The sequence below is a fragment of the Heterodontus francisci genome, chromosome 45 (assembly GCF_036365525.1).
Source record: "Heterodontus francisci isolate sHetFra1 chromosome 45, sHetFra1.hap1, whole genome shotgun sequence".
Taxonomy (NCBI): Eukaryota; Metazoa; Chordata; class Chondrichthyes; order Heterodontiformes; family Heterodontidae; genus Heterodontus; species Heterodontus francisci.
The window spans coordinates 8,418,979-8,680,398 of record NC_090415.1 but is presented as its reverse complement, the minus strand read 5'-3'; the positions used below and the strand labels follow the sequence as shown (position 1 = coordinate 8,680,398).

At 42.8% G+C, this 261,420-nt stretch overlaps 4 protein-coding genes and 1 long non-coding RNA gene across 14 annotated transcripts; 2 read left to right on the top strand and 3 right to left on the bottom strand.

The window, feature by feature from the left end:
• Positions 1 to 12,673: 12,673 nt before the first annotated feature.
• LOC137356120 (immunoglobulin superfamily member 1-like) lies at positions 12,674 to 37,713 on the bottom strand. Of its 2 annotated transcripts, none has more exons than XM_068021919.1 (9): positions 37,594 to 37,713; positions 30,920 to 30,955; positions 30,092 to 30,382; positions 24,841 to 25,146; positions 19,140 to 19,241; positions 15,639 to 15,666; positions 15,418 to 15,467; positions 14,366 to 14,403; positions 12,674 to 13,843 (listed from the first exon to the last, which is right to left on the bottom strand). In XM_068021919.1, the coding sequence occupies exons 1-9, from the start codon at positions 37,634 to 37,636 to the stop codon at positions 13,676 to 13,678; spliced, it is 1,062 nt and encodes a 353-aa protein (XP_067878020.1). In that variant the 5' UTR covers positions 37,637 to 37,713; the 3' UTR covers positions 12,674 to 13,675. The 2 variants fall into 2 exon arrangements, with proteins under 2 accessions (XP_067878020.1, XP_067878019.1); XM_068021918.1 differs by lacking the exon at positions 37,594 to 37,713 and adding an exon at positions 32,487 to 32,716.
• Positions 37,714 to 69,608: 31,895 nt separating this feature from the next.
• On the top strand, positions 69,609 to 95,891 carry LOC137356371 (flavin-containing monooxygenase 5-like). 3 transcript variants are annotated; one of them, XM_068022260.1, is made up of 10 exons: positions 69,628 to 69,689; positions 72,860 to 72,948; positions 73,168 to 73,305; positions 74,352 to 74,540; positions 77,056 to 77,221; positions 79,930 to 80,072; positions 81,271 to 81,470; positions 82,121 to 82,473; positions 83,944 to 84,016; positions 94,888 to 95,891. In XM_068022260.1, the coding sequence occupies exons 3-10, from the start codon at positions 73,168 to 73,170 to the stop codon at positions 95,231 to 95,233; spliced, it is 1,608 nt and encodes a 535-aa protein (XP_067878361.1). In that variant the 5' UTR covers positions 69,628 to 69,689; positions 72,860 to 72,948; the 3' UTR covers positions 95,234 to 95,891. The 3 variants fall into 3 exon arrangements, with proteins under 3 accessions (XP_067878359.1, XP_067878362.1, XP_067878361.1); XM_068022258.1 differs by lacking the exon at positions 72,860 to 72,948 and having other exon boundaries at positions 69,609 to 69,689; XM_068022261.1 differs by lacking the exons at positions 72,860 to 72,948; positions 83,944 to 84,016; positions 94,888 to 95,891 and having other exon boundaries at positions 69,609 to 69,689; positions 81,271 to 81,537; positions 82,121 to 82,237.
• A 6,699-nt stretch (positions 95,892 to 102,590) lies between these two features.
• LOC137356341 (carcinoembryonic antigen-related cell adhesion molecule 6-like) lies at positions 102,591 to 167,772 on the bottom strand. 7 transcript variants are annotated; one of them, XM_068022223.1, is made up of 11 exons: positions 167,662 to 167,772; positions 159,769 to 159,798; positions 156,627 to 156,926; positions 151,740 to 152,024; positions 146,802 to 147,092; positions 143,259 to 143,300; positions 142,812 to 142,907; positions 141,992 to 142,029; positions 137,611 to 137,664; positions 131,919 to 131,976; positions 130,491 to 131,345 (listed from the first exon to the last, which is right to left on the bottom strand). In XM_068022223.1, exons 1-10 carry the CDS (start codon positions 167,693 to 167,695, stop codon positions 131,923 to 131,925), a joined length of 1,224 nt encoding a protein of 407 aa, XP_067878324.1. In that variant the 5' UTR covers positions 167,696 to 167,772; the 3' UTR covers positions 130,491 to 131,345; positions 131,919 to 131,922. The 7 variants fall into 7 exon arrangements, 6 of the variants coding, with proteins under 6 accessions (XP_067878327.1, XP_067878324.1, XP_067878323.1 ...); XM_068022222.1 differs by having other exon boundaries at positions 146,802 to 147,095; positions 167,662 to 167,771; XM_068022224.1 differs by lacking the exon at positions 137,611 to 137,664 and having other exon boundaries at positions 146,802 to 147,095; positions 167,662 to 167,770.
• Positions 167,773 to 188,173: 20,401 nt separating this feature from the next.
• On the top strand, positions 188,174 to 197,249 carry LOC137356344 (uncharacterized). The gene is made up of 3 exons (XR_010971033.1): positions 188,174 to 188,862; positions 195,876 to 195,939; positions 197,073 to 197,249. It is a non-coding gene; the product is annotated as an uncharacterized lncRNA (long non-coding RNA).
• A 485-nt stretch (positions 197,250 to 197,734) lies between these two features.
• Positions 197,735 to 220,446, bottom strand: LOC137356280 (carcinoembryonic antigen-related cell adhesion molecule 5-like). Its single transcript, XM_068022151.1, has 13 exons — positions 219,652 to 220,446; positions 218,791 to 218,896; positions 215,651 to 215,696; positions 215,303 to 215,338; positions 213,971 to 214,261; positions 210,338 to 210,634; positions 209,175 to 209,474; positions 205,522 to 205,827; positions 204,546 to 204,842; positions 201,751 to 202,056; positions 200,594 to 200,896; positions 200,051 to 200,149; positions 197,735 to 197,892 (listed from the first exon to the last, which is right to left on the bottom strand). Exons 3-13 carry the CDS (start codon positions 215,679 to 215,681, stop codon positions 197,735 to 197,737), a joined length of 2,424 nt encoding a protein of 807 aa, XP_067878252.1. The 5' UTR covers positions 215,682 to 215,696; positions 218,791 to 218,896; positions 219,652 to 220,446.
• Positions 220,447 to 261,420: the final 40,974 nt, after the last annotated feature.

Below are 261,420 nucleotides of genomic sequence, written 5' to 3'. Positions count from 1 at the left end.
GGTGTGAAACAGGGCTGTGTTCTCGCACCCACACTTTTTGGGATTTTCTTCTCCCTGCTGCTTTCACATGCGTTCAAATCCTCTGAAGAAGGAATTTTCCTCCACACAAGATCAGGGGGCAGGTTGTTCAACTTTGCCCGTCTAAGAGCGAAGTCCAAAGTACGGAAAGTCCTCATCAGAGAACTCCTCTTTGCTGACGATGCTGCTTTAACATCTCACACTGAAGAATGCCTGCAGAGTCTCATCGACAGGTTTGCGTCTGCCTGCAATGAATTTGGCCTAACCATCAGCCTCAAGAAAACGAACATCATGGGGCAGGATGTCAGAAATGCTCCATCCATCAATATTGGCGACCACGCTCTGGAAGTGGTTCAAGAGTTCACCTACCTAGGCTCAACTATCACCAGTAACCTGTCTCTAGATGCAGAAATCAACAAGCGCATGGGTAAGGCTTCCACTGCTATGTCCAGACTGGCCAAGAGAGTGTGGGAAAATGGCGCACTGACAGGGCACACAAAAGTCCGAGTGTATCAGGCCTGTGTCCTCAGTACCTTGCTCTATGGCAGCGAGGCTTGGACAACGTATGCCAGCCAAGAGCGACGTCTCAATTCATTCCATCTTCGCTGCCTTCGGAGAATACTTGGCATCAGGTGGCAGGACTATATCTCCAACACAGAAGTCCTTGAAGCGGCCAACACCCCCAGCTTATACACACTACTGAGTCAGCGGTGCTTGAGATGGCTTGGCCATGTGAGCCGCATGGAAGATGGCAGGATCCCCAAAGACACATTGTACAGCGAGCTCGCCACTGGTATCAGACCCACTGGCCGTCCATGTCTCCGCTATAAAGACGTCTGCAAACGCAACATGAAATCCTGTGACATTGATCACAAGTCGTGGGAGTCAGTTGCCAGCATTCGCCAGAGCTGGCGGGCAGCCATAAAAACAGGGCTAAATTGTGGCGAGTCGAAGAGACTTAGTAGTTGGCAGGAAAAAAGACAGAGGCGCAAGGGGAGAGCCAACTGTGCAACAGCCCCGACAAACAAATTTCTCTGCAGCACCTGTGGAAGAGCCTGTCACTCCAGAATTGGCCTTTATAGCCACTCCAGGCGCTGCTTCACAAACCACTGACCACCTCCAGGCGCATATCCATTGTCTCTCGAGATAAGGAGGCCCAAAGAATTTTTTTTCTGATCTGGAATGCATTGCCTGAAAGGGTGGGGAAGTAGGTTCAACAATGACTTTCAAAAAGATTTTTGGATAAATATTGGAAGAGAATAAACGTTACAGGGTTATGACTAAAGGGCAGGGGAGTGGGATTAATTAGTTAGCTCCACCAAAAAGCCAGTAAAGCAAGATGGACCAGTAACCTCCTACTGTGCTGTATCATTCTAATACTCTTAAAGTGGACGCAGAAAGGTTCGTTGAATGGGTGGAAACGTGGCAGATGCAATTCAACGCAGAAAAAAAATGTGACGTGACACATCTTGGTAGGCAAAATACGGAGGGACAACACAGGTGAAATGCTACAGTTTTAAACAGTGCGCCAGAACATAGGCGTGCTTTTACAACAGTTGATGTTCGGTGCATGGCACCATTACTGAGACGAACTTTCAATTCCATATTTTTATTAATAAATTGAATGAAATCGCCAGCTGCCCTGGTGGGGTTTGACCATGTGTCCCCAAGGCATTAACCTGTGCTTCCGCATTAATAGCTCAGTAGCATTGCAACTATGTCACCATCTCCTCCAATCCTTACAAGCCAAAGGGTTTAAGGGTTTGGGAGCCAATGCCGATCGCTGAATTAAAGATACAGATTAGCCATGATCTCACGAAATGCGGAAAAAGACCCCAGAAGCTGATTAGCCTATCATTGTTCCTATGAACCTAAATGTTCATTAATAGAATAATAGAATTATTTGTTGTCCATATGCAATATTTACGTGATTAAAATATAGTTGGCACATCGCTTCAGGAATAGGTAAATGTTAAAAAAAACTGGAATATGATTAAAATAATTAACACCTGCTGTCCATATGTTATCCACAAGCCAACGCTGTTCTGGTACCCACCAATGGACGTGGTTAAAAGCTGGGGGAACATTACATTCATTGAAACTCGCTGATTCCAGCTACTATACATTCATTCTTGAAAGAGTAGAACAGGGTTGATTCCCTTGAGAAGTCCCAGTGTACGTTCACCTTGAAATTTTCCATCACCAATGAATCATCCATTAACAGTAATAGCTTTAGCTGTAAATGTGCAACACGTATTGACGGGATGTGGATCTCTTCAGCACCAAGTGATTGTGATAGGTAAGAAGCATCACTGCATTCGTTTAACAATGTAATTTTATGTAAATATTAATGGGAATTTGAGCTTTTGATAGGTATCTTATGACAACACTGCAATTTCAACTGCTAAAAGTATAAGGTTATAGAAGTCATGATATGAAACCTATGTTTTGAGCATTGGCGCAAAAGTAAGATATTTGGAACTGTTGAGCTTTGTGTTATCTTGACGGACCAGAATACAGAACAATGTGCCTGGATGTTGATTTCTTACGTAACACGTGCGATTCTGAATGGGCTGTCCCCAATAGGCCTCTCCCAATCTTCCCTTCTATTGACTTCAAGGGAATGGAATTCAAGTGCGACATGTAATTGGCACCAGTCTGAAACTTTGGCTCAAATTTAAAATTCTTCCATTCGTGTGAGCAGAATTTCCTTACAGTAGCTCTAAAATTACCATCCATTACTTTCAGCCTTTGTCCCCTTGTTTTGCTCTCGCAAAACTTTAAAAGATTCACTTTATACTTTCTCTTAGCGACCTTAAAAGAAGACTGGCTCGTCAGAACCGTCTCCTGCTAATCGCTAAAGACAATTATTTACCAGCTAAGTTTTATGATTTTGTTTTACTGATAACGTTTGTTAACAGTGTGGGTGTGGGGGGGTCAGAGCGGGGGGTACATGAATATCTTCCCTGATTACTGTATTAACCAGGAACTACGGCACTTTCATGGATAGAAAAGCAAACATTTCTCCGTCCGTCACTGTTGACAATTTTCCCCTCAAGATACTTCGATCTAAACAAATAATGCGCTCTGTTAGAATGTCCTTTAATGTATTCTACCACTCATTAATTGGTTTCAGTTATATGTTATTGTGAGTCTTAACTAGTCACAATCTCTATCAATAACTTGGATGAAGGTCCCGAGTATGTGGTAGCTAAATTGGCGGATGCCACCAAGATAAGAAGGAATGCAAGTTGTACGAAGGATATAGATAGGTTAACTGGGCGGGAATAAATGGCAGATGAAGTATAATGTGGGAAAATCTGAACCTGGTAGGAAGAATAGAAAAGCAGTATATTATTTAAATAGCGAGAGGTGCAGAGGGATCTGGCTGTCCTGGTACAGCTCTTTAACACAGGAGTCTGTGCTCCACGGGCTGTTCCCAGGGACGCACATCGAGATAACCATCAACTGCTGCTGGAGGACTATCAATTCGGTGAGAGATGCCCTTTGTCTGCCCGAAACATGCCGGTCTTCCAGCGCAAAGAGTTGTCCACCACCGAATGTTGCAGACTGGCACATTCCAAGGTCCAGGACTACATGCTGAGGGACGCACTGAAGCTCGGGGCAGCCACGGCAAAGGCTCAATGGGGTAAGACCACTGTGTAAGGTCCCCCCACCAAGCTGAACTGAGGGGCTGGATCCATGGAAAACCCCTCGAACTGTATCGGGAAAATATTTGTTTGCTGTAAAATGTACATAGCATGTAAAATAAAATGGAAGGGTTGTGAGGCAACTCACTCCTGTATTGAAGAAAACTGATCTCTTTTGCACCCTTTGTATTGTTTGACTTGGTGCTTTTTGGAACTGTTTTGTAATGTATTTCTTACAGATTTTTATGAATAAAGTATATTTTGGAAATTAAAAAAAAGTTCTGGTACATGAACTGCAGAAAGTTAGTGTGCAGGTACAACAAGTGATTAAGAAGGCAAATGGATGTTGGCGTTTATTGCAAGGGGGATCGAGTATAAAAGTAGGGAAGTTTATTGCAGCTGTGCAGAGCGTTGGTGAGATCATATCCGGAGTACTGTGTACAATTTGGTCTCCCGATTTGAAAAACAATTATATAATTGCATAAGAAGCAGTTCAACATCGGTCAGCAAGTACGGGAAAGGGGGAATTGAACTTGGAGTGAGTCAAGACACTGGCAGCAGAGTTTTGGACCGGCTCATGTTTACAGAGAATAGAATCCTGGAGTCCATCCCGGCCTCCTCCTGAGGTCCCCAGCATCACAAATGTCAGCCTTCTGCCAATCTGATTCATTTTCCAGGTGATAGCAAGAAACGGCGAAGGCGCTAGATACTGCAAAGTCTATGGGCCCTGACAACATTCTGGCAATAGTGCTGAAGACCTGTGCTCCAGAACTTGCTGTGCCCCTAGCCATGCTGTTCCAGTACAGCTACAACACTGGCATCTACCCAACAATGTGAAAATTGCCCACATATGTCCTGTCCACAAAAAGCAGGACAAATCCAAAAAGTGGCCAATTACTGCCCCAGCAGTCGACTCTCAATCATCAGTAAAGTGAGGGAAGGTGTCATTGACAATGCTATGAAGTGGCACTTGCTCAGCAATGATGAGGGCAGGCTCTGGCGTAGTGGTATTGTCACTAAACTAGCAACTCTGTGATGGAGAGTAATTATCTAGCGGCATGGGTTCAAATCCTTCTACAGCAGAAAGTGGAACTTACATTCGATTAATAAATCTGGAGTTAAAAGATAGTCTAATGATGGCCATGAAATCATTGTCATAAATAAAACATCTAGTTCACTAATCCCCGTTGGGGAAGGAAATCTGCCATCCTTATCAAGTCTAGTCTATAAATGACTTCAGACCCGCAACAACGTAGTTTACTCTTGCATGCCCTCTGAAATGGCCCAGCAAGCCATTCAGTTGTATCGAACAGCTACGAAGTGAGTGAAACTGGACAGACCATCTGGCATTGATCTATACACCGGAAACAACAATGACAAATCCAGCTCTGTCCTGCAAAGTCATCATTACTAACATCTGGGGACTTGTGCCAAAGTTGGTGGAGCTGCCCACAGACTAGTCAAGCGGCAGTCCGTTATAGTTATACTCACGATATCTTACCTTACAGAAAATGTCCCAGACACTGCCCTCACCATCCCTGTGTATGTCTTGTCCCACGGGCAGGACAAACCCAGCAGAGGTAGTGGCATTCAGGCGGGAGGAGGTTGCCCTGGGAGTCCTCAACATCGACTCTGGACCCCATGTAGTCTCATGGCATCAGGTCAAACATGGGTAAGGAAATCTGCTGCTTACCATCTACAGCCCTGCCTCAGCTGATGAATCAGTACTCCTCCATGTAGAACACAACTTGGAGGAAGCACTGAGGGTGGCAAGGACACAGAATGTACACTGGGTAGGGGATTTAAATGTCCATCACCAAGAGTGGCTCTGTAGCATCACGACTGGCCCTGTCCTAAAGGATGTAGCTGCTAAATTGGATATACGGCAATTGGTGAGGGAAAAACATACTTGACGTTGTCCTCACCAATCTGCCTGCCACAGATGCATCTGTCCATGACAGGATTGGTAGGAGTGACCACCGCACAGTTCTTTGTCGAGACGAAGTCCCGCCTGCACATTGAGGATACCCTCCATCATGTTGGGTGGCACTATCACCGTGCTAAATGGGATAGATTTCGAACACAGCTAGCAATACAAAAGTGGGCATCCATGAGGTGTTGTGGGCCATGAGCAGAATTGTACTCAACTACAATTTATAACGTCACGGCCTGTCATATCCCCCACTCTACCATTACCATCAAGCCAAAAGACCAAACATGGTTCAATGACTAATGTAGGGGGTCAATGCGAGGAGCAGCACCAGGTATACTTCAAAATGAGGTGTCAACGTGGTGAAGCTACAACACAGGACTACTTGCCTGCCAAACTGCAGAAGCAGCATGCGATAAACAGAGCTAAGCGATCCCATAACCAACGCATTAGATTTAAGCTCTGCAGTCCTGCCACATCCAGCCATGAGTGGTGGTGGACAATTAAACAGCTAACTAGAGGAGGTGGCTCCACAAATATCCCCATCCTCAATGATGGGGGAGCCCAGCACATCAGTGCTAAAAATAAGGCTGAAACATTTGCAACAATTTTCAGCCAGAAGTTCTGAGTTGATGATCCATCTAGGCCTCCTCCTGAAGTCCCCAGCATCACAGATGCCAGACTTCAGCCAATTTGATTCACTCCGCGTATTATCAAGAAATGACTGAAGGCACTGGATACTGCAAAGGCTATGGGCCCTGACAATATTCCGGCAATGGTACTGAAGACCTGTGCTCCAGAACTTGCCGAGCCCTTGGCAAGCTGTTCCAGTACAGTTACAACACTGGCATCTACCCTGCAATGTGGAAAATTTCCCAGGTATATCCTGTGCACAAAAAGCAGGACAAGTCCAACCCGGCCAATTACCGCTCCATCAGTCTACTCTTAATCATCAGTAAAGTGATTGGAGGTGTCATCAATAGTGCCATCAAGCAGCACTTGCTTCTCAATAATCTGCTCAGTGACAATGAGTTATGGTTCCGCCAGGGCCACGCAGCTCCTGAGCACACTGCAGCCTTGGTTCAAACATGGACAAAAAAGCTGAACTCAATACGTGAGGTGAGAGTGACTGCCCTTGACATCAAGGCAGCATTTGACCGAGTATGGCATCAATGAGCCCTAGAAAAACTGGAATCAGGGGGAAAACTCTCCGCTGCTTGCAGTCATACCTAGCACAAAGGAAGATGGTTGTGGTTGTTGGAGGTCAGTCATCTCAGCTCCAGGACATCACTGCAGGAATTCCTCAGGGAAGTGTCCTAGGCCCAACCATCTTTAGTTGCTTCATCAATAACTTTCCTTCAATCATAAGGTTAGAATTGGGAATGTTCATTGATGATTGCACAATGTTCAGCATCACTCGCGACTCCTCAAATACTGAAGTAGTCCATGTAGAAATGCAGCAAGACCAAGTCAATATCCAGGCTTGGGCTGATAAGTGGCAAGTAACATTCGTGTCATGCAAGTGCCAGGCAATGACCATCCCCAACAAGAGAGAATCTAATCATCTACCGTTGACATTCAATGGCATTACAATCGCTGAATACCCCATTGTCAACAGCCTGGGGGGCTACCATTGACCAGAAACTGAACTGGAGTAGCCATATAAATACCATGGCTACAACAGCAGGGAAGATGCTGGGAATCCTGCGGCACGTAACTTACCTCCTGACTCCCCAAAGCCTGTCCACGATCTGAAAGGCACAAGTCAGGAGTGTGATGGCGTACATTTCATTTGCCTGGATGGGTGCAGCTCCAACAAGACTCAAGAAGCCCGGCACTGTCCAAGACAAAGAAGTCTGCTTGATATTGGCATCCCATCCAACACCTTCAACATTCACTCCCTCCACTACTGACGCCCAGTGGCAGCAGTGTGTACCATCTACAAGGTGCACTGCAGCAACGTATCAAGACACCTGATACAGCCCCCACCAAACCCACGACCTTTACCATCTCGAAGGAAGAGGGCAGCAGATGCATGGGAACGCCATCTCCTGCAAGTTCCCGTCCAAGCCACACACCATTCTGACTTGGAACTATATCGGCCGTTCCTTCACTGTCACAGGATCAAAATCGTGGAACTCTCTTCCTCACAGCACTGTGGGTGCACCTACGCCCCAAGGAGTGCAAAGGTTCAAGAAGACAGCTAACCAGCAGCTTTTCAAGGGCAATTATTGATGAACAATAAATGCTGTCCTCACCAGTGACACCCACAACCCATGAAGGGATAAAAAAAAATTGGAAAGTAATGTTTGGATTGTAAGCTTGCGGGCATGGCATTTCTGCCTTGGCTTCTCTGACGTGTTATTCTATTGAGAAACAGGTTGGCCCGTAATACTACAGGACATTAACGCATCAGTGCACAGTGCACACCTGGGTAATCTTTTCACAGACTTTTCAGCGGAGTCTCATAATCGATTATAAATGTGGGGAGGAGACAGTAGCACAGACGCAATGTCACTGGGCTAGGAGACGTGGCAGGTGCTGAAATTTGAATTTCATGATTAAATCTGCAATTAAAAGCTAGTTTAATGGTGACCATGAAACCATTGTCTGTTGTTGTAAAAACCCATCTTGTTCATTACTGTCCCTTTGGGAAGGAAATCTGACACCGCTATATGGTCTGACCTGCATCTGACTCCAGACCCGCAGAAAATGTGATTGATTCTTAAAATGGCCTAGCAAACCATTCAGATCAAGGGCAATTAGGGATGTGCTGTAAATGCTGTCCAGCAATGCCCACATCCCACAAACGAATAAAAAAAAAGATCGCCAGTAAAGTAACGGAAAAAGGAATGCCAGACCAATACGTTAGGTGTGAGAACTGAACATGCAGAACAGTGGTTTCCAAGCCAATATGCTTAAACTTGAAAGGCAAAGAGGGTAATGGCTTAGCTGTTTTCTTCTTCTCACAGATCATGTTATGAAGCATATATTATCTCATTCTTTCAATGGTCCCCGCAGTATAACTAGTGAGGCTTATTTTCAAATTATTGAATCCCAGTGGTGTATCAGTATTGGCACTGTTTTGAATGAAAAAAATTGCAGCTCTTTGAAATTCCTCCCAAATAATAATACTCAGCCATTCAGTAGATTACACTTTGCACGGGGGGTACAGTTGAACAATGAATGTCAGTTCCCAGAGTAACGTAACATTGTGAGATGGGAGAGAAAATAATCTTCTCCAGTCGTTTATATACAGAGCAGTCATTGCAGAGACAAACTGAAAAAGAGTGACTGAAGTAAAACTTTTCGAACAGGAATGGGCTGATCCGGCCTGATTTTAATTTACGCCTGGGGATTTCAATTTTTGTGTTTCACTTTTCTGTTTCTAGCAGGTCTTTGCTTTGCAAACTAACGTGAGGATACAGATGGTATCCATTTTAATAACAACACATTATATATATGTTTTTGAAGATGACATGCATGCATATGATGAAATTGTTATTAATAGTAATGCGGTTGCTAAATTTGCTTGCGAAACTACTTACGTTTCCGAAATATCTTTGTTTCATTATCCTTCTGCTGCAGATGTTTATCTGCACTTGGTTCAGGTTGAAGCGATAACAATGTTTTACCGCTTCTGTGAATATATGATGTTTAAGGTTGCATGTATTTCTATATATTTTTTAATTTATTGACAGCACATTTCCTGCTGTTAGGGAACCGCAATTAATGGGTCTCTGTTTTAGAAGATGCAAATTAAGATTTGGATAGCCAAAATATATATTTGTTCTCACATGGAGTATTAGGACACCGGGGTTAGGTCATATCAATTGCAGTTATTGAGCCGAACTTGCACAATTTCGGCTCATACTGCAACATCTTAAGACGAGCAAGTCTTGTGTAAGTTGTACAGCAAATGCTAGGGTATAAACAATGCTCAATGCTGCTTATTGTTCCGGCTTTAGGAATGTTGCAAAGTCTAAGGGTCTTCGCTAGTGGAACGAGGGAGACGTAAAGCGAATCAGCCGCCAGTTTTAGGCCCAACCCGATATTCTTATGCATTGACGTCACTCCTCTAGTTCAGTTAGTATGTAATTATTATTAACCATATCCAATAAGAGTTTTGCTATTTCCCCCAGACTGCATCGATGTATTTTTTCCCCTGCCTCTTTCGTGCTCATTTGCTGCTACTAGGGGGCGTCGATAACGTAGTGGTGATGCCAGTGGATTGGTAATCCAGCGGCTCAGGCTAATTCCGTAGGGACACGGGTACGAATCCCACCATGGCAACTGGTGGAATTGAAATGTAATTAATCAATTCAATTAATAAAGAATTGTAATTGAAAGCTGGTCTTGGTAAAGGTGCGACGAAACTATCATTGCTTGTCATTAAAAAAAAAACATTTGGTTCACTATTGCCGTTTAGGGAAGGAAATCTGCCGTCCTTACCTGATATGGCCGACATGTGATTCGAAACCCAGAGAAACGTGGTTGACTCTTAACTGCCATCTGAATAATAATAGAATTAGGGAGGACTTGGCTAAAGTAGACTGGAAACAAAGATTTTATGGTGGGACAATTGACGAGCAGTGGAGGACTTTCAAAGCAATTTTTCAAAGTGCTCAGCAAAAGTATATTCCAGTGAAAAGGAAGGACTGGAAGAAAAGGGGTAATCTGCCATGGCTGTCTAAGGAAATAAGGGAGGCTATCCAATTGAAAGAGAAGGCATACAAAGAGGCCAAAAACAGCATGAAACTAGAAGATTGGGAAAACTTTAAAGGTCAACAGAAAGCCACAAAAAGAGCTATAAAGAAAAGTAAGATAGAACATGAGAAAAAACTAGCACAGAATATAAAGACAGATGGCAAAAGTTTCTATAAATATATAAAACGAAAAAGAGTGGCTAAAGTAAACGTTGGTCCTGTAGAGGATGAGAAGGGGAATTTAGTTATGGGATATGATGAAATGGCCGAGGCATTGAACAGGTATTTTGTATCGGTCTTCACAGTGGAGGATATTAATAACATGCCAGTAATTGACAAAGAGACGAACGTAGGTGAGGACCTGGGAACAATCATTATTACGGAAGAGGTAGTGTTGGGCAAGCTACTGGAGCTAAGGATTGATAAGTCTCCTGGCCCTGATGGAATGCATCCCAGGGTACTAAAAGAGATGGCGGGAGAAAAAGCAGGTGCACTGGCGGTAATTTTCCAAAGTTCGCTGGACTCTGGGGTAGTCCCAGCAGATTGGAAAACAGCAGATGTGACGCCACTGTTTAAAATGGGAGGTAGACAAAAGATGGGGAATTATAGACCGGTTAGATTAACCTCTGTAGTGGGGAAGATGCTTGAGTCTATTATCAAGGAAGAAATAGCAGGGCATCTCGATAGAAATTGTCCCGTTGGGCAGACGCAGCATGGGTTCATGAAGGGCAGGTCATGCTTGACAAATCTTTTGGAATTCTATGATGACATTACGAGCAAGGTGGACAATGGGGACCCAGTGGATGTGGTGTACCTAGATTTCCAAAAGGCCTTCGACAAGGTGCTGCACAAGAGGCTGCTGCATAAGATAAGGATGCATGGCGTTAGGGGTAAAGTATTAGCATGGATAGAGGATTGGTTGACTAACAGGAAGTAGAGAGTGGGGATAAATGAGTGCTATTCTGGTTGGCAATCAGTCACTAGTGGTGTGCCTCAGGGATCGGTGTTGGGACCGCAATTATTTACAATTTATATATATGATTTGGAGTTGGTGACCACGTGTAGGGTGTCAACGTTTGCAGATGACACTAAGATGAGTGGCAGAGCAAAGTGTGCAGATGACTGTGAATCTTTGCAGAGGAACATAGATACATTGAGTGAGTGGGCAAAGGTCTGGCAGATGGAATACAATGTTAATAAATGTGAAGTCATTCATCTCGGTAGGAGTAACAGTAAAAAGGATTATTACTTGAATGGTAAAAAGTTGCAGCATGCTGCTATGCAGAGGGACCTAGGTGTCATTGTACATGAATCGCAGAAGGTTGGTCTGCAGGTACAGCAAGTAATTAGGAAGGCAAATGGAATTTTGTCCTTCATTGCTAAAGGGATTGAGTTTAAAAGCAGAGAGGTTATGTTGCAGCTGTATAAGGTACTGGTGAGGCCACACCTGGAGTACTGTGTGCAGTTTTGGTCTCCTTACTTGAGAAAGGATGTACTGGCACTGGAGAGGGTGCAGAGGAGGTTCACTAGGTTGATTCCGGAGTTGAGGAGGTTGGCTTATGAGGAGAGACTGAGTAGATTGGGATTATATTCATTGGAATTCAGAAGAATGAGGGGGGATCTTATAGAAACATTTAAAATTATGAAGGGAATAGATAAGATACAAGTAGAGAGGGTGTTTCCACTGGCAGGAGAAGCTAGGACAAGAGGGCATAGCCTCAAGATTAGAGGGAGCAGATTTAGGACTGAATTGAGAAGGAACTTCTTCACCCAGAGGGTTGTTAATCTATGGAATTCCTTGCCCAGTGAAGTAGTTGACGCTTCTTCAGTAAACGTTTTTAAAGCTAATCTTTTTGAACAATAATGGAATTAAGGGATACAGTGGGAGCGCGGGTAAGTGGATCTGAGTCCACGAAAAGATCAGCCATGATCTTATTGAATGGCGGAGCAGGCTCGAGGGGCCAGACGGCCTACTCCTAGTTCTTATGATCTTATGAAATGGCCCAGCAAGCCACTCAGTTCATGTGCATTGAGGGATGGGTAGCAATGCCGGCGATGCCCACACCCATTGAAAAAAAAAGGAAAAATTATCTTGGCATATGACATTGCATTGTAAACGTATTAATTGGGGGATAAAAAGCCACTTGACTGTGAATGCTTTAAATAACCAAATGCAAAACATAGTGCTGTACTACTCAATAAAGAAAGATTTGCGTTTATATAGCGCCTTACACAACCTCAGGGCGTCCCAACGCGTTTTGCAGCCAATGAAGCACTTTTGCAGTGTAGTTACTGTTAGCATGTGGGAAACATGGAAGTCGAATTGTGCAAACAGCAATGTGACAAAAGTCAAATAATTTATTTTTGGTGAAGTCATATTACAGGTAACTATTCGGCAGAACCTTTGGAAAAAACCCCGGCTCTCTTTCATTGTGATGCATAGGTTCTTTTACCTCCATCTTAAAGAGCAGATGGGGTCTCGGTTACACGTCTCACCCGAAAGACAGCAGTACGGAGCTGAAGTGACTGCTTAGAGCTTTTGTGTTCAAATCTCATGGACATGGCACATGGCAGAGGTGATATGTCGTGTTGTCATTGCATTTTCTAGTCCTTCCTCTGCTCTGGCCGTACTTAACACCGAGACAGTACAAACAAGTATCTATCCCATTTTTCTATTGGTTGATTTGAAGATGCTACTGGCGTTTTTTTTATAGTAAGAATCAATAACTTAAAATTGCAAATGGCTTATTATTCCAGAAAGTATACTGTGCTGATATCCAATTACATAAGTTCTCGTTCCCTACAATATTGGTGCAAATATATTAAATAGGCACTTTCAAGCTTAAATAGTGCTTATTATTCTTGCTTCATGCACCTCTACATTCAAATTCTGCCTTAACTTTTTATTTTTTTTAATCAAATGTTTCTGATAACAAATGCCGCATATGACAAGAGACTCCCACAGCATGTTATGAATAAAGCACATTACCATAAAATGTATTGTCACATGGAACTGCTAAAATGTGATAAGCATGCAATGTTTTGTACTCTCGAAAAAAAACGATAAGTCATGCAGTTAAACAATAGCTTCTTTGGCTGTAGATTTTTGTCTTTACCACCACGCCCTTAAGCATATTGCAGGTAATGGGCAGAATTTAAAATCGGGCGAGAGAAATCGCAGGCTGTAACAAAAGCAGCACAATTTCAGTTCTGAAACTTTGAATTGAACTGGCTAGATTGGTGAGGTTTACATGAAATCTTCCACAAGTCGCCCAGGTGATGACTAATGTGCAGGCACCAGATAGAGCAAATCACGAGCTCCCTTTCAACATTTGGCTGAAGTAGGCAACTTTCTCCATGGGCTTTGCATATCAACCACACGCTGCTGAGCAATATTCCTGCTTTTTCAGTTCGGCATAAATGCTGGTGTCCCCCGTAGTGACAGGGGCAGCTTCTTCTTCCTGATTCAAAGCTTTCATATTCAGAGTAGCATAAATCAGCTCCTGGCCATCTTTCTCTGGCACTTCAGAATATACATCCTGCAAGAATTAACGAGAAGAAAAGACAAAAGTAGATTATTATATATGTACAGTTTGTCTCGCTGCCTCTCTCTATAAATGTCTTTGTCTCTCTTCCTCTGCTTCGCTCTCTTTCTCCCCATCCCACCCTCTCCCAAGCTTTCCATCTTTTTTTCTGCCAATTCCTCTCTCTACCGCTCTGTGTCTCTCTCTCCCACTTACTCTCTCTATGCTTTTGTGTCTGTCTATCTCGGTGTCTTCTCGTCTGTCTGTCTGTATTTCTCCTCTCTCCACCTCACTCTAGCTCTTTCTCTCTCTCTCTCCTGTCTGTCTGCCTCTTCCCCTTTCTCTCTGTCTGCCTCCTTCCTTCTTTCTGTCACTCTATCTAACTCAGTCTTTCCCTGTCTCTCACTCTCACTCTTTCTCTTTCAGTCCCTCGCTATATTTGAGATTCTCGAATCTTTCTATCAGAGATCTGTATTTGCATAGCAACAAGCTTACTTGTTTTTCAGGAAAAAAAACCTTTGGGAAAATTATGCTTACCTTTGTGTCAGATTGGTGAGAAGGATTTGCGGTGTCATCTGGAAAAAAAATGACCATTAATTCTACATCAATTTATGTCTGTTTTTGGAGCGAGAGTTAATGGGCGAGGCTATCAACTGGCTGATCGGGCGTACAGTTGCTGTTGCATATTGATCGCCAGTTATAAAATACATCTATTTACCAATTCCAATGAAAACACTTAACGAACGGCCAGTGTTGCATTTAGGCCCTTGTAGCAAGCTTAAATTCTTCTCCAATGTATTAAACGGCAATAAAGACTACCATTTTTCTATAATCATGCGTTACTGCACTCTTCAAATCATGTTGGTTAAATTTTCGTCTTTAGCTAATGGATGCTAATTATCTCCGAGCCGGGTGGCAGAAAGCAAAATAAAGCTTTAAACGCCTCTTAATTTTGTATTATTCTTTCATGGGATGTGGGCATCGCTGGCAAGGCCAGGATTTGTTATCCATCTCTCCTTGCCCCTGAACTAAGTGGCTTGCCATGCCATTCCAGAGGAGAGTTAAGAGTCAAACTTTTTTTTTGGTGTGAGTCATATGTAGGCCAGGCCAAGAAAGGACGGCAGATTTCCTTCCCTCAAGGACATTTTCGGGAACCGACTGAGTTTCTTTCTAACGATAGTTTTATGGCACCATTACTGACGCTGGCTTTCAATTCCAGATTTTTATTGAACAATTGAATTTAAATGCCACCAGCTGCCATGGTGGGATTCGAACCACTGGCCTCAGAGCATTAGTTTGGACTTCTGGATTACTAACCCAGCGACGTTGCCACTGTGCCACAATCTCCCCTGTTATGGGCCCCCAGCTAATGTCCAACTTCAAGTACAATCGTACCCTTTTTCGAAAGTTTTTTAAAAAAATCTATATTAGTTCTACCAGTGAAATAATAATTAAAAGTTTAACAGGTAAGAACATTAGAAATGGTCGCTAAAGCCATCAAGAAAATTACCGCCAGAGAAATCGCAAACAAAAATGCTTTTTTAAATCTTATCATTAAAGCCAGTCACGAGCATCAATATTGCACTCACGCATGTTATCAATATCTTCGTAAATTGTGACTCCACCTGCAGCAGCTTCCCTAATGTAAAATAAACAGAATGCAACATTGCTCTAAATGCAAATCCAAATTCATATTTATTATATGTGCACGTAACTAAGAGAGGATGAATTGTAGTTAACATGAATGATTAGTGCATAATTGCATAAAGTTAGGACTATCAAACTATAATGTGTCTCGTAATATTCTCACCTATCATTCTTTTGCTTTCTGATTCGTCCTGTAGGAGAAAGCGGGAAAATATCAAACATGGTGCAAAGTTTCCCAGTAAAGTGTTTCAAACTGTCAATCTTTCCAATGTTCAAGCTTTATTTCAGATCGAGTCAAAGGTTTCATATAAACTCTCCCTTGGGGTCTCAGCAAAGATTGTTATTAAATGCAGTTGAAGATACTTTAGAAGGAAGATGTACCAACTTGATTTTACAAGTGTGTGCTGTGGTGACTTCTATAAAATAGAAAACTGGCTAATAGACCCAAATGGTCGACGGCAACGTTTATAAACTAAACGAGGTTCCTCCCATCACACTGTTGCCTCCTTCCTGCCTACGTATCTATTTCAATCTCCCGATTCAGCCCTGGTTCAGTGATTCCCAGTCAAGATTATGGGCTCAAAGTCGTACTCCGCTCAGGGAGTACTGCACTGCTGGAGGTGCTGAGTGTCAGATGACACGGTGCACTGAAACCCTTATGCTCTACCAGGTGGATGCACAATATCCCCCTGCACTATTTCGGGAAGAGATGGGAGATTTCACGGGAGTCTTAGTCAATATTAATCTCTCAATCGACAATATGGAAACAGAATGTTTGGTCATTATCACCTTGCTATTTGTGAGCACTTTTATGTTCAGGAAAAGTACTTAAATGGCTGTAAAGTGCTTTGTGACTTTTGCTATCGTTAAAGACACTGTAATAAATGTAATTCTTCCAGACGTCTTTCTCCCTCATGTATGCATCCGGTCCAGCCTGCATGCAACAATGCTATCTACATCAAGTAGGATGTTCCATATTCTCTGGAATACTCCTTCTGCAAATATATTCCTCCTCTGACCTTTATTTGCTTGGGACACACAGCCGGAGTTGGGCAAGAGAAGGGAGGTGATCGATGCTCTAAGAGGTACAGGGAGAAGGAGAAGGGGTTTTCCTCGGTGCATCCAACTCCGTATTAGCAGTCTGTGTGTGGATGTAAATAGGATTGGGGAAGTTAGAGAAGGGAAAAAGGTCACAAATTGATGAAGGGACTTGACGATTTGAAGGGCAGATTTTGAAACCAATGCAACAGCTAAGAGGAGTCAACAAAGATCTTCTGCAGAAAAGTAGGTAGCTGTAACACCTGTCCTTGACGTTCGCTATGAAGCTGGCCTTCTGTGCAAGTTGGTAAAGTGCAGAAACTACTTGTGATAAAAAAAAATGTGGAGGTCATCATGAGGATCTGTTACGCAAGTGTAAAGATGCATTTTCGGGAAGGGGCAATTGTGACGTTTGAAACTTAGATGAGGATCATAAAGAACACCGAAATTACAAGTTGTAAATTGCAAATTAAAAGTGTGGTTGAGCCTACTCGAGGTAGGGAATTGATTCCTCCATACCTTGTGTTGGTCTGCTCTGAATTTCGTGCAAGCAGAAATACTTGAGTTTAACTTTAACTTTAGGTGAAAATGCAAATTGAGATATTGATCTGTCCCCCACAATATATCTCGTCCAGTTTTTGTCCTTACAGTCTTTAAATGGAAAGAAGAGTTGATCTTGGTTAATAAGAGGTCATTAATTCGATATTGCTCATTCCACAATGGCAGCCAAAGTTAACATACCCTCCCTTTGACCGTATCTCAGTAGGTGGATTCAGCGATGTGGAATGGTAATGGGCCATCTCGCATTTGAGACATGCAGCAGAGGCTCACTGCAATCCACGTGGTGGGCTCCAGAGTGTTGGCATAAGAATTCTGTTTCTCTCCTTAGTAATGATCGCCTTTTGGTCGCCTCATACGAACATACGTACAAACGTACGAATTAGGAGTAGCAGTAGGCCATTCCACCCATCAAGCCTTCTCCACCATTTGATAAGATGATGGCTGATCTGATTGTGGCCTCAACTCTACTTTCCTGTCTACCCCCATACCCGTTGACTCCCTTGTCAGTCAAGAATCGATCTAACTCAGCCCTAAAAATATTCAATGACCCTGCCTCCACTCTTCTCCATCCTCGAGAGAAAACAAAAATCTGCTCATCTCCATCTTAAATGGGAGACCTTTTTAAACGGTGCTCTCTGGTTTTAGTCTCTCTCGGCATCCACCCTGTCAAGTCCCCTCAAGATCTTATATCTTTCAATAACATCACTTCTCATTCTTCTAAAATCTAATGGATGCAGGGCCAATCTGTTCAATCATTCCTCATAATACAATCCCTTCATCCGAGGAATCAGTCGAGGGAACCTTCTCTGAACTGCTTCCAATACAACGACATCGTTTCTTATACTAGCAATTCAAAACTGTGCACAATACTCCAGATGTGGTCTCAGCAACGCCCTGTACAACTGTAGCAAAACCTCCTTACTTTTATATTCCACTCCCCTGGCAGTAAACTGCAACATTCCGTTTGCCTTCCTAATCACCTGCATATAAAGCTTGTGTGATTCATGTACAAGGGCATCCCACATCCCTCTGTACCACAGAGTTTTGTAATCTCTCCCCATTTAAATAATATACTGCTTTTCTATTCTTTCTGCTAAAATGGACAAGTTCATATTTCCCACATTATACTCCATCTGTCAAATAGTTTCCACTCACTTAACCTATCTATAGACTCTTTATATCCTCCTCACAACGTAGTCCACCAATATTAGATTCCATTAATGCCAATTGAATTGAATAGCGGGCAGGGTGTATAGCAGCTGCGCATTGCGACAATTCTCGTTTAGTGCTTCTGTCAAGACGATTTTTTATTGCTTGGAATGGACCACCCATTACACTCCATGCTTTATATCCGCTTCCATTGGCTTCAATGGGACAGCATATCAAAGCGGTTGGGACAACATGCTACCAATGTGAGATTGTCTATTTAGCGTTAATGCCCAAGACAAATTGATATCCCGAGATTTTTTTTAATTTTTATTTATTAGAGATACAGCACTGAAACAGGCCCTTCGGCCCACCGAGTCTGTGCCGAACATCAACCACCCATTTAGACTAATCCTACACTAATCCCATATTCCGACCAAACATCCCCACCTGTCCCTATATTTCCCTACCACCTACCTATACTAGTGACAATTCATTCTGGCCAATTTACCTATCAACCTGCAAGTCTTTTGGCTTGTGGGAGGAAACCGGAGCACCCGGAGAAAACCCACGCAGACACAGGGCGAACTTGCAAACTCCACACAGGCAGTACCCAGAATCGAACCCGGGTCCCTGCAGCTGTGAGGCTGTGGTGCTAACCACTGCGCCACTGTGCCACCCCACAATTGATTGTATATTGCAAACTATTAACATTATTAAACAGTACTATTCTGCTGATTTATGATTAGACAGTGAAGCCTTTTAGTTCAGACAGGCGGAATTCTTCAGCATTTCTTGAACCAGAACCTTTCCCAACCTTAACGCTAGATTGTGGTTGCCAGCTAGTTACAAGGTCGCAAACGATTTTCGACGATATTAGTTCGTATCGAAATTCATATAGCTTTTCACAATTGCTTACCTCTCCTAATGATCAAGAACAAAATGAGCGCCGCAATGATTAAAACGATGATCAAAGCCATACATCTCAGGCCGACTTTCAGCAAGGAGCTCTTCGGTGCATCTATGCATTGGTAAAAAAACGAAACATGAATCAGATGCAATAGAGAATACAGAAAGTTTTTACAACAAAGAAGGGAAAAAAAAAAAGAAATGCCAGCATTTTTCAGCAGAGAATACGATAAAAACGAAGGCATGAGATGCCATTTTGCTTAGACTGGCTGCTAAAGGAGGTTAATTTGGTTATCAGTAAGCCGCAAAGCAAGAGGTGCACATTATACAGCGCTCCCAAAGTAAAGTTCTATAGACTTTGTCGTGCAAAATTGATTTGTTGATTTATAAAATTCTTCAATTCACTGACTGGAGATCTGAATTTATATTTTTTAAAAGAAATTTAAAAATTAACGGATAAAAGATGACTTTACTTGCAGCTTATGACAGCCACTTAATTTGCAACACTGTATCCATTGCAAGGCCTGTGAGGAGGGAGATAAAATGTCTGACCATCCCAGCACGAATCAAGGCTCGTGAGGTTTAAGGGAACTGCTTGTCCTTTTTCTTTTGGCAAGAAGAAATACTGCTAACTACTATGCTTGAATCATTGAGTGACGGTCTTGTGACAAGCCCCTCCTCATCGGTGATTTTTAAGCTGGTGTTTCTCTGCAGCAGCAAGGAGAAGCATCTGGACTCTGACATGTGCAGACTCAAGTGGGGCTCTCTCTCTCTCTCTCTCCCTTTCAGCTTGCAAGCTACAAACAATGCATGCTGACTAAATAACTTTGTCGACTGCGTCTACAATTAGAAATCCCGTGGCAGGAAATCATCTGCATCGCTGTCTCCAAGAGACCCACCAAATCTGTCATCTATCTCGTCAAACTAAAAGCCTCATGATGACTGAATTCAGCGAGAAGCCAGACAAATCACCAAACTCCAAAGACTGTATACTTTTTTTCCTATGGACTCTAACTCAAATAATCTACCCTTCCCCACTTTATATCTGTATGTTTGCAAACATCTAGTGTGCATGCATGAGTGAAAGTTGGCACATAGTTTATTATTTTTAATTAGTTCTGTTTAAGTACAATAAAGTTAGCCTCTTTTGTTGTTAAACTCAAGAAAACCTGTCCGATTGGTTCTTGTTATGATCTTAGCAGGTAACTAATCAAACATCTACTAAATTGGGCAGTACATCCGCTTTAAACAAGAATTTTGTGACCAAACAAAGAGAGGGAAAAGAGAGAGGCCCTTCGACCCCTCTTCACTTGACCTTAACAACTTCAATGGCAGTGAATAACTGCTCTGTACCATAATGATCAGCAAATGCAATTCCACATGGGTTTCTCCATGCCAACGTCCAATGTCACCCCTTATCCTTCCCTGGTCGCAGAACTTGCTGTTTGGGATGGATAACATAGAACATAGAACAAAGCAGCACAGTACAGGTCCTTTGGCCCACGATGTTGTGCCGACCCTTTAACCTACTCTAAGATCAAACTACCTGCATGCCCTTCATTCTACTATCATCCATGTACCTATCCAAGAGTCGCTTAAAAGTCCCTACTATATTTGCTTCTACTACCACCGCTGGCAGTGCATTCCACGCACCCACCACTCTCTGTGTAAAGTATCTACCTCTGACATCTCCCCTAAACCTTCCTCCAATCACCTTAAAATTATGCCCCCTGGTGATAGCCCTTTCCGCTCTGGGAAAAAGTTTCTGGCTATCCACTCTATCTATGCCTCTCATCATCTTGTACACCTCTATCAAGTCACCTCTCATCCTTCTTCGCTCCAATGAGAAAAGCCCTAGCTCCTTCAATCTTTCTTAGTAAGACATGCCCTCCAGTCCAGGCAGCATCCTGGTCAATCTCCTCTGCACCCTCTCTAAAGCTTTCATATCCTTCCTATAATGAGGCGACCAGAACGGAACACAATATTCCAAGTGTGGTCAAACCAGGGCCTTATAGAGCTGCAGCATAACCTCGCGGCTCTTAAACTCAATCCCCCTGTTAATGAAAGCCAACACCCCATACACCTTCTTAACAACCCTATCAACTTGAGTGGCAACTTTGAGGGATCTATGGACGTGGACCCCAAGATCCCTCTGTTCCTCCACACTGCCAAGAATCCTGTCTTTAAGCCTGTATTCTGCATTCAAATTCGACCTTCCAAAATGAATCACTTCACACTTTTCCAGGTTGAACTCCATCTGCAACTTCTCAGCCCAGCTCTGCATCCTGTCAATGTCCCGTTGCAACCTACAACAGCCTTCCACACTATCCACAACTCCAGCAACCTTTGTGTCCGCGGCAAACTTACTAACCCAGCCTTCCACTTCCTCATCCAAGTCATTTATAAAAATCACAAAGAACAGAGGTCCCAGAACAGATCCCTGCAGAACACCACTGGTCACCGAGCTCCAGGTTGAATACCTTCCATCTACTACCACCCTCTGTCTTCAATGGGCCAGCCAATTCTGTATCCAGACAGCCAAATTTCCCTGTATCCCATGCCTCCTTACTTTCTGAATGAGCCTACCATGGGGAACCTTATCAAACGCCTTGCTAAAATCCATATACACCACATCCACTGCTCTAACTTCATCAATGTGTTTTGTCACACCCTCAAAGAATTCAATAAGGCTTGTGAGGCATGACCTGCCCCTCACAAAGCCATACTGACTATCTCTAATCAAACTATGCTTTTCCAAATAATCATAAATCCTGTCTCTCAGAATCCTCTCCAATAATTTGCCCACCACCGAAGTAAGACTGACTGGTCTGTAATTCCCAGGATTATCCCTATTCCCTTTCTTGAACAAGGGAATAACATTTGCCATCCTCCAATCATAACTGGCTCAGGCTTTGCCTGTCCCAATAGAAAATAACGAATTTTTATTTCCATGTAGTACACTGGAAGGAACACGAGGCAGATTCAGCGGATGCATGAACAGTTTTCTCAGCTAGATTTCCCTCTGTGCTCCACACAGGTAATTTCAACATCAAGGTGGCAAAACAAAAATCTCCCTCAGAATTTATGCTCTCCCTGTACATCTTCTTCACCTGTAAATAGTCCACAGACAATGTCAAGGAGGAATCACTTCATACGGCTCAAGCCACATATTGCAAATCATCAACCTGCGAGCTTCTGGCAGACGTAGATGAAATAGGAGATTATTGTTTAAATTTAACTGAATTGCACTGAATGTCAGGCCGGCGTATAATCAGCGGTCATTGCAAAATCTCCCGCTGTGTGCTACCAGGCAAAACGACTATCTACTCACAGGAATAAAAATGCACGTAAATGCAGGCACCAATGGGAGTCCAGTCACAGTAGGATATCCTCTGTGAACTGCTTTGATCACTGAATGTGATATCAACAGTGTAATATGGGGCAGGGCTGAGAATCGCTGGAAGAAAGAAGAGTGGATTGCACTCTAAATTGGGATCTCTGGCGGTGGGGCAAACCGGGAGGGTGGGATGAGGGGAGGTAGCGGATTGTCCGGCCGTTATAGACAGTGCCTGGTATTCCATTCCGTTGCAATCAGTGGCAAGAACGAGCAGACAATGGCGGGATGCTTTTGGATAGGAGTTCGGATCATGGTTAGTTGCACTGACAACTACCTGGCATGACACAGTTATTTCTTTATTAAGGAAATGTCGTTTTTGGGCATTGCCCAGAAGTGAAAATGAAGTACCATTACACAGATCTGCACACAGGAGCGCATGCGTGCCAGTAGGCGAGGCCCAGAAGCCTTTCCTCAGATCAAACACACAGAACTTACTGCATAACAATATTGGAATGCAGACTAAAATTTCAAAATTTGACGATGATACTAAACTTCGAGCTGTGGCTGACAGTGAGGATGACACAAATCGACTGCAACATGATTTAAATAGGCTAGCAGAATGGGAAGACAAGTGGCAGATGGAATCTAATACAGGGACGTGTGAGGTGATGCATTTTGGCAGAAACGATAGAGAAGGCAAGATAGAGTAAATGACACAGTTCTGAAGAGTGTACACGGGCAGAGCAATCTGGGTGCTCCAATGCATGGGGTTTGATGGCAGCAGGACATACTGAGAGAGTAGTTAGCAAAGAATATGGGATCTTGGGCTTCATAAATAGAGACAGCAAGCAGAAAAGTGGGGAATTTATGTTGAACCTAGGGAAAGTTCTGCTAAGGTCGCAATTAAAGTAGGTCGTCCAATTTTGGTCACCAAATTTGAAAGGAAGTGATGGTACTTGAGAGGGTGCAGAGGGGATTGAGCAGAATGGTTCCAGGCATGACGAATTTTAGCGACAAGGTTAGGTTGGAGAAATTGGGGTTGCTGTCCTTGGAGCAAACGAGATTGAGGGGAAATTTGATATAGGTGTACAAGATTATGACAAGTTTAGATAAGGCAGACAAAGAAAAGCTGTTGCCATGAGTGGATGTAAGGACAAACTTTTTGTTGGCAAAACAAGTGGCATTGACCTGGAATTCACTGCCTATGAGGGAAATGGGAACAATGAAGGATTTCAAGCGAAATTTGATTAGTGCATGAGGAAAATAAAGATACAGGGCTACGGAGATACAGCGGGGGAATGGGACTGGTTGGATTGCTCTACAGAGAGCTGGCATGGACTCGATGGGCCAAATGGCCTCCTTCTGTGCGGTAATGGTCCCAATTGCTCTATGAAAACAAGTTTTTTGGCACAATTTATCAATAACAGAGTTGACCGTACAAGCGAGACAATATTAATAATCATATTTGCACAGACTGTTCACAGTTTGCTGTAACAACTTTCCATATCCTCCTATCTCTCCATGGGAAGAGATTTTGCTAGCTCGCTTACATTTAGTATTTCATTTATTGCCCCTTGTTATGGACCACTATCTACTGAGAATAATTTGCTTCCATCTGCCTTCTCTCCTGCTTTCAAAATTTTCAAAATGTGTATTATATGCCCCACAATTTTCATCCTTTCAATAGAACCACCCTCAATATTCCAAGGATGTTTTCAGATTTGTATTTCACCATGCCAGGAAGGATGCTATTGAAATGGCCTTCCATCATCTCTGAAGTATCAACGTAATTCAATTTTTGATCATTGTATTTTCAAAGAGAAGTTAAAGCTGCTGAGATGGAAACGTTTAGGGTCTGCCTTCAATGTCCATCAAAACAAATGGGAAATGGAGGAGTGCCTATGTATATGCACAGATATGTGCACATATTATTAGTCTTAGGCATAGCTTGCTCTGTGAAGACAAATGGAAGTGTTTCAGCTCACCCGATTGGGCAGCATTTCAAGTATGCAGCTGGTCATTCTCTGGGATGTCTGCTGTCTTCAAATGGTGATGGACAAATGCAGGTTATGCAAAGAGGGAGGTAAATGAAATCGGGAGTCACCTAGCTTTTCCACGCATAGAAGATTAAAATAGCCTTTACAGGGCTTAATTCGTTCCTAATATTTGGGGATAACAGGCTGGGTCATGCAATGCGAATGGAAACAAGAAATCAAATCAAAATCCGATCGCAGTTAACTATTACAGAGAGTTTTTGTAAATATCGAATCATTTTAATGGAATTGGTCCCCTGTATTAACCATATATGACCAAATGAGTCTGAAGGTGAGATACAAGATCATATAACCTTGTTTTGATATTTGTTGGTCCTTACCCTTCTCAGTAATCATTACATCATTACTGAATGGTGAAGCCATCCGACGTCCTGTAACTTCGGTTTGATATCGACAACTATAATTTCCTCCAGAACCTTTTCCCATGGCATTAATGATGAAGGTCACTGTTCCCTCATCGCCACTCACATTACGAAACTGTACAGGATTTTCTTTGCGATTTTTGTACAAGTAAAATGTACCGCCTGTAGAGCGAATGTCACCTTTGCAAGAAATCTCAACATTTTCTCCGTTTGACACTGCACGAGAGTCCAGGTCCTCGTTGATAGTCGGTTCCAAGAGCTCATCTGTAACAAAAGAAAAGTAGGAATAAATTGTGAGGCAAAACCCGACTGAATAACTTATGAGGAAACTTTAACAAAGATAAATGCTTCTCTTGACATCAAGGCAGCATTTGACCGAGTATGGCATCAAGGAGCCCGAGTCAATGGGAATCAGGGGGGAAAACTCTCCGCTGGTTGGAGTCATACCTAGCACAAAGGAAGATGGTTGTGGTTATTGGAGGTCAAACAGCTCAACTCCAGGACATCGCTGCAGGAGTTCCTCAGGGTAATGACCTAGGCCCGACCATCTTCAGCTGTTTCATCAATGACCTTCCTTCAATCATAAGGTCAGAAGTGGGATGATTGCAAGTAGTCCGTGTAGAAATGCAGCAAACCTGGACAATATCCAGGCTTGTGTTGATAAGTGGCAAGTCACATTCATGCCACACAAGTGCCAGGCAATGACCATCTCTGCAACAAGAGAGAATGTAACCATCTCCCTTTGACATTCAATGGCATTACTATCGCTGAATCCCCAACTATTCAACATTCTAGGGGTTACCATTGACCAGAAACTGAACTGGAGTAGCCATATGAATACCGTGGCTACAAGAGCAGGTCAGATGACAGGAATCCTGCGGCGAGTAACTCACCTCCTGACTCTCCAAAGCCTGTCCACCATCTACAAGGCACAAGTCAGCAGTGTGATGGAATACTCTCCACTTGCCTGGATGGGTGCAGCTCCAACAACACTCAAGAAGCTCGATACCATCCAGGAGAAAGCAGCCCGCTTGACTTGCACCCCATCAACAAATATTCACTCCCTCCACCACCGACACACAGTGACAGCAATGTGTACCATCTGCAAGATGAACAGCAGCAACTCACCAAGGCTCCTTAGACAGCACCTTCCAACCCCGCAACCTCTACCAACTAGAAAGACAGGGGCAGCAAATGCATGGGAACACCCCCACTTGCAAGTTCTCCACCAAGCCACACACCATCCTGACTTGGAACTATATCGCCGTTCCGTCACTGTTGATGGGTCAAAATCCTAGAAATCCCTTCCAAACAGCACATTGGGTGTACCTACCCCACATGGAATGCAGCGGTTCAAGAAGGCAGCTCACCACCACCTTCTCAAGGGCAATTAGGGATGGGCAATAAATGCTGGCCTAGCCAGCGACTCCCAAATCCCATGAACAAATTTAAAAAAATACAAATCTATCGTCTGATTTCCGCATAAACATGAGATTTCGTTATTGCTTAGAAAAGGAAGTCAAAAAGAAAGCAGAGCAAATCAGGATGCGATTATTTGCTTATGCATTCAATCTGTTCTCACCTACTTTCAATAATGAACATTGGGTATCCACTTACTGCAACATCTCCATCCAGTCTGCACAATCATCAGCTTCATTTGGTTCCAAATTTTAACGCCCTTACTATTTTCAGGCTAATCTTTCTCTATCTGCTTCCCGTAACTTAGTGATACTTCAGGATCTCATTTGTCTTACCTGACACGCGCAGTACAACCCCTTTCTCTATCCAGAACATTGATTTTAGCATTCCCACAACCGATGGGATGTCAACATTTCGAAAGCTACACCGCTTAGTTGCAATCCACAAATTTAACTTGCATTGCTTGTTGTTTTTCCCTTTTTGGCATACAAAGTTCAACTTCAAACAGGTTGCAAGAGACAACAATGATCAACGGTGTTTGTGTCTGTACACCAGTCTCTCAAAACACGAATATGTCAATACGGTCTGGTTGCAGGTGAAGAGAACACGTACATAAAACAGATATATGTCCAATTTCAAGAACACGCTGTAAATGTCTCACCCAAAATCTCTAAGATATTCCCACTTTTCCAGCAACCATGATACCCATCTATTACTCTTTTCTATATTTCCTAAGAACAAAAGCCCCCAGAGAACCGGAAAGTAGACCACTTCTGTAAACGTTTTGACAATGGGTAATTGCTCTTAATTTAAAATACACATAGGGGCCAGAGCTATTAATTTACCAGAACGGTAATGGGGCCGTGGGAAGGGCAGCCTGTAACAGCAGAAACAGACTGAAGGCATTCCCATCTGCCACTGCATTCTGTTCCTTACTCGAAACCCTGGATTTTAGACAAGCCCTGATCTTACCCAACGTGCACCAGAGACTTTCACAGATACATTGAAATAAATTCTGTTAAAGAGAGGTGCCAAAGGGAAATAAAGAAACATCATCCCGGATGCCCCTTCGTAGAACAACCTAGTGGATTAATACACCTAGATACATGGAATTCATCTCTAATGATGCATGGTATGAAATATTTCCGGTGATATTTAACCTTCGCAATGTCTCGATGCCAGCAACGTTTTGCAACCAACATATGTAACTTTTTACAAACAGTTTAAAGAGTTTATGTTACAAAACCTTCTGCACCTCCAGACGAGATCAACGAGTCCTCTGCACAACCATCCTCGCGACTCCGTAAATTTGAGTGGTTGCATTTTAGTGCTGTTGGATTACTGCCAGTTGGAATAGGGTGGACGTTGAGCCCTGGACTGAGAGCGATTTAAAGCTGAATTGATAGGTTAAATTCAGGTAATTAAGGGAGTGGTATATGGTCGAGGGGCAGGAAGGGAAAGATAGATCGGTGTTTTTTTTCCTCAGTGAGGGACCAAATGACCAAAGAATCCAGCACAAAATTAATTAATTCATCAATGAATGGTCAGATTTGAAGTGAAGCCTCAAAGGGGGTTGGCTGTAGCATATATGCTACATTCGCTTTGTCGAGGTTCAACAGGGATTGACTACTATCTAATCATGCAAATCCCCAAATTTCTGTCAGATAAACAGTTCACAGAATAGAAGGTGAATACTCCTGCTGAACTTGTTAATGCCATTATAAACGTCATAAATGGGTCGAGATAACTCTAGCTTTGCCAATGGTAGAGACGCATATGTCCATAAAAGTATTGACGGCGGAATCAGCTTGGAGATTGGTGGAACAATACACAGGAAATATCACCCCTTGCCTCTGCATCTGATACAAATTAAATAAAACATGGGCAGCACATTGATGTGCCATTACAACCCGGGAGAAGCTAATAAAACAGCATTCGGGTTTGCTTGGAATACAGAAACCCAAATTCCCACTATGTCTGTAACAAGATGGCACCAGAGATAAACTAAACATAGTTATATTGAAGAGTGATGCTGTTGTCTTACGACAGCTAGTCAGTTTGAGCACTGCCCCGTACCTGTCCTGTCACCCACTCGTCTTTCTGCTTTAGGCTGTGGCAGGTTACCAAATTATATCAGGAAGTTCTGATGCCAGTGTTCCTGTATGATGTTACTAACTTCACAATATATGGTGATATGCTTTCAGACACTCACAAATTGTTGAGTTGAGATGGAATCTAACCCCCCTTTCCCATTACCACCATCGTTTACCTAAACTTACAAAAGTATAGAATGCACCGAGATCTCAGTAAAAGCACATGTACCAGCTGCCTCGGTAAACAGATAACAGATTGGTAACAGATTGACTGCGAGGAAGGAAATCATGCTGGGAGCACAGAGATAACGGTAAGATGCACCCGTTGCTAAGAATTATTTCACAATGTTAATTATTTCCTAAAGCAATAGATTGATCCCGGTCATTATCACGCACTTGTTTCGTAGATAAGCCCTTCCAAAATTAAAGAGGAAAACAAAAATTAGGGTCATCAGACGATTACCCCACGATTGGAGAATAGATGACCCCACGAATAATTAACACCTAAATAAACAGAACCAGCGGAATCCTTAGAGAAATGCGGAAATGTCACATCTGCTCCCATTATCGTGATAGTAATCGATTGTAAACTCAAAGATGATACATGGTAAATCCAGAAAAAGAGTTAGCTGACCCTGAATGACCGCTGAAATCCTGTGTGTAAAGGGTGCAATTTTAGAATTGCTTTAAGACGATGCAGTCTGCAAACCATTCTAACACCCGTTTCGCCTCTCTTTGCCTTTTTTTGTTGTTGTTGTTTGCTTGTGGGACGTGGGCGTCGCTGGCTCGGGTAGCATTTGTTCATTCCTAATTGTTTTTGAGCTGAATGGCTTGCTAGGCCATTTCAGACATTTCAGAGGGCATTTCAGAGTCAACTACATTGCCGTGAGTCTCGAGTCACAGGTAGGCCAGACTATGTAAGGCCGGTAGATTTTCTTCGCTAAAGGCATTATATCGTGTCTTTATCCTAAGACACCACATACCAGAGTAAGAGATAAGCTTTTCACCTATTATACTATCAACGAAACTTCTAGCACAGAGACAAAGATTGCATCATTTATAAACTTGGTTAAGACATGAAAATGCAGGATCTGGACATTTATGATGTGTGCAGATGTAGCTCGAGTTATCTGGATAGTGTGAGAATGGGACGTATTTCTTCAATTGCTCAGAAAGTATCTCCAGGCAAGCGGAAGTCTACAGCCACGCAAGGAGCCAAGATAACCGAAAAGGACAACTCCACGGCATTATTGCATATCAACCTGTGATGTGATACAGCACTGTAGAACAGTTAGATAGAATCTAATACTGGCACTAGTGAATGTAATTAAGGAAAATAAGTGACGTTATTGTCGCCGAACCATCCTTTGTTACGATATTTGCCATGACGTAATCCAATAACAATATTGAAGGATTAAAGCAAAATATTGCAAATCCTGGAAATCTGAAATAAAACCAAAACTGTACTGGAAATATTCGGCAGGTCTGGCAGCATCTGTGGAGAGAGAAGCAAAGTTAACATTTCAGGTCAGTGACCTTTCATCAGAGCAATATTGAAGGAGTTTGCTTAGCAAACCAACACCCAAATACCAATGTAAATGCAGCCCAAATGCTCTTGTGGTCCGCTGGACCTTTTGGTTGCCAAGAAATCACAAATTGATGTAATCACGTAGGACGAATCGGTTTTGATAACATACCTCCAATACCTATCTGAACAGGATCGCTCAGTACTGAATACTTCCATTTTCCATTCGACACGTGTAGACATCTGCATGTGTAACTTCCTGCATTGTATTTTTCTCCCGTGAAATCAAAAGACGTCTCACATTTTCCACTCTGAGGTTGCAGATCCCTGATAATTCTCTGATCCCTATAATAGCTGTTTATTGTGAGGGGACACTGACAACGGCAATTCAACGTTATTCTTTCTCTCGTTAAAAATATTCCATAGGATGTTATCAGAGACAAGACTGGCTTTGGTAAATCACCTGAGGAATATAGAGCCAAAACAGTTAATACACGGAATACGTTTCATCAATCTACATGGACATCGTTATAAGAAGCCGAGTTCAACGTGCACTTTACCAGACGGAAATGGGAAAATTGTCAGCAGATAGCATGCGCTCTCCTTTTAAATGTTTAAATAGTTCCAGATCATTGGAATTCATGCGCCATTTTGGAATTGCTTTTATGTGTGAACCAGTCGTATGAAGTTTCAAACAGCACAGCATGAAGCTTCAAATACAAAATATTTGATACACGGTAGTGATGAAAAGTGTTGGTAAATACAATTTTATAAAATCAGAACATGCCACTCAAAAAAAAAATCACGGAAAATTGATTGCCAAGTATGAAAAAAACTAAGAACCATTTGTAGAAAGCTGCAAACAATTTCTACAGTAATGCATTAATGCACCCTGTGTTAAGCCGTTTTCCCAATTACACAAGTAATTAAGAAGGGTCATATTGGATCACCACGTTTTATATTAATGAATTGGATATTCACTTCAATGTCGGATACTCACAAATTACGTCTTGTCCGACCAGCACACGGAGATGAACTAAAAGAGAAAAAAATGGTAAAAATGAAAAAATAAAATCTGCATAAAGGTATCTCAGTGAACTCTTTCCAAATACACCTATTCTTGGAGCACATACATAGAGATGGATGCATACTTCGATGTAGACACACTGAGGTGTTATTTCTGGGCAAGGACGTGAAGGTAGGAGCTAAATTGGTAAAGTCCGAATGAAAAGGACCTGTTTAAAATTCCAGATTTAAGAACAAAGAACAAACAACAGTACAGCACAGGAACAGGCCATTCGGCCCTCCAAGCCTACGCTGATCTTGATGCCTGTCTAAACTAAAACCTTCTGCACTTCCAGGGTCCGTATCCCTCTATTCCCATCCTATTCATGTATTTGTCAAGATGCCTCTTAAATGTCGCTATCGTACCTGCTTCCACCACCTCCCCCGGCAGCAAGTTCCAGGCACTCACCACCCTCTGTGCAAAAAACTTGCCACGCACATCCCCTCTAAACTTTGCCCCTCGCACATTAAACTTAAATCCCCTAGTAACTAACTCTTTCACCCTGGGAAAAAAGTTTCTGACTATCCACTCTGTCCATGCCACTCATAACTTTGTAAACCTCTATCATGTCGCCCCTCCACCTCCGTCGTTCCAGTGAAAATAATCCGAGTTTATCCAACCACTCCTCATAGCTAATACCCTCCAGACCAGGCAGCATCCTGCTAAACCTCTGCGGTACCCTCTCCAAAGCCTCCACATCCTTCTGGTAGTGTGGCGACCAGAATTGTATGCAATATTCCAAGTGTGGCCTAACTAAGGTTCTGTACAGCTGCAGCATGACTTGCCATTTTTATACTCTATGTCCCGACCGATAAAGGCAAGCATGCTGTATGCCTTCTTGACTACCTTATTCACCTGCATTGCCACTTTCAGTGATCTGCGGACCTGTACGCCCAGATCTCTTTGCCTGTCAATACTCCTAAGGGTTCTAAAATAAAAGCAAAATACTGCAGATGCTGGAAATCTGAAATAAAAACAAGAAATGCTGGCAATACTCAGCAGGTCTGGCAGCATCTGTGGAGAGAGAAGCACAGTTAACATTTCCGAAACGTTATCTCTGCTTCTCTCTCTGCAGATGCTGCCAGACATTCTGAGTATTTCCAGCATTTCTTGTCTTTACTCCGAAGGGTTCTGTCATTTACTGTATCCTTCCCACATGTATTAGACCTTCCAAAATGCATTACCTCACATTTGTCCGGATTAAACTCCATCTGCCATTTCTCCGCCCAAGTCTCCAACCGATCTATATCCTGCGGTATCCTCTGACAATCCTCATCACTATCCGTATCTCCACCAACTTTTGTGTCGTCCACAAACTTACTAATCAGACCAGCTACACTTTCCTCCAAATCATTTATATATACTACAAACAGCAAAGAACCCAGCACTGATCCCTGCGGAACACCACTAGTCACATCCCTCCATTCAGAAAAGCACCCATCCACTGCTACCCTCTGTCATCTATGACCGAGCCAGTTCTGTATCCATCTTGCCAGCTCACCTCTGATCCCGTGTGACTTCACCTTTTGTACCAGTCTGCCATGAGGGACCTTGTCAAATCCTTTACTGAAGTCCATGTAGACAACATCCACTGCCCTTCCTTCATCAATCATCTTCATCACTTCCTCAAAAAGCATGCCTTCTTCGAGCTAATTGATGATTTTCATGATTTCAATGTGCCAACTGGCATAAACCAGAGACCTGTATTGCTCAAGTGCTGGTTCGATGAAATTGTCGTGGAAGATAAGAGCATAAGAAGCAGCACTGTCAGACATCATGTGGCCCATCACTGCCTCAACTCTACTTTTTGCCTGTTGGCTATAACACTTGATTCCCCCTTAATTCAAAAATCTGTCTATCTCAATCTTGGAATATATTCAATAACTCAGCATTTACAACTGTATGGTGTAGGGAATTCCTGAAATTCACGACTCACTGAGATAAGCCATTGCTCCTCATCTCTGACTTGAATGGGCGACCATTATTTTGAAATTATGCCCCTTATTCTTGATATCCACACGAGTGGAAACCATCTCTCGTACACCCAGAATCATATATGTTTCAATAAGTTCACCTTTCATTCTTCTAAACTCCAATGACTATAGTCCCAGACTCCTCAACCTTTCCTGATAAGAAAACACCTTCATCCCAGGAATCAACATGGTGAACCTTCTCTGAACTACCTCAAAATCAAGTCTGTCCCTCCATAAATAAGGAGAGTGAAACTGTACGCAAAACTCTCGGTGCGGTCTCAGCAACGCCCTGTATAGTTCTAACAAGAACTCACTACTTTTATGCTGCATTTCCCCTTTCAATACAGGCCTACATTCCATTTGCCTTCTTAATTACTTGCTGTACCCGCATGCTAACACTTTGTGTTTCATGCACGAGGACACCCAGAACCTTTCCTGCAGAGTCCTGTAGCATCTTTACATTTAAATAATATTAGTCGTTGAAAATAGAGATATCTTGTCAAAGTTTTTTGTCTTGCACTCATCTTGCGGATTGTCCTGATGAGTGCAAGATGCAAAGCTTCAACAACATGGCTCTAGTTTCAGCAATTCTCAAATTTAAATAACATTTTGCTTTTCTATTCTTCCTATCACATTTTCTCACATTATACGCCACCTGCCACTTTTTATTTTTGTCCACTCACTTTACCTATTTATATGACTTTATGGAATCTTTGTGTCCACGTGACAACTTTCTTTCCCACCTATCTGTCTATCAAATGCAAATTTGGTTACAAAACGCTCCTTGTCTTCATCCAAGTGAGTAAAATGGATCGTAGATAGGCGAGACTCCAGCCTTGACCTCAGTAGTTAGTTTGCCAACCTTAAAATGACTCATTCATCCCGACTGTTTCCTGTTAGTTAGCTGATCCTCTATCATAATAGTGTATTATCCCCAAAAGCATTGACCCTTAACTTGTGGAGTAACCTTTTGTGTGATGCCTTGCAGAATTCCATTTGGAAATCCAAATACACTACATCTAAATGTTCCCCTTTATCCATCCTCGTCGTTACATCCTCAACAAACTCTGATAAATTTGCCAGACACGATTTCCTCTTCATAGAACATGTTGACTCTAATAGATTTTATTATGATTATCTAAATGTCCTGTTATTACTTCCTTAATAATGGATTCCTACATTTTCTCAATGTCAGATGCTAATCGAACTGACATAAAACTTTCTGCTTTCTTTCCCTCTCCTTTCTTGAATAGAGGCGTCATATTTGAGGGTTTCCAATCCACTGGGACCTTTTCAGAATCTTGGGCATTTTGGAAGATTACAACCAATGCATCCACTGTTTATTGAGCCACTTCTATTAAGATCCTAGGATATGATCATCAGGTCCAGGGATTTGTCAGTCTTTAGGATCATAAATGTGCCTAGTACCATTTTCCAGCAATGATTATTGTTCTAAATTACTTCCTTGTTTGCTCCTGGATTTTCTACTGTTATTTGGCTGCATATAGCATCTTCTGCCGTGAAGACAGATACGAACTATTTTTCGAAGTGTCTGCCATTTCTTTGTTTTCCATTATTAAAACCAATTCCTGTCCTCTACGGGACCAATGCTTAGTTAAGCGACTTTCTTCCTTTTTATATGCTTTTCGAAGCTCTTACCGTCTGTTTTTAATATTTCTTGCTGGATTACACACATAATCTATTTTCTGCCTCTTTTCTGTCACCCTGCTGATTTCTGAAATCTGCCAGATCTTCTGACCTACCACTATTTTTTGCAACAATGTATGCGTTTTCTTTCAATTTGATACCATCTTTAACTTCCTGAGTTAACCTCGGATGGTTCCTCCTTCTCATGGAGTCTTTCCTTGTCAACGGAATATAGCCTTGCTGGGAATTATAAAATTTCTCCTTAATGTCTGCCAATGCTTATTTACTGCCTTACGTTTTAATCTATTTTCCCAGTCCAGTTTAGCCAACTCTGTCTCCATCCCTTTTTAATTGCCTTTATTAATGTTTAAGACACCACTTTCTGACCCATGTTTCTCACCATCAAACTGAACGTGAAATTCTATCATGCAAGGATCACTCTTCCCTGCAGCCTCCTATACTATGAGCTCATTGACTAATCCTCTTTCATTACACATTACCAAATCAAAAAATAGCCTGTTCTCTTGTTGGTCCGAGAAAGTATTGTTCGATGAAGCTTTCCCAAAACACTCTATGATCACGTCCTCAAGGTGACCTTTGCCAATTTAATTTGTCAAATCTATATAAAAACTAAAGTCACCAACGATTTCTGCAGTCCCTTTCTTACAAGCCCCCATTATTTCTTGATTCAGACTCTAACCTACACTGTAGCTTAACCGTTGGTGACTCCTTTTATTTCTTATCTCCACCCAAACTGATTCTATACCTTGATTTTATGAGCCAAAATCATTTTCCACGACGACACTGATTTCATCCTTTATGAACAGAGCTGGGCCACCTCCTTTACCTTTCTGACTATCCTTCCCAAATTCCAAGAACCCCGAAACATTCAGTTCCCAGGCTTGGTCACCAGACAGCTACGTCTTTGTAATGGCTATCAGATAATAACCATTTATTTCTATTTGTGTCATGAACTCATCTGTCTTATTACGAATAATGCGTACATTGAGCTGCATAGCCTTCGATTGTGCCTTTTTAGCCATTCACCCTACTGTGACCCTATTTATTGGTGCACTATTATGTTTCTACACTCGGTCCCTTCCTGTCTCACTCTGGTTATCATTACCAAAATCGTTACCCTGCACTATTGCCTTGTACCTTTCTCTTCAACATTCTAAATTTTACCTCACCTGAACCCTCCACACTACTATTTAGTTGAAGACCCTCACCACATCCTTAGCAATTAAATTCGCCAGAGTACTAGTCCCAGCATTATTCAAGTGAAACGTGTCCCATTGGAACAGCTCCCTCTCTCCCCATTACAGTGAATTGAAATCCACTGCTTCCACACCAAACTTTGAATCCTGCATTCAGCTCTCTAACCTGACTGACCATGTACCAATTTGCCCTTGGGTTATGCCGTAAAACAATATTATTCGCTTTATAGCCCTGTTTTGTTTTAATTCAACCCCCTAGTTGTTCATACTCTATCACCAAACCTCTTTCCTATGTCATCGATACCTACGAGGACCACGGTAACTAGATCTTTTCCTTTCTTAATCTAAGTTCCTCTCAGGAGGGCCGAGAGAAGGAGGAGCAGAAACTGAGTGAAGCTGGAGCGGGATATAAACAGATCTGCTGGCAGTGGATGGCCCGCTTTCAATATCGCCTTTGAACAGAGAGGAAACATAATATCAAAGTCACAGGTGGCGTCTTATGCCAAACCCTGGCGAAACTGGACTATCAGCATAAGACGCCATCTTGGTCATCTCTTTGTCTCTCTGTTACTCCAGTTATTCGGGTAAAATCATCCCCAGACATCAATAAATAGAGAGAAGGAAGCTAACAGATAATAAGTACGGTAGATAAAAGCCAAATACGACAAATTCCGAAATAGAACAAGAAAAAGCAAGGAGTCTCATCAGTTTAGACAGAATCTGTAGACAGAGAAACAGAACGAAAGTTTGGCTGGTGACGTCTATCACAACTAGAAGGGATAAGGAATGAACAGATATTGATATAATACAGGGGAATAGGAAATCAGTCATTAGTCCTTCCCTTCACTCTCAGAACCTATTTCTAACCTACCTTTCTTCTGTCATATTCCTGGGCTGGTGCACCTGACTCCGTATCCGGAGTTTTTCCTTACTTCCCATCCCCATTACTCTTCTGCTGTAAACATTTATAGCACTCTGCACCCATCTTTTTTGCATAATCTTGCCTTATCTTTGCTCCCATTTCCTTTACACCATCAACTATTCGGCTTTTCACCATTGAGATACTCCACCTTATCACAGGTGCTTTTTCGCAGTCAACTTTATCCTGGTTTTATATTTTCTTAAAAGATGTTCATCTCTAATATCTTTCAGATCAGAAGAAAGTTCCTCAGCTTGAAACATTGACTTTGTTTTTGTCTCTTTACATTCTCCCTCACCTGCTGTGTTGTCAGGACTGATATCATGCGATATCAAGAAACGAGTGAAGGCACTGGATACAGCAACGAATATGGGCCCTGACAACATTCCAGCAATAGTACTGAAGACTTGTGCTCCAGAACTAGCTGCGCCCCTAGCCAAGCTGTTCGAGTACAGCTACAACACTGCCATCTACCCAGCAATGTGGAAAATTGCCCCGTAGGTCCTGTACAAAAAAAGCAGGACAAATCCAACCCAGCCAATTAGCGCGCTGTTAGTTTACTCTTGTTCATCAGCAATTAGATGGAAAGGATTGTCGACAGTGGTATCAATATTTGCTCAGTAATAACCTGCTCACTGACGCTCAGTTTGAGTTCTGCCAGGGCCACTCAGCTCGTGACCTTATTAGAAAGTTTGTTCAAATATTGACAAAGGAGCTGAGATCCAGAGGTGAGGGGAGAGTGACTGCCCTTGGCAGAAAGGCATCATTTGACTGCGTATGGAATCAAGGAGCCCAAGTAAAACTGGAGTGAACGGGAATCGGGGGGAAACTCTACGCTGGTTAGATTCATACCGAGCACAAAAGAAGATAGTTGTCGTTGTTGGAGGTCGATCATCTCAGTCTCAGGACATCACTGCAGAGTTGCTCAGTGTAGTGTCCGAGGGACAACCATCTTCAGCTGCTTCATCAATGACCTTCCTCCATCAAAGGATCCGATGTGGGGACGTTTTCTGATTATTTCACAATGTTCAGCACCATTCTCAACTTCTGAAGCAGTCCATAGCCAAATGCAGCAAGACCTGGACAACATCCAGGCTTGGGCTGATATGTGGCAAGTAACATTCGCGCTACACAAGTGCCAGGCAACTACCATCTCCAACAAGAGAGAATCTAACCATCTCCCCTTAATATTCAATGGCATTACGATCGCTAAATCCCCCACAATCACCATCCAAGGGGTCACCATTGACCAGAATATGAACTGGACGAGCCACATCAATACTATTGGTACAAGAGCAGGTCAGAGGCTAGAAATTCTTTGTCGAATAAATCACCTCTTATCTTCCCAATGCCTGTACACCTCTATAAGGCACAAGTCAGGAGTATGAAGGCATACTCTCCACTTGCAGCTCCAACAACACTCAAGAAGCTCGACACCATCCAGGACAAAGTAGCACTTGATTGGAACACCATGCACAACATTCACTATTCACTTTCTTCACCACCAGCGCACAGGGTCAGAAGTGTGTTCCATCTACACGATGGACTGCAGCAACTCGCCAAGACTCCAACGACAGCACCTTCCAAACCAGCGAGCTCTACCAACTAGAAGGACAAGGGCAGCAGATGCGTTGAACATCACGGCCTGCAAGTTCATCTGCAAGTCACACATCGCCCTGACTTAGACCTATATCTCTGTTTCTTCACTGTTGCTGGGTCAAAATCCTGAAACTCCCTTCCTAACAGCACAGTGGGTGTATCTATTGCACAACGATTCAAGAATGCTATTCACTACCACCTTCTCAAGGGCAATTAGGGATGGGTAATAAATGCTGGCCTAGCCAGAAACTCCCACATCCCATGAACGAATAAAAGCAAATCATTCTTTTTAGGCCAGTTAGCTAGACAAATATGCCTTGTAACTCTATTTTCAACAGTACTCAAACGCAGTGCATCCGTGCTTCCATTAATCCTCCTTTAACATTGTATGATAATAATTCTCAACGCATGAGGTGTGTTTCCTATATCATGGTACTAAAACACAGCATTCTGTTCATGCCCTATGCATTGTTTATTTTAACAAACTATAGGTCGAATATGCTCGACTGCATTCAGTTCTGCCCAAATAAATTGTGTGCTACGCCCTGTGCCTGCAGTTCATCAATTTAAGCAGCGTCCTAAATTCTTTGTTGAATGTTTTAATTAAAATAAAAATGGCTATTTACGAGACCCCAGACCCGTACTCACCAATGACAATAAGAACTGAGAGAGTAAACATTTTTCGATGATATTCACGCATAATGTTTGAATGCTCCAAAGTCAACAGCTCGGTTACTTTCTTAGTTGCCTGCCTTATTGTTTTGGAGGTAACGGATATGACATTCTTGTTGCTGTAACAACTAAATTGCAGCACAGATCTCACTTCTGTTGAACTCACGAATGAAAGCGCTGTCTTAATAGGAATCAAGTTGCTACAAAAGGACAAAAAACATTCCTTAACTGCCAGCACATAAGCGAACACATTCTTCCTTAACACGAATTTCACACATTACACCAGTGTGTGTAAGTGTGCATGCTTAAATTCTGTCAATTTTGATTGATAAAGTACTGAACACCCTAATTGAACAATGGTAGGCTATTATGGAAATGTCGAGAGACCATAACGGCTCATTATGGATTGTGTTAGTAGCACACTAACGTTATCTAAATCTATCTGTACATATAGTGGGGGGCTCTTAACTACAGGGTACAGGATTACTGTAGTTATCATAATCCACAGTTTTAAATAAGGCCTGTACCCTTGATGTATTTATTCAGAAGTGATCATTGAAATTGTGCTAACTTACATGCCTTGCTCTCAAACTTGCTGATCGCTACAGATTTTTTTTTTTGCTGCTGAAAGCCTGATGTTTCACTTCCTTTCCAAGAAGTCGCTGATTAATGTTGGCATGTTATGGCTCCACTGGTGCTGTCAGCTTTTCCGTAAATTGCCGAGGTGTGAGACCAGACGTGAAGTGTCAGCAAACCATTAGATTGACTGTGGCTACTTCTAGTGCCAACAGCCATTACGCTGTTCTATTAGTAAAACGGTAGGATAGATTACATTTGCTGGGTCCATATGGATGAAATGAATTGAGAATTAAAGCAGTGAAAATATAAAATTTCTCGGTACGGCATCAAATAAAAATGAGAATGGACAGTCAACAACTAAGTTAATATGTTCTTTGTCTGAATCAATGGAAAATTAACGCACTTATTGAATTCAGAGACTTGAATCGAAAAAAAAAGCTCTGATGACTTAATTTTCATCGAATCAAAGTGCACAGTATTAGGCCATTCGGCCATTGTGCCAGTTCCGGCTTCTTAAAAGAAATACCTGACTGATTGTACTTCCCTCTTTTTGCCCCATAGTCCGGCAGATGTTTCCTTTCAGTTAGACATCCGGTTTCTTTTGAAAGTAATTGTGAAAGTTGTTTCCATTACTTTTTCAGGCAATAATTTCCAGGTTGTAACAACAAGCTGATTAGAAAAAAACTCCCCTTCATTTCCACTTTTTCTTTTGCCAATTACTGAAAATGCATCTGCTCTGCTTACCGACCATAAGCCAGTGGAAGCAGTGTTCACTTATTTCCAGCAGCAAAACAGTCATAGCCATGACCCCATCTGTTATAAGCCCTTGTTGTTCTCTGCTTGGAGAAACCTCCCCTGCTTCTCTAGTACGTCTGCATAACTGGGGTGACCCATCCCTGTTTTCATTCTATTCAGGCTGCCCTGCTGTTCTTCCTGAGCTGTGGTGCTCAGGATGAGACGCAATGCTAGTGCCGATGCCCAATCAATGGTGGGTAATGATTCAATATTAAATGAATGCTTTTGCGTGCTCCTCCATACACTTAATTAGGGATCCCTTGATGCTGTGCACTTTATTTAAAAGGCTGATCAACTTCAAAGATTTCTGCACATGAACCTTCCGGTCTCTCTGTTCTGGCCCATCCTCTAAAATTGCACCATTTAATTATCTTGACTCACTTCATTGTTTTTCTTCACACGAATATACGAATTAGGAGCAGGAGTAGGACAATAGGCCCCTCTAGCCTGCTCCGTCATTCAATAAGATCATGGCTGGTCTGATTGTAACCTCGACTTCACATTTCCGCCTACCCTTGATAACCTTTCACCCACCCCCCCCTTGCTTATCAAGAATCTATCTATCTCTGCCTTAAAAATACCTAAGGACTCTGCCTGCACTGCCTTTTGAGGAAGAGAGTTCCAAAGACTCAAGACCCTCTGAGAAAAGAAAATCTCATCTCTATCTTAAATGAGCGACCCCTTATTTTGAAATAAACCTCTAGTTTAGAGATACAGCACTGAAACAGGCCCTTTGGTCCACCGAGTCTGTGCCGACCATCAACCACCCATTTATACTAATCCTACCCTAATTCCATGTTCCTACCACATCCCCACCTGTCCCTATATTTCCCTACCACCTACCTATACTAGGGGCAATTTATAATGGCCAATTAACCTATCACCCTGCAAGTCTTTGGCATGTGGGAGGAAACCGGAGCACCCGGAGGAAACCCATGCAGACACAGGGAGAACTTGCAAACTCCACACAGGCAGTACCCAGTATTGAACCTGGGTCGCTGGAGCTGTGAGGCTGCGGTGCTAACCACTGCACCACTGTGCCGCCCTAATTCTAGATTTTCTCACAAGAGGAAACATACATTCCACTTCCACCCTGTCAAGACCCCTCAGTATCTTTTCTGTTTCAATCAAGTTCCCAACATGCATCACTTCACTGCACGATAATTCAGCAGCCATGTATGAGCCCGTTTGAAATTCTGCCCATTGAGCCTAAGGCACAAGACATCAACATCTTTGAAGAAGTGCTGTCCCCTCAATACGTGATCCAGAATTATCTCAACTCCATACTTCCAGAGTTTGGAAATGAACCGCTCAGTCCCATTCCCCTTTTGTCCCTTAGCAAACTGTGCACCCATGCCTCTGAATAGCAGAATTGATTTTTAAAAAAAAAAATATTACTTGAAAGTCCAGGAACAAAACGAACGATCTGAAAATGATATCAGCATCTGTTTGGCTCCATAACATGTGATATTGTGGGCATGGAAATATTGCCAGAGGCCGATTTTGCAGCGTTCACTGTCATCTATCACAGCAATTGCAATGTCTGTCTAGCTTCTCTATATAATGTACAAAATACAATAGTAACATGTTTGTCCACCACGGACTTAACAGCATTGAACAAAAGCCAACAAGGCTCGTTACCCAACATAACAGTGACTCACTGTTTCAACATTTTTCTACTCACAGATCACAAGTAGCAAAAAAGTGAGATTCTACACAGAGGAGAAAACAAAGTTAAGTTTGTAAGTTTGACATTGTTTAGCCACATAGTTCAAACAGCGGGAGAGTGCTCGTTCCTTCCTACTTTCATGCCGTTGCAGTGGGTGTTGGTGCAAAAGAAAAAAAAATAGTTTTACAGGATGTTTAAATGTTTTGTTCATCTTGCAGTCATAGGATAGACTGCGAGCTGGAAGAGATTTTGATCAGTATCATTAAAATATATTGTACCTCTTGCATCATAGCATCTTAACGCATGCAATTCACGCTGCGGGTGGGCTTTTGTCTTTAGTTTCCATGTATCACTCACAAGCGTACAGTGAAGGTGGTAAAGGTGAGCAGTCAGCTGGCCAGCTAGGGGAATTTAAAATTGGAGGAACAGAATTTTAACGCCCTGTGCTCCTGGAACTGAAGGAAAAATTACCTCCTCTCCAGTCCCGTCTGCGTTCTCAAAGAGATAAAATCTCCTATGTGAACAAGGTTTAAGAATACTGGGCCCCAACGGAATGCAATACTGCCTACAAATCAAGTGAGCTCGAAGCACAGTAACAAGATATTGCCTCAAACTGTTCCACTTTATCTTTTCTTCATCTCTTTTCTGTCCCTATCTGCATTTGAATATCACGTGTGCTTGCTAGCATGGGCACATTGTATATCCGTAGGTGTTAAATGTATTACAGTTTAAGCTTAAGTTTTACGAAATTTCATTTTTCTTCTTGAAACATAAGAAAAACCTGGTGAACTTATTTATTTGCCTTCTAGTTGGAAAACGGTGAACAAGGATTCACAAAAAGGGGCGCTCAAAACAGAGTGTGTTTAAAATTAAACCCTGTTACAGTCAGACCAGGTCAAGACTGAGAAAGACCCCTGGACACAGTTCTCACCTCGTCGTAACAGAAAATTGGGTGCCAGCGTCCAGAATGTTAGCCACAGACGAACGAGTGAAATTGGAAGTGGAAAACCAAATTGTTCCCATTCAAAAAGAGCAAAATATCAATCCGGGTTGTCTTGTGGTTGTGTGTGATTGAATACTAACAGATGTAGACTAATAGTTTGATTATATATAACCGTAATATAACCATAATAATGGATTAATTTTTTTTATTGTGGGGGAAATGTAGTCAATAGTTTTATTGGTACTCATGTTCCCATTCACAGTTCTGTTACTATTAATCTGTTATTATTTTACCGGAACTCCATACCCTAGTGTCATTTACGGTGCAGAAGGCGGCCATTCGGCCCATCGAGTCCATGCCGGCTCTCCACGCAGCTATCCAGTCAGTTGCACTCGCCCGCTCGATTTCCAGAGCCCTGTAAGTCTATTTTTCTTCAACGAGCCATTTAATTTCCTTTCAAAGTCATTGATTGTCTCTGCTTCCACCACCCTTGTGGACAGCGAGTACCAGCTCATTACCACACACCGTGTAAAACAGTTCTTCCTCACATTCCTCCTGCATCTGGTGTCCAAAGCCTTTAACCTGTGTCCACTCGCCCTTGTACCATTGGTTAATGCGAACAGTTTTTCCTTCCCCAACTTATTTAAGCCTGTCATAATCTTGAACACTTCCATCAAATCTTCCCTCAATCTCCTTTGTTCCAAGGGGAACAACCACAGCTTTTCCAACCTAACGTTGTAACTAAAATCGTCCATCACTGGAACCATTCTGGTAAATCTCCTCTGAATCCACTCAAGGACAATTCTATCCTTCCTGCACTGTGGTGACCAGAAGTGGATGCAATACTCCAGGTGTGGACTAACCAGAGCTTTGTAAAGTTTCAGCTTATTTTCCCCACTTTTGTACTCAATGCCTCTATTAATGAATCTCAAGATCCCATATGCTTTACTCACCCACTATGTATCTGAAGTTGGCCGAAGTGCAAGGTAATTCTCCTCCATGTCCTGGCTAATATTTCCCGTTCAGTCAAAATAATGAAGCAAATTATTTTGTCATTATCACATTACTGTTTATGAGAATTTGTCGTGGACAATTTGGCTGCCATTTTTCCTACAATACGAGAGGAAACAACAGTAAAACTTCAAAATGCTGCAGTGACTGTAAAATACTATGAGGAAACATATGGTTGTGAAAGGCATTATTTAATTTCTTTTGTCATGATCAATTGTGTTTCATGTAGCCCGTTCTTGTCAGTGCCATTCTGATTAATAAGGCTATATTGTCACTTGAGCTTTGATATTCAGCCCTATAAGCCTTGCTCAACCCATAGGAGTTTTCCACTGAAACTCCCTTACTTATATTTCGAAAGGCTTTATGCTGTTTGTTAGATGTCTGTGTTTAATTTCCCAGTTTAAAAACAGGTTCTAACACAAAAACAAAATACTGTGGATGCTAGAAATCTGAAACAAAACAGAAAATGCTGGAAATGCTCAGCCAGCCAGGAAAGCATCTGTGGAGAGAAATATAGAGTGAACGTTTCAGGTCTGTGTGACTGTTCTAATGAAACATTAACTCTATTATTCTAGCCACAGATGCTGCTTGACCTGCTGTTTGTTTGTGGTACTCGGTATCATTTGGAAAATGGAAGGCACCAGATATTCTCACTTATGCTCTTTTTCAACTGATTACTTTCCAGAAAGGCATCTTTGGAACCAAAGCCTTTTATTGGCTTCTCAATCGCATCACTGACCACCTACAGACATCATTGATGTGGCTTGGAGATGGCACCAGAATATTGTCATGGACCTGTAGGTTTTTTTCTGGGAATATGCAGTGTATCTTTAAGGCTTGCAAAGGATCAGTACTGCTTTAAGAACCAGCAGGCCTGCGGAGTTACCGAGAAGGTGCATTTTCATTGCCTTGGGTACAGCCATTCGGAGACTATGATTCAAAGGATGCATTCTCGTTACCATTGATACAGTCACTTGGATTGAGCATCATGTGGTACATTTGTTACAATTCAATTGTGAACTGGCTTTTAGTTGAAGGCAGTCTGTTCGAACAGAGAACACAAACAGACAGCTGGTGTTAGCACCTGGAAAAAAGAGCTCTCAGCCATTTAAACTGAAGTAAGATAATTTTAGTCTGTTTAATTATTATTATCTCTCAAAATTTTACAAAAATGTCAAGCCAAAACGGAGATCTCTGATAATTTGATTTGAAGGAAGGGAAGTTAGACTGTCACAATCTTTTATCCCTTAAAACTCGAAAGTCAGATTGATTCTATTGAAAGTGTTTGCAAGTTGTTAATTTTTGAAATTCATCGCTGAAGAAGGAAAGTGCTACTTTCTGCTGGAGTTAGACTACGGACTGTTCTACTGTGGAAAAATCTTTTTATCCCCATCGGACAGCTGTGAGGACTTCAGCAACATTGGACTGTAAATTTGTTTTCTGTTTTTAAATGTTGTTTACATCTTCATCGTGTTTAAGAATTTGTTTTTTTTTCTTTTCCAATTAAATAGTTAATTTGTTGATTTGAAGACACCTGGTTGGTTAGCCTCATTCTGGGGTTAATGGATGGTACCATTTGGCTGGGTCTTTCTTTAATTTAGAAAGTTTAAAATTATATGTTTGGGGATATGTGGAGGAACGGGATTGAATTAACAGTGTGCTTCTCCCACCACAATCAGAATCGTATATTCTGATTGGGGGCTTTGACTGGAGCAGTCAGTCATAACATATTTATTGGGTTTCTCATCCGGGATTTCAATCATACTAATTGGGGCTCGCTCGAGATTTGAATCACATATTAATTGGATCTGTCAGGATTTGAATCATATCGTAATTGGGAGATCGCTCATAGTTGAATCACATCTTAATTCGGTGGCTCGTGTCTGGGATCAGAATCAGACCAATCTTGGTTCTCACATTTGGAATCATATTAATTACTCGTTTCTGAGATAACATATTCAAACTGGCATCTTGCGTTTGGCATCATATTAATTGCTGTCGAGTCTGGGATCATATTAGTTGGAAATTCAATTGTTGGGATCTAAATCTAACACCAATTACAAATAACATCTGGATTTGTAAAAGATGATGATGATGATACAGATGAAGGACAATATGAGGAACAAGAAAGAGAATATGAGAGACAAGAAGGTAGTAGGTCCGAGAGTGTTGCAGTGGAATTGGCTAGGATTCAGTTAGAAATGAAAAAAAAACACTGGAGCTTCAGCAGGAAAAAGAATTAAGAAAACTTGAACTTCAAAGAGAAAGTGAAAGAGAAAAGAAGGAATTTAAGTGAAAAGAGATAGAACAAAGACAAAAAGGTCAGGAAGATTTTGAATCTAGATCATGACCCAGCAAGAAGTTGTTTAGATTAATACAGGCTCTTCCTAGGTTCGAGGAAAGGGACATAGAGGCATTTCTCATATCTTTTTTTTAAAAAATAGCGAAACAGATGAAATGGCAGAAATAATTGCTTATTCAGGATAGGCTGGTAGGCAGAGATCATGAAGCTTATGCCATGCTTTCTGAAGAGACTTCTGCAGACTATGAGATGGCAAAAACGGCTATTCTCACTGTGTATGAGTTAGTCCCTGAAGTTTACCGTCAGAAGTTTAGGAACTTACGTAAATTGGCTGGGCAGACATATTTAGAATTTGAGAGGATGAAGCAAATGAATTTTGACCGTTAGATACGGGCATTAATGATAGAAACTACATATGAGGACCTTTGAGAATTGATTCCCTTAGAAGAGTTCAAAAACTCCATTCCTTCAGTAGTGAGAACTCATATAGATAACCTGAAAGTTTTGAAAGCGACGCAAGCAGCATAGATTGTTGATGTTTTTGAGCTTGAGAATAAGCCAACCTATGTTTTCCATCACCCCCATAAACCTAAGAAGAATAGAAAGTGGGAGAGTGAAAGAAAGGGACAAGAAGAAACAGCTGGGAATGTCCCAGGATCACCTCCTCAGGTCAGAAAGGAAGGTGCTGAGGGCAGAAGTGAGGTTCACAAGTCAAAGTGTTATCACTGCAACAAAACAGGTCATCTTCGTTCAGAGTGCTGGAAATTGCGAGATAAATCCACAGGACTTGTTGGGGTACGCAAAGTTAGTGCAGAGGAAAAGACTCTGACTGAGAGTATAGCAGACCAGGCTCTAGCTTTAATGGCAGCTGTGAATGTGAAACTAGATACTAAAATTCAAAGGGGTGTACAGGTTAAGAATAAAATACCTGAGAGTTATAAGGAATTTCTGTCAAAGGGGAGAGTAACTGCATATCTTGGAAGTGAGGCATGAAAACCTATCATTATACTCAGGGACACAGGAGAAACTCAAACACTCTTGCTGGGGAACAATATGAGGTTTTCCCCAGAGAGTGCCTTGAACACCAAAGTTTTAGTTAATGGAAGTAGCGGGGAGTTGTATGCACATACCTTTGTATAAAGGACGACTAGAGAATGAGTTAAAATCTGGGATACTAACTGTAGGTGTTGTCTACAGTTTACCAGTAAAGGGAATTGATCTACTCCTAGGAAACTATCAAAACTGTCAGTTTCACCTGTAGTCACAGAGGAACAAAGTGAAATTAAGGAAATGGAGCAATTGCAAGATTAAGTTCTGGGAATATTTCTAGTGTGTGTAGTTACCCGAGCAATGGCTAAACAGGACCATTGCCAGAAGTAAAAGGTGCACCGCAAATAGATAGCCAGGCATCTGAAAATCTTACTTGGTGATTTAGCCAATACAAATGAGATGTTTAACAGATCTCCTATCATTGAAGCACAGCAAGCTGATCCAAAGATATACCGAATGGCACAGATGGCTCTGTGAGAAGCTGAGGCGAAAGGAGCTCCGGAAGGCTATTATATGGCAAACGGGGCTTTGAGGAGGAGGTGGACACCCCCTCATAGGTCTGCCAATGAAGACTGGACAGTTTTTGAATAGATAGTGATACCACCTAAATCTTCTTTGGCCTCCTTTTCTTGGAAGACAATGGGTAAGCACCTGGAGGTGGTCAGTGGTTTGTGGAGCAGAGCCTGGAGTGGCGATAAAGGCCAATTCTAGAGTGACAGACTCTTCCACAGGTGCTGCAGAAAAAATTGGCTGTCGGGGCTGTTACCCAGTTGGCTCTTCCCTTGCGCTTCTGTCTATTTTCCTGTCAACTGCTAAGTCTCTTCGACTCGCCACACTTTAGCCCCGCCTTTATGGATGCCCGCCAGCTCTGGCGATTGCTGGCAACTGACTCCCATGACTTGTGATTAATGTTACAGGACTTCATGTCGCATTTGCCGATGTCTTTAAAGCAGAGACATGGACGGCTGGTAGGTCAGATACCAGTGGCGAGCTCGCTGTACAATGTGTCCTTGGGGATCCTGCCATCTTCCATATGGCACACATGGCCAAGCCATCACAAGTGCCGCTGACTCAGTAGTGTGTATAAGCTGGGGGTGTTGGCCGCCTCAAGGACTTTTGTGTTGGAGATGCGGCCCTGCCACCTGATGCCAAGTATTCTCCGGAGGCAGCAAAGATGGAATGAATTGAGACGTCGCTCTTGGCTGACATACATTGTCCAGGCCTCGCTGCCATAGAGCAAGGTACTGAGGACACTGAGGAGACTGACCACCTAAATATCGACCAAATCACACATAAGCAAGCATTATTACTGTCCAGGTCATGGACCATGGATGCGAGACAAATTTGTAGGACATGCCACACCTGTCAAATCGTGGGAATACCACAATCTACCATCAAACCAGGGATTCAGTTATAAGTGTTGTTACCACCATAGGGAGAACCGTTGAAAGCATGGTTCAGTGGCCCATATAGAGTGATCAAAAGAGCCGGTCAGGTAGATTTCTTGATTAACACCCCTGATTGCTGGATGAAGAATCGGTTGTGTCTCATTAACATGCTCAAACAACATTACCGCAGGGAGGAGGATACATCAGTACAGGTATGTGAGGCAATTGGGACTGTTGAGAATGAAAAGGATACTGAGAAAAAGGCGGAAGTAAACCTAGGAAATTCTCAGATTGAATCTCAAACCGTTAGATTGGCAAATGAAGAATGGCTACTAAAATTACACGATATGCTTTTACACTTAGATGCAAAACAGCGTGAAGACCTAAATTGGCTTTTCACAACGTTTCAAAATGTTTGTAAGGATAAGCCAGGATGTACAACCTGAGCCACACATGATGTTGATATAGGGGGAACCGTTCCTTTAAACAGACAAACAGACCCAAGTGAAAGCAAAGATCCAGTACATGCTGGAAAACAATTTGATTGAACCTAGTCAAAGCAGTTGGAGTTCACCTCTAGTACTAGTATTAGTACCTAAACCTGATGGGTCTATCCTATTTTGTATAGATTATAGAAAAGTTAATGCTGTAACCAAGGCAGACTCCTACCCAATTCTGCATTTAGAAGCCTGCATCGACAAACGAGGCAATGCTAAGTTTTGAACCAAGATTGACTTGTTAAAGGGTTACTGGCAAGTTTCTTTGACTCGGAGAGCCAAATTGATATCAGCTTTTGTAATACCTAATGGTCTTTATCAGTGTTCAGTGATGCCATTCGGGATAAAAAAAAATGCGCCAGCAACTTTTCCAAGATTAGTGAATCAGGTGATAGCTAGTGTTCCTAACTGTGTTGTGCATCTCTATGATGTACTAATATAGAGTAACGCTTGGCAAGAACACTTAAACCAAGGAAAACTTTCGTTTAACACGTTACGAGCTGCAGATTTAGTGGTAAATTTGGAAAAAAAAGTGAATTTGGAAAGGCAAGATTAACTTACCTCGGCAAGGTCAGGTATTACCAAAAATTGGCAAAGGTGCAAGCCTTAATGGAGTTCCCTATCCCTTAAAATAAACAGGAAATAATGAGATTATTAGGGATGTGTGGGTTTTATGGGAAATCTGTATGAAACTTTTAGATCTGTGGCTGCTCCATTAACCAACTTTCTACAAAAAAGAAGAGGAACGAAGTGGTATGGTCAGATGAATGTCAAGCAGCTTTTGAAAAGCTAAAGGCAATCCTTAGGAATGAATTAGGGTTGGCTGCTCCAAATTTCGCTAAACCCTTTTATTAGCGATCGATGCTAGCGACCTGGGTGTTGGTGCAGTCCTACTGCAAGATGACGAATCGGGCATGGAGAAGCAAGTCGTGTATTTTTCTAGAAAAATGAATTGTCATCAGAAAAAAAAATTCCACTGTGGAAAAATAAACATTGAAACTTTTATTGGCTCTCAAACATTTTGAGGTATATGTCTGCCAGGACTATCATGAGATATTAGCATACACTGACCCATAAACATTCGTGGACAGGTTTCAGAACCGAAATTCTGGAAACTTTAGATGGAGTCTGGTGTTACAGCCTTATCAGCTGAAGCTCGTACACGTTTTGTGGAAAAATAAGGTTATCACCAACACTTTGTCGTGGATTTAACTATGTGGAACGCTGTAAATTATTGATAAATTATATCTGCAAATGCACGAAAAAATGTGTTAGCATTCTTTCAATTTGTATTTTTTTTACCCATTGTAATGATACGCATTTCAGGAATGGCGTTTCATTCTGCCAGGGGCAGAGGTGTTATGCTCCTGTAATTTGTTTTCCATGAAATATGTGGTGTGCATGTCTTTAAGACAGCACAGGATTTTTAAAAAATTTGTTAAAAAACAGGCCTCAGAGGTTACCGAGAAGGGGCATTTTGGTTGCCCTTGGACACAAACATACAGAGAGGGAACTAACCAATTTCAAAGGGTGCATCCTGGTTGTATCGGATACAGCCACTCGGACTGAGCATTGAGAGATACATTTGTTGCAATTTAATTTTGAACTGGCTTATAGTAGAAAAAAACAGCCTGGTCTAACAGAGGACACAGACAGACTGCTGTGTGCTCGCACCTGAAAGGAGAACTCTAGACCATTTAAACTGAAGGAAAAGAAAGTACCCTTTTTATTTAATATTCTCTCTCAAAATGCTAATACGTCGAGCCCAAACAGAGATCTCTGATCATATAAACTGAAGGACGGGAAGTTAGACTTATACAATCAAAAATTCTAAAGCCAAATTGATTTATTAAAAAGTGTTTGCAAGTTGTTAATTGTGGAAACTCATCACTTGAGCAGGAAAACAACAATTTCGACTTCTGGATGAGACTATGGACTGTTCCACTGTTGAAGAACCTTTTGTTCCCCATCGGATGGCTGTGAGACCTTCAAATAACCTTGGTCTGTTCCACATCCGGCAGGAGCGTAAACTTGCAAGGACTCAAATGTTTTCTATTTTACTTGTTCTTTGTATCTTAGTAGTGTTTAAGAATTTAGTTTTTTTTCTAATTAAACAGTTTAATTAGTAGAATTAAAGACACTTGGTTTGGTTAGCCTCAGTCGGGGGTTAATAGATGGTACACTTTGGCTGGGTCTTTCTTTGATTTGGAAAGTTTAAAAATGATATGTTAGGCGATCTGTGGAGGGACGGGATTGAATTAACAGAGCGTTTCTCCTACCATAATCATAACTGTACACTTTGATTGGGGGTTTTGACTAGAGCGGTCGGTTGTAACAATGCTAATGTATTATCTTTAACAGAATCACAGAATAATACAGCGCAAAAGAGGCCCTTCGGCCCATTGAGTCTGCACCGATGCATTAAAGACACCTGACCTGTTTACCGAATTTTCCCACGGCCATTAACAATAGCGATAACAACCAAAGCACTTTCGACTCCGAGCCATAAAAAGAGCGAGCAAGACAGATGACAGAAAGCTCGGTCAAAGAGACAATTTTAAGAAACATCTTAAAAGAGGCGGGCGAGGTGAAGAGGTGTGAGGTTTACGAATGGAATTCTAGAACTTAGAGATAAGACAACTGAACGTATTGGCGCCAAACTCGGATATGCAGCAGTCCAGAATTGGAGGAGTGCACAGATTCTGAAGGTTGGTAAGGTTGGAGGATGTTACAGAGATAAGGACGGTCGAAGTCATGGAGCAATTTGATAACAGGATGAAGATTACACAATGAAATCATTGTAATGAGCACAGGAGTGATGGAAAAGAGAGGCTTGGAGCCAGTGAAGAGCTTCGGATGAGCACAACTTTATGTCAGGTGAAAGATGGAATACTGGGCAGGTGAGCATTGGAATTGCCAGGTCCAGAGGCAGGAAGGACATGCAAGAGGGTGTTAGCAGCAACTGAGCTTCAGTGGAATCGTAGACGGGCTATGTCATGCAGTTGTAAATAGGCAGTCTTGGTGATGGAGCATTTTTGCTATCGGAAGCTGGGTCGAAAAGAGCACCGAGGTTGTGAACAGTCTGTCTCAGCTTCAGACATGGAAACGATGGCAGAGAAGGAGGTTTGTGGCGGCGACAAAAGGCAACAACTTCAGCATTCCAAATATTTAGTTGGAGGACATTTCTGCTCCTCCATACTGAATACTAGTCAAGCACAATGACAAAGCTGGAACAGTGGGCTACCACTGGAAGTGGTGGTGAGTTAGAGCTGAGTGTCAGTGTACATGTTGAAACTGGGACTAGAGTTGTGTCTCGTGCAGGGGCGCAAACTGGCGGTATGGTGTGCCTTGTAAGTCTTGGTGGGTTATTTACGGTTCGGCGAAGCTTCCCAGAGTCAGTTGGTCAGATGATACTAAAAGTCTCCAAGTGAAATTAATGAACAGTCTGTGGTGGGTAGGCATTCAATTCAATTCGTCTGCAGCATGCGTCACACATATCTCCCAGAAAGAGGTTGCAGCAACAGGTCCACTCGGATATCTATCCAGCAGTCCAATAGCAGAAACTTTCCTGTGGTTTCAGGATCTTTCAAACACACAGAAAAGGCAACTTTTCAGGCAAAGAGTTTCCAGAGACTGGAGACAACAGAAACCTTTCCACTCTTAACAATGCAAGGCTACCTATCAGCAACGAATTTCTCCAAAGAAGTGATTCTCCACAGTTTGTTACAACTCCTCTTCCTGGTTATTTTCTCTCTTCAGGCACAAACAGCAATAAGGATTTGTAGCTTCCATACCTTAGATTTGCAATTTCTTCAAAGTTCCTTTAAATTCATGAAGAAGTTCTAATTTTGCTTAATATGGGGATTGTTCCTGAAGAGAAAGAGCTCTCTGGACTTTATTTTCAGCCAGTTTATAGCAACAATTGGTCTTTCACTTTCTTTCGGGAAGAAAATCTATTTTCTCTGGTTTCCAACAGTTTCCAGCTCAAGCTGGTTTCTTCTTGCAAAAAGAAACTAAAAAAACACCCCTGCAGCCAGTCACGTGACAGTCATTTCTCTCTGTTGAGTGACTTGGAAAAGCAGATTGCCTTGCAATTTCCCCACCCAGTTCAACATTCACTATTCTCAGAGAAATCATTTTTCTCAGTCTTAAAGGCACACAGACAACTTTTGTTACATGGGAAATAAGAATGGTTCTTGCAGAGACTCTTCGCACTCTTTCAATCTTCCGTGATATAGGTTCAGCGCCAAAGATTAAATGTTTGCAAACGTTATGTCCTTTTCTTCAAAAATTGAGAGGGATAAAACAGGCAAGTACAAACCAGTCAAACTGATGTCAGGGGTTGGGAAAATTACAGACGATACCACTGGGAAAATTAATTGGCCCTTGGAAGTATGGGCTAATAAATTAAAGCCAGTAAATAGTTGTTAACAGCAAATCGTGTTTGACTGATTTGTTTGCATTCTTTCATGAAGAATCAGAGGGAATAATGCATTTGATGTGTATGAGGGCTTTCAAAGGCTTTTGATTACATACAGATCATATATTTACTGTAAAATATAAAGCCAATGGGTTTGCAGTATGGATGCAAAATTAGGTGAGGGACAGAAAGCAGTGTTTTTGTTAGACAGGAGGGAAGGAAAAGTGGTGCCCCCCAGTATCGGTATTTGGAACACTGACTATATAGTTTTAAAGTTTGCAGGTTACATTAAACTCGAAAATGTCGGAAAGACTGAGAAGGATGTCTCTGAGAACAGATGTCTCGCGACAACATAGCACAGGGGCTGCATTACATCAAATAGTAGGGCCCAGTTGGAAACTATAAACTTCAAGGTGTTGTAATATGACAATTGATGGGATAATCTTATTAACTTTTAAATAAGTGAGATTATGTCATTTTGCAATGCTATTTCTTTTTTAACTTTCCTATAGCCATAAATTCCTCACTCGCGTTCGCCAGATCCACTGCATTGCCGTCGCTGAATCACCCACTATCAGCCTCCTGGGGGTTACTAGTGACACAGAAACTGAACTGGGTCCGCCACATAAATGCTGTGGCTACAATAGCAGGTTAGATGCCGAGAAGTCTGTGGTGAGTAACTCACCTCATGACTCCCCAGTGCCTGTCTGCCATCTATAAGGCACAAGGCAGGAGTCTGATTACTGCCCACTTGCCTAGATTGGTGCAACCCCAATAACAGGAAGCTCGGCACCATTCAGGACAAAGTGGTCCACTTGATTTGTACCCCACCTTCACCCGTCATACTCCGTGGATACATAAGCCTTCGATGTTCTCGATTTCAAGGCAGCAATGCAGGCTGCTTAAATTTAATAATATTAAGGAAATGGTCCACTCTTTGTAGGTTGGTTTCTGCCTTAGTTTGATATGCTTTTCAACAATAGCATTTTATCATTGTATTTCTTCCCATGGACTACCATGTGCCAACCTTAACTTAGGTTCATCTACCACACATAAATACTTGGTGCTATTGTGCTGCATAACTGATTTTATTGCAATACAACAATTTAAAAGGATGGCTTGCGTTGATATAGCGCCTTTCGCAACTTCAGGATTTCCTTAAGTGCCTGATAATGAATTAAACACAGGAAGTGCTGGAAATACTCAGCAGGTCAGGCAGCATCTGTGGAGACAGCAGCAGAATTAACGTTTCAGGTCAGTGAGCTTTCACCTGAAGGTAGAAATGCATTTTGTTTTTATTACAACCAATTTAGTCCTTTTGAACTGTAGTCACCGTTTGTAATATGCGATACATTGCAGCCATTTACTCACAGCAAGCTCTCATAAAAGACATGCCACAAAGGACTAAATGACATGTTTCACTGACAGTGGATAAGGGAACGATCTTGGCCAGGACACCCAGGAGTGCTTTAATAAAAAAAATATAAACAAAATACTGTCGAAGCTGGAAATCTGAAATTTAAGCAGCAAATGCTGGAAATGCTCAGCAGGCCAGACAGCATCTGTGTGGGGAGAAGAAAAGAGGCAATGCCGGGAATATGCCACCACCTCCCACTATGTTTCCAATGAGTTGGTAAAATACCGGCCAATGTTTAGGGTCAAGGAAAGATCATGACGTCAGGCCCTGTTGTTATCCGTAAAAGTGCTGTAGTATTTTTTTGTCCAACTGAGAGAAAAAATGGTCTCTCCGCTTAACGTGACGTTTGAAAATGGCATGGAAAATGAAATATTTTATTATTTGAGTCGGATATTGTAAATCATCATTATTAGTTGTACTCCATACAGACCTCCCCAAAATCCTCAAATGCAGAAAATCTCATTCACTTATCAGATTAATGTGCAGAGCGTCACTAGGTGCCGACGGAATCCACAATTCAATCGTCATACTTCTTTAATGTTGGTATTTATATTTCTTAACAAATACATGATAGATGATTGGTTTCTCAAAATTTCCTGGACTGTGGGTCGTGGGTGTGTCAATGGTTGCCACAGCGCAAATTGTGCAGGTGCAGTTAAGGTTAGGCACAAGAAAAAAATGGCTCAGAGGCGGGAAACAAAGGGCAATTGTTGACTGGTGTACTTGCAACTGGAGGGTTGTTTCCAGTGGCGTTCCGCAGAGCTCAGCACTGGGTGCCTTGCATTTTGTGGTATCTATTAACGTTTTGTATGTAAATGTATGGAGCACGACCAAGAAGTTTGCAGACGACACAAAGATTGGCCGTGCAGTAGATAGCGAGGAGGATTGCTGTAGACTGCAGGACGATGTCGATGGTCTGGTGAGGTGGGCCGAAATGTGGCAAATGGAATGCTTTTGGGGAGGTCAAACAAGGCAAAGGAATACACGATTAATGGAAAAATACTGAGAAGTGTCGAGGAAGTGTCCAGAGATCCCTGAAGGTAACAGGACAGGTTGACAAGTGGTTATGAAGGCATATGGAATCGTTTTCTTTACTAGGCGAGGTACAGAATACAAGAGCAAGGAGTTTATGCTGGAACTGAATAACTCATTGTTTCGGTCACAACTTGAGTATTGTATGCAGTTCTGGGCACCTGATTCCAGAAAGGATGTAATTGCACTGGAGAGGGTGCAGAAGAGATTTACGAGGATGTTGCCAGGACTGGAAAAATGCAGCTACGCGGAAAGATTGGATAGGCTAGGGTTGTTCTCCTTGGAACAGAGAAGGATGAGGAGAGATCTGATTGAAATGTACAAAATTTTGGGAGATCTCGGTAAAGTGGAGGTGAAGGATCTATTCACCTGAGCAGAGAGGTCAGTAACGAGGGGATAGATAGCTAAAGTGATTGGTAGAAATCTTAGAGGGGAACTTAGGAAAATTTGTTTCACCCAGAGGGTGGCAGGGGTCGTTTATTCACTTTCTGAAAGGGTAGTTGAAGCAAAAACCCTCAACTCATTCAAAAGGAGACTGGATATGCACCTCACGTTCCACAACCTGCAAGACTACGGACTAAAGTAGGATTCGAATAAATGGTTCATTTTTCGGTCAGCAGAGACACGATAGGTCAAGTGGCTTCTTCCTGTTCCGTAAACGTCCTATGATTCTATGATAAGACAACTTGCAGATAGTCCAACTAGGGATGGGGCCGTACTGGACCTGGTATTGGGGAATGAGCCCGGACAGGTGGTCGAAGTTTCAGTAGGGGAGCATTTTGGGAACAGTGACCATAATTCCATAAGTTTTAAGGTATTTGTGGATAAGGATAAGAGTAGTCCTCGGGTGAAGGTGCTAAATTGGGGGAAGGCTAATTATAAAAATATTAGGCAGGAACTGAAGAATTTAGATTGGGGGCGGCTGTTTGAGGGTAAATCAACATCTGACATGTGGGAGTCTTTCAAACGTCAGTTGATTAGAATCCAGGACCAGCATGTTCCTGTGAGGAAGAAGGATACGTTTGGCAAGTTTCGGGAACCTTGGATAACGCGGGATTTTGTGAGCCTAGTCAAAAAGAAAAAGGAAGCATTCATAAGGGCTGGAAGGGTAGGAACAGACGAATCCCTTGAGGAATATAAAGACAGCAGAAAATAACTTAAGCAAGGAGTCAGGAGGGCTAAAAGGGGTCATGAAAAGTCATTGGCTTCTTATATATTTTATACATATATAAGGAGCAAGAGGGTAACTAGGGAAAGGGTTGGCCCGCTCAAGGACAGAGAAGGGAATCTATGTGTGGAGCCAGAGGAAATGGGTGAGGTACTAAATGAGTACTTTGCATCTGTATTCACCAAAGAGAAGGACTTGGTGGATGATGAGCCGAAGGAAGGGAGTGCAGATAGTCTCAGTCATCTCATTATCAAAAAGGAGGAGGTGTTGGGTGTCTTGCCAGCATTAAGGTAGATGAGTCCCCAGGGCCTGATGGGACATACCCCAGAATACTGAGGGAGGCAAGGGAAGAAATTGCTGGGGCCTTGACAGAAATCTTTGCATACTCATTGGCTACAGATGAGGTCCCAGAGGACTGGAGAAAAGCCAATGTTGTTCCTTTGTTTAAGAAGGGTAGCGAGGATAATCAAGGAAATTATAGGCCGGTGAGCCTTACATCAATGGTAGGGAAATTATTAGAGAGGATTTTTCAGGACAGGATTTACTCCCATTTGGAAACAAACAAACTTATTAGCGAGAGGCAGCATGGTTTTGTGAAGGGGAGGTCGTGTCTCACTAATTTGATTTATTTCTTTGAGGAAGTGACAAAGATGATTGATGAAGCAAGGGCAGTGGAGGTTATCTATATGGAGTTCAGTAATGCCTTTGACAAGGTCCCTCATGGCAGACTGGTACAAAAGGTGAAGTCACATGGGATCAGATGTCAGCTGGAAAGATGGATACAGAACTGGCTCAGTCATAGAAGACAGAGGGTAGGAGTGGAAGGGTGCTTTTCTGAATGGAGGGCTGTGACTAGTGGTGTTCCGCAGGGATCAGTGCTGGGACCTTTGCTGTTTGTAGTATATATAAATGATTTGGAGGAAAATGTAGCTGGTCTGATTAGTAAGTTTGTGGACGACACAAAGGTAGGTGGATTTGTGGATAGTGATGAGGATTGTCAGAGGATACAGCAGGATATAGATCGGCTGGAGACCTGGGTGGAGAAATAACAGATGGAGTTTAATCCGGACAAATTGGAAGATCTAATGCAGGTGGGAAGTATACAGTAAATGGCAGAACCCTTCGGAGTATTGACAGGCAGAGAGATCTGGGCGTACAGGTCCACAGGTCACCAAAAGTGGCAACGCAGGTGGATAAGATAGTCAAGAAGGCATACAGCATAATATAAAAGCAAAATACTGCGGATGCTGGAAATCTGAAATTAAAACAAGAAATGCTGGAACCACTCAGCAAGTCTGGCAGCATCTGCAAAAAGAGAAGCAGTGTTTACGTTTCTGGTCAGTGACCCTTCAGAACATTCAGGCATACGGCATGCTTGCCTTCATTGGTCGGGGCACAGAGTATAAAAATTGGCAAGTCATGTTGTAGCTGTACAGAACTGCAATTAGGCCACACTTAGAATATTGTGTGCAATTCTGGTCGCCACACTACCAGAAGGACGTGGAGGCTTTGGAGAGGGTACAGAGGAGGTTTACCAGGATGTTGCCTGGTCTGGAGGGCATTAGCTATGAGGAAAGGTTGGATAAACTCGGATTGTTTTCACTGGAACGACGGAGGTGGAGGGGCGACATGATAGAGGTTTACAAAGTTATGAGCGGCATGGACAGAGTGGATAGTCAGAAGCTTTTTCCCAGGGTGGAAGAGTCAGTTACTAGGGGACAGAGGTTTAAAGTGAGAGGGGCAATGTTTAGAGGGGATGTGCGAGGCAAGTTCCTTAGACAGAGGGTGGTGAGTGCCTGGAACGTGTTGCCAGGGAAGGTGGTGGAAGCATGTACGATACTGACGTTTAAGAGGCATCATGACAAATGCATGAATAGGATGGGAATAGAGGGATACGGTCCCCGGAAATGCAGGAGGTTTTAGTTTAGGCAGGCATCAAGATCGGCGTAGGCTTGGAGAGCCGAATGGCCTGTTCCTGTGCTGTACTGTTCTTTGCTCTTTGCGCTTTGCTCTTTGCATGCATAGGACAGAATCACAGAATCACAGTATAATACAGTGCAGACGAGGCCCTTCGTCCCGTCGAGTCAGCACTGATGCATTAGATCACCTGACCTGTCTACCTAATCCCATTTGCCAGCACTTGGCCCATTGCCTTGAATGCTATGACGTGCCAAGTGCTCATCCTGGTACGTTTTAAAGGATGTAAGGTAACCTGTCTTTACCACCCTCCCAGGCAGTGCATTTCAGACGGTCACCACCCTCTGGGTAAAAAGGTTTAGTCCTCCCGCCCCTCACCTTAAACTTGTGTCTCCTCGTAACTGACCCTTCAACTATGGGGAACAGCTTCCCCCTATCCACCCTGTCCATGCCCCTCATAATCTTGTTCACCTCGATCAGGCCACCCCTCAGTCTTCTGTGCTCCAGCGAAAACAACCCAAGCCTATCCAACCTCTCTTCATAGCTTAAATGTTCCATTCCAGGCAACATCTTGGAAAATCGCCTCTGCATCCCCTCCAATGCAATCACATCCTTCCTATAATGTGGCGACCAGAAATTGCACATAGTACTCCAGCTGTGGCTGTATATCACCCCCTACTGTACCTCCACTCTGCAAACCCATCCCCAGCCAAATTAGTTTAAAGCCCACTCCCCACTCCCCAACACCCCATTCCCCACCCCCACACTAACAACAGAAGCAAATCTCCCAGCAATGATGTCGGTCCCGTTCCGGTTCAGGTGCAACTTGTACATGTCCCACTTTCGCCAGAAACAGGGCCAATGATCAAGGAAACTAAAGCGCTCCCTCCTGCACCATGTCTTCAGCCACGCATTCATCTGCTCTATTCTCCTATTCCTATACTCACTAAGACTTTGCACCGCAAAGGTCCTGATTTTTTATCTGCTGCCTAGCTCCCTAAATTCTTGTTGCAGGACCTCATCCTTCTTTCAATCTGGCGACCCATACCACCTAGAAAACCTAGGGCAGCAGCTGCACGTGAACATCATCATCTGCAAATTCCCCACCAAGTCAGACATCATCATGTCTTGGAAATATATTGGCCCGTCCTTTATAGTCAAGTGTGCAGTAAGTGCAATAGTTCAAAAAGGCGGCTTTCCAATCGCTTCGAAAGGGAAATTCGGAATGTGAAATAAATTCAAACCATGCTCAAATCCAATGAACGTACAATAATAGAATAAAAACATGTTTTAAGCGTGACCTTGAATGGACTGCCTGAACAGGAGGTGGAAACAAATGCATTAACCTTCAAGGACGATTTAGATTAATATCTAAAGGGAGACATTTATAGAGCTGTGGGGAGTGGGAAAGTGGGAGCAGGTGAGTAGGGCTAACTGGATAACTCTTGGAGAGAACCAGCGCAAGGAATGCCAGTTCCAAATGGTCTCCTTATGTGTCAGTTTATGAATGTGTGATGTAAGGTATTTGGCAAAAGAAACTAAGATGACATTTTATCTACACAGCGAGTTCTTTTGCTCTGGAATGGATTCAACAGCAACTTTAGAAAGTGCAGGGGAATGCAAATAATTAGCATTGATTCGATTAGCTACTTTTTCTTCATACATGGGATGGGGCATCGCTGGTGAGGCCGACATTTATTGCCCATCCCGAATAAAGGTGTGCAAAGGAAACCCGACCCGGAAGTCCGACCCAACCGGAACTCAACACATGTCGTCGGTACCCGTTGGGGTCGGGTAGCAGGCTTTCACACATGTACGGATGTAAAGACCTGTTACCCGACCCGATCCCGACGATACCCGTGGGTTCGGTCCGGATCAGGTCGGGCTTCGCTCCAGCATTCGGACTGGGGTCGGATTTCCTTTGCACACATTTAATGGTGAATTGTCCTTGAACTGAATGGTTTGCTCGGCTATTTCAGTGTGCATTTAAGAGTCAACTACATTTCAGTGGGTTTGGAGTTTGGGGGACTGCATTCTTTCTTCCCGAAAGGTCATTAGTAAACCAGATATGTACTTTAGCAAACGATGACGGTTACAGGGTCGCCGTTGGACCAGCTTTTTAATACCAATGTTTTCTAATTACTTGAAATCAAATTTTAACCATCTTTTGCAGTGCAAATTTGAACCTATGCCTTAAATGCATTCGTTTGGGTTCCTGAATGCTTAGTCAGATTATATTAACACTCGGCTGCCAGCTCCGCATGGGAATGGTTTCCTCCTGTGCTGTAATGATCAGCTTTTAATTGTCTATCGAATGTTCTTTTGAACTATTGAAAAACACATCCTCATCTCCACTCTGGCACCTTTGACAATTATCTTAAATGTTTATTCATTGGATACGGACGCTATGCAGCCCCCACAAAATTTTCAGCTGCATGATTATCTTGCCCCCAAAAACTTTAAGCAACATAAATGCTATTCACTAACAGGATATCTCTCGTCAGCAGGGTATTTCTTCTGGCTGTAGGCCAACCTCAGGAAGCAATAACCGGTCAATGCGTTCTTTGCTGTTCTGGGTAGGTAACCTGTTGCTACTCAACTCTGAAGGTCACTTGAATGATTTACCAATGCTTTCGACAGTAAAAGGAGGAAAGACACACCTTGGAGGTGGTAAACTGGGAGAGATCACAAGGGGATAGGCAGCATTTTCAGCCTAAAGTGGATTATGATCTAAGCAGTATTTATGCAATAACTGCCTTCGGCACAATGGCACTGCGCACACTGAGGTAGATGTTGTCTTCGTTCGGTTGTGTAAAACAGTTAGCAGAAACTCAACAGCCCGCTTCAGAAAGACGAACATTAAAAAACACGTACAGAGCATACTGAAGAAGGATTTGTATTTAGGAAGCGTCTTCCACTACCTCAGAGTTCCTCAAAGCACTCTATAGTCAAGACTTTGTACACAACAGTCACTGTGGCAATTCAAGAAACGCGACAACGAAGTTTCACACAGCAAGGCCTCAAAAGTAGCAATGTGACAGCGACCAGATGATCTGTCATAGTGGTGCTGCTTGAGGAATCAACCTCGGACTGGGCCTACTCCTTTTGCAATCATAGCCGTGGTATGTTATACAGCCACCTGAGAGGGCGGGCAGTGTCTCAGTTCAATATCTCATCTGGAAGACTGCACCTCCGACAGTGCAGCACTCCCTCACTACTGCACGAGGGTGTTAGCTTGGATGTTTGAAATTATGCCCTGCCCTGGGCCTTTCACACTCATCCTTCTGACACCGAGGACTGCATGCTATTATTTGGATAACACTGATAATGACTTGACATCGCAACGGTTTTTTATTCGACTTCTCACGATCACACAAAGTTAAAATCCACCACATTGCGTTGCCACTTTGCAATGTGTTGTACCCACATTCGGTGGGGACGGGTAAATAGAAATTTGGTGGAGCAAAAGATTGATAATTTATTTAAAATTGTTGAATTCGAGTGAAATATTGTGATGGCAAAAGATGCAATAATATACGCAGTTGTAACGTGGGAATACAAAATTAGGGGTTATCAATAAGAAATATTTACTAAAGCCTCCAGTAAGGAATTCAGGAAAAGCTTCTCAACCCAGAAAGTGATAGGGATGTGGACTTGATACCAAATAGAGTAGAGAGGGCGAATAGGAAATGTACATTCTTCTACAGCAGTATATAACTGGGCCATGGAGAGAAGGCGAGGGAGGGGCACCAGGTCAATTGCTGTTTTGCAGAGCCAGCACAGGCACGTCTGACCATTGGCCTCCTTCTGTGCTTTAGCAATTCTCTGATTCTGTGACGCTGTGATATGTTTTCCTGTGGTTTGTAGTTCAAAAGTAGCCAGAGAGAGCTGGTTACATATTTACAAAGACACTGGCTCAAACGAAGTTGACCTGTAGTCATTGTCAATTGGCAGTCGAGCATGAGTTCTTTTTTTCTATTCGTACATGGGATGTGGGCCTCGCTGCCTTGGCCATAATTTATTGCTCATCCCTATTTGCCCTTGAGGTGGTGGTAGTGAGCTCCTTCATGAAACGTTGCAGTCCATGTAGGGTAGCTACACCAACAGTCATGTTGTGGAGTTCCAAGATTTTGGCCCAGTGACAGTGAAGGAATGGCGATATTCTTCCAAGTCAGGATGCTGCGTGGCTTGGAGGGGAGCTTGCAGGTGGCGGTGTTCCCATGCATGCCCTTGTCCTTCTAGGTGGTAGACGTTGCGGGTTCGGAAGGTGCTGTCGAAGGAACCTTGCTGCATTGCTGCAGTGCATCTTGTAGATATTGCACATTGCTGCCACTGTAAGGCTGTGGTGGAGGGAGTGAATGTTTGTAGATGTGGTGCCAATCCAGTGGTCTGCTTTGCCCTGGATGGTGACGGGCTGCATGAGATGTGTTGCAGCTGCACCAATCCGGGAAAGTGGAGAGCATTCTATCATACTCCTGATCTGCACCTTGTAGATGGTGGTCAGGCTTTGGGGGGCCAGGAGTTGGCTTGCGATTTAAATTTTTAATGAATTGCGGTTTAATTCGTATGCTTTGACCAGGCAATCAGTTAAACTGAGACTGCCATGATGGCCCAATCCAAGTTAAAGTAAGGTAATTGTTGTGCCTTCGACTGGATGCGTACCTGGACGAATCCACGGAAAACCCTAACCCTAGAGTCCCAGAAGGCACCGACAATAATATATCAACAATCAGCTATTTTCTCCTTTACAGAAAACATCCCAAGGAACTTCACAGAGCACTGAAGAAACAGACAGGGGAGAGAAAGATAGAAAATCCGATTTCATATAAGCTTGGTCTACCTTTGAGATTTATGCAGGGTTTGAATGGAGATTAATATAGTGAGGCCTTTGGATCGAGGGAGCGATTTCTAGAAACTGGAGCCTACACTATTGAAAGTGTCATCTTTCTCTTTAATGTCTTTCTCCAGCGCAGCCTGCTGCATATTTTCCCGCCATTGGCGACCTCTCGACCAATGTAGAATCACGGAGTGTTACAGTACAGAAAGAAACAAAAAAATAGGAGCAGGAGTATGCCGCTCGGCCCTGCTCCACCACCCAAAAAAGAACATGGATGATCGTTTAATTCAATAACTTTTTCCAATTTCTCCCCATTTCCCTTGAATCCCTTTGACATTAAGAATTAAATATATCTATATATAGATAGATATATTTAATATATATAAATATATATATATATCCTTCTTGAATATATTTAATGACTTGGCCTCCAGTGCCTTCTGTGATAGAGATTTCCACAGGTTCACCACCATCTGAGTGAACAAATTTCTCTTCTTCTCGGTTCTAAATGGCATACCCTGTATCTTGAGAGTGTGACCCTTGGTTCTGGACTCCCCAGCATCCGGAACATCCTCCCTGCATCTAGCCTGTCCAGTCCTGTTAGAACTTTATAGGTTTCTGAGACCCGCTCTCATTCTTCTAAACTCGAGTGAATATAGGCCGAGTCGTCCTCATACATCAATCCTGGCATCCCAGGAATCAGCCCAGTAAATCTTCTTTACACTCCCTCTATGGCAAGAACATCCTTCCTCAGATAAGGAGACCAAAACAGCACACAATACTCCAGATGTGGTCTCACCAAGGCGCTGTGTAACTGCAGTAAGACATCTTTGCTCCTGTTCTCAAATCCTCTTGCAATATACCGCATGACTTCCGAACAGCTTGGTGCACATGAATGCTTGCTTTCAGTGACTGGTTTACAAGGATGCCCTGGTCTCGTTGTACCTCCCCCTTTCCGAATCTATCATCATTCAGATAACAAACTGCCTTTCTAGTTTTACAACCAAAGTGGATAACCTCACATCTATCCACGTTAAACTCCATCTCCCATGCATTTGCACACTCACCCAACTTGTCCAAATCACACTGAATCATTTGATTAGTGTTATGCTGCTCCCAAAAACGTTATACAACCAAAATGTTACTCATTAACATGCTATCTCTCGTCAGCGAGGTTTTGCTTCTGGCTTTGGGCCAATGTCCGGTCAATGTGTTATTTGCTGTTCTTGGTAGGTAACGTGTTCTTACGCAACTCTGAAGGTCACTTGAATGACTTACCAATGCTTTCTACAGTAAAAGGAGGAAGGACACACCTTGGAGTATTTTTATTTTTTTTATTCTTTCATGGGATGTGGGCTTCGCTGGCCAGGCCAGCATTTATTGCCCATCCCTAATTGCCTTGAGAAGGTGTGGTGAGCTGCCTTCTTGAACCGCTGCACTCCATGTGGGGTAGGTGCACCCACAGTGCTGTTAGGAAGTGAGTTCCAGGATGTTTACCCATGGACTGTGAAGGAACGGCGATATAGTTCCAAGTCAGGATGGTGTGTGACTTGGAGGGGAACTTGTAGGTGGTGCTGTTCCCATGTATGGGCTGCCCTTGTCCTTCTAGTTGGTCGAGGTCGCGGGTTTGGAAGGTGCTGTCTAAGGAGCCTTGGTGCATTGCTGCAGAGCTTCTTGTAGATGGTACACAGTGCTGCCACTGTGCGTCGGTGGTGGAGGGAGTGAATGTTTGAAGATGGGGTGCCAATCAAGCGGGCTGCTTTGTCCTGGATGGTGTCGAGCTTCTTGAGTGTTGCTGGAGCTGCACCCATCCAGGCAAGTGGAGAGTATTCCATCACACTCCTGAACTGTGCCTTGCAGATGGTGGACAGGCTTTGGGGAGTCAGGAGATGAGGTACTCGTCTCAGGGTTCCGAGTCTCTAACCTGCTCTTGTAGCCACAGTATTTATATGGCTACTCCAGTTCAGTTTCTGGTCAATGGGAGCCCCTAGGATGTTCATAGTGGGGGTTTCAGCGATGGGAATGCCGTTGAATGTCAAGGGGAGATGGTTAGACTCTCTTTTGTTGGAGATGGTCATTGCCTGGCACTTGTGTGGCGTGAATGTTACTTGCCACTTATCAGTCCAATCCTGGATATTGTCCAGGTCTTGCTGCATTTCTACACAGACTGCTTCAGTATCTGAGGAGTCATGAATGGTGCTGAACATTGTGCAATCATCAGCAAACATCCGCACTTCTGATCTTATGATTGAAGGAAGATCATTGATGAAGCAGCTGAAGATGGTTGGGCCCAGGACACTACCATGAGGAACTCCTGCAGTGATGTCCTGGAGCTCAGATGATTGACCTCCAACAACCACAACCATCTTCCTTTGTGCTAGGTATTACTCCAGCCAGCGGAGGGTTTTCCCCCTGGTTCCCATGGACCTCAGTTTTGCTAGGGCTCCATGATGCCATACTCGGTCGAATGCTGCCTTGATGTCAAGCGCAGTCAGTCTCATCTCACCTCTTGCGTTCAGCTCTTTTGTCCATGTTTGAACCAAGGCTGTAATGAGTTCAGGAGCTGAGTAGCCATGGCGGAACCCAAACTGAGCGTCACTGAGCAGGTTGTTGCTAAGCATGTGCCACTTGATGGCACTGTTGATGACACCTTCCATCACTTTACTGATGATTGAGAGGAGGCTAATGGGGCGGTATTTGGCCGGGTTGGATTTGTCCTGCTTTTTGTGTACGGGACATACCTGGGCAATTTTCCACATTGCAGGGTAGATGCCAGTGTTGTAGCTGTACTGTAACAGCTTGGCTAGGGGCGTGGCAAGTTCTGGAGCACAGGTCTTCAGTACTATTGCCGGAATATTGTCAGGGCCCATAGTCTTTGCAGTATCCAATGCCTTCAGTCGTTTCTTAATATCACGTGGAGTGAATCGAATTGGCTGACGTCTGGCATCTGTGATGCTGGGGACTTCAGGAGGAGGCTGAGATGGATCATCAACCCGGCACTTCTGGCTGAAGATTGTTGCAAATGCTTCAGCCTTATCTTTCGCACTGATGTGCTGGGCTCCCCCATCATTGAGGATGGGGATATTTGTGGAGCCACCTCCTCCACTTAGTTGTTTAATTGTCCACCACCATTCACGGCTGGATGTGGCAGGACTGCAGAGCTTGGATCTGAGCCGTTGGTTATGGGATCGTTTTGCTCTGTCTATCGCAGGTTGCAAACTGGGAGAGATCACAAGGAGATAGGCGGCATTTTTAACCCAAATAGTTCAGTGGATTATGATCTAAGCAGCATTTATGCAATAACTGCGTTCAGCACGATGGCATTGCACACATTGAAGTAGGTGTTGTCTTTGTTCGGCTGTGTAAAACAGTTCACAGAAATTCAACAGCCAGTTTCAGAAAGAATAACATTAAGAAACATGTACAGAGCATACTGAAGAAGGATTTTCATTTATGAAGTGTATTTCACGACAAGGGGCGACACAGTGGCGCAGTGGTTACCACCACGGCCTCACAGCTCCAGCGACCCGGGTTCAATTCTGGCTACTGCCTGTGTGGAGTTTGCAAGTTCTCCCTGTGTCTGCATGGGTTTTCTCCGGGTGCTCCGGTTTCCTCCCACAAGCCAAAAGACTTGCAGGTTGTTTTGTAAATTGGCCATTATAAATTGCCCCCGAGTATAAGTATGTGGTAGTGAAATATAGAGACAGGTGGGGATGTGGTAGGAATATGGGATTAGTGTAGGATTAGTATATATGGGTGGTTGATGGTCGGCACAGACTCGGTGGGCCGAACGGCCTGTTTCAGTGCTGTATCTCTAAAGCTAAAACAACTAAAACCCTAGAGTCCCTCCAAGCACTCTGCAGTCAAGACCTTGTAAACAACAGTCACTGTTGCAATGCAAGAAATGTGACAAAGAAATTGCACACAGCAAGGTCCCAAAAGTAGCAATGCACCTTGTAGATGATGGTCAGGCTTTGGGGGATCAGGAGTCGGCATGCGATTTAAATTTTTAACGAATTGCGGTTTAATCCTTAGGCTTTGACCAGGCAATCAGTTAAACTGAGACTGCCATGATGACCCAATCCAAGTTAAAGTAAGGTACTTGTTGTGCCTTCGACTGGATGCGACTATTTGTGTTCCTGGACGAATCCACTGAAAACCCAAACCCTAGAGTCCCAGAAGGCACCGACAATAATATATCAACAATTAGCTATTTGCTCCTTTATAGAAAACATCCCAAGGCACTTCACAAAGCACTGAAGAAACAGACAGGGGAGCCAAAGATAGAAAATCAGATTTCACATAAGCTTAGTCTGCCTTTGATATTTATGCTGGGTTTGAATGGAGATTAATATAGTGAGGCCATTGGATATAGGGAGCGATTTCCAGAACCTGGTGTCTACACTATTGAAAGTGTCATCTTTCTCTTGGATGTATTTCTGCAGCGCTGCCTGCTGCATAATTTCCCGCCATTGGCGATCTCTGGACTAATGTAGAATCACGGAGCGTTACAGCACAGATAGAAACATAGAAAATAGCAGCAGGAGTAGGCCACTCGGCCCTGCCACGCCACCCAAAAAAAACATGGATGATCGTCTATTTCAGTGCTCTGTTCCCATTTTCTCCCTATTTTCCTTGATCCCTTTGCCATTAAGGAATATATCTATCTGCTTCTTGAATATATTTAATGACGTGGCCTCCACTGCCTTCTGTGCTAGAGAATTCCACAGGTTCACCACCCATCTGAGTGAAGAAAGATCACCTCATCTCGTTTCTAAATGGCATACCCAGTATCTTGAGACTGTGACCCTTGATTCTGGACTCCCCAGGCATCCAGATCATTCTCCCTGCATCTAGCCTGTCTAGACCTGTTAGAATTTTAGATGGTTCTATGAGATCCCCTCTCATTCTTCTAAACTCTAGTGAATATCAGCCTAGTCGTCCCAATCTGTCCTCATACGTCAATCTTGGCATCACAGGAATCAGCCTCATAAATCTTCTTAGCACTCCCTCTGTAGCAATAGCATCCTTCCTCAGATAAGGAGAACAAAACAGAGCACAATACTCCAGATGTGGTCTCACCAAGGCCCTATATAACTGCAGTAAGACCTCCTTGCTCCTTTACTCGAATCCTCTTGCAATGAAGGCCAACATGCCATTTGCCTTCCTAAAAGCTTTCTGCACATGAATGCTTGCTTTCAGCGACTGGTTTACAAGGATACCCAGGTCTCGTTGCACCTCCCCCTTTCCCAATCTATCACTATTCAGATTCCTTACTGTCTTTACAACCAAAGTGTATAACCTCACATGCATTTGCCCACTCACCCAACTTGTCCAAATCACGTTGGATCCTCTGATTCGTGTTATCCTGCCCCACCCCCCAATCCCGTTCAAAACAAACTTTCTGCAATCAAATTGTTATTCATTAACACGATATCGCTTGTCAACAAGGTTTTTCCTCCATCTGTGGGCCAATCTGAGGAGGCAATGACAGGTCAATGAGTTCTTTGTTGGAACGTATGTGGCTGAACTCTGAAGGCCATTTGAATAATTTCACAATGCTTTCGACAGTAAAAGGAAGAAGAACACACGTTGGAGGTAGAACACTGGGAGAGATCACAAGGAGGTAGCCAGCATTTCTAACCCAAAGAGGTAAGTGAATTATGATTGAAGCAGTAGTTATGCAATAACAGCCTTCGGCACAATGGCACTGCGCATATTGAGATAGATATGGTTTTTGTTCAGTTGTGTAAGACTGATTGCAGAAATTCAACAGCCCGCTTCAGAAAGAATAACACTAATAAACATGTACAGAGCATACTGAAGAAGGATTTGCATTTATGAAGTGTCCTTCACTACCTCAGAGTGCCTCAAAGCACTCTGTAGTCAAGACCTTGTAAACAACATTCACTGTTGCAATGCAAGAAATGCGACAACAAAATTGCACACAGCAAGGTCCCAAAAGGAGCAATGTGATATCGACCAGATGAACTGTCATAGTGGTGCTGCTTGAGGAATAAACCTTTTATCCACGTTATACTGCATCTGCCCTGCATTTGCCTACTCACACAACTTGTCCAATTCACATTGGGCAAACCAAATTAGCAATAATAACGTAGAAGAGGAATTCCTGGAGTGCATATATGATGGATGTTTGGACCAATGCGTTGAGGAACCAACTAGAGAACAGGCCATCCTCGAGTGGGCATTGTGCACTGAGAAAGGATTAGTTTGCAAACTTGTTGTGTGGGGTCCCTTGGGGACGAGCCACCAGAACATGATAGAATTCGCCATTAAGATGGAGAGTGAGTGAGTTGATTCTGAGACTAAGGTCCTGAGACTAAATAAAGGAGACTATGAAGGTATGAGGTGCGTGTTGGTTGTGATAGATTGGGCAACGTTACTTCAAGGGTTGACAGTGTATAGCCAATGGCTAGCATTTAAAGAGTGCATGTATGAATTACAACAATTGTTCATTCCTGTCTGCCGCACAAAATAAAATTGGAAGAGTGACTCAACAGTGGCTTACAAAACTATTTAGGGTTAGTATTAGATCCAAGAAGGAGAACATAAAATGGCCAGACTAAGCAGCAAACCTGAAGATTGGTAGCAGTTTAGAATTTAGCAAAGGAGGACCAAGGGAATGATTAAGAAGGGGAAAATAGAGTATGAGAGTAAGCTTGCAGGGAACATAAAAACTGAATGTAAAAGCTTCTATAGACATGTGAAGCGAAAAAGATTAGTGAAGGTAACTGTGGGTCCCTTACAGTCTGAAACGGGGGAATTTATAATAGGGAACAAAGAAATTGCAGACCAATTAAATGCATACTTTGGTTCTGTCTTCACAAAGGAGGACACAAATTACCTCCCAGAAATGCTGAGGAACATAGGGTCTAATGAGAAGGAGGAACTGTGTGAAATCATTATTAACAGGAAAATGGTGTTAGGGAAATTGATGGGATTGAAGGTTTATAAAGCCCCAGGGTCTGATAATCTGCATCCCAGAGTACTTAAGGAAGTGGCCCTAGAAATAATAGATGCATTGCTGGACATTTTCCAAAATTCTATAGACTCTGGAACAGTTCCAATGGATTGGAGGGTAGCTAATGTAACCGCACTATTTAAAAAAGGAGGTAGAGAGAAAAATAGGAAATTGTAGACCGCTTAGCCTGACATTAGTAGTGGGGAAAATGCTGGAGTCCATTATCAAAGATGGAATAGCAGAGCACTTGGAAAACAATGACTGGATCGGACAAAGTCAACATGGATTTACGAAAGGGAAATCATGCTTGACAAATCTATTGCAATTTTTTGAGGATGTAACTAGCAGAATAGATGAGGGAGAACCAGTGGATGTGGTGTATTTGGACTTCAGAAAGCTTTTGATAAGGTCCCACCTAAGAGATAGGCATGCAAAATTAAAGATCATGGAAATGGGGGTAAGGTACTGACATGGATAGAGAACTGGTTGGCAGACAGAAAAAAAAAGAGTAGGTAAAAAATTGGCACTTTTCCGAGTGGCAGGCAGTGACAAGTGGGGTACCGCAGTGATCAGCGCTAGGACCCCAGATATTCACAATATATATTAATGATATAGATGAGGGAATTAAATGTAATATATCCAAATTTGCAGACGACACAAAGCTGGGTGTGTGTTTGAGCTGTGAGGAGAATGCAGAGAAGCTCCAGTGTGATTTGGACAGGTGAGTGAGTGGGCAAATAAATGGCAGATACAATGCAATGTGGATAAAGTGAGGCTATCCACTTTGGTGGCAAAACAGAAGGCAGATTATTATCTGAACTGCGCCTTGGTGTCCTTGTGCAGCAGTCGCTGAAATTAAGCATGCAGGTGCAGCAGGCAGTTAAGAAGGCAAATCGTATGTTGGCCTTCATAGCGAGAGGGTTCGAGTACAGGAGCAAGGATGTCTTGCTGCAATTATACAAGGCTTTGGTGAGACCACATCTGGAGTATTGTGTGCCGTTTTGGTCTCCATATTGGAGGAAGGATGTTCTTGCTATGGAGTGAGTGCAGCGAAGGTTCACCGGAATGATTTCTGGGTTGGCAGGACTGACGTATGAAGAGAGATTGGATCGATTAAGCTTGTATTCGCTAGAATTTAGAAGAATGAGAGGGTATCTCATAGAAACCTACAAAATTTTAACAGGAATGTACAGACTAGATGGAGGAAGGATGTTCCCGATGGCGGGGGAGTTCAGGACCAAGGGTCACAGACTAAGAATAAGGGCTAAGCCATTTAGGACTAAGATGAGGAGGGATTTCTTTACCCAGAGAGTGGTGAACCTGTGGAATTCTCTACCACGGAAAGCAGTTGAGGCCAAATCATTAATTATATTCTGGGTACTGCCTGTGTGGAGTTTGCAAGTTCTCCCTGTGTCTGCGTGGGTATTCTCCGGGTGCTCCGGTTTCCTCCCACAAGCCAAAAAGACTTGCAGGTTGGTAGGTAAATTGGCCATTATAAATTGTCACTAGTATAGGTAGGTGGTAGGGAAATATGGGGACCGGTGGGGATGTTTGGTAGGAATATGGGATTAGTGTAGGATTGGTATAGGTGGGTGGTTGATGGTCGGCACAGACTCGGTGGGCCGAAGGGCCTGTTTCAGTGCTGTATATCTAATCTAATCTAATATTCAAGAAAGAGCTAAATATAGTTCTTAGAGCTAAAGGGATCAAGGGCTACGGGGAGCATGCTGGAACGGGATACTGAGTTTGGATGATCAGCCATGACCGTATTGAATGGCGGTGCAGGTTCGAAGGGCTGAATGGCCTACTCCTGCTCCTATTTTTCTATGTTTTTATGTAGGCCCCTTCGGTCGTTCACGACTAAGCTGATTCTTTGCAGAGCAATTCAATAACTCAGCCTGGACGTGGACATCTGATGGATTGCAAAAGGTAGTTTGAATTTCTTAAAGTTAAATGACTGTCAATGAAAACAGGAACATGTTGTGACATCCATCCACACGTCATGCCACTTCCCAATGATTCCTGCAGATGAATGTAATCGGCAAATGCCCGCATTTAGTAATAATTACCTTAGATATTACAGCGTGGATTCCACAATGTACTCCTCATTTCTGAAGTGATGTTGAATTGACTTTGTTTGCCTGTTAGATGAAAACGAGAAAACGAGTAGCCATCATTGGCGCTGGTGCCAGCGGCCTAACTTGTATAAAGTGTTGTTTGGATGAAGACTTGGTGCCTGTATGCTTTGAGAGGACAGATGACATTGGAGGGCTGTGGAACTTTCAGGTAAGTTACGATTCTTTTTAAAAGAAAGTATCGGTATCAATTCAGTAAGATGTAGCAATATTACATAATTAGAAACAGGAGTGGGTCATTCAGAACATCGAGTTTTCTCCACCAATTAGATCGTGCCTGATTTGTGATTCAACTCACTTTAGCCGCGTTTCTTAAACATCCATTAATATTCATGCTTTGTAAATTAATCAAACTCGGTATTAAAAGATCCAGTTGAACTCCAGCGAAACCAGCCTTTTCAGATACCGGACTAGTAATTCAGTGGCCCAGGCTAATGCCATCGGGGCACGGGTTCAAATCCCGCCACAGCACCTGGTGGAATTTTAATTCAATCAATTCATAAACATTGAAAGTTAGCCTCAGTAATGGTTCAAAAATCTCCATTACGAAAGGAAATCTGTCCTTCGCACCTGGTCTGGCCTATATGTGACTCCAGACCCACAGCAATGTGGTTGACTCTTAACTGCCCTCTGAAATGGCCTAGCAAACCATTCAGTCGTCATGGGCAATTAGGGATGGGCAACAAATGCTGGCCTTGCCAGGGACGCCCATAGGCTATAAAATAAGAAGAAAGCTCAACATTTTCACCAACCTTCTTTGTGAAAATGTGCTTATAAAAATACGTAAATCGTCTATCTCTATAGGTAAGTCCACTTGTTCTTGTTTTCTCCACCAGATGTTATAGTTATGTCGAATCTACCCAAATAAATTACTTCAAACAGGCTAAAACTTTCGATCCCCTCCTCTCTTAATACTCAAGGGAAATCAAGCCAATCCTATGGTGCAGTTACTCACAATTGAAATCTTTATTGCACAGCGTCATTCTGGTGAATCTGCGTTCACTACCTTCCTGAGATGCATTTCCCAAAAGAAGTATAGTAAATGCACCAGAGTTACTGGTGCTTTGAATGTCAGATCTGGCATATTGCAGACAGTTGATGCGTTACCATCACCCCCACACCCCGCCCCACCCCGCCCCCAAACAATCCAGCAGTACTGTCAAATATGGATTTTTACCTTTGGATTTTCTTCATTAGGAACAAGCTACGGATCGCAAGGCCAGCATCTATAAATCATTGATCATCAATACTTCCAAGGAAATGACGTCTTACAGCGATTTTCCTGTTCCCGATGATTACCCAAATTACATGCATCATTCCAGGATTCTGGAGTACTTCCGGCTTTATGCCAACCGCTTTGATCTGATGAAATACATACGGCTGAAGGTTAGTTCTAACTATTGGTAATGAAAGATCTTGTTGGCACTCCTTGATAGTCTTGTCCTACTGATCTATAAACATGATGGACATGTGGCAGCCCTGCTTCAGTAGATAACACGCTTACCTCTGCATCCAGAAATGGTGGTTTCAAATGCCACTGCATGAAACGTGAGCACATTGGCCATATTGCAAGGGCCTGGTGCAGTACTGAGGTAGTGCTGCAGAGTCGCAGGTGTCCTCTTTCGAAAGCGACATTAAGCCTGCATGCCCTGTCAGATGTATGCAGAAAATCCCTACTTTCACTCTCTGCGAAGAGCAGACGAGTTCTCCATCATCCTGGGCCTACATTTTCCCAAACCAACATCATTAAACTAGGCAATCTGGTCATCATGTTGTCAGTCATGGGCGCTTACTCTGCATAAATTCACTGGTGTGTTTCCTACACTACAATGGTGACGAACGTTCAAAGGTACTCAATTGGCCGTGGAATATTTTGAAATGACCTGAGGTCATGACCAGTGCTATATACATGCAAGTCTTTTTTTTCTTCTCTGTGATGAGTGAGATAATTAAGGCATGTTCTGAAGAAGGGTCACTGATCCGAAACGTTAACTCTGCTTCTCTTTCCACAGATGCTGCCAGACCTGCTGAGTGGTTCCAGCATTTCTTGTTTTTATTTCAGATTTCCAGCATCCGCAGTATTTTGCTTTTATTTGAGATAATTAAGGTTGTCGGGTCCTTCTTATGAACAGACCTCTGGCGTTGAAACAACTAAGATTTAAGTTCAGGGAGATTTCTGTAAGAATGAATATGACTGCGAATAAGTCTTGAGGAGACTTTAATTAAATTAATTAAATTTGAAACAATCCGTTTGAATAGGAGTAGGCCTTTGGTCCTAGATCTGCTCGGTCATTCAATTAGCTTGTGGCTACACTAATTCTTGACTGCATTTCCACACTATGCTTCCATGTCCCTTAACCCTCTTGTCAAATAAAATTCTCCCCATTGTGAACTTAACAAATTAATTTAGACTCAGCAGTTATTTGGCTCGAGTTTTCCAGAATTCGGCTGCCCTTTGTTTGAGTATGTGCACACACCGAAACGGTGTAGGACTAATTTGAATGTTATAAATCCTTTTCATGAACTCCATTAACCTTTGGAAATCGTTTCCTTCTCTCCCATATCATACCTTGACATCATTTTAAACACCTCAATTAACTCACCACTAAATCGTCTATACTCACGGGAGTACGGGTCTAGTCTATGCAGCCTGCAGGCATAATGCATCCAATTTAACACTGGGCTCATTTTGTATTGACAGAATTGTTATGAGCAGAAAATTGGCAATCATTTCTTTGCAGTTGGACGTGTTTTTGTTAAAGCCACGTTGAAACATTGTACGCAGAGCACACTTTTGGTTAATAAATGCTTAGGATTCAGTTTATTGGCCATCACCAAGGCTAATATTCATATAATCTATTGGACTGTTGCAAATTCCCATCGACCTGTTGCTAGGACATCCGGTGTGAAGAGAGGTGTGCACGTTGCTTTCTTCGACGTTGATCATTTTGTTTCCTTTCGTGGGATTTCTCTGTAATTTCTAAAAACACTTAATAATGTAAGCATGAGCTGCAAAGCAGAATACTACCTTTGAGTTATTATGGCAGTTAGAATTACATCATCGGCTTTCCCCTATTGGTATTGAAAAGTAGATGGGAAAATCTAGCAATTAAACCCATATTATAACAAAAAAAAATACAATATAATGTAATTGCTAATTCCATATCCCGCAGGCGGAGTAGTCTGCAATATATATTACAGGCAAAGAATATTGATTAACAATATTATCGGTGTGGTTGTTCATATATCCCAGATAGGCAAAAGCAATTCATTTTCACATCAAGTCACGGCAGTACAATTGCAGTGTGGAGTAGAGCGCAGAAGCAAACATTATTGTTTCGAAACAATCAGACTTAGAATACTGATAACATTATAAATATATTATATAATACTATAAAAAAGTATTTTTTTAACAAGGGATGAAAGCCGTCGTATTTACCTTTTGTTCCTTTTTTTAAATCCTAGAGGATGCTATCGAGGACATTTTTGAAATATCGCCCACTATTATTCAATCCAGTGTAAACATCCGCTCTTTCCACATTGTTTGCAGTGTGCACTCTCTCAAATATGCGCTGCAGTAAATCACCAAGTTTTCTTTGCCAGCACCTCTCACACACGCTGTATCTACTGCTTAAATGTACAAGGGTAGTAGGTGCATTGAAACTTCTTTACCTCCAAGTTCCCTTCCATGTCATACAGCCTCCTGATGTGGATATGCATCACCGTTCCTTCATATTCTCTTGGTCAAACCCTTGCACTCGCTACCTAACAGCATGGTAGCAAGTGAGTTCACCACCATGACCATCTCAGGGGAAACTGGGGATAGATCATATATGCGGGCCCACCTGGCAGTGACCGCATCGCGAGAATGAATAGTAAAATCGTCTTCCTGTTTCCACAGACCGACGTGTGTGCCATAACGAAGCGACAAGATTTCTCCTCCACTGGACAGTGGGACGTGGCAACCAAAGACAGCGACAGCAATTTGGAGACATATATTTTCGATGCCATTATGGTCTGCACTGGCCACCACAGCAGCCCACATCTGCCTTTGGACTCATTCCCTGGTGAGAATTTCAAATTATGTTTTCTTCAATTGTATCAAACAAGCTGTACAAAACTCTGGTGAGGCCGCACCTAGAGTATTGCGTGCAGTTCTGGTCACCGCATTATAGGAAGGATGTGGAAGCTTTGGAAAGGGTGCAGAGGAGATTTACTAGGATGTTGCCTGGTAGGGAGGGAAGGTCTTACGAGGTAAGGCTGAGGGACTTGAGGTTGTTTTCGTTGGAGAGAAGGAGGAGGAGAGGTGACTTAATAGAAACATATAAGATAATCAGAGGGTTAGATAGGGTGGATAGTGAGAGTCTTTTTCCTCGGATGGTGATGGCAAACACGAGGGGACATAGCTTTACGTTGAGGGGTGATAGATATAGGACAGATGTTAGAGGCAGTTTCTTTACTCAGAGAGTAGTAGGGGCGTGGAACACCCTGCCTGCAACAGTAGTAGACTCGCCAAGTTTAAGGGCATTTAAGTGGTCATTGGATAGACATATGGATGAAAATGGAATAGTGTAGGTCAGATGGTTTCACAGGACGGCGCAACATCGAGGGCCAAAGGACCTGTACTGCGCTGTAATGTTCTAATCTAATCTAAAGGTTTCAAGCCTGTAGCTGAATCCCGACTTGGGGATGCATTCTAAATGCATGGGCCACCTGTCATAATCCCCGCTTTGCATTCAGTTCCACTGACATTCTTTTTTAAAAGTTATTTCAGAGTTGTTTGTATTGCTGGTATTTGTTGCCCATCCAGAATTACCCTTGATAACTGAGCGGCTTGTCAGGCCATTTCAGAGGGCAGTTCAGATTTAACCACCTTGCTGCTTTCAGGTGAAGCAGCGATTTACTTGTACTTCTTTCAATGTAGTATACTGTATTCGCTGCTCACAGCGTGGTCTCCTCTACATTGGGGAGACCAAGCGCAGACTGGGTGACCGCTTTGCGGAACATCTCCGCTCAGTCCGCAAGCAGGACCCTGAGCTTCCGGTTGCTTGCCATTTCAACACTCCCCCCTGCTCTCATGCTCACATCTCTATCCTGGGATTGCTGCAGTGTTCCAGTGAACATCAACGCAAGCTCGAGGAACAGCATCTCATCTACCGATTAGGCACACTGCAGCCTGCCGGACTGAACATTGAGTTCAATAATTTCAGAGCATGACAGCCCCCCACTTTACTTTCATTTTTAGTTATTTTTTCTTCCTTTTTTTTTACATTCCTTTTTACATTTGTTACAATCTTTTTTTGGCATTTATTTCATTTCATCTTAGTTTGTTCAGTTTGCTTACCCACTGTTTTTTTCAGGTTGTTTTTCTTCAGGTTTGCACTTGCTGCTGTTCAATATTCAGTATATTCACACCTAATCTGTACTAATGCTTTGTCTTTCAACACACCATTAACATATTGTTTGCCTTTTCTCCGTGACCTTTTGGTCAGCTATGTGGCCTGGTCCAATCTGCACCTTCTCCTTTGTTATCTCTTGCCCAACCCCCACCTCACTTGTTTATAATCTGTGACTTTTCTAATATTTGTCAGTTCCGAAGAAGGGTCACTGACCCGAAACGTTAACTCTGGTTAGCCATATAAATACTATGGCTACAAAAGCAGGTCAGAGTCTGAAAATTCTGCGGTGAGTAATTCGCCTCCAGACTCACAAAGCCTGTATCATTTACAAAGCACATGTCAAGAGTGTGATGGAATACTCTCCAATTGCCTGAATGGGTGAAGCTCCAACAGCACTCAAAAAAGCTCGACACCATCCAGGACAAAACAGCCCATCCACCACCTTCAGCATTCACTCCCTCCAGCACTGGTGCATAATTGCAGCAATGTTCACCATTTACAAGATGCACTGCAGCAACTCACCACGGCTCCTTCGACAGCACCTTCCAACCACGCGACCTCTACCATCAAAAAGTACAAGGGCATGGGATGCACAGGAGCACCACTACCTGCAAGTTCCCCTCCAAGCCATGCACCATTCTGACTTGGAACTATATCGGCCGTCCCTTCTCTGATGCTGGGTCAAATTCCTGGAACTCTCTGCCAAACAGCACTGTGAGTGGACCTAGCCCACATCGACTGAAGCTGTTCAAGAAGGCGGCTCAACACCACCTTTTCAAGTGCAATTAGGGATGAGCAATAAATGCTGGCCTAGTCAGCAATACCCACATCTCATGTATAAAACAAATCTAGGCACCTTGGGGCCAATACATCCTTACCCACTGAAATATCTGTCATCACATGGTGGAAAATATTCTTACAGAAAACTTAGCATGAATTAGAAATCCTATGACAGGACTGTTCATAGTTGTTGTACACATTCTTTGAGCATATATTTAATTTCTATTATGTCATAGCTCATTATCAACTCATATTGCATTGCATCATCATCCCTTTCGTGGTTTAATCACTCCTGCCCTCCCTACCCTCTCTTTCCTTTCAAAAACTCGCTTTCCCTGGCCCTGGAGTTATAATATGTTAATCGCTGATATCTCACAGTTTTAATGAAAGATTATTGACCTGAACCTTAAACTCTGTCCCTTTGTCCACAGTTGAATCATGGCCACTTGACTTTATTCTTGCATTTTCCGGTTTCTTTCCGATCTCCTGCATCCACAGTGCTTTTATTTTGTTCTATTTCTGAGTAGGTGAACAGAGCTTTGAACGCAGCTCTCGAACATCATGCGTATTTTGTCTATTTGTGTGTATATATCCAGGCATAGAGAAGTTCAAAGGTCAATACATGCACAGTAAAGAATACAAAGACGTGCAAACATTTGAAGGGAAGAGAGTGGTAATAATCGGAATTGGAAACTCTGGTGGTGATCTGGCCGTTGAAATCAGTCATTGTGCTAAGCAGGTAATACCAAAATGTTGAGTGTTCTTTGCGTTCTGACAAAGACAAGGGCCAAGGAATTTCGAATTGGGCGAGGGTGCTGAACAGCCGTTATCATATGGGACACCTGTTATAAGTCCCTCTTGCTATTCAGTTCTACGGAAATCAGCTGAATATCAAGCACATAGTTTACCGAGTCGTCATTATAATATTCATTTTGTACTACCGTTTAAGTTTTATTTACATACGAATTAGGAGCAGAAGAAGGCCATTCGGCCCGTCGAGCCTGCTCTGCCATTCAATAGGATCGTGGCTGATCTGTTTGTGCATCGAATTCCACACTCCCATATACCTCCCCGCCTTAACCTTTGATTCCCTTGCCTAACAAGAATCTATCTACCTCCACCTTTAAAATATTCTAATGACCCCGCCTCTACCCTTTCTGAGGCAGAATTGAAAAGTCACACAGCCCTCTGAGAAAAAGAAAATCTCTTCATCTCTGTCCTAAAAGGATGACCCCTAATTTTAAAACAGTCCCCCTCTATTTCTGGACTCACCCTCAAGAGGAAACATCCTTTCCACATCCACCTTGTCAATACCATTCAGGATCTTATATAAAAGCAAAATACTGCAGATGCTGGAAATCTGAAATAAAAACAAGAAATGCTGGAAATACTCAGCGGGTCTGGCAGCATCTGTGGATAGAGAAGCAGAGTTAACGTTTCAGGTCAGTGACCATTCTTCATAACCGGATATTCTATACTTCAAGCAAGCCTCCCCTCATGCTTCTGAACCCCAGTGAAAACACGCCCTGTCTGTCCAACCTTTCCTTACAAGACAACCCACTCGTTCCTGGTATCAATCTGATAGACCTCCTCTGAACGGCCGCCAACGCATTTACATCCTTCCTTAAATAAGGAGACCAAAACTGTGCACTGAATTCGAGATGTGGTCTCAGCAATTCTCTGTGCAACTGAAGCATAACATCCGTACTTTCATTTCCAATTCCTCTTGTAATAAAGGATAACATTCCATATGCCTTCAATATTACTTGCTGTAACAGCATACTAACTTTTTGTGGCTCATGTACTGGAACAACTAGATCCCTCTGCACCTCGGAATTCAGCAAGCATTCTCCCTTTAAGTAATAAATAATTAATTTACATAATTTGGATTAACCTTCTCGATTGATCTCCCCTTACATTACTGAAATCTCTTCCAGGTGTTTCTCAGCACAAGGAGAGGTTCCTGGGTATTTAATCGTGTCGGACAAGACGGCTACCCGACTGACATGTTACTGAGCTGTCGATATGAACATCTAATAAGAAATGTGTTACCTTTTTCCTTCACCAACTGGTCTGTTGAAAGATCCTTGAACAGCCGATTTAATCACACAAATTACGGACTTCAGCCGAAGCACAGGTGTGCAGCATCCCAAAGACATGTAACTGAATTCGATTTCGGTGATGTATTGTGCTATTCAAGACAGGTAACTGAAGACTGTTGGATAGAACTGCAATTGATATTTGGGGCCTCCCAAACATTGGTGGTAGTTGAGGCTTCTGTCCCCTTCACCATAGAAGGTTAATGGAGTGATCCGATTGGCTGCTTCAGAGGTTAAATGAGTGTAAAGGGCGCATGGGGAGAAGCAATTTCATTTGTGGGGAAATCAAGAACAGGGCTTCAAAACTTTTAAATTGGAGCAGTATCTTTGAGGTGTAATTTCCCACAAAAAGTAATGAAAATCTAACATTTTCTCCCTAACAAAGTCTGGAAATTGGGGTCTATTAAACATTGCATACATTTCATAATCAAGATCGATAGGATTTTGTTAAGGAAGAATATTGAGGGTAACAGAACCAACTGGGGTAAATGGAGTTAAAATATAGATCAGTCATTATCTAATTGGATGGTGCTCACAGCCTTGAGTGGCTGTATGGTTCCTCCTCTTTCTATGCTCCGTCCAAGTAGCTATTTCCCTAGCACTTGTCATAAAGCTGTGCACTCACTTCTGAAATGATTTGCATCAGTTCACTGCACTGATTAATATTCCGCTTTAATCATCATTGCAGGTTTTTCAGTCAACACGCCATAGTCAATGACGAATTGCCAAACAGAATTATTTCAGGAAGCATTCTGGTGAAATCAAATGTGAAGCAATTTACCGAGACCTCTGCCATTTTTGAAGACGGCAGCGTGGAGGACATCGATATGGTTGTTTTTGCGACTGGCTACACCTTCTCTTATCCATTCCTGGACGAATCTATCGTAGCAGTTAACAAAAACCACGTTTCTCTCTACAAGTATGTTTTCCCGCCTCACATGGAACAGCCTACTCTAGCCATTATTGGCCGCATCCAACCATTGGGAGCGGTTATGCCCATATCGGAACTCCAGGCTCGTTGGACAACACGAGTGTTTAAAGGTATGAGAACAATAAACATGAATCTCAAATGGGGAGAAATGTTTGAAAGCAGGACTTGGATATATAGAGCGCCTTTCAGACCTCAGGACTTCCCAAAGTGCTTGATCGCCCATGAAGTGCTTTTGAAGTGTAGTCACTATTGTAGTGCAGGAAGCACAGTAACCAATTGGCATACAACAACAGCAATGCAATGATGAGTATTGTTTAATGATTTGGAATGAGGGATAGATATTGGTCTGGACACAACTCCCCTGCTCTTAGAATCATAGACACTTCCACAGGCATAGAAGCAGGCCATTCGGCCAATCGAGTCCATGCCGGCGCTCTACGGAACTATCCAATCAATCCCACTCCCAAGCTCAATTCCCGTAGTCCTGTAGGTCTTCTTTGATAAAGTGCAATGGGATCTTTTACGTGCAACTTAGAGAACAGATGGAGCCTCACTTTATTGCGTCATCTGAGAGAAGGCACCTCCAACAGTCTCTCAATGCTGCACTAGATTTTTCCACTCAAGGCTCTGGAGTGGGAACCCACAGACTTCTGGCAGGGAGGCAACAGTGCCATTGCTGACCCGAGAATTACACATTACCAGAGCGGTGCATCTTAATGCAATTGCTTTCTTGAGTGGACATCAGTGACGTTTTGAACGCTTACTCTATTTCAACTGGGAGGGAAAATCAACTTGAGCGAGAATGCAAAGCAAACAGTATGGCACCAGTTAGCAGTTATAACCTCATCCAATATGTAGAGTGCTTGACATTATGAAATTGAATAACCAGCCAAGTGTACAACTGGAGGCTCATGCTTTATCGTCCGTTTGCATCTCCATCCAAGTCAAATTTAAATGTTTCATCTCCAAAAAAAACAAGTGTGTCGAATCACTAACTTCCTGTTTTATGTCGTTCTTTATCTTTAACATGTATAGGTTCCTTACCATAAGCAGGTCACACCTAAATGTAACGTTCAGCTTGCTTTCCCACCTAGACAGGACTCACAGCAGCTGCAGAAAATTTATGAAGACTGCTTCTGAAATTCTCGTTCTCATCCTGTATAAGTATTACGGTGAATGCATGTAGTCGGGGTGAAATTTGACGTGGGCGGGGACGCCAAGCAGAAAGGAAAGTTTTGGTCGCCCATAATAGGTGTCACCCCATATAGAGTTCTATTCAAACATGAAGGGTCCGAGAAGGGTCACTGACCCGAAATGTTAACTCTGCTTCTCTTTTCACAGATGCTGCCAGACCTGCTGAGTGGTTCCAGCATTTCTTGTATTTATTCCATTCAAACATGGTTGGCCACAGATGTGATACTATCCGTTTTACATCCCTGCTCGAGTCGAATTTCATATATATATATATATATATTACTGTGTTAAAGAGTGCAATAACTTTAGACTTCACGGTTTTAGTATGGCAAGCCTAGGTTGTTGTCCAGACTTAATTGCGTTGATTTGAGCATTTAACGTTTCAGGTTTAGAAAAACTGCCTTCTGTCACTGACATGTTGTCAGAAATAAAGGATAAAAGAGAAAGAATGGCGAGCAGGTAAGAGCGAAACATATAATCGTAGAATCAATTAATAGTGCAAGACAGAAAAAGGCCGTTCGGTATAGCGAGACTAAGCCAGACCTTTTGAAGCGAAAAACAGTCATTTCCACAATCCCGTGCATCCCCATACCCCTGCAATTATTTTTCATACATGTATTTACCCAATTACCTTTTGGAAGCATTAACTGATTTTCTTCCAGCACCCCATCAGGCAATGCAATCCAAATCCTAACCACACTTTGTGTTGTTTTTTCTTCTGGCCTCTGCTTTTGCCAGTCACCTGAGGTCGGTGCCAACCAGCTACCAATATTCAGTCATTATAAACGGTTTCACTCTATTTACATTATCCAAAATCTTCATAATTACAAACGCCTACATTCAGAAGGCATTTGACACGTCAAATATTACTAAATAAAATTAAAGCCATGGTGTAGGGGGTAACATAGTAGCATGGATAGAGAATTGGTTAGCTATCAGGAAACAAAGAGTAGGCGTTAATCGGTTTCAACGTTGGCAAGCTGTAACTAATGGAGTATAACAGGGATCCGTGCTGGGGCCTCAACTATTTACAATATATATCAATGATCTGGGTGGGAGGACAGAATGCATAGTTGCTAAATTTGCAGATGACACAAAGATAAGCAGGAGAGTAAGTTGGGAAGAGGACTTAAGGAGTCTGCAAAGGGGTGTAGATATGCTAAGTGAGCGGGAAAAGATTTGGCAGATGGATTATAATGTGGAAGAATGTGAACTTGCCCACTTTGGCTGGAAAAATAGAGAAAACAAAACATATTATGTAAATGGAGACAGATTTCAGAACTCTGAGATGCAGAGGGATCTGGGTGTCCTCGTGCACGAAACACAAACAGGTAGTATGCAGGTACAGCAAGTCATTAAGAAGGCAAGTGCAATGTTGTCATTTATTGCAGGGGGAGTGGATTGGAAAAGTAGAGGTGTTTTACTACCGTTGTATAGGGTATTGGTGAGACCACATCTAGAGTATTGTGTACAGTTTTGGTCTCCTTACCTAAGAAAGGATACAATTGCATTGGAAGCAGTACAGAGAAGGTTCAAAATAAGGGCACTCCATTTAAAACAGAAATTAGGAGAATACTTTTTTCTCAGAGGTCGTGAGTCTGTGGAACTCTTTTCCCCGGAGAGCTGTAGTGACAGTGTCATTGAATGTTTTTAAGGCAGAGGTAGACAGATTCTTGACAATCAAGAGAGTCAAAGGTTATCGGGAGCAGGCAGGAAAGTGCAGTTGAGTCCACAAACAGATCAGCCATGATCTTATAAAATAGTGGAGCAGGCTCATGGGGCCGGGTGTCCCACTCTTCCTCCTAGTTCTTATGGTGGGATGCAAATCTCATCTGAGCCTTCTCTGTTCTCTGTTCTATCCAACTAACTATAAGACCTGATCCCTGGATCCATTCGCATCAATTGGTGCTATCCCAATTCAAAGACTTTGCGTAGTTCTGAAGTGTGATGCCCAGTATTGGACACAATACTTTTGCTGGGGCCGAAAGAGCGTTTTAAATTGGTTTAGCATAACTTCTTTGCTTTTGGAGTCTATGCCTAAGTTAGCCTGTCACCTGCCAAAATGTGTACACAAACATCAGGTCTTTCTGTTCTGACACTGCCTTTCAAATTGCATCATTCTTCATATCAAAATGCATCACCGCACAATTTTCTGCGTTGAATTTCACCTGCTATCTGTCAATCAGTCCACCAACTGTCTATGTCCTCTTCAAGTCTATTACAATCTTATTCTCTGTTTATACACTCCTAAGTTTCGCGACATTTGCACATTTCAAAATTATGCTCTGTACCCCATGTCTTAGTGATTAATGTCTATCTATAAAGGTAGTAGTCCGAATACTGATTCCTGGGGAGCTCTGCTGTATGCCTGCCGCCCGCCCAGTAAATCAACATTCCATCTTTTATCCCTTAGCCTATTTTATATCCAAGCTGATACTTCCCCTTTTATCCCATGGGTTTTAATTGTCCAAACAAGCCGAGAGTGTCGTAATTTATCAAAACCCTTTTGAATTTCAACAGCACTGATCTCCTGCACCTTCACCATTAGGTCATCAACAATGTCTTCCATGTTTATTCATTTAGCACTGAAACAGGCCCTTCGGCCCACCGAGTCCGTGCCGACCATCAACCACCTATTCAGACCAATTTGTGCTGACCATCAACCACCCGTTTATATTAATCCCATATTCCTACCACATCCCCACCTTTCTTCAATTCTTCGACCTCTACTGGGTATCTTCCTGCCTATAATGGCCAATTTACCTACCAAACTGCAAGTCTTTGGCTGTGGGAGAAAACCAGCGCACCCAGCGAAATCCCACACGGTCAGAGGGAGAACTTGCAAACTCCACACAGACAATACCCAGAATTGAACGCGGGTCACGGGAGCTGTGAGGTTGCGGTGCCACCCACTGTGCCACTTTTCATTCTTTATAAATCTGTGCTCAAACTCCAGCTGTTAATTGTTTCCAAGGTTATTGTTTCTAAAATTTTCCCGACGACTGATGATAAACTGACTGGTCTGTGATTGCCAGGGATATTCTTCCCCCTTTTTTGAATAAAGGCGGGATATTTGCAATACTCCAGACCTTTGGAATCATTCCTGCATCAAAAAACACTGGAAGATTTTGACCAGCACCCCCACTCCCGCAATTTCTCACCTTACTTCCCTCAACAACCAATAATGCAACCCATCTCGACCGTGTGACCTCGACACTTTAATTACTGACAGATCTTACAGTACCTCATATTTATCTTTCTCTTTAATCTCCCTGCAGTATCACAGCAACTTCCTTGTTTACCATAGCTTTGGCCAAATCCTGTTCCTTGGTAAACAACAATACCAATTACACATTTGGTACCTCAGCCACGCCTTCTGTCTCCACCAATCGATCTCTATTTGATCCCTAATAGTTCCTACCGCTGTCCCCTCAAACCTTCTTCAGTGAAGTAACCGCATTTCCTGTATATATATTTTTTCTTTCATGGGATGTGACTATTTGTGCCCATCGATAATTGCCCTTAATTGCGTGGCTTGCTCGGCCATTTCAGAGGGCGGTTAATAGCCAATCACATTGCTGTGGTTTGGAGTCACATGTGGGCCAGACCAGAAACATTAACCAATAATCACAGTACAGAGCTGTACAATTAACCACACCGCCACTCACCTTAATGCTAAATATAATATTTAGTTCTTGAGTTTATCCCTCTGTTTCACGAGTGTCTGCCTTTGTGGTTCTCACAACAGGCTGTGCATTCTCTTCACTCCAAATGGAAAAGGGCACCATTAAAAAATGCTCCTGGGCTCTCATTTTGCTCAGCTGACGGTAATTGCACTGCTCCTTGCTCCAAAAGGACATATCTATCTTCTCTCTTCTGAGCTGTTTGAACTCAGTTGCAGAAGTTCAGACACTTGTGGAAGGAATCAAGATTTCCACTGTTCCCGCTCAGATCAACATGCAGGGCGGCCACATGGGAAACTAAATGATTGTGACCCCTTTCCAAAGCAAAAAAGCAACATAATAGTGCTATGGCGAAATTAGATCAACTATACCCAGCAGGATGGGCAAGTGCCCTCCATCTGTACTGTAAGATCAAAGGAAAAGAAATGCCTTTTGGGTAATAGTACAAAATGGTCAATTGTGTATTGGCTGCCTGTTATATATATTGTTTTCATTCATGGGATGTGGGCATCACTGGCCAGGCCAGCATTTATTACCCATAACTAATTTTCCTTGAGAAGGTGGTGATGAGCTGCCTTCTTGAACCGCAGTGCTGTTAGGAAGGGAGTTGCAGGATTTTGACCCAGCGACAGTGAAGGAACGGTGATATGGTTCGAGGTCAGGATGGTGTGGGACTTGGAGTGGAACTTGCAGGTGGTGAGAGAACATATAACATGGAACATACAACAGTACAGCACAGTCCAAACCTTCAGCCCACGATGTTGTGCCGAACCTTTAACCTACTCTAGGATCAAACGACCTACATACCCTTCATACTACTATCATCCATGTACCTATCCAAGAGTCGATTAAATATCCCTAATGTATCTGCTTCTACTACTACCGCTGGCAGGGCATTCCACGCACCCACCACTCTCTGTGTAAAGAACCTACCTCTGACATCTCCCCGAAATCTTCCTCCAATTACCTTAGAATTATGCCCCCTGGTGATAGCCCGTTCCACCCTGGGAAAAAGTCTCTGCTATCCACTGTATCTATGCCTCTCATCATCTTGTACCCCTCCATCAAGTCACCTCTCATCCTTCTTCGCTCCAATGACAAAAGCCCTAGCTCCCTCAACCTTTCTTCGTAAAACATGCCCTCCAGTCCAGGCAGCATACTCGTAAATCTCCTCTGCACCCTCTCTAAAGCTTCCACATCCTTCCTATAATGAGTCGACCAGAACTGAACACAATATTCCAAGTGTGGTCTAACCAGGGCTTTATAGAGCTGCAGCATAACCTCGCGGCTCTTAAACTCAATCCCCCTGTTAATGAAAACCAAAACACAATACACTTTCTTAACAACCCTATCAACTTGGGTGGCAACTTTAAGTGATCTATGGACATGGACCCCAAGATCCCTCTGTTCCTCCACACTACTAAGAATCCTGTCTTTAAGCCTGTATTCCGCATTCAAATTCGACCTTCCAAAATGAATCACTTCACACTTTTCCAGGTTGAACTCCATCGGCCACTTCTCAGCCCAGCTCTGCATCCTGTCAATGTCCTGTTGCAACCTACAACAGCCTTCCACACTATCCACAACTCCAGCAACCTTCGTGTCATCGGCAAACTTGCTAACCCAGCCTTCCACTACCTCATCCAAGTCATTTATAAAAATCACAAAGAGCAGAGGTCCCAGAACAGATCCCTGCAGAACACCACTGGTCACCGAGCTCCAGGCTGAATACTTTCCATCTACTACCACCCTCTGTCTTCTATGGGCCAGACAATTCTGTATCCAGACAGCCAACTTTCCCTGTATCCCATGCCTCCTTACTTTCTGAATGAGCATACCATGGGGAACCTTATCAAACGCTTTGCTAAAATCCATATACACCACATCCACTGCTCTTCCTTCATCAACGTGTTTTGTCACATCTTCAAAGAATTCAATAAGGTTTGTGAGGCATGACCTGCCCCTCACCAAGCCATGCTAACTGTCTCTAATCAAACTATGCTTTTCCAAATAATCATGAATCCTGTCTCTCAGAATCCTCTCCAATAATTTGCCCACTACCGACATAAGACTGACTGGTCCATAATTCCCAGGGTTATCCCTATTCCCTTTCTTGAACAAGGGAATAACATTTTCCACCCTCCAATCATCTGGTACTACTCCAGTGGACAGTGAGGACGCAAAGATCATCGTGAAAGGCGCGGCAATCTCTTCCCTCACTTCCCATAATATCCTTGGGTATATCCCGTCTGGCCCCGGGGACTTATCTGTCCTCATGTCTTTCAAAATTTCCAGCACATCCTCTCTCTTAACATCAACCTGTTTGAGCATATCAGCCTGTTTCACGCTGTCCTCACAAACGACCAGGTCCCTCTCACTAGTGAATACTGAAGTAAAGTATACATTTTGGACCTCCCCTACCTCCTCCGACTCCAGGCACAAGTTCCCTCCACTCTCCCTGATCGGCCCTACCCTCACTCTGGCCATCCTCTTGTTCCTCACATAAGTGTAGAACGCCTTGGGATTTTCCTTAATCCTACCCGCCAAGACTTTTTCATGTCCCCTTCTCGCTCTCCTAAGTCCATTCTTCAGTTCCTTCCTGGCTACCTTGGAACCCTCTAGAGCCCTGTCTGATCCTTGCTTCCTCAACCTTAAGAAAGCTTCCTTCTTCCTCTTGACTAGCTGTTCCACATTTCTTGTCATCCAACGTTCCTTCACCCTACCATCCCTTCCTTGCCTGATCGGGACAACCTATCCAGCAGTCGCAGCAAGTGCTCCCTAAACAACCACCACATTTCTGTCGTGCATTTCCCGGAGAACATCTGTTCCCAATTTATGCTCCCCAGTTCCTCGCCTAATAGCATTGTAATTTCCCCTCCCCCAATTAAATATTTTCCCATCCCGTCTGCTCCTGTCCCTCTCCATGACTATAGTAAAGGTCAGGGAGTTGTGATCACTATCACCGAAATGCTCTCCCACCGAGAGATCTGCCACCTGGCCTGGTTCGTTGCCATGCACCAAATCCAACATAGCCTCCCCTCTGGTCAGCCTATCTACATATTGAGTCAGGAAACCTTCCTGGACACACCTGACAAATACTGCTCCATCCAAACTGTTTGCACTAAGGTGGTTCCAATCAATATTAGGGAAGTTGAAGTCACCCATGACAACAACCTTGTTACTTCTGCACCTTTCCAAAATCTGCCTCCCAATCTGTTCCTCCGTGTCTCTGTTGCTATTGGGGGGTCTATAGAAAACTCCGAATAAAGTGACTGCTCCTTTCCTGTTTCTGACTTCCACCCATAATGACTCAGTAGCCAAACCCTCCTCGATGACCTCCCTTTCTGCAGCTGTGATACTATCCCTGATTAGCAATGCCACTCCCCCACCTCTTTTACCTCCCTCCCTATTCCTTTTGAAACATCTAAACCCCGGAACATCCAACATCCATTCCTGCCCCTGTGATATCCAAGTCTCCGTAATGGCCACAAGATAGTAGCTCCAAGTACTGATCCATGCTCTAAGTTCATCACCCTTATTCCTGACACTTCTTGCGTTAAAATAGACACACTTCAACCCGTCATACTGGCTGCAACTTTGCCCAGTCAACTGTCTAACCTTCCTCACAGACTCTCTGCACTCTGTATCTGCCTGTTCAACAGCTACCCCATCCACTGATCCATAACTCCGGTTCCCATCCCCCGGCCAAACTAGTTTAAACCCTCCCGAAGAGCTCTAGCAAACCTCCCGCCCAGGATATTGGTGCCCCTCCAGTTCAGATGCAACCCGTCCTTCTTGTACAGGTCCCACCTTCCCCAGAAGGTATCCCAATGATCCACATATCTGAAGCCCTCCCTCCCACACCAGCTCTGTAGCCACGTGTTCAGCTGCACACGCTCTTTGTTTCTAGCCTCACTAGCCCGTGGCACCGGTATCAATACTGAGATTACTGTCCTGCTCGTCCTGCCTTTTAGCTTGCAACATAACTCCCTATATTCGCTTTCCAGGTCCTCATCCCTTTTCCTAGCTATGTCATTGGTACCGATGTGCACCACGACTTCTGGCTGCTCCCCCTCCCCCTTAAGAATCCCGTAGACTCGATCCGAGACATCCCTGACCCTGGCACCCGGGAGGCAATATACCATCCGGGAGTCTCGTTCGCGACCACAGAATCTCCTGTCTGTTCCTCTAACCATTGAATCTCCTCTCACGATCGCTCTCCTATTCTCCCCCCTCCCTTCTGAGCCACAGAGCCAGGCTCAGTGCCAGAGACCTGGCCACTGTGGCTTTCCCCCGGTAGGTCGTCCCCCCGAACTGTATCCAAAACGGTATACTTCTTATTGAGGGGAACGGTCACAGGGGATCCCTGCACTGTGCACCTATTCCCTTTCCCTCCCTTGACGGTCACCCAGCTACCTTTTTCCTGTAACTTAGGTGTCACCACTTCACTATAACTGCTCTCTATCACCCCCTCAGCCGCCTGAATGATCCGAAGTTCATCCAGCTCCAGCTCCAGTTCCCAAACGCGTTCTGTGAGGAGCTGGAGTTGGGTGCACTTCTCACAGGTGAAGTCAGCAGGGACACAAGTGGTGACCCTTACCTCCCACATCCTGCAAGAGGAGCATGCAACTGCCCTAGCTTCCATCCCCTCTGCTCTAAATTGACAGAGAGATTAAGTAAAAATAAAGGAAAACTTTACCTTACCAAACCCTCCACACAAGAGTCCTTTTTTTGGTTAGAGGAGGAGGATGTGTGGGAGACACTACAGGTGTAGTTTTTCGGGTTTTTCGGGCCACTGCCTGAATATATAAGTTCACTTACCTAGCAGTCCCCGTGTCTGCGTCCACCGAATCGCTATGTAAGTACTTTATCGTGAAACTTATCTTCCTAGCTGCCTCCTGGCACGCACTCTCACTGCTACCACTGTTCAAAAAGAAGCTGCCGAATCGCCAGTAAGTACTTTATACTGAAACTGATGTTCCCATGTATTTGCTGTCCTTGTCCCTCCAGTTGGTCGAGGTCGTGGGTTTGGAAGGTACTGTCTCAGGAGCCTTGGTGCATTGCTGCAGTGCATCTTGTAGATGGTACACACTGCTGCCAATGTGCGTCGGTGGTGGAGAGAGTGAATGCTTGTGGATGGGGTGCCAATTAAGCGGGCTGCTTTGTCCTGGATGGTGTCGAGCTTCTTGAGTGTTGGAGCTGCACCCATCCAGGCAAGTGGACAGTATTCCATCATACTCCTGGCTTGTGCCTTGCAGATGATTTTGGGGAGTCAGGAGGTGAGTTACGCGCCGCAGAATTCCCAGCCTCTGACCTGCTCTTGTCGCCACGGTATTTATATGGCTACTCCAGTTCAGTTTCTGGTCAATGGTAGCCCCGAGGATGTTGACAGTGGGGGATTCAGCGATGGTGATGCCGTTGAATGTCAAAGGGAGATGCTTAGATTCTCGCTTGTTATGAGAATGATGGTCATTGCCTAGTACTTGTGTGGCGTGAATATTACTTGCCACTTATCAGCCCAAGCCTGGATATTGTCCAGGTCTTGCTGCATTTCTACACGGACTGCTTCAGTATCTGAGGAGTCACGAATGGTGCTGAACATTGTGCAATCATCAGCGAACATCCCCACTTCTGACCTTATGATTGAAGGAAGATCATTGATAAAGCAGCTGAAGATGGTTGGGACCAGGACACTACCCTGAGGAACTCCTGCAGTGATGTCCTGGAGCTCAGATGATTGACCTCCAACAACCACAACCATCTTCCTTTGCACTAGGTATGACTCCAGCCAGCGGAGGGTTTTCCCCCTGATTGTCATTGAACTCAGTTTTGCTGGGGCTCCTTGATGCTATATTCGGTCAAATTCTGCCTTGATATCAAGGGCAGTCACTCTCACCTCACCTCTTGAGCTCAGCTCTTTTGTCCATGTTTGAACCAAGGCTGTAATGAGGTCAGGAGCTGAGTGGCCCTGGCGGAACCCAAACTGAGCGTCACTGATCAGGTTGTTGCTAAGCAAGTGCCGCTTGATGGCACTGTTCATGACACCTTCCATCACTTTACTGATGATTGAGAGTAGGCTGATGGGGCGGTAATTGGCCGGGTTGGACATGTCCTGCTTCTTGTCGACAGGACATACCTGGGCAATTTTCCACATTGCAGGGTAGATGCCAGTGTTGTAGCTGTACTGGAACAGCTTGGCTAGGGGCGTGGCAAGGTCTGGAGCACAGATCTTCAGTACAATTGCTGGAATATTGTCAGGACCCATAGCTTTTGCAGTATCCAGTGCCTTCAGTCATTTCCTGATATCACACGGAGTGAATCGAATTGGCTGAAGTCTGGCATTTGTGATGCTGGGGACTTGAGGAGGAGGCTGAGATGGATCATCAACTCGGCACTTCTGGCTGAATATTGTTGCAAATGCTTCAGCCTTATCTTTTGCACTGATGTGCTGGTCTCCTCCATCTTTGAGGATGGGGATATTTGTGGAGCCACCTCCTCCAGTTAGTAGTTTAATTATCCACCACCGTTCACGGCTGGATGTGCCAGGACTGCAGAGCTTAGATCTGATCAGTTGGTTTTGGAATTGCTTAGCTCTGTCTATAGCACGCTGCTTATGCAGTGTGGCATGCAAGTAGTCCTGGGTTGTAGCTTCACCAGGTTGACACCATTTTGTTTTTCCATTGTGTTGGTTCCCCCAGCACCTGCTGCAGACCCAGTCTTGCAGCTATGTCCTTTAGGACTCGGCCAGTTTGGTCAGTAGTAGCGCTACAGAGCCACTCTTGGTGATAGACATTGAAGTCCGACCAACCAGAGTACACTTCGTGCCCTTGCCTCCCTCTGCGCTTCCTGCAAGTGGTGTTCAACACGGAGAAGTACTGAGTCATCAGCTGAGATGGGGCGGGAGGTGGTAATCAGTAGGAGGTTACCTTGCCCATGTTTGACCTGATGCAATGAAATTTCATGGGGTCCGGAGTCGATGTTGAGGACTCCCAGGGCAACTCCCTCCCTAATGTATACCACTGTGCCACCAGCTCTGGTGGGTCTGTCCTGCTGGTGGGACAGGACATACCCGGGGATGGTGATGGCAGTGTCTGGGACATTGCCTGTAAGCTATGAATCCGTGAGTGTGACTATGTCAGGCTGTTGCTTGACTAGTCTGTGTGACAGCTCCCCAACTTTGGCACAACCCCCCAGATGTTAGTCAGGAGGACTTTGATGGGTCGACAGGGGTTGCTTTGCCGTTGTCATTTACGGTTCCGAGGTGATGCCGGGTGCTCTGTCCGGTTTCATTCCTTTTTATTGACTCTGTAGCAGTTAGGTACAACTGAGTGGCTTGCTAGGCCATTTCAGAGGGCATGTAAGAGTTAACCACTTTGTTGTGCGTCTGGAGTCACATGAAGGCCAGACCAGGGAAGGACAGCAGATGCGTTTCATGTCATGAAACAGGCAGTCAGTTCGACACTGCCCATTTTGCGCTGCAGCTGGAGGCGAATTTCTACGCCCATGGCGTATGGATCACAATCAAACTGCCCATTCAGACGAACGCATTATCAATCGTCATTGGGATGTACGGCTCCCCAACAATTTTGATGTCAGGATGTTCATTCAGGTAGGCAATTAAGTTGTGCGTTTGTTTTGCCATGCAAGGTACGTCAGTTCCCAGAGATATACCATACAAGTTGATTACGTTCCCTACATGGACGAATTGGCTGAACAGATCGGAGTCAAACCCGATGTCAAGCGCCTCTTCCTCAGCGATCCACGACTGGCGTACAAGGTCTTCTTCGGCCCATGCACCCCATACCAATTTCGCCTGAGCGGGCCCGGGATGTGGGGGGGAGCCAAGGAGGCCATCCTGACCCAATGGGACCGCGTAATTAAGCCGACCAAAACACGCACCTCAACTGGCAGGCTGGACGGCTCCTCTCTTCCACTGCTTCTCAAGCTCATAGCGCTGCTCCTCGTGGTCTATGTTGTATGCTTGTTTCTCTGAATGTTGGGAAGGTGCAAAGGCATCGTGTACAAAAGACGCATGTCATGCCTTGCCTCAGTCGAATAATCGGTAGCCATTCAGACACTATCCATATCATAACGTTGTAATTATTGGCATAGAAATTCGTCAGATACATTTTGCATGATATGGTGGCGGAAAATGAGCGGTATTGCACTGGTATTGCCTGATATTCTGCTCCATTTAAGTCGTTGCAACTGAAGTTTGGACGGGGAGTATAGAAACGACGACTACTGCAATGCCACCTGTCATTTTCTTGCGAGCATGGAGTTGACTTTATAGCTCACACTTCATTGCTTTTTTCGGGATAGATTGCCCTTTTGCTATTTAATTGAGTCGATGTTTAATGCTTGACTGATTTCGATGCCCATTGCCCACCTGAAGTGCTGATGTTATGCAGATATGATTAGTTAAATGATCTAACCCCTTGATTCTCTGGAGTGATCCACACATTGGCAAATGCATCTCTTTAAAATATAAATCTTGTTGCTTAGACCTGCAGTTTGCTTTAAATAAGCTGTAAATTTGCATTTGAGGTTAACAGTCTTTATTTGTCTTTTCAATAACACTGTACAATGAAGAATAATTGCCTTTCAGTTGTAGATGTAAACAATGACGCTCTTCATTTCACATATACTTATGTGCAATTTAATCTATTAAAATCAATCGTAATGATCTGCTTGTACTATCATTGTAGAATGCCATATCTCATGGTATTTATTTTACACTTTCACCTTTTAACGACAGAAAATGCGCAGTCAAAGATGCTAGGGGTAACAATTCATCTTAGTGGTTAGCGAAACATGGTCGGTTTCATATAGGGTGTCTATTTAGCATTTATTTTGTTCGTTCCTGTGATGTGGGCGTCGCTGGCTAAGACAGCATGTATTACCCATTCCTAATTGGCCTTGAGAAGGCTGTGGTGAGCTGCCTTCTTGAACCACTGCAATCCATAAGAACATAAGAGCTAGGAGCAGGATTAGGCAATTCAGCCCCTCGAGCCTGCTCCGCCATTCAATTCAATGATGGCTGATCTCATCTCGGCCTCAACTCCACTTTCCTGCCCATTCTCTATAATCCTTCAACCCATTTCTAATTTAAAAATCTATCTATCTCCTCCTTAAGATTACCCGATGTCCCAGCATCCACCGCACTCTGGGACAGTGAATTCCACAGATTTACGACCCTTTGAAAGAAGTAATTTCTCCTTGTCTCTGTTTTAAATCTGCTACCCCTTATCCTCTCGTTCTAGATTGCCCCTCAAGAGGAAACCTCCTCTCTATGTCTACTTTGTCAATCCCCTTAATCATCTTATATACCTCAATTAGATCTCCTCTCATTCTTCTGAACTCTAGAGAGTAAAGGCCTAAACTGCTCAATCTCCCTTCATTAGACAAGCCTCCCATCGCTGGAATCAATCTAGTGAACCTCCTCTGAACTGCCTCCAATGCAACAACATCCTTTCTCAAGTAAGGGGACCAAAACTGTACACAACACTCCAGGTGCGGTCTCACTAATGCCTTGTCCATTTGAAGCTACACTTCCCTACTTTTATACTCCATTCCTTTAACAATAAATGCCAAAATTCCATTTGCCTTCCTTGTCAACTGTTGTACCTGCAAACTAGTTTCTGTAATTCATGCACGAGGACACCCAGATCCCTCTGCACCGAAGCACTCTGAAGTTTCTACCCATTTAGATAATAATTTGCCTTTCTATTCTTCCGACCAAAATGGATAACCTCACATTTATCCACGTTAAAATCCTTCTGCCAAACTTTGGTCCATTTATCTAATCTATCCATATCCATTTGTAGATTTCTTATTTCTTTTTTGCAACTTACTGTCCTACCTATTTTTGTGTCATCTGCAAATTTGGCTATAGTACCTTCGATCCCCCGCATTTATATAGATTGCAAATAGTTGGGGCCCGAGGACTGAATCCTGTGGCACCCCACTAGTTGCATCTTGCAAACCAGAAAAAGACCCATTTATCCCGACTCTCTCTTTTCCATTGGTTAGCCAATCCTCTATCCAAGCTAATAAATTTCCCCTAACACCATGTGAACTTACCTTGTGTCTTAACCTTTTCTGCAGCACCTTATCAAATGCCTTCTGGAAAACCAGATAAACTACATCTACAGGATCCCCAACATCCACTTTTATTGTTACAGCTTCGGATAACTCTAGAAAATTAGTCAAACACCATTTACCCTTCATAAAACCATACTGACTCTGTTGGATTGCGTTTACACTTTCTAAATGTCCTGTTATTACTTCCTTAATAATGGATTCTAACAATTTCCCAACTACAGATGTTCAACTAACTGATTTATAGTTTCCTTCTTTCTGCCTCCCTTTTTTTTCCCAATCCACTGGAACCTTTCCCATATGCAGACAATTTTGGAATATTATAACCAATGAATCCACTATCTCCATTGTCAATTCCTTTAAGACCCTAGAATGTAGGCCATCAGGCCCTGGGCACTTGTCTGCCTTCAACCCCATTAGTTTGCTGGTGTAGGTACCCCTACAGTGCTGTTAGGAAGGAAGTTGCAGGATTTTGACCCAGCGACAGTGAAAGATCGGCAATATAGTTCCAAGTCAGGATGGTGCGTGGCTTGGAGGGGAATTTGCAGGTGGTAGAGTTCCCCTGCATCTGCTGCCCTTGTCCTTCGAGGTGGTAGAGGTCGTCGGTTTGGGAGGTGTTGTCGAAGGCGCCATGGTGCGTTGTTGCAGTGCATCTTGTAGATGTTACGCAGTGCTTCCACTGTGAGTCAGTGGTGGAGGGAGTGAATGTTTGTGGATGTGGTGCCAGTTAGGCAGGCTGCTCTGGCCTGGATGGTGGAACTCAAGATAGGGCTCAGCATTTAACAGACGCCCTATAAATGACTGCTCATGTTGAGATACTGTCCAAAATTAACTTTGACTTTGCCTTTGAAAATGAGATTGGGAGATAAGAATATACAATGAAATGAAGATGAACTCATCACATTCTACAGGCCGAGTAAGAGGAAAGTGATTGGAAAACATTTGCTGAAGAATAAAAGCAAAATACTGCGGATGCTGGAAATCTGAAATAAAAACAAGAAATGCTAGAAATACTCAGCAGGTCTGGCAGCATCTGTGGAAAGAGAAGCAGAGTTAACGTTTCGGGTCAGTGACCCGTCTTCGGAACTGGACCCTTCATAAATCAACGTTAACTCTGCTTCTCTTTCCACAGATGCTACCAGTCCTGCTGAGTATTTCCAGCATTTCTTGTTTTTATTTGCTGAAGAATACTCAGTGTGCTATGAATTACACTGACAGCCAACTTAAGATTATAAGTAGGACTCGTAGTGTGGCGCATTTGCACCTACCAGAAGCTGCATACATTAATACACAGAGCCCTGTACTTTGCAGATGGAAAGAACATGTGCACACATGGCATCTGTTTCAGCTAAATAACCAAGTGACAGCCATTCGCAGGTTCATTCCTTAGGGCAATTCCTTAACCAATCAGAGTCAAGCTGCCTGGTGTAAATTTTAAACAAAGCCAGTGTATTTCTCCATGGAAAAGAAGTTTGAAATAATGCTTGCAGACTTTTATTTTTTTTTTAAACTGAGTAACAGTTTGGGTGACTAATATTCATTCTCATTGAAGGCTAATTAATATCAGACAGGGCATATCCTGGGAGGTTGATGTGATAACGCCCATTTTGCTTTTCATCCTCAGATGAAAGTCTACAATTTTATCTTCTGTGATGATGCACACGTTAGACTATGGAAACATTAGCCACAACAACGCAGAATGTGTCCCATGAGTTATCTTCTAGTGTGTACAGATATCCGAGCTTGCAGAACACTGCTGCTAAGTTGGGATTTGTATTACGGTCCGCAGGAGCTGACATTCTAGGCCAGAACCTATAAAGGGTATGCTGATCATGTTTTATTTTTTTCATGAACGTCGCTGGCAAGGACAGCATTTTTTGTCCATTCCTCTTTGCGCTTGAGACGGTGGTGGTGAGCTGTGTTCTTGAACCAGAGCTATCCATCTGGTGGGAATACACCCACAGTGCTGTGAGGGAGGGAGTTCCAGGATTTTGACCGGGTGACAGAAAAGGAATAGCGATAGATATCCAAGTCAGCATGGTGTGTGACTTGGATATGAACGTGAAGGTGACGCTGTTCCCCTGTGTCGGCTGCCCTTGGCCTTCTAAGTGGAAGAGGTCTCAGGTTTCCCATACATCTGCTCTCTTTGGTCAGGGTTTGTAAGGTGCTGTCGAAGGAGGCTGCCACAGTGCATCTTGTAGATTATACACACTACTGCTACTGTGCATCGGTGGTGGAGGGAGTGAATGTTTAATGTGCTGAATGGAGCGCTGATCTTGCAGACCTTTTTTCCTTGATGGTCTCTTGCTTCCTGAGTGGTATTGTAGCAACACTCATCCAGGCAACTGAAAAGTATTCCATGGCACTCCTGACTTGTGCCTTGCAGATGGTGGACAGGCTTTGGGGAGTCAGGAGGTGGATTACTCGCAGAATTCACAATATATATTGATGATTTAGATGAGGGAACTAAATGTAATATCTCCAAATTTGCAGATGACACAAAACTGAGTGGGCGGGTGATTGTGAGGAGGGTGCAGAGAGGCTTCAGGGTGATTTGGACAAGCTGAATGAGTGGGCAAATGCATGGCAGATGCCGTATAATGTGGATAAATGTGAGGTTATCCACTTTGGCAGTAAAAACAGGAAGGCAGATTATTATTTGAACGGCTATAAACTGAGAGAGGGGAATATGCAGCGAGACCTGGGTGTTCTCGTACACCAGTCGCTGAAGGTAAGCATGCAGGTGCAACAGTCGGTCAAAAAGGCAAATGGTATGTTGGTCTTCATAGCGAGAGGATTCGAGTACAGGAGCAGGGATGTCTTGCTGCAATTATACAGGGCCTTGGTGAGCCACACCTGGAATATTGTGTGTAGTTTTGGTCTCCTTATCTGATGAAGGATGTTCTTGTTATTAGAGGGAGTGCAGCGAAGGTTTACCAGACTGATTCCTGGGATGGTGGAACGGACATATGAGGAGAGATTGAGTCGGTTAGGATTATATTCGCTGGAGTTCAGAAGAGTGACGGGTGATCTCATAGAAACCTATAAAATTCTAACAGTACTTGACAGGGTAGATGCAGGAAGGATGTTCCCGATAGTGGGGGAGTCCAGAGCCAGGGGTCATACTCTAAGGATACGGGGTAAGCCTTTCAGGACTGAGATGAGAAGAAATTACTTCACCCAGAGGGTGGTGAGCCTGTGGAATTCACTACCACAGAAAACACTTGGGGCTAAAACATTTTATGTTTTCAAGAAGGAGTTAGATATCGCTCTTGGGGCGAAAGGAGTCAAAGGATATGGGGGGAAAGTGGGAGCAGGTTACTGAGTTGGATGATCGGCCATGATCATGATGAATGGCAGAGCAGTCCCGAAGGGCCGAATGGCCTACTTCTGCTCCTATTTTCTATGTTTCCATGTTAGTTCCCAGCATCTCACCTGCTCTTGTAGCCACAGTATTTTTGTGGCTGGACCAGTTCATTTCTGGTAATTGGTAACCCCCAGGATGTTGATAGTGGGGGATTCAGCAATGGTAACGTTGTTGAAAGCCAAGGGGAGATGGTTACACTCTCTCTTTGTAATCTTTACTGTGGGGCACTTGTGTGTCACGAATGTTACTTTCCAATTATGAGCCCAAGCCTGGATGTTGTCCGGGTCTTGCTGCATATGAACACAAACTGCTTCAATACCTGATGAGTTGCGAATGTTACTGAACAAACATCTCCACTTCTGACCTTGTGAGGAAGGAAAGGTCATTGATGAAGCAGCAGAAGATGGTTGGGCCTAGGGTACTAGCCTGAGGAACTCCTGCAGTGATTTCCTGTAGCTGAAGTTATGTCCTCCAACAAACATATGCCTTTTTCCTCGGTATGACTCCACGAGTGGATTGTTTCCACTTGATTCCCATTGACTCCAGTTTTGCTAGGGCTCCTTGATGCCACACTCGGTCAAATGCTGCCTTGATCTTGAGGTCAATCGATCTCACCTCACCTCTTCAGTTCAACTCTTTTGTCCACATTTGAACCAAGGCTGATATGAGGTCAGGAACTGAGTAGCCCTGGCAGAACACAAACTGGGCGTCACTTAGCAGGTTATTGCTGCAGTGCTGCTTGATAGCACTACTGACGATACCTTCCATCACTTTGTTGATGATTGAGAGTAGACTGATGGGGCAGTAATTGGCCGGATTGGATTTGTCCGGCTTTTTGCGTATAGGACATACCTGGGTAAGTTTCAACATTGTCGCGTAGATGCCAGTGTCGTAACTGTACTGACACAGCTTGGTTCAGGGCACGGCAGGTTCTGGAGCATATGTCTTCAGTGCTATTGCCGGAATTTTGTCAGAGCTCATAGCCTTTGCTATATCCAGTGCCTTCAGTCATTTAGATTAGATTAGATTAGAGATACAGCACTGAAACAGGCCCTTCGACCAACCGAGTCTGTGCCGAACATCAACCACCCATTTATACTAATCCTACACTAATCCCATATTCCTACCAAACATCCTCACCTGTCCCTATATTTCCCTACCACCTACCTACACTAGTGACAATTTATAATGGCCAATTTACCTATCGACCTGCAAGTCTTTTTGGCTTGTGGGAGGAAACCGGAGCACCCGGAGAAAACCCACGCAGACACAGGGAGAACTTGCAAACTCCACACAGGCAGTACCTGGAATCGAACCCGGGTCCCTGGAGCTGTGAGGCTGCGGTGCTAACCACTGCGCCACTGTGCCGCCCTTTCACGTTGATATCACGTGCAGTGAACCGGATTGGCTATGGATTAGCAACCATGATGACGGGTCCTCACAGGTGGCTGAGATGGATCATCCACTCAGCACATCTGGCTGAAGACGGTCGCAAATGCTTCAGCCCTTTCATTTGCACTCATGTCCTGGGCTCCCCCAACATTGAGGATGGGGATATTTGCTGAGCCACCTCCTCCTGATAGTTGCTTAATTGTCCATCACCGTTCACGACTGTATGTGGCAGCACTGTAGAGCTATGATCTGATCCGTTTGCTGTGGGATCGCTTATCTCTGTTTATTTCGCGCTGTTCCCACTGTTTGGCACGTAAGTAGTCCTGAGTTGTTGCCTCACCGCGTTGTCAACTCATTTTTAGGTATGCCTGGTGCTGCACCTGGCATGCGTTATTGAATTCCCCATTGAACCAGCGTTGATATCCTCATCCTTATGGATAGAAGCAGGAAGATTAGTTGAAGTTTGACAGTGCAACAACCCTGATGACTCAGCAACAGATTTTATTTCAGAAGAGGAGCTCAATTCCATACAGCAGAGGCTCCGAGAATTTGTTTATTGCGGACACCGTTCCAGCTGAACCAACTGCCCGAGTACCCCTGCCAGTATGAAGTTTAATAGGTTAACTTTTATCATGCCCAAGCATTGTACTAAATTCTCAAGTTATATGGTACATATACAAACTAAACACTAGCTTAATATTACTACTCACTATTAATGTGATGCAAGTTTGGTCGGACATAGGCCTTAATGGCTGGAATGAAAGGAGTCGTAAATTGTTTTCTGCACAAGGACGCTGACAGTACATTGGGTTCGTTCCAGTGAATGTTGAAAATCCCCTTGTGGTGGTAATGCCTTTGACCATCAAGGGGAGAAGGTTATATTCTCCCTTAATTGAGATAGTCATTGCCTGGCACTTCTGTGGGGTGAATTTTATTTGCCACTTATCAGCACAATTCTGGATGTTGTCAAAGTCTTACTTCATATGGACACGGATTGCTTCAGTATCTGAGGACTTGCAAATGGTGCTGAACATCATGCAATCATCAGCGAAGTTCCCCACTTCTGAGCTTATGATGGCGGAAAGGTCATTGATGAAGCAGCTGATGATGTTTGGGCCTAGGACACTACCCTAAGGAACTCCTGCAGTGCTGTCCTGTGCTAGGTATGACTGCAACCAGCGGCTAGTTTTCTCCTGATTCTATTTGAATTCAGTTTTGCTAGGGCTCCTTGATTGCATACTCAGTCAAATACTGCCTTGATGTCAAGAGCAGTCACTCTCACGTCAGCTTTGGAATTCAGCTCTTTTGTCCATGCTTGGACGTCTCTGAACGGACAGGGGGCATTCTGAAGGGGGAGGGCGAACAGCCAGACGTTGTGGTACACATCGGTACCAATGACATAGGCAGAAAGAGTGACGTGGTCCTGCATGGGGAGTTTAGGGAGTTAGGTAGTAAGTTAAAAGACAGGACCTCTCGGGTTGTAATCTCGGGATTACTTCCTGTGCCACGTGCCAGTGAGGCTAGAAATAGGAAGATAGTGCAGCTAAACACGTGGATGAACAGCTGGTGTAGAAGGGAGCGTTTCAGATATCTGGACCATTGGGATCTCTTCAGAGACAGATGGGACCTCTACAAGAAGGACGGGTTGCATTTAAACTGGAGGGGCAAAAATAGCCTGGCTGCGAGGTTTGCTAGCGTCACTCGGGAGGGTTTAAACTAGTGTGGCAGGGGGGTGGGAATCAGGGCAGTAGGACAGCAAGTGGAATAAATGAGGGGGAACTAGCAAATAAGGCCAGTAAGACTAAGAGGAAGAGCAGGCAGGGAGATGTTGCGGAGCACAGCTGGACTGGTGGTCTGAAGTGCATTTGTTTCAATGCGAGAAGCATAACAGGTAAGGCAGATGAACTTAGAGCTTGGATTAGTACTTGGAACTATGATGTTGTTGCTATTACAGAGACTTGGTTGACGGAAGGACAGGATTGGCAGCTAAATGTTCCAGAATTTAGAAGCTTCAGGCGGGGTAAAGAGGGATGTAAAAGGGGTGGGTGAGTTGCATTACTTGTTCAAAGAGAATATCACAGCTGTACTGCGGGAGGACACCTCGGAGGGGTGGCCTATTACCTGCCTGTCCCATACCCAATAGAACTGGAAACCAGTTCTGATGAAGGGTCACTGACCTTAAACGTTAACTATGCTGCTCTCTCCACAGATGCTGCCAGACCAGCTGAGTGTTTCCAGCATTTATTGTTTTTATTTCAGAACTGGAAACTGGGTGCTTCGGCAATAGGGATCCCAACCAGCTTTATGTCCACAGCCATGTCAATTATTCAAATGAAGCTTGATAATATTTTTCCCTTAACAGAGTGGTTATGTGTTGCAGTATTTCTCTACATCTGTCTTCATAAGTATTGGAATCCCAGCGAACCCTGTCTGTATTTTTATCATAAATCCATTTTAGTCGACAGACATTGAGAATATGAATAGACTAAAGCAACAACATAGACAATAACATCAGATATCAAAGTGCACTGCAGACTGAATTTGCATATGAAAACTCTAGGCTCCTTGTAAAGCAATATGTGGTTTGCTGTGAAAGGTTCAGTTGCAAGGACATTCAAGTGAGGAAGAAAGGGACTCAAGTAGGCCATTCAACTCATCAAGCCAGTTCTGCCATTCAGTCAGACGATGGTTGATCTGCAAATCAGCAAAGTTCATCGGCCTTAGTTTCAAAGCCCATACGATTCCTATATAGAGAAAATCAACCAATCACACTCTTGATTGTTTCTATTGTCCGCAAGTTTCTACAAAGCTTTAAGCGACCGAGTTCCAGATTGCCTACTTCAATATTTTCCAGCATGTTCAATGATATCACTCCCAAATAGCCGAGCGCGAATTTTAAGATGATTTCTTAGATAGCCAAACAGAGGAAATAGTTATCTTTGTCTACACAATAGAATATCTTCATGCATCCACAATTTTCTAAATTCAATGGAATATAAGTAAAGATTATGCAAATTGTGTTCATGATTTACCCCTTTAGTCCTGGTATTATTCCGATGAATCAGTGCTGTACCTCCTCCAAGGCCAATGTTTGATTCCTTTCTAATCTTCCAGAGAGACAGTACCCAGAAAGAACGCAGTACCCCAAGTCAAGTCTGACCAAGGATTCGTACAATTGAAGAGTTTTTTTTTAGAATTAAAATTAGAACATTACAGTGCAGTACAGGCCCTTCACCCCTCACTGTTGCGCAGACCTGTGAAACCATCTGACCTACACTATTCCATTTTCATTCATATGTCTATCCAATGACCACTTAAATGCCCTTAAAGTTGGCGAGTCTACCACTGTTGCAGGCAGGGCGTTCCACGCCCTGACTACTTTCTGAGTAAAGAAACTACCTCTAACATCTGTCCCATATCTATGACCCCTCAACTTAAAGCTATGTCCCCTCGTGTTTGCCATCACCATCCGAGGAAAAAGACTCTCACTATCCACCCTATCTAACCCTCTGATTATCTTATATGTCTCTATTAAGTCACCTCTCCTCCTCCTTCTCTCCAACGAAAACAACCTCAAGTCCCTTAGCCTTTCCTCGTAAGACCTTCCCTCCATACCAGGCAACATCCTAGTAAATCTCCTCTGCACCCTTTCCAAAGCTTCCACATCCTTCCTATAATGTGGTGACCAGAACTGCACGCAATACTCCAGGTGCGGCCTCACCAGAGTTTTGTACAGCTGCAGCATGACCTCGTGGCTCCGAAACTCGATCCCCCTACTAATAAAAGCTAACACACCATATGCCTTCTTAACAGCCCTTTTAACCTGGGTAGCAACCTTCAGGGATTTATGTACCTGGACACCAAGATCTCTCAGTTCATCTACACAACCAAGAATCTTCCCATTAGCCCAGTACTCTGCATTCCTGTTACTCCTTCCAAAGTGAATCACCTCACACTTTTCCGCATAAAACTCCATTTGCCATCTCTCAGCCCAGCTCTGCAGCCTATCTATGTCCCTCTGTACCCGACAACATCCTTCGGCACTATCCACAACTCCACCGACCTTAGTGTCATCCGCAAATTTACTAACCCACCCTTCTACACACTCTTCCAGGCCATTTATAAAAATGAAAAACAGCAGTGGCCCCAAAACAGATCCTTGTGGTACACCACTAGTAACTAAACTCCAGGATGAACATTTTCCATCAACCACCACCCTCTGTCTTCTTTCAGCTAGCCAATTTCTGATCCAAAGCACTAAATCACCTTCAACCCCATACTTGCATATTTTCTGCAATAGCCTACCGTGGGGAACCTTATCAAACGCCTTACTGAAATCCATATACACCACATCCACTGCTTTACCCTCATCCACCCGTTTGATCACCTTCTCGAAAAACTCAATAAGGTTTGTGAGGCACGACCTACCCTTCACAAAACCGTGCTGACTATCGCTAATGAACTTATTCTTTTCAAGATGATTATCAATCCTGTCTCTTATAACCTTTTCCAACATTTTACCCACAACCGAAGTAAGGATCACACGTCTATAGTTACCAGGGCTGTCTCTACTCCCCTTCTTGAACAAGGGGACAACATTTGCTATCCTCCAGTCTTCTGGCACTATTCCTGTCGACAATGACGACATAAAGATCAAGGACAAAGGCTCTGCAATCTCCTCCCTGGCTTCCCAGAGAATCCTAGGATAAATCCCATCTGGCCCAGGGGACTTATCTATTTTCACACTTTCCAAAATTGCTAACACCTCCTCCTTGTGAACCTCAATCCCATCTAGCCTAGTAGTCTGAATCTCAGTATTCTCCTCGACAACATTTTCTTTCTCAACTGTAAATACTGATGAAAAATATTCATTTAACGCTTCCCCTATCTCCTCTGATTCCACACACAACTTCCCACTACTATCCTTGATTGGCCCTAATCTACCTCTAGTCATTCTTTTATTCCTGATATACCTATAGAAAGCCTTAGGGTTTTCCTTGATCCTATCCGCCAATGACTTCTCGTGTCCTCTCCTTGCTCTTCTTAGCTCTCCTTTTAGATCCTTCCTGGCTAGCTTATAACTCTGAAGCGCCCTAACTGAGCCTTCACGTCTCATCCTAACATAAGCCTTCTTCTTCCTCTTGACAAGCGCTTCAACTTCTTTAGTAAACCACGGCTCCCTCGCTCGACAACTTCCTCCCTGCCTCACAGGTACATACTTATCAAGGACATGCAGTAGCTGCTCCTTGAATAAGCTCCACATTTTGATTGTGCCCATCCCCTGCAGTTTCCTTCCCCATCCTACGCATCCTAAATCTTGCCTAATCGCATCATAATTTCCTTTCCCCCAGCTATAATTCTTGCTCTGCGGTATGTACCTGTCCCTGCCCATCGCTAAGGTAAACCTAACCGTATTGTGATCACTATTACCAAAGTGCTCACCTACATCTAAATCTAACACCTGGCCGGGTTCATTACCCAGTACCAAATCCAATGTGGCATCGCCCCTGGTTGGCCTGTCTACATACTGTGTCAGAAAACCCTCCTGCTCACAGTGGACAAAAACTGACCCATCTAAAGTACTCGAACTATAGTATTTCCAGTCAATATTTGGAAAGTTATAGTCCCCCATAACAACTACCCTGTTACTCTCGCTCCTGTCGAGAATCATCTTCGCTATCCTTTCCTCTACATCTCTGGAACTAATCGGAGGTCTATAGAAAACTCCCAACAGGGTGACTTCTCCTCTCCTGTTTCTAACCTCGGCCCATACTACCACAGTAGACGAGTCCTCAAAGGTCCTTTCTGCCGCTGTAATACTCTCCTTGATTAACAATGCCACCCCCCTCCCCCCCCCCCCACCTCTTTTACCATCTTCTCTGTTCTTACTGAAACATCTAAATCCCGGAACCTGCAACATCCATTCCTGCCACTGCTTTACCCATGTCTCCGAAATGGCCACAACATCGAGATCCCAGGTCCCAACCCATGCTGCAAGCTCACCCACCTTATTCCAGCCTTGCTCCTGGCGTTGAAGTAGACACACTTTAAACCAAGTTCTTGCTTGCCAGTGCCCTCTTGCGTCCTTGTAACCTTATCCCTGACCTCACTACTCTCACCATCCTGTACCCTGGAACTACAATTTAGGTTCCCATTCTGCATCGTTGGATTCCAATAACCTTGCGATAAAGGCCAACATCCCATTAGCCCTCTTTGTCTTTGTACCTGTGCATTAGCTTTTATTGTATTTCCTGAATACCCATATCTCCTCGCTCCTCCACAGTTTCTACAGCACCACCAGTAAAAAAAAGGGACAGATTTTCTTTTCTCAAATCCGAAATCTATGGCCTCGTCCATCCTTAGTATGACCGACATTTTGTCCCCTTTGAAATTGCACAAAACGGGCCTGTTTATTACTACACTTGTGTCTGTCCAAATAGTCCATTCTTTCGTTCATGCTCCACTCGAATCCCTTTTCATATTTCCTGATCTAAAACTGTCATCATCACCCCCTATTCCTTTTTTTCCCTCAATCCAAAGTGAATGACCCTCAAACTTCCTCACGTTGAAACATAAGATTGATTTGAATTAAATTAATTTTCAAAATATGTTTTGTCTCTCTTAAAATCTGATTCACTTAGGGGAAGAGATGCAGTATTATAACTATGTCTATTAATGCAAATTATAACTCCGATTTCATTTCACATTGTCCCACAAAACTGGAGATGTCCCTAAATTTGAACTTTACAACAGTTATAAGGGGGGAACTGTTGTTATTGACTTGGAAGGTCCCGCCTCAAGATTGGAACAATGCATTTTATCTGTTAGAGGAGAGCAACTTATTTCCAGTGACAGCACCCATAATCTCACTGAGATAATAAGTTTGGGGAAGTGCATTACCGATGCATCCAGAAGATCGTAGTCTCATCCGACAGATTGATTCTGAGCAAAGTGATCCTGTGATCTTGATTACAGTAATGGATGAATTTTAATGTTGGTTGTCTTCAAGGATGGTTTGTTCCAAACATAATACGATGTTTGTTTGCTTATCATACTTCGTTTCCAACATCGATTAAAAGCGATTTTTTAAAGGCATATCATGCAAAAAAACGGATATTGCTATTTTTCAACAAGCATGAGATGCTCTTTATTACTTCATATTTATCATTCCATTTCTCAAAATAATAATTAATTAAATATGAATGCTTTGTCCTTCTTCCCTTTTGCAGCCACATCTACCACTGCCATTGACCCAGTGTCTGCATCTTCCATGCTACATTTTTTCACTCATAATTATTTACTTTTCCGAGATAGAGTCATAGAGTTTTGCAGCACATGACACAGGCCTTTCGGCCACCGTGTCTGCATTGACCATCAAGCCTATATTCTAGTCCCATTTTGCACCACTTGGCCCATAGCCTTGTATGCTATGGCGTTTCAAGTGCTCATCTAAATACTTCTTCAATGTTATGAGAGTTACTGCCTCAACCACCTCTTCAGGCAGTGTGTTTGAGATTCCAACCACCCTCTGAGTGAACACATTTTTCCTCAAATCCCCTCTAAACCTTCTGCCCCTTACCTTAAATCTATGGCCGCTGGTTATTGACACCTCCACTAAGGGAAAAGATATATTCATATCTACCCTATCTATGCCCCTCATAATTTTGTATACCTCAATAAGGTCCCCCTCAGCCTTCACTTCTCCAAGGAAAACAACCTGAGCATATCCAGTCTCTCTTCATAGCTGAAATTCTCCAGCCCAGGGAACATCCTGGTGATTCTCCTCTGCACCCTCTCAGTGCAATCAGATCATTCCTATTGTGTGGCGATCAGAACTGTACACTGTACTCCAGCTGTGGCCTAGCTAGCGTTTTATACAGTTCTATAATAACCTCCCTGCTCTTATATTCTATGTCTCGGATAATAAAAGCGAGTATCCCATATGTCTTCCTAACTACATTGTCTACCTGTGCTGCTGCCTTCAGTGATCTATAGACAAGTACACCAAGGTCCCTCTACCGCTCTGTACTTCTGATGGTTCTACCATACATTGTATATTCCCTTGCCTTGTTTGTCCTCCCAAAATGCATCACCTCACATTTCTTGGTGAGAAGTTAGATTGCCAATCTTCACATTTACCCGAACGAAAATGTTTTGCCTATTTGATCTCTGATTTGGTGTTAAGATACACCACATCTTCATATCGATTTTATGAATGACTATCTATTTAATAATGTTTTATTTAATCAAATTACAAAATGTTTCTTGAAGGTAACAATTCTATCAAGAAACAAAATAGGCACTTTTGATTGGAAGACAAAATCGTGTCAAACTATGTAGAGTAGAGACACATTTCCAGGATGTTTGGAAATTATTTATGGCCTGTAAATATCCTTTGAACTCTAAACATATCGAACTGAAGCTAATGAAACAAATCGAATCACAAGAGGACTGGAATGAAAAAAGTGACAACCTGAATGATCTTTTCAAACAAATGTCCCCATCTACAACTGCAGTATCGGCCTGCTGCCCGACCCGAAACCGACAGGACCCGACGACATGTGTCGGGGTTGGTTCGGGTCGCTCCTCCCGGTCCGGCTTTCGGGCTTGGGTCCGATCGGGCCGGGTCCGTGTCTGACACACACACACACACACAGCAAGGCGTTTTAATAATAAAAAAACGACCAAAGCTGGGAGTCCGAGAGGTCAAAGAGGGAAACTCTGAGTCTGCGCAGTGAGCGAGTGAGCGTCTCTATGACGTCATCACACGAATGTTGCAGCTGCCTGCAGATTCGGAGTTGCAAAGGGAACATTCCGCTGGTCGGGCTTGGGTTGGGCTCGGGTCCGATATGGTTCTGTCAGATTCTGGCTGAGTTTTTGTTCGTGACCTGAGCAGGCCTTTAATCTGAACCCCTAAGTCCTGTACGGATGTTAGTAAGACCCTGCAGCAGAAGGCTGGCCAACTGTAAGGGACCTCAGCTGAGAGCAAAAGGGGGCAGGCAAGCTCAAGGCTGGCAATATTTTGCAAAGAGAAGGGGAAAACGCCGCCCAGAGGGCATGTTAAAGGAATTGTGGGATGAATCCCGTACTGAAACCCCTACTGTCTGGTCAACCAACCCTGTGAAATGTGAAAAGGCAGACTCCACAGTCTCCTATGTAAAAGCAGACTCTAGAAGCACCCCAGCAGAGTTGCTAGCAGCATTTACAGGAACCTGCAGATACAAAGAATGACCTCTTTGGGGCAGATAAACCGTGAGGGTGATGCCTCACCTAGTCAAGTGTCACAGGAGAATGCAGTTAAGTCTGTAGAAATACCTGCAGATAGAAATTTCTGAGAGAACCAAGGGGAGAGTAACAAAGACTCCTCCCCAACAGTCAGGAAAAGGGAACCACCATCCCCTGAAGCCAAAAGTCTCAGAGCTCAGGATTGACCCGCTCTCCCGCACTAACCCCATCCCCCGCTACCCCACCGCCACCCCCTGACCACTAACTATCCTGAGAAAAAAAGAGAAAATTAAAGCAGCACTGGCACCAAGAAAAGACCATTTTAAGAGGCTTTAAGATTGGTGAATGAATGGAAATGAATGACAGAAATGCATGGTTTTTCTTTCTGTATCTTATATTTCTCTCAAACTCTGTGAGAAAATGCGTCATTTTTCTTCAAATCACATTTCATTTTCCTGGAGTGTGGAGGTGCCAGGCAAACCTCTCCTTCCCTCCCCCACCTGCCAAGACTGAGGCGTACATTATTTCGCCACATGAACATTAAAACTTAAAATTGCAAGCTCCCGATTGGAAGGACATTTGCATGGTAAAAGACAGCATTGAAAGAAAGGTACCCGTCCCTGGCCCAATACACAGAAGAGACCTCGTCAAACTAGTCGGTGACATGACCACCTGCTGACCAACATGCGGAGTTTTAAATTGGAGAAACAGAATTTGAACTCAGAACGCCCTGTGCTCCTGCAGCTGAAGCAAGAATTACCTCCTCTCCATTCCTGTCTGCCGGCTCATCTCTCAGGGAACTGAATCTTGTGAAAACACGTGTACCTCAAAGAGAGAAAAGTCTCCTACGTGAATGTTGGACCCCAACGAAAAGCAAGACTACCTACAATCAAGTGAGCTCGAAGCACAGTAACAAGATATTGCCTCAAACTGCTCCACTTTATATTTTCTTCATCTCTTTTCTGTCCGTACCTGCATGTGTATATCGCGTGTGCATGCTAGCATGGGTACATCATATATCCATAGGTGTTAACCATATTAGAGTTTAAGATTAATGTTTAAGAATTTTATTTTTCTTGAAACATAAGACAAACCAGGTGCGCTCATCTCTTTGCCTTATAATTGGAAAGAGGTGAACAAGGATTCACAAAAGGGGAGCTCAAAACACAATGTGTTTAAAATTAAACCCCGTTACAATCAGACCAGGTGCAGAATGAGAAGTAACCTAGACACATTTCTCATGTGGTCGTAACAAAGGTCAATGATGCACTATTCACAGCATTTTTCGATTATTGATGAACCCCCGAATGCTGTTATTGACTGTAACGGTCACCTTCTACTTTTTCTGTGCTTTCTGACCCTCCACAACCGATTCTGACCTTCTCTTTCCACCGCCATATAGATTTTATGCTGGTTCTTCTATTTCCTTTTCATATCTCCAAGCTACTGCCATTCGATAAATGATTCCATGGTCTTGGAATCACATAACTTTTGCTTGAAACACAACACCATGGAATGGCAATTCTATAAGTAGACCAGGAAATACAAAACTGAAGAAACTGATAGTAGGCATTAATTAATGAGCAGAGGTAAATACTAAACTGATGTTACATTGTAGATCAGCTCATATGGTGGCAATACTACTGATAGATGTTCTCTGCACACACAAAAATATTTACAATGTCAGTGGAACGGAACAGGGAAGGGTTAAATCTCCAAACAGCGGGAGCACAAAAGAATGTCAAGATCTTAGTGTTATAAACTACCTCCCGGCAGTTGGCCCGTTACCACTTCCATTTTTGCAGTTTCGAATATTATAACGGTTTTGTTTTACTTCCTGCTGTTATGCTTCAGTTATACCGGGCATTGGTGAGACCACATCTCGAATACTGTGTGCAGTTTTGGTCTCCTTATTTAAGGAAGGATGTAAATGCGTTGGAGGCGGTTCACAGGAGGTTTACTGGATTGATACATGGAATAAGCGGGTTGTCTTACGAGGAAAGGTTGAACAGACTGGACGTGTTTTCACTGGAGTTTAGAAGACTGAGGGGAGGCTTGATTGAAGTATATAAGGTCCTGAATGGTCTTGACAAGGTGGATGTGGAAAGGATGTTTCCTCTTGCGGATGATTTCAGAACTAGGAGGCACTGTTTTAAAATTAGGGGCCACCCTTTTTGGGGCAGAGATGAGAAGCATGTTTTTTTTTCTCTCAGAGGTTGTGCAGCTTTGGAAGAAAGTGGTGGAGGCCGGGTCATTGAATATTTTCAAGGTGGAGGTAGATAGATTCTTGTTTGTCATGGAATCAAACGTTATTGGGGTAGATGGGAATGTGGAATTCGAAACACAAACAGATAAGCCATGATCTTATTGAATGGCAGAGCAGGCTTGAGTAGCCGAATAGCCCATTTCTGCTCCTAATTTGTATGTGTATGTCCAAATCTGTTCCAGTCACTTTTGCATCCGACCTACAGTTGGGATGGGAACAATTAGTGCTCTGGTCATGGTACTTTAAATAACTGGAATTTCTTCGTCAGAATCAGCAAAACTAATTATCAAAACTGCTGGATTGTGGTAAAAACGTCTTTCAGGAATTTGTTTTCCACTCTCAATCAAGTCGAGACTCACAAATTAAACTCAGAATCCCATCCCAAACATGAGAAGAGTCCATCAGAAATGAGGTAGGTATCCGAACTTAGGAATACGAGTGATCTCTACCCAGTTGACCTTAAAAATATTCTCCACATCCCTCTCGCTCCCATATATATCCAGATGTGCAAATTGGGATAGCTAGCCCGGAGGCAACCTGCAGTAGTTGTAGGCAACGTATCATCACTATCACTCATCATTCTTGGCTCTTGCTCCATTATGCCTATCTAATGCCAGCGTCAACGGTCAGAATGATCAACCAAGGATATATACTGTCAACAGGATGCATACTTTGCAGTATCCATCAAGGGCTCCAGATGTAATCAATCGTATGGCTTTACCTCAAACAAAACCAATGAGTCAGCCAATCAATTGCCGTTTCTGCAGCCCTAGTTATCGTTTGGTGCTGCTGCATGTTGTACGCCACGAATCAGAACACTGAGTGAAGGAAGGATAGAGAATATGTGGTGGCTCTTGAATGATATAGCAACCATGATTGGCTTGTGCCTTATGGTGAGATAATCGGCACGAGGAGCTGAAATGGTTGGCTTGTTGGTCAACAGCTATTCCATTGTAGACATGCCTGTCTTCCATAACATTGTTAGCAGTTGCGGCTTCATAATGAAGCATTCTTGATTACATAATCTGGCGCTACTGCCACACAAAGTGGAGCAGAATAGGAATGAATGCAGCAGCACAATGTTATATATCGTGGGCTTGCAGCAGCCACAGGGCAGTATGATGCCATCACGTGCCACCTGAATGTTAGCATCTTCCTTACTCTGCCAGCCACTTCAAGGTTAAATCGTTAGGTTGTGCAGATGTGCGTTCGAGGACATCAGATTACTACAGCTGCAGCACAAAGCTACTTGTACGCTAATAATAAAAGCAGCAAGTTATAGATAGCTATAGGCCGGAGACATTATTTATGTAAAGGTCGTTGGGAAAGGTCTGATGTCAAACTGACACTTGACTGTCCTTTGATCCAGCTCTTGCACCCTTGGCACCGGACTCCCCAAGTTAGTGAACCTACCTATGTAGGTTTCTACTGGTTTGGGTCTTGTTTTGCTTCGGTACGTGTTGTGATTGCGTTTTCTGCCACGTGTAATTAATTTTCCCCCTTTCAGCGGTTCTGGCGCAGCGGTTTGCTTTGCTGAGCCATTTAAGTCGGAAGTTCGGAGCCAATATGGTGGTACATGTTGATAGAGTGATTTGTAAAGCGTATGGGTTCCTGGGCTTCATAAATTGAGGCATGGAGTTCAAATGCTGGGAGGTTATGCTGAATCTTTATAAAGTGCTGGTTAGGTTCCTACTGCAGTATTGCAACTAATAATGATCACCGTTCTTCAAGACAAATACGAGGGTCCTTGAGATAGTGTGAAGGAGATTTATCAGAATGGTTTCAGGGATGGAGGATATTCGTTACAACGTTAAGTTGGAAAGGCTGCGTTTGTACTCGTTAGAACAAAGGAGATTAAGGGGACATTGAATAGAAGTGTCCATTATTATGACAGGCTTCGATAAGTTAGACAATGAAAAGCTGTTCCCATTAAATAATGGTACAAGGACGAGGGGAGACAGATTCAAAGTTTTGGGCAAAAGATGCCGGGGGAATGTGAGGAAGAACTATTTCACGCAGCGGGTGGTAATGACCTGGAACCCTGCTGCCCACCAGGGTGGGAAACGCGGCGACGATCAATGACTTCAAGAGGGAGTTGGATGGACACTTGAGAGAGATAGACTACGGGAATTGAGCGGGAGACTGGGACTGACTGGATAGCCCTGTGGAGAGCCGGAATGGACTCGAGAGGCTGAATTATCTCTTTCAGTGCCGAAAATGACTCTATGTGAGACTGGAGTTACATATAGACCAGACTGCAGACGGACGGGCATGTTGCCTTCTTTAATGGGCGTTAGGTGCTCTGAATGCGTTTCCAAGTGGATACCCGTATGTCACGATGACGAAACATGCTTTCAAGTAATTAAGTAACTAAGGACTCAGTTATAGAATCAGAGAATGGTTGCAACAGAGCAGGACACCAGTCGACCAGTTATGTCAGGTCTGTGAAGGAGCGACACAGTTAGTCCTACTCACCTATCCTTTCACCAGAGGTCTGTACTTTTTTTCCTTTCAGGAGCTCATCCAATTCCTTGTGAAAGCTACGAGTTAATTTGCCACCAAAACATTCTCAGACAATGAAGCCCAGATCCTAACCAATGGCTGCAAAAAACGATTTTCCTCATAAAATCATAGAAAGGTTGCAGCGTATTTAGTTTTCGTTCACCTGTAGCACAACCCACACTTGTGAATTCAGATTTGAAAATTCGAGTGGTGTCTCACCTTCCTTATTCTTCATATTGACATCAGTCCCACATGAAAGCAAAAACACTACACACTCATATACATCTTTAAATTAAAGAAGGCATACGATTCTTTTTTTTAAAATAACGCACATCAGGCTATATTTTGCTGGGAGTTTGTTGCTGATGGAAAATAAATGGGCTCCATTTTATAAAAAGAAAATGATGTTTGCATGTGAATCAGAAGGCCTTGTGACTCGTGATCATTCAGTCTGATGAAAAATGGAATACCTTTCCACTTGCTGCGTTTCAGGTTTGACGCTAAATTGCGGTCAGTTACAGGAAAACAACCCTAGCCTTTCCAGTCTCTCTTCATAGCTGAAATGCTCCAGCCCAGGCAACATCCTGGTGAATCTCCTCTGCACCCTCTCCAGTGCAATCACATCCTTCCTATAGTGTCCAGAACTGTACACAGTACTCCAGCTGTGGCCTAACTAGCGTTTTATATAGCTCCATCATAACTTCCCTGCTCTTATATTCTATGCCTCGGCTAATAAAGGCAAGTATCCCATATGTCTCCCTAAGCACCTTTTCTACCTGTGCTGCTGCCTTCAATGATCTATGGACAAGTACACCAAGGTCCATCTGACCCTCTGTACTTCCGAGGGTCCTACCATCCATACTTTCTTCCATTGCCTTGTTAGTCCTCCCAAAATGTATCACCTCACAAATCTCAGGATTAAATTCCATTTGCCACAGCTCTGCCCACCTTACCAGCCCATCGATATTGTCCTGTAGGATGATTAGGCGCAAGCAATCTCATTTGGGAATCTTCGGAAGACACCCTTGAAACAGCCAATCAATCGAAAAACATATCAACCCTCATTTTGCCTGTTGTCAAGAATTATAGACCTCGTTTTATCCAATGCTTTTGTTTTTATTCTGTAGAAAACAAATAACCATATATTGATACTGGAGTGACGCAGTAGCTTAGAGGATGAATTAAGCATGTTTTATTCTTAGCTTGTGGGAGTCCTGCAACAGTGCTGTAAGGTATATCTGAGTGAGGAGCACTGCTGTGTTTTCTTAGCACGTTGCTGTCTAACTTTTCACCTGGATGAAAGATGAAGGGAAAGGACACAGACAAATAGAATTCCAACGTTTTTTTAGCAGGACTACTGTCTAGCCTTGTGTGTAAAAAGTCCAATAAGCGAGGTTTCTGGAACTGATCTTATAATTGAGAATGCAGCAGAGCAGATTGGAGAAGTAAAAGGGGAACGTCGAGGCAAAAAAGCACAATAACATAGAGAATAAGAGGAGGTGTATGCTAGACAATCCCTCGAACCTGCTTCGACATTTAGCAAGATCATGTCTGATCTTGGATCATAACTGCACTTTCCCACCCTATCCCCATATTCCTTGATTCCAATAGAGTTCAGCAATCTATTGATCTCAGCCTTGAATATACTCAAAGAGCAAGCATCCACACCCATCTTGGGTAGAGAACTACAAAGGTTCACAGTACATGCAGAGAAGAAATGTTCCTCAGCTGAATGGACGACCTCTTATCACAAGACTGATCCCTAGTTCTAGACTCTCCAGCCAGGGTTAAACAACTTCTCAGCATGTACACCGCCTCGAGCTCTCAAATTCTAATACGCTTCATTGAGATCACATCACGTCCTTTAATATGCCAGCAAGCCCATTCTATCTAAGTTTTCCAAGAGTAGGTAAGAATATTATATTAGATGTAATTTATCTAATTTTTCCAAAATATTTTCCATATTGTGCCAAATAATAGACTAGCAAGCAGCGGGAGATGGTGGCGTTGTGATAATGTCAATGGGCTAATAATGCAGAAGCCCAGGCTAACTCTCTGGGGAAGCAGGTTCGAATCCCACTACTGCAGATGGCTAAAAGTGAATTCAATTAATTAAAGAATCTGCGATTAAAAACCTAGCCTAATGGCGAGCATATCATCGATTGTTATAAAACCCATCTGGCTCACTAATACCCAATATATATCCTCAAACGCACAGCTATGATTGACTCTTAAATACTCTCTGAAATGGCAGAGCAAACCACGCAGTTCGAGGGCAAATAGCGATGGGCAGGAAATGCTGACCCAGCCAGCGACACCTGCATACCATGAATGAATTAACAAATACAGTCAGTGCTAAAGCGCCATTCAACTGGTAGAGAAATAGGTAGCTAGCTGCGGGACAGAAGGTAGAGGGTAAAGGTGAAAGATAGCTTTTCACAAGGATCAGTGCTGGGACCACGAGTGTTCCAAGTTTAGACTAACGATTTCGACTTTAGAATCATAAACACAATTTCTCACTTTTGGGAAGACACCAAGTTGGTGACATTTTCAAATTGAGGTCGACAACAATAAATTAAAAGACATTAGTAAACTTCCAGCATGGGCACAGAATGGGAAAATGAATTTCAATAGAAGTAGGTGTGAGGTATTACATTTTGATAACAAAAATATAGAGGACACATTTAGCTTGGAAAACATGGCTCTAAATAGGCTAGATGATCAAAGGGAACCCGGAATACAAATGCAATAATGACTAGAAATGAGGAGACAATAAACATTTATCTGTTCTTCGATTTCTGCAGTGTTCCAGTGAACATCAAGGCAAGCTCGAGGAACAGTATCTCATTTACTGATTAGGCACACTACAGCCTGCCGGACTGAACATTGAGTTCAATACTTTCAGAGCATGATGGGCCCCCCTATTTATTTTTATTTTTTAGTTATTTTCTCTTTTTTTATTTGCTTATTATATTTCAGTTTGTTTCATTTGTTTCTACTGTGCATATCCACTGTTTTTTCATTTTTATGCTTGGGGCCAGGCTGTTCATTTTTCTGTCAATTAATACCCTCTCTGCACTAACGCTTTATCTTTCAACACACTATTAACCTACCGTTTGCCTTTGCTCCATGACCTTCTGGTCAGTTACTCTCTGTGACCTTGTCCTATCAACACCTTCCCTTTGTTATTTCTTTCCACACTTCCACTTTACTTGCTTAAAACCTAACACATTTTTAACATTTGTCAGTTCTGATGAAGGGTCACTGGCCTGAAACTTCAACTCTGCTTTTCTCTCCACAGATGCTGCCAGACCTGCTGAGTATTTCCAGAATTTCTTGTTTTTATTTCAGATTTTCTGAATCTGCAGTATTTTGCACTTATATAAGAAAACCACGCACTCTGGATTATTTTTAGAGGGCGAAAGTCGAAAATTATAGAAGTTATGCTAACTTTTTATGCAACCTTCATTGGATCACACTTGGATTACAGTGTATAATTTTGTTTGACATGTTAGAAAAAGCATACTGAGGCGGGCAAAAAAGATTCGTAAGTATGATACCAGAAATTCAAGATTATGTTTGTCAAGAAAGGGTGAACAGCGTGGGACCCTTTTCTCTTGTAATGAATAAAACTGAAGGGTGACCTCGTAGAGTTCTATAAAACTATGATTGATTTTGATAGAGTTGACTCAGAGAGAATGTATCAATTTGTGGGGAAGAGGAAGTACCAGAGAAGATAACTACTTTGAAACCAAATACAGTATTCAGAAGTACCTTCCTTACCCAGAGAATCGTGATAATGTGGATCTCGCCACCACAAGCAGGTTGAGGGGAATACTAAGCATGCATTTAGAGTCATGGAGCCATCGAGTTACTGCATCATTAAAGTGGCACAGAAGAAGGCAATTCGGCCCATCGAGCCCAAGCCAGCACTCTGTAGAGCAATCCACTCAGTCCAATTTTCCTGTTCAATGCGCATAGGCCTGCAAGTTTATTTCCCTTATGTGCCCATACAATCTCACTGAAATCATTTGTCATCTTTTTTTTTGGACTGGGGGAAGGTTTACAGTGGAGTTCCTCAAGGGTCAGCGTTAGGAACCATGCTTCCGATATATATTAATGACCTGGGCCTTGGTGTACAGGGCAGAAATCAAAAATTGCGGCTGATACTAAACTTGGAAACAATTTGAATTGTGAGGAGGATTGTGTATAACGTCAAGAGGATATGGACAGGTCGGTGGATAAGTAGCAGATGAAATTTAATGCTTAGAAGTGTGAAGTGATTAATTTTGGTAGCAAGAGACAATATAAAACAAAGGGTGCAATTTTAAATGGAGTTCAGGAGCAGAGGGGCCTGGGTGCATACGTGTATATATTATTGAAGGTGGCAAGCTGAGGGCGCGGTGGATAGAGCATACAACATCCTAGCTTTCATAAATATGCGCCTAGATTACAAAAGCAAGGACGTTATGTTAAACTTGTATAGAACATAGGATCCCGTCCTCAACTGGAGTATTGTGTCCAGTTCGCGGCGCCACGCTTTGGGAAAGACGTGAAGGCATGAGGGAGAGAGTACAGAAAAGATTCAGGAGAATGGTTCCAAGGATGAGGAACCTCAGTTCCGAGAATCGATTGTGGAAGTTGAGACTGTTTTCCTTGGTGGAAATATTTGGTAGAGGTGTTCAAAATCATAAGGGTTCTGGACAGGATACATGGGGAAATACTGTTCCCATTGGTGAAAGGATGGAGAACAAGGGGGCACCGATTTAAGGCAATCGGTAAAGGAAGAAATGGCGACATGAGAGAAAAAAAAACAACGACTTGTCAGGATCTGGAAAGCGTTACCTAGGATGTGGGGAAGGTAGGTACAATCGAGGCATTCAAAAGAGAGTTCGATTTCTATCTAAAAAGGGACCAGGCAAGAAGGCAGGGGAGTGGCACTAGGTAAATTGTTTTTATTTGGAGATGCAACGTTGACATGACCGGCCGAATGGCCTCCTTCTGCGCTACAGGGTTCTGTTATTCTGTGATTCTGTCTCTGCTTCCACCAAACTTATAAACAGAGACTACCATTGACTGCGTAAGACGTTCTTCCTCACATCTCCGCTGCATGTCTTGATCAATATTTGAAATATATGTTCTGTTGTTATTGTACCATCGGCTAACGGAAGAAGCTTTTATTTTATTAATCAGTCATAACCTTTACTCCTCTTTCAAAACTCCCTTCAGTCCAATTTGTTCCAAAGAGAACAACGCCAATCTAGCTTTGTACCTAAAATGCCTTATCCCTGGAACTATACTGGTAAATCTCCTCCACATCCTCTCAAGGACCCTCATACTATTTCTAATGTCTACTGATCAGAACGGGATGCAATACAAAGTTTATAAAACTTCAGCATAACATCCCTGCCTCCGCATTCTATACTTCTACTTATGATACTCAAGATCCCATATGCTTTGCTAACTACTCCATCGCTATGTTCTGCCACCTTAAAAGAACCATGTGCATAACGCTCCAGGTGTCTCTATCCCTGCACACACTGCCATTATGTCTACATTGCCTCTTCCAAACCCTTTCACCAAAATGCAACACTTCGCGCTTCTCTGTATTAAATTCCATCTGCCACTTGTCTATCCATTCTGCTAGCCTTTGTATCCTGTTCGAACCGATTGGCATCATCCTCACTGTCTGCCGTACATCCAATTTTGATATCATTGGCGACTTTGAAACTCCATATTACAAAGAAGCAGTGGTCCTGGCACTGTACCTTGGGATCCCCCCTTCTACTATCCTCCATACTAACATACAAACGTAGGAATTGGGAGCAGGAGTAGGCCACTCAGCCCCTCGAGCCTGCTGCATCTTTCAATAAGATCATGGCTTATCTGATTGTAACCTCGACTCCACATTCCTGCCTACTCCCAATAACCTTTCGCCTCCTTGCTTATCAAGACACTATCTACCTCTGCCTTAAAAAACATTTAAAGACTCTTCTTCCACTGCCTATTGCAGAAGAGAGTTCCAAAGACTCAATATCCTCTGAGAGAAAAACAAATAATAGTTCCTCATCTATGTCTTAAACGGAAGACCCATTATTTTTAAGTTGTGAACCCTTGTTCTAAATTCTCCCACAAGGGGAAACATCCTTTCCACATCCACCCTGTCAAGACCCCTCAGGATCTTATATGTTTCAATCAAGTCGCTCCTTACTCTTCTAAACTCCAGCGGATACAAGCCTAGCCTGTCCAATCTTTCCATATAAGACAACCTGCCCATTCCAGGTATTCATCTAATAAACCTTCTCTGAATTGCTTCCAACGCAGTTACATCCTTCCTTAAATAAGGAGACCAATACATACAGTATTCACAGTGCTCCCAATGTGGTCTCACCAGTGCCCTGTATAACTGAAGCATAACTTCCCTACTTTTGTATTCAACATCCCTTGCAATAAACGATAACATGCTATGAGCTTTTGAACGTTCCTGGAGCGAGGTTGCACAGGAGCCGCTGTACATTCATCTACTGCTTAAGTCACTGCTTGCGTGGTGCTTTTTGCTGCCCACTTCCTGTGGCTTGACGGCATCATCGGATTTTTAGGCCACACTGCATCTCAAGTCTGTTTCTCAATACCCGAAATTTTCCTTTACGAATTGGACTGGTAATTATCTGTGGGCATGTTTGGCGCTCCTGCTGGAATCACTCCCACCCCAACCCATCTTTTCATCACGCCCCTACAAAAAAAAAAGCATGAGGCACATGCGCACTGACACGGGTGGAAATCACTTCCTGTAACAGGCATTTTCTGAAGAGCAAGGTGAACACACGGGAATTGTCGCCTATTGTAAGTAAAATAAATTTACAAACCATATATATAGCTTCATGTTCATGCTCATGGTGAGTAAAATTATAATTTGTGTCATCCTGCACATTTGAAATGAAACACGCAGACATCAGCGGTTTTCCAATTTGCAGGGGGAGTTGATCAGGGATTTATTATACAAGAAACGCCCACTTGTGATGGCAAATATATTTAATAGGTGTTTGACTTTCTGAATTGGGCAAATATGCGTCGCTATAGGCTTAACCTTTGCCTAAACTACCAACAATTGTTCTTTTTTTAAAAAAAACACAATATGCAATCATCTGTGCTATCTCGTTAAATGTTTCGTTGCTAGTTATTATGCATAGTTGACTGATAATGAAAAGTGTCATTGTTCGAGAGTTGAACTCATCCCAGCCGCTGCTGGACTATTTTCAGCAATCGGTGTGCGTACCGGAAAGACCAAGTGTTTAATGTGTAGAACAGAATCGTATTTTAAGACAGAAATCCGTAGCTAACTCGATACCAATGACATCAAGGGATATGGGGATAATGCGGGAAAATGGCGATGATCAGCCATGATCGAATTGAATGGCGGAGCAGGCTAGACGGGCTGAATGGCCTACTCCTGCTCCGATATTCCTATTCCAAGGTGATACCTTTTGAAAACAATACGACTGTTGCATCAGTGGCAAAATACTGATTAAACAAATAATTAAGTCACGAAATGAATAATCAGAATTCAAGTACTTCAATTATTTGCACAAGGAAAAAAAATGAAGGAAAACCTCATATCTATATGTCGTCGTTCATGGCATTAGGTTCGTCAAAAGCTCTTTAGAAGCAAAAACGCACTGTTTGAAGTGTAGTTCATGTTGTCAGGTATTAAGTGCTGCAGCCTATTTCCGTAGACCAAGCTGCCACAAACTGAAATCGGATAATAACCAATCTGTTTCTTAGTGATGTCAGTTGAGGGATGAATGAAGGCCCCAGACAGGCGGTGTCTCAATTTCAGGCATAATCCAAAATACGGCCCTTCAAACAGTGCTCAATTGTCTTGAAATCTTAGGCAGCTTCAGTCTTTTAGAAACCATCCTTTTGCCATAGTTAGGGCTAAGTTGCTTCTTGAAATGTGTCACAGTCCAATTAAATCGAAAGCAATCTTCCATGGAAGCATAATTTCGATTCCAGACACAGTTTCACTTAACTCTAACTAGCTGAGAGAACTCGACTTCCACAATCACTCAGGTTGACCATTACTGCGGAGAGGAGGCTGTCAGTTGGGGCCCAGTGAAAGGAAACAGGTTCTGACCGAGAACGAACGGTCTTACTGCTGCAGACACGAGATAAGAAATAGGAAACATAAAGCAGGAATCCTTAGACAAAATGAGGAAATTAAGTTTAAGAGAGATTGTCAATCAAGCAAAAAAGCCATCGGCAAGAAGCAAATGAGGTATCTATAATAATGAGTGGAGATACATCAGAGATGGCAGTACGAGATACATGAAGATATGATTTAATGCACATAAAATCGAGGGGTATAACAATGGAATTATATTATCAGCATAGATTTGCTTTGATATAGCCATTCTTGTCGTTGCAAAGGGTCAACCGGTGTTGTACAGAGGTAAAGAAAAAAAAAGGAGCACAGAGATACAAGGGAGTATTTAGGGAGAGGCAGAGAGGGCAAATGCGTTGTCAAATATGTGTTTCAAAGAAGGACTTAAAGGCCATGGATCTGCAGAGGGTTACCTGCAGGGAACTCCAGATCCTAAGCCTTTGGCAGGGCTTTAAGCAATCGAGGACCCATCCTCGGCAATTCCTCGCCCTCTGCCTCTCCCATCTCCCTCCCCTCTTTTAGGTCCGGCCTTAAAAAGCGCTTATTTGACACTGTTTTTGTCCATCTCTCCCAATATCTCCCGACGGATTGACTACCCATAATTTTTTTTGAAAGCGTTCTCTTTCCATGGCAATAAAGATCTATTGAAACAATTGTAAATATAATGATTTGAGGGCAATGTCGCTTTTCAAGTCATCCCGACAAGTTGAAAACCTGTCCCAGCTTGCAGCTAACTTAGCTCAGTAGAGGAACACACCGACAGCTAAATATGAAAAAAGGAAAGTACGATCCCACAACTACTGATATGAATTGCTTCCTGTCAAAATGTAGCTGTTTACATAAGAATGCATGATAAATGAACTGCTTGGTTGAAGAAGAGGCAGGCCATGCAATGGAATCCTTCGTTATTTGGGTATAATTAGTATCAAAGGAGCTTACAGCGCAGAAAGAGGCAATTCTATTCTGCCTGTGCCTCATCTTTAAAGGAGTTACGGAATTAATTCCAATACCCCTGAGCCTTTCAAGTATATCAGTTCCCTTTGGAAAGTTATCATTATTCTGATTCCAACTCCATTTTCAGGTACTGCTCTCCATATCATAAAAACATGCAGTCATTAAAAAAAAGTCATCTCTGCCTCATCTTTTCCCAACCATCTTCAATCTGTGCCCGGGATCTCGTCGCACTTGCCTGTACAATCAGTTTCCCCTATCTACTCTATCAAACATCTGTATCATGTTGAACAGCTAAATGCATCTACCCTTAACATTTTCTGCTCTCAGGAGGATAATCCCAGTTTCTCTAATATTTCCACAGAACTGGAAAACTCTCGTTCCTCATACCTTGCTTGAAAATCTCCTCTGCACTCTTGACCAGCCCACCACACTGCCCCCTGCCTGCCTACCCCGTATCTGCAAACCATCCTCCCCACTCCAACCTCTCTTTCCTTTCCACACCCACAAACGTGATGCCGTCTCCTAAAATGCGTGCATAGGTTTCCCGGAACGCATATGAACGTACGAATTAGGAACAGAAGTAAGCCATTCGGCGCCACGAGCCTGCTCCTCTACTCAATAAGATCATGGCTGATCTGTTTGTGTCTCGAATTCCATATTGCTACCTACCTCCGATAATCTTTGATTCCGTTGCTTAACAAGAATCTATCTAGCTCTGCCTTAAAAATATTCAAAGACCCCGCCTCCACCACCTTCTGAGGCAGTGAATTCCAAAGTCCCATAACCCTCTGATAGAAAAAGCAAATCCCTTATCTCTGTCCTAAAAGGGCGATCTCTAATTTTATAACAGTGCCCTCTAGTTCTGAACTCACACACAAGAGGTAACATCCTTTCTATGTCCACCTTGTCAAAACCGTTCAGGATCTTATAAACTTCAATCAAGTCTCCCCTCACTCTTCCAAACTCCAGTGAAAATAAGCCCAGTCTGTCCAACATTTCCTCATGAGACAAACCACTCATTCCAGGTGTTACAACCAGGTGAGAAATGAGTCTAGTGTACCCTCTCAGCCTTCACCTGTTCTTACCATAACAGGGTTTTATTTTAAACACACTGTGTTTTCGCTCCCCTTTGTTGAATCCTTGTTCAGTGCTTTCCAATGGTGAAGCAAAGAAACCTGCCAAACAGGTTTTCTTAGGTTTAAAGAAGAAAGGTTGAACTTTATTAAACTTAAACTCTAATTCAGTTATTGCCTACAGATACGCGACGCCCACACTAGCATGCATACGTGATACACGCATGCAGATAGAGACAGAAAAGATCAGAAGAAATAAAGTGGAAATGGTTTTGGTTACGGTTCTTTGAGCTCGCTGTCGAGTGCTTGATTGTAGGTAGGACTTGCTTTTTGTTGGGGAATATTTTTCTTAAAGCTTGTTCGATGTAGGAGACTTTTCTCTCTTGAGGTTCACTTGTTTTCAGTGGACCCAGAGGCTTGTGAGAAAGAGTTGGGAGCAGACAGGAGAAGTCTCCTCAATCCAGGAACAAACAGTATCTCTCCAACTTCAAACTGTCTGCATAATTTAAATAAAACTCCCCAAGTTGGCCAGCAGGTTAGTCACGTGACCAGCAAGTGTAACCACTTCTGTGTTTGTTCATTCCAGCAGATCCTGGAATTTCTCCTCTTACACACAATACCTGGTGCTCAAAGTCCATTTAAGGATAAGTGGATAAGGGAAGTAACCGCTCTTGTCGCTATTGATATGCAAATGCCTTCCAACCAAGTGTCGGGCAGCCCTTGTAACAGGCCTTCTCTTCTTCCCAGCAACAATTTAATAATGTCCATATGGTGAAATTTAAATGCCACATTCTTGGCAGGTGGGGGCCCAGCATGACACCTCCACACCCAGTGGAATGGAATGCGATTTGTAAACAAGCGCATTTCATTCAAAACGGTCGAGAGAGAAACTGTAAGATACAGGAAGAACATGCATCTCTCACATTCAATCGCATTCATTCATTAATCCTAAAACTTATTACAGCCTGTCTTCTCTTGGTGCCAGTGCTGCTTTAACTGCTCACTTTTTCGCATCGCAATAGCATGTGATTCTTTGGAGACGTTTTCTTCAGTTTTCCCATTTCCTTGGCTGCTTTGGGTCTCTGGCTCCTTTTGAAGTCTGCAAAGGGGGAGGGTTAGATTTAATTTGCCCTAAATCGGAATTTGTTTTCTCAGGACAGTCAGTAGTGGGCGGGCCTATCCTGAACTATCAGTGCTTTGCTGAGTCGTGCGCAGGCTTTTGACATCAGGGGATGTGTGGTTCTCATTTATTTGGACTGTAGGGGAGGATTCTTTGCTAATCTCCCCTTTGTCCTCTGGGACAGTCCTGCCTGCAGGTATTTGTGCAGACTGTCCTGCTCTTCCCTGCGGCACTTTGGCTAACCGAGGCATCAACCTAGAAGTTTTTTTTATTGTCTCTGCAAGTTCCTGTAAATGCTGTTAGCAACTCTGGTGAATGCTGTTAGTGTCTGCATTTACATAGGAGGATGTCGGGTCTAACATTTAAAATTTTTTAAGGTTGGCTGACAGTACAGTAGGGGTTTTCATCAGGGATTTCTCCAAGACCTCCTTTAACCTGCCCTCTTGGTCCCTGTTCGCCCCTTCCTTTCTGACCTATTGCCAGCCTTATTCCTGCCTGTCGCCTTTTGTTCTCGGCAGGGATCCTTTACAGTTCACCAGCACTCTGCTGGAGGGTCCTCGAAGCACCGACACAGGACTTAAGGGTGCAGATGCCACTGAAGGTTGGGGTTTTCCCTCAACCTGGCACATGTGCAACTGCAACAGTACTCCACCACATCTTTGTGGAATTTTGGCCAAACAGCTGCTTTATGCTGGTTTTGTCTTTCATATACCGATATGTACAGCCAGTGTAATCTCATGTGCCATTATTACTAATTCTCTCTGGTACCTCGGTGGCTCCACTAACTGATGACCACTGTCCACTCATGCTGTCAGGTCTGTGAGGAGAACTCCATTTCCTCATCAGTACCTCATTCTTTAAATAGCAATCAGGGACTCCCTCTGCTTCAATCTCAGACGGACAGCCTGTGCTAACTCTTTCGATACTGGATCAGCTCACTGAGCCTCAACGAGGAAAGATCCATTTAACTAATTTCCTGCCACTTCTATCTTTCCACAGAAAGCATTGGGAAAACAGACCTCATGGTCATTTGCCTGCAGTGCCATTTCAGTTTACTCTGGGTGAATAGGATTGATCCTGGCCTCATTCATTATACATTCAGGGAAACTGCAGGGGACCGTCTCCTGCCACTGCCCCGTCTGTCTGACGTCCTACAATCACTCTTTCACCATTGGGGAGGCTACCACCTTCTACCCCGCCAGATAATTACCTAGGAGCAGGTCAATCCTGAGTACAGGCAAACTAGGGACAATCCCTATGGTCACCGATCCCGAAATTAGGTCGCATTCCAAGTGCACCCGGTGTAAAGGTAGAGGCATACAGTGCCCTCCAATACCATTCACCACCATTCTGGTATTCACTGCACTCTCTGGGTGAAAGGTCAGCCCTTTTCCCAGTAAAAGGGATCTAGTGTCCCCTGTGCCCCTGAGAATTACTATGGTCTTGCTTGCCCCACTCGAGGGGTATGGGGTTACTCTCCCTTCAGACACAAAACCATGATAACCTTCAGGAATCCTATTAAATTTTCCTGCACTGGCTTTAGTAAGCTTCCTGGTTGCACTGTTACTGCAGTTAAAGCCACAGCTTTTTCTGTGTTTTCCATCAAGGTCCCGTCATCACTGAGCGGGTATGCCCTGATTAGCCCTACAGGTTTTCCCTTTAGTTTCTGGCAGTCAGCTTTTAGATGACCTGCCTTATTACAATGGAAGCACACAGGTCTCCGGGTCTCACTCCTGCTCACAGCACCTTCCTTTTTTGGCTACAGGGGCCCTGTGTCTCCTGCTTTTCTTTCTCTCCCAGGACTGCTTGGGCTCCTCTCACCTTCCCACCCTTTGTCCTTTCGGATTTGTGGGGGTGACTAGGAAAGGATTTCCCCTTGGAAACCGAGTTATAAATTAAAGCAAACTCATCAGCCAGAACGGCTGCTCCTCTACTTGGGTCTTCACGTAGAGTGGGAGAGAGATTTTAAATTCCAGTAACAGAATTTCTTCTCTGAGATTTTCATAGCTAAGCTACTTTAAGAGCCTTCAGCCACTGGTCAAAAGCCAACTGATTAAGTCTTTCAATCTCCAGATAGGTTTGCTCAGCTTGCCTCTTGAGGGTTCTAAACTTTTGGCGATAGCCTTCAGGTACTAATTCATATGCCCCGACGATAGCATTTTTCTCAGTTCGGAATTTGATGAACTCTCATCTGGCAACAGGAAATAAACCTCATGGGCTTATTTGGTTAGTTGCTTTGTAATAAGAGAGATCAAGTCTCAGCTGGCCATTTTAGCTGACTTGCCAGTTTCTCAAAAGACACAAAAAACACTTCCACATCTTCCTCATTGAATTTTGGGATCAGTTCGGAAAGTATTAACAATCCTGTATGCAGCCCTGAATTACACTCCTTCATATTGGCCATGCTTTCACTGGCGTTACTCTGTCTCCCCCTAGTTAACTCGAGCCACCCTAGCTCTCTTTCTTCGCCTTCTTTCTGGAAGGCTCTCTCTCTCTCTCTCTCTCTCTTCTGTCTCTCTCTTTCTTTTCCTCTAATTCAAGTTTCCTCTGTTCCAATTGTAGCTTTGCTGGCAATGCCCTGTCAGCGTCTACTTCTGACCCTGCTACTGCTTATTTAGATTCGAGGGAAAATGGTGGGCCACTAGTCTTAGGAGTTCAGACTTCCGAGCCTTGCCTCATACAGTGATTCAACACTGCTCCGCCATTTTTCTCAACTTATCCATGGACAGTACTTTTAACTTACTCGAAGTTAATTCACCCTGGCGTGGGGAGCTACTAGTTTCAGTTGCAGACATGTTTATATTCTACCACACACAACCACAAGAAAACCTGTACTGAAATCGTGCTCTATTTTGATAAGGAAAAATTTGACTTCCCACTTCCAATTTCTCTCGTTTGTCTGTGGGTCAAATGCAGGACAGTAGCCCCCAAGTTTCTGTTACGAGCAGGTGAGAAAGAGATTCTGTCTCAGCCTTCACCTGGTCTTACAGTAACGGGGTTTAATTTTAAACACACCACGTTTTAGTTCCCCCTTGCTGAACCTTGTTCACTCACTTCCAATTGTAAAGCAAAGAAATCAGACAAACAGGTTTTCTTAGGTTTAAAGTAGAAAGGTTGAACTTTATTAAACTTAAACACTAATTTGGTTAACGCTCACAGATACGCGACGCCAACGCGAACATTCACATGCAATACACACATGCAGATAGAAACAGAAAAGAGCAGAAGAAATTAAGTGGAAAAACTTGAGGTTACATTTGAAGATGGTTTTGGTTATGGATCTTCGAGCTCACTGTAAAGTCCTTGATTGTAGGTAGGTCTTGTTTTTCATTGAGACCCAGTATTCTTCTTAAACCTTGTGCACTGCAGGAAACTTTTCTCACTTGAGGTTCACGTGTCTTCAATGGGTCCAGAGGCTTATAAGAAAGAGTTGGGATCAGACAGGAGAGGTCTTCTCAGTCAATGAGCAAACGGTCTTTCTCCAAGCTCAAATTGTCTGTACAATTTAAAGACACAACTTTCCAAGTTGGACAGCAGGTTACTCACGTGACCGGATAGTTGAAACACTACTGCCTTTGTGCATGCTCCCAGCAGACCCTGGAATGTCTCCTCTTACAAACAATACCCGGGGATCAAAGTTCATTTTAGGATAATTGGAGAAGGGAAGTAACCTCTCTTGGACCCACTGATATGCAAAAGTCTTCCAGCCAAGTGTCTGCCAGCCCTTGTGACAGGCATTCTCTTCTTCAAGCATCAATCTGAAATTTAATGTCCATATAGCGAAATGTATATGCATTATTCTTGGCAGGTGGGGGTCCAGCATCAGGTATCAATCTAGTAAACCTCCTCTGAACCGCTTCGAATGTATTTACATCCTTCCTTAAATATGGAGACCAAAACTGCACATGGTATTCGAGATGTGGTCTCACCAATGCCCTGTATAACTGAAGCATAACATCCTTACTTTTATTTTCAATTCCTCTTGTAACAAAGGATAACATTCCATTTGCCTTCTTTATTACTTGCTCTACCTGCATACTAACCTTTTTTACTCATTCACTGGAACACATCGATCCCTCTGCACCTCATATTTCTGCTGTCATTCTCTGTTTAAGCAATACTCAATTTTTTTTAATTCTTCCTGCCAACGTGAACAACTTCACATTTTACCACCTTATACTCCATCTGCTAGAGTTTTGCCCACTTACTAATCTATCTGTAGCAGTCTGCAACCCCTTTTATGCCCACTTCACAGCATACATGTCTTTGTTTTATCTACAAATTTCACTACCATGTCATCGCTCCCCTCATCTAAGTCATTGAGATCAATTGTCAAAAATTGAGGACCCAGCACAGACCCCTGCGGAACGCCACTCGTCCTATCCTGCCAATCAGAAAAGGACTCATGAATGCAAACTCTCTATTTTTAGCCATCCAGCCAATCTTCTATTCATGGTAGTATATTACCCCCTACACCCATAAGCTCTGACTTAGCAAAATAACCCTTTATGTGGTACCTCGTCAAATGCCTTCTGGAAACTCCATGCATGAATCCGTCCAATCAGGTTTCTGCCCCTGCCACCACACAGAAACAAAGTATGTAATGACATCTAATGTGATTGTGACAAAAGTAGACATTCCCCCCTTATTCTCCGCGACCTGCCTGCAAAATCATCCGATGCTTCTCCATTGTTATCAAACTGGGTGGGACTGCTTCCACCCGATTTCGTTCTTATCCAATCGTATCCAGACTATTACTGGCAATGGCAGTTCCTGCTGCCACCTATGGTGACCCCAAGGCTCTGTCCTTCCCCCCTTCGATTTCCCATCTGCCTGAAACCCCTAGGCGACATAATTAGAGGAGGACCGGCCCTGGCTGCAGTTTACATTTGCGGGCCCAATGGAAAACTTCAGCGGGCCGGACCCCGGCCTGCAGGGCATATATTGGACAACCCTGTCTTACGTTAAAGAAGCTATATAAATATAAGGTGTTGTTATTTTTGTGTTCTCTCTGTGTTCCACCCCTCTTTGTGTCGTCCTCGCTCTCTGTGTTCTCCCTCGATCTCCCCTTCTCTCTGTCCCCCCTTTCTCTCTGTCCTCCCCTCTCTGTTCCCCTCTCTCTTTGTTTTTCTCTCTCCCTCTCTATCTCTGTTTCCGCTCTGTGCCCCGCCCCCATCTCTCTTTCCCCCCTCTCTATTCACACCTCTCTGTTTCCCTCTCTCTCTCTCTTTGTTCCCGTCTGGTCCCCCGCCCCCTCACCCACACTCTCTCTCTCTCTCTCAATTGCATTGACCTGGAGCGCTCAACACGCAGCTTTGTGCTCGTTCAGTTTGTTTGAACACATCGCGCTGAGTTTCGCAGCAAGAACTCGCCTCCCAACATCGGACAGTTTCGGTGTTTACCGGCGGGCTTTTAAAAAAATGCCGGAAAACCCCGAAACAGTCAAAGTTGGGAGGGGCGTTCCTGCTTTTAAAAAGGCCTTCCTGCAAGAAGTAGATAATGGGATATTTCCCATCTCCACTCATGGAGCACTGGGGAGGAGAAGGAACGTCTCTGGGTACAGTTTACATCCGGGTAACCAATGGAAACTATTGGCAGGCCTGATCCCGGCCCACAGGCCGTATGTTGGACAACCCTGTCTTACGTTAAAGGGGCTATATAAATATAAGTTGTTGTTGTTATTGAAGTTGTTGTTGTTGACCAAAACCTTGACTTTCTTCTTAAAGTGTGATGCCCAGAATTAGACACAAGATTCCGACAGAAGCATGAGCAATGATTTCTCAAGGTTTAACATAACGTCATTGCTGATTTCTGGTCGGCATGCTTCGATCTAGAAAATATGACGGACACACAGCAAGTAATCCATTTAGGTGTAGTGTCATCTCTTGGTGCAACTTTGCTGATGGCTGTGAAGGTCAATCCTTGAGCGGCAGGTACTGCCACAAGTGCCACACATGAAGCTGCCAAGGGACGCTAAGAAATAAAAACAAACAGTGCTGGAAATACACAGCAGCAACTGTGGAGAGAGAAGCAGAGTTAGCATTTCAGGTCAATGACCTTTCATTAGAACTGGCAAAGGTTAGAAATAGAATAGTTTTAAGCAAATAAAGACGGGGTGGGGCAAAAGATAACAAAAGTGAAAGTTTTGATAGGACAGAGGGTCACAGAGAATAACTGACCAAAAATATCATGGAGAAAAGGAAAAGGGTATGTTAATGGTATGGTGAAAGACAAAGTGTTAGTGCAGAGAGGGGGTTAAATGACAGATTAATGAACAGCCCGGCCAAAAGCACAAACATGAAAAAAAACAGTGGGCTGGCACATGGTAAAAAAAAATGAATGATGAAACAAACTAAAATAAAATCAAAATAAGAAATGAAACTTCAAATAAAACAGCGGGGGCCAGTAATGCACTGAAATTATTGAACTTAATGTTCAGTCCGGTAGGCTGTCGCGTGCCTAATTGGTAAATGAGATGCTGTTCCTCGAGCTTGCGTTAATGATCAGTGAAACATCGCAGCAAACCAAGGACAGCGATTTGGGCATGAGAGCAGGGGGGTACGGTGAGGTGGGGATGGTGGTGTTGAAATGGCAAGTGACAGGAAGCTCGGAGTCATGTTTTCGCACTGAGCAAAGATGTTCCACAAAGTGGTCACACAATCTGCGTTTGGTCTCCCCAATGTAGAAGAATCTGCATTGTGAGCCGCGAATACAGTATACTAAATTGAAAGAAGAACAGGTAAGGGTTGTTTTTGAGTTGTTTTTGACGTTCACGGCTGTCGCCAAGCTTCTGTAGCAACTAGACATCGTCAAAGTGCTCACCAGTCCACAGGATGTGTCGCCATTTCCCTCTTTCACCAGATCCTGACTCCCAGATGCGATAAGCGACGTTTCGGACCTTTATGACATGCTTGCAAGCACCCTTGAAGCGGAGATTTGGGTTCTGCAGGTATTCTGGCCCTGGCTACCCTGCCATAAAGAATGTCTTTGGGTATGCGGCCATCTTCCATCCTACAGACATATCCGAAGCACCAAAGCCACCTCTGTTTGATTAGTGCTAACACACTTGGGAGTTCTGCCTTTGAGAGGACTACTGCATTTGTGATTTTTTTTCCCCTGCAAAGGATATGCCTATTATGCACCACAGACAACAAAGATGCAAATTATTGAGCTTCTCTTCCTGGTAGCAGTACATCACATGATTTTTCGCAGCTGTACAGCATGGGGCTGAGAACACAGGTCTTATAAACAATCAGATGGATCCTAAGGGTTAGCTTGGTGTTATCCCGCGAGTGTTTCACAAGTTGACCAAAGATGGTAGTTCCTTTTCTTATGCGTGTATTGAGCTCTGCGTCAAGAGACAGATTGTCTGTGGCCATGGATCCAAGGCCGCACAATATGCTAGCCACTTTCAGTGGGGTGTTATTTAGTGTGATCAGGGTGAAGATGAAACACCGTGTCCCAGGACAAGGAGAACAAGTTACAGGCATGAGAGAAACAGTTCATGAGTTCTCTGTAGCTGTGTTTCTGTGTGAGCGGTTAGCGCAGCATCATCAGCATAGAGAAGTTCTCCAATCAGGATGCGATGTGTTTTCTCTTTGCTTTGAGCCTTAATAGATTGTAAAGCTTTCTGTCTTACCTAGTGTGCACTAGATTCTTTCCATATCTGCTGGGAAGATGAACGTGAGAAGCATGGGCAAGAAGGTGCCAAATAAAATGGGGGCTTGGTCACAGCTCTGCAGCACTCCATTCTTCACTCTGACAATTTTTTTATATGCCCCCTATTTTAAAGCTAACATTCGTGCATGCATTTGTAACAGTCTTATCAACTTCAAAGGTTTGCATATGTGAAATTATCTGCTCCTTAAATCGCTGCAAATTGTAGTATTTACTTTATCTCGCCCTTCCTCATTCTTCTTCCAGCATTCATCAAGTATTTGGTGGAAATTTAAAGGGATGTAGGAACAGAGAGAGCTGGAGCTGCATGTGCACTTTTTTTTTTAATGTGTCAGCACAATTTGAAATCGGGATTTTTTTACAAAGCAAACGGAGATGCCATCTTCTTACAGCAGGGAAAGTTAAGAGGGGATTTGGTAAAAGCGTTCGCAATCAGGAACGGTTTTGATAGCATAAAAAAGGAAACACGGTTTCCAGTGGCAGAAGGATTGGTAACCAGAGGACACAGATTTCAGGTAATCGGCAGAAGAACAGGAGGCGACATGTTCCTTGTATACACAGTTGTTGTGATCTGGAATGCAATGCCTTAAAAGGTGGCAAAAGCAGATTCAATAGTAACCTTCAAAAGGGAATTGGGTAAACACTTGAAGGGCAAGATATACAGGGGCATGGCGAAGAGTAAGTGAGCGGCACTAACTGGATAGTTCTTTCAAGGAGGCAGCATCGGCACAATGAGCCCAATGTATTCCTTCTGCACAGTATCATTGTGCGATTCTATCAATCTGTCCATTAATGATATTTCCAATCCCTTTTCGAAAATTACTCTTTAATTAATTCCACCACCCTTTCAGGTGGTGCCTTCCAGATCGTAACAACTTGCTTTTAGAGTCAAAAAAATTCCATCATATCTCACTGATGTTGTTTGCCACCAATGAAGGAATCTTATTAAGGAAAATAAAACACTCTTTATTAGGGGCAACGAGCTTGTTTTCGAGTATTTATTGTGGTACACAAGCATTGACGGATTGCGTTTTGCTAAAAATACCGATTAACGGGAACTGTAGACCAGCTTATTTACAATGTCATACAGTTCGCAGGTAGGGGCGGATGTCAAAGTCGCTGTGCCGGGCCTTTTCACCTACGTAATAGGAATCCACATAGATTTCCACCCCTGCCACAGGACTGCAACGGCCTCAATAAAGGTCAAAAATGACAACCCCCTGAGCGTCAAAGTGACGCACCAGTGCTCTTCATCCTTTTCCTTCTGTCTGCTGTCATTGACCCTGTGGATCACACTTTCCTCATCTAACGTCTCTCCTCTTTTGGCCCAATGGAAAGCGAATGCTCTCGCCTGGCCCCACTCTTACCCATGCAGTCACAGTCAGATAATTTTCTGCAATGGCTTCCCTGACCGTTATCACACTATTACGTCTGGAGTTCCCCCCAAGGGTGCTCCGGATTTATATGTAATGTGCACGAGGCAGCTAGACAACATCAGCTGAAAATGCATAGCCAGATGCGATATGTATGCTGACTCCATGCAGCTCTACATCACCACTACCATTCTCAAACCCTGCAACGCCTTCTAAAGTGATCGGTATCGATTTGGGAACATATTGTACAACCCGCTCAATTTCCCTCAAATAAAACGAAATTCCGTGAAGGTGTACATTGGCCAGCTAATTAAATTTACACAATCGTCCAAAATTGAACATTATCCCCTCTGACTTTTAATAGTTCGCCCATTCCTATTTGGTTTAAGGTGTTTTATCTATGTTGCTTATCTTGACTATAATTGTGCTCAGGGCAATGTTTCATGCTACTCATGTCATATCTCATGTCATGCATGTTTGACCCCGCGATGAGCTTCCAACCATATTCAGACCATCACAAAAACTGCTTACTTCTACCTCCCTAATATCGTCAGAATGTGCCTTAGCTCATCCGTTGTCCAAACCATCATCCTTGCCTTTGCTACCTCTAACCTTGATTGTTCCAATGTACACCTGGCTAGTCTCCCACATTCTAGCTTCCGTAAACTTGAAGCTATACAAAACTCTGCAGCTCCAACGTGCAGCAAACCCAACTCACCTTTGACCCTGTGCTAGCTGAACTACACGAGCTCCAAGTTTAAGCAACAGGTCCATTTTAAAATTCTCATCCTTGTTTTCAAATCTCTCCATGGCCTCAGCCATCCTATCTCAGTTATCTCCTTCATCCTCACAGCCTCGCGAGATATCTGCACTCCTCTATTTCTGGCTTCTTGAGCATCCCCGATTTTCCTTTTACCAGATTATTTGATGGCCAAGCCTTCAGCTGCCTAGGCCCCAGCCTCTGGAATTCCTTCCTTAAACCTCTCCACCTTTCTACTTCGCTTCCCAATTTTAAGGGATTAATTTATTACTTATTTGACGGAGATTCTTCTCATCTGCCCTAATATCAGCTTATGTATCTCGGTGCCATATTTTGTTTCATGATACTCCTGTGAAAGGCCAATGGAAGTTTATTTCGTTTTAGACTCTACATGCATACAAGTTTTTGTTGTTGTTGTTGCTCTGGTGAATCTGATGGGTTCATGCTGTCAAACTGTGAAAAATAGCATAAACATTGTTAAAGTAAATTCGACGTGGAAGTGAAGGAAAAGGACTCTTAACAGTTTAAATAATATATAAGTGAACACATGTTGGTGCATTTGCCTTAGATTTGTATGAAAGATAGGCATGCTACAACCTTGAATATAATATTTAATACCAGAAATAATATCTAAAAAAACAACAACTCTGTAACAGAGCACAAACATACCCCAACATTATCGGATCTATTTTCTACTGAAGTTTTGGCTGTTAACTTTCACCTCTGTGGTGTGTTGAACAGTCAATCTGACAGACATAATTCCACATGGGTAACATGCCTTCATGATATTGAAATGAATGGTAATGAAATCAGACTGCTTCTGGAAAGGACACACGGTCTTCCACGTGAGATAATGCCAAGCTACTTTTTCTAATGGCCTAACGATATTGTGGAAGATAGTCCCCCTATCGGTGAGATATTGGAGGTATATTTCCAGCAGGCATTGTTTTTCTCCTCAGTTTAAAGGCATCAAGGAGAATTGCAGTGCCGCTGGATCTCAGCAATGTTAGTTGGGATAAAAAAAAGTAATTGAGTATTGCTTTTGTTTCTGAGTTGCATATTTCAGTCAGAATCATTGAATAGTGCACCACAGAAGGAACGCTTTCGACACTTGTTCTGTGCTGACTCTTTTGAACAGCAATCCAGTTAGTTCCACACACCCACTCTTTCTAAATTCCGTTTTTTTTTTGTCCTTCATGCATTTACCCAAATCAATTTTGAAGGCTTGTATTGGATCTCTATCCACCCCTTATCAAACAGTGCATTCCAAATCCTTAACGACCATTGTGGAAAGAAAATTTTCCTCATGCCACCTTTCGCCAATCACCTTAAGCCAGTACCCTCTGCTTAACGATTTTCCAATCACTAGAAACAGTTTCTCTTCATTTACTCCATCTAAACCCTTCATGACTTTAAACAGCTCTATCAAACCCCCTCCTAGCTTCTAAGAAGAACAACTCCAGCTTCCCACACCTATCCAGGCAAAACATTGGAACAATTCTATGCCCTATCCGAAGCCTTCACGTCCTTCCTAAAGTGTAGTTCGCAAAATTGGACATAGTATTCCTCCTGGGGTTGGATTAGTGTTCACATATACTGAGCATAACTTCCTGACTTTTATACTCTACGCGTCTATATATAAAAATAAGGATCCCATATGCTTTCTGAACTCGCACTGCCATCTTCAAATTTATGTTCACAAACAAAGCATATCCTGAGAATCATAAATAGAGGTATTGAGTACAAAAGTTGGGAAGTTATGACGAACTTTTTTAAAGTTCAGGTTAGGCCATAACTGGAGTATTGCGTTTGGTTCTGGTCACCACACTTTAGGGCTCATTGTGAAGGCCCTGGAGAGGTTGCAGGACCGATTTTCCAGAGTTGAAGGATTTTAGTTACAAGATTACTTTGGAGAAGCTAGGCTTTCGGGATGGAGCTGGGGATGGGATTACTCTACAAATTGCCAGCATAGACTTGATGGACTGAAAGACTGCGCCTTAATAACTATGTGAGAGCCAGTTTTCATTCTTCCGACACTCCCTTTATAATCATGCTATTTAACATGTATTTTCTCTCCTCATTCTTAACCCCACACACCTTTCTTCATTGAATTTTATCTGCCATGTGTCCACCCATTTCAGATGTGTGTCTCCCCATGAAGCATCTTATTGCCATCCTCACTGGGTACGACATTTCCAACTTTCAGTAAGCGGAAAATTTCGAAATTGGGGTATTAATTCACTTTACGTAGAACAGTGGCCATAGTACTGAAGCTTGCGGGCATATCTGTGCAACTGTAAGATCACAAAGTCCAGGGACAGTTGTACGCAAATTCATGAAGGTGCTAACCATTTCTTGTACCAGAGAAAACATTGGAAAAGGTACAGTCATTTCCATTGAGGCTAAATTGTTGAGAATCCCGTGATTCCTGTCGGACAAGTTAATTTAGTTTTGGCTAATTGAAAATATTGATAAGTTCAGCAGGTGATGAATCATGTGACATCCAAAATAATTGATGTAATGTCTAATTTTTATACGGGCAGCAATATTGCCTTCCTTATATGTTCAGAAACATAGCAGTCACATAGAAGCTCAGGTGAAAACCTACCTGAAAGACTGTGAGAAGCATGCTTTTGAAGACCATCATGTATATAAAGAACCAGCAAAGCATCATTGCTATATCAGGAAATAAGGTCGAAGAGGAATCAGGCCCTAGATGTAAGGTCATTGGTCTCAGTGCTGATCAGATTTCAACCTTTGGCAAACGTACAAACCTATATGCCCTATTAATTGGTCGTTTTGACGTTGGAAACTTTGTTCCAGTGACGTTAATTGCAGGATATCAAAAACATTGCTTATTTTCGTAATTGTTCACAGTCTGTACGCATGGTTAGGTTGTCAATTACACCAACTGAACTCTTTTCCAATGGTACTCGTGTTGTGTTGAATCGAGTGTTTGTTATTTGTCTAAATCAATATTTCATTGCTTGCTCGTCTTGTAATAATATTACAGCCGGGTTGTGTGTACATTTGCGACAGCTAAGCTTCCAATACTAATTTCGGGTGCAAGATGTCCACCATCGAAAAACAATCATTGTCTGTTTGCAAGTCAAAGGCATTAGGCAAAAGTTCTAGATTCTTTTTCGTCGGTATTCATCCAATGCTTTGTAGTTCCAAAGAGGGAGCAAAACACTGCTTTGCAGTTACTCGAAAATATTGTGTTATTCAAGTACATTATATATATTTCATATCAAGTTGCGCAGTTAGTTTGTGATTTTGTTTTTTTAAGTAATTGCCAGGAAGGTTGTTTATTTTAACCTAAATTTCTGAGACTGTGACAATTAGCTTAGTTTAGTTTAGAGATACAGCACTGAAACAGCACCGAGTCTGTGCCAACCATCAACCACCCATTTATACTAACCCAACACTAATTCCATATTCCTACCACATCCCCACCTTCCCTATATTTCCCTACCACCTACCTATACTAGGGGCAATTTATAATGCCCAATTTACCTATCAACCTGCAAGTCTTTGGCATGTGGGAGGAAACCGGAGCACCCAGAGGAAACCCACGCAGACACAGGGAGAACTTGCAAACTCCGCACAGGCAGTACCCGGAAATGAACCTGGGTCGCTGGAGCTGTGAGGCTGCGGTGCTAACCACTGCACCACTGTGCCGCCCAAATTACTGTCAGTAATGTCCATTCAAACTTGGGGAACATTTCGTCTCTGTCGTCGGTATATTAAAATACTTGCATTATTGAACTTGCTGTTCTTAGTTGTTTTGTGGGATGTGAGCGTCGCCTTTGTTGTCAATCCCGAATTGCCCTTGAACTGAGTGGCCTGCTCAGCCACTTCACATTGTCGTGTATCTGGGATCACATATTGGTCAGACGAGGTCAGGACCGCAGATTTGCTTTCCTAAAAGGGCACGACTGAACCAGATGGCTTTTATCAGCTTCACACCGACATTACTAAAACGAACTGTGGACCTGCAGGGTTTATTAACCAGTTCGATATTCCAGCAGCTACTTTTAGTAGGTTTTGAACCTATGCCACGAGCAATTGAGTTTAAGATCGAGGAGGGAAGCAACATTACCATTGCACCACAATCTCCGCCTGCAATTACTGCTTTTGCAAAGACTTTGTTTTTTTTTTCTTTGAACGTGCCTAAATTTAATATTCCTTGGCTTGCCCTTGACCTGATGATTGAAATGTTGCATGCTTCATGCAAGGGGAAAACAAAACCCAATGCAAACGGACAATGCAACTGATCAGTGCAACTGTTTGAGTTTAATTAATAATACAAAGGCAGGGTGTTTATAAGGTCCTTGTGCATCTTCAAAAGTTAATCACTTAGATATAAATATTCATCAATTTGTTAATTGAAGTCCTACCTGGTGCATTTATTTTCTTATAATGTGCCGTGAAATTTCTTCTGACATCTGCTACGGACTTCAGTTCTGTTAGCCGTTACACACCGTTCATCGTTTCCTCTATTGTCATAATTTTCAATCAGGAACTCAGTAACACAGCATTAACAACAATCGGACTTAAAACCTGTATGCATTATTCTTCGATAGGTCGCCTGGAATTTAGCTCTATCATATACACGTTCTAAGTTATTACATTTTAAAGTTGCACAAGGACTTTATAAAAAAAACAGACTGGCTAGAGATACAAAACTATGATTGTCAAACCAAGGTCGTTATTTGGGCTTGTCAGCAAATATTAAGTATTAGAACACGTCTTTCAAATGACAAGGCTGAATACTCACGGTTTCAGATGCACTCGATGGCTGGATCTTAGCAGTTTCTGAAACAAAATAGGCACATCTAGAATTCATTTTGCATTTTCTCAAAATTGAATAAAGCAGGCCCTTTAGAAAAGTAAATCCTCTTCAATATGAAGCTTTAGTACATAGACAAGTTCCATCACGCCAGGTTAAAATTTAACTTTTTATCTTATGTGGAGCTGTACACTTAGTCTAACGCCTCTGATACCTCCCCATAACCCTGCGTTTTGTTTTCCTGCCCAAGTACAAACCCTTTTGAAAGTTGCTATTGAAGCTGCATTTCAAGAAGTGCATTCCAGATGATAAGCTCTCACGGTGTAACGATCCCGGTTATTTTGCAAATTATCATATTCAATGTTTTTCATCATTTGCTTAAAGTAGCACTTATTGAGGAACAAACCTTCTGCATAACGCCAGCATTCCAATTTCTCTACCAGAAGATGTCGGTTTGGAACTGCGATCCAGCCCATCCCAGTGAATTGGAGAGTGGTGCTCCGGTATTGAATTCTGGCTTGACATCCAGCGGGATACACGTGGCTGGTGCGTATCGGCTCCCCGACTACTCCAACAAACAGCACCACCCTTCCCCACGGTACCATCCTGTGTGTTGTGGAAGACCATGTACCCTCCCAACCCTGAGCTGGTATGAAAATGGTTATGGATATGTAAGCAGAGTTGCTGTCGGACTATTAATCAGCATGTGAATCCTTATGTTGAGCTATTTTTCAAGAAAAGAGTGCAACGATACTAACACAACAACTCTAGTGCACTTAAGTGGGTATTGATGATTCTCTTTACTTACTCCTTTTAGACAGACAGACGCCCAGGGCCGCACAAATCAGAATAAGTACTGTGAATACGACACACCCCAAACTTATCGCCAAAGCGAGATTGCAATCTGGAAACAAACAGCAATTTGCAATTAATTTAGCAGTGGTATATTGATAATGATAATAATCAACTACTGTGTTTACCTGTAATTGGTCATTTATCATGGCTTACTATATTTTAAGGGGCAGCTGGATAAGCACATAAGGGAAAAATAATAGATTTTTATGCTGATAGAGTATGGGGAAGATGGGTGGTAGAATGCATGCATGTGGCATAAACACTGGCATGTACCAGTCATGCAAAATGGCCTGTTTCCATCATATATGTACGATGTCATTCTTTACAATTTATGTCAACTTACTGTTCCATATACGACAACACTACAATATACCTTAAACAAGTTCAATAGTCTACTTACGAGTACCCGTTGTAGAAGCTTCGAACGTGACTTCTGAATAATCTGCAACAAGAAAGTGACAGAGCTAGAATTTCGACCCAGACGTTCGCGCAAAAGGGGCCGCCTGTGCCCCCCAGTGCCTGACATTTACTTCACACAACTGCAGTGGAAAATCGAACGCTGCATACAACGGGTAATGGATCCAATAAAAACAATTTTGTGTCATCATCTGTTTCGAATTGCTCCCCGCTTGAGAAGTGATAACCCTTAACTCTACATCACCAACTGTCTCTCTATTGGGAAGAGATGACTTTGGGACGATGACCAGAGCACATTCCACGCAAATCGCCAGCCAACGCAGACATGCGCACGTACGATTGCAACTCGGTTTTATTAGGTACTACGAGCATATGTTGAGTTAGCTCAGGCCTCCTCTTAAACTGGTTTACCAGCAGTTCTGTTGCCTCTGGTGTGGAAATTGCTATCAGGGCCGGAGGAATAATGGGAATGTAGCATGGAATATAATAAGTGCTTTCACGAACAACCGGCTTCACCATTGCCTCCTATATTCAAAAAGGGAGGGAGGCAGAAAACAGGAAAATACAGGCCCGTGAGCTTAACATCTGTCAGAGGTAAAATGATAGAAGCTATCATTAAAGACATTATCGCAGGGCACTTGGCAAAATTCAAGGTAATCAGGCAGAGTCAACATGGTTTTGTGAGAGGGAAATCATGTTTGACTAAGTGATTGGAGTTCTTTGAAAAAGGGGCATGTATTTATTTTATTTTATATTTAGAGATACAGCACTGAAACAGGCCCTTCGGCCCACCGAGTCTGAGCCGACCATCAACCACCCATTTATACTAATCCTACACTAACCCCATATTCCTACTACATCCCCACCTGTCCTTATATTCCCCAACCAATTTTATAATGGCCAATTTATCTATCAACCTGCAAGTCTTTGGTGGTGGGAGGAAACCGGAGTACCCAGCGAAAACCCATGCAGACACAGGGAAAACTTACAAACTCCACACAGGCAGTACTTGGAATTGAACCCAAGTCACTAGAGCTGTGCGGCTGCGGTGCTAACCACTGCGCCAATGTGCGGTGGATAAAGGGGAAACGGTGGATGTACTGTACTTACATTCCCAGAAGGCATTTGATAAGGTGTCATATCAAAGGTTATTGCGGAAAATAAAAGCACATGGTGTAGGGGCAACATATTGGCGTGGATAGAACATTGGTGAGCTAACAGGAAACAGAGAGTAGCCATAAATTAGGTATTTTCTGGTTGGCAAGATGTAACGAGTGGTGTGCTACGGGGATAAGTGCAAGAGACTAAACATTTTACAATTTATATAAATGACTTAGGTGAAGGGAACGAAGGTATGGTTGCTACATTTGCTGATGGCAAAAAGATAGGTAGGAAATTAAGTTTTGAAGAGTACATAAGGAGGCTACAAAATGATACAGATAGGTTAAATGAGTGGGGAGAGATCTGGCAAATGAAGTATAATGTGGGGAAATGTGAAATTGTCCATTTTGGCAGGAAGAATAAAAAATCATCATATTATCTCAATGGTAAGAGTTTGCAGAGCTCTGAGATTCACAGGGATCGTGGTGTCCCAGTGCATGAATTGCAGAAGGTTAGTATATAGATAAATCATACTAATCTAATAGAATGCATTCGTTTATTTTGAAGGGAATTGAATACAAACGTAGGGAGCATATTCTTCAATTATACAGGGCATTGGTGAGACCACATCTGGAGTACTGTGTACAGTATTGCTCACCTTATTCAAGGAAGGATGGAAATGTGTTGGAAGCAGTTCACAGAGGCTTACTCCACTGATACCTGGAATGGGCAGGTTGTCTTATGAGGAAAGGTAGGATAGGTTCGGATTTATCTGCTGGAGTTTAGAAGAGTAAGAGGCGACTTGATTGAAACACATACGATCCTGAGGCGTCTTGACAGGGTGGATGTGGAAAGGATGTTTCCCTTGTGAGAGAATCCAAAACTAGGGGTCACTGTTTAAAAATCAGGATTAGCCCTTTTAAAAAAGAAATGAGGATTTTTTTTTCTCTCAGAGGGTCGTGAGTCTTTGGAACTCTGCTCCTCAAAAGGCAGTGGAAGCACTGCGTTTGAATGAACTTAACACAATGGTAGATAGATTCTTGATAATCGAGGGGGTGAAGGGTTACTGGGAATAGGCGGGAATGTGGAGTTGAGGTTACAAAGAGATCATCCATGGTCATTTTGAATAGCAGAGCAGGCTCGAGGGGCTGAATGGCCTGCTCCTGCTTTTAATTCGTCTGTTCGTATGCTCCACTCCCTGGTCATGTCTTGCACACGAACCGTCAATTGCAGCTCCATTTAGGAGCAAGAGCTTGCCATTTTCTAGCTAAAGCAGCGCAATCTGCGTTCCAAACTTAGAACTTCATTGTATGTGGCTGGCATTCCAGGCTTTCATATGCGCCCACCAAACACATGTTAACACCAGAATAAAAACCCTGGCACATCTATGAAAGTATTATTGCAAAATGATCCAGGGCTTTTTAATAGCCTGTACCTCACACAACATGCTGCAAATCCAAATGCACATGTAGTTAGGGTCATGGAGAAATATACAACATGCTCTTTTGCCAGTCAAAATAGCTCGTCTTAAGTCAAAATCTTTGGCTTCAAGCTCCACTCTTGAGACTTGATAATATCATCCAGCCCGACACTTCAGGCTGATACTGAAGGAGTGCTGCGCAACAGGAATAGCCGATTTTTGCACGAGGCATTAAACCGAGGCATATTATTGCAAAGAAGGACAGGGGAATTCTCCCCTGGATCCTGGGGGTAACATTTATCCCTCAACCATCATCTCCAAAGCAGGTTACCTGGTCATTTTGACATTGCTGTTTGCGGACATTTTTTTGTGTGTGCAAGTCTGCTGCCGCAATCAATTGCATTGCAAAATTGACTGTACTTCAAAAGCACATCTTTGGCTGTAAAGTACATTGAGAATTTGAGTCCTGAGGCCCTGAAATGGGTGCTCACGATTGCTTGCTGTATGCGTTCTGAGTATGCATTGATATCAAAGTCAGACAGTGTAAACAAATGGACAAGTGAGGAAAGCTCACCACTGACCCCACCCCCCCCCCCCACCCCCACCTGTTGGCAACAAACTGCTAAACTGTTCATGAGTAACTCAGAGAAGAATAAAGGTGAAGGAATTGCTGAAGTCCATGTAATACCACATATTAGCAGCAGGTGGGGCTGCAGGATATATTAAATTGCCTACCAAGCTCGATTCTCCCCGACAACCAAAGCTTACTTACATTCTTCTGAAGCTATTCAACCATTTGTCAGACTACACATACCGCCATTTATTTACCACCCCCCCCCCTTACCACACCACCCCCCACCCCCACCCCTGACAATTAACCTGAAAGAAGCTAATAGTACAAAAAGAAACAAAGGCAGCTTTTAGGAACTTTTCCACTTGAAATATGTGACTATTTTAACAGCTGCACATCACGCAGTGAGACATATCACCCAACACTGAACTCACCAATCACAGTCAACAGCATTGGATTACTTCGCGCTGAGTACACCATTAGACCGTTCACTTCTACGAGGCACTGGCATGAGTAGTTCCCCTCGTCGCAAAAGCCGACATTTGTGATGAAAACCGTGACGTTGCTCTTTCCTTGTGCCAGCTGAAAGTTCGTATATGGATCATGAGTATTCTCGTAGAAGAAGCACGGATGTTTAGTGGCAGCAGTGCACGTCATGCTGAGATTCCCGCCTTTAATAACGTCAGCTGAAGATGGATGTAGGATACTTAAAGGTGCCTTGATGCCTGCTGCAAAAAAAGTATCATTAAACTAAATTCTACCATGTTAAGAAGTGTGTAACTTTGGTCTTTGTGCTCCCGTGGAGGCTGTGGTATCGCGGTAATATCACAAAGCTACTAATCCAGAACTTAAGCTAATAAGATGCGCACATGGGTTCAAATCCTATCATGCCAGATGGTAAAGTTTGAGTGTTACTAATACCTGAAATTTAAAAAAAAACTAGTCTAATCGTGGTCCTGAAACCATCGTCGATTGCTGCAAAAACCCATCTGGTTCACGAATGTCCTTGAGGGAAGGAAAGCTAGCGTTCTTACCTGATCTAGCCTGCACGTGACTCCAAACCCACTGCAATGAGGTTGAATGCAGACTGTCTTTCAAAATGGCCATAGCAAGCCATTCTGTTCAAGGCCATTTAGGTATGGGCAACAAGTGCTCGTCCCGCAAGTGGATAAAAAGCAAGCTTTCCTTTAGGCCAACACGACTACGGCAACAACAAAAAAAATCTCTGGCACAAATCAAGTCATCTATGTTAAGTTCTGTTTCCGTAATTCCTTTTTGCCTTAGTGTAGGTATAATTGTGAGGGTAGTGGAGGACGGAGCTGAATTAGTAGTAATAGAAAGCAAGCGGTAGCGCATCATCCGCCCATGACATCCTACCTGAAATTTAGTCCCGCTCAAATCAGGCATCCTTCCAGCTATGGAAGCTGAGATGTCAATGCAACTGAATATCGGGAGGTGCATACAAGATAGCGGCAGTTGCAAGGCCGCTTGTTTTGCGTCCTTGTCCGTTGAATGTCATGCCGCCCATTGGATAAAATGTTGGTCCTTGATGGCACGAAATTAAACGTTGGCAGTGTTATGCCCTGTGTCCCATATAATATGTGAACTATATCCGCCGCCTTGCTGGCCTTGGTCGAATTTTCAGCATGGAGGTGCTAATTGCCTTGAATATAATATTGAGTGGCCTAGCGTCAGTTTAACGAGTACTTTAGAAGATTGGCTAACAGCAAAATAAGTTGTACTTATACAACGCATTTAAGGTAATAGTTGTCGCAAAGCGCTTCATTTGAGAGTTATCAAACGAAATTTGACATGGAGCCATAAATGTATAAGTTGGAGGAAATAGCCACATGCTCCATTAAAGGGGGAAGTTTTAAGTAGCGGCTTGAAGGAGGAACGAGATGTAGGGAGGCGAAGATATTCATGGAGGGAATTCCAAAGCTTTAGCGCCTTTGCAGTGGAAGGCTCGGCTGCAAATTGTGGAGCAATTGAAATCGGGATGCTGAAGAGGCCAGAATCGGACGATTGCAGGTGGTTCAGTGGGCTGTAGCGCTGGAGGATGTTACTTAGGTGAGGGCGAGGCCCTGGAGGGATTGCAAAACAAAAAATGAGCATTTGAAGATTAAGCATTGCTTAGGCAGCGCTGAACCGGCATCATGCCTACTCTTTGCAAGCATGACCCCGAGCATCAAGTTGCTTGCCATTTTAATTCATCACCCTGCTCCATAGAAAAAACAGAAAAAATGCTGGAATTACTCAGCATGTCAGGCAATATCTGTGGCGAGAAGAGCAGAGTTAACCTTTCATCAGAAACATTTGGGTTCTTAGCCTGCTGCAGTGTTCCAGTGAGCCTCAAAGCAAGCTTGAGGAACAGCACCACATCTTTTGATTGGGCAGCTCCAGCCTTCTGGACTCAACATTGAGTTCAACAACTTCAGAGCATGAATGTTTTCTACTTATTTCATTTTATTCTTTTTTTTAAAACTTGGGCTTGTCTTAAACTTGTTTTGTTTTAGGTTTTTTGCCTTTGAACAGGTCTGTTCATTATTTAGACATTAACACTCTCTCTAGACTAATGTTTTGTCTTTTAATACAACTTGTTTGCTTTTGTTCCATGACATCTTTGTCATTTAAACTCTCCTGCCCTCTGCCCTATCACACACCTGCCCTTTTGTTCTTCTTACTCCCTCCCGCTCTTCACTTGCTGAAAGCCTGGAGCAAGAAACATGTCTTGGTCTGAGCCTCTGTGAGACTCCAACCCTCCACGGATGCGCTTGAATTATGGGGAGGTGGTGGCGTCGTGGTAATGTCGCTGGAGTATTCGTCCAGAGGCCGAAACTAGTGCTCTATGCGAATCCCACCGAAGCACATAGAGAAATGTAAATTCGTTTTTTTTTATTCAGTAAGGATGGCAGATTTCTTTCCCTAAAGGGCATGAAACAGATGGATTTTTACAACTATCGACAACTCGACTAGCTTTTGATTCCCTGTTGTTTATTAATTAAATTCAAATTTCACCACCTGCCCGGGTGGAATTCGCACCCATGTCCCTCAGAGTTAGCTAGCGTTTCCAGATTATTAGCCGACTGATATTACCACTATACCACCGTTTCCCTCTAACTAATTCGAGCTGAATTAGCAAGCTAGTTTAGTGGTGCTCATGAAACCATTGTCGATTGTTGTAAAACCCATCTGGTTCACTGACGTCCTTTAGGGAAGGGAATCTGCAGTCCTTACCAGGCCTGGCCAACTTGTGACTCCAGGTCCACTGCAATGTGGTTGACACTTAAATTCCCTCTGATATTAGCAAGTCATGCAGTCCAAGGGCCATTAGGGATGGCAATAAATGCTGGCCTAGCCAGCGATCCCCACATCCCACGAAAAAATACAAAACAAAACTGCCCTGTAAAGTATCCGCACTCAGATGTATCAAACTGCAACAGTGGATCACAGCGAGTTCAAGCAGAACGCCCAGCAGCTCTTCTCAGGGCAATTAGGGCAATGAGAATGGTCATTGACACCAGCACCCACATCCAAAGATTTAATTTTAAAAAAACACAAAAACGGCTGTAGTAATCATAATTGCTCAACTTAAAATCTTTGCATCAAATAGTGAATTCAGGAGACACTTCCTTGAGAAGGTTAGACTGTGGAACGAGTTACCCACATAGAGTACTTGATGCGAATATTATAGTTGCACCTAAAGGGAATCTAGATACACCCATGAGGGGAGAAGGAGTAGACGTTTGTGCTGATAGCATTAGAGGCAGAGGTATGGGAGGAGACTTGTGTGTGACATAAAGACTGACATTGACCAATTGGGCCGTTTGGCTTGGCTCTCTGCTGTATATTCTTTTTAATTTGAAAACAGAAATTAAGGTAGACCTTTAGGTCCTCTAATCAATTTGCAAGAGAAAGGTTTTGCAGGGTATGGGGAAAGGACAGAGGAATAGAAAAAAAATTGGATAGCTTATTCAAGAACTGGCACAGTAATGATGGGCTGAATAGCCTACTTCTGTGCCCTGTTGTCTATGGTTATATTATACTTGAACCGAGAGTAGAGCTATGACGCAAAGAGTCCATTGTTCTTCCCGTCTTCACCTGAGAGTCAGACAGCACAGAAAGAGGCTCTTCGGCCCATCGTGTCTGTGCCGGCCATCAAGCACTGAATTATTCTAATCCCATTTTCCAGCACTTGGCCCGTAGCCTTGTATGCTATGGCGTTTCAAATGCTCATCTAGAAACTTCTTAAATGTTGTGAGGGTTCCTGCCTCTACCACCTCTTCAGGCAGTGCGTTCCAGATTCCAACCACCCTCTGGGTGATTTTTTTTTCCTTCAGATCTCCTTCCCCTTACCGTAAATCTGTTCCCCTGGTTTTTCACCCCTCTGTTAAGGGAAAACGTTTCTTCCTATCTAGCCTATCAAAGACCCTCATAATTTTGTACACCTCAATCATGTCCCCCCAACCCCCACAGCCTTCTCTGCTCTAAGGAAAACAACCCTAGCCTATCCAGTCTCTCTTCCTAGCTGGAATTCTCCAGCCCAGGTAACATCCTGGTGTATCTCCTCTGCACTCTCTATAGTGCAATCACATCCATTCTATAGTATGGTGCCCAGAACTGTACATAGTACTTCAGCTGTGGCCTAACTAGCTTTTTATACAGCTCCATCATAGCCTCCCTGTACTTATATTCTATGCCTCGGCTAATAAAGGTAAGTATCCCATTTTCCTTCCTAACCACCTTATCTACCTGTGTTGCTGCCTTCAGTGATCTATGGAGAAGCGCACCAAGGTTCTTCTGACCCTCTGTACTTCCTAGGGTCCTCCCTTGCCTTGTTAGTCCTCCCAAAATGCATCACCTCACACTTCTCAGGATTAAATTCCATTTGCCACTGCTCTGCTCATCTTACCAGCCCATCTATATCGTCCTGTAATCAGAGGCTTTTCTCCTCACTATTTATGACACCACAAATATTCGTGTCATCTGCGAAAATACTGAACCTCGCTCCTATATTCACTTCTAAATCATTAATGTATACTACAAACAGCAAGGGTCCCAGCACCGATCCCTATAGTACACCACTGGTCACAGGCTTCCACTCGCCCTCGGCCATGACCCTCTGCCTTCTGCCACTAAGCCAATTTTGGATCCAATTTGCCAAGTAGCTGCTCCCAGCCCAATTTGGCCAGATCCTGTTTTCTCATATTGAAATCGGCCTTCCCCCAATTCATTACCTTTATTTCAGGCCCATCTTTGTCCTTTTCCATAACTACCTTAAATCTTACAGAGTTATGGTCACTATCCCCGAAATGCTCCCCCACTGACACTGACAATGACACTTCTTGTGTGCCAAGGTCATTTCTACTCACCCAGTACATATAGTCGTTTGGGATCGCTGTGCTCTGATCTTGTTCGTTTGGGTGACAATATATCGTAGAGACAACGGTACATTCCCTCGTTTTTCGAAGTTACATGGGCAATAGTGAAGGATACAGTTGGCGTTGACTCGGAGGTAACATTGTAAATCATCTTCCTACCGCTGAATAAATAAACTGTTATGGGAGCATCAATGTGCACTTCACACTTGACAATGATGACCCCTCCTTCAAGTGCTTTGCCGGAATCGGGGTCAAATGTTAAAGTCGGTTTCGGAACTGAAAATGTAAAGAACTCAGTCATTCAGTTATCCTGTAATTGCGGGAAGAAACACTTCAAAGTATCTTTAGACGGTGTTCAAGAATGCAATGACTTTCGAAATTAAATATTGTGGATCCATAATCGATTAGCTTGAAGCCACTATCCACTTAATTTAGCAGAGCCCCTGACTGTTTAAAATAAGACTAAGCTTTAATATCTCGACTGAAAGAGCAAGGTGACGAAAGTGCTGCGAGTTATATCATTTAACGCGATATCGGTTGATGGCTATCAAAGACGATGAGTGCGATATTGCCCGTTTTGGGCGACTCGCCAAGATAATTTTGCAGTACAATGAATAATCAGTTTGATCTTTGTAAAGTCATATATTGGGAAGACAAAAAAAAAATCAGGTTACAATTGCATTCAAGTCAACGTAAGATGATATTGTTGGGTTCCACAGGACTCACTACTGGGCCCCTTGCAGCTGATAGTATATATCAATGATTTAGACTTAAATGCATGATAAAGAACTTTCCACGTGATGCAAAAGTTAACCATGCGCTTTGTTGTAAGGAAGGTAGCTGCAGTCTGCACAAAGATATCAATGGACTGGTCAGGTGGGCTGGAAATTGGCAAATGTAACACAATTCAGAGAAGTGTGGGGTAATGCATTTGGGGAGAGCAAGCTAGGCAAGGGACTACATAATAAATTGTAAGTTGCTGAGAAGTGTAGAGAAATGAAGGTGCCTTGAACTGCATGATCCCTGACAACAGCAGGACAGGCAGATTAAGGTGGTCAAGAGACATTCGAGATACTTTCCTTCATTGTGCGAGGCACAGATTATAAAAACAGAGAGTTTATGCTTGGACTGTATAAAGCACGAGTTCGACTGCAGCTAGAATACTGTGGACAGTTCTGGTCACTGCATCACAGGAAGAATGTGGTCCCATTAGAGAGGCTACAAAGGAGATTTTGAGGATGCTGTCAAGAATGGAACATTTTAGCAATGAAGAAACATTGGATGGGCTATTTTTGTTTTATTTTCACGCAGAAACTGAGAGGAGATTTAAATAAGGTGTCTAAAATTATGAGGAGCCTCGATAGATTGGATAGGAAAGACATCAGCAGAGAGGTTAATAATCGGGGGCAGATTTAAAGTGATTAGTGGAAGGAGTTGAGGGGAGTCGATGAAAAGGATTTGGAACTCACTGCCCGAAACAGTGAGAGAGGCAGAAACACTCATCACATTTTAAAAAGATATACAGAGATATCTATAGATGTATAGAGCTTTGGTGAGACACACCTGGGGTATTGTGTACAGTTTTGGTCTCCTCATCTAAGGAAAGGTATACTTGCCATAGACGGAGTGTAATGGAGGCTCGCCAGACAAATCCCTGGGCTAGTGGGATTGCAGTATGAGGAGAGGTTGAGGAAACTGGGCCTCTATTCTCGAGAGTTTTGAAGAATGAGAGGTGATCCCATTGAAACCTAATAAATGTTTCCAGGGCATGACAGGGTGGATGTAGATAGGGTGTTTCCCGTGACTGGTGAGTCTATAACCTGGGGGCATAGTCTCAGATTAAGGCGAAGGCCATTTAACACTGAGATGAGCAGGAATACTTTACTCAGAGGATAGTGAATCGTTGGAATTGTCTACCCCAGAGGGCTGTGGAGGCTCAGTCATTGAGTATGTTGAAGACAGAGATCGATAGATTTCTGGACATCAAAGACATCAAGAGATATGCAGATAGTGCGGAAAATTATGTTGAATTAGAAGACTTGCCAGTAAACCACATGATCCACTTGCCTGGTGAAGCAGGCTCGAGGGGCTGAATGGCCTACTCATGCTCCTATCTTCCTATATATTTGCTAAATGCACTTGAACTAATCGGCAGGGGTAAGGACTAGAACTGCAAAGTGATATACGGCTGGGTGGCTCTATCTTCGGCCAGCACAGACATGATGGGTTGCAAGGCCACATCCATGCTATAAAGTTTCCTACGTTCCAAGTCCATAAATAAGTTAATTCGCTGTAAAAACGACCTTCGGCCAATATTAATTATCGATTCAAAAATTTAATCCCCAATTACAGTTAGTTTGATGGGGTCATTTGGCACGGATTCTCTCCAATTCCAGTTTGCTGTTTCACCCAATCGATACTTTCATGAGATAAAAGTTGACAACAAGTCTTCCTGGTTGGGCATCATGTTCTCTAATTACATTTGTATTACTGGTCCGTAATAAAGAAAGTTGAATATTTGTACGCTTTGTAGGACCTATGCAGGTAATGGGTTCACTAGCATAGTTGTTATGTTACTGGACTGGTAATCCAGAGGCCTAGCCTAATAATTGAAAAATGTGAGCTCAAATAACAACACGGTGTTTGGGGAATTTGAATTCAGTAATTGATTAAATCTTGAATAAAAATATAGCATCTGTAATGGTGACTATGAAACTGCTGGATTGTCATAAAAATTCAACTGGTTTACTGGTGTCCTTTAATAGCAGGAAACCAGCTGTTCTCACCCAGTCTGGCCTATATGTGATCCCACAGCAATGGGGTTCACTATTAAGTATCCTCTGTGATAGCGTGGAAAGCCACTCAGTTGTAACCATTGCCTTCACAAGGGCAGGTAGTGACAGGAAATAAATGCTGACCTTGCTCACATCCTGTGAATGAATACATGATATGAAAAATATATGCAATTTCAAAGGGAATTTAAAGTACTGTAAAATAGATGTATTCGCAACATTGATGACCGTGGATTGAAGGCCCATTGATTCTGTAAATAGGACAAAGTGTCAGAAAACAAAACTCAATTGGTGAATGGTTGTTTTTCAAATTGGAGGGAAGTATATAGCAGTGTCCACCATGATTGTGCCTTGAGAGAACTAGTCTCTTTGGCGTATATTGCTCGCCTGGATTTAGTAAACAAGGCAGAATTGCAAACTATGTAGACGACACGAAACTCAGAAATGTAGGACACCGTGATAAGATGATAAACGTGAGGAGGACGTGGGCAACCTGTCGAAATTGGAAGACACATGGCAGTTGAAAGTCAACGCAGAAAACTGTCATGTGATTAATTTTGGTCAGGCGACTGATAAAAGGCAATTGCGTGATCTTAAATGGGATGCAGGAACAGAGAGAACAGATTGTCTAAGTATCCCAATTTTGAAAGCGGAAGGACAAGTTTGTAAGGCAGTGAACAATAAGAAGATGGGACCCGTGGTTTTATTCATAACGATACCGAGATTAAAAGCAAGAATGTCATGCTAAACATTTAAAAATCACTGGTGATGCCCTGGCTGGAGCATTTTGTCCGACATTTCAGAAGGATGGCAAGGCATTATTGAGGATTAAGAGCAGATATATCAGAATGGCACCGGAGATCGAGTGATGGGTAGATACAGCACCAAAACAGGCCCTTCGGCCCACCATCAACAACGCGCTTATACTAATTCTACATTAACCCCATTTTCCCTCTCACATCGTCCCTGAATTTTCTTACCAACTATCTACACTAGGGGCATTTTTTCTACAGTGGCAAATTTACCGACCAAACTGTAAGTCTTTGCATGTGGGAAGAAACCGGAGCACCCGCGGTCGCCTGGAGAAATTTTGGAATTAGCAGTACCCTAGAACCGAACCCTGGTTGCTAGAGTTGTGGGGCTGCAGCCCGAATCATTGCGCTGCACAGGATGTGGGCCTTCACATGCATAGAAAGTCTAGAGAAGTTGTAATTGTTCGCCATAGAGCAGAGACTATTAACGGCAGATTTAACCGAGATGTTGGAAATTATGAAGGGTTAGACAGAAAAAAAAATCAGGATAATCTATTGCTGGTGGTAGAAGAAACGGTTAAAAAGGAAAGATTTAAGATAATTATCATAAGAACAAGGCATGAGATTTTGCTTTTGAGGTCGCGTGTTATTATGATCAGGAGTGCACTGGCTGAAATGGTAATGGGAAAAGATTCAATATTAACTTTAAACATGGAATTGGATAAGCACTTGAAGAGAGTACAATTTCTGGTCTCTGTGGTCAGGGCGAGAGACTGGATCGTATTGAATAGCTCTTTCATTGAGCCCGCAAAGGCTCGAGGAGACGAATCATCCCCTGAATGTGTTGTATCATTCCATCATTCTAACTCAATTTTCATTGTATCGTGTAGCTATCTGCATGGTAGAAATGTACCTAGGACTTCATTTGTCTAAAAATTCTTAAGTTCATGTTTTGTCTATGGTCCTCAAATGTGACTTGCCTCTCAGCTCCCCGTACCTCTCTTAGGAAACTTACAAATCACATCTATTTTGAATTCACTTCCTATCCTATGTTGACTTGCTCGTATACTAAAGCAATTATTCGCTGATGAGTCATAACAAAATAAGATCGTGGTAGATTGGGAAATGAACAATTGTAACATTCCTATCACGTTGGTTTATCTCATTTTGAAAATGACAAAAATTATTTGCTTAAACTAAATTTTAGCAGAAAGAAAGTGAAATAAGGAAGTTTTGCTCTTTTTTGAAATAATTCACAAAAACAACTTCCATAGTGGACATAATTTATCGACTAAACCTGGATAATGCAATATTCGATATAGAAAAAGACTTACCTTTCACAGTGATTGATATAGTGCTACTCCAGGAAGAATTAAATGGAAATCCATCTGCTGGTAGATACTGACATGTGTACCTGCCTTCGTCATTATGTTGTATTCTTGTAAGGGAGAAAATGGCCACATAGTATCCGTCTGGTGCCTTTTGTTGCCGGATGGCTTCTGGATTGCCAATTTTATGCAACAGAAAGGTACTTCCTGGATATTTGATAGCAGCAATGCATGTTATATTTACAGTATCGCCAATATTGACTACACCAGAACTAGGACCTACAATTATATCCGGCTTCTCAGCATCTGCAATAACAATTAGAATATTACAGCATACAATCTTATAGGACTTTTCACACAATAACATTTTCAAGCTCATTTTCTGGGTTGCGTACTGAGGGAAGGAAATGTAGATTAGAACATACAGAAGGTGAACGAAAGAACAGCTGAACACACATTTTTGCGGAAACTTTTTGCAGCTGTGGAAGGAGGAGATGAGGCTGCAAAGATTAAGGAGATAATTGGATCTGGGCTACTTACGACGAAAATCAGGAAGACATTTTCTTTCACATAAACTATAATAGCAGTCTGCAGCGCAGTGTCCAAAAGCAATGTGGACGCTGGGAGACGGTTAGGGGTTTCAAGAATGGGACTAAAGCATTTTTATTACTTAAGGATGTCGAGGGGTGTACTGCTAAGACGGCAACCAGACGGCTACGGTCAGGCACTCCTTGAATGGAGAGTACCCACAGCACGCAGATAGTCACAAAATAAGACCTACAGCTCAGTAAACGATGCACTGAATTGGATACAACATACCAGATCAGGCCAAACTCGTGTTTTGAAAAGGTCTAGCACAACTTCCCTGGGTTTTATGCCTCTATTAGGTATCCAGTGGTGCCTTGTTTTGATCCAGGTCTCTGTTATCGACGCTCATCATATTACCAAGAGTTTAACAGGTGCTGTGGAGCCCGTTGACGTACTGTATTGGGATTTCCAGAAGGCATTTTACAAGGTGCCACAAAAATGGCTATTACGCAAAGTAGGGGCTCATGGTGTTGGGGTTAACATATTATCATGGATAGACGATAGGCTGGCAGAAAACAGAAAGTATGCATAAATAGGTCCTTTTTTCTGATTCGCAGGTTGTGACGAGTGGTGTCCTGTAGCGTTCTGTGCTGGGACCTCAATTATTTGCAATTTCTATCAATAACTTAGATGAGGGGAACACTGGCATGGTAGTTAAATTTGCAGATGACACAAAGATAGGTAGGAAAGCATGTTGTGAAGAGGACATAAAGAGCTTGCAGACCGATATGTATAGGTTGAGTGAGAAGGCAAAAATCTGGCAGATGGAATACAATGTGGGAAAATGTGAAGTTGTTCACTTTGCAAAAGCATAACAACGCAACGTATTACTTAAATGGAGAACGACTGCAGAATTCCGAGGTGCAGAGGGATCTAGGTGTTCTAGTGCATGAGTCACAAAAGCTTAGTATGCAGGTACAGCAGGTTATAAAGAAGCTAATGGAATGTTGCCCTTTATACGAGAGGAATTGAAAATAAAAGTAAGGATGTTATGCTTCAATTATACAGGGCATTGGTGCGACCACATCTCGAATACTGTGTGCAGATTTGGGCTCCTTATTTAAGGAAGGATGTAAATGCGTTCGAGGCGGTTCAGAGGAGGTTTATTAGATTGATACCTGAAATAAACATGTTGTCTTGCGTGGAATGGTTGGACGGACTGGGCTTGTTTTCACCGGAGTTTAGAAGAGTGAGAAGTTTATAAGATCCTGAACGGTCTTGACAAGGTAGATGTGGAAAGGATGGTTCCTCTTTTGGATGAGTTCAGAACTAGGGGGCTCTATTTCAAAATTAGGGGTCACCCTTTTAGGACAGAAATGAAGAGAATTCTTTTCTCTCTCAGCGAGTGGTGCGACTTTGGAACTGTCTGCCTCAGAAGGTGGTGGAGGCGGGGTCATTGAATATTTTGAAGACAGAGGTAGATAGATTCTTGTTAGGCGAGGGAATCAAAGATTATCGAGATAAATGGGAGTGTGGAATTCGAGACACAAACAGATCATGCATGATCTTATTGAATGGTGGAGCAGGCAAGAGAGGTCCAAATTCGTATGTTTGTATGTTCGTAGTTGCGCCTGCAGCTCACCAACCTCATTAACCACACTTCATGCATTTCACACAAGCACTTTAAGCCTAACTTAGCCCTCTTTGCATTTTCTATGATCAAATCTATATCGTGCGTTTTAAGCCATTGCCGAAAAGATCACATGTGAGTCTGCCTATTATAAAGCCATTGTAACACGGAAATGTATAATCCTGCAAAAACTGCCCCTATTGTTCCTTATCTTCTACCCCAGCAGCAATCCTAATTTCATGTGGAGGTTCTGTTCTCATATGCCTACATTGCACTTTCCTTCAGCCCCTTGGGCAACCAATCACTATTAGCTGAGGTGGCCTCTGCATGAGCCAGGACCTCCAAAAAATTGAAAATTCCCCATTCCTGATCCTTGATTTAAAATGCCTCCGTGGGCTCACCCTCCTTGCCTTTGTAACCTCCGCCAGTCTCTCTCATATCCCTGATTTTCATCGCTCCATCATTGGTGGCCGTGCCTTCAGCTGCCTAGTGCATATACTCTGGAATCTCCTCCCTAAAAACATCATGGTGTTTCTATCTCTCACTCCTCCTTTAAGACCCTCCTTAAAACCAAGCTTTTTGTCAACTATCCTAACATCTCCTTAAGTGCCTCTGCCAAGTATTGTGTGACAGCTGATCCAGTGTTGGAACTATTTATTACGTAAAAGACGTTATATAATTGCAAGTTGCTCCAGAATTCTGACTTTGTTTTTAATCGTGGGTATCATTAGCTAACCACGTCCTCTCCTGAGATTGCAACAACAAGCACCTAGTTAGTAATTAAGATTTTCTTGATGACTTACCTAAATTCAATTCAGTTTAAGTTATCCTGTTAGTTTACTACAGGCATTGACAGCATTTCAGCTATGTGATATAATGTTCTTTATAAGCGGTGCATTTGTCAATAAAGCTATCAAGGGATCTCTACAGAAATCACAATTATTATTTTACTTATAAGTATAGAGCACTGTAATAATTATAGAGGCTTACCATGAGCTCTCCCGTTTTCCAATAAAAGCCCTGAAATGAATTGATAATTTTTTTTTTAAAAAAACAACATAGGTACACTTGAAGCACATTATTCAAAATACGCAGTTAAATGTCGAGTTTCACAAAGAACAAAGTGTTGGAGCCCTTTAAGCTACCACCATTGGTAACACATGCCCGAGACAGAAGGTTTTCTCCAGAAACTGCAGCACATAATCTAGGCCTACGTCTCAGTGCAGTACTGATGTGGGTTTACGCTCTCCTTCATGTTTGAAATGGTGGAAACTGCCCTGGTGTGCTTTTTTACAGTGCTCATTGAATCACATATGCTCACCTGCCTTGCTATTAATGGACGAGTGGGGGATGTTCTGTATCCCTGCGTTACAAGTTGCCGGGGTATTCAGTTGTGAATCTGTTGATGGCACACAGAGCCTCATGGATGCCACATCTTGAAATGTTATTTCTGTTCTTCTACTGTTTAATTTATAAACATGACTACATTACACGATAGAGGGATTCCTCAGTGTGAAAATAGGGCTATATTTCCTTAAGGTCTGTGCGGCGGTCACTCCTACCGTTACTTTCATGCACAGATGCATCAGAGGTAGGTAGGTTGGGGAGGACGAGGTGAAACAGCTTTTCCCTCGCATTATTTTTTCACCATCCGCAAAAAGCCCAGTTCATTACTTATGTCCTAGAGGACAAGGCCGGCTAAGTCAGATGTGGCAGCAACCATTTTTGGAGACAGACATTGAAATCCCGCAACTGAAGCTTGTTACCCGCTCCCTTGCCATCCTCAGTACTTCCTGCAATTGATGTTTAACATGTTGCAGTACTGACTTCATCAGCTGAGGGTGGTTGGTTGGCGATAATCAGCAAGTTTCCTGACTCAAGTTTCACCTACACCCATAAGACGTCTTCAATCCAGAACCAATTCTGTAGTATCTCAGTGTCTGTCAGACCCAAATACTGTATGCGACCATGTTGCACATTACAATTAGTCACAAAGAGGCTAATCCGGGTCAATTCTGGTCTCATGTATTGATATCAGTTCTATATTCCAGATTTAATCATTTTTGATAACTGACTTGAAAGTTTTTGACTGCCATTGGATTCATGATCTCTGGATTAGAGTCATAGAGATCATTTACGGCAAAGAAGGAGGACATTCGGCCCTTCGACTCCATGCCGGCTCTCCACGGAGCTACGCTGTCAGTCCCACTTCCCGGCTCATAGCCCTGCAAGTCTATTTCTCTCAGTGACCATCTAACTTCCTCTTGAAGTCATTGATCATCTCCACTTCCACCCACCTTGTGGGCAGCGAGTTCCAGGTCCTTACCTCACCCCAACTACTCACCAACCCCCCAACCCCCCACGTGTAAAAAAATAATGCTCCCTCATATAACACCTGCAACCTTTGCCCCAAACTTTCAATCTGCGTTCCCTAGTCTTTGTACCATTTGTTAATAGCAACAGCTTCTCCTGTCTAACTGATCTAAGCCTGACAACATCGTGTATACTTCTATTAAATCTCCCCTCAATCTCCTTTCCTCTCAGGAGATCTCGGGGTTATAGACAAAACCTCTAGAATGGCTAGTTCAGTAAAATAATCACTTCGCTGCTGTACACTAGTACATCAGAACACAGAAATAGTTACAAAAGATTAAAAACAAAGGCCCGTCTATTTCACAGCCTGGCATCACTGCAACGCAAATATTATAGAGCTATTTGATATGCAGAGCAACTAATCTCTAAAATTCAGTTTATAACACACCCAGCATGAAGCAAGGAAAGCTGCAGTAGTGGGGCGCTTTGGGAACCATGATCTTTGCATGTACCCTAGACAGGCGATAGTGAATCAGCAGTCTCATGGACCCTCAAGTAATTTTCTTTGCCATTGACGAAAATGCAATATAAAATTGGTCTTATTGTAAGACAGGCTTCTGATTCCTCTGCATTCATTTTGCATTACTGTAGAAACAACATCTTCTATTTGCATTTGATGCAATAAAGCCATCACAAATGCAAATTACAAAGAAAAAAATGAACGCTGAATCGAATAAGGAAAGATTAGGAGACAAGACGAAAAGTTGTCTCAAAGATGTCAGTCGAAGGTGCACCTTCAAAGAGTAAAGAGAGGTAGAGAGGGATATTTTAATACTTTCATGAGATGTGGGCGTCACTGGCAAGGCCAGCATTTGTTGCCCATCCCTAATTGGTTGACAGATGCGTGGCTTGTTAGGCCATTTCAAAGAGCTGTTAAGAGGGGTTGCTGAGGGTCTCGGGCCTTATCTAGGCCTGACCAGATAAGAAAGGCAGATTTCCTTCACTAGAGGACATGTGTGAACCAGATGGATTTTAAGGCAATCAACTATAATTTCCTATCACAATTGCTGAGACTTGCTTTCAATTCCAGATTTTTAAAAATAATATTTTATTCAATTTAAATTCCACCAGCTACCGTGGTGGGATTTCAACATATGTTGGCAGGGTATTAGTCTGGTTTCAGTCATGTAAGGATGTGTCCCTGATATTTAACTGCTTCAAGGATATTAACGTTCTGGCTGCAATCAGGAGGCATCACAGAAGTGTGTTTTACTTGAACATATGCAGCCTAGGAGAGCAAGCAGAGGCTCGTGTTATGGCGATCACACCGATCATCCTGGCGATTGCTAACAGCTGAGATTGGACCTATCAGTGCTACTTGCGTTGCACAGTAATGAATTACTATTGCAGTAAAAAAAAAACATCTCTAATTGGAACTATCAGAGTTTTCCTTTGCATTGTAACTAAACACTATTGGACAAGTGACCAATCTTATTATTAGGTACCAGAGTGGCTTCTGCTGCATATCAACTGATTACAGTTCCACTAAAAGCTTCTATGATTGAACCTATACGAACTTTTTATGTTGAATAGCAACTGATTACTCGTACTGGGTCCTTCGGAGCTGCTACTGGTGCATGGTAATTGACTACTGTTGCACCAAAAGGATCCTTCATTGGATATTTCAGATCTGCTTCTGGTACATAGCAACTAATCACTATTTTACATCTCAATTTCGTCCTACCAGCAATCCTGCTAGTGCATAGCAACCGATTGTATCTTGACAATGCAGTGCCGTGAAGTCAAATGTGCACTTCCAGAACTTTGCAGTATCTGTAAGGTTCCTGTGGTGTGCTGAGGCCACCTCGGAATGCTCCTGCTGTACATATGCAAGGCCCAATGGCTTGCTCTTATTCTTAGCCGGAGCATTCTCCTCCCTTCCGCCCAGGAAGTCAGCGTCCAGTCATCCCCGTCGCACCACCTCGCTCCCACCTCCCCATTCCCCAGCCCCTGCCTTACCCCAGGAGGTTTAGGAATCTCTGGAGAGAGCTATATACATATACATAGGTGGGATTATGGGAACAGTGTAACTTTCTGAAAAAAAAAATTACATTCACAAGAAATGTGTTCCTTATAGTAGGCATCATGCGTGCATACGAGCATACGAGTTTGGTGCAGGAGTAGGCCATTCGACCCCCCACGCCTGCTTTGCCATTTGTTAAGGTCATGGCTGATCAGACTGTAGCCTCAACTCTACTTTCCAGTCAGCCCCCTATACCCTTTGACACCCATGTCAAACAAGAATCTATCTAACTCAGTCTTAAAATATTCAGTGACCCAGCCTCCACTGATCTTTGGGGAAGACAATTCCACAGACTAATGACCCACTGAGAGGATAACTTCTCCTCATCTCCGGCTTAAATGGGAGACTCCATATTTTAAAACTGTGTCCCCTAGTTCTTGTCTCCCCCACAAGGGGTAACATCCTCTCATCATTCACCCTGTCAAGTCCCCTCAGGATATTACATCTTTCAGTAAGATCACCTAGCATTCTTCAAAACTCTAATTGGTACAGGCTGAACCTGTCCAACCTTTCTTCTTAAGATAGACCCTTCATCCCTGAAATCAGTCGTGTAAATCTTGTCTGAACTGTTTCTATTGCAATTATATCCTTCCTTGGATCATGAGAACAAAACTGTACACAGTACCCAGATGTGATCTCGTCAACGCCCTGTACAACTGTAGCAGAACTACCCTACGTTTATACTCGATACCTCGTGCAATAAAGAGCAATATTCAATGTCCCTTCCTAATCACTTCTCTACCGGCATACTAACTTTTTTGGGATTCATGTACCAGGAGGTGAGGTGAGAGTGACTGCCCTTGACATCAAGGCAGAATTTGACCGAGTACGTCATCAAGGAGCCCGAGCAAAACTGGAGTCAATGGGAATCAGGTAGAAAACTCTCAGCTAGTTGGAGTCATACCGACCACAAAGGTAGATGTTTGTGGTGGTTTGAGGTCAATAATTACAGTCCCAGAACAGCACTGCAGCAGTTCCTCATGATAGTGTCCTAGGTCCAACCATATTCAGCTGCTTCATCAATGATCTTCCCTCCATCATAATGCCAACACTGAGGATATTCATTGATGAATTGATGATTGCACAATGTTCAACACCATCCGTGACTCCTCAGATACTGAAGCAGCCCACGCCCTGGGCTTGGGCTGATAAGTGGCAAGGACCATTCGCACGACGGAAGTGCCAGACAATGACCATTCAAACAAGAGGGAATCTAAAAATCTCCCCTTGATGTTCAATGACATTACCGTCGCTGAACCCCCCACTAGCAACATCCTATAGGTCACCATTGACCAGAAATTGAACTGGACCAGCCACGTAAATCCTGTGGCTACTAGTGCAGATCAGAGGTTAGGAATTCTGCGGTGAGTAACTCACCTCCTACCTCCCAATGCCTGTCCACCATCGACAAGGCACAAGTCAGGAGTGTTATGGAATATTCTTTCATTTGCCTGGATGGGTGCAGCTACAACAACTCTCAAGACGCTCGACACCATCGAGGACAAAGCAGCCCGCTTGATTTGCACTCCATGCACAACCTTCAACATTCACTCCCTTCACCACCGATGCGCAGTGGCAGCAGTGTGTACCATCTACAAGATGCACTGCAGCAACGCACCAAGGCTCCTTTGACAGCACCTTCCAAACACATAACCTTTACCAGCGATAAGGGCAAGGGCAGAAGATGAATGGAAGCTCCACTACCTGCAAATTCTCCTCCAAACCACACACAATCCTGACTTGGAACTATATTGCATTCCTTCACTGTCACACGGACACAAGAAATAGGAATGGAAGTAGACCATCTACCCATCGAGCCTGCTCCACCATTCAATACAATCATGGCTGATCTCGGGCTTCAATTCCATTTTCTTGCCCGCTCCCCATACCCTTTGCTTCCCTGCAAGACCAAAGATCTATCTATCCCAGCCTCAAATGTATTCAATGATGGGCATCCACAACCCTCTGGGGTAGATAATTCCAAAAAATCACAACCCTTTGAATGTATGAGTCGCTGAGTCAAAATCCTGGAACTCCCTTCCTAACAGCACTGTTGGTGTACCTACACGCCAAGGACTGCAGCAGTTCAAGAAGGCAGCTCACCATCACCTTCTCATGGGCAATTAGGGATGGGCAATAAATGCTGGCCTGGCTGGCGACGCCCACATCCCATGAATGAATAATAAAAAATGCACGCAAATCTTTCTGTACCCGCAGAGTTCTACAATCCTCTGCCATTGCAACAATATACTATTTCTCTATTCTTTCTGCCAAAGTTCACAAGTTCACATTTTCGTACATTATACTCCATCTGCGAAATTTGTTCCCAGTCACTTAACATATCTATATCCGTTCGCAGTCACCTTATGGCCTGATGACAGCTTGCTCTCCTATTTATCTTTGTGCCATCAGCAAATTTCGTAACAATGCATTCGGTACCTTCATCCAAGTCGTTGATATAGACTGTAAATCGTTGAGGCCTCAACACTGATGCCTGTGGAACCCGAAAGTGACCCATTTATCCCTAATCTCTGTGTAGGCTCACTTAAGGCACGGTTTGGTAGACAGAGCTTACTTTTGACTCCAGCACTTTTGGATCTTCCCTTACCCTAGTCTGTTTTTCCTAAGCCCATATTGAGCTGCGTGGTTACATTTAATGATTTTTGCATTTGTGGCTCTGGACACCTTTCCTTTTTCAATCTGTTTAGACTCTTAGTTTCTAAACAAAGTGCAGCCTTCTTATTCTTCCTACTATCATGCACAACTCCACATATCAAATTCGTTTGTCATGTAGAAACCGATTATGGCAGTTTGGCAATATCTTCCTTTATTTTCTCACAGGCTTCCTCAATCTTAACTCGACCCCCAAATTTTGCTTCCAACCGGAAATTCTGATTCAGGTCACCAAATCGTTTTCACTCTTTTGATTGCACTGAAATACATTTTTTTGTCGCAGTGAAGTGATGAGGGAGGGCAGTAATTCTGGTCTAATCTGCCCGGCGGGAAACTGACGGAATCGAGTGGGTCACATAGCACTACATTTGAATTGAGTGTAAAATATGGATGAATGTAGTTGTGCCACCCAATTCTGCCAGTTTCCCGCCGGATCAGTTAGGTAAAATTATCATTTATTTCCAGACAGGGGAAAAAAATTGCCTTTGCCAACTCCGTGTTAACAACATAGTTAATAAAGCAGGGAACGTGGCACCTTTTACTGTCTGAGCAAAATCGCTTTGGTGTAACTTTTCATCTTTTATCTAGGGCCTACAAAACCGGAAAGGTGTGGAACTTCCTGTGGAGGTTTAGTAAGGAAGTTACACCCCAAGTACCTCAATTTTGCCAATGTCTAATTACACCCAACTGTCAGCTCTGTTTAATTTCACTGGCAATGGAAATTAAGGGGCTTTTGTAATGGGCGAAATTGCCTCTCAACAGATGCACTATAACAATTCTTTTATTCGTTCATGGGATGGGGGCATCACTGGCTAGGCCAGCATTGATTGCACATCCCCAATTGCCCTTGAGAAGGTGGTGGTGAGCTGCCTTCTTGGACTGCTGCAGTCCATGTGGGGTAGGTAGACCTGCAGGGCTGTTAGGAAGGGAGTTGCAGGATTTTGACACAGCGACAGTGAAGGAACGGTCGATATAGTTCCAAATCAGGATGGGGTGTCGCTTAGAGGGGAACTTGCACATACTGGCGTTCCCATGCATCTGCTGCGCCTGTCCTCTAAATTGTGGGTTTGTAAGCTGCTGTGAGGTTAGTCTGTGGAACAACTGTCCCAAACTTTGGCACAAGCCCCCTAAATGTTAGTGACTTTGCAAGGTCGATAGGGCTGTGCTTGCTTTTGTCGTTTCAGGCTGGTCCGTCTGATTTCATTCCTGAAGGATTTCGTAGTCATTGTATCCAACTGACCTGCTTGCTAGCCCATTTAAGAATCAACCACATTGCTGTAATTCAGGTGTCACATGTAGGCCAGAGAAGGACGGGAGGTTTTTCTTCTCTGAAGTGCATTACTGAACATATTGCTTTTTTTGTTACAGCAACCAATAATACTTTTGCGGCCATCATTACACTTGCTTTTAATTCCAATTTTCTTTTTGTAATGGAGTTGAAATGCTATTCTTTGCTGTGTTGGGATTTGAACCACTATTCCCTGAACAACACCCTGAATGACTAATTCACTAACAATACCACAAAGCCACTGCCTCCCTTGTCTGCCATTGCCCGTCCATGTCGTATTTCACAGCCACAATCCCTCAAATACTTGAGCACAAACCTCAAAGTCTGACCTTTGCAATGGCAAAAACCATTCAAATATCACTTCACCTCACAAATTATGCACCGAGTGGAAAAGTCCATTCACGACGGTGCAGCCGCACTTAAAGTAATCTTATTTCAAGTTGAAACACTTCACAGAGTTCGATTAAAAAAAAGATTGCTAGAAATGTGCCGTTACAAGCACATAAATGTTAAAACAAGCACTCACCACCCATCAAAAGTATAAAGACGGCTGACAACATCTTGGCCCGAGAGTGCCGAGGTGAGCGTATATGCAAGCGCGCAAGCGTGAACTGAGCCTCAGTAACAATTAAGCTCTGTTAACTATAAGGGAAGTCTTTCATAGAAACTAATGCAAAAAAAATCGACATGGCACCCATATTTGGAAAGCATATTGCACAAACAGGATGTCCATGAATCAGATGGAAAGACATAAAGAGGAAGAATAATGCCTGACACATGAATCACATTGTCAGCGATAATAGCAAATTTCGTTAAGAATGTCAATGACCTTGCAGTTTAATTCATAATGAGGCAGGGAGACGTTAATTAATTAAATGCAACATGGGATATTTTCTTCTGCCATAATTTGGACCTCTTTGTTAGTTGTTTTACTTTGCCCTCTGACAGGCCATGCGCTTTTGACATTCACTTGTCCGGTTCCCGATTTTGACAAGTGCCAGCTTCCGTTCCTGCCAATTTGCAGCAAGGCCAGGTGGAAATCTTCTAGTGCAGAGGACAGAGACTATGTCGCTATGACAACTCCTCAGTTTGCAAATGACAGAATTGCTGATGGAGCAACTCCTGAAGGGTAGAACAGTGTGCCTTTCCGCGGAGCTCCATGACAGCACAGCATGATGGTAGTTCTGCAAAGTTTCGCAACACTGGGTCTAGTTCTCGCTGTTTTGCATTTGCAAAGAAAGGTTTTGCCGCACTCGTTTTGGATTAACCCTGCAATGACATGTCAAATGCAAGTATCCAAAAAAAAAAAGCGCAGGGCGACGTCCTCTCGCCTTTGTTTCTGGCTAGATTGTTCACCAGTTATTTCCGCTGATTTTGCAAGAAGTCGTAAATGTATGATCTCCCTATCTCTGTGGTAACGATGTCATTGAAACATAAACACGAATCACTCACCCCATAAGATTAGGGAACATGGTAGTGTAGTGATAATGTCATTGAGCTAGTGATCCAGAAACACTGGGCTGGGGGCTCACCGTTTAATCCCACTATGGCAGCTGGTGGATTTTAAATCAATTAACAAAAACAAAACAAAACGTGGAATTGAAAGCTACTCTCAGAAAGTGTGCCAAGAAATCTTGATATGAAAGCTAGTCTCAGTACTGGTGCCATGAAACTATCATCGAGTGTTGTCAAAACCCATCTCGTTCACTAATATCCTTAAGGGAAGGAAATCTGCCTCCCTTACCTGCTCTGTCCTACATTTGACTCCAAACCCACAGCAATTTGGTTGACTCTAAACTGCCCTCTGAAATGGCCCAGCAATCCATTCAGTTTTCAAGGGCAATTGGAGCTGGGCAAAAAATATTGGCCTTGCCAGAGACACCAACGTCCTATTAAAGAGAAAAAATCGAAGACTGAATTTTGTGCTGTATTTCAAGAAGGATAGTGTGAAATACACTAGGAAGAAAATAGGTTGGAAAACACTCGGATTAAATTTGTACTATGAGGATGTATTGCGTATGATAATGGATAGCACATGGTTTAGGCTCTGATTCTACAAGTGAATGCTGAGTAAGCAGGAAAAGTAGGGTTAATGGAAACATAGAAAAATAGGAACACGAGTAGGCTATTCAACCATTCGAGCCTGCACCTCCATTCAATACGATCATGGCTGACCATCCAAACTCAGCACCCTGTTCCTGCTTTCTCCCCGTATCCCTTGATCCCATTAGCGCGAAGAACTATACCGAACTCTTTCTTGAATATATTTAACGATTTCACCTCAACTGCTTTCTGTGGTAGAGAATTCCACAGGTTCACCACTCTCTGGGTAAAGAAATCCCTCCTCATCTCAGTCCTAAATGGCTTACCCCTTATCCTTAGACTGTGACCCCTGGTCCTGGAATCCTCTGCCATCGGGAGCATCCGTCCTGCATCTATTCTGTCCAGCCCTGTTAGAATTCTGTATGTTTCGACGAGATCCCCTCTCATTCTTCTAAACTCTAGAGAATGCAAGCCTAATCGGCACAATCTCTCTTCATTCATCAGACCTGCCATCCCAGGAATCAGTCTGGTGAACCTTTGCTGCGCTCCTTCCATAGCAAGAATATCCTTCTTCAGATAAGTAGACCAAAACTGCACACTATACTCCAGATGTGGTCTCACCATGGCCTTGTATAATTGCAGCAAGATATCATTGCTCCTGTACTCGAACACTCTCGCTATGAAGGCCAACATACCATTTGCCTTCTTAACTGCCCTGCTGCACCTGCAAAATTACTTTTACCAACTGGTGTACAAGGACACCCAGGTCTCGCTGCACCTCCCCCTTTCCCAATCTATCGCCGTTCAGATAATAATCTACCTCTGTCTTTTTGCTACCAAAGGGGACAACCTCACATTTATCCACATTATATAAAGAGTAAGAGGGTAACCAGAGAAAGGGTTGGCCCACTCAAGGGCAGAGATGAGAATCTATGCGTGGAGCCAGAGGAAATGGGTGAGGTGCTAAATGAGTACTTTGCATCAGTATTCACCAAGGAGAAGGACTTGGTGGATGGTGAGCCTAGGGAAGGGAGTGCAGATAGTCTCAGTCATCTCATTATCAAAAAGGAGGAGGTGTTGGGTGACTTGCAAAGCATTAAGGTAGATAAGTCCCCAGGGCCTAATGGGATCTACCCTAGAATACTGAGGGAGGCAAGGGAAGAAATTGTTGGGGCCTTGACAGAAATCTTTGCATCCTCATTGGCTGTAGATGAGGTCCCAGAGGATTGGAGAATAGCCAATGTTGTTCCTCTGTTCAAGGAGGGTGGTAAGGATAATCCAGGAAATTATAGACCGGTGAGCCTTACGTCAGTGGTTGGGAAACTATGAGAGAGGATTCTTCGGGACAGGACTTACTCCCATTTTGAAACAAACGAACTTATTAGCGAGATACAGCATGGTTTTGTGAAGGGGAGGTCGTGTCTTACTAATTTGATTGAGTTTTTTGAGGAAGTAACGAAGATGATTGATGAGGGAAGGGCGGTGGATTTTGTCTATATGGACTTTAGTAAAGCTTTTGACAAGGTCCCGCATGGCAGACTGGTGCAAAAGGTGAAGTCACACGGGATCAGAGGTGAGCTGGCAAGATGGATACAGAACTGGCTCTGTCACAGAAGACAGGAGGGTTGTGACTAATGGTTTTCCGCAGGGATCGGTGCTGGTACCTTTGCTGTTTGTAGTATATATAAATGTTTTGGAGGAAAATGTAGCTGGTCTGATTAGTAAGTTTGCGGACGACACAAAGGTTGGTGGAGTTGCGGATAGTGATGAGGATTGTCAGAGGATACGGCAGGATATAGATCGGTTGGAGACTTGGGCAGAGAAATAGCAGATGGAGTTTAATCCAGACAAATGTGAGGTAATGCATTTTGGAAGGTCTAATGCAGGTGGGAGGTATACAGTAAATGGCAGAACCCTTAGGAGTATTGACAGGCAGAGAGATCTGGGCGTACAGGTCCACAGGTCACTGAAAGTGGCAACGCAGGTGGATAAGGTAGTCAAGAAGGTATATGGCATGCTTGCCTTCATCGGTCGGGGCATAGAGTATAAAAATTGGCGAATCATGTTGCAGCTGTACAGAACCTTAGTTAGGCCACACTTAGAATATTGCGTGCAATTCTGGTTGCCACACTACCAGAAGGACGTGGAGGCTTTGGAGAGGGTACAGAGGAGGTTTACCAGGATGTTGCCTGGTCTGGAGGGCATTAGCTATGAGGAGAGGTTGGAAAACCTCGGATTGTTTTCACTGGAACGACGGAGGTGGAGGGGTGACATGATAGAGGTTTACAAAGTTATGCACGGCATGGACAGAGTGGATGGTAAGAAGCTTTTTCCCAGGGTGGAAGAGTCAGTTACTAGAGGGCATAGGTTTAAGGTGCGAGGGGCAAAGTTTAGAGGGGATGTGCGAGGCACGTTTTTTACACAGAGGGTGGTGAGTGCCTGGAACTTGCTGCCAGGAGAGGTGGTGGAAGCAGATACGATAGTGACGTTTAAGAGACATCTTGACAAATATATGAATAGGAAGGGAATAGAGGGATATGGGTCCCGGAAGTGCAGAAGGTGTTAGTTTCGGCAGGCATCAAAATCGGCGCAGGCTTGGAGGGCCGAATGGCCTTTTCCTGTGCTGTACTGTTCTTTGTTCTTTGTTCTTTTGTTTATACTGCATCTGCCATGTATTTGCCCATGCACTCAACCTGTCCAAATCACACCGGAGCTTCTCTGCATCCTCCTCGAGCTCACACTCCCACCTAGCTTTGTGTCGTCTGCAAATGTGGACTTATTGCATTTAATTCCCTCATCTGTATCATTAATATATGTTGTGACTGGCTGGGGTCCTAGCACTGATCCCTACGGTACCCCATTAGTCACTGCCTGCCGGTCTAAAAAATACCCCTTTTTTTTCCTACTCTTTGTTTCGTCTCTGCCAACCAGTTCTCTATCCACGTCAATATATTACCCACAGTCCAATGTGCTTTAATTTTGAGCGCTAATCTCTTATGCAATTGACAAAGCGCCAACATTTTTGTACCTAGTTTTGAGCCATCAGGCAGATATTCCTCTTGCACCGGAATGCAAAACATGTGATAGTGTACTGACCGCCCATTATCCGAAGTGCAAGACGTGCAATCATGTGTTTTTTCCCCTGAAAGCAGTGATTTTAGAAAAGTTGGGGAGACCAAATGCGCATTGTAAAGTAACCCTGAACTTCTGCTCTCCTGCCAGTTTAACTCTCCATCGCAATCCCATTTCAGCAGCTGTGTCCTCGCATCATCCCAAGGTCATCTCGAGGAGCACTATCACATCTTTCTATTAGGCACTTTACAGCATTTCCCCCTCAACGTTGACTTTAAATTATAAACAACGCTTCACTTTTCTTCAACAGCAATTGCTGTTAATTCATTTGCGGTAAAATTTCTATGTCCTCTGTCCCCATTTTTTTTCTGCACTTGTCCTATTGCTACACCTTATGCCTTGCACCATCATCCCTTTTATCAATGAATCCCTCCTGCACTCTACCCTGATCCAAACCAGGTCCTGCGTTTCCCCCTTCTCTTCCTTGGCTTAAAAATTGCTAAATGGCCAATATTGATCAAAGGTGATCGAAATAAAACGTTAACTCTGTTTCTTTCTCCACAGATGCTGCCTGATCTGTAGATGTTTCATCTACATCAATGGCCCCACATACTTGTAAGTGTATAAGTTGTGAATTGGAATATCTCCAAAGGGGCATTTCGACCCAGGTAAGAAATTCTAACTTAGCAGGTTTATCCAAACTTCCTTCAAAAGCACCTTCAAATCCGCAACTTCCACCGCCTAGATGGACAAGTGCAGCAGGCACAGCTGGGAACACCACCTCCTGCAAGTTCCCCTCCAAATCACGCACCATCCTGACCCTGGGACTATATTGCCATTTCTTTCCTGTTGCTGGGTCAAAATCCTGGAGCGCGCTCTCTCTGTCTCTCTCTGTCTCTCTCTCTAACAGCACTGTGTATGTTCCAACAGCACATGGACTGCAGCTGTTCAAGAAGGTGACTCACCGACACCTTCTCAAGGGCAATTAGGAATGGGTAATAAATGCTGGCCTTGCCAACTATACCGACATCCCATCAACGAATGATAATAACAACAACAATAAAAAAAAAGCGTTGGATTTAAAGCTGATATTTACTCTGGTAAGATTCGAAGGTTATAACCGTGAAATAAAATCACAAATCAATGACATCAGTACTCAATGTGAATGGAGCTCATGCAAAGACAAAGTTGTGGCACACAATGATTGCATAACAATCATCTCAGAATTGAGAGGCTTGGAGAATTCCATCTGTAACCCTCCATGTATAAATAGGCTGACTTTCAGTAATGCATATCGCAGTCATATAAAAACGTAATCTTTTATCACTCTGATTGATCAATAATGGCATGCTCCAGACAATCAACGTGAACCGTAGTTCTCCGTGAAGGTCTATGGGGTCCGATCGTCTTATGAATGAGTCTACGTCGTCAGCGTGTGGTGATGTCATATTTATCACCAGGAAAGTAATCTTTGGTCATAGAATTGTACTGAATTGCATCGAACTGACAGCGCAGAAAAAAGCAGGTCTTATGCTCAACAGGCGTCACACGTCAAGTTACCTCATTTCACCCCATCAACATATCGTTCAGTTCATTTCGCCTCCCTGCACGTACCTGGCTTCCCCAATGAAATTCGCCTCACACCGCCTGGTATCGTCTCACAATCTGTGAGAAAATAAACTTCTGCCGAATTCCTTAATGGATTTATTAGTGATGGTCTTACATTTATGGCCCCTGGATTTGGGCTTCCTCACTTGCAGAAGCATCTTCTCTGCCTCTAACCTGTAAATCCCCTTCATCATTTTTAAAACAGCTGTCAGGTTACCAGGGCGGCACAGTGGCGCAGTGGTTAGCACCGTAGCCTCACAGCTCTAGTGACCCGGGTTCAATTCTGGGTACTGCCTGTGTGGAGTTTGCAAGTTCTCCCTGTGTCTGCGTGGGTTTCCTCCGGGTGCTCCGGTTTCCTCCCACAAGCCAAAAGACTTGCAGGTTGATAGGTAAATTGGCCTTAGCAATTGCCCCTAGTATAGGTAGGTGGTAGGGAAATATAGGGACAGGTGGGGATGTGGTAGGAATATGGCATTAGTATAAATAAGTGGTTGATGGTCGGCACAGACTCGGTGGGCCGAAGGGCCTGTTTCAGTGCTGTATCTCTAAACTTTGTTTTATCAATTCTAAAGGAAGGAGACGATATCGTTGCTATAATGGAAACTTGGCTTAAAGAGGGGCAAGAAACTGGTGGTGAGCCGCCTTCTGAAGCAATTGCTGTCCGTCTGGTGTAGGTACACCAACAGTGCTGTTAGGGAGGGAGTTCCAGGTGTTTGAGCCAGCGGTAGTGAAAGAAAGGAAATATCATTCCAAGTATGTGGCTTGGAGGGGAACTTGCTGGTGGTGGTGTTCTACTGCGTCTGCTGCCCTTGTGCATCTGGGTGGTGTAAGTCATGGATTTGTAAGGTGACATCGAAGGTGACTTAATGATATTTTTATTCGTTCATGGGATGTGGGCATCGCTGACTAGGCTCGCATTTGTTGCCCATCCCTAATTCCCCTTGAGAAGGTAGCGGTGAGCTGCCTTCTTGAACCGCTACAGTTCCTGAAGTGTAGGTACACCAACATTGCAATTAGGAAGGGAGTTCCAGGGTTTTGACCAGTGAAGGAATGGCAATATACTTCCAAGTCACACACGTGGTATTATATGAACAGTCGTATTCTAAATACGAAATTGGCTAAAGGATAGCAGACAGAAAGTGTTGTGTGGCTTGGGGGGGGAGGGGGTGGGGGGAACTTGCAGATGGTGATGTTCCCATGCATCTGCTGCCATTTGTCTTTTAGGTGGTAGAGGTCACAGCTTTAGAAGGTGATGTCCAAGGAGCCTGGACGAGTTGCTGCAGTGATTCTTGTACATGGTACACACTGCTGCCATTGTGCATCAGTTGTGAAGGGATTGAATGTTGACGGTGCTAAATGGGGTGACAATCAAGCGGGCTGCTTTGTTCTGGATGGTGTCGAGCTTCTTGAGAGTTGTTGTAGATGCACCCATCCAGGCTAGTACAGAGTATTCCTTCACTCTAGCCCTGCAGATGGCAGACTGGCAGTGGTGGGTCAGGAGGTGAGTTACTCGCTAACGAATTCCTAGGCTCTGACCTGCTCTTGTAGCCACAGCATGAACGTGGCTGGTCCAATTCGGAACCTGGTCCATGATAACCCCCAGGATGTTGATAGTGGGGGATTCAGTGAAGATAATTACATTGAATATCAAGGGGAGATGGTTCGATTTTCTCTTGTTTGAGATGGTCATTGTCTGGCACTTGTGTGGCACGAATGTTGCTTGACACTTATTTGCCCAAGCCCGGATGTTGCCGGAGTCTTGCTGCATCTGGACACGGGCAGCTTCAGTATCTGAGGAACTGTAAATGGTGCTGAACATGGTGCAATCAGAAAATGCTGCAGTGCGTCTTGAATATCGTACACACTGCTGCCACTGTGCGTTGGTGTTGGAGGGAATAAATGTTTAAGGTGGTCAATGAGGTGCCAATAAAGCGGCCTTCTTCTTCCTGCATGGTGTCAAGCTTCTTGGGCGTTCGTGGAGATGCAAAGTATTCCATAACACTGCTGACATACGCCTTGAAGATGGTAGACAAACCTTGGGGAGTCCAGAGGTGCAGAATTCCCAGCCTTTTACCTGCTCTTGTAGCCACAGCATTTATATGGTTGATCCAGTTCTGTGTTTGATCAGTTATAACCCCAGGATGTGTAATTGTGGGAAGTTTTAACGATGACAATGCCGTTGAACGTGAAGTGGAGATGGTTGGATTCTCGCTTCTTGCAGATGATTATTAGATGGCACGTGTGTGGCTTGGATGTCACTTGTCATTTATCAGACTAAACGTGAAAGTTGTCAAGGTCTTGCTGCATGTGGACACGTACTGCTTCAGTCTGTCAGGAGTCACGAATGGCATTTTACATTGTGCACTCATCAGTGAACATCCTTACTTCAGACCATATGACGGAGGGAAGGTCAATGATGAAGCGGCTGAAAATGGCTGGGCTCAGGACACTACCCTGAGCAACTGCTCCAGAGATATCCAAAGCTTAGATGTTTGTCCTCCAAGAACCACAACCATCTTCCTTTGTGCTAGGTATGACTCCAACCAGTGATGACTCTTCCACCAGATTCCCATTGACTTTACTTTTGCTAGTGCTTCTTGATGCCACACTTGGCCCATTGCTGCCTTGATGGCAAGGGCAGTCATCCTCATCTCAACACTTGAATGGAGCTCTCGTGTAATGTTTGGACCAAGGCTGTAATGAGGTCGGGAGGCGGGTGGTCCTGGTAGAATACAAACTGAGCATCGGTGAGCAAATTGAGGGCTGCTTGATAATGCTATTGATGACACTTCCATCACTTTGTTGTAAACTGATGGGGCGTTAGTTGACCGTATTGCATTTACCCAGCTTTTTTCTGGATAGCAACTAAGTGAGCATTGTTCTACTTAGTCGTGGAAATGCCCGTGTTGGAGCTGTAATGCAACAGCTTGACAAGGGACGGGGCTAGTTATGGAGCACAGATCTTCAGTACTATTGCCAGGATGTTCTCAGGGCCCATAGTATTTGCAGTATCCAGTTTCTTCATATGTTTCTCGATATTAAGTGGAGTGAATCTAATTGGCTGAAGACTGGCTGGGATCTATGATGCTGGGGACCTCCGAAGGAGGCAGAGATGAATTAACCACTCGGGGCTTCTGGCTGAGGATACTTGGAATTGCTTCAGTCTTAACTTTTGAACTGACGTGAGCCTCCCACCCCTCCGCCTCCCTCGCTCCCTGAAATCATCAAGAATGAAGATGGTTGTGGAGCCTTCTCCTCCAGTTAGTTGTTTAATTGCCCACCACCATTCACAGTTGGGTGTGGCAGGACTGCATACCTTTGATCTGATCCATTGGTTGTGGGGACACTTAGCTCTGTCTAGCACGTGCTGTTTCCACTGTTTTGCTTGCATGCAGTCCTGTGTTGTCGCTTCACCAGGTTGACACGTTATTTTTAGATGTGCCTGGTGCTACTCCAGGGTTCAGGCCCTGTCTGATGGTATTAGTAGAGTGAGAAGAGGCCAGGTCATGAGGTTATAGATTGCGATTGGATGCAATTCTGATGGCCCACAAGGGCTCATTTTGCCCCATTTTCTGCTGCTGAGCCTTTTTTCCTGAATCTATCCCATTTAGCACAGTGACTGTGCCACACAGCACGATGGATGGTATGCTCATTGTCAACACAGGACTTCGAATTGAACTTGTGTCCCGAGGTCATTAGTCAGGGTGTCTATATTACTAGTCCAGCAACATTATCACTACACCATCCAGCTGGAAAGAAGTATGCAGCAGTGTCCTCTAAAGGTCAGAATTGTAACCATTGATTTGCTGATTATATATATAAAATTCACCTTGAAGTGGGAATAGGTAATCAAAATTCCAAGCTATGTGTAGATAAACAATGGCGATGCAGAAAATAGTGAGCATGGCAGCTGCAGACTCAGGAATACATAAACAGACAGGCGAAATGGACAGAGGCATGGCAGTGTGAAGTGATAGACATGGCAAAAAATAACATGGCAGCGCAGTTTGATTTAAATGGTACTATCTTGAGGGGGTGCAAGAACTGAAGGACCAGGGTGTGCAAATTCACAAATCATTGGCAGAACAATTTCAGAAGAATATGTGCAACATATTTGACTTTGTAACTGTAGAGTATGAACACTAACACAAGTAAGCCCTGCTAAACATTCACAATCCACTGATCCGGCCTCAGCTGGATCTTTGTGTACAATTCTGAGCGGCACATTTTACTAAGGATGCAAGGTTCTGGGAAGGGCGCACTGGAGGTTTGCCAGGTTCCTACTCTGGATGAGCAAGTTCAGTTATTTGCAGAGATCGCAGAATCTAGGATTGTTCTTCTTAGAGCAGCGAAGGCGAAGGGCAGACCTAATAGAGTTATTCAAAATTATGAGGGTCCCTGACATAGCAAGTAAAGGAGAATGGCTTCATCTGCTGAGTGGATGGGAAACCGGAGCAAGAGAGTTGAAATTATTAGCAGCAAAACTAGAGGGGAATTGAGATACTTTGGTTCACATCGCATGGTAGCACCAGAAGGTCTCGACATGAAAGGGTGATGGAATCTGATTCCATCAGAAAGGAAATTGGCATGTCATTGAAGAAGAGAAAATGTCAGAATTATGATAGTGTGGAAATAAATTGAAGAGCTCGCACAGAAACAAGTGTGAATGTCTCAATGGCCTCCTTCAGTTCCTTAAGATTCTATGACTGTGAACATTTAAGAGAAAGCTAGATAAATACATGAGGAATAAAGTGGTACTTGCATGTGTTCTTAGAATTACATGAACTATGGTGTGAGGAGACATAGAGCTTTAGGACAGAATGGCCTGGTTCTAAGTTCTACATGCCATGTATTTTGTAGTTGATCACACACATATTCCATTTTTTTTCTTCCGGTATATTCTGCAAGCTTTGGGCCCTTTGGGTGCTTTCTAAACTCTGAATCTCCAGCCGCAAACCAGAATTAACCCACCTCGCCTGAGCTCGACCCTTATGTCGTTACAAGATTGATTAGATGGTTTAATCGTGAGGAAGCCGTTGGATTTTCCTGACCTACTGCCACTAACGCCTAGTTCAACCTGTCTAACATTGACCCAGGCTGAAGCTGAGCACCTCCTCTAATGTTCTGCCCAGGTAGCTATTTGCGCCTTCCAAGGGACATGTACATACGAACTACTTCTGTACTCATGTATTAAATCACACATAATATAGATGCTACACAGAGTTATGTTAGTGGCAGTCAAAATCGATGATAAAATGATGCCCCATAAAGTTCTATACCTCAAATTCCATCAAGCATCAAACAACTGACATGAATATGTACAGGTCTTTTAACACACGTGTTTAACATACACTGCCTCAGAGTCTTTTAATGAAGTCTTTTTTTTTTTTACATTTATGCACATGTTTATAATTAACATTGGATCAGGATATGGCTATGTGTAAGCATATTTAGGATGTATACTTGTATATTTATTCGCTATTCGCTGGGAAGTCATAACAATTCCTCTTAGTTTGATATGGATACCTTGTATTTGTGCCATGTCATCGATCTTGTCGCCCCTCAAGACTGCTCTGGAGAAGGGGAGTAAGATGCACCATTAATTACAGTTGAGCTGGTTGTTAATCCTTTTTTTTTAGGCCATGCTCAATAAAAATTAATTCCCATAGTTGCTCGATTGCACATGAAGAACAGAAACAGCAGTAGGCCTTTCAGGCCCTCGGTCCTGCTTCACAAAGACCATGAATGACCTGTACCTCCATTCCACTGTACTGCTTTTTATCCACTATCCCTTGATATCTATGTATCTCAGTCTTGAAAACACCAGCTAACCTAGCGTGCACAGCCTTTTGGGGGAATGAATTGTAAATTTCTACTAGACTTTGCATCAAAAGTGTTTCCTGATTTCCATCCTGAGCTAGATTTAAAATTATGTTCCTTTATTCTTCACTGGCCATACATGGACCTAAAAGAAAGGCACTCTGTTGAAAGGGTGGGTAAACTGATATCACCCGTTTCTGAACTTCCAGCCCTTATTTATTTTTGATAGTCCAGCTCTCATTTAAAATACAGGAAACTACAGCAAAAAAACAGTTTGTGGAGGCTTGTCAGCAACAAAAGCTTCAGTGATGTAATTAAATGTGTTCTTTCTTCCTTCCTTCCTCCATTTTGTTTCTCATTCTTTTGTACATTGTACGTTGGAAGTGACCTTTCAGTTCCCTGTTAGTTCAGTTCTAACTTAAACTAGAGGAAACCACAGGAAAACCTAAGCTGAAAGCAAATAAAAAAATGTGCAGATGTGACAGGACTTGTGAATAGGAACAAAGGTGAAGAAAATTAAACTGGCCATCCACACAAATGTTTCATAACATAAATTGCAACAATTCATGATTTGTGTCCACATAGAGAAAAACAAATGTTGCAAATCTCCCAGGATTATAGATGTGATATCAGGCTTAAAATGAATTGTGCTTATATATTAATTTAATGTAGAATGTCAGTGAGGATAGTATAGTTCCTGCGTACTTCAATTTTCAAAGGGCATTTGGAAAGGATTAGACTTGTAAGAAAACGTGAAACCCAGGCCAATCAATTTCACATCGGTGGTAGGAATGCTTTTAGAAACGAAAATTCAGGACAATGTTAATGGTCATTTGGCCAAATGAGGATTAATTAAGGAAATCCAGCATGGATTTGTTAATGGCAAATCGTGTTTAACTAACTTTGCTTGAGTTTTTTTGATGAGGTAATGGAGATGGTTGATGAGGAAATGTATTTAATGTAGTGGACATAAACTGTCAAAAGACAATTGATAAAGTGACACATAGCAGGCTTGTCAGCAGTGTTAGAGCCCTTGTGATAAAAGGGACAGTAGTCACATGCATACAAAATTGGCCGAGTGAAAGGAAAAATAAAGTAGTAGCAAATGGACGTTTTTTCAGACTGGAGGTAGGTGTATAGTTGGGTACCCAGGGGTAAGTGTTAGGATCATACTTTTCTTCATACAAGCCAGGCGGTGGAGCAGTGGTATTGACACTGGACTAGTAACCCACAGACCCAGGGTATTGCTCTGCGGGCAGGATCTTGAATCCCACCACAGCAGATGGTGGAATTTGAATTCAATTAATAAATCTGGAATTAAAAGCTATTCTAATGATGGCCATGAAACCACCGCCAATTGTTGTAAAATCCCATCTGATTTGCTAATGCCCTTTAGGGAAGGAAACCTGCTGTCACTACCCGGTCTGGCCTACACGTGACTCCAGACCCATAACAATGTGGTTGAATCTTATAATAAAAGCAAAATACTGCAGATGCTGGAAATCTGAAATAAAAACAAAAAATGCTGGAACCACTCAGCAGGTCTGGCAGCATCGGTGGAAAGAGAAACAGAGTTAACGTTTCAGCCACTCTTTGGTTGACTCTAAAATTCCCTCTGAAAAAGCCACTCAGTTGTATGTAACCAATAAAAAAGAATAGAACCATCGATCGAGGCTCCTGAAACGACAATGGCAAACCCAACCCTGTCGACCCTGCAAGTCCACTTTACTAACATTTGGGAGCTTGAGCGAAAGTTGGGAGAGCTGTCCCACAGACTAGTCAAGCAACAGGCTGACATAGGCTTCCTCACGGAATCATACCTTACAGACAATGTCTCAGACACTGCGATCACCATCCCCGGGTATTTCCTGTCCCACCGGGAGGGAACTGCCCTGGGAGTTCTCAACATCGATTCCAGATCCCATGAAGTCTCATGGCATTAGGTCAAATATGGGTGAGGAAACCTTGTGCTGATTACCGCCTACTGCCCTTCCTCAGCTGATGAGTCAGTGCTCCTCCATATTAGGAAGTGCTGAGGGTTGCAAGGGTACATGATTGCACTCTGGATGGGGGACTTCAAATTCCATCAGCAAGAGTGGCTCGGTAGGACCACTGCTGGCCGAGTCCGAAAGGACATAGCTGCTAGACTGGGTCTGTGGCCGTTGGTGAGGGAACCGACAAGAGGGAAAAACATATGTGACCTTGTCCTCACCAATCTGCCTGCCACAGATGCATCTGTCCATGACAGTATTGGTAGGAGTTAAAGGACTGCTACCCGACCTGATGCCATGTGTTGGGTTTGGGGAGGATCCGACACGCTCTATTGCCACCTCTGGCAAGCGACTTTAATGATAATTTACTTTTTGGACGTTAAAGGTGGTTTTGCTACAGTTATTTTAAGCTTGTGCAGGTAAGGAACAAAGTGAAAAACGTAAGGTAAGTTAACTGATGGTCGGGTCAGGTCGGCTGCTAGAAAAATTGAAAAGAATTGAGACGGGTCGGGCTCGGGTCCAGTCTCATTTGCAGACCCGAGCAGGCCTTTAGTAGGAGTGACCACTCTGGTGGTCTCCCTGGTGGAGATGCAGTTCCGCCTTCACATTGACGATACCCTCCATCGTGATGTGTGGTACTATCACCATGCTAAATGGGATTGATTTCGAGCAGATCTAAAAATGCAAAACTGGGCATCTATTATGCGCTGTGGGCCATCAACAGCAGCAGAATTGTACTCAACCACAATCTATAACCTCATGGCCCGGCATATAACCCACTCTATCATTAGCATCAAGCCAGGAGACCAAACATGGTTAAATGAACAGTGCAGGAGGGCATGCCTGGAGAAGCACCAGGCATACCTCAAAAAGAGGTGTCAACCTGGTGAAGCTACAACACAGGACTTTCTGTGTACTAAACTGCATAACCAGCATGCGATCGACGTAGCCAAGTGATCCCAAAAACAACAGATCAGATCTAAGCTCTGCAGCATTGCCACATCCAGCTGTGAAAGGTGGTGGGCAATTAAGGAACAAAGTGGAGGAATGGCTTCACAAATATCCCCATCCTCAATGATGCAGGAGCCCAGCACATCAGTGTGAAAGATAAGGCTGAAGTATGTGCAACAATCTTCAGCCAGAAGTGCCGAGCTGATGATCCACCTCGGCCTCTTCCTGAAGTCCCCAGCGTGACAGATGCAAGACTTCAGCCAATTCGATTCATAGAAACAGAAAAATAGGAGCAGGAGGAGGCCATTCGGCCCTTCAAGCCTGCACCGCCATTCAACACGATCATGGCTGATCATCCAAACTCAGTACCCTGTTCCCGCTTTCTCCCCGCATCCCTTGATCCCATTAGCCCTAAAAACTATATCTAGCTGTTTCTTGAATATTGTTAATGGGTTGGCCTCAACTGCTTTCCGTGGTAGAGAATTCCACAGGTTCACAACTCTCTGGGTGAAGAAATCTCTCCTCATCTCAGTGTTAAATGGCTTACCCCTTATCCTTAGACTGTGACCCCTGGCCCTGGACTCCCCCACCATCGACAGCATCCTTCCTGCATCTATTCTGTCAAATCCTGTTAAAATTTTGTAGGTTTCTTTGAGATCCCCTCTCATCCTTCTAAACTCTAGCGAATACAAGCCTAATCGACCCAATCTCTTTTCATACGTCAGTTCTGCCATCCCAGGAATAGGTCTGGTGACATTCGCTGCACTCCCTCCATAGCAAGAACACCCTTCCTCAGATAAGGAGACCAAAACTGCACACAATACCCCATATGTGGTCTCGTCAAGGCCTTGTATAATTGCAGCAAGACATCCTTGCTCCTGTACTCGAATCGTCTCGCTATGAAGGCCAACATATCATTTGCTTTCTGCCTGCTGCACCTGCATGCTTAATTTCAGCGACTGGTGCACAAGGACGCCCAGGTCTCGCTGCACCTCCCATTTTCCCAATCTATTGCCATTCAGATAACAATCTGCCTTTCTGTTTTTGCCACCACAACTGTGGATAACAAGTGATTTCACTACGTGTGATATCAAGAAACGACTGAAGGCACTGGATATTGCAAAGGCTATGGGCCCTGACAATATTCCAGCAATAGTACTGAAGACCTGTGCTCCCGAACTTGCTGCGTCCCTAGCCAAGCTGTCCCAGTATGGCTATAGCACTGGCATTTATCGGCAATATGGAAAATCGCCCAGGTATGTCCTGTACACAAAATGCAGGACCAGTCAAACCTGGCCAATTACCACCCCAACAGTCTACTCTCAATCATTAGTAAAGTGATTGAAGGTGTCATCAACAGTGCCATCAAGAGGCACTTGCTTAGCAATAATCTGCTCAGTGATACTCAGTTTGGGTTCCGCCAGGGCCACTCAACTCCTGACCGCACTACAAGCCTTGGTTCAAACATGGACAAAAGAGCTGAACTCAAGAGGTGAAGTGAAAGTGACTGCCCTTGATGTCAAGGCAGCATTTGACCGAGTATGGCATCAAGGGACCCGAGCAAAACTCAGGTCAATGGGAATCAGTTGGAGTCATACCTAGCGCAAAGGAAGATGGTTGTGGTTGTTGGATGTCAATCATCTGAGCTCCAGGACCTCACTGCAGGATATCCTCAGTGTAGTGTCCTCGGCACAACCACCTTCAGCTGCTTCATCAATGACCTACCTCCAATCATTTGGTCAGAAGTGGAGATGCTCGCTGATGATTGCACAATGTTCAGCACTATTTGCGACTCCTCAGATACTGAAGCACTTCGTACAGGAAAGCAGCAAGGCAGTGGTGCAGTGGTTAGCACCGCAGTCTTGCAGCTCCATCGACCCGCGTTCCATTCTGGGTACTGCACTCTGTGCAGAGTTTGCAAGTTCGCCCTGTGACTGTGTGGGTTTCTGCTGCGTGCTTTGGTTTCCTCCTGCAGCCAAAGTCTTGCAGATTGATAGATAAATTGGCCATTGTAAATTACTGCTTGTGTAGGTAGGAGAATGATGGGGATGTGATAAGGAATATAACACCAATGTATGATTAGTATAAATGGTGGTTGCTAGTGGGCCAGAAGGCCTATTTCAGGGCTGTATCACTCTATGACCTACGCAATATCCAACTTGAACTGGCAAGTGACATTCGTACTACACAATAACGATCTCCTTTTGACATTCAATGGCATTGTCATCGCTGAATCCCACACTATCAACATCCTACGGGTTACCATTGACCAGAAACTGAATTGGAGTAGCCATATAAATACCGTGGCTACAAAGCAGGTCCTAGGATAGAAATCCTGCGGCGAGTAGCTCGCCTCCTGACTCCCCAAAGCCTGTCCACCATCTACAAAGCACAAGTCAGGAGTGTGATGGAATTCTTTCCACTTGCCTGGATGGGTGCAGCTCCAACAACACTCAAGAAGCTCGAAACCATCCAGGCCAACGCAGCCCGCTTGATTGGCACCCCATCTGCAAACATTCACTCCCTCCACCACTGGCACACAAGATGCACTGCAGCAACTCACCAAGGCTCCTTCCTAACCCGTGGCCTCTACCAACTAGAAGGGCAAGGGCAGCAAATGTATGCGAACACCACCACCTGCAAGTTCCCCTCCAAGTCACACACCATCCTGACTTGCAACTATATCACCTTTCCTTCATTGTCGCTGGGTCAAAATCCTGTAACACCCTTCCTAACAGCGCTGTGGGTGTACCTACCCCACAAGGACTGCAGTGGTTCAAGAAGGCAGCTCACCACCACCTTCTCAAGGGCAATTAGGCTAGGCAATATGTGCTGACCTAGTGAGCGACGCCCACATCCCCTGAAAGAAATATATATATATATATATATATATATATATACCAATGATATAGACTTGGGCGTACAAGGCACAATTTCCGAATTTATGGATGACTTAAAACTTGGAAGCATTGTGAACTGTGTGGAGGATAGAGATATACTTCAATAGGTCATAGATAGTCTTGTGAAATGGGCGGACAAGTGTCAGATTAAATTTAATGCAGAAAATAATGAAGTGCTTTATTTCGATAGGAAGAACGAGGAGAGGCAGTAAACAATAAAGAATGCAGTTCTAAAGGTTTGCAGGAGCAGAGGGACCTGGACCTGTGCACTAATCATTGAAGGTTGCAGGGAAGGTTGAAAAAGTGATAACTAAGGCATAGGGGGTCCAGGGATTTACACATGTGAGCTTAAAATGTGAGAACAAAAAAAGTCATGATGAGCCACAGTTTAGCTCTCATCTGCAGGATTGTGTCCAGTTCTAGGCACCACCATTTACCAAGGATGTCAAGCATTAGCGAGAGTGCAAACAAGAGAATGAGGAACTCCAGCTACATGGATAGGTTGGAGAAGCCTGTTCTCGTTGGAGAAGAGCATAGAGGTGTTCGAAATCATGAGAGGAGTGCACAAAGTTGATAAGGAAACTGCTCCCATTGGCCGAAGGAACCAGAACTAGAGGACACCAATTTAAGGTGACTCACAAAAGAAGCAGAGGTGACATGAGGGATTGTTTTTCCTTCACAGTGAGCAGTTAGTATCTGGAATGCTCTACCTCAAAGAGAGGTGGAGGCAGATTGAATCGAAGCCTTCAGAATAGAATTGGACTATTATCTGAAGACAAATAAAAACGGGGGAAAAGGCCAGGGAGTGGGAGTAGGTGACTTGCTCTTGCAGAGAGCCAGCATAGACACGACGGGCTGAATGGCCTCCTTCTGTGCTGTAGACATTCTAGGATTCTATAGTGGTATTAATGGGATAGTGACAGGTTGGATTAGAACTTGGCTAAAGTACCGAACACAGAGACTAGTGCCAAACGTTTTATTTCTTCTGGAGGAAGGTATTTGTTATGTTCCAACTTTGTCGACAGTAGGACATTTTTGACGCATGTTAATAAGCCAAACTTCAGTATACAAAGCATAATTTCAAAGTTCCAGCATGATGCGAAATTCAGGAAAGTAGTAAATAATACGAAAGATAACAGCAGATTCAGGAAGACATAGACAAACTCGTGAAATGCACAGACCTATGCAAATTAAAATCAACGCAGAGAGATTAACGTGAATTTGGTAGGCAGAAAGAGGAGATTGTACTAAATGGTACAATTCTGTGCAGGGAAAGAAAGACATGGTGATGCATGCATGCAAATCTTTTAAAGTGTCAGGACAAGTAGAGAAACCCATTAAAAGACACGAAAGGGATGCTTGGGTTTATTAGTAGAGGTATAGAAGTCTAAAAGCGGACGGTATGCTGAATCTTTATGAACCATATTTTAGGCCGCAGTTTGACTACTGCTTTAAATTCTCTGTAACATTAGGAGGATGTCAAGATCTTAGAAAGATTGCTGAAGACAATAGCACCACTTATGAGACACTTCCGTTACATGGACGGACCAGCGAAGCTTAGGTTGTTCTTCCAGCGCAGAAGCTTAAGAGGAGATATGATTCAGGTGTTCAAAATTATGAATGTTCGGATAAAGTTTTTAAGGGGAAACTGTTCCGCAGAACGGTCGGTAACCAAAGTGCATAGAGTTAATTTGACCGATAAAATACATAGACGAAAGCATTTTTTTTCCAGCAGCGGGATTTTGTTTTGTCTGCAATCCATTCCCTGAAAGGTTTGTGCAAGGTGATGAAGTAGAAAGATTTCCAAAGAATTTTATAAATTCTTGAATGCGGGGGATGGGGGGAGGGGCGGGGAGATTGTGGGTGGAAAAACAGGGCTATGGGAAAGACCGAGGGAGTGACACTGACTGCATATTTCTTTCAAAGAAGCGGTACAGGTGTGATGGGCCGAATGGACACATTTTGTGCTATGTGGTTCTATGATTCTGTGGTAAGATTTATTATATGTGCACAATTTTATGAATAATTTACGCACGGATACACTGAAAATCCTTGCAGGAGCAGTTTATTAAATGAGCAAGCTGTTTTTTCAAGACCTATTTTGCAGAAAATCATGCTTCCATCTTTTCATGTTATTTTCCCCATTCTTTAAATGCAACATTATAATGCATTTAGATTATATGCATATATATTGCCAAACAATCTTTCGGAGCATTCCACTTGGAGTCATAGCTTTTCTATCCATATATTCACCCAAATATTTCCAATTTATCAAGCTGTTGAATTTCGCAATGTATTATATTAGCAATTGTTATTTGATAACTTGTGGGTTCTGATACGGTGCAGAAATATGAATATATTATATATTTATGTATAAAAATTAGGAATAGATATATTTTTAACAAGTAACTGAACACTGTATGTCTGTTCAATATATCATTTGTTTTCTGTTTGGAGTCAGTATTGTACTATACACTCATTTTGTTGAATTTCGTAATGTGTTTTCTTAACAATTGGCATTTGAGACGTTTTAGGTTCTATTATGACACAGAGACTGATCGACGTAACATTAGGAACCTATGCGGTTTTCACATTGGAGACGTTAGCTCTCTGAGTTGCAGCTACAAACCACATACATCCTGTCAGCCTCATAGTAACTAGAGGCCTTACGTCAGTCCAAGTGAAGCCTTTTTGCTTTACATTTTAGCTAATTAAATCCATGTATTTGATTGCAGGGTATATCTGTGTTCATTAAAATACATATATAAGGATTACACTGAGCACTAATTTAGTTGATCCAAGTAGCAGAATTACAATGGAACTTTTTACGCAATTAACTCAGTGCAGAGTTAACTCATATTTGACAAACTACCAGAAGTCGACTTTGTAATGCAGCTCAGATGGGATCAGGGTCACGTTTGAGAGAGGAAACAGACACATCTGACATTGGAGTCAAGTAAGAAAATAAAGATGTGCTTTTAAGGAGTTCCTGATCACGTATCCGGGAAATGTTTCAATTTACTTCACATATCATGCGCTATCTTAATGCCTACTGACTTATATGAGGCCTTAAGTTGGGCGTTGTTGCCCTCTTAGATCTGGCTTAATAGCCTTCTTGTTTCGGTTGGAAGAGTATGGTGTCAGCAGAACTTATCCTGATTCATTAGAGCTTATTCCAGAAATGAGGTGATGATAATTGGACACAAGTTCTTTTCAGCTAGCATGTTTATGCTTTTCATCGCAGGTATTTCTGGGCTATTATCTTCAAGGACCAGGCATCGTGGCTTTGTAACCTACATCACATGGGTGATGACAGAATGGACAAAGGATGGAATGTGAGAGGTTAGCAAAAGGGCGTTTAAGCTGCATCCGCCGAGTTTAAAATCAAGGCTAAAATTACTGTAGTAAATACAACTTCGATGGTGAGACGAGAATGATAAACGTTTTGCAGAACCTCGAACAAAGAGCACGGGAGAATCCAGAGTTTTAACCAAGAAATTGTCATAGCGAAGGACATGCTGGGTGACGTTACCAATCTGGAAACTGATAGATAAAGGCGCTATTTTATGACAGCATAAATAGTTGAATCGCCTCTCGTCAAAATCTGTCGTGAGTCTGAGTTCGAATCCGGCAAAACGACCATGTCATAAGTATGATCAAACTGAAAGAAAAATAATCAATTATTTCAATTGTGTAAAACTATAGCGTTCTTCTGAGCCACTTAGTTTTTTTTCATTGCTTTTTCATATGTATCATTTCATTACACTGGTGGTGTTATTTCTCTCCTACTCTTTTCTAAAGGAAGTCACAATGCACACAGTATGTCTTTGAGGAACCAGATCAAGAATTTCAAGGGAACAATACTGCCGCTGATAATAATGGGAGGACCATCATGTGCTACCTGACATCTCATGTTCCTTTGCTATTCCACTGCCAATGAACCCTTTAACTTAGCAGATATTTGCATTACGAAGGAAGGTCCAGGAACATGTGAAGCATCCAAGTGTCTTTATGGAAAAATCGGAAGGGATTCGAAACGAAGATCCAACCTGGAATCTTAGGTTAAAATTAGCCCAAAATCTCACCACCTGTTAATTTTGTCTCTGAAATCGCATTTCGGTAAAATATTCATATTAACTGTTCCAAAACGATGGTGATACCATTGAATTGATATATCTGCCAGGGCCCGCAGATTTATTTAGTATACCAGTGAAATGTACGTGGTTAACAAATTGAAAAATAGTTAAGTATTTATTATGACACAGCATTTGGATGCTTTGTGAGCTCTGGGAAGGATAGTGATAGGCATCAGAAAGATAGAATCAGGCTGGTGGAATGGGCGGGCATGCGGCAGATGTAATATAATGCAGACAAGTGTTAAGTGATTTCTTTTCTATAAAGAACGAGTAGAGACAATATAAAATAAAGGGTGTAGTTCCTCGAAAGAGGAAAACAGGAGCAGAGAGAGACAGGGAGCTTAAGAGCACAAATCGTTGAAGGAGGTAAGACAGGTGGAGAAAGAGGTGAATAAGGCATACGGGATTCTGGGCTTTATTAGTAGAGGCATGGAGTGCGAAAGCAAGGAAGGTATGATGAAGATTTATAAACTCTTATTCGGCATCAATTGGAGTAATGTGTCCAATTTTGGGCATCACGTTTTAGGACGCATGTTCAGGTTTTTCCAGCAGAGAATGGTTATGATCTGGAATGCACTGCCTGAGAATGTGGTGGGGGAAGATTCAATCCGGGCTTTCAAAAGGGAATTAGATGAACAGTTGAAGAGAACAAATTTGCAGGCGACATGAAAAGGTGGGTGGGGGAGGGGGGATTGTAGTGCGCCTAGCTGAGTTGCTCTTACAGAGAGTCAGCAGCAACACGCTGGGCCGCATGGCCTCCTCCTGTGCTGTAAACGTTCTATGATTCTATGGTCCTGTAAGTAGTGCACATATTAGCGTTCTTACTTTTGCTGGGTTCCTGTTGATCCTCTTGTTGATTACTGCATCTGCAAAATATTCATAAGTAAGTGAATGTATATCTATATATCTACAGACAGTATTTCCCACGTCCCATACATCCAGTCCAATGACTCGAAACCTGTTTAGAGGAGTTGTTTTTTTTATGTCAACATTTATAATTGTAACACAATTGGGTGTCAATTTGACCTTGATGGGATAGTGTATAACGGGTGTGAGGGGTTTGACAAGCTGTTTTATATCTCGCCAGAATGTTACTTCCATTGCCTTCAGTGAAAATAAACATTGAAAGACCTGTAAAACGGCACGCCGATTCGCTGGCGGCCTTTCATGTACTGGGTTATTGTAAACTTGAGGGCTGGTGTCAAATGTGCGACAGGCCAATGGACACCTGCTCGAAGACCCGCCCGAATCCCCGTCCTTTGGCTCCAGTAGAGCCGAAAATCGGAGTGGTGTAGACTGGGAGGCTGATAACCGCCCCTCTTCCCCCTTCCACCTCCTCACCAACCTACCCATCCCCAGGAAATTTAAACAGCTCCATCCGAGTAAGTTCCATTGAACGCTGTTGAACCAGAATTGGAGGAGAAAACTGGAACGCCCACAGAGAATTGTCGTCGTTCCCCGTGCATGCTTTTGTTTAAATTGTTTCTTAGTCCATACTTGCATGAAATATAATGCAAGGGAATACTGCCTGTTGTCTTATCTCAGTAGAAAATTTATTGTAGTAATAATATGAAAAAAAAAAATAATATTTATTTTTAATATTGTTGTTGCTATTACTGTTCTTATGTTTATTATTGATAACAAATAATCATCATCACGAACATCTGGCCATAAATATATTTCATAAACAACTTTGCTGGAGCAAAATACTTAGGCAAGACATGTAGCAGATGATATGAAATCTTCCTGATCAATACCAATTATACCTATAAGTATATCAACGGGAAGTGGATAACCAGGGAAAGAGTAGGACCCATTAGGGACCAAGGGGGAAATTTGTGGGTGGAGCCAGTGGGCATTGGTAGGGTGTTGAACGAATACTTCACATCTGTCTTCACCCAAGAGAATGAGGATGTAGATATGGAACTCAGAGAGAGAGACTGTGAGGTTCTTGAGCAAATTGTCATAGGGACTGACAAGGTATTGGAGGTTTTGGAAGGCTTAAAAGTGGAAAAATCTCCAGGCCCAGACGATTTGTGTCCCAGGATGCTGTGGGAGGCGAGGGTGGAGATTGCAGGAGCTCTGACCCTAATTTTTAATTCTTCTCTGGCCACGGGGGAGGTGCCAGAGGACTGGAGAACAGCTAATGTGGTCCCACTATTTAAGAAAGGTTGTAGAGATAAGCCAGGGAACTATAGACTAGTGAGTCTCACATCAGTGGTAGGGAAACTGTTGGAGAAAATTCTGAAGGAGAGAATCTATCTCCACTTGGAGAGGCAAAATTTGATTAGGAATAGTCAGCATGGCTTTGTCAGAGGGAGGTCATCCCTAACAAATTTGATTGAACTTTTTGAGCATGTGACCAGGTGTGTAGATCAGGGTAGTGCAGTTGATGTAGTTTACATGGATTTCAGCAAAGCCTTTGACAAGGTCCCACATTGGAGACTTATCAAGAAAGCAAATGCACATGGGATACAAGGTAACTTGATAAGGTGGATTCAAAATTGGCTTAGCTGTAGGAGACAGAGAGTGATGACAGACGGCTGTTTTAGTGACTGGGAACCAGTGTCCAGTGGCGTACCACAGGGATCTGTGCTGGGTTCCCATTTGTTTGTCATTTATATAAACGATAGAGATGACTATGTGGGGGTAGGATCAGTAAGTTCGCGGATGACACAAAGATTGGCCGAGTGGTTAACAGTGAGGTAGAGTGTCTTACGTTACAGGAAGATATAAATGGGATGGTTAAATGAGCAGAAAAGTGGCAGATGGAATTTAACGCTGAAAGTGTGAGGTGATACACTTTGGAAGGAGTAATGTGACACGGAAGTAGTCAATGAATGACCTGACACTGGGAAGTTCCGAGGAACAAAGGGACCTTGGTGTGTTTGTCCATAGATCTCTGAAGGCAGAAGGGCAGGTTAATAGGGTGGTGAAAAAGGCATATGGGACACTTACCTTTATCAATCGAGGCATAGATTACAAAAGCAGGGCGGTCATGTTGGAGTTGTACAGAACTTTGGTAAGGCCACAGCTGGAGTACTGTGTGCATTTCTGGTCGCCACATTATAGGAAGGATGTGATTGCATTGGAGGGGGTGCAGAGATGATTCACCAGGATGTTGCCTGGGATGGAACATTTAAGCTATGAAGAGAGGTTGGATAGGCTTGGGTTGTTTTCGCTGGAGCAGAGAAGACTGAGGGATGACCTGATCGAGGTGTACAAGATTATGAGGGGCATGGACAGGGTGGATAGGGAGCAGCTGTTCCCCTTAGTTGAAGGGTCATTTACGAGGGGTCATAAGTTTAAGGTGTGGGGTGAGAGGTTTAAGGGGGATTTGAGGAAGAACCTTTTTACCCAGAGGGTGGTGACAGTCTGGAATGCCCTGCCTGGGAGGGTGGTAGAGGTGGGTTGCCTTACATCCTTTAAAAAGTGCCTGGATGAGCACTTGGCACGTCATAACATTCAAGGCTATGGGCCAAGTGCAGGCAAATGGGATTAGGTAGACAGGTCAGGTGTCTTTAATACATCGGTTCAGACTCGATGGACCGAAGGGACACTTCTGCACTGTATTATGCTGTGATTCTGTGATACCACGAGGACCAATATGGGGCTTATCAGCTCCCCCTGCATTAAATAATAAATTCCGTTTATTATGTTCTACCAGATTATGGGCCAATAGTCCCACTTGAGCTTCTTGGCCATTGTAATGTCAGTTATTACTGCAGGTATTTTATTGATATTAGGGAATATAAAATGACGAAGTCTGTGAGCTTGCACTTCATGACGTGAACAATGTATGTTTCCTACTCCTTACTATAAACTTATTGGAACAGTTACTTACAGATAGGTGGGGTATTTTCGCTGTCTTGCTGGAGAGTTAAAAACTGTTGCCTGGAAAAGAAAATCGGTAATTTTAAGTCATTTTGTTCAGGGGTTTTGTTTGAGCTCACAATTAACGATAGAGTATTAACTGCGTTATAAATTGGGTTTCAGGTTGTTACACAGTAAGAATCCTGCGATGGCTTTAAAATACCTGTATTGCTTTGTCTAAATTGATGTCAAGCAGTTCATCTTATTTTGTAAATGGTGAAAAGCTAGGAACTACGGATGAGCAGAGAGATGACATTGTCCATGTGCAAGAAACACTGAAAACTGGTGGATCGAAGCAAATTAAAATTTAGAGGATATTGGGATATTCGCCTTGATTTCCAATGTGGAAGGAATACAATCGGCTGGTAGCTATTCTGCAATTATATAAAGACCTGGCTAGACTGTGTTTGCTGCTCTGATTCCAGTTGAGGGCGCAGTATCTCAGGAAGGATATATTGGCCTTGTCGGGGTTTCAGCCAGAAAAGTGCTTTGTTTAATTTGCAGAACAGGATGCAAAACAAGGCTCGTATCACACTCACTATAATAGATTAAGGGCGATCCAACTGAGGCGCTCTAGATGTCTGAAGATTGAGGAAACTCGGCCAGTATCCGCTAGAGTTTCGAAGAATGCGAGGTGATCTCATTGAAACTTACCAAATTCTTACAGAGCGTAAGAGGACGGATGTAGAAAGGATTTGTCCCCTAGCCGGTGAGTCTAGAATCAGGGAACACAGTCTAAGCGTACACAATAGGCCATTTAAGACTGAATGAGGAGGAACTTGTTCATTCAGAGGGTGTTGAATCTTTGAAATTCTCTACCCCAGAGGGCTGTGGAAGCTCAATCATTGAGCATGTTCAAGACAGAAATGGATGGATATCTGGATACTAATGACATTAAGGGATATGGAGATAGCGTGGGGAAAGTCGCGTAAAGGTAAATGGTCATCCTGAGCGATTTGAATGTCAGAGCAGCTTCGGCAGACTGATTGGCCTACCCCTGCTCTTACGTTCGTAGACAGGGAAAAACTTATTCCTGCTTGTCATTGTGGTGTGTCCTGGGGGAGAGGAGCGGGACATAGGGACATAGGAAGATCAATTAACCATTCAGAATCTCAAGCCTGATCTGCCATCCAGTGAGATGATCGCTGACCTGTATCCAACTGTATCCATACAACTTGTTTCAATTCACTTAATGCCCTAAGCAAGGAAAAATCTATCAATCCCAGGTGTAAAATTATTAATTGATCTCGAATCTACTTTTTTTTTTGCAGTATGAGTTGTACACTTCTATCACTCTTGACGTAAGGAATTGTTTCCTCCCTTCTGTCCTGAAAGACTTATTCTGATTTATGGTGTTATATCCTCTTGTAATAGATTCCTCCACCCGCGGAAAATATTTCTATCTACTCTATCAATTCCTTTCAAAATCCAAGATACCTCCATCAAATTAACCCTTTTTAAAATTCCAATGCAGTCAGGCTGAGTTTATGCAAGATCTCCCCAGACGGTGGCCTTTTGAACCCTGGTAATTTTCTAGTTAATCTGCGTTACACTCCTTCCAAGGCCAATAGATTATTTCTAAGGTGCATTTGATGCCCAGAAATGTACAATCTACTCCAGATGTGATCTAACCAGAGTTTTGTATAGCTGTAGCAAACGTTGTTCCTTCTGCATTCCAGCTATGTTTTTACGAAGGCTATCAATCCCACCGCGTTTTTGATTTTTACCTGACTACTCTATTTTAGTCATTTGTGTACACGGCAAGGAACCTAAATCTTTTTGGTTCTCCACTGTCCCTAACTTCTCACAATTAAGTAGACTGTGGATCTATCCTTTTATGTTGCAAAATGCCTGACCTCGCACCAGCATTTTGAACCATCTACCACAGTTTATGTTCCACTCCAAAGTCCATCAATTTTTCTGCGTAATTTTATTCTCCTGTCTACAGTATGCCACTTATCTTTGCATCGTTAATTCACGAACAAATTCATTTGAATAATTGATGCCCCAGCACAGATCCTGGTGGGACTCCACTGGTCATTTACTTTCAAGTTGAGTGTGTACCTCAATCCGTACTCTATCCGCAATTGCATGGCCAATTTTATAACTAGGCCAATATTATCCATTAAATTCGATAAGCTTTCAATTCAGCTAACAGTCTCTTCTGAAATATTTTGGAATGCTCTCATCTCTCTGAATACTAAGTTTTAAAATTCTCCCACAATTTAAAAATTGTTCCCATTTTCTATTCTTCCCATCAGTGTGAATAACCTCACAATTCCCCATATTACACTCCATTTTCCATCTCATTGGCCAAAGACTTAACTTGTCTACATCTCTTTGCAGCCTCTTCTGTCAGCTTATCCTCACACCTATGTGATTCTATGTATGGCGGGTAACTGGAGTAAAGGTAAGTGTAAACTGTGGTCTAATTGAATGGCAGAATGGACATGACCTCAGTATGTTTCTATTTTCCTACACACCAGTGGAAATTTACATATGAACACAATCAGTTGATGGTCTCACATTGCTTGTAATTCTTATTGATAACAGTAGAATTCTAACCCTTTACAAAGCACCATTCTGAAAGTAACAATACTGAAGCCATGTTGTAATGGTATAACGATCACAGAAAACACTGGCACGGGCTTGTTTTGTTGAAACGTAAAAGTGGTTAGCCATGTTGGCAGTGCCCAGCTTTGAATTAGTTCATCCAGGAATATATGTGGAAAATTCACTACTCAGCTATCACAGAACCGTAGAAGTTTTCACGAGAATTAGGCCTTTGCCGTTCTTTGAAATTAATTTCACTCTTTACCCAGAACCCTGTACTTTTCTTTTTCAGGAATGTAAACAATTTCCTTTTTGAAAGTGACTATTCAATCTACCTTTTCAGACATTATATTCCAGATGATAACAAGTCCCTTCATAATTTACAGTTCTCCTCTCTTCCTTCTGACTCTTTTGCCATTTGTCTTAATAAGTGTCATCTGGATACTTACCCATCGACCAGTGGAATCTGATTATGCCTTGTTTCCTCTACCTAAACCCCTCATACTTTTGAATACCTTGATACAATTTCCTCTTAACCTTCACTATGCTAAGGCGAATAGTCACAGTTTCCCCAGTCTTTCCATGTATCTGAAGTAATTCATCCCTGGTGTTGCTACTGCTAAATATTGCATGCACTGCATTCAAAGCCTTGCCATCCTTCCTAAAGTATGGTGCCCGGAATGGGACACCATACATCAGCTGAGGTCAAAACGGTGCTTTAAAAATTTTAGTGTGGGCACCTGTTGATCTGATAATTATTTATCAATCTACTGCTCTATCCTTCAATATAAATGTAACCAATTGCTGCATCTAGCTAAATTTAACAATATAAATCTCCTCGCAATGCACACTTCAGCAAAGTTCTTCAAAAAATGATTTCGTTTGGAATAATTAACATCGCTTAGAATTTTGCAAACTTAAGCTTATTACCACGAATAGAAATTGTGATAAATATCTCACCTTTTCCTCGCTTTGTTGTTTGATTCACAGCAGAGGATAAAAAGAGAAGATGGACATTAGCAAATTCTGAGAAATTATGTTTCATACACATCTGTTAACACATTGATGAAGATAGATTATTACAAGGAAATGTTTTGCGAATTCATCAAAGCAGAGAAAATGTAATGCCAAATCTATTCATTGGTTCTTGGTGGCGCATTAAACAAATGATGCAATCTCATATCTTGTTGTCTGCCATTTGTCGAACATATTTACAAGTGCTGTTCATCAAGGATCTGTTCTGGGGACATGGACAGATTAAGTGAGTGGGAACAACTGTGGGGATTGGAATACCCTGTGGGAAACAGCCATTTATTTTGAACCCAATAAACCTAAGTAGAAGAGTTTTCAAAATGGAGAGAAGCCAAGGACTGTAGAGGGGCAAATATATTTGGGAGTCCAGGCACACAGATGAAGACGAACTTGTAATCAGGGACAAACAGCAAATACAAGCCTAATGGAATTTTTTCCATTTATCTTAAGGTGGCTGAAATATAAGGGGAAGGACTTTATTCCTAAGTTGCATAACACGTGAGTCAGAACACATATATAGTACTATGTTCAGTTCTAGGCACCAGGTCTCAGGAAGAATATATTGGCGTTGTGGTCTTAGGTGGGAAGCTTACTTAGGAGGGTATTGCAGCATAGTTTAATCAGAATGAGACCGAGACGTAGAGGGTTAAATAAGAATGATATATTGCATAATCATTACGTTTATTCCATTGGGTATGAGGTATTGAGTAGTGATCTAATTGAGGCATTTCAACTGTTAAAATAATTCGATAGAGTGGATATGGAGAATCCCTTGCTCCTGTTTAAGAATAAGAATGTCAAGAATAAGAGGAGATTACCTTAAGTTTAGAGATCAGTCATTCATTTGTGAAATAGAGAAGGACCTTTGCACATAAATGCAGTAAATATTTCGGATTTCCGGAATCCGCAATATATGCTAAATGTGAATAAACATTTGGAAATCACTTCTCAAAGCCTGTTGATGCATTCGAGAGTCAGACATCTTGATTAGTTGTGATATAAGGGCATCAAGGGATTTGCAGCAAATGTCGGTAAATGGGTTTGAGGTGAAGATGTGCCAGGAGATAATTACATGGTAGAGCAAGCCCCAGGGACTGAAACACCGACTGTTATAGCAGCATTTAGTAAGTGCACAAAACGCATGAAAGCATTTCTCAAGCTTCTCCTTTCAAAAGCAATTGTTGTCGAAAGAACCAATTGTTTAATTTGTCTGTGTATTGTATTGTACTTTAAGAACAAGAGGATAACTAAGGAAAGGGTAGGGTCTATTAGAGATGTACAAGGGAACACATGCGTGCAGAACGTGAGGGCAAGGTTGAATGCATTTTCTGTCTCCGTCTTCACAAAGCAGAGGGTTGATGTAGACATTGTAGTTAAAGAGGAGGAGTGTGAACAATTAGATACGATAATCATAATGAGAGAGGAATTACTAGAGGGCCTGGCATCCTTGAAAGTGGATAAAGCGCCAGGCGAACATTCTACAATTGCTTAAAAAGGGTGCGAGGGATAGGCCATATAATTATAGGCCGGTCAGTCCGACTTCGGTGATGGGTAAGTTGTTAGAATCTATTCTGAGGGACAGGATGAACTGCCACTTAGTAAAGCACGGATCAATCAGGGATAGTCAGCATGGATTTGTTAAGGGAAGGTCATGGCTTACTAACTAAATTGAGTTTGTTGATGAAGTAACAAGAAGGATTGACAAGGGTAGTGCATTGCAAGTGGTCTACATGGATTTAGTAAGGCATTTAACCAGGTCCCACATGGCATACTGGTCAGTCAAATGAAAGCTAAAGGGGTACAGGGGAATGTGGAAGATTGGATCTAGAATTGGCTCAGGGACAGGAAACAAAGGGGAGTAATCGATGGATATTTTTGTAAATGGAAATCAGTTTCCAGTGGCGTTCCACAGGGCTGGGTCCCTTGCTGTTTGTGGTATATATTAATGTTTTGGACTTAAATTTGGGAGGAATGATCGGGAAGTTTGCTGATGACATAAAGATTGGACGTGTAGTTGTTAGTGAAGAGGATAGCTGTAGACTCCATAAAGATATCACTGGATTGTTTGAATAGGTGGAAAAGTGGCAAATGGAATTCAATCCAGATAAGTGTGAGGTTATGCATTTAGGGAGGGCAAATAAAGTGAGGAAATACACAATACATGGGAGGATATTGAGAGGGGTAGAAGAAGTGGGAGATCTTAGAGTGTACGTCCACAGCTCCCTGAAGGTAGCAGATAGAGTGGTGAAGAAGGCAGACGGAATGTTTTCTTTATTGGCTGAGGTATAGAATTCAAAAGCAGACATGTAATGCTGGAACTGTATAAAACGCTGGTTAGGCCACAGTTGGAGTATTGCATACAGTTCTGGTCACCACATTACAGAAAGGGCTTAATTGCTCTGGGAAGAGTATAGAGGAGATTTACAAGAATGTTGCCAGAGCTTGAAAGTTACAGCTATGAGGAAAGATTGGATAGGCTAGGGATGGTTTCCTTAGAACAGAGGAGGTTCAGGGGTGACGTAATTGAGGTGTACAGAATTATAAGGGGCCTAGATAGAATAGATAGGAAAGAACTGATTTCCATAGTGGAGAGATCAATTACAAGGGGGCGTAGATTTAAGGTGATTGGTAAAAGGATTAAAGGGGACACGAAATTGTTTGCTTCTTTTTCTATACATTAACAACAAGAGTACTGGACCACAAATGATGAATATATCGTTTCATCCCTCAAAGCGTTTTGTAACTATTCATAAGTCATATTAATAAGACATGTGAAAATTGAATGTTGAATGAACTCATGGGCCAGGAATGAAGGACCCAGATGGATGCTTGCTGACAACGAAACTTACGAATGCAACTTAATTAATTTATATTCATAAAAGCAAATAAATATTTGAATCTCCTTCCTATTTATTGCCAAATAAATGGGTAACTACCTCTTTTAGTGCTCGCCACACAGGATGCCAAAATGATGATGATCAGAAATAGAAAGCCCGCAGATCCCAGAAGAATGATCAGTGTCATATCAAACCCATCTGAAACAGAACCACAGGAACAAGCCCTAGGATATTATGCAAATTCAAACAGGTCTTGCCAAGTCATCAAAACAATGGATACAAGCTGGCACACGGATGGCAGCACAGACAGGTATGTCCACGATACCCATTGCAGACTTTTGGGGGTTAAACCCAAATCATGAGACAAAAATAATTTACAGTCTGTTGATTTGCTTTGTTTTTTTGCAAATAGATATAGTTTAATATTTTTTACGTAATTATTTCAAGTAGATTAATAGTTGCAACGAATTGTGAATGCAATAGCAAACAATGTTAATATTCCTCCTTAATTATTATTTTATAATATACTAAAATCATGATTCGTAAATAAGCTGGAAAAGTCTTTAAAAAAGCAATATTGTTTGTAAATAGTTCCTTAGTTCACATGCATAACGAGTGGTAGGATGTCAACAATCTCTTTACCTGACACCAGTCGCTGACGGTTACTTGTATCTGAGCCTATCCGTCGCCCATCAAGCACTACTTCATATCGACATGTATAATATGCTGTGCTCATGTTTGAACGAGGAACAGTGATACTGATTGTGGCGGAATATTGTCCCTTTGTTACTTCAACTCTCTGAAGCAGGCTTTGAGAATTTCTGTAGAAAAAGAATTCCTTGATAGGATATGCATTCGGTGCCGTACAGTTAACAGTGATATTTTGTTCATTCTCGTTATCGGGATCTTGTGTTTCCAGCAAAACCTTTGGTTTTAAAGGTCGGTCTATAAAAAAAAGTGGAAAACGTAATATTAAATAACATCAATGAATGTACAAACTCCTGTTAAAGGTGGGGAAAACTGTGAAAAGAGCCATTATCCATGTTGTCACTTTTTCCACTCCAGTTCCTCTCCTGATTCGGTTTGCTTCATTTGGCGTATATTGCTCGCCGGGATTTAGTGGTGGCACAGTGGTTAGCACCGCAAACTCACAGCTCCAGCGACCCGGGTTCAATTCTGGGTACTGTCTGTGTGAAGTTTATAAGTTCTCCCTGTGTCTGCGTGGGTTTCTTCCAGGTGATCCGGTTTCTTCCCACATGCCAAAGACTTGCTGATTGATTGGTTAATTTGTCATTATAACAAAAAATTGCCCCTAGTATAGGTAGGTTGCAGGGAAATATGGTGACACGTGGGGATGTGGTAGGAATATGGGATTAGTATAAATGGGTGGTTAGTGGTCGGCACAGACTCGGTGGGCCCAAGGGCCTGTTTCAGTGCTGTATCTCTAAACTAAACTAAAAGTAATTGATTACGAGAGGAAAAAAAATGGAAAGATGCAAACTCAGGTCGACCTTGGGTCAATGATAGAGGTAGGTGCAACTTCAAAAGGGAAGAAGGACAAAGGATTCGTATCTACAATTAATTATTATTTTGAGAAATGCATTGCTAAATGTTGGGTAATAAAGGAGAACATGTTATGCTTGTAGTAAAAAATAACAATTTCCGATTAATTTGTAATGTATTTCTTAAAAATCGATTCAAAACGATATTGGAAACGAAATCTGATAAGGCAAACAAGAAATTGTGTGATGTTTAGAACAAACCGCCTTTAAGAACAACAAACAACAAAATCTACCCACCTATGACAGTCAAGATTACCGGATCACTTCGCTCAGAATCTATCTGTCGGCCTGAGGCCAGCATCTTCTGGATGCATCGGTAATGCACTTGCCCCAAATGCATTACGTCAGTGAGGTTGAACATCACTGGATATTTTCCCTTCATGATTATGGGTGCTGTCACTGGAAATGAGTTGCTCTCTTCATACAGATGAAGTGCATTATTCGAATCTTGAGGCGGGGCTTTGCAAGTCAATAACAACAGTTCTCCCCTTATCACTGTTGTAAAATTCTGATTTAGGAAAATCTCCGGTTTTGTGGGTCGATCTGAAGTGGAATGCAAGTTTCGATTTGCATTAATAGACATAGTTATAATAGTACATCTCATCCACTAAGAGTTATGCAAACTACCGAATCACTTTTTTTTTAAGAGAGACGAAATATATTTTGGATATTAATTTAATTGAAAACAATCCCATTTTCCAATGCGAGTAGATTTGAGGTTATCCACTTTGGATTTGAGAAGTAAAACTTTTTTTTGTTGTTGGTGGAAGTCGAGAAACTGTAGAGAAGCAAGGAGATTTGGATGTTCAGTCAATGCACTGAAAGCTAGTGGACAGGTACGAAAGGAATCAACAAGAATAATTGATGTTGGTATTTATTGCAAGGTCGTTGGAATCCAAAGAATAGGAACATATTATTCCTTCATAAAAAACCTTGGTGAGACTCTACTGGGAGTACTGCCTTCTTCTGGGTACTGACCTTCAGGAAGCTGATAAAGGAATTAAACATTGGCCTTGGAGGAGGTACGGCACCGAAGCTTCAGAATGTTTTCACTTTAATTCTTCTATAGGATGTGGTCGTGGCTGGCAAGTCCAGCATTTGTTGCCCATTCCTCATTGCCCTTGAACTAAGTCGCTTGCATGGCCATTTCACAGGACACTTAAGAGCCAACCATATTTTTTCTCAAATCCAAAGCGGATAACCCCAATCTTGCTCGCATTGAAAAATAAGATTGACTTGAATTAAATTAATATCCAAAATTTATGTTGCCTCTCTTAAAAATGTGATTGCGCAGCAGAACAGGCTCGATGAGTTGAATGGTCTATTTATTTCCTTGCATTCTTGTCTTGAATGGCCTTACAACCACATGCTATTTTCACAACATACTATTTTCTGTTTTACAAAGAACCTAGATTTTTTTCACATTCAGACTCAGTCTATTGTGAGCTCGGAGATCGGAAGTTATTCTCTATATCCCTGCGTTAGTCTATTCATATACTCAATGCCTGTCGAATAAACCGGTTTTATGATAAATTACATGCTGTGTTCGCTGGGTTTCAAATATCTATGGAGAGATTTAGAGAGACACTGCTCCACCTAGCCACGTTGTTGAGGCAGAAGCTATTATAAAGGTTTATTTGAAAGATAAAATGATAAAACATGTTGGCGAGTGAAATTTGACATTGATGGGGACGTAAAACTGGCGGGATCCTTTTTTCCGACTGTTGTAAACACATGGAGTATCCAGTTCTACTGAAGTTAACGCAATTGAATGTCGGGCAGTCGTATAACGGGAGATCAGTTTTATATAGCTTGTTTTCATGATTCTAGATCATACTCAATTACAAAACCAGATCTGAATTAGATACAGCAGGCAGGCATTTAGTGTAAACGCTATTTTCAGAAAACACCTCATTGTAATTCCTGAAGAATAAAAGTTATTGTGTGTAAAGAAGGCGTGGTTTCCGTTTTTTTTCACGGAGCCATTGTAATAGTGTAGAAGGTCAAGAAGGGATGTAGTCGAATCTAGTTTAAAAGTGGACAGTGAACTTAGCTGCAGCTAATTTCATGGTGAACTAATTAGCTTTGTAACTGCAGGGGAAACATTTAGGTGTGGGATTCTGGAAAAAAGGGACACGGAGCTGTCTCACAAGGCACTTTAGTTTTAAACGCTATTTCTTTTCATTTGGTGCATATACATCACATTGTTTTTCTGCCTCCTAATGTGCACCAACTCTCATCTAACCACATTAAGTTTTAAGTGATGCGTACGTCCAATCTACCGATCTGTGAAAATGCATGTATGTTTGCTCAAAGCCGTGTTTACGGTTAACCACGCAATATACGATATGGGTTATCAATCATTTGGATATTGTGTTGTCACATTCGCATTCTGAGGAGCCATAAATCTGTAAATTGACATCTGGTTAACCACTAAGGAGACCTGAAGAACAAGTATTTCCCCCTTTCAGCCGACAATGGAGCCATGATGAATGGTAGCTCACCCACTTCAGAATCAACAAGCTGTGAACTCAAGCCCCATTGGAGGGACTCGAACAATCCAATGCATTGTGAGCACTACATTGTCACATGAGGCGTCAAACTGAGGCCAAGGCAACATTCACCTTCAAGTGCACTGAGCACAGCATGACACTATTGGAGAAAAAACAGTGTAAGTTGTCTTCTCCAATGTAAGTACCTCATCCAACACATTATCATGACATCCCCATCTTGTTGTCCGCAAATCAGCTACCGATTTTCCTACATTACAAAAGTGACTAAACTTCAGTCTGGTACTTAATTGATACCAAAGCGCTGACGTACTTCCTGAGATCGTGAGACGCAAAATATGAAATTGCAAGGCTTTCTGTTTCCTTCTCTTTCTTTCTCTCGGGCCGTATTTCTCTCTGTGTTTCGGTCTTTATTCCTTGATATCTGACTGGTTACATGAATCGCCAGCTCACAGTTGTTTGTCTCTGATTGATTTTAACACAAAATCTGACAGAATTAAACAAGAAAATTATTGGACTTACCGATTACAGGAACTTTCACTGTTGTCCCGTTTTCGGAGTCTATGAACCGCCCTGATATCTCTGTTTGATAGGCACACCAGTACTGTTCCGACACATGGGCTGCAATGTGGAAACTGACAAAATTGTACCCGGTGTTACCATTCTTCTGATCCACCAAATGGCCATTGCTGACTTTGTACAAAGAAAACGTGCTGGATGAGTGCTGAAAGTCAGCCGCACAGGTAATGGAGACATTTTCCCCTCTCAGAAATATATTTACGGACTCGTTTAGCCTGATTTCCGGCTTTGGTGGACGCTCTGCATAAAGACGAAGAAACGATCTGGCAATGAGATGAATTCTCCTTGACAACATTTAGTTGAAATTGTTAACTATTTACTGGTCAATTCTTATTTTACATTAAACAGAAACACTATTAGTCTCCAGTTGGAACCAGAATGGATTGCCGACAGGCTTCAAGACAGAAATCAGAGAGTGGGCGTAAAGGTCAGTTATTCAGAGTGAAAGAAGGCGGGAAGTGGTGTTCCACAGGGATCAGTGCTGGAACCACTTCTGTTCAAAGTTTACATCAACGATTTGGAGTTTAGAACCAAAAACACAACCTATAAATTTTTAATGACACCAAATTGGAGCGAATAGTCAGTACTGAGGAGAACTGCAACAAATTACAGGAGGACGTTAACAAACTTGCAGAATGGGCAAATGATTTGCAAATGACGTTCCACACAAATATATGTGAGGTAGTAAATTTTGGAAGGAAGGAAAGGGACTTCACTATGATTTGGAAGGTCCAAGTGTAGATGATGTAGAGGAACAAAGGGATCCCGAAGTAAAACTATCCGATTATTTTGTATTGTATTTTTTTAATAAGAATATCGATTCTAATCGATGCTGGAAACGAAATATGATAAGGCAAACAAGTTGTGTTATGTTAGAACAAACCGCCTTTAAGAACAATGAACAATAACATTAGCCCACCTACTACAGTCAGGATTACAGGATCACTTTGCTCAGAATCAATCTGTCGGCCGGAGACCACCGTCTTCTGGATGCATCGGTAAAGCACTTCCCCCAAATTCATTATGTTTGTGAGATTCAACGTTACTGGTTGCTTTCCCTGCACGATTATGCGTGTTGTGACTGGAATTGTGTTGATCACCTCGTACAGATAAAATGCATTGTTCGAATCTTGAAGCGGGTCTTTGCAAGTCAATAACAATAGTTCTCCCCTTATAACTGTTGTAAAATTCTGATTCAATGAAATTTTCGGTTTTGTGGGACGACCTGAAATGGAATGAGAGTTTCAATTTGCATTAATAGGCATGATAATAGTCATAATAATTAAGAGTTATGATAATCGATCTCGTCCCCTCAGTGATTTGGAAGCCACTGAATCGGGTTTTTTTTTTAAAGAGAAAACAGTATATTTTGAATAGTAATTTAATTCAATTCAAGCCTATGTTTCAATGAGGCTATATTTCAGACCAACCATTTTGCATTTGCGAAAAACAAAACGGTTTTTTCTTTCCTAGAGGAACACTAGGAATTGTGGAGGAGCAAAGAGATTCAGGCAGTCCACTAAAAGCTAGTCCTTTGGCCTTGAAGGAGGTACAGCGCAGATCCATCAGAATAATGTCAGGGCTTAAAGGGGTAATTTATGAACAGAATTTGCATAATCTTGACTTGTAGTGCATTGAATTTAGAAAATTATATATTTATTAATATATTCAGTTGTAAAGGTACAAAGGTAATTTTCACAAAGGTAAACTATTTCTTCTACTTAGATTTCTAGAATAATATTAAATCATCTTAAAATTAAGCTATGCCATTCAGGAGTGAGATCATGCAAAACGTTTCAACACATGGGAGCAGGAAACATGGAACTCGCACCCCTCAAGCTTTGTAGATACTGGGGGACAACTGAAACATTCAAGACTGGGATTGATAGATTTTGTCTATGTAATTATGTTATGGGATGTGAAAATAGGGCGGATAAACCTTCTTGACTTTCAGATCAAGCATGATCTGAGTGGAGGAACAGGCTCCATGGGTTGAATGGCCAAATTCCGTTCGTACCTTGCGGACTTGAATGCCCTTGCAACTATTGGTTCCTTTTACAACATACTAATTTTACTTCACAAAGAACCTAGGGTTTTCATATGCAAATTCCGTCTATTGTGAACTAAGAGGTCTGATGTTATTTTCTATATTGATGCTTTAGTCTATTCATATACTCATTGCTTGTTAACTAAACCAGATTTATGATAAATTACATCCTGGGTTTCCCACACCTATGAAGACAGATGGAGAGAAATACTGCTCCACTGTTGAGGCCGAAACTATTATCAAGGTTTATTTTTAAACTCGATAAAACATATGGCAGATGAAACGTGACATGGATGGGGACCTAATGCAGGCAGGATCCTGCTTGCACACCACAGTACGATATGCCTGGTCTCAGGTTCTATCGAAGTTAACAAAATTGTATATTGGGAAGGTGTATAATAGGAGACTGATGTTGTATTGCTTCCTTTGTTGTTTCTAGGGCATATCCAGTTACAAACTTTGATTTGAATTAGATACAGTGAGCAGTGATTTGATATAAATGCTGTTTCCAAAAAATCAACTCACTATATCTCCTCAAGAATAAAAGTTTTTATTTGAGTATATCCGTGACTCCTCAGATTCTAAAGCAGTCTGCGTAGAAATGCAGCAAGACCTGGACAATATCCAGGCTTGGGCTGATAAGTGGCAAGTAACATTCACGTCACACAAGTGCCAGGCAATGATCATCTCCAACAAGAGAGAATCTAATCATCTCCCCTTGACATTCAATGACATTACCAACGCTGAATCCCCCACTATCAACATCCTAGGAGCTACCATTGACCAGAAACTGAACTGGAGTAGTCATATAAATACCGTGGCTACAAGAGCAGTTCAGAGGCTAGGAATCCACCGGCGAGCAACTCATCTCCTGACTCCCCAAATCCTGTCCGTTATCTACAAGGCAGAAGTCAGGAGTGTGATGGAATACTCTTCAGTTGTCTGGATGGGTGCAGCCTCCAACAACACTCAAGAAGCTCGACCACATCCAGGACAAAGCAGCCCGTTTGATTGGCACACCATCCACAAACAGTCACTCCCTCCACCACCGACGCACAGTGGCTGCAGTGCGTACCATCTACAAGATGCACTGCAGCAACTCACCAAGGCTCCTTAGACAGCACCTTCCAAACCCGCCACCTCTACCAACTAGAAGGACAAGGGCAGCAAATGCATGGGAACACCACCACCTACAAATTCCCCTCCAAGTCACACACCATCCTGACTTGGAACTATATCACTGTTCCTTCACTGACGCTGGGTCAAAATCCTGGAACACTCTTCCTAACAGCACTGTGGGTATACCTACCTCACATGGACTGCAGTGGTTCAAGAAGGCAGGTCACCTTCTCAAGGGCAATTAAGGATGGGCAATAATTGCTGGCCTAGCCACCGACGCCCACGTCCCATGAATGAATAAAAAAAAGAAGGCATTTCCGTATTGTAACGTCAGCCATTGAAATTGTGTAGAGGAGCAAGAACGGATGACGTAGAACCTAGCTCAAAAGAGGATCGTCATTTTAATTTTCTGGTGGACGCATGAGATTTGGAACTGGAGGGGAGGAATTTAGGAATAGAGGTTCTGGAAAAAAAAGAGTTGTGGAACTAAAACACAGTCACATGGGTAACTATCTTTCAAACATTATTTCTTCTCATTTGGCGGAAACATCAAATTGTTTTCCTCCCTCCTAAAGTGGACCACCTCTCATTGGTCCATATTAAATTTTAGCCGTGATCCATACTTTCAATCTACCGACCTGTCTAAATGCAGTTTAGTTCACTCAACGTCATGTTCACAGTTAATCACCCGACATATCACGTGACCTGTAAAACATCTGGATACTTTGCTGACACTTGAGGCTTACACCATTCCCATTTTGAGGAACCAGAATATGAAAGTTAAATTTTAATGACGATTAGGAGAACTGAAGAAAGAGCCCTGGATGAATGGTATTCAGTCGTTTTTGAGTGAGAAGGTTGTGGGGTCAAGACTATAAAGAGTTGAGCCCAAAATCTTGTACAGCAATTCAATGCACAGTTGATGGAGTACTACATTGTCACGTGAGGCGTACAACTAAAGCCATGATAACATTCACTTTCCAGTGCACGAGGCACCCCGTGACACTATTGGAGGAAGGAGAGGGGAATTATACCCGTTGTATTCTCCGATGTATATCCTTTAGCTAGCATATCATCAGACAGTTATCATCTTGTTTTACGCAAATCAGCTACCTGTTCCCTTGCATTCCAAAAGTGACTACATTTCAGTTAAATACTTAATTGATCGTAATGTGCGTCCATGCTTTCTGAGCTCATGAGAAGCCAAATATATAATTGCAAGTCTTCTGGCTTTATGTTTACTTCTCTTTCTTTCTTTTTGAATGTCTTTCTTTCTATGTTTCTGTCTTGATTCCTTATTATCTGACTTGTTATTGAATTCTATGCCAACAGTTATTTGTCTATGCTTAGTGATTGATTTTGAACACAAAATCTGACAATATTAACCAAGAATATTAGTGGATTACCGATTACAGGAACGTGCACTGTTGTACTGTTTTCAGAGTCTACGAAACACCCTGATATCTCCGTTTGATAGGCGCACCAGTAATATTCCGACACATTGGCTACAAGGTCGAAACTGACAAAATTGTAACCAGTTTTACTGTTCCTCTGATCAGCCGAATCGCCATTGCTAACTTTGTACAGAGAAAACCTGCTGGATGAATTCTGAATGTCAGCCGCACAGATGATGGTGACGTTTTCCCCTTTCAGAAATATATTTGCAGACTGATTTAGCCTGATTTCCGGTTTTTGTGGACGGTTTGCTTAAAGATGAAAAAAAAAGATGCAACATTAAGATAAATTCTCTTTGGCAACATGTCATTGAAATTTCTCATAGTTCACTCGGTCAATTTTTATTTCATCGTAAACAGGAACACTTTCAGTCTCCAATCGGAACCAGAATGGGTTGCCAGCTGTCTTCAAGGCACAACTCAGAGTCAGCATAAAGGCTAGTTATTCAGAGTGAAAGAAGGCAGGAAGTAGTGTTCCACAAGGATCAGTGCTGGGAAAACTCCTGCTCACAATTTACATGGACGATTGGGACTTTGCAATCAAACACACAATGTCACAATTTCCGGAATACACCAAATTGGGGTTAATAGTCAATACTGAGGAGAACTGCAAAGCATTACAGGATAACAGTTATGAACTTGTAGAATGGACAAATAATTTGCAAATAATGTTCAGCACAAATAAGTGTGAAGTTCTAGATTTTGGTAGGAAGAATAGGGATTTCACTTATTAACTGGAAAGTTCAAGTCTAGGTGGGCTAGAGGAACAAAGAAAGCTGAGAGGTGACCAAATAGATGTCTTTAAAATTATGAAAGGTTTGCTAAAATGGATATAGAGAGAATGTTCCTTCTTATGGAGAAGAACATAACTACAGGCCATCAATATAAGATAGCAACCAAGAAATCCAACAGGAAATTCAGAAGAAAATGCTTTAGCCAAAGACGAGTGAGAGACGGCCAGTTTCATAGCTTGACTGTGGGAAGCTGGTGGGAGAGGGTGGGGAAGGGGGGAATGATGCAATTCTTGAAATAAATGTATGCCTTTGGATAGAAAGTACCCAACTACTTATGCACACAAGCCCCACAAGTTGATTAAACGTAGTATTGTCACTTACCAATTACAGTTATATTTATTCTGTCACTGTGCTCTGATTCCGACCAGTTTCCTGATAGCAATATTACACACAGGCAGCTGTAGGATTCTGAATCTGTTGGTGCAATTTCATAGGTTGCGGTATGGTGAAGATCATCACTATGAACGGATTTCTTTCCCACTTCTTCGCCATTTCGATGCAAGTGCAGCCAACTGCATGAATACTTAGAACTTACTTGACACTTGATCTCGGCACGTTCTCCTTTGACAAAGACTGGGTGGTGGTCCATCAACGAGATTGACGGTGTCTTTGGGCGATCTGGGGGAAAAAGTAGAGGCGAAATACCTTGCAGAAATTAATTGAGGCAGCAATTGTAATTTGTTGCCTGTGAGCAGGTCCAATCTTGCATTCTTAGCCCATCTTTTATAGATTGTGATCCCGGAAAAGGCAACATGGATAAATTTGTGGAAGAGTTGCATTTCTCGCAAAAGCTATACAGAAGACGGGAGGATAGCAAATGTTGTCCCCTTGTTCAAGAAGGGGGAGTAGAGACAGCCCTGGTAATAATAGACCTGTGAGGCTTACTTTGGTTGTGGGTAAAATGTTGGAAAAGGTTATAAGAGACAGGATTTATAATCATCTTGAAAAGAATAAGTTCATTAGCGATAGTCAGCACGGTTTTGTGAAGGGTAGGTCGTGCCTCACAAACCTTATTGAGTTTTTCGAGAAGGTGATCAAACAGGTGGATGAGGGTAACGCAGTGGATGTGGTGTATATGGATTTCAGTAAGGCGTTTGATAAGGTTCCCCACGGTAGGCTATTTCAGAAAATACGGAAGTATGGGGTTGAAGGTGATTTAGAGCTTTGGATCAGAAATTGGCTAGCTGAAAGAAGACAGAGGATGGTGGATGATGGCAAATGTTCATCCTGGAGTTTAGTTACTAGTGGTGTACCGCAAGGATCTGTTTTGGGGCCACTGCTGTTTGTCATTTTTATAAATGACCTGGAGGAGGTTGTAGAAGGGTGGGTTAGTAAATTTGCGGATGACACTAAGGCCAGTGGAGTTGTGGATAGTGCCGAAGGATGTTGTAGGGTACAGAGGGACATAGATAGGCTGCAGAGCTGGGCTGAGAGATGGCAAATGGAGTTTAATGCGGAAAAGTGTGAAGTGATTCACTTTGGAAGGAGTAACAGGAATGCAGAGTACTGGGCTAATGGGAAGATTCTTGGTAGTGTAGATGAGCAGAGAGATCTTGGTGTCCAGGTACATAAATCCCTGAAAGTTGCTACCCAGGTTAATAGGGCTGATAAGAAGGCATATGGTGTGTTAGCTTTTATTAGTAGGGGATCGAGTTTCGGAGCCACGAGGTCATGCTGCAGCTGTACAAAACTCTGGTGCGACCGCACCTGGAGTATTGCGTGCAGTTCTGGTCACCGCATTATAGGAAGGATGTGGAAGCTTTGAAAAGGGTGCAGAGGAGATTTACTACGATGTTGCCTGGTATGGAGGGAAAGTCTTACGAGGAAAGGCTAAGGGACTTGAGGTTGTTTTCGTTGGAGAGAAGGAGGAGGAGAGGTGACTTAATAGAGACATATAAGATAATCAGAGGGTTAGATAGGGTGGATAGTGAGAGTCTTTTTCCTCGGATGGTGATGGCAAACACGAGGGGACATAGCTTTAAGTTGAGGGGTGATAGATATAGGACAGATGTTAGAGGTAGTTTCTTTACTCAGCGAGTAGTAGGGGTGTGGAACGCCCTGCCTGCAACAGTAGTAGACTCGCCAACTTTAAGGGCATTTAAGTGGTCATTGGATAGACATATGGATGAAAATGGAATAGTGTAGGTCAGATGGTTTCACAGGTCGGCGCAACATCGAGGGCCGAAGGGCCTGTACTGCGCTGCAATGTTCTAATTGTCATGTTCTAATTCTAAGATGTAAATATATGGGAACCTCAAAACATTACCTTTTTATCGTGACATTGGAAACAAAATGTGTAACAGGACGACAGTTACAGTGAGCGGGTGTAAAGAAAGTTGTTGGACAGCGATTACTAATGTCTGACAACATTATGTTTTCATGGGAACTCAATAATATTCTTAAATTGCTTGTGCCCGCAAACGCATACACCCACACACAAATTGACACACACATCCCCACACCCGTACACCGACATCCACATCAACACACACATACACAGGCAAACACATTCCAACAGACAAACTCACACACACACGCACACGCACACACAGATAGAGAGAGAGAGATTTTGAGTGTGTGTGCAAACCGTGGAGAAATATACAAAGGCACGACTCAATGCATCACTGTGGGGTTTCTATTTGTGAGTAATTTTGATATTGTATTGTTAGCACATCTCGGGAATAAAGGGTTTCACCATTGCAAGTTGTTTACCCAGGAAAGGGAGAAGGGAAATGTTTGTAGAAAAGTTACACTAGTTAAAAAGGCATGCAAATGCAAACATGTGGGAGCCACAGAACATTAATTGACGACAGTGTACTTGGAAGTAACAAGTGTAATTGAAAGCCAAGTAATCCGATCCCGTTTAAGCAAGTTTATTCAACAGAGATTATTGATGTCTGAAAGCAATATGCTCCCATGAGTACTGAATGATAATGTTATAACTTGTGTTTCTGGCAGGTATGCAATCCCACCAACATACACACAAATACATACCAGCACATGCAAAACATGCACACACCTACCAACACCAGTGAAGTAGTTGACGCTTCTTCAAAAAACGTCTTTAAAGCTAAGGTAGATATCTTTTTGAACAATAAAGGAATTAAGGGATACGGTGGGAGCACAGGTAAGTGGATCTGAGTCCACGAAAAGATCAGCCATAATCTTATTGAATGGCGGAGCAGGCCCGAGGGGCCGGATGGCCTACTCCTGCTCCTAGTTCTTATGATCTTATGAACACATAAAGTAAACAATGCAGCATACACACGCCGACTGCAATGCACACACAAATACAAACACATGCAGACATATCAGCACACGCAGTTGTACACAAACACCAACATGGACACAGCTACCAAATGTCGCACATATCAAAGCAATCTAAAGACATTTCAAAACAGACACAAACAGAAACATGCAAAACACACGCACAGGTCAGAAAGCATACATACAGGCACATAAACAGAAACGGAGATTTTGAGTACATGTTCGTAAATCTGTCAGGGAAAATGATTCCCTCATTTTTGTCGCTTTTGTTATAAAATTAAGATTGTGGGAAATGACGTGTTTTCCCCGATATTCATAGCACTTCTATTAGGCATTTTGCAATTAACATTAGGCTAGTATTCTGAAAACACCTCTGTACTTCACCAACAAAGTGAATAAAGCGTTTCTTTTTTTCCAATATTGGTCACACAGAAACTTTCAGAACATTCTACCAACTAGAAGGACTGGTTAATTCAGATGTAGCATTGTGCAATGAGAAAGAGTTAATTAATAATCGGTTAGTGAAGGTGTCTCTGGGAAGTGAGGTTATAAGATTCGCTGGAAAGAATCTATAAACCGCCAAGTATCTGTAGTTTGAGAACCTCCGAGCTCAGAATCCAACAATTTCTGGGCAATTTGTTTTTATGCTTTTCCACACTGTGCAAACTATTTCAACTGTTCACTTACCTATAACAGTAATGTTCACCGGATCACTGTATGAAGAGGGTTTCCAATTGTTAGAACCAGCAGAGTAGCGGCAAGTGTAATATTCAGTTTTGTTCACTTGAATGATGAAAGCGACAGTGCATTGTGTGCCGATGGTTCGAACCTTCGCATGATATTTTACTGCATTGCTTTTGTACAGGGAAAACCAAGTTTGTGAACACGCAGAAGTAGTGGTGCAGGTAATGGTCACATTTTCTCCTTTAACAATTCCATCCAGCCATGGCTTCATGGCGATTTCTGGCTTACTTTGACCTTCGGGAATATAAGAAGATTGTATGTAAGGAAACCATGCTAATAAGTTCATATATTCCATCTGAAATTTCTACACAAATTTCTAGTCCGACTTAAAAACATGTTTAACTCCTTTGACAAATGGATACAATGCCAGAAACCACTTATGTATTGCTGCTAATCTCTCCATGACTCCACTGTGTTGTTCAGTCTAATTGGTCAGTCACGTAACAAAAGATGCTGGAATATTGTGATCGCACCAATGCCCTGTATAACTGAAGCACAAACTCCCTACTTTTATATTCAGTTCTGCTAACGATAAATGATAACATTCTATTTGCTTCCCTAATTACGTGCTCTACCTGCATACTAATCTTTTGCAATTCATGCACGAGGACACCCAGATCCCTCTGCATCTCAGAGCTCTGCCAATCGCTCACCATTTAGATAATTTGCTTCTTTTTTATTCTTCCTGCAAACTGGACAATTTCACACTTTCCCACATTATACTCCATTGGCCAGGTCTTTGCCCACTCACTTAACCTATCTATATCTCTTTGTAGCCTCCTTATGTCCTCGTCACAAGTTACCTTCCTACCTAACTTTGTGTCGCCAGCAAATTTAGCAACCATACCTTTGGTCTCTTCATCTAAGTAAATTATACAAATTTTAAAAAGTTGAAGCCCCAGCACAAATCCCTGTGGCACACCAATCGTTACACCTTTCCATTCACAAAATGACCCATTTATGCCTACTCTCTGTTTCCTGTTAGCTAACCATCTTCTATCAATGCCAATATGTTACCCCCTACACCATGAACTTTTATTTTCTGCAATAACAGCAAGGTCGTACAGTTTGTGTGCGGATCCATATTTTCTCACCACTGATCTAGCACTCGAATACTACATTATTATTATTATCATCATAATAATCATCATGATCGCAACCATCTGTTGCTTTGCACAAGGAAACTAGGCGGCAATACAGCAAATCACTATCCTGGATTTGGAAACGAATGTCCTGTGAAATTACACCGCCTAGTTCAACAGTTCATTTACTGACCTTTTGAAAGAACAAGGGAATTTCCAATGAGCAACACTGAAAGAAAGAAATGGTTTCAATAATCTTAATAATAGTAATAATCAAACAATAACTGTGACATTTTCCTTGTGAATAAAAATAAATACACTCAAATTGTTAATAAAAATAATAATAAAGAACAAAATATGGCATTACCAACAAGCAAAATGATAATTCAAATTAGGACAAGTGAATTAGCATCATGGAGGTCAATTGACGCAATTGTCTGAGAAATGGGCAGACACATTCACAGTGCACAAAATTGTCTGTTTGCTGTAAAAAAAAATCATGATTCACACATTTATTGGAATGGTATGTTGTCTTACTTACTAAAAAAAGTGAAGTACTTCATCCAATTCATCTTCAGCAAAAATATCTATTGAAAAACAGTGAAAAAGATTCAGAAACAGAGACCTTAGAGTTCCCATTCAAACATTTTGAAGGTGGTAGGGCAAGTTGATGAGGCTGTGAGATAAACATAGAGGATAATTGGTTTTATAAGTAGAGGCATAGAGTAGAAAAACAATATGATATATTTTCTAAAGCACTGCCTGAGTCTCAGCTGGGGTACTGCAACGAACCTGGGGCCACACACTTTAGGAAGGATGCCATAGACTTGGAGACGCTGTCGATGAGATTTCCTACATATGTACTAGGAATGCGGGACATCAGCAACCTGTGGAGACTGAAGAAGGGGCTGTTGTCCTCCCAGAGCAGAGGAAGTTAAAGGGAGATTTAACAGAGTTGTTCACAATTTTGAAGGATCTTGATGGAATGGATGAGGAGATTATTTTTTTTCCCACTGGCTGGAGGATCAATAACTAAAGGACACCGATTTAACATTAATGGTAGAGGAAAAAGGGAGAACATAAGATTTTTATTTTTTGACGCGGGGAGTAGTTATGATCTGGGATGCCGTGCCTGCACCTTTTGCAGCCTCAGAAGGTTCCTAAGCGCTTTGGAGCCACTGAGTTTATTTTAAGATTAATTACTGTTGTCACGTAAGAACTTGCAGAAGCTAATTAGCGAACAAAGAGTTTATACAATCATGAATTAGGTAAATGACCAATTAATTACTGTGCCTGGAAGGAGAAAATTGAACCTGGCCCCGAGGGGATATCGAGTCATGGATTATTCATATGCATCTGAGCAGAGGAATGGGCCTCGGACATCTCATGCAAACGTACAACACTTCTTCATTACTAGATTATTGCCTCAACCTTCAACAAGCATGTACAATTGTCTCAACTCCTCGACTGGTTAAAGCAAGAGCATGACATCGGCGGGAATTATCCTATCTGGAGGGCACAGTTTATCTCTATCAGTACAGCAGTGATTAATATAAGAGTTGGCAGGTCATGTTACAGTTGTATAGGACTTTGGTTCGGCCACATTTGGAATACTGCGTGCAGTTCTGGTCGCCACATTACCAAAAGGATGTGGATGCTTTGGAGAGGGTGCAGAGGAGGTTCGCCAGGATGTTGCCTGGTATGGAGGGCGCTAGCTATGAAGAGAGGTTGAGCAGATTAGGATTATTTGCATTGGAAAGACGGAGGTTGAGGGGGGACCTGATTGAGGTGTACAAAATCATGAGAGGTATAGACAGGGTGGATAGCAAGAAGATTTTTCCCAGAGTGGGGGATTCAATTACAAGGGGAAACGAGTTCAAAGTGAAAGGGGAAAAGTGTTGGGGGGATATGCGTGGATAGTTCTTTACACAGAGGGTGGTGGGTGCCTGGAATGCATTGCCAGCGGAGGTGGTAGACGCGGGCACGATAGCGTCTTTTAAGATGTATCTAGACAGATACATGAATGGGCAGAAAGTAAAGAGATACAGACCCTTAGAAAATAGGCGACAGGTTTAGATAGAGGATTTGGATCGGCGTAGGCTTGGAGGGCCAAAGGGCCTGTCCCTGTGCTGCAATTTTCTTTGTTCTTTGTTCTTTAGTACGAATTAAGATCTCCAATATTACTTGCTCCCAGAGATGTAAACGAGCAATAAGCTCCACTATTTAACTGGAGTCCTACAATACCCTCTCCCATTACTGCCTGGCACTGGTGAGCTAAGACAGTTCTTGATATTCCGGTGCCATCTCCAAACCACACCAATGATGCCTGTAGTTGGGAAGTGATCCGATTGAGAAGCTAATAAAAGGCAACCATTTGCTTCCAAAGTTGCCTTCTGGAAAGTTATCAATTGAAAGAGGGCATAAGTGAGAATATCTGGTGCCTTCCATTTTCCGAATGATACCGAGTACCACAAACAAACAGCAGGTCAAGCAGCATCTGTGGAGAGAATAACAGAGTTAACGTTTCATCAGAAAGGTCACACAGACCTAAAACGTTAACTTTGTTTTTCTCTCCACAGATGCTTTCCTGGCTGGCTGAGCTTTTTTCCAGCATTTTCTGTTGAGTTTCAGATTTCTAGCATCCACAGTATTTTGCTTTTGTGTTAGCATAAAGAACATATTACCTGTTTTTAAACTGGGAAATTAAAAACAGACATCTAACAAACAGCATAACGCCTTTCGAAATATAAGTAATGGAGTTTCAGTGGAAAACTCCTATGAGTTGAGCAAGGCTTATAGGGCTGAATATCAAAGCTCAAGTGACAATATAGCCTTATTAATCAGAATGGCACTGACAAGAACGGGATACATGAAACACAATTGATCATGACAAAAGAAATAAAATAATGTCTTTCACAACCATATGTTTCCTCACAGTGTTTTACAGCCAAAGCAGAATTTTGAAGTTTTACTGCTGTTTCCTGTCCTATTGTAGGAAAAATGGCAGCCAAAATGTGCATGACAAGTTCTCATAAACAGTAATGTGATAATGACAAAAAATCTGCTTCATTATGTTGACTGAGCGATAAATATTAGCCAGGACACGGAGGAGAATTACCTTGCACTTCGGCCAACTTCAGATACATAGTGGGTGAGTAAAGCATATGGGATCTTGAGATTCATTAATAGAGGCATTGAGTACAAAAGTAGGGAGAATAAGCTGAAACTTTACAAAGCTCTGCTTCGTTCGCACCTGGACCATCCACTTCTGGTCACCACAGTGCAGGAAGGATGGAATTGTCCTTGAGAGGATTCAGAGGAGATTTACCAGAATGGTTCCAGTGATGGGCGATTTTAGCTACAACGTTAGGTTGGAAAAGCTGTGGTTGTTCTCCTCAGAACAAAGGAGATTGAGGGAAGATTTAATAGAAGTGTACTAGATTATGACAGGCTTAAATAAGTTGTGGGAGGAAAAGCTGTTCCCATTAACCAATGGTACAAGGACGAGTGGACACAGGTTAAAGGCTTTGGAGACGCGATGCAGGAAGAACATGTTGAAGAACTGTTTTTCACAGCGGGTGGTAATGACCTGGAACTCGCCGCCCACAAGGGTGGTGGAAGCAGAGACAATCAATGAATTTGAAAGGACATTGGACGGCTACTTGAAGGAAATAGACTTACAGGGCTCTGGAAATCGAGCAGGCGAATGCAACTGACTGGATCGCTCCGTGGAGAGCTGGCATGGACTCGATGGGCCCAATGGCCGCCTTCTGTACCGTAAATGACTCTAGGATATGGAGTTCCGGTAAAATAATAACAGATTAATACTAACAAACTTGTCAATATGGATATGAATACCAAGAAAACTATTGACAATATTTCCCCCACGATAAAAATGTAATCCATTATTATGGTTATATTACGGTTATATATAATCACACTATTAGTCTACATCTGCTTCAGGAAATGATTAACACATCAAGTATTTCAGATCTTAGCACAGCTTCCCTTTTATGCAACTCAATAATTTACTCACTCGGCTTTGTCCGACTGCAAGTCTTCCTTTCACTGACTGTTTGGTGCAACGCTTCAGCTGCACATGTTAACAAAGAACATGCAGATGAAGCCCTCAATGAACAGGAAATGTGCAGTCACTTGAGGTTGACTGAAATAGAAACCTACGTGCCAAGGAACGGTAGCTTCAGCACATCTGCACAGGGGGCCATTTGGTTTTATTATGTCAGATGTCGTTAATGTAATCGACGGGATATGGAGTTTTAACTGTAAATTTAAGCAACAGTGAAATTTAGCAGCTTAATCAGGACAGAACGGACTTGCATATTAAGTATGATCATATCATTTGTCTGCTCGAGTGTTGCTATGTATATATGTGTGCTTGTGTGTGTGTGTGTGTGTGTGTGTGTGTCTGTATATAGTGTCTTTGTGTGCATGTGTGTGTGTGAGAGTCCTAATTAGACATTGCACCTTGCCAGCTACACTACGCTATTTTTATATGGCGAAGAGTTAAGAAGTATTCCTTACCACATCTTAAGCACAGTCGCAAGGCCTATTCTTGTAAGTATCGTGATGTCGACCAGCACGTAGTAGAGGCCACTCTTTTGTTCTTGAAGGTTTCTATTTGTGAAACATGACAGGAGCTGAAGTGAGATGGCGGAGTCCAAATATACACTCTGCGTAGTTCAGTCAGTATTTCAGAGAATGTATCTTGGTATTGTAACTATTTCAATCTGCAAACGAAGAGATGTGGAACTGGGGAAGCATGGACACATGGGATATTACAGCACGGTGGAAGGTGATCGTCCTGCCATGACAGTGCTTGCTCTTGGAAAGAGCTGTCCAATTTAGTCCCATGTTGCACTTTTCACCCCATAACGCTTCACATTTGTGTACTTCAAGTGCGTGCCCATCTTCATTTTGACAGTTCCACTACCCTTCAGCGAGTTCGTTCTGGATCACAGAATCCAGAACTCTAATACACGTACCCATGTGGGTAGCCGAGACATCTCTGGGGGGCACACAGGATAAATTGTTTAATGACAGATCCTCTCGCTCTCCTTTTGCTCCCTCGATTCACCCGCTCTTTGAGAACTCACTTTGCATTCTTCCGCGCATGCGCCCTCCCCTTAATGTCACTCAGCCGGTGCTCTCCCTTCATTTGCATTGTTCTATAATATGGAACTCACTCTGCTGCGTTTCTGCCATCAGGACTCCATCGAAACCAAGCCACAATGTGGAGGTGAGCAACGCATGTTCCCGAAACTGCTTTTAATCTCAGTGAAGCGGACTGCAGAAACTTGTTTCCCTTTCACCCGAGAGGAGCCGGAAGTTGCTTACTTTTTTCTATTGTCTCGATTGCATGAAATTAGAAGCTGTGGATTCGCAGTCACGGCATAGATGGCGGTATGAGCAGTTGAATGAAAGAGACTTCCGGTATTGCAGGCATCATTTAATCGGATCTAAATCTTTTGGTAAGTGCAGTTGCCTCTTCCATTGTTAAGACAGTTCAAAATTGAAAGAAAGTCTTGCAAAAAGGAATATTATCGAGGTCCTTACTGACTAGACTTTGCAACATGTGGTGGAGGCAGGACACACACCTGCTGGAATATTTCTTGTGTTAATATGTTTCGTATTGAACACTAACTTTACCGGATACTTTCTCCTCCTTAATCGTGCCTTTTCCCCTATTTTTCATGGTGATAGTTCTTTCTCCTTCCGTGCTAGCTTCTGGGAGGAATTCAAGCTCTTTTTGTTTTGAAAGCAGGCATTATATTGAGAGAAGCTGGACATATTTCCATTAACTTCACAGGCTGACTGACCCGGTATCTTTGTAAAAGTGGTGATCTTTATTAAGTGCACACTGATCCCCATTTAAAACTAAAATACATAGCTCAACAAAGAAACACGGTGGCATTAACATGGGAAATGTTTTAGTCTAACATGCTCCGGCACCCCATTTAGAATGATGTCCTTTATTTTATATTGTTTCTCCTTGTTCTTCTTAAGAAGATGAGGCACTTCACACTTCTCTGCATTAAATTGTATAAAGTCATGTGTCTATGTCCTCTTGCAGTTTATCACTATCCTCCTCACCGTTCTCGATGGTTCCAAATATTGTTCCAACTGTAAATTTTGAAATTTTGCCCACCTCAACCCAAGTCTAGGTCACTAACATAGATGAAGAAAACCAGCGTTCCGAATAATGAACCCTGGAGAAACCCACCATATACGGTCCTCCAGTTTGAAAAATATACTTTCTTCACCGTTCTCTGTTTCCTGTCACTCAGCCAACTACGCATCCATGTTGCCACTGTTCATTTTATTCCATGGGCTTCAACTTCGCTGACAAACCTGGTATGTGGCACGTTATCAAACGCCTTTTTGTAAGTCCATGTACACCACATCACCTGTATTACCCTCATCAACCCTATCTGCTACCAAATCAAAAAACATAATCAAATTAGTTTAACGTAATTTATTCTTCTCAAATCCTTTCTGGTTCTACCTAACTTATCTACGTTTCTCCAAATGACTGTCCACTTTGTCCTGCATTGCCGTTTCTAAAGTTTTTCCATCACCGAGGTTAAAAGACTGGCCTGTAGTTGCTGGACTTATCCTTACAAACGTTTTTGAAGAAGAGTGTAACATTTGCAATTCTCCAGTCGTAAGACACAACACCTGCACCTAAGAAGACTTGGAAGATTATGGGCAGTGCCTCCACCTTTTTCACCCTTCTTTCCCACAATACATCATCGGATACAATAACCACTTCCGCTAAGTGTTCCCCAGCTGACATTAGATCCACTTGCCCCACATCATTTCCCAGAACCAGATCCAGCAATGCCTCCTTTCTCATTGGACAGGAAATGATCACACTTCAGAATCTGTTCCCCCTCTCTGCCCTTTATGCTATTGCAATACCAGATTACATTAGGATAATTAAAGTTCCCTATTACAACTAACGTTTGCAACTTTCCCTTCTATCTTGTGTTATGACCAAGGTGGGGTGAGCGCACTGTTTTCCAGTCCCACCTCTCCACAGGTCACAACATATGATTTTAAATGTTCCCACTTATCGGTACGGTTAACCATATACCCTATTTTCACAGAATAGAACACACTAACCAGGTTTCTTGAATGAAAACTAAAATTATCAGTTTATTATAAAACAGGTCTTAACCAGTAATGAACTAAAACATAAACACAGAGATTAACACTGTTGAAGTCCCAACATTGAATTCTTAAAAGTTCAATTTTTACCTTCGTCACTTCATACTCACACACATATACACAGGTTATCCGGGAAAAAGGGGATTTCTGGATCTAGTTCTGTTACAGGCAAAAAACACTTGGGTTGATTCCCTGCTCATTTTTTGAAGAAAACAGTAGATGAGATATGCTGTTCTAAGACTGGCATACAGTCTAACTTCTAAGTACATGTAGACAGGTCACTGGCGTCTTTTAGAACAGTTCTTTTCAGGTGGTGCTGAGAACTAATTTCAGCAGGCTTCCTTCAAAGACAGGAAATGCGATGAATTGACACAGTGGACTTCACAGGGGCCTTCCTTGGAAATTTCTGGAAAGAGAACTGGGTTGTGGTTTTCTGTTCTTCCTTGACACGTCAGCAGCAGACTTGGCTTTACCTCACTCCAGAAGGTAAAGCACACCCACTGACGCACAAACAAAATAGTTGCGAGTTTTCTTTCTACCCATCCCAGGTGCGCTCTGCTGCTACTGGGTTTGTCCAATCACGGGAACGCTTGTCACTTCTCTGCCCCGGTTACCAGCGTTTCTGTTCTACCTTTAACTGGAGTCATGTGACAACCAGTAACACTGTTGCCAATCCGGCTCGCTCGGTGTCCTCTTGATGGCTCTCTTTAAAAAAAACATGGTCCAACATTTGTTCAGTTTAACTATAAGTTCCTTAAAAAAACTATTCTTAGCAAAGCAGAATCACTTTCATAACACTTGCAAATTTGTGCCTTGATCATTTCCCCATTAGTTGGTGGCCTATTGAATAAACCGATTAGCTTAATGACACCTCTATAGTTTCCATAGCCGGATGCATCTGCTCACAACCTAGGGACATAACAACTTTAAGGACAACCAACCTTTTCCTATAGCTTCGCTTTATCAATTTTAGCCAATCCAGTACCTCAAATACCTCGCTCCGTCACTACGATATTGGGGGAATCTTCGAACTCGGTAAAGACAGATGTAAAGTATGCAATCACTACCTCTGTGCTCTGCCTCAATGCATAATTGGCCCTACATACCTTTTTACCACCCATTTAATATTCATATGCCTAAAGAACATTTTTGGATATCCTTTTATGTGCGTTGCCAGTCTCTTCTCATGCTCTCACTTTGCTGCTCTGATTTTTCTTTTCACTTCCCCTCTGAACTTTTTCTATTCAGCTGGTTATCAATTGAACACACAGCCTGACATCCATCATGCACAGCCTTTTTCTGCTTAATCCTACTCTCTATTTCTTTCTTTACCCAAAGAATTCTGGATTTGTTTGCCCTACCTCTTCAACTCTTTGGATATAGCTCGACTGTACCCGAACTACCTCCTCCTCAACGGCAGCCCATTGTCACTTATGGAACTGTCTAACTATATTTGATTCCAGTTTACCTGGGCCAGACCCGTTCTCACTGCCATTGAAACTGGCCTCTCTCAGTTAATTATATTTTATTTGGATTGCTCCGTGTTCTTTTCCATATCTAATATAAACCATCTGATGCTATTATCAGTTCCACTAAATGTTCCCCTGCTGACAATTGATCCACTTGTCGCACCACATTTCCCAGAACCAGATCCAACAATGTTACCTTCGTCATGGACCAGAAACTCAAGGGTCCAGAAAATTCTGCTGAACACGTATCAGAATCTCAGCCCCCTCTTTGCCCTTTAAACTATTACTATCTCATTCTATATTAGGATAATTAAAGACCACCATTCTAACTAGCCTCTACACTCTCTCTAACATCCTTAATCGGCTTTTTAATCGGCTATGCATTCCTTTAAAGGGTGTTGCAAGAAGATTCAGTATAAGATTTCCAAAGGGAATTAGATAAATACTTGGAGAAAAATCTAGGGATATGGGAAAGACTGGGGGATTGGGACCAATTGAAAAATTCTTTCAAAGAAGCTGTACAGCTGGGATGGGCCGAATGGTTTGCTTTTGCACTGTTTTGTTGCATTATTCTGCGGGAAGTTTGAATACAGGTGCGCAATTTAATGAAGAGTTTTCAGACAGATTTGTTGAAGAACATTGCATGCCTTCTTTATTGAATAAGCAAATGATCTTCCTGATCTATTTGGCAGGAAATAATGCTTCCCTCATTGAACACAATTTTGCTTCTCATTCTTTAAATGTTTGATTTCTATTCTGATAGATTATATATATTGACAAGAAATCTTTCTATGTATTCTACTTGGAGCCATAGATATGGCAACCATATGCAGCCCACCTCATCTTCAAGCTTTCAAATTGTTGAATATCATAATGTATTACCTTAACAATTGTCATTTGATACGTTTTAGGTTCTGCTGAATTACAGATATAAATATAAGTCCAATTAGGAACAGATATATTATTAAGCGTAAATAAACACCGTATGTCTGTCCAATATGTCATTTGGGGGTTTTCATTTAAAGTCACAGTTGCCATATCAATATATATTCCCATCGAGTTGAATTTAGAAATGTGCTTTCTTAACAATTGGCATTTCAGACTTTTTTGGTTCCATCTTCATTCAGAAGCTAAAATAGATTAAATTAGAAACATATGGCGTTTTTACAATCGAGACTTTGGCTGCCTGATTTCTACTTATAGCCCAACCATAATCTATCAGTCACGCAGTGACTAGACACTCTATGTTAGTCGACTATAGACCATTCCAAAAAGAAACTACTTTTTTACATTTTGTCCAATTAAGCTTCAATAACGTTCAGGTACAACAACTTAGACTGCAAAGACTCTTATGAGCTTTCAGATATGGCTTAGAACATAGAACATAGAACAGTACAGCACAGTACAGGCCCTTCGGCCCACGATGTTGTGCCGAACCTTTAATCTACTCTAAGATCAAACTAACTACCTACACTTCATTCTACTATCATCCATGTACCTATCCAAGAGTCACTTAAATGCCCCTAAAGTATCTGCTTCGACCACCACCGCTGGCAGCGTATTCCACGCACCCACCACTCTCTGTTGAAAGAACCTACCTCTGACATCTCCCCGAAACCTTCCTCCAATCACCTTAAAATTATGCCCCCTGGTGATAGCCCTTTCCACCCTGGGAAAAAGTCTCTGGCTATCCACTCTATCTATGCCTCTCATCATCTTGTACCCCTCTATCAAGTCACCTCTCATCCTTCTTCACTCCAATGAGAAAAGCCCTAGCTCCCTCAACCTTTCTTCATATGACATGCCCTCCAGTCCAGGCAGCATCCTGGTAAATCTCCTCTGCACCCTCTCTAAAGCTTCCACATCCTTCCTATAATGAGGCGACCAGAACTGAACACAATATTCCAAGCGTGGTCGAACCAGGGCTTTATAGAGCTGCAGCATAACCTCGCAGCTCTTAAACTCAATCCCCCTGTTAATGAAAGCCAACACACCATACGCCTTCTTAACAACCCTGTCAACTTGGGTGGCAACTTTGAGCGATCTATGGACATGGACCCCAAGATCCCTCTGTTCCTCCACACTACCAAGAATCCTGTCTTTAAGCCTGTATTCCGCATTCAAATTCGACCTTCCAAAATGAATCACTTCACACTTTTCCAGGTTGAACTCCATCTGTCACTTGTCAGCCCAGCTCTGCATCCTGTTAATGTCCCGTTGCAACCTACAACAGCCTTCCACATTATCCACAACTCCAGCAACCTTAGTGTCATCGGCAAACTTGCTAACCCAGCCTTCCACTTCCTCATCCAAGTCATTTATAAAAATCACAAAGAGCAGAGGTCCCAGAACAGATCCTTGTGGAACACCACTGGTCACCGAGCTCCATGCTGAATACTTACCATCTACTACCACCCTCTGACTTCTATGGGCCAGCCAATTTTGTATCCAGTCAGCCAACTTTCTCTGTATCCCATGCCTCCTTACTTTCTGATTGAGCCTACCATGGGGAACCTTATGAAACACCTTGCTAAAATCCATATGCACCACATCCACTGCTCTTCCTTCATCAATGTGTTTTGTCACATCTTCAAAGAATTCAATAAGGCTTGTGAGGCATGACCTGCCCCTCACAAAGCCATGCTGACTGTCTCTAATCAAACCATACTTCTCCAAATAATCATAAATCCTGTCTCTCAGAATCCTCTACAATAATTTGCCCACTACCGACGTAAGGCTGACTGGTCTATAATTCCAAGGGTTATCCCGATTCCCTTTCATGAACAAGGGAACAACATTTGCCACCCTCCAATCATCCGGTACTACTCCAGTGGACAGTGAAGACGCAAGGATCATCGCCAAAGGCGTAGCAATCTCTTCCCTCGCTTCCCGTAATATCCTTGGGTATATCCCGTCTGGCCCCGGGGACTTATCTGTCCTCACATCATTCAAAATTTCCAGCACATCCTCCCTCTTAACCTCAACCTGTTCGAGCATATCAGCCTGTTCCACGCTGTCCTCACAAACGACCAGGTCCCTCTCACTAGTGAATACTGAAGCAAAGTATTCATTTAGGACCTCCCCTACCTCCTCCGACTCCAGGCACAAGTTCCCTCCACTATCCCTGATCGGCCCTACCCTCACTCTGGCCATCCTCTTGTTCCTCACATAAGTGTAGAACGCCTTGGGATTTTCCTTAATCCTACCCGCCAAGACTTTTTCATGTCCCCTTCTAGCTCTCCTAAGTCCATTCTTCAGTTCCTTCGTGGCTATCTTGTAACCCTCTAGAGCCCTGTCTGATCCTTGCTTCCTCAACCTTAAGTAAGCTTTCTTCTTCCTCTTGACTAGCTGTTCCACATCTCTTGTCATCCAAGGTTCCTTCACCCTACCATCCCTTCCCTGCCTCATTGGGACAAACCTATCCAGCAGTCACAGCAAGTTCTCCCTAAACAACCTCCACATTTCTGTCGTGCATTTAACTAAGAACATCTGTTCCTAATTTATGCTCCCCACTTCCTGCCTAATAGCATTGTAATTCCCCCTCCCCCAATTAAATATTTTCCCATCCCGTCTGCTCCTGTCCCTCTCCATGACAATAGTAAAGGTCAGGGAATTGTGATCGCTATCACCGAAATGCTCTCCCACCGATAGATCTACCACCTGGCCTGGTTCGTTGCCAAGCACCACGTCCAACATAGCCTCCCCTCTAGTCGGCCTATCTACATATTGAAATAGGAAACCTTCCTGGACACACCTGACAAAAACTGCTCCATCCAAACTATTTGCACTAAGGAGGTTCCAATCAATATTAGGGAAGTTGAAGTCACCCATGACAACAACCCTGTTATTTCTGCACCTTTCCAAAATCTGCCTCCCAATCTGTTCCTCCATGTCTCTGTTGCTATTGGGGGGGTCGAGAGAAAACTCCCAACAAAGTGACTGCTCCTTTCCTGTTTCTGACTTCCACCCATGATGTCTCAGTAGACAAACCCTCCTCGACGACCTCCCTTTCTGCAGCTGTGATACTATCCCTGATTAGCAATATCCTTTATGTTTTGCTTGAAAAGATATGGTGCCAGTTGGATTGATTTTGATTCATTGCATCTTCTTCAAAAATCTTGGTCAAAAAAAGAGGATCTGTAATGAGCCTTTATCAATAGAATTGCTCAATTCGTCCAGCAAATAGAAATATGACTCTAAAACAATGCGATAGTTAAAAATTAGAAATAAGAAGAAATGGAAGGCCTCAATAATGAAGCTACTACTGCACACAGCGATGAACAATAATTTCCAGTCCTACAAAAACGTGGCAAACACCATTTTGGAAGTACATATTTAATTTCAAGCAATTCAGGTTATTCCTAGTGGTACTGGAGTGAAATGATGATATTTGGTGACAGTTGTTTTCATTTAGAATGCCCATGTTTCTCAACGTACATATTTCTGGACCATTATCGTCAAGGAACAGGCCAAACACATGTATTTATTTACATTTTGTAAAGTAGTGTAGGTGTTTTTGAACATTTCCAGCTCATGATCAAGTAAATACATTTCAAACATGTCGTTTTTTCTCTATTAAACGCTGTTCTGAACAGTTGTTAAGAGATAGAAGACGTTTCACTTGTATTACTGAATACATTTTATATCTATTTCTCAAAACCAGTACGGTTTTTAAAACGTTGAGGTCGAACGTCTTTAAAAAAAACTAGTTTTCCTCGGTTGAAAATGGAAATTGCATCTGTCAACTTCTCACACTGCAATTACATCCTCCCACCAGAAGGCGGCAGCAGTCTGCGTTTCCATCATCAGCTCCTCAGCCACTCGTTCTGAAAGAAAGAAAAACTCCAAAATCCAGCTGCAGCGACACTCCTTCAGCTGAATGTTATGTTGAGCTTGCACTACCTATGGTCACATTGGAGATGCCGGCTTTCAGATGAGATAGTAGAACTGAGGCCACGTCTCTCTTCTTAGGTGAAGGCACAACATCCCACCAAAGCGTTCGTAGAACAGCGGGAATGTTTGTTCCATTGTCGTGACCAATATTTCTCCCTCAATCAGCCGAATATCTGCTCAGTATCTCACTGCTTTATTGGGACCAGACCGTGAGCAAATTGGCAGCTGAGTTTCTTACAGTACAACATTGTGACGACACTTCAAAATCAATTCATTGGCTTCAAACCGCTCTGGGATGCCCTGAAATCGAGAAAAGCACGATAGCAATGCATATATTGACTCATTAGCTGTAAGAGTCATCGACTAGTTTCTTCTGAACGTACATTGCGGAGAGCCAAACGCCGTGTTCGTTTCCTTGAGCCCACCACCTTCATTGGAAGTGATTACACTTTTAGTCCTTATTTGATACCAATTCATTTTAATTCCTTTCAGCTCTGGGTGCCACATCTCAGGAAAGAGTCTTGTATAGGTTCAATGTAGATTCAACAGATCAGTACACTGACATAATGGATTAAATCACATTTTTCACCCGTAGTATAGAAAAAGTGGAGCTCTCTCGACTACAAGGTTGTTTGCGATAGATCCACAAAAGTTCATCTAGTGTCTTTAATGTAACAAAATAACCCAAGGATCTTCATAGGATCGTTGGAATGTAAAAATTGACTCTGAGGCATAAAGTGGCCAAAAAGTTAGTCAAAGAGGTAGATATGAAAGAGTGGTCTACAAAACAATACCGTCTCAAAGGAGGAGAAAGTAAATGAATGGCAGCGAAGCCCAGGAAAGGTTTGACAGCTTAGGGCCTAGGCAGCTTCAGGCCTATAAATCCAGCATGCACACGAGACAAGAACTGGAGGAGTGTCCAGATGTCCATATTCGAGATTTGTCCTAGTGTTGAGGTTACAAATGGAAGCCTGGGATGGCTGGGTGTGGCCTGCGAGGTGGGGTAAGGTAACGATGGGGGTTTGGACACAAGGCTGACATTTATAGATTTAAACCATTGATGGACTGGATTGTAGGCCAATGGGTGGTGGCTGCATGGGCCGTTATGCAGAGTTTGGAATTAATTACTCTATACAGTGGCGGGAATTTGAGATTGGCTAAAAATGACATCAGCACAGCTGGTGGAAGCTTGAGAAAAACACACATGTTAAAGACCTGTAAAAGTAGAAAAATAATCCTCTGCTTATACGCCCCTTAATATGATTGGGCAGGCTGGCTGTGGTCTCTTCAATTTCTTAACAACACATTAAAAATTTTCACATTAATTGAATAAAATAGTGGCGAACAGTAATTTTAAGGGTCACAGCATTGAATAACATTGGACAACAGACATAACAAAGAACAAAGAACAAAGAACAAAGAACAGTACAGCACAGGAACAGGCCATTCGGCCCTCCAAGCCTGCGCCGATCTTGATGCCTGCCTAAACTAACACCTTCTGCACTTCCAGGGCCCATATCCCTCTATTCCCATCCTATTCATATATTTGTCAAGGTGTCTCTTCAACGTCGCTATCGTATATGCTTCCACCACCTCCCCTGGCAGCAGGTTCCAGGCACTCACCACCCTCTGTGTAAAAAACTTGCCTCGCACATTCCCTCTAAACTTTGCCCCTCGCACCTTAAACCTATGTCCCTTAGAAACTCTTTCACCCTGGGAAAAAGCTTCTGACTATCCACTCTGTCCATGCCACTCATAACTTTGTAAACCTCCATCATGTCGCCCTTCCACCTCCATCGTTCCAGTGATAACAATCCGAGTTTTTCCAACCTGTCCTCATAGCTAATGCCCTCCAGACCAGGCAACATCCCGATAAACCTCCTCTGTACCCTCTCCAAAGCCTCCACGTCCTTCTGGTAGTGTGGCGACCAGAATTGCACGCAATATTCTAAGTGTGGCTTAACTAAAGTTCTGTACAGCTGCAGCATGACCTGCCTATTTTTATACGCTATGCCCCGATCGATGAAGGCAAGCATGCCGTATGCCTTCTTGACTACCTTATCCACCTGCGTTGCCACTTACAGTGAATTGTGGATCTGTCCGCCCAGATCTCTCTGCCTGTCAATACTCCTAAGGGTTCTGCCATTTACTGTATACCTCCCACCTGCATTAGATCTTCAAAAATGCATTACCTCACATTTATCCGGATTAAACTGCATCTGCCATTTCTCCACCCAAGTCTCCAACCGATCTATATCCTGCTGTATCCTCTGACAATCCTCATCATCATCCGCAACTCTACCAACCTTTGAGTCATCTGCAAACTTACTAATCAGACCAGCTACATTTTCCTCCAAATCATTTATATATACCACAAACAGCAAAGGTCCCAGCACTGATCCCTGCGGAACACCACTAGTCACACCCCTCCATTCAGAAAAACACCCATCCACTGCTACCCTCTGTCTTCTATGACCGAGCCAGTTCTGTATCCATCTTGCCAGCTCACCTCTGATCCCGTGTGACTTCACCTTTTGTACTAGTCTGCCTTGTGGGACCTTGTCAAAGGCTTTACTAAAGTCCATATAGATACCATCCACTGCCCTTCCTTCATCAATCATCTTCGTCACTTCTTCAAAAAAACTCCGTCAAATAACCCCTATTTTAACCTCACCTGCCCAGAGGGAATATCATGAAATTCCGTTGGTACCCTCACCATGCATTCCAAACGATTTTACTCTTCATTGATTTCAGTGGGGAGTAACATCAGGCCTGGTGTAAAGCCACGGCCTGAGCCTGTTCTTCTGAGCAGGTTGCATTTAACTTGGGGCTAAAGGTACTTTCTAAATGTAAATGTCAGTCGTGAGAGAGGAGTCAAAAAAGTTTTGCAGAAATCTTGAAATTAGAACATGAGACAATGCAGAGTGTTTAGTAAGAAATTGTCATCTCGAGGAGCATCCTGTATGACTTCACCAATCATGCAACTCATTTAAATATGGGGTTATTCTATAGTGGCATAAAAGGACGATTGGTCTGTCACCAAAGACTCTTGTTACTTTGTGTTTAATTCTGTCAACGCGACCACATCATCCGTCTGGCCAAACTGTGAGAAAAGATAAAAATTGTTTCCTTGAGAAAAGCTATATAGTTGTGATGTGTCACCTAGATATTTTTTCGTTCTTTTTTTTTAATCATTTGTATCATGTCCTACACCCTTTATGTTATTTCTCTCCTGCTCGTTTCTAAATAAAGTCACAGTGCACATGGTATACCTTTGAGTAACGACATCAATGAAAGCAGGGGATGCATTACTGCCTGTGACAATAGCGGCAGCTGCAAATTGAGCAACCTGAGTCTTCCACTGCCAATGAGCCCCTTTAAATTAACTAGATGCTCACATCGAGAAGGAAAATCCAGGAAGATATTAAGCGTGCCTGGGTTATCATGGTAAAATCGGAAGGCTTTTGAAGTGAGTGGCCGCAGTTTGGTTTTCAGTTATTATTTCCTCCAAAATCGCATTTCGGTAAAATGTCGGGCGAAATTATTAGAAGTTGTGAACAACATTGAATTGAAATGGTGCCCGTTAGGACCCACATATTAATTTGGCATACCCAGTGAAATATGCGTGATTAATGCATGCGAAATAAAGGAGTGTATATTATGGCACAGAACTCAGAAGCATTCTGAACCGTGAGGGACATAGTGACAGATTTCAAGAGGACTGAACCGGGATGGTGTAATGGGCTGATGTGGGTCAGATGGAATTTAAGGCAGGGGAGTGTGAAGTGATACATTCTAGTCAGAAGAACAAGTAGAGGAAATTGACAATATAAGTTGTGAATCAAAATGGGGAATCGGAACAGAGAGGCCTGGAGGGGGGGGTGGGGGGTATATATGCATCAATCGTTCAAGGTAGGAGGGCAGGTTGACACAATGTTTACAAAGGAATACCAGATCCTCTGTTTTATAAGTACAGGCGTCGAATGCAAAGGCAAGGAAGGTAAGAGGAACAAAAAAACACTGGTTCAGCCTCAACTGGAGTATTGAGTCGCATGGTTCCAGTGTTGGAAGACTTCAGTTGCGTGGATAGATTGGAGAAGCTGGATTGTTCTCCTTGGGAAAGACAGGGCTGAGATGAGGTTTAATAGAGGTGTACAAAAGCATGAGGTCTCTAAACAGATTAGATCGAGAGGGAGTGCTTCCCTTTGGTGGAGCGTTCAGGAACCAGTGGCACCTTAAAATGAAAGGCAACAGAACCAACGGCGAGATCAGGAAAAACTCTTGAAGCAGCGAGCGCTTATGATCTGGAATGCACTGCCTGAGAATGTGGTGGAGGCAAATTCAATCCTGGCTTGCAAAAGGGAATTGGATATGCCCTTAAAGCAGACAACATCGAAAGCTACGTGGTAAAATCGAGGGAGTTGCATTCATTGAGTTCCCCTTGCAGAGAGTCATCACGGACAAAGTGGGTCAAATGGCCTCTTTCTGTGCTTAATGATTCTATCAGTAGTGTGTCTGTTAACAAGCTTACATTTTCCCTGATGTTTCTGATGTTCTTTTTGATTACTGCCTCTGCAAAATATTGAAATCTATATAAGCAAAGAAATATATGTCCATATATCTACGGATAGGATTTTACAGGTCCGATGCATCGACTCCGAGAGCTTGCAACCTGTTACACCAGTTTTTAAACTTCCAACTTCAGTCTTAATCTTATATAGCTCAATAAGATCATCTCTCATTTCTCTAAACACCAATGAGTATAGGCCCAATATGCTCAACATTTCCACATAGGACACGTCATCCTAGGAATTATCCTAGTGAAGCTTCTCTAGGTTGCTTCCAATGCAAATATATTCATCCTTAAAGAAGGCGACCATAACTATAGGAAGTACTTTAGATGTGGTCTCACCCACGGCCTCTGAAATTGTACAAAGACGTCTATCTCCCTTGCAACAAATGCCAACATTCCACTTGCCTTCCTAATTACTTGTTGTACTGGCATGCTAACGTTTTGTGATACATGCACGAGGACACCCATTTCCCTCTGTGCCGCAGTATTCTGCAGTACCTCGTCATTCAAATAATATTCTCCTTTTCTATTCGTCCCACCAAAGTGGTCAACCACACATCTCCCACTTAATACTCCATCTGCCAACTTCTCCCCACTCGCTTAGCCTATCCAAATCCTGTTGAAGATTCATTCTGTCCTCATAACATACTTTCTGACCTGTCTTTCTATCGTCAGCAATTTTGGCTACAAAACACTTGGTCTCTTCATCCCAGTCATTAACCGAGATTGTGAATAGTTGAGGCCCAGCACTAATCCCTTGCGTCAGCCCACTAGTTAGAATTTGCCAATTTGAAAATGACTCACTTTTCCCAACTTCATGCTTCTTGTTAGTTAGCCAATCCCCTATCCATGCCAATATATTGACTCCAATACCATGGGTTCTTATCTTGTGCAGTATCCTCTATTGTGGCACCTCTTCGAATGCCTTTTGGAAATCCAAACATACTACAATCTGTAGCTGCATGCTAACTTTCTGTGTCTTTACACTAGGGCATCCAAATATCTCTGACCCCAAGAATTTCAAACTCTCTCGCCATTTTTTTTTAAATCTGATTTTCTCTTCTTCCTACCAAAGTGAATGTCCTCACACATCCTCACATTATACTCCACATTCCACATTAAGTTTCATTCACCTAACTGGTCTATATCCCGTTGCAGCCTCTGTGTGTCCACCTCGCAGCTTCCTGTCCTACCTACCGAACTGGAGCAAAGATGATCCAACTGAATGGCGAAATGGACTTGAAGGGGCTGCACGAACTAAGTAGGCAGTACTAAGTACTAATGGCAATGTACGTCAGAACACATGAAGATGGTGGTGGTGTCACATGACATGTAATTCTTGTTGATGAATTCTAACCCTTCTAAAATACCCTTTTTTACCGTTAACAGCTCGAGTTGAAGGCATTGTGGAATGTTTTCATGGCGAGGGAAACACACGCATGGTTCCTTTCATTGAAACTGAAATGTATTTAGCCATGTTGGCAGTGCAACGCTTTGAATTCGTTTTTCTGGGAATCTATGGAGAACATTTCTTCCTGAGCCAGCATAGAATAAGAACATAAGAAATAGAAGCAGGAGAAGGCCATTCGGACCCTCAAGCCTGCCTCGCCATTCAATAAGATCATGACTGATCTATTTATTTTATTTCGAGATACAGCACTGAAACAGGCCCTTCGGCCCACCGAGGCTGTGCCGACCAACAACCACCCATTTATACTAACCCTACAGTAATCCCATATGCCCTACCACCTACCTACACTAGAGGCAATTTGTAACAGCCAACTTACCTATCACCTGCAAGTCTTTTGGCGGTGGGAGGAAACCGGAGCACCCGGAGAAAACCCACGCAGACACAGGGAGAACTTGCAAACTCCACACAGACAGAACCCAGAATTGAACCCGGGTCCCTGGAGCTGTGAGGCGGCGGTGCTAACCACTGTGCCACTGTGCCACCCCAGACCTCAACTCCTCTTTCATGACAGCACCTCATAGCCCTCAACTTCCTGATGTTTCAAAAATCTATCCACCTCTTTAAAAACTTTCAGTCATATAGCCTCCCCAGCTCTATGGGGTAGAGAATTCCAGATATTCACTACCCTCTGAGAGAAGGAATTCCTTCGCATCTCAGTTTTAAATGAGTGCCCTCTTATTCTGTAACTATGTCCCCTAATTCGAGACTTCCCCATTAGTGGAAACATCTTCTCAACATCTACCATGTCAAGCCCCATCAGAATCAGGTGCGTTTCAGTAAAGATCACCCCTCATTCTTCTAAACTCTAATGAATAAAGGCCTAGCCTGTTTAGCCGTTCTTGATAAGTCAACCCCTTCATCCCAGGAATCAGCCTAGTGAACCTATTTTGAACTGCCTCCAATGCCAGTATATCTTTTCTTCAACACGGGGACCAAAACTGTACACAGTACTCCAGCTGCAGCCTCACCAACACCCTGTACAGTTGTAACAAGACTTCCCTGCTTTTAAACTCCAACCCCCTAGCAATAAAGGGCACATTTCCATTTGCCTTCTTAATCACTTGCTGCACTTGCAAGCTAACTTTTTGTGTTCCATGCACAAGAACTCAGATTCCTCTGTGCTACATTCTTTTTTTGGACACTCTCTTCATTTAAATAATAAATAATATTTATTCTTCCCACCAAAGTGCATGACCTCACACATTAAACTCCATCTGCCACGTTTTTGCCCACTCACTCAACCTATCTGTATCCCCTTGCAGATTCCTTATGTCCTCATCACAACATGCCCTCCCACCTGTTTTTGTATCGTCAGCAAATTTGGATATATTACACTCTGCCCCCTCCTCCAAGTCATTAATATAGATAGCAAATAATTGAGGCCCTGGGACTGATTCTTGTGGCACTCCACTAGTTACATCTTTCCAACCTGAAAAAGACCCATTAATCCCTACTCTCTGTCTTCTGTGAGTTAACCAATCCTCAATCATTGCGAATGCATTACCCCCAATACCGTGAGTTTCTATCTTGTGCAATAGTCTTTTATGTGGCACCTTATCGAATGCCTTCTGGAAATCTAAATACGCTATATCTACCGGTTCCCCTTTACCAACTCTGCCTGTTATATCCTCAAAGAACCCGCCCAATTTTGTCAAACATGATATCCCTTTCACAAGAATAGTACAAGCATTGAGCTCACAATCAGTTAATTAGGACCACTAGGCCTATACCAATCTTTGTAGCAGCTTTTACTCAAGTTGTTTCCCCAGAACTCTGCATTTTTCTTTCATGTCAGGTATGTAACGAATTTCCTTTTGAAAGTGACATTCAGTCTGCTTCACTTCCCTTTCCAACGCTACATTACAAATGATGGCAATTCACTCAATTTTTTGTTTGTCTTCTGGTTGTTTTGTCAATTGTCTTCAATGTATGTAATTTGGTTACCTACTCAGTAGGTACACTAAAACAGTGGTCAAGTCACACACAGCTTCCACAGTGCAGACTGCGACACCGACCACTCCCTGGTGTGCAGCAAGGCTAGACTCAAACCAAAGAAGCTGCATCACTCCAAGCAGAAGGGCCACCCACGCATCAACACGAGCAGAATTTCTTATCCACAGCTGTGACAACAACTTCTAAATTCACTTGTAAAAACCCTTCAAAACACTCCCACAGGGGAAGCAGAGACCAAGTGGGCCCACATCAGAGACGCCATCTATGAGTCAGTTTTGACCACCTAGAGCAAACGTGTGAAGAGAAATGCAGACTGGTTTCAATCTCATTCTGAAGAGCTGGAACCTGTCATAGCTGCTAAGCGCATTGCACAGTTGAACTACAAGAAAACCCCCAGCGAGTTAACATCCGTAGCACTTAAAGCAGCCAGAAGCACTGCACAAAGAAAGCCAGGCGCTGCGCAAGTGACTACAGGCAACACCTATGCAGTCATATTCAGCTGGCCTCAGACACCAGAATCATCAGAGGAATGTATGATGGCATTAAGAGAGCTTTTGGACCAACCATCAAGAAGATCGCCCCCCTCAAATCTAAATCAGGGGACGCAATCACTGACCAACGCAAGCAAATGGACAGCTGGGTGGAGCACTACCTAGAATTGTACTCCAAGGAGAATGTTGCCACTGAGACCGCCCTCAATGCAGCCCAGCCTCTACCAGTCATGGATGAGCTGGACGTACAACCAACAAAATCGGAAATCAGTGATGCCATTGATTCTCTAGCAAGCGGAAAAGCCCCTGGGAAGGACGGCATTACCCCTGAAATAATCAAGAGTGCCAAGCCTGCTATACTCTCAGCACTCCTTGAACTGCTTTGCCTATGCTGGGACGAGGGAGCAGTACCACAGGACATGTGCAATGCCAATATCATCACCCTCTATAAAAACAAAGGTGACCGCGGTGACTGCAACAACTACCATGGAATCTCCCTGCTCAGCATAGTGTGGAAAGTCTTTGCTCGAGTCGCTTTAAACAGGCTCCAGAAGCTGGCCGAGCACGTCTACCCTGAGGCACAGTGTGGCTTTCATGCAGAGAGATCGACCATTGACATGCTGTTCTCCCTTCATCAGGTACAGGAGAAATGCCACGCACAACAGATGCCCCTCTACGTTGCTTTCATTGATTTCACCAAACCCTTTGACCACGTTAGCAGACGTGGTCTCTTCAGACTTTTAGAAAAGATCGGATGTCCACAAAAGCTACTAAGTATCATCACCTCATTCCAAAACAATATGAAAGGCTCAATTCAGCATAGCGCCACCTCATCAGAGCCCTTTCCTATCCTGAGTGGCGTGAAGCAGGGCTGTGTTCTCGCACCGACACTGTTTGGTATCTTCTTCTCTCTGCTGCTCTCACATGCGTTCATGTCTTCAGAAGAAGGAATTTTCCTCCACACAAGATCAGGGGCAGGTTGTTCAACCTTGCCCATCTAAGAGCAAAGACCAAAGTACGGAAAGTCCTCATCAGGGAACTCCTCTTTGCTGACGATGCTGCTTTAACATCTCACACTGAAGAGTGTCTGCAGAGTCTCATCGACAGGATTGCGGCTGCCTGTAATGAATTTGGCCTAACCATCAGCCTCAAGAAAACGAACATCATGGGACAGGACATCAGAAATGCTCCATCCATCAATATCGGCGACCACGCTCTGGAAGTGGTTCAAGAGTTCACCTACCCAGGCTCAACTATCAACAGTAACCTGTCTCTAGATGCAGAAATCAGCAAGTGCATTGGAAAGGCTTCCATTGCTATGTCCAGACTGGCCAAGAGAGTGTGGGAAAATGGCGCACTGACACGGAACACAAAAGTCCGAGTGTATCAAGCCTGTGACCTCAGTACCTTGCTCTATGGCAGCGAGGCCTGGACAACGTATGTCAGCCAAGAGCGATGTCTCAATTCATTCCATCTTCGCTGCCTCCGGAGAATACTTGGCATCAGGTGGCAGGACCGTATCTCTCAACACAGAAGTCCTCGAGGCAGCCAACATCCCCAGCTTATACACACTACTGAGTCAGCGGCGCTTGAGATAGCTTGGCCATGTGAGCCACATGGAAGATGGCAGGATCCCCAAAGACACATTGTACAGCGAGCTCGCCACTGCTATCAGACCCACCGGCCATCTCCGCTTTAAAGACGTCTGCAAACGCGACATGAAGTCCTGTGACATTGATCACAAGTCGTGGGAGTCAGTTGCCAGCGTTCGCCAGAGCTGGCGGGCAGCCATAAAGGCGGGGCTAAAGTGTGGCGAGTCGAAGAGACTTAGCAGTTGGGAGAGCCAACTGTGTAATTAATATTATTATATAATAATAATAATATTATTATTCAAAATAATAACAGCCCCGACAAACAATTTTTTCTGCAGCACCTGTGGAAGAGTTTGTCACTCTAATATTGGCCTTTCTTGCCATTCCAGGCGCTGCTCCACAAACCACTGACCACCCCCAGGCACTTACCCATTGTCTCTCGAGACAGGGAGGCCAAAGAAGAAGAAAACTCATCCGGCAGTGGAATCAGCTTACACTTATTTACTCCATTAAAACCCTTCATATTTTGGATAGTTCAATTCAATTTCCTCTTAGCCTTCTCTAGACTAAGAATGATAATCGTAATTCGGCAAGCTTTCCACATATCTGAAGCCACTCATCCATGGTGCCAATCTTGTAGATCTCGTTTGCACAATCTCCAGGACTTTGCCATCCTTCCTAATGTGTGCTGCAGAATTGAACACCATATTTTTGCTGAGGCCAGACCAGTGCTTTATCAAGGTTAGAGTGACGTTCCGCTGCGATTGCAATTATTGCGCAATCCACAAGACTATTCGTTTTCATAAAGGCTGCCGTCTGTGACAACACAACCACTAGGTAGGCCAGTAATAGCACATGCGAAAGTGTTGCCTCTTTCAATGAAACGTCATTATCTGCGACGTTCAGCCAGCTGCCAGGATTAAAGATGGTGCTGTTTAATTCATCACAGGAAATGCTTATGGCTAGTTATTTGTCGCAAACTAAACTTAAATTAAGTTGGATGGAAGCCCAGTAATATAATAGTATGTCGTAATACAAAAGGAATTTTATGATTGAATTTCCATGTTCTGATACCTTTGGGAGACAGTGAATTGGCACCCCGACCAATGGAGAAGAAAATCAGGCAGAGTGTAAAATGTGCTGCCACTTCGTTATCCACATTTATTATGACTGACGAGGGCTGATTTCACCTCAACTCAACCACTCGCTTCCAGACCTCGCTGCTCCCACCCACCGCCCTAGCCGATTGTTCACCGCTCCGTGCCACCCCGCTCCCCGGCCGCTCGCTCCCCGCTCCTAGCTGTCGGCTGCACCGCATCCCTCCTGTCGGCTAATCGTTTGATCGTTCTCTGCGCGCCGCCCAAAGAAACAAGCCGCGCTGCGAGGGGTGACGTAGGAGTGACGTCGGCGGGCCACTGCGTTGTAACAAATTGCTGCAGGCAGCTAAATTACAAATTAATCTCAAATCTTCTTGTAATGCACATTGATGAAGATAAATTATTACAATGACATATTTGGTGAAATGACATTGGATGCATCGGAGCATAGAAAAAGTAATGCAACATCTGTTCATTGGTTCTTGTGGCTGCATTAAACAAATGATGCCTGTTTATATCCGATATCATAACAATAAGTCTGCCATTTTCCCAGGGATCGAATATTTAGACACGCTCTTGCCCAGGGAACTTTGCTGGGATGTAGACGTGTAAAGTGACTGGGCAAAGCTACGGCAATTGCAGTTTATCATTTGCAAATGTCATTCACTTTGAACCTAAGAGAGATAAAAAGGATCGTTTTCTAAATGGGGAGACGTGGTGAACTGTAAAGGGGTAAATAGATTTGGGAGCCCAAGTGCACACATCAACATGACTTTTACTCAAGGACAAAAAGCAAATACTAAGCCTAATGGAACGTTGCCATGGATCTTAAGGTGGCTGAAATACAAAGTAAAGGACGTTAATCCTCAGTTGCATAATGCATGGGTCAGAACCCATTTGCAGTACTATGTTCAGTTTCTGGCTTCACATATAAGGAAGGATATATTTGTCCTGGGGACTTGCGAGTTCGGGACAGGAGATTGCCGTGCAGTCAACCAAGAGTGACACCGGTGCTTTCAGGATTGAATTACAATGATAGATTGCATAATCTTGACATCTATTCCATTGAACATGGAATGTTGAACAACGACCTGATCGGGGCAGTTAAACCGAGCGGATGTGGAAATCAAGAATAAGAGAAGACGATATATTTAGAGATCGGCCACATTGCAGCGAAATCTAGAGCGACCTATGCACAAAAAGACGGGAAATATTTCAGATTTGCAGCATCTGCGGTATACAGTAAATACGAGTACATATTTAGAACTCTGTTCTCCAAGCCTATGGACACATTCAAGAGTCGTATTTATTGATCAGTTGTGAGAGAAGAGCATCAGCATATATGGAACAAAGGTTAGTAAATGAATTGAAATTGAAGGTGAGACATGCAACAATTGAATGCTGTAGCAAACCCGGGGGCTGAATGTCCTACTCCTCTAACTCTGTGTTCTCAAGGTAGTTTAACGCTACCATCAGCAACTAATGTCACCCCTGTTCAAACAATCCCTTGATTGTTAAATACACTGATAGCCTCGAGTGTGTCTTACTTCGCAAAGATTTAACCGGCTTGCATTTCCTTCACTTCATCGATGAAGTTGATGATCCACATAAGACAGGGTAAGATTGTTTTTCAGGTATGTGTTTCAGCTGCCACTACCCACGGCAAACAAGAAATTGCTTTCGCCCGTGTCCAGAGAGTAATAACAAGAATGATAGACAACACATGATGAAGAGGTCGCTTCTTCTCTCAAAGCTCATTGAAGCTAACTGTAAATCATACTCTTAAGGAATGTGAAAATTGGACATGTACATAGGCTCATAAACCAGGATTAAGGTTGCTGGAGAGTGCTTGCTGACAATAAAAATCAATGACATAGCATAAAAGATGTATATTTGCACTATAAATTAAAAATGCAATCTTCATCCTACTTATTGTTCATAGCTGGTCGATTACCTTTTGTTTAACGATTGCCACATTACACTCCAAAGGATGATGAGTAGAAATAGATTCAGCGCAGACGCCAGAGAGAGGGCCAATTCCAGGTTAAATCGATCTGAAAGAGAATGACAGGAACAGACTCCATCATATTATTCACACAATTCCATTACTGCTTTGCAAATTCACACGTGTTGGTAAGGCATCAAAGCAATGGATGTCTGCAGAGTCGGGTATGTCCAGGATACCCATCGCACTTTTTTGGGTCAATCTCAAATCAAGGGAAAAACTTGATTTATTGTCGATTAACTTTTTTCCACAAATGGATATTGTTTCATTTTTGGCGTTACTTCAAGCGAATTTATAATTGTATGGAATCGTGTATGGACCAGCAATCAATGCACCATTGCTCCTGAATTATCATTGTAGAAAACACTGAGATTAGGATTCGTGACTAGACTGGAAGAAAGCATCTTAAACGAAGGGGTACTGTGCAGCAATATTTACTTAGTTCATAAACATAGCGAGCAGTATGATATCAATGATCTCCTTACCCAACACCACCAGTCTCTGAGGGTTACTTGTGTCTGAGTCTATCCGTCGCCCGTCAATCTCTACTTGGTACCGACATGTAAAATATTCGGTGCTGATTTTTAAACGAGGTACATTGATAGTGATTGCGGCGGAAGTTTGTCCCTTTGTTACTTCAACTCTCTGAAGCTGGTTTTGAGACTTTCTATAAAAATGGAATTCCTTGATAGGATATGCATTTGGTGCCGTACAGTTAACAGTGATATTTTGTTCATTCTCGTTATCGGAATCTTGTGTTTCCAGAAAAACCTTTGGTTTTAAAGGACGGTCTAGAAAAAAAAAAACGCAGAATGAAATGTTAAATAGCATCGGTGAATATATACTTCAGTTGTAGATGGGGAAATGTGTTTGAAAAGAGCTATTATCCATGTTATCACTTTTTTTTTTCATTCCAGTCCTCTTGTGATTCGATTGCTCCATTAGTTTCAGTTCGATATATTTAGAGTTCAAAGGATAGTTACAGGCTATAAATAATTTCAAAGAAAGTCCTTGAAAGTGTCTTTACTCCCCATACTTTGACACGATTTGGTCTTCCAATCAAAAGTGCCCATTTAGTCTCTTGATAAAATTGTTGCACTCAAATAATATTTTGTAATTTGACTAAATAAAACAATACTAAATAGATTGTCATTCAGAAAATCCCTATGAAGATGAGGCGTGTATTTCAACACCAATTTGGAGATTGAATCTGCAAAATATTTTCATTCGGGTAAATGTGGAGAATGGCAATCTCACTTCTCACCAAGGAATTTGAGGTGATGCATTTTGGGAGGACTAACAAGGCAAGGGCATATACAATGGATGGCCAAACCATCGGAAGTACAGCGGGTCAGAGGAACCTTGGTGTATTTATCCATAACTCACTGAAACCAGCAGCACAGGTAGATAAGGTGGTTATGAAGGCATATGGGATACTTGCCTTTATTAGCCAAAGCATAGAATATAAGAGCAGGGACGTTATTATGGAGCTGTATAAAACGCTAGTTCGGCCACAGCAGGAGTACTGTGTACAGTTCTGATCACCACACCAATGGAAGGATGTGATTGCACTGGAGATGGTGCAGAGGAGATTCACCAGGATGTTGCCTAGGCTGGAGCATTTCAGCTATGAAGACAGACTGGATAGGCTAGGGTTGTTTTCCTTCGAGCAGAGAAGGCTGAGGGGCACCTGATTGAGGTATACAAAATTATGAGGGGTAGATATGGTAGAAATAGGATAGGGTAGATAGGAAGAAACGTTTTCCCTTAGCGGAGGTGCCAATAACCAGGGGAAATAGATTTAAGTTAAGGGGCAGGAGGTTTAGTGGGGGTTTGAGGAAAAAGTTTTCACCCAGAGGGTGGTTGGAATCTGGAACGCACTGCCTGAAGGGGTGGTAGAGGCAGGAACCCTCACAACACTTAAGAAGTATTTAGATGGGCACTAGAAACGCCAGAACATACAAGGCTACGAGCCAAGTGCTGGAAAATGGGACTAGAATAGATAGGCTTGATGGCCGGCGAGGAGACAGTGGGCCGAAAGGCCAGTTTCTGCGCTGTATAACTCTCTGACTTTATCTCGGAAAAGTAAATGATGATGAGAGAAAAATGAAGCGTGAAAGATGTAGACTAAAATTGACCTTGGGTCAATAACAGAGGTAGGTGATGCTGCAAAAGGGAAGAAGGACAAAGCATTTGCACCTACAATTAATTACTATTTTGAGAAATGGAATGCTTAATATGAAGTAATAAAGAGCATCTTATGCTTGTGGTAAAAATAGTAATATCCTATTTATGGCATGATGTGCCTTTTAAAATCGATTTTAATCGATATTGGAAACGAAATATGATAAGGCAAAGAAGACATTATGTTATGTTTGGAATGAACCGTCCTTGAATACAACCAACTGCAAAATTCACCCACCTACTACAGTCAAGATTACCGGATCACTTTGTTCAGAGTTTATCAGTCGGCCTGAAACCACCATCTTATGTATCCATCGGTAATGCACTTCTCCCAAATTAATTGACGTTGACCATTACTGGATATTTTCCCTTCCCGATTATAGGTGTTGTCACTGGAAATGAGTTGTTCTCCTCGAACAGATAAAATGCATTGTTCGAATCTTGAGGCGGGGCTTTGCAAGTCAATAACAACAGTTCCCCCCTTATTACTGTAGTAAAGTCCAGATTTAGGGACATCTCCGGTTTTGTGGGACGATGTGAAATGGAATCGGAGTTATAATTTGCATTAATAGACATAGTTATAATCGTACACCTCGTCCCTGAAGTGCTATGCACATCGATTTTAAAAGGAGACGAAATATCATTTGAAAATTAATTCAATTCAAATCAATCTTATTTTTCAATGTGAGGAAGTTTGAGGTCATTCATTTTGGATTGAGGGGGAAAAAATCGGATCTTTGTTTTTTGCAAGTGGAGCAGGAAAGAATTGACAGGCTGTGTCTCTGTTCTATAAGGGGGGCGGCACAGTGGCGCAGTAGTTAGCACTGCAGCCTCACAGCTCCAGCGACCCGGGTTCAATTCTGGGTACTGCCTGTGTGGAGTTTGCACGTTCGCCCGGTGTCTGCGTGGGTTTCCTCCGGGTGCTCCGGTTTTTTCCCACATGCCGAAGACTTCTGCGTTGATAGGTAAATTGGCCATTATAAATTGTCCCTAGTGGAGGTTGGTGGGAGGGAAATATAAGGACAGGTGGGGATGTGGTACGAATATGGATTTAGTGTCGGATTAGTATATAAATGGGTGGTTGATGGTCGGCACAGACTCGGTGGGCCGAAGGGCCTGTTTCAGTGCTGTATCTGAAAAGTGAGGTGATATTATTATGAAAGGTTTTAATAGAATGGATGCAGAGAGGCTGTTCCCGCTCATGGAGAGGAACATAACTAGAGGCCATCAATATAGGATAGTAACCAAGAAATCCAATAGGAAATTCAGATGAAAATTCTTTACCTGAAGAGTGGTGAGAATATGAAACTCGTTACCACAGGGAGTTGTGGAAGAAAATAGTACTGATGCATTTAAGTGGAAGCTAAACAACAGCATGAGGAAGAAAGGAATAGAGGGTTACAATGACAGATTTAGATCAGGAAAGATGAAAGGGGATTCGAGTGGAGCATGAACGACAGAATGGACCACTTGGGTCGAATAGCCTATTTTTCTGCCGTATATCGCATTGAAGGTAATCCGATTGCAGTCACATTGATTGCTTCACTTTGCGCTATGTCCACTGCCCTAAAAGCTATAATTCACAGACACACGTGTAATAACCAGGCCCGTTTGGTGCAATTTCAAAAGGTACAAAATTGACGGTCCTACTAGGTGTAAGTTAATTGACCTTACAGTTATTGGCCACTTTTGTACCAATCAGAACTGAAAAGCAAAGTGCTGAGAAACAACGTCACAAGAAACTTTGACGCATTCACCTCTCAGAAGTTGGATTTTTTGACTGATTCCAGAGATGATCGGCTTTCTGGGATAACTGGTGGGAAGATGGAATGAATCAACTTCATATCTACGCAAACCCAGATGATGGGAATATTGATTAAGCATTAGTACTGTCAGTTACCTCTTACAATTATATTCATCCTGCCACGCTGCTCTGATTCCAGACAGTTTCCTAATAGTAATCTGACACATAGGCAGTTGTCATATTCAGAATCTGTTGGTGTAATATTGTCGTTTGCGGCATTGTAATGATCATACTATGAAAGGATTTGCTGCCCACTTCTTCGCCTTTTCGATGCAAGTGCAGCCAACTGCGTCAATACTAAGAATTAATTCACACTTGATCTCGACACGTTCTCCTCTGACAAAGACTGGGAGGGGGCTACTCAACAAGATGGACGGAGTTTTTTATGTATCAAAATACAAACAGGCACACACAACAAAATACACACAAGCACAAATCATAACACACAAACACGGGTGTAAACTAACATGTACAGACACCAAAACACAAACAAGCACACGTGGACAGCGACACACAGGTCACACAAAAGCAAACGCGCGCATGCATCGGTTTCCACTGTGTTTGCAACCCTGGAGAAACATACAAATGCATTACTGAATACACCAATGCAGGTTTGCTGTTTGTGAGTAAATGTGATATTGTGTTGTTGGCATATGTAGGGAAAAAGAGTTTTCACTATTGATTGTTAACCCAGGGAAAGGCTAAAGAAAACGTTTGCAGAAAAGTTATTAAAATATATACAACATCAAACACGTGGTATCACAGAACTTTAATTGTTGAATGTGTCTTTGGAAGTAACAAGAGTAATTGGACGACAAGTAATCTGATCCTTCCGAAGTAAATTTATTCGACAGAGATTATTTTTGTCTGAAAGCAACATGCTTCCATGGGGACTGAATGAAAATGTTACAACTTGTCTTTCTCACAGGTTTTCACGCCCGCCACCAAAGCACATAACAACACATCCCAAAATATGCACACATACCAACACATAAAGGGAACTTTGCCGCACAAACACGCTGAAATGTGCACACACATGCAAACACACAGAAATACCCGCGCACACCCCTATCAAAGCACTCACAACACATTTCAAAACAGACACAGGCACAAATGTGCAAACATACTCGCTCATATGCAGACACAGAAGCATTGACATAGATTTTGAGTGTATGTTTGAAAGCCGGTCAGGGAAAATTATTACCCTCATTTTTGACTTGTTTTTAATAAAACTAAGATGTCGGAAATGGCGCTTTTTCGGATAATCAGAGCACTTATATCAAGGATTTCAAAATCAGCATTACGCCAGAATTCTGAAAACATCTCTGCACTCAAAGAACAAAGAGACTTTTCCCCCAATATTGTTTGCATTAGAAACTTCCAGAACATTCTACCAACTGGAAGAACAGGCTAATTTGGACGCAGTACTGTGAAATCAGAAAATGTTAATTAATAATCGATTAGGGAAGGAGTCTCTGAGAAGTGAGGTTATAAGATTCACTGGAATTGTATCTGTGAACCACCAGGGGTCTGTAGTTGGAGCACCGCCGAGCTCAGAATCCCATAATTTCGGGACAACATACTTTTTTAGGCTTGTCACCACGATGCTAAATATTTCAGCAGAGCACTTACCTATAACAGTAATATTCACTGGGTCACTGCGCAAAGAGCGTTTCCATTTTGATGAATCAAAAAAAGAATAGCCGCAAGTATAATATTCAGTTTCTTTTACATTTACGTTGAAGGCGGCAGAACATTGTTTGTATCGGGTTCGAGTCTTCTCATGATAGCTTTCTTCATTGTTTCTGTACAGATAAATCCAACTCTCTGAACACTCAGAAGGAGCGGTACAGGTAATGGTCACGTTTTCGCCATTAAGAACTCCATGCAGCCATGGCTTCATGGCGATTTCCGGCTTACTTTGGCCTTCGGGAATACAAGAGGAAGTATGTAAGGAAATCAAGCGAATGAATTCACACGTTCCATCTGAAATGTCTGCCCTAATTTCTAGCACGACGTAAAAACACGTTTAGCTCTTTTTACAAATGGCAACTTACGTATTATTGCAAATCTCTCCGTTACTCCAGTGTGTTAGAACATAGAACATAGAACAGTACAGCACAGTACAGGCCCGACGGCCCACGATGTTGTGCCGAACCTTTAACCTACTCTAAGATCAAACTACCTACCTACCCTTCATTGTGTTGTTCGGTCTAATTGGGCAGTCACATAACAGAAGATGCTGGGAGATGGCATCGTTGACGTTTGCTGGTGAAATACATTTTGGATCGATTCATTCATTTCTAGAAACAGAGAAATGCATTTCCTATGGCGTTGCTTATGATCAGTTTCAGGATGCATTCACATCCGCTGGTTTATGGGTTCAGCGAATTAATTAGATAGAACAAGAAAAGGATCATGCGGCACCGACACAAACATCAATAAAAGTACTGGCAAAGGTTAATAAGGCCATATAAAGTTAAACAAGCACTGACGTTCTTTTCTAGAAGGATAGAATTCAAACGCAGAGAGTGTGTCAAGCGTATGGATGCTTGGTGAGACCACAAAGAACAAAGAACAGTACAGCACAGGATCTGGCCTTTCAGCCCTCCAAGCCTGCGCTGATCTTGATGCCTGCCCAAACTAACACCTTCTGCACTTCCGGGGCCCATATCCCTCTATTCCCATCCTATTCATATATTTGTCATGATATCTCTTAAACGTCGCTATCGTATCTGCTTCCACCACCTCCCCCTGGCAGCAAGTTCCAGGCACTCACCACCCTCTGTGTAAAGAACTTGCCTCGCACATCCCCTCTAAACATTGCCCCTCGCACCGTAAACCTATGTCCCCTAGTAACTGACTCTTCCACCCTGGGAAAAAGCTTCTGACTATCCACTCTGTCCATGCCACTCATAACTTTGTAAACCTCTATCATGTCGCCCCTCCACCTACGTCGTTCCAGTGAAAACAATCCGATTTTTTCCAGCCTCTCCTCATAGCTAATGCCCTCCAGACCAGGCAACATCCTGGTAAACCTCCTCTGTACCCTCTCCAAAACCTCCACGTCCTTCTGGTAGTGTGGCGACCAGAATTGCACGCAATTTAGAGTATTGTTGTGGTTCTAAGTAAGAGTATATAAGCAGGGAACACTGAACAGGCTTGGACTATTTTCTCACGGAAAGGGAAGGCTGCAGGAGGGTGGGGGTTGGTGACCTGATAGAGATCTTTAAGATTACGAAAATATAGCACAGGATAGGTGCAGTGGAGGTGTTTGAATTGTGGGAGAAAAAATAGAGACCATAAATGTACGTTAAGTAGTAATTGCTCCAAAAGGGTGATTCAGCAAAAGTTTTTTTTTTAAACCCAGAGCATACTTACAACGTGGAATTCGTTACAACAATGAGTAGTTGATGTGAAGAACATGGATGCACCTCGGTTTGAGGTTTGATAAGCACGTGAGAAGAAAGGGAATAGATAGGCATTTTAATAGGTTAAGATGAAATAAGGTTCCTGAAGGCTTGTGTGGATTATAATATCTGTCATGGCCCAGTTGGGAGAAATGGCCTGTTTTTTGTGCTGTACGATTTATGTATTGGTTTGTAATTTAGGAAAGATGCAAACACTGACGGGATTCTTTGGAAAACTAGCATGATACAATGCAAGCAAAAGCTCAAGATTTTGTGACATTCTTTACCGATGGAACACCCCTCAGATGTGAGGTTAACCAATTTTGAGGAGATATGGAACAAATAAATCTGTTGAAATATGTGGTCAAAAGGACCGTGAAAGATGACAGTTTGAAACAGTAGTGTGTGAGTGGCATAAAAAAGGAACCTGGTAAAATTTCCAAACTGCCAATGAGAGCCCATGTGCTGTAGGGGAAAACAAAAACCAAAATGACACCGTTTGGAAGCTATGGCCTGCGACAGAGCCCAATGTACATTTGCCTTGGGCCATAATAGAGCTTTATATTTAGGTTGAATTCAAACACCAGCGAGTGGTTAGAATCTGCAATGCAGTGTCTGAGAATGTCGTGAAGGCAGTATCAATCGGGGCTTTCAAAAGAGCACTGGATAATTATCTGAAGGGAAATGAAAAGTAGGTATATCGTGAAAGGTGGAGAAGTGGGACTAGGTGAGTTCCTCCAGTAGGGAACCAGCACAGGCACGACGAGCTGATTGGCCTTCTTTTATTCTTAATCACTCGATGACTCCTCTGATTCGTTTGGCAAAGTTGTTTGAATCTACAGAAGCAGATTTACATCTAAATAATTTCACACTGGGGAACTCAGACTGCTGATTTTGACAGCTGGTCATGTCCGACTTTCACATATGCATACATGCATCACTTTTGAAGCTCAAGATGGACAGCTGCTGCGGTGTTGCACAGAAAGGTGACACAGTTTGTGTGCGGATCCATATCTGCTTACCACTGATATAGCACATTAACACTACAATTATCAGTATCATCATCAGCATCATCATCACAGTATCGCATAATAGGTATTGATTCATCTGTTAGTTTGCAGAAAGGAACTATTCCCTAATCCAGCAAATCACTATCATGGATTTGAAAAAGAATTTCCTGTGAAATTGCACCGCCCAGTTCAACCATTCCGTTACTGACCTTTTGAAGGAACAAGGTAATTTCCAATGAGTGGCACTGAAAGAAATAAATATTTTAATAATCTTAACAACAGCAATGCTCAAACAATAACTGTAACATTTTTCATGCGACTCAAAAGAAATGTATTCATATTTATTGAAAATAATATTATATAACATAATATGTCATTGCCAAGAAGCACAACATTGACTAAAATTGCAAGAGGCTTATAATAGTGGAGGTCAATTAACACAATCCTCTGAGAAATGGGCAGACACGTACACAATGCACTGAATTGCCTGCTTGCTGCAAAAATTCATGACTCGCGCATTTACTGGAAGGATATGCTGTCTTACCGAAAAAAGTGAAGTATTTCATCAAATCCATTTTCACCAAAAATAACTGTTGCAAAAACAGTAAAAGAATGTTTAAAAATAGGAATAGACATCTTACAGTTCACATACAAACATCCTTGAAGGTGGTAAGACACGTTGATGAGGCTGTTACAGAAGCATAGAGGATCGTTGCCTTTATAAGTAGAGATATAGAGTAGAAAAGCAACGGGATATATTTCCTAAAATATTGGGTGGGCCTCAGCTGGGGTACTTCATGCATTTTTGGACCACACACTTTAGGACGTATGCCATAAATATTGTGGGGCTGTAGACGAGATTTACTACATATGTACCAGCAATGAGGGACATCAGTCATCTGTGGAGACTAGAGAAGCTGCTGTTGTTCCCCAGAACAGAGATGGTTCTAGGGAGATTTAGTAGAGTTTACAATTTTGAAGGATCTTGATGGAATGAATCGGGAGAACTTGTTTCTACGTTAACCAAAGGGCACCGATTTAACAATAATGCTAGAAGGAGAAGGAAGAACATATTTTTTTTAAGCAGGGAGTAGTTCTGATGCGGGATGCTTTGCCGGCGCGTTTTCCAGTCTCAGAACTTTAGAGCCATTGGGTTTCTTTTAAGTTTGATCACTGTCGCTAAGTAAGCATAGGCAGCAGCTCCGGAGTCAACAACAAGGTTCTGCAATCATTAATTAGATATATTACCAATTAATCTAACGTGGTAGTGTCCCTGGAAGCAGAAATGTTGATCTGGTCCCGAGATGAAATCCGCAGGCCTTTTCTGAATAGGCCTGAAATATTAACTCTGTTCTTCTGTCCACAGGTTGCGTTTTTCCAACATTTTCCGTTATTGTTTCAGATTTTCAGCATCCATGTATTTTGCTTTTGCACAACCACAAACAACCTGTCGCCTGTTTTTAAATTGGTAAATTAAATACAGGCATCTAACAAACCGCGCAACGCCTTTCAAAATATGTGTTAGTCCTGAGCAAGGCTCATCGAGCTGAATATCGGAACTGAAGTGATAGATCAAACATAGAAAATAGGAGCAGGAGTAGGCCATTTGGCCCTTCGAGCCTGCTCCGCCATTCATTATGATCATGGCTGACCATCCAACTCAGTAGCCTGTTCCCGCTTTCGCCCCATACCTTTTGATCCCTTCAGACCCAAGCACTATATCTAACTCCTTTTTGAAAACATTCAATGTTTTGGCCTCAACCGCTTTCTGTGGTAGCGAGTTCCACAGGCTCACCACTCTCTGGGTGAAGAAATTTCTCCTGATCTCAGTCCTGAAAGGTTTACCCAGTATCCTTAGACTATGACCCCTGGTTCTGGACTCCCCCACCATCGTGAACATCTTTCCTGCTTCTACCCTATCAAGTCTTGTTAGAATTTTATAAGTTTCTATAAGATCCCCCCCTCACTCTTCTGAACCGCAGTGAATATAATCCTAACTGACTCAATCTCTCCTCATACGTCAGTCCCGCCATCCCAGGAATCAGTCTGGTAAACCTTCGCTGCACTCCCTCTATAGCAAGAACACCCTTCCTCAGATAAGGAAACCAAAACTTCACACAATATTCCAGGTGTGGCCTCCCCAAGGCACTGTATAATTGCAGCAAGACATCCCTGCTTCTGCACTCGAATCCTCTCGCTATGAATTCCAACATACCATTTGCCTGTTGCGCCTGCATGCTTACCTTCAGCAGTGGTACATAAACAATAGTCAAAATGGCCCTCTCAGCAGCGGGCAGTGTGAAGCGCAATTGATTCCGACAAAGCAACTAAAAACCTTGTATTGAAATAGTGCCTTTCAAATCCATATGTCTTCACAAAGTACTTTACAGCCAATGAAGCATATTTAATTTTCACTTCTCTTTACTGTTGTAATGTAGGAAACATGGCAGCCAATGGCAAACTCCCATAAACAGCAATGTGGTAATGACAGGGAAATCTGCTTTGTTACGTCGATTGAGTCATACATATTGGCCAGGAAACAGAGAAGAATTCCCCTGCATATCTTACAATAGTGTCATGGGACAATTTATGCCAAGCTCAGTTAGAGAGTGGTTGATAACGCGTATGGGATATTGGGCATCATAAATGGAGTCGATGAGTGAAAAAGCAGGGAATTTGTGCCGAATCTTTATAAAGCTCTGGTTAGGCCCCAACTGCAGAATTGCGTCCAGTTCCGGTCACCGCACTTTATGAAGGAAGTGAGTGTCCTTGAGAGGGTGCAGAGGAGATTAACTATAATGGTTCCAGGGTTGGGGAATTTTCGTCACAAGGCTCAGTTGCAAAAGCTGGGATTGTTCCCCAAGAACAAAAGAGATTGAGGGGATTAAAAGAGTACAAGATTACGACAGTCTTGGATAAGTTAAACAGGAAAAAACTGTTCCCATTAACTAATGGTACAAGAACGGGGGGTCACAGATGAAAGGTATTGGGCAGGAGAAGGAAATTATGAAGAAGATTTTTTTTACGCAGCGGGTGGTGATGACCTGGAACTCGCTGCCCACAAAACCAAAGTATGCATTTAGTTGGTCAGCCATTTCTTTGTTCCCTATCATAAATCCCCCTGTTTCTGACTGTAAGGGACTTACATTTGTCTTCACCAATCTTTTTCTCTTCACATACCTATAGAAACTTTTATAGTCAGTTTTTATGTTCCCCACAAGCTTGCTCTCGTACTCTATTTTCCCCTTCTTAATCAATCCCGTGGTCCTCCTTTGCTGAATTCAAAACTGCTCCCAATCTTCAGGTCTCTTGTTTATTCTGATTTATATGTCTCTTCCTTGGATCTAATGCTGTCTCTAATTTCCCTTGAAAGCCATGGTTTGGCTACTTTCCCCGTTTTACTCTTGTGCCAGTTGGGGATAAACAATTATTGCAGTTCATCCATGCGCTCTTTAAATGTTTGCCATCGCCTATCCACCGTCATCCCTTTAAGTAGCGTTTCCCAATTCGTCACTGCCTACTCGTGCGTCATACCTTCATAGTTTCCTTTACTAAGGTTCAAGACCCTAGTCTCAGAATCAACTATCCGTCACTATCCATCTTGATGAAGAATTCTATCGTATTATGGTCGCTCATCCCCAAGGGGTCTCGCACAACTAGATTGCCAATTATTCCTCTCTCATTACACAATACTCAGTCTAGGATGGCCTGTTCTCCAGTTGGTTCCTCAACGTATTGGTCCAGAAAACCATCCAGTATACACTCCAAGAATTCCTCCTCTACGGTATTGTGACTAATTTGATTTGTCCAATCTATATGCAGATTAAAATCACCCATAATTGCAGATGTTCCTTTATCACATGTGTCTCAAATTTCCTTTTTAATGCCATTCCCAATATCACCACTACAGTTTGGGGGTCTATATATAACGCCCACTAACGTTTTTTTTGCCCCGTAGTGTTTCTCAGCTCTACCCATACAGATTCCACATCATCAGAGCTATCAACTTTCCTCACAATTGCGTTAATTTCCTCTTTAACCAGCAATGCAACTGCACCGCCTTTTGGTTTTTGTCTGTCCTTCCGAAATACTGAATACCCCTGGATCTTCATTTCCCATCCCTGGTCACCTTGCAGCCATGTCTCTGTAATCCCGACTATGTCATACCCGTTTACATCTATTTGCACGATTAATCCATCCAATTTATTGCAAATGCTCCACGCGTTAAGGCACAAGGTCTTAAGGCTTGTCTTTTTAACATTACCTGTCCCCTTCCCACTATTTTTCACTGTGGCCCTGTTTGATTCTGGCCCTTGATTTCTCTGCCTATCACTTTTCTTATTCCCCTAACTGTCTTTTGTTCTTGTCTTTGATCCCCCCCCCCCCCCTTCCTCTGACTCCTTGCAAAGGTTCCCATTCCCCTGCCATTTTACTTTGAACCCTTCCCAACCACTGCAGCAAATACTCCCCCTAGGACATCAGTCCCACTCCTGCCCAAGTGTAATGCGCGTCCAGTTTGTACTGGTCCCATGTCCCCAGGAATCTAAAACCCTCCCCCTCACACCATCTCTTCAGCCACGTATATTCTGCTACTTCTACACTGACTAGCACGTGGTACTGGTGGTAATCCTGAGATCAGTACATTTGAGGTCCTGCTTTTCAACTTAGTTCCTAGCTGCCTATATTCTGCTTTTAGGATCTCATTTTTGTTTTACCTATGTCGTTTGTACCAATGTGCACCAGCGGGGAGGCGAAAGTTGTTTGCTTTTTTTCCTGTTAAATTTAAAGCTGTGGATTCTCAGTCACAGGCATAGATGGCGCTATGAGCAGTTAACTGAAAGGGCCTGAAGAAGGGTCCCTGACCTGAACTGCTTCTCTCTGCACAGATGCTGTCAGACCTGCTGAGTATTTCCAGCATTTTTGCTTTTCTTTCACATTTCCAGCATCTGCAGTATTTTGCTTTTATTGAATAAAAGGGTCTTCCGGGTTTGCTGGCATTATTTAATGGGGTTTAAACGTTTTGATGAATGGAGCTGCCGCTTCCATTGTTAAAATATATATATTTTTAAAACGTATGCAATAAAGAATATCAACAAAGTCATTACTGACTAGACTTTGCAGCAAGTGCTGGAGGCAGGGTGCAAGCCTTCTGGAATATTCCTTGGGTTAATATGTTCCGCTGTAAACAATATTGTTGCTGTATAATTTCTCCTCCTTTGTACTGCCCTTTCCCCTATCTTTCATGGTGACAGTTCTTTTTCCTTTCACGCTAGTTTTTCTTTTGGGGGGTGGGGTGAATTCAAGCTCTCCTGTGTTTTGAAAGCAGGCGTTATATTGATAGAAACTGGACCTATTTTCACTAACTTCACAGGCTGACTGATCTGGTACCTGTAAATGTGATGATTTTCATGAAGTACCCACTGATCCCCGTTTAAATCTGAAACACACAATTCAACAAAGAAACACAATGGCATGAAAGTGTTAATCTAACATGTTCGAAGTTAGAGAAAACAAACTGTTCAACGCAATTGCATAAACATTTTATTTTTTGGTTGTGTTTGATGGCGGTACAGCAGGATGCGTTAAAAAATATTGTAACTGGAGGAAGACGAAAAGTCACCGAAAATGTAGTTGCTGTGCAGCTGCAGCGATTACGAGGCAGAATGGCCCCTGTTTGAGAGTTGCATTTTTAAAAACGGCGTGGGGTAAGTAATCTTCCACTTGGGGGAGAAAACACTCCTTCATTCTTGAAACTTCGTTGGGTCCCGAAAACAATTCTTGGAAATTTCGAACAGGAAGAACTAATCAAAATTAAAATGGTGCCTTAATTAATTGATTCGTTTTAAAATGAATTGTGATTACTTATAACGCGTATTTTTTCTAACGGTTGTGCAACACACGTTGAAACGGATAGTGTCTGAATACCGGCTGATTACTCGACTGACACAAGTCATGCCATACGTTTCTGCACACACCGCGGTAAAAGAAATTCCAAGTATTCAGATAAACAATCACAGGGCATCTCCCACAAAGAGCAGCGGGATTAGCTTGAGCAGCAGTGAAACGATGGGCAGTCCCGTCTGTCAGTCATGATGTGCATTATGGTCGGCTTAATAGCGCGGTACCACTGGGTCAGGATGGTTTTCTTGGCTCCCGGCCACTTACCTGGGCCGATTCCGGCCGATGTGATATGGTGCGCACGGGCCAAAGAAGACCTGTTAAGCCAATCGCTGGGGAAGAGATGCTTAAGGTGAAGTTTGACTCATACTTGTTCCGATTCATGACTTGCGACCTCATGGATAATAACTTTGCTAAATCACAGAAACATTGAATGGCTACAACACCAAAGGGGGCAATTCGGCCCGACGTGTCCATGCTGGCCCCTTGGGTTGAACAACTCAGCTCGTCTCACTGAAGTATCTTTTTTTTCCGGCAACACTGCAAATATTTTCACTTCAGATAATTAACCAATTCCCTTTTGGAATCTTTAATAGAATCTGTCTCCAATACACTCACAGTCAGAGCATTCCCGCTCCTCACCACTCAGTTGAATTTTTTAAAAAGTCGTTTTCCCTCATGTTGCCTCTGGTTCATGTTTTTTTTCCAATCACTTTAATCAGTTCTAGCAATTCTGCCAATTGGAGCAATTTATCTCTATCTACTCTGTCCAGATGCCTCATTATGTTTGAACATGTCTATAAAACCTCCGCTCAAACCCTCCTTACTCCAAGGAGAACAATCCTAGATTCTCTGATCTATCCTGGTAACTGATTTCTCTCATCCCCCAGGAACCATTCTTGGAAAGCTTATCTGCACGCCTTCCACCGCCGTCACATCCTTTCTAAAATGTGGGGCCCTGAATTAGACGCAATGCTCCAGTTGAGGCCGAATAAGTGTTTAAAACGGCTCGCCATACCTTCCTTGCTTTTGTACGCATCTATTTATAAAGCCCAGGATCCCATATGCCTTATTCCGCACTTTCTTAACTTGCTCTACAACGTTCAACGATTGCACACATATCGAACCAGTTCCCTCAGCTCTTGCACCCCATTTAAAATTCTGTCCTTTGTTTTATCTTATTTAGAGATACAGCACTGAAACAGGCCCTTCAGCCCACCGAGCCTGTGCTGACCAACAACCACCCATTTATACTAACCCTACAGTAATCCCATATTCCCTATCACCTCCCGACACTAGGGGCAATTTACAGCGGCCAATTTACCTATCACCTGCAAGTCTTTGGATGTGGGAGGAAACCGGAGCACCCGGAGGAAACCCACGCAGACACAGGGAGAACTTGCAAACTCCGCACAGGCAGTACCCAGAATCGAACCCTGGAGCTGTGAGTCTGTGGTGCTAACCACTGCGCCACTGTGCCTCTTCTCGTCCAGCCAAACAAAATGAGTCTCTTCACACTTCTTTGCACTAAATTTCATCTGCCCCGTGTCCGTCCATTCCACCAGCCCGTCTATGCCCTCTTGAAGTTTATCACTATCCTCCTCACTGTTCTCGATGCTTCCAAATATTGTCTGAACTGCAGATTTTGAAATTGTGCCCGACTCACCCAAGTCCAGGTCACTTACATATAACAAGAAAAGCAGCGGTCCTAATAATGAATGCTGGGGAACCCCACGAAATACGGTCCTCCTGTCCGAAAAACAAACTTTCTTCACTATTCTCTGTTTCCTGTCGCTCAGCCAACTACGCATCCATGTTGCCACTGTTCCTTTTTATTCCATGGGCTTCAACTTTGTTGACAAGCCTGTTATGCGTCACTTTATCAAACTCCTTTTGTAAGTCCATGTACACCACATCAACCGTATTACCCTCATCAACCCTATCTGTTGCCAAAACAAAATAATCAAATTAGTTAAATGCGATTCACCCTTAACAAACCCGTTCTGACTTTCCTTAATTGATCTATATTTCTCCAAGTGACATTTTGTCCCGTATTATCGTTTCTAAAATCGTTCCCATCACAGAAGTTAGCTGACTGGCCTGTAGTTTCTAGGCTTATCCTTACAACCAATTTTGAACAAGGGTGCAACATATGCAATTCTCCAGTCCTATGGTGCAACGCCTGCACCTAAGAAGGATTGGAAGGATATGGCTAGCGCCTCCGCAATTCCCACTCTCATATCTCTCATTACTTCATCTGATGCTATTATCGCCTCCAGTTAATGATCTCCCGCTGACAATTGAACCAGTTGTTCCACCTCCTTTCCCAAAAACAGATCCAGAAATGCCTCTTTCCTCGTTGGACAGGAAACGTGCTGATCTCGAAAATTCTCCTGAACACTTTTCAGAAATTTTTCCCCCTCTCTGCCCTTTCCACTTTTGCTACTCCCGTCCACACTAGAATAAATAAAGTCCCCCATTATAACGAACTTCTGCAACTCTCTCTAATAACTTATAAACGTGTGCCTCAATAACTTTCCCACAATTTCTCGGCCTATTGAATAAAGCAAGTAGCTTAAAGGTATATAGTTTCTACAGTCGGATGCATCTGTTTCAGCCCTAGGGACATAAACACTTTAGATTTTAGATTTAGAGATGCAGGCCCTTCGGGCCACCGAGTCTGTGCCGACCATTAACACTAATCCTACATTTCTACCACATCCTCACCTGTCCCTATATTTCCCCACCACCTACCTATACTGGGGGCAATTTATAATGGCCAATTTACCTATCAACCTGCAAGTCTTTTGGCATGTGGGAGGAAACCGGAGCACGCGGAGGAAACCCACGCGGACACAGAGAGAACTTGCAAACTCCACACAGGCAGTACCCGGAATTGAACCCGGGTCGCTGGAGCTGTGAGGCTGCAGTGCTAACCATTGCACCCTTTAACCAACCTTTCCAATGCATCCTCTTTATTAATTTTACCTCCTCCTTCACTACGCCTTTGGCGACCTCTTCTTCCTTGGTAAAGACAGATGTAAGTTATGCTTTTGATACTTTGGTCCTCTGCCTCCATGTGTAAACCACCTTTTGGACCCGTATCGCCTTATCTCGTCTTTTGTTGTCCTTTTAATATGAATATGCTGATAGAAGACTTCAGGATTCATCTTTTTGTGGGTTGCCAGTCTTTTCTCAAACTCTCGCCTTGCAGCGCTTATTTTGTTTTTCACTTAACCTCTGAACTTTTTATGTTCAGCCTGGTTACAATTGAACGTGCAGCCTCACTTCTGTCATACCGCGAACCGATTCCATCGTTGTCCCTCCAGAACACCCTTTCTCTCCAGCACTGTGACATGACTCTCAAACAATGTGATAGTTCATAATTAGAAATACTAACAAATGGAACGCCTCACTAATGAAGCTATTCTGACACACAGCGATGAAAAATAATTTCCCATCCTACAAAAGCAGAACAAACACTATTTTAGCAACACAGATTTAATTTCCGGCAATTCAAGTTATCTCCTTGTGGCATCCAGGGATGAAGTGATGATATTTGGGTAACAGGTTCTTTTCATTTACCATGCCCATGTTTCTCATCGCACATATTTCCGGACCATTAACTTCAATGCAAAGTGATTTGTAACCACCAGCAACTTAAGTTTGGGGAATCACTGTGATCTCACTGCCGGGTGTCATGGCATGGATTTATGCTAAATATAAAAATAAATGTGCATTTATTTACATTTTTGAAGTAGTATAATTTTTTTTTTGAAAATTTCCAACTTCTGATCAAGTAAATGCATTTAAAACACGTCGTTTCTTTCTATTAAACGCCGTTATGAACAGTTGTTAAGAGGTAGAGGATGTTTTATTTGTATTAATGAATACAATTTCTATCTATTTATCAAAACCAGTACGGTGCTTAAAACGTTGAGGTCAATCGGCCTTTCAGAAACTCATCTTTCCTGGCTTAAAACGGAAATTGCAGATGTCAACTTCTCAAGCTGCAATTCCATCCTTCCCCCAGCAAAGCGCTACCAGTCTGTTTTTCAATGACCTCAGACGCTATTTCCAAAAGAAAATAAAACTCCAAAATCCAGCTGCAGTGACACACCTTCAGCTGAATATTATGCTTAGTTTGCACAACATATGGTTACTGTTGGAGATGAGGCATTAAATTGAGGCTACGTCTGTCTTCTCAGGTGAAGGCACTGCATCCTACCACATTATTCGTGGAACAGCGGGAGGGTTCGTTCCATTACCATTACCAATATTTCTCCCTCGAACAACATCACAAAAAACAGATTATCTGCTTATTAACACATTGCTTCTATTGGAACCATATTATGAGCAAATTGCCAGCTGAGTTTCTTACGTTACAACATTGACATCACATCACAAGTACCTCATTGGCTTTAAACTGCTCTGGGATGCCCTGAATTCGGGAAAGGCTCTATAGCAATGCATATATTTACTCGTTATCTGCGTGAGATATCGATTAGTTTCTTTTGAAAGTGCACTGAAGACAGCAGTGCGCCTTCTTTCGTTCCTTCAGGCCTCCATCTACTTTGAAGCGTTTACATTCTTTAGTTCTTATTTGTCTCAAATTACTATTAAATTCTTCCAGCTCTGGGCACCATATTTCAGGAAGGATATATTGGCCTTGGGCAGGTGCAATGCAGATTCACCAGATCTGTACAGTGACGGAATAGACTAACCAATTTTTTCACCCAAAGTATAGAAAGAAATGGAGCTCTCCCACTAAAAGGCTGTGTGCGATAGATCAACAACAATGAAAATAGTGCCTTTCCCGTCAGAAAAAAAAAAATCCCAAGGAACTTCACAGGAGCATTGCAAAGCAAAAATTGGCACCAAGCCGCATAACAAGGGACTCGAGCACATGGGTAAAAGGTTACGCAGGGAGGTCAAGTGTTTTAGCAGAGGATGCCACCTTAAAGGAGGAGAAAGCTAATGAATGGCAGAGAGGCCCAGGAAAAGGAATTCAGCAGCTTAAGCCATAGGCAGCGGAAGGATCAGTGGCGCCATATAAATCCAAGGTGCACACGAGACAAGAATTGGAGGAGTGTCGAGATCTTCGAGTTTTATTGTAGTTTTGAGTTACAGAGGGAAGCCGGGGATGGGTGGGTGTGGCTTGCAAGGCCTGATGAGGTCAGGAAGGGATTTGAACACAAGATGACTTTTTATATATATATATATATAAGCTATTTTTGGTCCTGGATGTCAGTCAATGGGTGATGGCTGTGCAA

Bases quoted from the DNA above. Each gene is read 5' to 3' on its own strand.
- LOC137356120 (XM_068021918.1), bottom strand. From the start codon at position 32,622: ATGCTTTTTGAGGAAGTGATGAAGATGATTGATGAAGGAAGGGCAGTG. The intron at 30,383-30,919 runs GTGAGTATCCGA...TATATTCCTCAG, and splicing joins GGTCGGACAAGACGTAATTT to GTGATTTACCAAAGCCAGTC. The intron at 13,844-14,365 runs GTAAGCATAATT...TAATTCTTGCAG, and splicing joins CTCACCAATCTGACACAAAG to GATGTATATTCTGAAGTGCC.
- LOC137356371 (XM_068022258.1), top strand. From the start codon at position 73,168: ATGAAAACGAGAAAACGAGTAGCCATCATTGGCGCTGGTGCCAGCGGC. The intron at 77,222-79,929 runs GTGAGAATTTCA...GTATATATCCAG, and splicing joins GCCTTTGGACTCATTCCCTG to GCATAGAGAAGTTCAAAGGT. The intron at 82,474-83,943 runs GTATGAGAACAA...TTAACGTTTCAG, and splicing joins GACAACACGAGTGTTTAAAG to GTTTAGAAAAACTGCCTTCT.
- LOC137356341 (XM_068022222.1), bottom strand. From the start codon at position 167,695: ATGTTGTCAGCCGTCTTTATACTTTTGATGGGTG. The intron at 159,799-167,661 runs GTGAGTGCTTGT...AATTCATTTCAG, and splicing joins CTTTATACTTTTGATGGGTG to GGCTTTTATTGGAAAACGGG. The intron at 142,908-143,258 runs GTAAGTAGACTA...GTTTGTTTCCAG, and splicing joins AGCTTCTACAACGGGTACTC to ATTGCAATCTCGCTTTGGCG.
- LOC137356280 (XM_068022151.1), bottom strand. From the start codon at position 215,681: ATGAATTGGATGAAGTACTTCACTTTTTTTA. The intron at 204,843-205,521 runs GTGGGCTAATGT...GTCTTTATGCAG, and splicing joins TGTAATCCTGACTGTAGTAG to AGCGTCCACCAAAGCCGGAA. The intron at 200,150-200,593 runs GTAAAGAGATTG...GTTCTGTTTCAG, and splicing joins CCGTCAGCGACTGGTGTCAG to ATGGGTTTGATATGACACTG.